Here is a 211,393-nt window from a genome sequence, read left to right on the forward strand (position 1 = left end):
TCTACTGTGTGAAGCATGTCAGAACTTCACTACTTTCACCAAAACAATTCCATTATCGATATTTAAATTCACACGTGGGTATCCAGGAATCCTCTTGAACCTTTTCTTCAAGCAAGCTGCACTTGTCACCCACAGAGCAATCTTCACACTACTACGTCTTTTATGCATCCACTTCCAACAACTCATGCATTGGATTGAGTTTCTCCCAACACCTTTACTAGACATGCCACGCGAATGTGTGCCCACCTCTTCCAGACCTCTTGCCACTTTGCCTCCAGCCATAACCTTGGTCTTCCCACGCATTTATGCTGAGGCCTTTCACTTTCAAACTAGCTTTCCATTCTAGTATCCTGTCCTTCACTTTTTGCCATCACTACAAGATAAGAGCTACCATGGCTGTCTTATAAGCATTTTCTAATAATAATAATACATTTTATTTATATAGCGCCTTTCCCATGCTCAAGGCACTTCACAGAGTTTAAGATAGAACGGCAGGGTATACAGTATAAAGCATTGTACAAACCAGATAAATAAATAAAGAAGATTATGACAGTGAATTCAGAGAAAAAAAAAGCCTAACAGACCACATAATTGATGGTCTAGCACACACACACAGGTTACATTAGCATCTTGACAGAGAAGTAAACTGAGAGAAGGGTAATAAAGTCAAGTAGAGCTAAAAGCCTCCTGAACAGATGAGTTTTGAGTTTTTTTAAAAGAATTCATGGAGTCAGCTGACCTGATTAATTTCGGTAGGTCATTCCAGAGTCTGGCCACTATACAGCTGAAGGCCCTGTCACCCATGGAGTGTAGATTAGTGAGGGGCACAACAAGATTGCCAGAATCAGAGGACCTTAGTGGGCGGGCAGGCACATAGTGATGGAGAAGGTCACTGATGTAGTTTGGCGCGAGGTTATTTAAGGCTTTGTAGGTTATTAGTAGGATTTTATATTCGATTCTGTAAGACACAGGGAGCCAGTGAAGACGGAGCAGGATGGTGTCATGTGCTCGCTGCTGCTGGTCCGAGTAAGGACTCTTGCAGCTGAGTTTTGAATAAACTGGAGCTGTGATAGAAGATTAGAAGGGACACCTGCCAGTAGGGAGTTAAGATAATCGATGCGGGATGTGATAAAAGCATGGACAAGTTTCTCAGCATTAGAGAAGGAGAGGAAGGAGCGAACACGGGATATGTTACTGAGGTGAAAGTAAGAAAGTTACTTAATGTGATTTATGTGGACGGAATAAGAGAGGGAGGAATCAAAAATGACACCAAGATTTTTTACAGTAGAGGCAGGTCTGATGAGATCACCGCCAAGATAGACTGGGAAGGAGCTCATTTTATTAAGTTGCATTTTAGTCCCAATTTGCAGGAGTTCAGTTTTATTGCAATTTAATTTTAAAGAGTTCTGCTCCATCCAGGTTTTAATTTCACTAAGGCAGGTTGTGAGCTGAGAAAGCTCTGATGAAGTTCCACTTTTAACATTGAAGTAGAGTTGAGTATCATCTGCATAAAAATGATAACCCAGTCCATAACTACGGATAATATGGCCAAGGGGAAGCATGTAAATACAGAAAAGCAGAGGACCGAGGACAGAGCCTTGAGGGACTCCTTGTGTGACCGGCGCTGAGCTGGATCTGCTCTTGCCAAGACTAACAAACTCTTGCCTATCAGTCAGATAGGACTTGAACCACTGGAGGGCAGTGCCAGAGATACCCAGCATGTTCTCCATTCTGGACAGTAGGATGTCATGTCTGACAGTGTCAAATGCTGCACTGAGGTCTAACAGAATTAATATGCTGGTTTGTCCAGAGTCTGCTGCCATAAGCAAATCATTGGTTACCTAGCAGAGCAGTTTCACTTAAAAGGTTTACCAATGTTGGTTTTCTAGATATAAGAAGCCCAGTCCATGCCATGTAGTTCAAGTTAGTTGTCTATAGTTCTTCCGCAGTTCTTTTTTCACTTCATTTATTCCTGCGTCCCTCCCTCGCTCTTTCAGATTCTCAGGGTGTCTCGGCTCCTCTGACTGAGGACAGACAGCTGTTACTTGATGAGAGAGGCTGATGAAAGTTGTGGCCCCGGACAGGATGATGAAAGGACATACAGGAATGCCTGCTGGCCAAACAAGCCACGCTGGACATACTGACCGGGGACGCTCCATCTTTAGAATCTCTCAAGATTTTATTTTGCTGCCTGTGAGTTCATGGGTGGGATTTTATATTTTTGAAGAGGAGAAGGAAGCTGAGGAGGTCAGCAGTGTGAGCCTGCTAAGGTTTGTGTTTGCTGTTAAATCTGATGGATTTGAGTACTTTTCTGTCTTCTCCGGCACTGCCATGTGTTGCATGTTACTCAGCCGTTCATGTAAGAATTTCTCTGTGCTCTGTCCACATGACGCTACTATGCCTAGTGCTGCTACTACAGAGAGAGGGAAGAAAAGAGCCGAGGTGTGAAGCCTGCGCCACTCCAGCCACACTGCTGCGTCTTGGTGGGCCTTTGGACCGTCACCACAACCCCACCCCTCCCCCACTCCGCTCTCTAAATATTTTCCTAACCCGACTCCCCCAGCAGCCCCTCCCCCCATGGCACACATGCATGTTTGTACTTCCATGCTTGTCAGGACCTTGTATTGCTTCTCTCGCGATATTTATTTAGGATTAGGATTCCAAACTCCACCCAAACAACACTCAGCCCCAGATGAAAGTCACATTCCCTTTCTTAATAAAAATTTGATTGATAAAAAGATTTTTAAAAAAAAACTCTTGTATGAACTCAGGGCCACCTGCAGAAGGTTGCTTGGACAGAGCTTTACTCAGAATTTGTCTCTTAAATTAAGAAAAAAACAAAACTTTTACACTCTTTATTCAATTTCTGGTGCCCACGGTGATGTGAATATTGGCTGTTGTTTCTACTGGTGTGCCAAAATGGTCCATGTGAGGGACACCCAGGCAGAGTCTGCACACGGCCATCTTGCTTTCCTTTATTATTGTATCGATTCTTCTGTGTTAAGAGACCAGTCCAGCCTGATATTAATGTAGACCCCCAAGTAGAAACTAATAAATCAAGTTCAGAAACAAAAGGAAAGACAGTGAGAAGTACGGAGCTTCTGTGTGACGGCCAGTGCAGTTTTCTACACTGTGGTGTGCTGAGCTGGGAAAATCACTTTAGGAGAAGCCCACCAAATCGACAAACTAAATAAAAGGGAAGGGCCGAGTTATGGGACGTACTCTGGACCCTCCTGGAGGTGGAAGTGGAGGGGAGAATTCAAACAAAACTGAGTGCCATTATGAACAACGCTGGGCATCTTCTCTCTGACACACCAACACTGAGGACTTTCAGACAACAAATCATTCAGCAGAAGTGTGTAAGGAAACACAACGGGGGCTGTTATATAGTGCCTTTCATATCTATCTATTGTTACATATACCAAAGTTTCCAACACGGGACACAAAAGACACCAGAAAAAGGGTTGGTAACGTGCATTAAGGCCTTTTCTGTTTCCCTCTTTCAGAACCATAGAAGACTAAGACAGAACTCATCACTTCCATCCCATCCTGATGACCTCACTTCCTTCTCACATCAACACCTTCAATTTTCATTTCCAGCCAACATGTTATACAATACTCCTTTTTCTTTTGTTATTTTGCAGAAAAAGACCAGTGTTAGTCACTATTGACTACTCGCCTACAACATATGGGGCAAATCTCCAAATCTTTATTTTGTTTTGCCATCTATCTATCTATCTATCTATCTATCTATCTATCTATCTATCTATCTATCTATCTATCTATCTATCTATCTATCTATCTATCTATCTATTGTCACACACATGCGCATGGGGGACAGTTTACATGCTCAAAGAGTGTTATTTGTCAGCCAGACCTGGGGCTGGCACTCTCACCTGATCCTCTCTCCTCTTATTCATCTGCAGCCCAGCCGAAGACCCTGACTCTTAATGATATCACTTTTGATCCACCCACTGTTGACATCACTTCGGGTCAACCCTGATGATGTCATTTCCACTACCCAGAATTCTCTTCCTGCCACATCAGTTTCTGTTCAGGCTCTCTTGACTCCACCTCTTCCTCCTATCCACCATATTTATAGAGCAGTCTCAATCTGTCAGTCAGTTCAGTTGTGAACTGTGCTCCTGTAAAGACATGGTTCGTTTCATTTGCTGACTTTTCAGTATATGGGGTTGCCATCCCCAAACCTTAATCTGTCTGCTGCCTGATTTTCTATCTATCTATCTATCTATCTATCTATCTATCTATCTATCTATCTATCTATCTATCTATCTATCTATCTATCTATCTATCTATCTATCTATCTATCTATCTATCTATCTATCTATCTATCTATCTAGACACTGTGGCCCTCTAATGGTGCTTTTGGCACTGAACTATAAAGCACACGCCTGAGGGTTCAATTGCTGTCGCTCACCTTCTGTGTGACACCTTAGCTCCCTGCACACACAGTGGAAATATTAAAACAAATCTTCTTTACTTCAGAAGTGACCTGGAATGCTGTTCATTATGTGATGGTACTATATAAAATACCAGTAACGGCGGACTGCACGATACCGTGCAGTGAATACACTTGACTTGAGCGTTCCTAGTTTTCATCCCCTTTCTCTTTACGTTTATCATTCATTTGCTCAGAGGTTGATGCGCTTGCTGTTTCCTGAACAGCTCTTTTTTTCTCCATGCTAGTGGCCCGCTTGTTCTCTTCCGTCTTTTCGTGTTAAAACTGATTAAGTCAGTGTTTGTGCTGCAATTACTTGCGTTTTCTTTAATTTTTCACTTAAGTCTTCAATCTGCCTCAAGAATGATTTAAGATATGAAGAGGTAGGGGAAGTGACGGTGAAGGTGGTAGGGATGAGAATGGTGCTCGAACACATGCACCGCACAGCCACCCTGCTGGCCAATGCAGAGAGTTGATTCTACAATAAAAAAAAAAAAAAAAAGAGAAATAAAAATGATCACCCCAAAAGTGGATAGTAGACGTCACGTAGTATATATGTACCAAATTTCAGGTCAATAGTTCAAACAGTTTGTGAGCTGCAGGTGATTTAAAATCCCGGACAGCCATAGAAGTGTATTATACAAGAAGAAAGTTTCTGAAACTTTTTTTTCTCACAACCGAGTTTTTCCTTTTTCTGTGTCTTTGAGGCCAATTCTTTGTTGAATGATTTTCAATGATTTCCACCTTTAAGAATCATGGAAAATCGTTAGAGCTGCTGGTTCAGAACAATATTGGTTGTTTAATCAACCCACTGTAGCCCACCATGACCCAATTTGAAAACCATCCGTGACCATTTACCATTAAATACAACAGTAACTCGTGACCCAAGAGTGGCAACCTGCAGCCTGCCCCAAGTTTAAGAAACTCTGGTTTAGGCTATAAAACACATGACAGTGATCCCTCGCTATATCGCGCTTTGCCTTTCGCGGCTTCACTCTATCGCGGATTTTATATGTAAGCATATTTAAATATATATCGCGGATTTTTTGCTGGTTCGCGGATTTCTGCGGACAATGGGTCTTTTAATTTCTGGTACATGCTTCCTCAGTTGGTTTGCACAGTTGATTTCATACAAGGGACGCTATTGGCAGATGGCTGAGAAGCTACCCAACTTACATCTCTCTTTCTCTCCCTTGCGCTTTCTCTGATCCTGACGTAGGGGGTGTGAGCAGGGGGGCTGTTCGCACACCTAGACGATACGGACGCTCGTCTAAAAATGCTGAAAGATTATCTTCACGTTGCTACCTTCTGTGCAGCTGCTTCCTGAAGCGACATGCTGCACGGTGCTTCGCATACTTAAAAGCTCGAAGGGCACGTATTGATTTTTGCATGTTTGTTTCTCTCTCTCTCTCTCTCTCTCTCTCTCTCTCTCTCTCTCTCTCTCTCTCTCTCTCTCTCTCTCTCTCTCTCTCCCTGCTCCTGACGGAGGGGGTGTGAGCTGCCGCCTTCAACAGCTTTGTGCCGCGGTGCTTCGCATACTTAAAAGCCAAACAGCCCTATTGATTTGTTTGCTAAAGATTCTTTTCTCTATCTCTGTGACATTCTGTGCTCCTGACACGCACTCCTTTGAAGAGGAAGATATGTTTGCATTCTTTTAATTGTGAGACGGAACTGTCATCTCTGTCTTGTCATGGAGCACAGTTTAAACTTTTGAAAAAGAGACAAATGTTTGTTTGCAGTGTTTGAATAACGTTCCTGTCTCTCTACAACCTCCTGTGTTTCTGCGCAAATCTGTGACCCAAGCATGACAATATAAAAATAAGCATATAAACATATGGTTTCTACTTTGCGGATTTTCTTATTTCGCGGGTGGCTCTGGAACGCAACCCCCGCGATGGAGGAGGGATTACTGTACCAGCTCAACAGCCACAATGATCTCACCAAAACTCCCAAGTGCTGTTATGACTTGGGAGACCCAAAGCATGTAAGTCCCTAAAGCACTTCCAAAAATATCCCACTAGAGAGGGAAATCCCATTAAAAACCCCTGCAAGACACAAAAAACGGACCTTGTAGAATCTTTAGAAAGTAAAAGTTTAATGTCATAAAAATGCTGTTCAATAAAAGGATTTGCCCAAAACAATAAAGAAATGCAATGCAGCTGGAATCCCAATACAGTAAAACCAATAAAACCCAGTGAATCACAAACAATAGCATAGCAGAGACAAAAAGCATAAGAAATCACCACTCCCTGGTACGTTCAAAATGAACTGCCAAGAACTTTGGGAGACCCTCCGGATTTATAGGGCAGAGGCCAGTTCCTGGTGGTGATTGGCAGGTGGCTCCACCTCTTGGGGGACCACCCATAAAATACACAGAATATAACCCAGGCAGCTTACATGCACAAACACAATCAAAAACATAGAAAAATGCAAACAATCAACAAAAGTGAACAATGAACAAAACAGACCTAAAACATGAATTTGAATGCAAGCCTGGCTGAAACACAACATAAACTGTGTGGCGCATGATTAGTAGAATGATCTCCCTTGCCTTGTTCCCTAATTGAGTCATCTAGTATGCAAATGATCACTTAATTTGCCAATAATCTAATTCAAGGAAAAAAAAATGTCTCTCTATTATAAAAAAAAATCTTTTGAAGAGAGACAGAGAGATGGGCAAGTCACGTCATACTTACAACCCCTTTGGAAGCATGATACACGTGCAGAGCAGGTTAGAGATAATGGAAGTAGGAAAATTCGAAAGTCTCAAAAAAATGATAGTACAGATCGCATTTGCACAAACGAACAGAAAATATTACTCTGTGAAATAACAGAACAGCAAAAAGAGATTGAACAGTATTTGAAGATGTCTGGAGGAGAAGACAGACAAAGCAGTGACTTTTAAACGTTCGATGCACCAAACGAAGTGCAAATCACGCTGCACAGGAGCAGCAGCAAGCCAGCAGCTGATCGAGCAAAGAGGAGGTAAAAAAAAGGAATCTGTATCACCATTTAAGAGGGGTTTCAGAGGAACAGCCATGTCTCCTTGGTGTGCGTTCAGCCCCTCTTTCCACAACGGCGCTTAGCACTTGGCATGGGAAGGGGTTGGCAAGTAAAGCCCCCTAGTTAAATTTAAAAGCAAACGTAAGAGTGTGTACAATACTGAAAGGCACCATATAGAATAACTTACTATAAGGCCCACATTTATCAATTAGCACCCATGACTGACTTTAACTGTCCTGAGCCTAGTATTCAATTTATTGTGCTGACAGATGGCAGTGTGGCCCCCTAGTGGTGAAGCATATGGAACTGCATGGCATGTAAAGTGTACTTCATTCCCTACCACTCACACACTTTGTGTCCTAAACAAGTCACTCACTGTAGAAATATGAACAAAAACAGTCCCCTGGGATATTATAGATTAGGAAAAAGCGCTATATAAAATAAAGTTATGGCCAGTTACGCTCTCTATGTGAGTTTCATTTTACCCGCCCGAGGTTAGACACTGGACTTTCCAGTCAATGATGCTGTAATAATAAATACATGTTATGAGATGACACAAGTGCTGGCTGCCTGCTTGTGGCCTGTCTGTTTGCTCCTTCGATTCTTGTCATCCTCCTTTGATCCCTCCGTGAAAAGCCCTTGATGACAGCCATTTGGGAGATGCTAGCGCTGACGTGCCTAGTGCCAATGATCATGCTACATTCAGAGGCACTAAGGTCACTCAATTTACTCATTTGAACACTAACTTGTGTGAGACACGCTGTTCTGCCTGACTTGTATCAAATCATGTATCATGTGACTTGTATCATGTGACATATTGCGGGTTCGCTTCCCAGTTCCTCCCTGTGTGGATAGCGCTTTGAGTACTGAGAAAAGCGCTATATAAATGTAATGAATTATTATTTTTATTATTATATGTGACGTTTAAATGGAGAATTTGTGTGAAGGTAGGGTGGGTGTACCTAATAAAGTGTCGACTCATCATAGATCACACTGTATACAAAGATGACATTTATTCTGAAATAGTGCATCTTCGGAGAATGTCCAATGCCTATTCCCCCCGCCCCCCACCAGTGTGTGTCCAGCATTGCCACACCTCAAAATGACAGAAAACAGCCAATCAGGATGGCAAAAGCAAGACAAGGTCATGTCTCATCCGTCCCCTAAAATATCAAATACCCCAAAATGTAAACCAGAGTCAGACAGTCCACTGGAATCAAAGTGGCATTAATGCCAGTGTGAGGAGGACGAGAGCATCTGGTGACAAATGGCCACTGTTACTTCACTGTTGCTCACTTCCTGTATGTGAGAGGCATGTGGGAACGCCATTGCTCTGCTCCTTTGGGATTCTTCCCAATTTCCTTCCTTTCAGGATGTCCAACTAAATATTTATGTATGTATTATTTGAGTGCCCTTGTCGGTCTAGACGTGGCACACAGGTGGTACCAGCAAGATGTTGGCCAGTCTTGGATCAGGACTGATGAGAAACAGGAATGGAGGAGCCACCTATTACAACAATGAATAAATAATGCAAAATTAATGATTTAAAGCATTTTAATTAAACAAGTGTTACTTTATACAGCACCTTTCTGTATTAAAGTTCTTTACGTATTCAGTGCAGTTCTTTCCGTGGTACTGCAGCCAGAGCAGGCTAAGCAACTCCACTTGTCTCTCACTGGTGCTGATTTGATATTTTATAGCGACTTTCCACAGTTAACATCATCTCTGAGTACTTTAAAAGTACAGTTTCTATATTATTTCAGTATGAGCAGTGGTGCCCTCAGGGTCACACAAGAAGTCAGTGGCAAGCAGCGAAACTGTTAACAGGGGGGTGATAAATATTTATATACAGTAGTGGCTTTCCATGCCAATCCTAGGTACAGCTAAAGTTTGCCGGCTTACCTACTATTCTTTTAATCTAAAATATGAAGCTGCCCTTAATCACTGGGCTTTGGCATTTTGGCACTGTGGTAGCACTGCTGTCTCACAGTAAGGAGACCAGAGTTTGCCTGTTGGAGTTTTCAAGTGCTCTCCATGTCTGTGTGGTTCCCTCCCACTGAGCAAACGGTGAACTGGTGATACTAAATTGACCCAAGTTTGGTGTTTGGTGTTTGGTGTGTGTGTTTGCCCTGCAATGGACTGGCACCCTGTCCAGAGTTTGCTCCTGCATTGCACCCTATGCTAGCTGGGATACAGTCCAGCCACCCATGACCCAGGTTAGAAAATGACATGAGATGACTTCATCATTGGTAGAAACATTCAAACCTGATATTAGAGGAACTTTCTGAGAAAACTCTCTGCACCCCCATAGTCCTAACTTAAAATGGCCGGGCATCTAAAGTTACTCCTGTGCTGCATTCGTTTACTTATGTAGTGGTTAGTAGTAATGGGGGAGCAGCAGGCCAGTCCCTCATATTGCTATTCCCAGCCTGGACTCCACATGAAGAGCACCACCTGTACGGTACCAGCAGCAGGAGGAGTCATATGGTGCCATGTGCAGAGCACAGTGACATTTTTACTTGCAGGTCTGACCAGCATGCTTCAAATTGTACTTCTCTGGTGCCACAATAAAAAAGAATGTCTGAAAACTTCATTTTAATAAACACAAAGCACCTGATGTACTCCGTACTCCTGTTTCTGCCCTTCCATGATCCGAAATGGAGTTAAGGCAGCACCAGCTGGACACCAATTACAGTGCAAGTACATCTCTCTATTATAAAAGGAAATCCTGAGGTGAGACTTTTTCAAAGAGATTTTTTCAAGTCCGTCCTCCTCTCAATCACATTCAAACACACCAGCGGTCCTCTCACCTCTCAATCGTGTGAATGCTTTTGACACACACAGTTCCTGCTCTCTCAGCTCTTATAAATTTGAACATTTTCCTCACTTTAAGTTCCCAATTAAAGAAGATATATTATGTTCAAATCTTATTGAAGAAGGGTTATCAACAGAGGAAATGAGTACACGGGCAATCCCAGCACCGAGAAACGATGAAGTCAAACAAATTAATGTGAAAATTTTCGATTGGTTACATGCCAAATTGGTTAAATGCGTATCAATAGACTGTGCTGAAAAAGTTGGTGGTGATGAAAACATCAACTTACAATATCACAAAGAATATCTACAACCGTTAACACTGTCCGGTCTTCCTCTGCACGAATTACTGTAGAAAGAAGGATGTATCCAAGAAAGGTAATGTAGTACATCATCAGGGTATAACATTAGACACCAAAGAAGATCTTCATATGACATTCGTATTAAAACATTTACAGTTTCCCGTTAGAATAGCTTTTGCTATGACAATTAACAAATCATAGCAACAAACATTTGAAAAAGTCGGTTTATTTATTAGATAGAAAGAAACAAATTCACTCACGGGCAGTTATACGTTGCGTTGTCACGATGAAAGTCCAAACACAGAATCACAATTCAATGTGACATTGATGAAAATGTAATTCAAAAAATTGTTTTTAACTGTTTTTACAGTAAAAGTGTAAGTTTAAAAATATGTGCAGAATAACAGAACAAAATCGTATAATACAATGAATACCTATAATGCAACATGAAACATAATTTACTTTCAAATTATTACGTTTTTACTATTTTTTAATATGATTAATTACTCGGGCGGCACGGTGGCGCAGTGGGTAGCACTGCTGCCTCACAGTTGGGGGACCTGGGTTCGCTTCCCGGGTCCTCCCTGCGTGGAATTTGCATGTTCTCCCCGTGTCTGCATGGGTTTCCTCCCACAGTCCAAAGACATGCAGGTTAGGTGGATTGGCGATTCTAAATTGGCTCTAGTGTGTGCTTGGTGTGTTTGTGTGTGTCCTGCGGTGGGTTGGCACCCTGCCCGGGATTGGTTCCCTGCCTTGTGCCCTGTGTTGGCTGGGATTGGCTCCAGCAGACCCCCGTGACCCTGTGTTCGGATTCGGTGGGTTGGAAAATGGATGGATGGATTAATTACTCGCTGTAATGTAAAATAGTTAGTTCTATTATGCATATGTAACAATTCCCATGAAAATAACAATCTGTTTAAATTGTACATCCATATCCCCATACGCGAGCGGCAAAACTGGGGGTTGGCGAGCAAAGAGAGCAGAGGGCAAAGCCCCCTACTATATGTAAAAAAAAAATTGAAAATTAGGTGTGTTCATGTATATTTCCCATAATTGCAAGAAATATTTTTACTAATTGCTTCATTTGTGCAGATATATTCTTACCCCTGCGGTAGGTTGGCACCCTGCCTAGGATTGGTTCCTGCCTTGTGCCTTGTGTTGGCTGGGATTGGCTCCAGCAGACCCCCGTGACCCTGTGTTCGGATTCAGCGGGTTGGAAAATGGATGGATGGATGGATATTTTTACCCACCTATATATGGGTGGGCAAAAGTAGGTTTACAGTTGTTCATATGAAAAAAGACATGCAGGTTGTGATTATTACAATAGCTTTATGAAGCTTTATTAACTTTATTAGCTCAAAAGAATGGCACAGTGCACTTAATACAGGAATGAACTCTGTGTTTCGTGTCTTCACAACCATGAGTCTTATTTTATATAGCACCTTTCTACAGTAAACAACATGCCAAGGCTCTTTAGATGTACAGTACAGTTCTTTCCATCATGTATTTATATACAAGGACTGCGGTACCAGCCTGGCATTCCCTTTTAATAGAATGAATAAAGTAAAACAAAATCTTAACAGAAATTATTCTACTTGCTGTTCTATCAAACCTCTTGCTTCTGTCCTGCCTCAGAATTGACAGGTGAACATTTTTAGAAAAGAACCAGGAGATACACGTAAAAGCAAAACAAAACAAATCAGAATAGTGACCAAAACCCAGATGACAGGCAAAAAGTGAACTCAAAAACCAGGCAAGTCAACACCAATAAATACATGAAGAAAAGAGTAGCAATTAGAGCTTTTCATAGGTAGTGGATCTGCTGATCAGATAAACACATGAGCTCCTAACTCACCTTTTATACGATTGCACCAATGAACCAGATGTTGTGACCTAATAGGCCACGTCCCCAGGAAATGTGGGACACGGCCCTAAGCAGTGGACCTAACATTTAGCAGCAAAGATGGTAAAATATATTAACTTTAATTTAGAGGGAGCACAACCCCAAAAATTAAACCTGATCATGACAGGGTCAATGACCTCAGAAGGGGTAGGACCTTCATTCGGGAGTGAGGGGTTGGTCATAAGTCTTCCGTGACTTGCTCTTCGGAGCTGCCAGTAAAAACAAAGAGATCGTAAGAAGTCCCAGGGTGGCACTCTTTCTTTTCACAGATGAGCACAGGTTCACACTGAGCACATGTGACAGACATGAAAGAGTCTGGTGACGCCATGGTGAACGTTATGCAGCCTGCAATATCATCCAGCATGACCAGTTTGGTGGTGGGTCAGTGATGGTCTGGGGAGGCATATCCTTGTAGGGTCTCACAGACTTCCATGTGTTAGGCAACAATACACTGATTGTTGTTAGGTAGCAGGATGAAATCCTCAGAGGCATTGTCAGGTCTCCCGATGGTGTATTTTGTCCTAGGTTACTCCTGTTGCAGGACAATGCTTGGCATCATGTGGCCAGAGTGTATAAGCAGTTCCTGGATGACATTGAAGCTATTGACTGGCCCACATATTCCCCAGACCTGAATCCAATTGAGAACTTCTGAGACATTATTTAGCGGTGCATTCAACGCCACCAAATAGTGCTACAGACTGTTCAGGTGCTCATTGATGACCTGATCCAGGTCTGGGAGGAGATGCCCAGGACACCACTTGCCATCTAATCAGGAGCAAGCTCAGACGTAGGCAGTAGTGCATACAGGCATGTGGGGACCATACACACTACTGAGTAACATTAGGAATTGCGGTGATGAAATTCATGTAATTGGATGAGGCTTTGATTTCAATTTTTGACTTTGATTTTCAGTGTGGCGTTGAATCAGCCCTCAATGGGCAGGGGATTTTGGTTTCCATTGACCATTGTTATAGCATTTTGTTCTCAACAAATTACACAGTATTAATTGGTAAAGATTTTCAACTTGAATATTTTGTTCATTGAAATCTGATGTGTGATTTAAGTGTTCCCTTGATTTTCTGAGCAGTATATATATATATTGTGGAAAGATAGCCCACGGACATAGACAGACAGATACCAGGATGTCCAAAACACACACATTTATTTTATATAAGCACAACAATGCCTTAGTCTTCAACAACTGTCTCTTTTCTCTCTCTCTGTTTCTCTGACCTCCATTCTCCTCCTCACAAGATCCGTCTCCTTCCTCCCAACTCTGGCTCGTCTACTGGAGGGAGGCGGTCCCTTTTATAATAACCTGAATGGGCCCCAGGTGCTCCTTCCGATGACACTTTCTGGTGTGGCGGAAGTGTCAGATGAGCACCCGGAAGCACTCCGAGTGCCCCTGGGATTTCTTCTGGCAGCACTTCCTAGTGTGGCAGAAGTGCTACCATCCTTGGTTCCATAACCATCCGGGCGCCCTCTCGTGGCCCAGGGAAGGCATTGTCCCTCTCGTTGGACTGTCCAGTGGGTAGGGTCCCCAGCCGTCTGCCACAATATATATATATTATCCTGAGTTGGCTTCTGGTTACAAAAGGAGGCCATAATCCTGCCGACTATGCCACTATGAAAGAATCAGTCTCAACACAAGAAAAAGATTTGGGGTAGCCACCTGTATATTGTCCCTGGCTGCAAAATTGTATAGAAATAGGATGAGATGTGTTCTCATTGAGTTCCTAACTGAACTGATGCAGTTAACTCTTAAACTGCCACATACTTGGTGATTAATGCACCTCTGGACGCCAAATACATTTTTTGCTGCACTGTTTAAGGAAACGTCACAATTCACAAAGAAAACGTGAAATTTTAATGGAGCACATTTTTCATGCAAGGAGCATCACAATTACTGCAACACTGATCATTTTACACACTGCCAATGAACTGTAAAAACTATAAAAAAAACTACTGCAACAATCTATTGTTATATGTACGAGGTGCAACTGACGCCATTGATGAAATTCAGTAAATCACCGGGCCAACTTGAAGTGGCTGCACGCAAGCACACAGACGTCAACGCTGATGCTTGCAGGTGAGTGTAGTGGAGCGTCTGAATCCCAGGGACAGTGAGGCTGCTGTGCTGCAGGAGGCATTAGTGGTCATGAGCTGGCTGCTCAACGAATGTATGGCACTGACTGACCATCTCTGGTGTGCTGGTAAATTGCACTGGGAACTGACTATAGCCTGTTGCGGCGTTCAACGAATGTACATTGCCGAATATACTCGGCTCCGGTGTGCAGGTAAATTGCATTGGGAACCGAGTATAGCTAGTTCCGGCAGTTTAAGGGTTAAGAAAAGATGGCAGCTTTATAAGCCAAAAAGTGGAAGTGATGTAATTTAGCTGGAACTGGAAGTGATGTCAGTATGGGTGTCGGAACCAGAAGTGATGTTGAATCAGGCAGGTTTTCCCGTATTTGGCCTGCAGAGATAACAGAGGTTAGTTCAGTGCACCCCGCCACCCCCTGGCCTGGCGGGTATATACCTCCAGTTGGTCCACTCAGCTCCCTCCTAATTGCATATATATATATATATATATATATATATACCCCTCCTCGAACCGCCACCTTATCGTGGTGGAGGTGTTTGCGTGTCCCAATGATCCAAGGAGCTCTGTTGTCCAGGGCTTTATGCTCCTGGTAGGACCTCCCAAGGCAAACTGGTCCTAGGTGAGGGATGAGACAAAGTGCGGTTCAACAACACTTCCATGATGAATAAAAAATTTGGACAGCATTTTCCCTCGCCCGGACGTGGGTCACAGGGGACCCCCTCTGGAGCCAGGCCTGGAGGTGGGGCTCGATGGCGAGCGCCTGGTGGTCGGGCTTACACCCATGGGGCTCGCCCGGGCACAGCCCGAAGAGGCAACGTGGGTCCCCCTTCCCATGGGCTCACCACCTATGGGAGGTTCCAAGGAGTTCGGGTGCAGTGTGAGTTGGGTGGTGGCCTAAGGCGGGGACCTTGGCGGTCCGATCCTCGGCTGCAGAAGCTGGCTCTTGGGACGTGGAATGTCACCTCTCTGAAGGGGAAGGAGCCTGAGCTAGTGCGTGAGGTCGAGAGGTTCCGGCTAGATATAGTCGGGCTCACCTCAACGCACAGCTTGGACTCTGGAACCAATCTCCTTGAGAGGGGCTGGACTCTCTACCACTCTGGAGTTGCCCCCGGTGAGAGGCGCCGAACGGGTGTGGACATACTTATTGCCCCCCAACTTGGAGCCTGTACATTGGGGTTTACCCCGGTGAACAAGAGGGTAGCCTCCCTCCGCCTTCGGGTGGGGGGATGGGTCCTAACTGTTGTTTGTGCGTATGCACCAAACAGCACTTCGAAGTACCCACCCTTTTTGGAGTCCCTGGAGGGGGTGCTGGAGGGCATACCTTCTGGGGGCTCCCTTGTACTGCTGGGAGACTTCAATGCTCACGTGGGCAATGACAGTGAGATCTGGTCGTCGGACTTGCGGCCACATGTCTTGGACACTCGGGTGAAGAGAGGGGCGGAGCTGTCAACTGATCACCACCTGGTGGTGAGTTGGCTCTGATGGTGGGGGAGGATGCTGGTCAGGCCTGGTAGGCCCAAACTTGTTGTGAGAGTCTGCTGGGAACGTCTGACAGAGCCCCCTGTCAGAAGTAGCTTCAACTCCCACCTCCAGCAGAACTTATACCATGTCCCGAGGGAGGTGGGGGACATTGAATCCGAATGGGCCATGTTCCGTGCCTGTATTGTTGAGGGGGCTGACTGGAGCTGTGGCCGTAAGGTAGTCAGTGCCTGTCGTGGCGGCAATCCCCGAACCCGTTGGTGGACACCGGCGGTGAAGGATGCTGTCAAGCTGAAGAAGGAGTCCTACCGGTCCCTTTTGTCCTGAGGGACTCTGGAGGCAGCTGATAGGTACCGGCAGGCCAAGCGGAATGCGGCTTCGGTGGTTGCTGAGGCAAAAACTTGGGCATGGGAGGAGTTTGGGGAGGCCATGGAGAACGACTTTCGGACGGCTTCGAGGAGATTCTGGTCCACCGTCCGGCGTCTCAGGAGGGGGAAGTAGTGCAGTGTCAACACTGTGTATGGTGGGAATGGTGCGCTGCTGACCTTGACTCGGGACGTTGTGGGTCGGTGGGGGGAGTACTTCGAAGACCTCCTCAATCCCACTAACATGCATTCCAATGAGGAAGCAGAGCCTGGGGACTCGGAGGTGGGCTCCCCCATTTCTGGGACTGAGGTCACCGAGGTGGTCAAAAAACTCCTTGGTGGCAAGGCCCCGGGGGTGGATGAGATACGCCCGGAGTTCCTCAAGGCTCTGGATGTTGTAGGACTATCTTGGTTGACACGTCTCTGCAACATCACATGGACATCAGGGACAGTGCCTCTGGATTGGCAGACCGGGGTGGTGGTCCCCCTCTTTAAGAATGGGGACCAGAGGGTGTGTTCCAACTACAGAGGGATCACACTCCTCAGCCTCCCTGGAAAAGTCTATTCGGGGGTTCTGGAGAGGAGGGTCCGGCGGATAGTCGAACCTCGGATTCAGGAGGAACAGTGTGGTTTTCGTCCTGGTTACGGAACAGTGGACCAGCTCTATACCCTTAGCAGGGTCCTGGAGGGTGCATTGGAGTTCGCCCAACCAGTCTACATGTGTTTTGTGGACATGGAAAAAGTGTTCGACCGTGTCCCTCAGGGAATCCTGTGGGGGGTACTCCGAGAGTATGGAGTACCGGACCCCCTGATAAGGGCTGTTCGGTCCCTGTACGATCGGTGCCAGAGCTTGGTCCGCATTGCCGGCAGAAAGTCGAACCCATTTCCAGTGAGAGTTGGACTCTGCCAGGGCTGCCCTTTGTCACCGATTCTGTTCATAACTTTTATGCACAGAATTTCTAGGCGCAGCCAGGGTGTTGAGGGGGTCCGGCTTGGTGGACTCAGGATTGGGTCACTGCTTTTTGCAGATGATGTTGTCCTGTTTGCTTCATCAGGCCGTGATCTTCAGCTCTCTCTGGATCGGTTCGCAGCTGAGTGTGAAGCGGCTGGGATGGGAATCAGCACCTCCAAATCCGAGACCATGGTCCTCAGCCGGAAAAGGGTGGAGTGCCCTCTCAGGGTTGGTAGCGAAATCCTGCCCCAAGTGGAGGAGTTCAAATATCTCAGGGTCTTGTTCACGAGTGAGGGAAGATTGGAGCGTGAGATCGACAGGTGGATCGGTGCGGCATCCGCAGTAATGCAGGCTCTGCATCGGTCTGTCGTGGTGAAAAAGGAGCTGAGCCGTAAGGCAAAGCTCTCAATTTACTAGTCGATCCATGTTCCTACCCTCACCTATGGTCATGAGCTATGGGTAGTGACTGAAAGAACGAGATCGCGAATACAAGCGGCTGAAATGAGTTTTCTCCGCAGGGTGTCTGGGCTCTCCCTTAAAGATAGGGTGAGAAGCTCAGTCATCCGGGAGGGGCTCAGAGTAGAGCCGCTGCTCCTCCGCATCGAGAGGAGTCAGATGAGGTGGCTCGGGCATCTGATCAGGATGCCTCCTGGACGCCTCCCTGGTGAAGTGCATCCGGGCATGTCCAACCGGGAGGAGGCCCCGGGGAAGACCCAGGGCACACTGGAGTCCAGTGTGATTTAACAACTTTTAAATAAACTTGAAACAAAAAACAAAAGTTACAATTGAATTTTCTGGGTATCGAAACCCTACATATGATGTGTAACTGTAACCTGTGGACAGAGAGACACAGGAAAGATTAAATAAAAATATTAAAAGGAAGGATCCAAAAATGTGATGACCAGGACACACCTCAGAAGAGCCAGAGAACTTAATACTCTAGATACGCTCCCACCAGGTAGACCATGAATTAGAGGGGACAGGTATGACTTAAGTGTGCAATGCTGCAACCATCCAACCCACCACAATTTGGTGACACACCCTAGAGCAATGGCTCTTAAAATTATTTTTTTTTGCATCCTAATTTTGCCTTTTGTGTGTCTTTGCAACCTCTAGTCACTGCAGAGTATCATCAATGGGAATCTTCCCCTTTGTGGAACTGTCATATTTTGGTCCCCCTTGGATAATCACCACCATCGTTGTCTGGAGGGAGGTTGTCCCCTTTACAGAACTGCTGACGTCTCTGTCCCTCGGGACAGGGGGTGGGTAGGGGAGGGATCTTTCCCCTCTTGGAGAATCACTGCCGATTGTCATCCTGTGTTATTGTTTTCCCCATGCAATCTGTGAACCTTTGCAAGCCATTCTGCAAGCTGTTGGTAGGCCTTTCTCATTCAGTACTATTGTAATTCTCAACCCATGACTCATGTACAGACATCAGGCGTCCCAAAATGAGTCGTGACCCATAGTTTAAGAAACACTGCCCTGGGGGAGGTCATGGCATAAATGGAACCATAAATGGTTCTACACCTCTTCAAGAAGATGAGGGGGTGGCTCCAGGCTCTCTTACATGGAATTAAAACACCTAATAAATAACTTGATAAGTGGAAAATAAAGAGCAGCAGCATTCAGATCTTACCCTGGAGTTCCATGTCACGGTTTCCCAAGTGCCCCCAAGAAGTCAAGATTTATAATTGTATGCATCTGCAAGTTGATTTGGTTGCTGCTTGTGGTGAGGGGCTACACTAACTTCCGATGAGTGTCATTATGGAGGAGTCTCTTTTATTTTAAAATTCTCCAAATTATCAAAAGATTCTGCATAAGCCTGAGGTCAACAGACATTTAAGGCCAGCTAGTGAAATTTGTAAATTGCGTGGTCACAGAGTCTGAGACCGTCATTATCATGTCACACATCGATAGTAAAGAGGGGCCTTCTCAGTCCAACCTCCACATCGCCACGGAGGCATTACAAGCCCGTGCTCACCCCCTCCTTAAGGAAGGAACTAGACGTCAGCTGCCAAAAGCCTTCAGGGGTTTGTCCGTCCTTCCTCTCCATGAGGATATCCGTTTTCCCAGGTTACCCTTTACAGATGTTGATAAGGTTGAGAAAATAAAAATCTGCGAATTAGTCAATAAAATTAATTAGTCACTTTACTGTAAATCTATAAATAGAAATGAAGGTTAAAAATAATCTTATGGGTAAAGAGTCAGGGCAGGGCGTCCATTGCAGATTTCTCACTTTAGGGTTTTAAATTGTTAAAGAGCATGCTGATTGATAAACTTATAATGAGAAGACATTCTTAGTGGCAGCGGCTGGACCGAGGGGCAGCCTTCCAGTCAGTTGAAGGTTTATGTGGGTTTGTGGGGTCATTATGGCTTTGTGTGAAGAGGAGAAAGGAGCTATTAGGCTAGCTAAAGAACAATATGGGAGAATTAGATAAAGCAGCAGACCCTCATGAGCGAGCACAGTGCCAGCGGGTTGTAGACATCTGTAGGTTCCCAGTTACTTTGACTACATGGCCAAAAGTATGTGGAGACCCCTCCTGATTATTGAGTTCAGGTGTTTTATTGATAACAGGTGCATAAAATGAAGCACATAGACAGACAATCTTCATTGTGTAGAATGGGTTGTGCTGAAGAGCTCAGTGACTTTAAATGTGGCATCATCACAGGATACCACCTTTGCCACTAGTCAGGACAATGCATTTTTGTGCTGTTAGATCTGTTGAAATCAATCGTAAGTGCCATTGTTGTGAACTGGAAGAGCTGAGGAGCAACAACAGCTCAGCCACAAACTGTGACGCATGTGTGTCGGAAGATCACCTTCTGGAACCATTTGAGGTACGTAAGACACCACTGGGGCAAGTAAAGGGCACTATCACAAACTATGTTGTCTCATTTACTTGATTCATTACATTTATATAGTCCTTTTCACCACTATTCAAAGCACTTTACATAGAACAAGGGGAGCCACTTCAACCACCACCAATGTGTAACATCCACCTGGATGACGCGATGGCAGCCATTATTATGCCACACATTACTTATCAGGTGGTGAAGGGGTGAGAGAGATATCCAGTTAGAGACAGGGGATGATTAGGGGTCCAGAATAGATGAGGCCGTGGTGGGCAATTTAGCCAGGGTATCGGGATACATCCTACTCTTAATGAAGGATGTCCAGGGATCTTTAATGACCACAGAGAGTCAGGGCCTCAATTTTATGTCTCATCCAAAGGGTGGCCCCATTTTTACAGCACAGTGTCTGCATCACTGCACTGAAATCTACATATAGACCACAGGGTAAGCGCCCCCTGCTGGTCTCATTAACACCTCTTCAGGCAGCAACCCAAAATTTTCCTGGTTGGTCTCCCATCCAAGGCCTGGCCAGGACCAAACATGCTTAGCTTCAAATGGATGACTTGTTCTGAAGTGTAGGTGGTATGGCTGCTTGTCCAAAGTGATAGCTTAATCATTTTGAAAGATGTCCAGGGATCTTTAATGACCATTGAGAGTCAGAACCTCGGTTTTATGTCTCATCTTAAGGATAGCACCATATTTACAGCACAGGGGTACGAACACAGACCACTTTGCTTTACCAACACCACTTCCAGCAGTAACTCAAGCTTTTTTGTAGATGGTCTCCCATGCAAGTACTGACTGAGCCTGAACATGTGGATGATCAGTTCTGAAGCGCGTGTAGTATCGCTGCTGTATTAAGAAGACACCCAATGAAGGAAACTGACTCTGCCCCTTCCAGTTGGTGTCCCATATAGCCAGAGCTTGGAAGAAGAAGATATCATTTACTGATAATGGCAAACTGCAGCATGGAGCTCCATGAACTTGAGAGACCTTGGATCTGTTCATTTTGGCCTTTTGCACCATCAAGCGCTTCTCTTGTTCATTAAAGACAGTAACCAAATTATACGAGGATGAGCGAGATGATGCCCCAACATTTACTTTTCCCTCTTATCTGCTCCTTTTCCACTTGCACAACCATACAATGCAAACTCACAGAGTGGGGCCACCGAGTGCTGATGCTCAAAAGAGTTCCAAACTGCCTCTAGAACCAAAATCAGCACAAGAAATGTGTGTCAGGAGCTTCATGAATTGGGCCTTCATGACTGACTTGCTTCACATTGACTTAAGGTCACTATGCACAATACCAAATAACGGTTGAGTAAAGCAAGCCACCACTGGATTGAAGCAACATGTGCTTTGAAAGGATGAATCATGCTTCTTTACCTGGTAGTCTGATGGATGAATATGCATTTGGTGGATAGCACATCAAAATAGCCTATCATCTAATACATCGCTCATAACAGAGTGCCAAACTATGTCTGGAAGCAACATCATGAGTTGGCCAAGCTTCAGCACATGTGCTGCAATGCCAAGTGTCGGCTGAGTGGACTCTGGAGCAGTGGATGTGTGCTCTCTGGAGTGAGGAATCCCACCTTACTCCCTGTCAGTCTGATGGACGAATCTGCATTTGGCAGATGCCATGAGAATTCTACCTTCTGGACTGTATAACACCTTCTGTAAAGTTTGGTGGAGGACATATAATGGTCTCGAGCAGCACTTCAGTGTTTGGGCTCGGCCAGTTGGTTCCAGTGAAGGTGCCCTTCATGCCACAGCATACAAAGACATTTTAGATAATTGGCTATATGCACACTCTCTTCTGTAGACAGCTTTGTCACTTCCGGTGCTGATTTCAAAATGGACTACCTATGGCATTTTTGATCCAATCACCTCAAGATGTGCTCAGACTTAGAAACAGAAGTCACATTATTAAAACATTGTGCCAAATGTCAGGACCTGAAAAGGAGAAGGGTTCCAAACTGTATGTTACAACCTACATCCACAGATACAAAAATAAGATCTTACAAACTTGTGTCTACTATGAACTTACATGGGACAAATATGTGATTGCATTAGAGAGAGGTTAGGAGCACGCGCTGATACAGCACATCACTGCACCCATCACATGACAGACCAACTCAGGATCTCTGATTAGGACCCGAATGCAGCCATGCAACGGGTGACACCTCAACACCACACCAGTTCAGATGGAATGGAACAATGTGAGGTTTTTTACAGTGGCTGGAGTGCCAATTCTGCCACCAACCCCCAAGTTGGAGGGCCTACATGCAGGGCTGGATGCAGATTAACGTCATACCCAGGATGGAGTAATTCCAGGTTAAGGGCCTTGTTCAAGGTCCCAACTAAGTGGAGTCACTTTTGGCGTTTACGGGATTTGAACCAGTAACTTTTCGATTGCCAGTGCATATCCCTAGCCTCAGAGTCACCACTCTGCCCAATTACACTACATTAGGCTTCTCTAAAAAAAGAATTTCAATAATTAGGCATTAAGCTCTGTTCAGGGAGAGGTGGATATGTATGCAAGCTTATTAGATAATCACATGAGTCTGCTGGACATCTTACCTTCTGAAAAAGCGAATGACAGTGTCTGAGCATGCAAAACGGTGAATGCCAAGCCACTGCTTCATTGTAAGGGTCTCAGTTTGTTTCCACAGCTGGAGGATCTCCTCTCTGAGAGAGATGTTTTCATCAAGCATTAGTAGACAACTGCTGGACCGGAGCTGAAGCACAGTCGTGCTCCTCAAGGATTATATCATCGTTCTGCTCGCCTGGTGTGTCATCCTTCGTTGGTTGATTTCTCCTCTCTCAAACCCCGTTCTTGAAAGTGGAATTGAGAAATTGTTCCACTCAAACAACACAGGGGCTGCTCCTTTCTTCAACAGTTACCGCCTTGTCTCAGACCCTGGCTCATGAAAATCCTTTTTTTTTTAAATGTCAGCTACAAACTCAGAAATTGGGTCTAACCGTTAAACTCTCTCTTTGGATAGCGATGATCCATTTAGATTGGGTTTTCGCATTGGAGAGAAATGTATGAAAACTAAATACCTTGTTGTACTTACTGGAAGCTGAACATAAAGATACACAACAGTGCTCAGCTGTAGAGCTATCTGTATGCTGAAACTTCAACTTCTTTTTCTCGGACATTCTCTCCACTAAACAAAAATCACAACTGCCGTGTGGACAACGGAAGTGACAGAGCTGGCTGAGATTTCACCAGAAGTACGTCAGCACGACCATGTGCATTTGGCCTGTCATGTTCAAAAACCACAAGAACAGGCACTGTATTTTTTTTTAAATATTCACAATATATATGCTTTATTTAAGAAGGTAAATTCCCATGAAAAATTAAGTTAACAGTTTTTGAAGGCCCTTTTGTGTTCTGTACCCTCTTACACTAAAGACGTGGAGGAAATCTACTGAACAACTTTGAGATCAATTCAAACGCCGATTGCGAGCCAGGTCTTCTCATCCAACATCAGTACTTGACCTCACAATTGCTCTTTTGACCGAATGGGCACACATTCCAATAAACAGACTTCAAACTTTTATTTAAAATCTTCCCAAAAGAGTGGAGGCTGCTGTAGCTACAAAGATGGGTTGCAACTCCATATTAATGCCCATGTTGTTTTTTAATTGGATGTCCAGCAAGCTTATATAGGTGTGATGGTCAGTTCCACACACATGTGGCCATGTTGTATATGTAATGGAGGGTTTCTGCTTCCTTCATACTAGCTGGCAGTATTGAACCCCAGAAGCAGACTCTTGGGGTCCTGCTGTGTACTGACAGGGATGGCAGCTCATGGCAGCCACTGGATGCTGAGGTGGAGCGAAACCTCAGACTGTATGAGGAGGCCCCTGAATTGAAAAATGACTCTGGGTTCATCAAGAATTACAGTACTAGGATAGTTATAAATTAATGGCCATGACATTGTGGTGTACACTGAGCCTACAGCTAGGAGGAGTGGACAGCAGCTCACAGCGGACCAGAGTACCCATCTACAGGCACACAGGGAGGACATGCAGACTCTACACAGACGTGGTCCCTGTATGCTCACACAGTACCCAAGCATGTCCTACATTTAGCCCAACCAGAGATAAAAAATACAAAATGAGGTCAGAGGAAAAAAAATTGATTGCCTCAAAGTATCCATTGTGATCACAACAGGCCTACAGTGACCAGACACTAATCAGCTTTGCCCTCATTTCCTCTTTGGCACAGCAGTCCAGAATGCCTTATTGCGGGGGCCTGTCTTCCTCTGGGGCCTACAGCATCCTCCTGGAAGTGACAGGCCATCTGTGCCACATGAGGTCACATCAAAGACAACAATATAACACCGCATCCTGTTTGAGCGCTGGCTACACCCCAAAACAACATTTGCAGCCACTCTTGGTTAATGACCTGATTTATTGTCACCAAGTGGAGTGCAATTTAAAAATTCTCCTTGTGAAATTTGGCGGTTGCCTCCTGTTGTGCACATCTGGGTTTTAAATGCCTTCATCTTTTTCTGACAGTTTCTTTTTTAAACTAAAGACACGTGGCCAATTACCCCCCACCTTATGTAGTGCCTTTCACCTTACCTGCTGGTTCATTGCCTTTTCAGCCTGCGTGGCACATCAGTGTCTGCTCTGCACTTTAAATGGCTGCTTCTAACTGAATAATAGCAGAATAGAAAGTGTTGCCTTTGTATAAAAGCAAAGTAAAATAAGCTTTTCAACTGGCTACCTTGTCATGCGACCTTCCACTGAAAGGCACTTTGTAGGTATAGCACAGTGTCTGTGACGTCTGATGAAGTGACATGTTTAGGGTCACATGAGTAACTGCTTTTTGCTTTACATAAGAATCCACACAGGCCTGGTGGGTACAGTGGAACACTTGAACCCTGGTCCAGTTCCCAGGTGAGATGCCTTGTAAGTGGAGTTTACTTGTTCTCTCCACACTCACTGTTTCCTTCTAAATTTCAAAGGTATGCTGGCTTAACGTGAGTGAGTGTTGACCTGTCTAAGAGTGCACACTGATGGACTGCTGCCATCTTCAGGGTTGGTTCTTATCTTACACCTTGAATTTGCTGGAAGAACTGAGTGTGCCTGTGGATTAAGGACATTTGACGAGCCGCTCACAAGATGTCAGATTTGGCCTCCATCACTCCTCCAGACTGATACTCCACACTGGTGTCCCACAAGGTTGTGTGCTGAGTCCTTTTCTCTATGTCTAGTACATGGGACCAATGCCTCTAGGCAGAGTCAGTGGCAAGCGCCCATACAGAGACATCCAAAAGAGAGTCCCACTTTTAGACCAGATCCGTAACTGTAAACGATGAAATAGGAGAGGAAGATCGGTGCCCTCACGTCCGCATGTGAAATGATGTTTGGCACCCTTAGTCCTGTGCCTACTAGGCCTATGCCAAGTGCTGGCCCTACTTGTACACATATGACTGCGTACCTGCACATGCCATGAACACAATTATTAAATTTGCAGCAGGTACAATAGTGGTGGGGCTGATCATAAATGGAGGGACAAAGTCTTTAAATTGGTAGTATGGTGCTCAGAAATCAACCTGTTACTTAATGCCAAGAAAAGAAAAAAACAAACTGTGATGACTTATTGCTTCTTAAAATCAATGGAAATAACATGGCGAGGGTCTTCAATTTCAAATTTCTGGGAACCCACATCATCGAGGACCTCAATAAGCACTACCTCTCTGGTCAAAAAAAGCACAGCACTACCCACTGTACCACGTTTACTTGGCACCCTTCAGGAAAACACAGGGGAACAAAACAAATTACAGTAAAAATTGACTGAAGTGACCTGTTTGGTGAGTCAAAAGTGCCACTAAACTTGGATATGTGCCTGCTAATACTGCTGCCTCCTTGATCTCTGTTCTTGCACCTTCTAATGACAGCTTAATTTCTCCACATCTGCTTTACATTTACTTGCTGTTTAACAACGCTAGCCAGAAAGAACTGGCACCCCTCTGACAAACATATTACAAAAAACGTAAAGGACAGAAGGAATGAAAATGGATTTATATCAGTGGATATTGCCAACAAAATATTTGTTTCTTAGGTCATTTTATTAGGTAGGGTGGTAGTGGTGCAATGGGGCAGAAGATAGCGCTGGCACCTCCCAACATATGAATTCCTAACTGGGTTGTCTTCATTGCTGGTTTGTACATTTAACACCTTATATGATATATATTTTACTTATGTATATGTATATACAAGGTGAGACATAAAAATAACCAGATTGGTAAAAAAAAATATTTTTTAATGACTTACAGCATTCTAAACATTGTCACCTTCTATATACTCCCCATCCCGATCTCTACACCGCTCCATACGTATCTTCCATTGACTGAAACAGTGCTGGAAGTCTTCTTGCTTGAGGCTCTTCAACAGGCTTGCCGTTTCTGTCTTCACTTCATCCACTGTGTTGCCTTCAGGTCGCTTTTGATTTTCGGAAACAAGTAAAAATCACAGGGAGCTAAATCGGGCGAATAGGGAGGATGATCGAGGACAGAAATGTTTTTGTCAGTCAAAAACTGCTTTACGGAAAAAGTATTGCGCGTGGGAGTGTTGTCTTGTCTCAATGTTCGCTTTTATTTTGTAGCGATGGTTGTGCAAATACTGACTTGTCTATTCACAGGATACACCTACCTGGTCGGCGGTTTGAGAGGGCGTGTAGGAGGGGGATATAGTTCTATGATGCACGTCCGGCCTCCAAACGGTTTTCCAGGAAAGCCCCAAGCCCAGTCCGGTTATTTTTGTGTCTCACCTTGTATATACTGTATAGATAGATAGATAGATAGATAGATAGATAGATAGATAGATAGATAGATAGATAGATAGATAGATAGATAGATAGATAGATAGATAGATAGATAGATAGATAGATAGATAGATAGATAGATAGATAGATAGATAGATACTTTATTAATCCCAAGGGGAAATTCACATACTCCAGCAGCAGCATACTGATACAAAAAAAAATATTAAAAAAAGAGAAAAATAAAACTACAAAAGTATATAACAGTCTGTAATTGTTATGGAAGTTTAATTTTAATGCAGAGAGACAGAATATCAACCAAAAAGCCAGAAAAAACAAATTACACACAAGTTATAAATTGATTTGCATGTCATTGAGAGAAATAGGGATTTGATCCCCTTTAACCCAGTCAGAATACTAGCTCCCACAGATTGGCTGTGTGCCCACATTTCACACAGATTGCAATCAATCAATCAATCAATCAATCAATCAATTCCAGATACTTCTGATCCCAACTTTTTATGTGTATAAAGCACACCTGTCCACAGAATCAATTTCTTCCATTCCAACTTCACCACCACCATGGGCAACACCAAAGAGCTGTCAAAGGACATCAGGGACAAGACAAGCACAAGGCTGGAATGGGCTACAAGACCATCAGCAAGAAGCTTGGTGAGAAGGTGACAACCGTTAGTGCCATTATTCGGAGAGATGAAATATGGGAGAAACATAAAATGACCATCAATCGACCTCGGTCTGGAGCTCATTGAACGATCTTGCCTCATGGGGTGAGGATGACCGGGAGAAAGGTGAGGGATCACCCCAAAACTACACAGGAGGAGTTTGTTAATGATCTGAAGGCAACTGGGACCACAGGCACCAAGAACATCGCTGGTAACACACTATGCCGTAATGCATTGACATCTTGCAGCGCCTGCAAGGTCCCCCTGCTCAAGAAGGCACATGTACAGGCCCGGATGTTCACTGGCAAACTTAAGATGGATGTGTACATGTGCTTTCTATATATTGGCCACAACAGGGGAGCCACACACAGGGTAAATTGCTCCAGGACCCACACCCTTCCAGGAATTGCCCTAATCTATATTACTAAACGAAGGTTGTATATATGCACGGATGCTAGGCGCACGCGCACTGCGCCTCAGCGCCCCAGAGTCAAACCCAGCAGCTTCCCAGAGTCAGTAGCTGGCGCCCAAACAACTCAACACAACCTGTAAACTAAACTTCAGGACACAATACAACCGCTGCACGAACGCTAAACGCGCACACCACCGCATATACAACCTTTGTTTAGTAATGTTTGTATATTTGCAAGTATTGCAGAGGCCAGAAGCACCGACAGCGCATGCGCACAGCGCCTCAGCACCCCAGAGTCAAACCCAGCGGCTTCCCAGAGTCAGTAGCTGGCGCCCAAACAACACAACACAACCTGTAAACTAAATTTCACATCACAATACAACCGCTGCCCGAACACGAACGTGCACACCACCGCATATACAACCTTCGTTTAGTGATGTTTGTATATATGCAAGGAAGAAGCACCGAAAGCACACCCGCACTGTGCCTCAGAGTCAAACCCAGCGGCTTCCCAGAGTCAGTAGGTGGCGTCCAAACAACACAACACGACCTGTAAAATAAACGTGAGGTAAAGCGTGCACACCAGGTTGTATATATAAACAGATGCCAGAGGCCACAAGCAAGCTGTACACAGTACATCCGCCGCCCGAACACGACCACGCACACCACCGCATATACCACCTTCGTTTAGTAATGTAGCCCTCCAAGCCCGGATCCGCCGCCATGGTCACTTCAGCATGCGAATCCGCCACCGTCAGCAAACGACTTCTAGCTAACGACACAGCCATAGGAAAAAAAAAAACTAGACCACATGGATAAAAACAATGAACGCAGGCGCCTACAACGCACTTCTGAAACACTAGAACCAGATGAGTCACAGCTTCAAAAAGAAACCACTTTAGTACAAATATATTTATTTAATTAAATGAAAACTTTCCCAGGACGCACCCACCCTCCATGATTTTTCTTCCCTCCAAATATCGGAGGAAACAGAAAGTGATTGCCATTCTTGGATTTGCGATTATTTTGAGAATCGCAGGTTTGCTGGTAGAGTCAGATAAGCTTCACTGCTTCTTAGAATGCTATCATAAAAGTCCTGAACTGTGTGTTCTGGGCTGTTATACTATTCCTCAGAAGTTGAAGAAGGTGGGTATCAGTTTGCACTCTGCACTTCATAACTTCCTTTAGGGGTTTAATGATGTTAGATCTGATGATTAGGGAGGTCATGTAAGGTTATTGACTTCATCTTGGTGTTCATGAAGCCACATGTGAATTAATTTAACAGTGTGTATTGAGAAGTTGTCACCTGGAAGAAGGAAACATCATGTGGGAACAGGTGTTGCACCATAGGGTGCACCTGCTCCTGTAAAACAGCCTCATATTCCATGAAGGATAACGACCATGCAGAACGATCATCAGATTTAATGACTTCCATGAGACAGGTGTCCATACCATAATGGATTCTATCAACAAATTTAACAGCTGGCAGCAGACATTGTGGGTTGTAGGCCTCCATTGGCTTTCTCCAAACATAAACCTGTCGAGATGTGGGAAACAAGACACCTCAACAGGCTATTTGACTTTTTTTCCATTGCCTTTTGTGTTCCTTACTCCAGTTTATAAAAGTCTCAGCGTTGGTCTTGGATATAAGCAGTGTCTGACTGGAGGTCCTGCCATAAATTGTGTGTGTTGCTGTGTGCTTCCAGGTTCCCAAAGTTCACCAGCTACTGAGTTGGCATGCCAGGTCCAGCATGAGTCAAACACGTAATAAAGAGATCTCTCAGTCCAAAAAATTTGCTTTAAAAAGTTGAATGAATATTTAACAACAAATCAGAAAAAAGTTACTGCACACACAGAATAAAAGGCAACAAAGGAAAAAAATTTGTTGTTAAATATTCATTAAACTTTTTACATGTTAAACTTTCTATACTTAAAGTCGTGTGATTTCTCTATGGTAAACTTACACAGGCCTCACATAGTACATTTAGTACGTTTCTGTACATTGTGAAAGATAACCTCGGACACAGACAGACACCGAGCCATCCAGATGTCCAAAACACATACTTTATTTTCCTCTGTTTACACAGCACAACCACAGTGCCCAAAGACTCACAATAACTGGGGCGGAGTGGTGGCTCTGAGGCTAAGGATCTGCGCTGGTATCCAGAAGGTTGCCAGTTCAAATCCCCATCACTTCCAAAAGGAGATCCTACTCTGCTGGGACCTTGAGCAAGACCCTTAACCTGTAATTGCTCCAGGGGTGCTGTACAATGGCTGACCCTGCGCTCTGACCCCAAGGGGTATGTGAAAACTAACAAATTTCTAATACAAGAAATTGTATAAGGTGAAATAAAGAACAAAAAAAAATTTAAAAACTCAGTCTTTTCCTTTCTTCTCTCTATTGCCACCTCTACTCCACTCCTTGTAAGCTCCGTCCTCTTCCACCCGACTCCGGCTCCCTGAATGGAGTGAGGAGGCCTCTTTTATAGTTCACCCAGATGTGTTCCAGGTGCTTCCTGATGATCTTCCAGAAGCACTTCCTTTTGTGGCGGAAGTGCTGCCTTCCAGGGCTCCATAATTATCCAGGTGCCCCCTGGTGGTGACCAAGGGGCCCCAACAGGGATGAACTTCCAAGCTCTGTTCCCGTGGCCCCCACGCAGACCAGGGCGGCTGCCCTCTCATGGCCCAGGGGAGGCATTGTCCCTCTCCTGGTCCTTCCAGGCGTCCTGGCTGGGCTGAATCCCCAGCCGTCTGCCACAACATATAGTAAGAAACTGTTGCCCTCCATGCTTTACCACCTGCAAAGTGAATCAAAAACTGTAACTAGACTTTAGTCTGAGGGATAAGAAATAATTTGAATATTCTGTTTATAATTTAGCTTGTGAGGTTATAAAAGAACCTCCCATTGACTATGCTCTAATAAATAGGCATACATTCTAACAAAACAGCATCTATCAATTTAACATAACTTAACTTACTCACAAATCACTCTGACAGTGTGAGTCTTACAACATGAAGATTTTTTTGAGAATGGGTCACTGAGGTGCCGATGTAATTCTGTGGTCATTTCTGTGGTTGCACTTTTGTAGCACTTTGCAACTATCATGGGCAGTGTCCATCTATTATGTTGGTGAGCTTCAACAACTGCTTTGTTGTGCCGACTGTCACGGGCATGCACCTAGAAGACAGTTTAAGGCAGGGGTGTTCAACCCCGGTCCTGGTGGGCCGCAGTGGCTGCAGGTTTTCATTCTAACTATCTTCTTGATTAGTGAGTCGTTTTTTGCTGCTGATTAACTTGTTTTGCCTTCGTTTTAATTGACGTGACTCACACCCCTTAATTGTTTATTTTTCCTTAATGAGCAGCCAAAGAATAATGAGACACAAAACAAGACCAGCTCACCTGAAAATAAAGAAAGGTGAAGGTCTCAGTCATGTTGGTCTGCTCAGGCCACCAAAACATCTTGACGGTGGTCTTAGAAAAAAACTGAAAATCAACAGTCTACTGTGGCAGAATGAGAGTAGCAACAAGTCAGGATATTTTAATTAACAGCAAGAATCGGCTTCTCATTATGAAACTGGTTGTGAAATTGGTTAGAGTTTGACGTTCCAATTTAGCTGGTCATCTGTCGGCTCGTTTCACATCTCATTTCTGTTTGGCTGCTATTTAATGAAGAAGCGAATCAATTCAGAGGACTGAATCCTTAAAAACAGGGCTAATATAAAAGGAAGGGAAAAGGAGTTAATTAGCAGTGACAACTGCTCGCTGATTAGGAAAAGGGTGAGAATGAAAACCTGCAGCCACTGCGACCCACCAGGACCGGAGTTGGACACCCCTGGTTTAAGGACTTTGGTGATGGTAATTCTCTGCCGCTCCAGGGGATGGCGCTGTGTGATTACATTCTTTCTTTTCCTCCCTCTGCAGACCTGAAGACATCACTTCTGGTGTCCGTCCACCTGCACCCTCCTCTTTCTGTCTGGTTGCCATTTGACCAGAAGAACCGCCATCTTGGGCGGTCATTTGTTAGTACTCACATCTGAAGAAGACGTTTTGCATAGTTGACAGGTTTATTTTGAAAATCTTTATCATGCATTCATTTGGGGTCCGCCTATGGGTGCCCCAAAAGTTAAACTGTCTCTGTCTTGTTCTTATACAACACATTTTCTAGTGATTATGCATTTAATAAAAAAAGCATGGACCATGGAGCTTTCGAAGGATAAGAAGGATAGACTGTTTATATAGCCTGACTTATATGGAGATAGTTTTAAATAAGGAGGTGATTATCAAAGATGAAATGGAGACTTTACTATTTAGTACAGGCATCCAAATGAAATGTCAGAATGTCAGTATCATTATTTTTTGACACAAACATAATTTTATAGATTTTATGACCAACAGTTCAAACACTGATTATTTGGCTTCTCTGGAACTCTGTTAGTTGCCTCTGTGGCTTTTAAATCTCCTGTCTCAAAGTGCTAATTGCCAGACATCTTTATAGCTGACATATACCGCTAATAGGCATTCAGCCTAATACGATCCACATTTATAATTAAGGCTCAGTTACCAAGTTCTCTTTGTTCAGGTGGCACCCACCACTGGGCCGCCATTAAACAAACATGGGTCTGCAACCATTGCAGAGTATGGAAAGCAATCATCTTGGCCTCTAGAGCCAATGGAGTGACTACAAGGGCATCTCCCTGTCCCATTTTAGCCCATCTAATGTACACCAGCGCTGACTGTATTGTCATGGTCACACATGACCAGATGATCTTTGAAGTTCTGCTGCTTTCTGAGGTTACAAGAACTTGTGAAGTGGCACCCTTTGGCAAAAATTGCCCACTTCTGTTAACTTCAAAACAGCCATAAAAAAAGCAAAAATGTAGAATCCTCCTCACGGATCTGAGACAAATCTGCTTTCAATTTGAGAAAGGCGTTTGATATACTGCACTGCACGTCAGAGACCAACTCGGCCTTCAGGCGACAAGGAGGGTGGAGCAACCTGACAAAACCGGTAGGTAATGTGAGACGATTAGGCCCAAAAATAAAAGCATCACATTTTCAGAAATGTTCTGCTCTTTGAGGTGGAAGAATTTATTTGGGCTGGTGATGCAAACTTGGCTTGAAATCAGAGGCAGTAAGTGATTTATTTGAGCTGTGCAACAAAATCTATTCATCTGTCCATCCATCCATCTATTTTTGGGACCCCTTATTTGTTTTAGGGTTGAGGGGAGTCAGTGCTTATCATATCAGAATTTAGTACCTGGGGGTTACCAGCTGTGGTCAGAAGGTCTGTCCGTCACAGGGCTCAGCGATTTACACACTCAGTCATGCTGGTTTCATGCAGTCACAAAATAACATAACGCACATGTCATTGGGATGTTGGAGAAGAAAATGGAGTCACTGTGGTGGAAAATGCAGCACCTTACTGCATTACATGTTATGTTTTAAAAATGAGCTCTGCTTACTCTATGCAGGGACTTGCAGACAGTGGAGCAAATGCCGATATGAAGGGTTTACATAAAAATAATAGGAAGACATTAAAGCAAATGTTGGTCTGAAGAGAAAAAATGAGCAAAAAAGAAACTCGAGCTTTATAATAATTTATATAAACTGCTCAAAAAAATTAAAGAACACTTTGAAAAACCATCAGATCTCAATGGGAAAAGAAAATCCTGCTGGCTATCTCTACTGCTATGGACTGCTATGGTAATGTGTTAGGAATGAAAGGATGCCACATCATTTGATGGAAATAAAAATGATCAACCTACAGAGAGCTGAATTCAAAGACACCCCAAAAATCAAAGTGAAACAATGATGCGGCAGGCGAGACCATTTTGCCAAAATTTCATTGCAGCATCTCCAAATCGTACTCAGTAGTTTGTATGGACCCACGTGTTTGTATGCATGCCTCACAATGTCGGGGGTCATGCTCCTAATGAGATGACGGATGGTGTCCTGGGGTATCTCCTCCCAGATCTGGACCAGGGCATCACTGAGCTCCTGGACAGTCTGAGGTGCAACCTGGCGGCATTGGATGGACCATAACAGGATGTCCCAGAGGTGTTCTATTGGATTGAGGTCAGGCGAGCATGGGGGCCAGTCAATGGTATCAATTCCTTTATCCTCCAGAAACTACCTGCATACTCTCACCACATGAGGCCGGGCATTGTCGTGCACCAGGAGAAACGCAGGACGCACTGCACCAGCATAGGGTCTGACAATGGGTCCAAGGATTTCATCCCAATACCTAGTGGCAGTCAAGGAGCCGTTGTCAGGCCTGTAGAGGTCTGTTTGTCACTCCATGGATATGCCTCCCCAGACCATCACTGACCCACCACCAAACTGGTCATGCTGAACGATGTTACAGGCAGCATAACGTTCTCCACAGCTTCTCCAGACCCTTTCATATCTGTCACATGTGCTCTGGGTGAACCTGCTCTCATCTGTGAAAAGCACAGGATGCCAATTCTGGTATTCTATGGCAAATGCCAATTGAGCTCCACAGTGCCAGGCAGTGAGCACAGGGCCCACTCGAGGACGTTGGGCCCTCAGGCCACCCTCATGAAGTCTGTTTCTGATTGTTTGGTCAGAGACATTCACACCAGTGGCCTGCTGGAGGTCATTTTGTAGGCTCTGGCAGTGCTCATCCTGTTCCTCTTTGCCCAAAGGAGAAGATAACAGTCTTGCTGATGGGTTAAAGACCTTCTACGGCCCTGTCCAACTCTCCTTGAGTAACTACCTGTCTCCTGGAATCTTCTCCATGCCCTTGAGACGGTACTGGGAGACACAGCAAACCTTCTGGCAATGCCATGTATTGATGTGCCTGCCATTCTGGAGAAGTTGGACTACCTGTGCCAGCTATGTAGGGTCCAGGATTTTAGAAAGTTTTGCATGTTTTCTAAAAATATAATAAGTGAAATGTCACACCAACACAAGCATTTAGGTCCCTTTACTGTGGCACTTGAAATCTGGCTCAGGTACATCCCATGCTATCAGTCGTCATTGTGATATTTCTAAACTGTGTTTGGCGTCCAACAGTGGTGCAATTCAATTGACTGGACATGATTAGGAATGGCACACATCTGTCTCTACAGTTGAGCAAAAACCAAGCCAGGAACTGCCTGCAGAGTTTAGAGACAGAATTGAGTTGAGGCACAGATCTGAGGAAGGCAATAAAAAAATCTGTAGCACTGAAGGTTTCCAAAAGTTCTGTGATCTCCATAATTCTTAAATGGAAGAAGTTTGGAACAACTGCAACTCCTCTAAAGAGCCATCCGACTGGCCATACTGAGCAATCACGGAAGAAAGTCATTGGTAAGAAACATAACCAAGAACCTTAGGGTCACTTGAGGATTACTTGTGTTCTGTTCTGTGCATTGTGTTGTATTGACACCCTTCTTTTTGACACCCACTGCACACACCCCCTACCTGGAAAGGGGTCTCTCTTTGAACTGCCTTTCCCAAGGTTTTTTCCATTTTTTCCCTACTAGAAATTTTTTTGGGGAGTTTTTCTTTGTCTTCTTAGAGAGTCAAAGCTCAGGGGCTGTCAAAAGGCAAGGCCTGTTAAAGCCCATTGTGGCACACCTTGTGTGATTTTGGACTATACAAAAATACATTTTATTGTATTGTAATTGTATTGTCACTCTGGTTGAGCTCCGGATAACCTGTGTGGAGATGGGAGAAACTTCCAGAAGGATAACCATCACTGCAACGCTCCACTATTCTGGGCTATATGATAGGGTGGCTAGAGGACACATGAAAGCCTGCTTGGAGTTTGCCAGAAGGTACCTAAAAAACTCTCAGACTGCCATGAAACCAAGATTAAACAAAATAACATCAAGTCAAGATTTCACTACCGCTAATTGGTGCATTTTTCCATGTGTTTACGGTTCTTTGTGTGAAGAAAATGTTACTAACCTTTGTGCATTTCTGGCCTTAACAAGTTTCCAACCAAATCTCCAAGTTCTTGTTGCAGAAATATTTTAAAGTATCCGCAGGAATCCACCCAACTAATCCCCATCATAATTTTATTAACTTCAGTCATGTCACCTCTTAATCTCCGTTTGTTTAAACTGAAAGGGCTCAACTCCTCCAGTCTTTCCTCATAACTCATCCCATGCAGTCCTGGAATCAGCTTAGCTGCTCCTCTCTGGACTTTCTCCAGTGCTGCTATGTCCATTTTGTAGCCTGGAGACCAAATCTGCACACAGAACTCCAGATGAGGCCTCACTAGTGTGCTATATAATCTCCCTCAATTTGCACTCCACACATCAGGGCGCTATATAATCTAACAACCTTTAAGCCTAACTGATCACTTCTGCCCACTGTCATCTCACCCACATCTATACTCCAAATTGGGTGCCAGCCACGCTAATGGGGTGATGTGTTGTGCTGCAATCCTGAAGCTCATTGTTTTCTGTTTGAAGCCAATCTCCACAGTTCCTGGTGGTTCATTTTAATTGTGCTTAGGATTGATGAGTTCTTGTGCTTTTTCTGAATTTAATGTACTTTGTGGTTTACTGGATATTTGACATTTTGCTGTGCATTTCGACTATTCTTGGGATTTCATATTGGGACTTTTGGTTGTATTGGATTGTCATTTTGTTTTGGGCAAACCCTACTGCCTTTGTGTTCCACAGAGCTTCCTTGTTAGTGAAGAGCACCTTTGTGAAGAACAAATCTTTTATTTTATAAAGATTCTGCAAGGCCATTTTTGCGTCTAGCATGGGTTTTGATGAGGGGGTTTGGCCCCTCTAAGTGTTTTTGGAAGTTGCATACTTTGGGACTCCTAGTCAAAGCAACACCAAAACTTAGACATTTTCAAGCATGTGAGTTTGGGGAGTGTTTAATGGGTTACACACAGGAGAAACATGGACGGAAGGTTAAGGGTGTGACACAGGAAATAACCTTCCTGTTTTTCTACCTAGTCCGGTCTTGGCTTCACCGCTTCCGGATCGTGGAAAGGACTGGAATTTGGCATGCAGAGTGAACTCAGCTTCTGAAGGGGTCAGACCTCAATGCATCAATTCCCCACCCAGACCTATTTTTGGTTTGTTGATGCAATGGCGTTCTTACATTTTCAACTTTTCATCTTGGACATTAAACTGGATACTCTGCAGGACCCCCGATCTTTATTGTCTCCTTGTCTCTTCCTTCACAACATGTATGGACCACGCCTTGAGAAAAACGTCTTCCTTCTCATAATTAGATATTGTCTCCAACTTGCAGGGAAAACCTTTTGGGCTGGTGGCAGGACTGGCACTCCAGCCACTGCAAAAAAAACTCACACTGTTACAATGTGGAGCTGAGGTGTTCCAGTCCAGGTGGTTTGGCATGTGGTGGGTGCCCATGCTCCCAAACCCTGTGTTTGTATTGTTAATACTGGGTTGCCAATTCAATGATATGCCCCCTATGGTTAAAAGGACGTAATGCAAATTAAATTCAGCAGCACTCAACTGGTCTTGACCAGCTGGAGACCTTCTTTCATTTGTGGCGGGTGGCCAGGTCCCATGCCTGGCCAGGACGCACCTGCTGCATATGTTCCGGGGGAGCAACCATGGGCAACTCAATACCTTCCCCAGGATGCTTGGTGGCAGCCTCCCTGGCCGACGGTGGTGCCTGAACCTCCCGCAGGGCTCCATGGGAGATGGAGTCCTCCACAGCCTGGTTGGGAGCTGGGGTGGCCATCAGGGGGTGCTGCATGGATTCCACAACCCAGCTGGACAAATCTTCAGCCCACCTGGAAGTGCAATTGGAACCAGGTGGTCTAGCACCTGGAACACTTCCAGGTAGGCTATAAAAGGGGCCAGCCACCACCACTCAGTGGCCGGAGTCAGGAGGAGAAGACAAAGCTTCAACAGAGGAGTGGTGGTGCCAGAAGGGCGTGTTTTGATTGTGTTCAGTGTTTGTTTGGGACTCTGTATTGCTGGTGGGGTTCACAGGGAAGACGTGCCCCACAGATGAAGAAAAATAAACCTTTATTTGATTTTTATATGTACCTCCGTGTGAGTCTATGCTGGGTCGGGCGCAAGAAGGAGCTATTGTTACACATTTCATAACTATGATAGACTGGTGTCCTGTCCAGGGTCCTACCTTGCACCTTAAGCTAGCTGGGACAAGCTGCAGGCAGGGCCGGATTTATATGAAAAGAGGCCCTAGGCTATTCCACTTATGAGGCCCTTTCACCTTCCATTTTTAAGTTTGTAAATTACATGAGAGATAATAAAATTTTGCTAACAATTTGAATGTAGGCCCCTCTTGATCTTGAGGCCCTAGGCTGAAGCCTAGTTAGCCTATAGGAAAATCCGGCCCTGGCTGCAGGAAAAGCCCCACACCAGTGACCCTCGTCTGGATTAAGCGGGTTGGAAAATGACAACAAATAACAAAACATAAGAAATTAACCATTAACAAGCTTTAAAATACTTAACACTCCTTTTAATTCTATTATCAGGATAAAGGCGATTTTCTCTCACCAGCAGACATTTCTTACCATAAGAAGTTAATTGTGAAATACTGAATTTTGAGTGAACTGGCTCCCATGTCATAAACACAACATATAAATGTCCCACTAATCAACCCTTTGCTATACTTGTCCTTCCAGCAGACATTTGTTAAGCTGCTATCATTATGCTTCTTATACATTTTTATATGTTTTTGTTTTATACATTATTATAAATCTATATATCAGATATTGGTAGGGTTGCCAGATTAGAAAGTCAGAAATACGGGACACTCTTAAAATCTCTCTCTATATTACTATATAGATATAAATTTATACATGCCCCCTACACACCCAGACCAATATATTATATAAAAGTAGAGACATAAGTTGAAAACATAAAGCAAGGATTTTAATGGATTATGAGGAAAACAAAAGTACAATCATTTGAAAACTATTTAATACAAGCTAAAAAAAATTCAGCTAAAGTGAAATCATTTGAAAATATTCATCTAATACAGACAACAGAGAAATATTATTATCATTATTTAATACAGGCAGTTAGAAAAAAAGTAGGCCGTGGCAAGTAGTAACAATACACTTTGTTGGCAGTCGCTGTACTGTATGTCACAATGCTGATCCAGAACTGCACAGCAGCGCGGCTGGAGAGTGTCGCTGTCCTCAGCCAGCCAGAGCAACTGAACAAGTCGCAAACAGGCAGCAAACACGAGTTTCCTCGTTACATTTGGGTTATTTTCATCAAGAGAATCTGAGAAAAGAAAGTATAATTACTTATAAAGTTACAACTAAGTACCGTAAGAAGGTAGTAAAAATATATTTTTATTACGAAATTTGAAAATGAACTAACTACGGGACATTTAGGTGTCCCTGAAAGGTCAGTACGGGACAGGGAACAAAATTATTAAATATGGGACGTGTCCCGTATATAAGGGATGTCTGGCAACCCTAAATATGGGGCTTTGAATATCAAATATTCTGAATGTAAAATCTATTTTGGTGTATCTTGCTTTTATCAAAAGATCAATTTTCTTTTCATTTTTGCCACAACACTATTTTCAGACATTTTTTTTTTTACTCATTGACTTGGAAACCATTCCTAGAATTCTCTAGGATTTGCTCGTCATTCACTCTGTGGTATAAAGATCAGACACATTAGTTCTTTAATGTTCAGCCTTGACAGATAAATCTCCTAATTGCTTTGCTAACAGAATCTTATTTTTATTACTCCTGGGTAACAAATCCTTGCCTTGAACTTTATTTGATTTTTCTTTTTCTTGACAGTGTTCTAGGTTTGGTGAAGGATCAGTTTTGACTTTTAGTATTGACCTTTGTCTGTCTCCAACCTCCAAATCTTCTTGTTTTTATTGCTATATTTTTTAATTTATTGTCTCTGATGAGCATGCAGAGCTATCGGGTGAGGCCCATTCAGTAATAATGAGTATATTTTAACAGACTTTTGTTTTCACTGTGTCATTTGTTCTTCTCCAGTTTCTTCTTCTCTCTCGATTTCTTTGACCTGCATGTGAGTCAGTGGAGCTGATTTAACCAATATCTCAGTCGGTATGGTGTGTAATAAGTAGACAGACTATGCAAGAAGATTTGGGGTGGTAGCCCCATATAATGTCAACCAGACAACAAAAAAAGGAGTTTAGACGTTCGTCTAAATGATCAACAAACATTTGACCACTTAGGAGGTTACATCCCGGGTATTTATAGGGAAACAAAGATGGCAGTGTTGATTGAAGTGGATATGGTGTCACCAACGGGGGACGGAAGTGACGCCAAAAGCTTGAAGCTGGAAGTGACTTCTTCGGCAGGGAGTGGAGGCTGACGTCTTCATAGTGGAACCGGATGTAGAATAGCCATTTTGGGAGCCTGGATACGGAGGAGGTACAGTGGGGCAAAAAAGTATTTAGTCAGCCACCAATTGTGCAAGTTCCCCCACTTAAAAAGATGAGAGAGACCTGTAATTTTCATCACAGGTACACCTCAACTATGAGAGACAAAATGAGAAAAAAAAATCCAGAAAATCACATTGTCTGATTTTTGAAGAATTTATTTGCAAATTATGGTGGAAAAAAAGTATTTGGTCCATAACAAAAGTCATCTCAATACTTTGTTATATACTCTTTGTTGGCAATGACAGAAGTCAAATGTTTTCTGTAAGTCTTCACAAGGTTTTCACACACTGTTGCTGGTATTTTGTCCCATTCCTCCATGCAGATCTCCTCTAGAGCAGTGATGTTTTGTGGCTGTCGCTGGGCAACACGGACTTTCAACTCCCTCCAAAGATTTTCTAAGGGGTTGAGATCTGGAGACTGGCTAGGCCACTCCAGGATCTTGAAATGCTTCTTACGAAGCCACTCCTTCATTGCCCGGGTGGTGTGTTTGGGATCATTGTCATGCTGAAAGACCCAGCCACGTTTCATCTTCAATGCCCTTGCTGATGGAAGGAGGTTTTCACTCAAAATCTGACGATACATGGCCCCATTCATTCTTTCCTTTACACGGATCAGTCGTCCCGGTCCCATTGCAGAAAAACAGCCCCAAAGCATGATGTTTCCACCCCCATGCTTTACAGTAGGTATGGTGTTCTTAGGATGCAACTCAGCATTCTTTCTCCTCCAAACACGACGAGTAGAGTTTTTTCATCTGACCATATGACATTCTCCCAATCCTCTTCTGGATCATCCAAATGCTCTCTAGCAAACTTCAGACAGGCCTGCACATGTACTGGCTTAAGCAGGGGGACACGTCTGGCACTGCAGGATTTGAGTCCCTGGCGGCGTAGTGTGTTACTGATGGTAGCCTTTGTTAATTTGGTCCCAGCTCTCTGCAGGTCATTCACTAGGTCCCCCCGTGTGGTTCTGGGATTTTTGCTCACCGTTCTTGTGATCGTTTTGACCCCACGGGGTGAGATCTTGCGTGGAGCCCCAGATCGAGGGAGATTATCAGTGGTCTTGTATGTCTTCCATTTTCTAATAATTGCTCCCACAGTTGATTTCTTCACACCAAGCTGCTTACCTATTGCAGATTCAGTCTTCCCAGCCTGGTGCAGGTCTACAATTTTGTTTCTGGTGTCCTTTGACAGCTCTTTGGTCTTGGCCATAGTGGAGTTTGGAGTGTGACTGTTTGAGGTTGTGGACAGGTGTCTTTTATATTGATAACGAGTTCAAACAGGTGCCATTAATACAGGTGACGAGTGGAGGACAGAGGAGCCTCTTACAGAAGAAGTTACAGGTCTGGGAGAGCCAGAAATCTTGCTTGTTTGTAGGTGATCAAATACTTATTTTTCACCATAATTTGCAAATAAATTCTTTAAAAATCAGACAATGGTATTTTCTGGATTTTTTTTTTCTCATTTTCTCTCTCATAGTTGAGGTATACCCATGATGAAAATTACAGGCCTCTCTCATCTTTTTAAGTGAGAGAACTTGCACAATTGGTGGCTGACTAAATACTTTTTTGCCCCACTGTAAGTGAGTTGGTTTATTATTTGTCTTCCTTGGATCTGGAGATAGAGAGAGAGGGAGACGTTAGAACCCCATACAAACCCTTTGTCTCGTGGGATTTTGCTCACCTCTGGGCTTGTTGACTGTGTCCTAAATGTGCGTGCGTGACAGATGCCATTCTGTCAGTCTGTTAAACAAACTTGATTTTCCATTGGGATTTTCCTTATGGGCAGCACGGTGGCACAGTGGGTTTCCTCGCACAGTCCAAAGAAATGAAGGTTAGGTGCATTGGTGATTCTAAATTGTCCCTAGTGTGTGCTTGGTGTGTGTGTGTGTGTGTGTGTGTGTGTGTGTGCCCTGCGGTAGGCTGGCACCCTGCCTGGGTTTGTTCCTGCCTTGCGTCCTGTGTTGGCTGGGATTGGCTCCAGCAGACCCCCGTGACCCTGTGTTCAGATTCAGCGGGTTGGAAAATGGATGGATGGATGGATAATAGATGGATTTTCCTTATTTTGGGTGGCATGGTTTTGCAGTGGTAGTGCCACTGCCTTGCAGTAGGGAGACACGGATTTGTGTCCCGGGTCCTCTCTGCATGGAGTTTGCATGTTCTCCCCGTGTCCCTCCAGGTGCTCCAGTTTCCCTCCACTCTCAAAGACATGCAGGTTAAGTGAATTGGCAATGCAACTTCTCTCTAGTGTGTGTGTGTGTGGTGGGGGGGTCTTTTCCCTGCAATGGACTGGTGCTCTATCCAGGGTTTGTTCCTGACTTGTACCCAATGCTAGATGGGATAGCCCACAACACCCCCAACCCCCCCCCCCCAGAATAACTGGCCTGGATTAAGCAGGTCCGAACCTGACAAGACACTTTCCCTTTTTAACACCACATGGTAAATGTTGCTGATTACGAACAACAAACATAACTTGATCCTTGCAACTATTCAAGCACGATAACTGAAACCTTCTTATTAGATAGATAGATAGATACTTTATTAATTTTATGTTGTTCTCTTTACGATTTGTAATGAACGTTCTCCCTTTTTTTCCCCTCTCTGACTGCTAATGATTTCCACATTTGTCAAGTGTTAGCATTGGCAGTTATTGTGACTGGCTCAGGGTCACAGAGGAAGCCAGTGGTGAGTAATGAAGCAACAGCTTTGTGATTTACAATCTGACACCTTAGTTACTCAGGAGAGAACTGCCTGCCAAATAAAATAATACAAAACTCCTCCCACCACATTAAAATTTGATAAAATATAGAAAAAAGAAGACTGTACCTTAAATAATGAAGAGTCAAATAAATAAAGCCAGACATCAATGGAATGGCTATGAATTAAACTTTGGAGGTTGAAGATTTGGAAGGGCTGTGTTATATTTAAGACTTCCTTAAAATATTTGCAGCCATGCGTACTCAAAGGGAGTTGTTCTGTTTTCTTGAAGTGAGCATTTGAGATGTGAAGTCCATGATATATGATGCTTGTAAGTGCTCTCCAAGAATTCAGGTGACATCCCATCTATCCCATGATCTGCCTTCCGTTTTCTTGAACATTTTAGTCGAGTTCAAGGTCAGGGGAAATTTGAAAAATAACTGGTTTGTTGCTGCGATGACACTTTTGCATTTTCAACCTTTTATACTATATATTTATTGTGACACACGTGTAATTGGGAGACAACCTCAGGGCTCTTTTGATAGTAATTACCCTCCAAACCAGCGATTGACGCTGTCATCTAATTCCCCTCTTCTACCTCCCTCTGCAGTAAGAATGATTGACAGACTGGCATCACTTCCGGTATCCAGTGTACCGAACCCGCAGCTTCCTATGAGTCTCCTATTTAAACCATCATCTTGGAACAGTACGATGACAACGGTCTGTAGAATATTTGTTTGGTTCTTTGTTAAAGTTATTGTTCCATCATAATATACGGGGATACCTTTGGTGCCCCAAACCTTTATGATCTCTCTGCTTATTCTTTTACTGTATATATATATATATATATATATATATATATATATATATATATATATATATATATATTGTGAAAGCCGGCCTCGGCCACAAACAGACACCAAGACCGCTATGTCCAAAAACACACACGTTTATTGTGCTTTCTCGATACAAACACACAGCACAATGCACAAGTCACTCACAGTCCTTTTTTTCTTCTCTTCAGGCTGCCTCCACTCCTCTCTCGCAAAGCTTCATCACACTACCTCCCAATTCCAGCTCCTCGAAAGGAGTGAGGTGGCCACTTTTATACAGTACCTGAATGTGCTCCAGGTGCTTCCGGACGAACTTCCTGCAGCACTTCCGGGTGTGGCGGAAGTGCTGCATGAGCACCCTGAAGCACACCGGGTGTGTTTGCCTTCTGGTTTGGCAGCACTTCCTGTTGTGGCAGAAGTGCTGATGTCCATGTTTCCTGGAACGTTCAGGCGCCCCCTGGCGGTGGACATATGCCCCAACAGGGTGGAGCATCCCAGCACCGATCTTGTGGCTCTCCTGCACCCCAGGGCAGCAGCCCTCTCGCGTCCTGGGGGAGGTATTGGCACTCTCCTGGTCCTTCCACATCCCTGGATCCCAACTGTGTAGCCGTCTATCACAATATATATAAATATAAATATTGAATGATGACCTCGTGTGGGTGGGTGCACCAGCCGGGAGGCCATTCCAATGTAAAGACAGGGAAAGGCAGCTTACTCATGCTGGTTCCTTTCCCAAGACAGTAGATGGCAGCCAACCCAGGCTGGCATCCCCACAAGGATACCCATAGGGCATGCTGGGTATAGCAGTCCCAGAGGACAGTCCTATAGGGATCCTTGGGGTCCATCAGGAGGAGCTGCACTGTTTGGGAGTCCCTACACTGTGGCGCTTCAACCTCATCCGGAATTGCATCAAAACCACTGCTGTACACCACTGGCAGAACTTCCAGGATAGGATAAATGGAGCAGCCTCGCTTCAATCTGGGAGCCAGAGTCAGGAGGAGGTTGGCAAAGCTTGCTGGAGCAGCAAAACAGAAAAGGCAGAGAGACGACAAAGACAAAGAATTGCTGTGTGCTGAAACTGTACTTGTACTGGTGGTGTGGGAAACTCTTCCTGGAAGAATTTCACATGAAATGAAAAAGTTTGTTTGTGGCAACTTGCGTTCAAGTTTGTGTTGGGTGTTTGGAGAGCTGCAGTGCCCCCTGGTGGCCACTATATATATATATATATATATATATATATATATATATATATATATATATATAGTAAGAGGAGAACAAGACAATGATAATGATTTTGGGGTACCAGCATGTGACTCATTATAATTGAAGGTTTGCACCAAAACAAAAACACGTAATAAGTTGCAGAAAGGTTTTTCCAGATGCAAGTTCAAATCAGAACTAACAAAGAAGGCAGGAAGAGATGTGTCCAGGTGAACAGACACTGGAAGTAAAGTCTGAAGTTATATAACCATCAATCACCTGGCCTGCAGAGGGGTGAAGTGAAAAGGAATTAGGAAACAGTGACAACCCCTGGAGTGGAAGCAGAATTACAGACACTAGAGCCCTTCAGTTGCCACCATGCACGTGTGTAACTATATATATATATACATATATAAAGGGAGGGTCTCAGTGACCCAGAATCAAACACAACTCAACCACAGATAGTTTCATGTTCAATTAAATAGTAATTTATTAACAGTAGTACCTTTACAGGTTTTAATCCACCAACAATAATCAAATGACAAACCAACAGCTTTTGTCTTCATCCCATCCTCCTTGAGCATCATCTAAGTCCATGTAAACTCTGGCTCCCTGATGCAGTGAGACGGCTCCCTGTTTATCTTGAATCCAAGAGTGCTCCTGGGGTTGAGACATGGAAGCTGTAAGCTTCTTTTCTATAGCACCCTCTGACTGCACCCAAGGACCCCTTACAAGCTTGTCCCTCCAGCTTCAGCTCCCAGGCAACCCTGTTCATTCTGGATCATCTGATAGCTTGTTGAAAGCTCCTCTACAACAGTCCAAGTTATATACTTCAGCTTATCTATAAGACTGTAAACCACAAGGATGCAGATTTAGACCCCACCAGTGACTGACTATCACAAGTGAGTCTCTTACATGTACTCCAAATGCAGGAAAACAGCTGTAATGCTGTTGTGCATAGATTTGAATAAAGGCTCATTAGATAAATGTTAATTGTTGAAGAACAACCTTGACACAGGGCTGAATTAATCATTAAGCAAAATAAGAATTCCCTTAGGGCATCAAGGGAAGGAGGGAACCACAGAGATTTTCTGTTGCAGGATTTACCTTTTTTTTTTTTTGCAATTGGAGGCATACAAAGATAAACATTATTTTCCATCGTCCTGAAAGTTTTGTTTCATCAAAAAAAAAAAAAAAAAAAAAAAATATATATATATATATATATATATATATATATATATATATATATATATATATATATATATGTTACACATATTAATATAATATAACATATATAGGGCACCAAAATCTTTTGAGTGTTTTGGGTATCTAAAGGTCTTAGTCCTGCCCTGTCTTCATAGCAGAATAGATGAATACAGCTGTTTCAACTAGTTAAATAGATGTGTATTGATGTGTGAGCGAGTTCATACTCGCTTGATGATCTGATCTGATACGCCATCCAGAGGTGGTCTCCAACCATACTCGAAGTCCTACCGAGATAAATTTCACTCTCCTAGAACCCTGAATTGGACCATGCGGTTTCGAAAGCCAATGAATAAATGGGAAAACCAGTAAGTCTTCAACTATCTTCCAGTAAGATTTCGGCCAAAATCTCTTCGTTCGCTGTCCTTCGCTTGTGTTCAGTCGTGAAGCAGCTTGCTAGTAAGGGGCGGTGTCACCACACCTGTACACTATGCTAATATCTTCGCGCTGACCACGCCCCCGTCTACCGCTATTGGCCCGAGGGATTCAATGAGCTTTTCCCAGTGAACGCCCCTCATGCAGAACGCGGCTTCCAGTTACCTAGGAAGCGGCGATCGCTCAGTGAGTAGAAAGAGGCTTCCAAGATAAGGGCGCAATATTCGTTGGTTTGTTTTCGCAGCATGCTTTGGAACGACCATGGAGGAGTAAAAAGTACTTGTCTTGGATGGTGACTGGACAGGACTGAAGGCTATCGCCAATATGTCTCAGCCGTCTCGCGTCGTGCAGCTATCAGCCACCTCGCTGGCTCTTGTGCTGTGCAAAGACGACGGCCACCGTGGCGACGGCACACCTAGCGGCCAGGAGATCTTCTCGGACTTTAAGGCGCAGAATCTGCAGAGCTTCTGGAACAAGCGACTGGTAAAAGCCATGGCCGAGGTCCACTTCCAGGGATGGATGGATAACTGCGTGCTTCTTGTGCAAGGAAGGAACAGCGCCCTGGATGTGCTGCGAGAAGCTTGGATGAGGAGGGCTCTGAGGCACCCGAAGGGCTTCGTAATCCGGGCAGTAGGTAGGTCAATTTAAATCTTGTCTACGCATGCCATACAAGCTTAAAGAGAGTGTAAACAATCCTTGAAAATATATTATATAGCTCCTTTCATAAAGCAGACCCAAACTGGGCACTCAACTGAGTATATATAGACTTGTATGTATAAATACGTGCAGAGTTATTTGACTCGGATTACATTTCCGTGTGTTTGCCCCACTCGCGTGAAGCTAAATTGAGATATCAAAATAAGAAAAACTCCAAGCCCTCATCCGTGCACTATGTAATGGTTCGCAGGAATGTAGGCAGTGATTCACCCACGACGAAAACCTAAAGCCCATTCGAACGGAAATGGTCCTTCAGCCGGGAATCAAACAGGGGTTCGAGTGCCCATGAGAGTGGTTGGCAACACAATGTCTTCATTTCGCGCTGCATGTATTATGCACGGTTGTGCTGAATAAGATTCCAGACGGGCTTTAAATTTGCAGCTGTTGTGTAATTTAGAAACACGCGATGGCGCAGGAGTTGTCGCTGCCACTGCCACACTACTCTAAAGACCACTGGCTTCAATTCCTGGTAAGGATATTGGAGATGTGGAGTTTTTAGGGTTTCCCCGTGCGTACGTGGGTGTTCTCCGGGTACTCCTTTATTTCGTCCCACATCACACTTACCTGCATCTTAAATATAATGGCGACGTCAAACTAATCTGGCATTCATGTCTGTTTCCTGTGGCGATACTCGATTCTGCTAAAAACTAGCGGACAGGTGGCCAAATGAAGAGAGCAGTAAATTGGGCTGTAGTTTTCATCAGTGCCCCTGTGTGTGCAAGTGTTGAACGGGGTGCTTCTTGTCTTGTTACTTTATGTTGATGTTTTATCTCATTATAACGGGTGAATGTTGTTGCTTACGGTGCACCTTGCTTCGGGTCCAGGTGGCATGTTGCCATAGCAAATGATAACTACATGGATTCAATGATGCTGCAGGGTATGGCTCAAGCACCCCACTTACCCTAGATTGGATTAAGAGACATGAAAATGGATAGATGAAGACTAATCTATCTATCTAATATACACTCTTAAAAATACAAGTGGTTCTTCAGAATAATACCCTAGATGATAGCAGTCATTTTTGGTTGGTAATAGAACCATCTACATGAAGGTTCCAGAAATAACCTTTTATTTTTTAGCTCTGTTACAAACCCCATAAATAAGCATGACTTGTTGATAACATTTTTTGTGAAATCCCAATGGGTCCCTGATTTTAAAGAGACTCGTTCTGCATACAATAACACAAGCTATGTTCACATTTTTTTGATCTGTTGGTATCCTGTAGCCTATTATAAAGATTTCTGCCACATATTAAGAACCTTTTTAAAGCCCAAACAACCCTTCCCATTGGCAAGCAATGGTCCTATAGAGAAGGACACGACCCAGTAAAGTGCCATTTAAGAACCAGTGTTTAGTGTTGGATATCTTAATGTTGAGTAGCAACAGTGAAAAGGAAAACAGAAATTCCATTGTCGGAGCATTTAACATGGCCGTTAATGTTATCAGTATTCTGGTTCAAGGGTGCCTTCTGTATACAGACATACAGTACTATTAAGGTCGATTGGCTGTGTGAAATTGGCCTGATCTCAATGTGTGCAATCTCCTGTGACCAGGGGTGGATTCCTGCCTGATTCCTAGTGCTGTGGGCATAGACCCCATCTTTAATGAGATCACAGCAGATGTACGGGATACATACAATATGGAGAAAATGGGCAGGAATGTCTATTTATTTATAGTACACTCTTAAAAATAATGGATATTTAATGGCATTTTATGGTTCTTTACTGGCTTGTGTGGTTCTTTGTAGAACCTTTGCTTGACCAGGCTCCATTTCATTCTGGTAAAGGTTCTTTGCAAAGGATGTTGTTTCTTTCTGCTGTGAAAAACTTTCTCATATGTAGGAAAAAGATCTTGAAATCTATAATAGGACACTAAGTGACTAAGAAAATCTGCACTTGGCCTTTGTTATTGTGCAGCCCGACTCCTTTTAAAATCAGGGACCCATTTGTATTTCACAAATCTGTTGCCATCTATTCAAGGTAATTTTCTGTATGGAGCCTGTTACAGATCTAAATAAGCTAAAGTTCTTTCTGGAACATTCATGTTGTTGGGTCTTTTGGGATCCAAAAATGTCTCTCTGAAGAACCACTCTGGCACCTTTATTTTTAAGAGTGTGTGATGCATCAAAGAGTTTGCGTTCAATCTGCGATCAGGCTAAGCATATTTTTAAACGCTTTGACACCTGAGATGGTAGAGTATGTTGGCTGCTGTGCTGGAGCTGTTTATGTGCTGCAAACTGAGAAATAGTTTCTTTAAGGAATTGAATCATTGTTGTTTTTTTTACTGACCAAGCTCATGTTTATTATAGGGCAGCAGGGTTATTTTCTCCACAACACTGGGTGAATTCAAAGGTCAGTCACTGGTTTCATGGAGTTTGCTCCCGTGTTCATCCTCCAGTTTTTGACAGTAATGCTACGTCCCAAGGACCTTTGCATTCGGTTTATGGTTTGCTCTCTAAATTGGTCCAAGTATGGCTCGGTGTTAGTGTGATGGTGAGTGTACTTGTGCTTTACAATGGACGTGAACCTAATTCAGGGAGCAGACCATGTTTATCCTCATCCCAAAAGTCGGTTTAAACAGGTGTTATGAATGATGGGAAGGATGGATGGATGTGCATTTGGAAAACGGAAGACTGAAGTTTTTATTGCTATTTTTATAAAACATTTAGAGAAGGTATTTGTTTTGTAACCTGCATATCCACTAGTTTTTTCTTCAGTTCTTTATAATCTTGTATTCTAAAGCACACTCATAAAAATAAAAGTTCTTCAGAGTGGAGTCATAGGGAAGTGGTTCTCAAATTCAGTCCCCCTATGGCTGCAAGTGTTTGTTACAATCAGTGTCTGCTTGTAACTGGACTTAACTCAGCCAGCTGGTAGGTACCAGTTTGTGTTATCAATGCAGTAAATTCAAACTGGATGTGCAAAATATTCACAGAGTAAGTAGTTACGTGTGTTTTGATTAATAAAAAATTCATTATTTTTGCTTTTTAATTTTTTTTTCGATGTTGTGCCTATTTAATTAGTATGTACTATTAAGCAGACAGCTGACTGCCCATTATCATTCCATGTTGTTTGCACCAGTGTCAACTAAGCTCATCAATTTCCTGGCTCAGCAGGAAACAGATTAATCATTTTTTTGAAAAGAACCAATAGGTGTGTGCAAAAATCAAAACCAAGCAAATAAAATATAAACAAAGCGACCAAAGGCCAGACGAGAGGCAAGAATCAAAGTCTGAAAATCGAAACCGAGCAAGACATGAATAGGGTGTTTCTTTTTGTGTTTGAAGGATTTATCTGCAGAGCGGATAAAGCTCAGTGCAAATGCTGGCCTTGTATCCCATCGTGTAGATGAACTCAAGGTCACAACCCCAGAGACCACACTCCCAGAAATGTGGGACTGGACCCTAACGACGGTTACGCAAAATGGCATCTAATATAGAAAAATCCAAAGACCCTCAAATTCAGCTCTGATCATGACTCTCATTAGTTATCAGCACATACAATTAAGAAAGCAAACTCCTAAGAAAAATGAATTGAAAAGAAAATGGGCAAAAATGCAAATATTTCTTGTAAATGTAAGTCTTACACTATATTGCACTTTTCTGATTGCAAAGTAAAAAAGGGCAAATAATGAAGTAAAGACATTGATTAAAGGTAAAATAATTCACTGATTGCCAGAGTGGTTTGGGACTGCAGACACACAGGCGCTATCACACAACCCGAAACTTAACTTGAGTACCCCTGCCATAGGGGCACCGACCTGGTCTAGCAGTCTGACAACCCCAAATTTAAAAACACTCCAGTAGACCACCAAACCTGCAGCTGAACTTATTGGGGTAGATGTAGATATTTGATGTGTATGTGTGTGTCGGGGGCCACTGCTGAAGAAGTTGGAATTCATCTCAATCTGATTACAGAACCTCACTCCAATAAATCAGAGAGGACAGTCGCTTTGAAAATTCACACAGAAATTCCTTTCTCCCCAGTGCCGTACATCTTTTTAATAAGGAATACCAGAGATAATAGTTAAAAAAAATTCCAGATTTATGGAGTTGTATCATGTATCATGTACCCATTGTAGTAGTTCTTAACAAAAAATAATTTTTTCAAATGATGTAAACATTTTGTACAATTTTTGTATAAGTTTTGAACCTTTCTTGTCGCTATTTGTTTGTTCCATTTGTTTCTGTCTGTTATTGGATGCAACTGAGAAGGCAGATTTTTTTTTTTTTTTTGTGTAAACATGACTAAATTAAAGACCTTGAACCCTGATCTAAATGATGGCTTCAGAAAGAACCTTTTATTCGGATCCCTACACTCTCCATAAATGGCCATGAAGAGATGGTAATAAATTTGCTGAATCCCTGTGGGTTGCTAATTTTTAAAAGGACTCGTAGCGCACATGAGTTAACGTGTCCTCGATCTGTTCATATTCTGCTAGGTAGCTTACTAGACATTACAGATTTCTGTTTGTTTACATATTAAGAACCTTTTCAAATCCCAAAGAGCCCATTTTACATGCAGACGACAGCAGCACTTATTTGTACTGTATAGCACATTGGATTGCGAATGGTGACATGCAAGGATCAGCGTAGCAAGTGGGTTGGAGAGTGTTGCTTTACCCATAATGGATGGACAGTGTGATGGCAGAAACAAACCTGGCTGGGATGGTTAATGATTCCAGTCCCAGTCAGGGCAGTTGGGGTGTAGTGAATGGACTGGCATAAATTATCCCTCAATGTGGGAGGTGCTTCTGTAGTCATCTCCCAGTTTGGACACCCCCAGGGTATCATGAGACCTTCTGTCTTGAAGAGCAACCCTGTTAGGGTCCCTAGGGTATCACCAGAGGGCGCTGCCGAAAGAAGCTCTCCCTATTTTGGGATGGGTCCTGCTGCAGTGATTTACGATTCAGTGGCTCTGCTGGACAGCCAATTGGATTGCAGGTTTTTGTCACCGGGTTGTTTTGAGCTGAGAGTCAGATAACCCTCCCCCAAATCTTAACCAGGTGTTACCAGGTGTTCTCACTGACATATGACATAAACTGACAACCTCCTCAACAGAGTGAAGCTCTGCAGTTAGAAGTTTATTTTGAGGAGTTTCTGTCTGAGCCAGAAGTGTTTCCCACAGACTGTGTACACCCTTATACTGGACATTACACCCAGGTCTTGTATAAAAGGAGTCACCTCGCATCCAGGAGAGTCAGAGTTGGGAGTTGGAGGATGAAGCTCACCTGGAGGAGTGGAAGGAGAGGAGGGAAGAGAAAGAAGAAGCAATTGTGCTTGTGTGACTGCTTAAAATAATCTGTGTAAAGGTATATGTTAAAATAAAATTGGAAGGTTGCCGGTTCGAATCCCATAAATGCCAAAAAGAGACTCTGCTCTGTTGGGCCCATAAGCAAGGCCCTTAACCTGCAATTGCTGAGCACTCTGAGTAGTGAGAAAAGTGCTATATAAATGCAAAGAATTATAAATTAGTAGTTGAACCTGGGATATCTGGTGGTGATATTGTGTTTGGGGCTTGGTGGGCTCAGTGGCACCCCCTATAAGTCACAGGATGTTGCTTAAAGTGCATTACTAGATGTCAAAGAAGTAATGCGGTGAAAAACTAATTAAATTTAGATAAGAATTATAATGAATAAACTGGATACCAAAGACAAATAACGCCCACTGGAAAAGTATCCAAGTACAGTAATAGAACGAAAATGGATTTTGGCAAATGGCATTTTAAAACCCGTATTAGTGGCTAGTCCACATTAATACTGTATTAATAGAGTTTGAGGACCAGTGGGCAGTTTAGGGGTCTCCCTCAGTGTCCAGAGTGTGCGCCCCTTAACCCTCATAAACGTCGCCCATAATGGATTGATCATGACTCTCATTAGTTATCAGCACATACAATTAAGAAAGCAAACTCCTAAGAAAAAGTGAATTGAAAAGAAAATGGGCAAAAATGCAAATATTTCTTGTAAATGTAAATCTTACACTATATTGCACTTTTCTGATTGCAAAGTAAATAAGGGCAAATAATGAAGTAAAGACATTGATTAAAGGTAAAATAATTCATTGATTGCCAGAGTGGTTTGGGACTGCAGACACACAGGCGCTATCACACAACCCGAAACTTAACTTGAGTACCCCTGCCATAGGGGCACCGACCTGGTCTAGCAGTCTGACAACCCCAAATTTAAAAACACTCCAGTAGACCACCAAACCTGCAGCTGAACTTATTGGGGTAGATGTAGATATTTGATGTGTATGTGTGTGTCGGGGGCCACTGCTGAAGAAGTTGGAGTCCATCTCAATCTGATTACAGAACCTCACTCCAATAAATCAGGGAGGACAGTCGCTTTGAAAATTCACACAGAAATTCCTTTCTCCCCAGTGCCGTACATCTTTTTAATAAGGAATACCAGAGATAATAGTTAAAAAAAAATTCCAGATTTATGGAGTTTCTCCTCATGTATCAGGTACCCATTTTAGTAGTTCTTTACATCATTTGAAAAAAATGATTTTTATTAACATTTTGTACAATTTTTGTATAAGTTTTGAACCTTTCTTGTTGCTATTTGTTTGTTCCATTTGTTTCTGTCTGTTATTGGATGCAACTGAGAAGGCAGATTTTTTTTTTGTGTAAACAGGCAGTCATCACCATTCTAAACTCTTTGGTGATGGCACCTATGTGCCACCACAAATGCCAATGTCGCCCATATCTAAATCTGCCACTGACTGCGGATGATTAAACAATGACTTCAAAAACGACTTGTGTCAACAGTGGAACGACAGTATACTGTATATTAATTGAGTTTGGGATTAGGAAACTTGCTCAAAGCTACTTGGAGGTCTGATATGCTGTAAATACGTGAAGAGGTGTGCCCCGCATTTTGTGTTTTGTAAATCGCGTTGAATAAAAACAATTCAGGAGAACGGATAAAAAGTTATTTCAGTGTTTAGTGCAGTTGTTGTTTGTTGTGCTTGTAAAGAGTTTTGGACTGATGATGTTCCCCTAAAAGACACGACGCAATTCGAGGTGTTAATTGCGTGTAAATATCAAACCACTGGGGGTTTGACGCGGTGAACCGTTGGAGAAGTTTAAATCGGCGAGGCACCTAAGACAGCTGCTTGGCTCCCTCTGTCTGAAATCAGAGTTTTTAACGATCAGATTAGTCGCCCAGTTAAAAATAGACGGCGGCTAATTTGATTAAATGGGCTTTGGACCTCTCCCAGCAATGGACTGGCGCCAGGTTGAGGGTCTTAAGCCTGCCGCGCGCCCAGTGGTGCGTGGATCGACTCAGGAGAGTCCATGTAAAAGGATACGTTTATAATGTGATTTTTTTTTTTGTTTTGTTTGCATGGTTTCATGTATCTTTGCAAGAAGCGTGACATTAAAATAGGTTTTGACTGATTAGCCTCCGCTTTTTTCCCCTCGCACGGACGCCCGTCTTGCGCTGTTGTGAAATGCGCTTTTGTGTCGGCCTCTTTAACGTTATGTTACGTGCCAAGTAACGCGCTAATCCCAACCAGTTTGTGTTCACTTTACCAAGTATTTCCACAAATTTTGTCCTCGAAGCGTTTTAATATTAATTTTCACCAGTAAATCTTTTTTGTTATATACAATACCGACCTTCTGTATTTATTTCTTGACTGTATAGTCATTTTTTGTGATGTCTGGGTCTGTCTTTAATTATCTTGCTTGCAGACGCAATCTCCCTCATGGGACGATAAACGTAGAATTGAATTAAATTTGTTTTGACCCTCGATTGAAATCTGAAGGTGAAGTCACGCTCCATGCATCTCAGTGAAGTGCGCAAATGCAGTTTATGAGTTAAATAAAGAAGATCACTTGTATAAACACAGACTCGCTCAAAAAAATGAGTTGTGAAATGAACTTAATTGAATTCTAGGCAGTGATTCCACGCAATTAGTTTGAGTAGTTATAAAATAAGACATTCTTTTTAAGATGATGCATTCATTTTGTGTTCAGAAAAAATAACAGTTAAGGTAAATGTCTTACAGAATTTAAGTAACTGAACCACTTTTATTTCACTTAAATTACTCATGTTCATTAAACATTTTTAGTCGAGGATATGCAATTTTCTTAGGTTAATCCAAATGAACTTATTTAACTACATACACATAAAAATGAAGGTTCTTTGATGGCACTTTATGGTTCTTTACTGAGTTGTATGGTTTTTCGTAGAACTATAGCTTGACCGAGCACCAGTTCTTTCCATGTGAAGTTGGTTCTTTGTGCTTTGAAACTCTTTATTAATATGCTGGAAAAAAAACAACCTGAAATCGTTCATGTTTGATAACAGGACGCTAACAGGTGAAGAAAACCTGCTTGTGTTATTGTATGCACAAATCTGTTACATCTCTTCATGGTTATGGAGCCTGGTACAGATCTAAATAAGTAACGGTTCTTTCTGGAACCTTCATGGTGATGAGTCTTTTAGGAACAAAAAATGGCTCCCCTTTATTTTTAAGAGTGTATGAATGAAAATTGTGATTTTAATAAAATGCATTGAACAAGCAAAGATTGTTTAAGCACGTAGTGGTTCACTTATTACTGCAGAAAATAAGACACGTTTATAAATACTGTATATTGTGACGTGCGTCGCTACTTCATGGACTGTGGGGAAATGGAAGCACAGTTTGGGGATGGAGTGTTGGAGTAAAGCACTATGTGGGGGCTCAGGGCAGCTCCCTATAGAGGGCTGAGTGATAGGATCAGGGTGAGAAGGGAGCGAATGGTTAAGGGGCAGGAAGAGGCAGACAAGCGGATTGGCTGCCTGTTTTTATTTTTGGAGGTGTCCACGTGACTCGAAGAACGGAGCGGCACACCAAATAAAAAGCCAGGCGGCATTTTGAAGATTTCCCCCGGCGAAGCGGCTCCTTGGTATCTTTTTCGACTGGTCGTCACAATATATATAAAAGTACATTTTATTTACACAGTATAAAATACAATGTATAAAGCAACTTTTTCTTATTCAGAGCTCACACCAATTACATTTTCACTACCAAATGAATTGCAAGTCCTATTATAGCATGTCAAATTCCATTACACAGTATAACAATAACATTGCTCCTGAAAAACGTTCATAACTGAAATCATCTTCTTTCCAAAACATTGGACCAGAGTCCATCATACATTCATTAAACTTTTATTACAAGTGCCGACCACTTTCATACACCTTCCTCGGCTTCAGATTCACACAACGAGACTCATCCCCCCATTGTTTGCAAACCCCGCCTTAAATCTTAATCCTTCACCCAGGGGCATCATCATTAATGTGATTACTCCAATCAATCATTCAGCCACATCAACAAGTTCATTAAATGATCAACTAGTACGATTTATGCTTTAAGCGACTTTTGCATCTTGGTGAAATTTTCCGTAACGTGCGGCTGTTTACTGTTTGTAGGCGCATGGACAGCCTCTCCCTCTACTCGTTTTCTAAGAGCTCCGCTTGCCATTCTTGGTTGTAGGAAGGCACAGCATTGTGTGCAAAGCGCCTAAGCAGCCCGGGAATGGAGGCGTCACACCCACACCCTCCCAACACAGGGCCAGATTAGTGCCGCCGCTTAAACTAACACGCAAGTCTTGCAGTCCCGGGACCGGTTTAAGAAAAGTGTGGAGCCTTAACTCTGGGGGTCAGAGCCAAGAGGCCGTGGGAAGGAAAGAAAGATAAAATTACTTATTTGATATATTCATGTCTTGATTTTGGCTGTGCGTGATTAGAAACGTGCTGACAACCATAAAACCCTTTTCATTTAAGACCGGAGCTGTCATTTGGTGACATTGTGTATGTGATTTGGAGCTCAGTGGCGCCCCATTGTGGTTGTAATATATCTGGATAAATGTGCATTTGCGTGTGTGACACACTAGCCGCAGTACCTGTCAAAAACAGGTAATAGAATCCTTTACAAATATTTGCCAAATCTTGCCCAATGGGTACCGTCTGTGCCGGTGCCCCCTCTGTCAAGTGTGTTTCTGTAAAGCCTGCTTCTCAGAGTCTATCATTATTTTAGAGGCCCTTAACCTGCAATTGCTTCCTCCTGGGTGTGACGTTAATCTGCATCCAGTCCCACAAACGGGTCCTCCGACTTACAGGGAAACTTGGGTGTTGGTGGCAGGACTGGCACCCCAGCCACCGTAAAAAATATATATAAATCCAGTCTTATCCTATTCAGGGCTCTTTATATTGTGGGTTATTATTTGTAACATTTGTGTTTATATTTTTCATGTAAGCTTAAGCATATTGTGTTTTTTGCTCATGGCTTTCTTCTGTTTATCTTTTTTTGTCTAATTTGGAATGTTGTCTGTCTTGTACTGTATTCATCTATTATTTGGTTTTAACATTTGACATTAGTTTGTATCCTGTGTTGTTAATGTGATGTTTGTCTGTGCTTTTATTCCTGTTGTATTTTGTTTTGCATATTTATGATGTGCTTTGAGCATGTGAAAGTTGCTGTATAAATAAAGGTATTATTTTAAAGATTATACTTAATCAATTGACCCCTAGGCAGCCTCAACCTGAATTAACCTCAAAACCGTTTTAATTATGCCAACAGAGTCTTATCTTCTAGAGCACTTCCAGATGAAACACTTGAAAGGGCTGACTTAAAACTACACCAACACAATGTTCTTTCTTTCTCACCTCTGTGCCATACTGTGAAAATTAACACATTTGTTTCAGTGTACTAAAATCAGATTGTAGTTGTTTGCTGTCCCGTTGTTTAATCTTGCTTGTTTGCTTTCCATCAATTTCAACTGAGATTTTTCCACCTGAAAGAATCTCCCGTTTCTTCTGCTTACTGTCGGACAAAAATGTTGTCCTTTCAGGTGCAGCTCCTTAAAAAAAACCAAAAAAAAAACCCAAGTTTTGTTACTGCTATACCTTAATGAGTCAGACTCCATCGGATTAAGTCATCTGTAGCACCAGTAACCCCCTGGTATCAAACACTGTGGGTGAAATACAGGATTTAATGAACAGTTTTTATAGATGCACTTTGTGGCCAAATGTTTGTGGACACCTGAACATCATACCTTCATGAGTTTGTTGGACATCCTATTCCAAAACCATGGCCACTAATGTCCCCTCTTTGCAGCTACCCCATCCTCCACTCTTCTATGAAGGCTTTCCACAAGATTTTGGAGTTTGTCTGTAGGAAGTTTGTGAGGTCAGAAGATTCGGCTCGCAATCACCATCCCAATTTATTCCAAAGGTATTTAGTAGGGGAGGGGGTCAGGGCTTTGTGCAGGCCACTTGAGTTCCTCCATGTTGTTATGGACCTGGCTTTGTGCAGAGGGGCGCCATCATACTAGAACACAACAGGGCAACAATGTTGGAAGCACACAACTGTCTAAAATGTCTTTGTATTCTGTAGTATCAACAGCACCCTTCACTAGAGCCAAGGGGCCGAGCCCAAACCCTGAAAAACTTCCCCAGATCATTAGCCATTTTCCACCAAACTTAACAGTGGGCACTATGCAGTCCAGAAGGTAGCACTCTCCTGGTGTCTGCCAAACAGCGATTCATCCATCACACTGCCAGATAGTGAAGTGTGATTCATCACTCCAGAGAACACGTCTCCACTGCTCCAGGGTCCAATTCTTTACACCACTCAGCTGATGCTTGTCATTGCACATTGGATCTTTGGCTTGTGTGCAGCTGCTCGCCTATGGAGATCCATTTTCTTGAAGCTCCTGACCCACAGGTCTTGTGCTGATGTTGCTCGTGGAAGTAGTTTGTCATTCTGTTATGAATGATGAATCACATTTTATACTCTATATGCCCCGTTTTCTGAGTTTGCGTGGTCTTCCACTTCCTGGTTGAGCTGCACTGCACAATAACAGCACTTGCAGTTGACCGGGGCAGATCTAGCAGCTGACCTCCTATGACAGTGCCACGTTTAAAGTCACTGAGCTCTCCAGTGTGACCCCTTTTACTGCCTATGTTGGGCAATGGAGATTGCATGGCTGTGTGCTTGATTTGATGCAGCAGCTAACCACGAAACACCTGAACTCAAGAAATTTGGAGGGGTGTCCATATACGTCTGGCTATATAGTGTCCATATTACTTTAAGATGGAGGTAGTTTTTTTTTGTTTTTTTTTTTACCATCCTTTCTTTTCCATCTTTTTTTTTTTTCCTTTTCACTTTCACAGTTAGCTGGCAGACCGCCATCCACATTTAAACTGTTTACAGGGTTGAGACTTTGAGGCAAGCGGGTGGCAGAATTCACAGCCATTTCCCTGCTTGCTCTTAATGGAGGGTGTGTTCAGATTACAGGTTTCCTTTTGTTTGGCTGTGAAAGAATTGCTGTTCCTGTGATTGATTGATTTATTTTTTTTTAACTTTCAGTTGTGTGTATTATTTACAAAGCTGATCAGAAAAATATTGAATCCTTATGAATTGAAGTTTCTGTGTGGCACATTACACAGCTCTAAAATTGCACAACTTAACTGTATGTGAGGGTCTGTAAGTGGGCTCTGTTATGTATTGGCCCGTCTCCACAGGGGCCTATGATTGCCTATGGGTCCCAGGTAACCACTGATGGAACCTGTGGGCTTGCAAAATTGACAATGAATTGAAGATCATTACTGCACTTTAGGGTTGTGCCATATACTGGTACTGAAAAAGTAGAGATGAGTCTAAATGCAGCCCACCATAGTTTATGGTGTAGGTCTTGGAAGGCCTAGAATGTCAGTCATGAAACACTCTCTGAGTCTGATAAACCTCCCACAATCCTAATCTTAGCCATAGTGTAACTGGGCATTTGATAGGCATTTCATGACCGACACTGCACACATTATGTGTTGCAGGGGGGATTGTGTCTTTGTGGACCTGGAGAAAGCATATGATGGGATGCCTCGAGAAGAGCTGTGGTATTGTCTGAGGAAGTCGGGGGTGGCAGAGAAGTACTTAAGAGTTGTACAGTATATGTACGAGGGAAGTGTGACTGTGGTGAGGTCTGCAGTAGGATTGATGGATGCATTCAAGGTGGAGGTGGGATTACATCAGGGATCAGCTTTGAGCCCTTTCATATTTGCAATGGTGATGGACAGGTTGACAGACGAGATTAGACAGGAGTCCCCATGGACTATGATGTTTGCTGATGACATTGTGATCTGTAGTGATAGTAGGGAGCAGGTTAAGGAGATTCTGGAGAGGTGGAGATATGCTCTAGAGAGGAGAGGAATAAAGGTCAGTAGGAACAAGACAGAATACATGTGTGTAAATGAGAGGGAGGTCAGTGGAATGGTGAGTATGCAGGGAGTAGAGTTGGCGAAGGTGGATGAGTTTAAATGCTTGGGATCAACAGTACAGAGTAATGGGGATTGTGGAAGAGAAGTTAAGAAGAGAGTGCAGGCAGGGTGGAATGGGTGGAGAAGAGTGTCAGGAGTGATTTGTGATAGACGGGTATCAGCAAGAGTGAAAGGGAAGGTCTACAGGACGGTAGTGAGACCAGATATGTTATATGGGTTGGAGACGGTGGCACTGACCAGAAAGCAGGAGACAGAGCTGGAGGTGGCAGAGTTAAAGATGCTAAGATTTGCATTGGGTGTGATGAGGATGGACAGGATTAGAAATGAGGACATTAGAGGGTCAGCTCAAGTTGGGCGGTTGGGAGACAAAGTCAGAGAGGCGAGATTACGTTGGTTTGGACATGTGCAGAGGAGAGATGCTGAGTATATTGGGAGAAGGATGTTAAGGATTGAGCTGCCAGGCAAGAGGAAAAGAGGAAGGCCTAAGAAAATGTTTATGGGTGTGGTGAGAGCGGACATGCAGGTGATGAGTGTAACAGAACAAGATGGAGAGGACAGAAAGATATGGAAGAAGACGATCCGCTGTGGCAACCCCTAACGGGAGCAGCCGAAAGAAGAAGAAGAAGATGTGATGCAGGGGGGATTAAGTGACTGACCTCGAAGGTACAGTGGACTACAATTACACTCTGTTGAAAACGTGAAGAAAAACTTTATGTTTAAAATGGCACTTCATTAATATCTGTACTGGTAGTAAGTGGTAGTTTTCAAGCAGCTTACACTGTGTTGTTTCTCCGCACGCTCAAACTCCAAGGGTGACCATCCTCTGTATGATTTTTTAACATAAGTAATAAATCTAGCTTGAAGCACCAAGATGTCCAGAATGCTCCTTGAACATCTATATATGTAAACGAGCTAAACAGCCCAAAGAGAAGGCTACTGTTATCGATTTATGAAGTGCAGTGCAGTAGGGAGACACGTATGCATGCCAGGGAGGACACAAAATAAAACAAACTAAATTGTAATTTTCAAACACCTCATTCTCTGCCATTTAGTAACACGATCAGAACTTCAAGGGGGAACACCAGCCCCCTGCTCTTCAAATGTGTAAATGTCTGTGTGCATGCATATATACAAGGGAGAATGAAAAAGTAAAGGCAACATGTCCTTTAAAAGTAGTTACCGTGATGGAGCAGAACCGTTCTGTCACAACTCCGTGTAGTCTCCCTGCCGGTTGATGCACTTCTTGTGTTGTTCCACTGGCATCTTCAGTCTTTGGGAGAAGAAGCCATCCAAGTCTGCACCACTTCCTTAACCTCATTATTGGTGATCGTGTTGAGCCTCTTTAAGTGGACCGAAGATGTGATCGTCGCATGGTGCCAGATCAGGGGTGTAAGGGGGATGTGGAAGTCGTTCAAAATGGAACCGTTGCATTGCCTTGACTGTTGTGGCTGCTGCATAAGGACGTGTATAGTCATGGAGCAGGAAGAGTGTTTTTGACTTCATTCCCCTTCTTTTTTTGCAGATTGCAGGTTTCAGGTTGTACTGGTCACTGATTCTCCATGTTTCTGAAAGTGCACCACACTAGGACCCTTTATTTCCCAAAAGGAAGGTCATCATGATTTTCTTGACAGAGGCATTTGAATTTCTTCTTAACTGGAGAAGACAGAGGTTTCCACTGCATGCTTTGTCTTTGGATTTCTGGCTCACAGTGATGGGCCCATGTCTCATTTCTGCTGACAGTCTGCTCTAAAACACTCAGAATGTTTTAAGAATTGGGTGGCAAACTCCATGCGCTGTTGCTTGTGCAGATCAGTAAGCTGTGTGGGTGCCATATTTTTTTACAATACTCGGAGTCATCATGCATGCATGTGCAGATCCATTGCCAATATTTAGATGTTCAGCAACAGCTGACATCGTAGTCTGTTGGTCTTCTATGATGAAGGTATTTGTCATGTTGACGTGGGTGTGTGTGTATGTGATGTTGATGGTCTACCAGATCAAACTTCATTGGTTACACTTGTTTTTTCCACTTTAAACCTTTCTACCCATTATGGTCCAAAGGGGACACTGCAGCTCCCCAAAGTATCGACACAGGCTCGAGCACAAGTTCGCCAGTTAATAAAAGGTTTAATTGGGGTGAAACTCTTTCATAACGAAGTGTTTCCCACACTACAACTAAAATTTTCCAGAGCTCTCTGCAATACTTTGTTGCCTCTCCTCCAGCAAGCTTTGTCTTTCTCCTCCTGACACTGACTCCCTGTGTTGAGGCGGGAAGCTCCTTTTATGTAAAACCCAGGAGTACTTCCGGGTGATGCTGAAACCCTACAAATTAGGGAACACCAATCCCTTCAGCACCCCCAGGCAGCACCCAAGGAACCCAACTGGGCTGGTTCCAAGAACTACACTTCCCGACATGCCCTGTGGGCTTCTGCAAAGTCACCCAGTGACTGAGCTGCCCAGTGTGCTGGAGAAGACAATGCCGTAAAGAACTTGTCTTCACCTGTCCTTTTGTTATACAGGCATCCTAGCCGGGTAAGGATCCAGCTGGGGTGCCAGTCTTCCCATGGCATCTCTTACGCCATTCATTAACATTTTATTGAGTGATGCTGTACTGAGCCCAACATCCTTTGGTGAATTTCAGCAGAATTCACGGCCTTTTCCTAAAGAAATCAAACTACAGCGCCTTGATCAATAATGGTGAAATCCCACAGTGCTGCATCCATGTTCATTTGACCTTGGGTTCAGCTAGACTAACAGCAGAGCACACTGCGCTGTGCATATTTGAGCTGCCCATACGCCATCACCAACATTTTGTATTCCGTCAACTTATATCTTTTGTAGTTACCGCATAATTTTAAAATTGCCTTTACTTTTTGATTTACCCTCGTATATGTGTGTTGGATAGTCCTCTTACGTAGGATTTACGGATGTAGGGATTAATGCAAGCATGCATGTGGGTTGGGGGGGGGGGCATAAAAAAAGTAAATGGTAGTTGTCAAGCACATCATTCTCTGGCATTTATAAGCACGATTGAAACTGCAAGGGGGACTAAATACAGGCCTTACCATCCCTTTCTTTGAACATTATACAGGGCGTCCATAAAGTCTGTGTGCAATTTAAAATAGTTGTAACTTTGTAAATATATGTGATACAAAGAATCTGTAAAAAGGATTAGGAAGAAGAAACACTTACATTTTTTATTGTTCTTGTTAATTTTCAACATGTCCACCATCATTACTAAAACAAAGGGTGTAATACGATTCTGTAGTTCTCGGGAAAACATTTTCAAGTTGATTTTCAGTAATACCAGCAATCACATCAGTTATCATAGCTTGCAAGTCTTCTAAAGATCGAGGTTTGGTTGAATAAACATTAGTTTTCACAAGTCCCCATAAAAAGAAATCCAATAGAGTGAAATCTGGCGAAAGTGGAGGCTTAGAAAATGGTCCACCTCTTCCAATCCATCTGTAAGGGAATTTCTCATGTAGAAACTGTCTAACATGCAAAACAAAGTGACAAGGAGCACCATCTTGTTGAAACACTGTATTGTCTGTCACTCTTAATTGTTCAAGTTGAGGAATAAAGTAATTTTGCAGCATTTCTAAGTAGCTATCACCATTAACAACACACCCTTCAAAAAAGAATAGTCCTATGACCAAAACACACCACTAATTAACTTTGGGAGAATCTCTTTCGTGTTCAACAGACTCCTGTGGATTTTCAGTTCCCCAAATACGGCGAAAACATCTAAAGACAAAAAAAAAAAAAACTAGATACATCAAGCTTTCTAATCCTTTTTACGAATTCTTTCTATCACATATGCTTACAAAGTTACAACTATTTTAAATTGCACACGGACTTTATGGACACCCTGTATTCATGTAAAGGTGCTCGATAGTCCAAAGAGGAGGCTCATCTTATCGCTATATGGAGTGTGGCATAGAAGGGGAAGGCTCAGGGAATGAAGCAGCTGTGAAGATGGTTGGGGTTAGGGGAGCTTTATCTGTTATTTGCTTTGCAACTGTTTTGGTGCTGGTATTGAGGTTGATAAGCTGGTATTGATATCAAAGTCAAAATTTTAGTGCCGATCCAAAACTCCTGGACATATTGCATTGGTGATTCTTGTCGATATGTTGCATTCACTAGCATCTGCCTGATGTGTCTTTAAATTCTACAGGCTGCAGGCCGTGTGGTTAGCGGTTTAGATGCTGGACTTTAAACTGCAAGGCTGCCAGTTCAACGTGTCCGCCTAACTAACGGCCTGTTTGACTTACCCTAAGCAAGTCACTTAGCATGCATCTGCTCCAACTATATGATCAAAAATAAATACCTGTAAACAGTTGTAAAGTTTCATGATCTCATGGAGAAAAGTGTCCGCTAAATGTAAAATAAATTGAAACTGAAGATGTTGGCTTAAGAATGTGTGTAGTTAGAAAGGAAAGATTGAAGTCCAGTACTCTCTTAAAATTAAAGGTGCCAGAATGACCCTCTCAGGGTTGGTAGCGAGATCCTGCCCCAAGTGGAGGAGTTCAAGTATCTCGGGGTCTTGTTCACGAGTGAGGGAAGAATGGAGCGTGAGATCGACAGGCGGATCAGTGCGGCATCCGCAGTGATGCGGGCTCTGCATTGGTCTGTCGTGGTGAAAAAGGAGCTGAGCCGCAAGGCGAAGCTCTCAATTTACCAGTCGATCTATGTTCCTACCCTCACCTATGGTCATGAGCTATGGGTAGTGACCGAAAGAACGAGATCGCGAATACAAGCGGCTGAAATGAGTTTCCTCCGCAGGGTGTCTGGGCTTTCCCTTAAAGATAGGGTGAGAAGCTCAGTCATCCGGGAGGGGCTCAGAGTAGAGCCGCTGCTCCTCCGCATCGAGAGGAGTCAGATGAGGTGGCTCGGGCATCTGATCAGGATGCCTCCTGGACGCCTCCCTGGTGAGGTGTTCCAGGCACGTCCAACCGGGAGGAGGCCCCGGGGAAGACCCAGGACATGCTGGAGGGACTATGTCTCTCGACTGGCCTGGGAACGCCTTGGGATTCTCCCGGAAGAGCTAGAAGAAGTGGCCGGGGAGAGGGAAGTCTGGGCATCTCTGCTCAAGCTGCTGCCCCCGTGACCCGACCTCGGATAAGCGGGAGACAATGGATGGATGGACAGAATGATTCTTCAGAGCAATGCCATAGGGGAACCATTTTTGGTTTCCAAAAAAACATTCACATGAAGGTTCCGGAAGGATCCTTTATTTATTTTAATTCATTGACAATATCCGTAAATTCTCATGAGTATGAGAACAGATTTGTGAAATACCATTGGGCTGCTGATTTTAAAGGGACTCCTGATGCGTATAATAACGCAGGCTGAGTTCAGGTTTTCTTAATCTTTTCGTATCCTGCTAGGTCGACTATTAGGCATTAAACATTTCCGTTTTGTCCACATACTGTACATTAGGAACCTTTTCAAAACCCAAAGAACCAACTTTGTATGCAAAGAGCCCTTCCCAGAATGAAACGGTGCTTTGTCAAGCAATGAGTGTACAAGGAACCACACACCTCAATAAAGTGCCATTTTTATATCAGTATTATAGGAGTGTTGAAATGTGAACAGCCCGGCTAACAAGACCACCTACAAATAGAGCTGCAGCCTGACTAAGTCTGAGTAATTTCTGAATTAAAAGCCACTTCGTGCTGCCCTGTTCCTGCTAGTGGACAGCACATAGCGCAGGAGCACAAGGTTTGATTCTTGATTTGTTCACAGGTTGACCCTACACATCCAGTATTTCAGCCGTGTCTCAGGTGCACATTCATTTTAGACAAACCTAACATAGGTGAGTGTAGGTCTTTGCATGGGACCAGCGGATTGTGATAGACCAGTGTCCTAACCAGTGTTGGTCCCTTCCTTTGTGGGGATAGATTCTAGACCTCCACAACCCTGTCCTGAAAAATCTTGTTTGGAAAGTAGATGGTTGAAAAAATCCAGTGCAAGGTTAGGATTGCAACCTCTAATAATACATTTTATAATAAAGAACAGCAGTGTATACTGTATATAGCATTGTACAAACCAGATAAATAAATAAAGAAGATTAAGACAGTAAGAAAGTGTAGAATTAAGGTGAATTTTGTGAAAAGTGTTGTTAACAGGGAGGAGCGGCAACAACATCCGTGCGCCAGCGTCCAACGCCGGCCCTGGAGGGGCTACGGAGGCTAAGTGTTTTCTTAATTAATAGGTGGCACAGTGGTAGCTCTGCTGCTTTGCAGTAAGGAGACCTGACTTTGTGTCCCGGGACCTCTCTGAGGGGGGTTTGTATGTTCGCCCTGTGTCTGGGTGGGTTTCTTCTGGGTGCTCTGGTTTCCTGTTAGTTAGGTGGATTGACGGTCCTAAATTGGCCCTAGTGTGTTTGTTTTTTGTATATGTGTGTGTGTGTTCACCCTGCGATGGACTGGTGCCCCATCCAGGGTTCGTTCTTACCTTGTGCCCTATGCTGGCAGGCTGGCATAGGCTCCGGCACTTTTTATTCAGGCAAAAGCAGGCTAGAAAATGACTGACCGTCATTTTAATTGACTTGCTAGTTAAGACTCGGACCTCTTAGTTATCTTTTTTTTCTTTAATTAACAGCCAAACAATAATGAGATACAAAATGAGCCAACACATGATCAGCAACCTGTGTCCATCATACAATATCTAAAAATAATTAGCAACAAAAACTGGTCACTAATTAATGAAAGAGTTTGAATTGAAACCTGCAGCCCCAGCAGCAATCCCAGACTGGAGATGGAGATCCCTGCTCTACTGGCAACGGTGCTGGACTGCAAGATGGAGTCTTCGATATTCCACAGCGTCCCAGCACCAGATGCTCCATCTGCAAACACTCACATTGCAGAAATATGGAAACAATTACTCCAATGTGATTATAAAATAAATACACATCCCTGTCAGTCACTTAGCTTTTTACTGGTCTTGGAACATGTGTGCATGCAAATGGAATCAAGTCTGCTGCTCCATTGTCATTTGCCCACCATCGTTGCGAGCTGCAGATTAAAAAAAAAAAAAATCAAATCCCACCAAGTAAAGATTTGCTATCCATTCACTGAACTTTTTCAGGGTTGGACATGAAATTGATAAAGAAGAGGAGTTCACAGATGATGGAGAGCTAACAGGTGAGCTGTTACATCAGTAAGAAATTCAGTGCCACAGCTTGGCATGACTTCCATCCATCCATCTATCAATTCACACATCTGTTCATCAAGCCATCCAATCTTCCATCCATCTCCCTTCAAACCCTCTAAATGCATTTCAGGATTGTGGCCAAATTAAGTAACGCTGCGTTCACATTACAAGCCCCATTGCTCATTTCCATTATTTTTGCTTACATCGGATTTGCCTGTCTTGAGGGTTCATATTCACGAGTACAAGTGCCCTGTATCTAACTGTAACGTGAACACGTCCGTCCTCCAAAATGGCACACATGCACATATTCCTGTGTTTGTGCACAAGTCATCTGCGTCAACAACCAAAAACGTCCTATTTGTGAGAAGACTTATGATATTAAAACCAACAAAATGGACATGCTAGTAGCTACTGTATGCATTGCATTTTGCACTGGAGGACGGCTGTCGTGTTTCTGTCCGGGCTGTGTCTTACAGTTGTGTGTGTTGTTTGTATTGTTTAAATTTATACCTTTTATTTGTATTAATGTTTGTTTGTTATGTGCATTTTTCTTTGTGCTTATTTGTAAAGGGGTGTGGTGTATTTTATGTCTCATGTGTGTTGTGGGAGGTTCTACAAGGGGCGGGGTCACCTGCCAATCGCCACCACTAATGGCCCTCCACCCTATTTATGGGAGGGCCTTAATAGTTCCTCACAGTTCATTGCGAATGCCCTGGGCAGTGGAGTGTTACTTATTTTCTGTGCTTTGTGCTTTTACTTTGTGATTTCCCAGATTTTCTGAATCTGTGCTGTGTTTTTGACTACAATTTTGGATTCTGTTTTGGGACTTTGTTTGTTCAATTACCTTGCTTTTCAGGCAATTCCTTTGTGCTTTTTGGAGCTTTGTGTATTTCACAGCCTTTTTGTAATAAGTCTTTTATTTTTTGTAAAGATTTGTCTTGGCATTTTGGGTTTCTAGTCAGAGGGGTTTTGACATTTTTTTTCTCCCCTCTAGTGGGCAAGTATGAAAATATTTTGGGACTCCTTCACGACAATGGCAAACGGTTCATCAGCTGTACGTGATAAGTTTGACAAGGTGGGAAAAAAGCCAGACGGCTAACTTCTGCTGTTTTCACAGCTATTGCTGGCACTGCTGCACGAAGAGATCTATGGGTAAGGAGCCAGCAATGGTGGGACTGTTGTTGTTGTGACAGCTGTAGCTCTCCTCCTTGTTGTTTTACCATACTGTCAGTGTTGGCTGATGAAGAGAGTGCTCATCCCATCCATGTAGGCAAAAAAAACCCCACCTGAATTCCGATCTGACCTTTCTCATTCACATGGTGTGGCCACGAATCAGATATGTATCCAGTCTAACACCAACATATGAAGGTGACTCAAATCTGAATTCAAAACATCCGATTTCTACTTCCACACAGCCCTGAAAACATCAGACTTGTGTCACATTGAGGCACAAAATCAGATATGAGTCACTGCAGCCTGGCAATGTGACCCTAGCCTTATTGACCAGCGATCAAGTCAATGGCAGTCCTGGACTTGCACTATGATGTTTCTAGAATATTCTTTAAGCTGCCTTGCCTTTTTTTCATATATTTGTTTTCAGTAAAACTAAGTAAGTAGTTTTGCTTTCAATAAAACTTGGCAAAGGCCTTCAGGTAACCACAAGGAGACAGACTGTTGAGCAAAACAAGTCCATTTTTATTTGATGGGTGATTGTTTTCAAGTATAACTCCTGCTTCATATTTGGTCTGTGTAAATGTTTACCTTTTTGTTGTGCAATTTTACAAGTTGGAGGAAGTGTTGGAATAAAAAAAAAAAAAAAGACTTTTATTGATATGTTGCATAACCGCGACTGGCTATCCTGCCCTGTCATTCTTGGCTTCCTAGCCTCAGCCATGCAGATGTTTTCAAGGTACAAGTAGTTGGCTTCAAGGTTCATCCTCACATTCTAAATAAGGCATTTTATTGAGAGGCTATCTAGAAGTTTATTTTAAGATCCATAATCTCCTCAGTGCATAAAACCTCCTTGAAAAGCAACACTTCATTCCCTTGAGCTCTGGGATTAGCAATGCGGTCAGCTACTCCATAACGCCACAGAATTTGCTTTCTGCTGTACAGTGACGTCACTGAAATGATGTCCCTCACTCAGTGCAGATGGAGACAAATGCTGAAAATGGGGGAAAGGTCTTGGGAGTTGGAAATGGAGGCACATTTATTGATATTCTCTAAAGCAGTGATTCCGAACATTTTCTGTGCCCCGCACTCCATGGAGATGTTTATGTTCAAACTCCTTACAAAAGTAATATCACATTTGAAGACAAAAAAGTCAAATTTATAATTTTTGAGCCACATACAGTAGTGTGGGTGAACAAATAAGCTTTTAACTCTGTGCATAAAACTTAAATATAAATTGAGCAATTTACCTTTACAAATCTCAGTAATCTTGTAAACGTGTCCCCCATGAAGTTTAGATGCTCGATTGATGATCCCGGGGTTGGGGTACCCTGCGAAGCATCAAGCGCTGCAAGGAAATGACACACGATAAACAATTAAGGGATTTGGGGGGATTGTGGACCCCAATGAGGCACTAAGTGTTGTGAAAATGCTAAGCAGTGAAACCCAGTGGATGAACTTTGTCCCCTGATAACACCTGCACTGCAGTTCAAAAACAGATGCGATGCACAGTTAAAATTGCTGCACTACCGCCAGGACCGCCAGCAGGAGACATGGGTTAAGTGCGATTCAGTCAATTCAATTCATTTCAGTCTGTCTTGTTCCTCCCTGTGTCAATGTCAATGTCAAGCAAACCTCCAAATCAGTGAAGTGTTCCAATCAGGACTTGCACAGAAATCAATACTAGACCTCACCTTCCTCTACGAATCGTTGCAAGGTCCAAATTCCATTCTCTTAAAAAAAGTTATTCGCCTTTTTTGAACGCTCCATCCGCAGCAAGGAACCCCTGAGAAGGTGCATTTCTATGGCTTGTTCACAGCTGACAATTGCACACACGATGCTTGATTCTTTTTAGGAGTATAAACTAATAAATAATCAATGGTATACTACAAGAAACCGATTACACTATGATGAAGTTGGATAACACACCTCGCTCAGTTTTGGCCATTCACAATGCAACCTTCCTCTTTATCACACCCCCTGAATTGAAATCTCACACACCCTGGAAGTGCGGGCACTTCAGGTTGGGAACCCCTGAATCTAAAGGAACACATAAATTGAAGTGCGACCATTTAGTGCATGAGCCCTGGCAGATAAAGAGGCTGACTTGTTGGCTGACTGAACCATTATCCTTGTATTTTTGATAAAGTTTCCTTAAAGAGTTAGATTAGATTAGATTAGATCTGGATAAAACTTTATTGATCCCAAAGGGAAACTCAGACGCAGACAGCTGCAAAAACATAATAAACATGAACACAGACTCGCAGGACAAATAATACGATCAATTAATCAATCATCCGATGAGTAAATAAATAAATAAGAATAATCTTAACTAGTACATGGAGTGGAAGCGTTGAATTGCTTGATAGCAATGGGCACAAAAGATCCCCAGAGGCTCTTCTTAGCACATTGTGATGGAATGAGCCTGTGACTAAAAGTACTCCAAGAGAGCACCTCCTGGAGGGGATGGAGGTGGGCCACATTTCAAGTAACTTCACAGATACAGCACAATTTCTGTATTTCTCCACTCTGTACGGGGTCTAGGAGACGGACTGAATCATACACATCTTTTGTAACCAACGTATCCAGTTCTGGGTCACAGGAAGCCAGTCTTGTAATCCAGTATTCTTGATATGACCCATCACAAGACACCCTACAAGTATAACACAGTTACTTCCATATTCCTCCAATATGAACACTTGTAGTCGACATGACTTACTTGTGGTTAAGTACAAATTTATTGTTGTGGGTATGTGCTACATTAAAATTGGAACATAAGACATTTCATAAAACAAGAGGTCATTCAGTCCATTAGGCTTATGTGTTGAGCTTATAGCTAAGTTGTCCAAATATCTCATCCGGTTACTTCATTTCCACTGGTGTCTTCGAGTACATTCCTTATATTGTATGTGTTGTTAGTAGGAGACATTCAACTAAGAGTGACATTCAAATAAGAATGGTTAAACACCTACTCAAGGACACCAGTGGAAATGAAGGGGCAGTTCATTTAGGACTGAATCCAGGAAGCTCTTCTTTACGCAATGGGTTGTTGGAATCTGGAAGAATTACCGAGTCATGGAGGTGAAGTAGAAACATTGGGAACCTTTGAGAAGTGCCTGGATGAGATATTGGGGCACCTTAGCTATTATCTAAACAAACAAGCTTGATGGACTGAATGGTCTCCTCTCATTTGTCAAATATCTTATGTTCTCATGGAGTGTCTCCCGTGTGGAGGTTACAGTGCTCACATGATTGTCCTCCAGGGTTTCCTATCACACTCCAAAGATGTGCGCTCCAGCTGACCAGAGACTATTGACATGATTGAGTTTGGGTAAATGCATAAATGGACTGGTATTCCTTCCAGGGTTAGTTTTATGTTTCATTTACTGCTTGGTCTTCCTTGGTTGTTCATCCCCTCTGATCTCCTACCAGCCACCTTGTTGCTTATCATCTACTAGCTGTACCCTGTGGCTCAGCCCGCATAGTAATGAAACAGGACATTGAGGAGAGCCCTGCCTGACTCCCCACTCCTGACGTCATGCTTCCGCCTCCCCTCAGCCCGCAGCCTCTGTCTCTGATTAGCATGAATACATCGCTCCTGCAAGCAAACTGTGATTCGTAGTGCGATGAGAGAAGTCGCAAAATCAACCAGAATGTTCAAGCAAATTACAGAAAAAAAACAGATCTAAATCCATTAAGTAGCCGTCTCGTTCGCTAGCTAAGTGGAGGGAAGGAATGCCCCGAGGCAGACATGTGAGTAAGGAGGGCCCCTGTCCCCCTCCCCTCAGCTTTCTGTGTGTTTCTTGGATTCGTGCAAATAAGAGAGAAGTCGCAAAATCAACTGTAATTTTCAAGCAAATTATAGAAAATCTGTTAAGTAGTTCTCTTGTAAAAAGCAGACAAACAGACAGACAGATGTTGGATTTTATATATAGAGAGATTACATCTTGGTTTATTAGTTTCTTTTGTTTGTGAGCATTGTCAGTTAGGGGTGTGCGATATTGGCAAAAAATTATATCTCAATACTTTCTGGGACTTTCTGGGATAGCAATAATTAGACTATGTGTTGCAAAAAATTGTTTGTAAAAGTCTTATTGATCCAGCTTGGTCTTGATAATATGATATTAATTGTAGCCTACTAATGAGATTATTGCAAACAACAGTTAAGGAAAACAAGTAAGTAAGTATTTACTTACTTAGAACTAAATTAAAATAACACAAAAACATTTAAATCACCAGTCAAAGTATTACTGAGATCAAACTGTATAAGTAAGAGTAAACCATTTCAAAGTGGCCTACAGGATATACACTTTAGACCAACAAAATCGGTACTCAAATGTGGCACTTGGTGCCATGGCCCACCTGCCAAGTTGTTTGCCTGCCTAAGGAAAAGTCATTCCAGATGGAGGATCGCAGGAATCGTGGGAAAGAGGGGTCCTTTCATCGGATTGGCTGGTCCAGCACTGTTTCAGCCGTGGAATGGCCAAATGGGGGAGGCAGCTTGAAGGATGAGGTCTCCAGGACTCTACACAAATCCAAATCTTATTATGGGATATATCATCTACTGTTAAATTCTGCTCTGTACTTCTAAAATTTATATTTTTTATTTCTTACTATATTGAGAAATTGTTCTGTTCTGTGTAATGCATTGTATTGTATTGACCCCCTTCTTTTGACACCCACTGCACGCCCAACCTACCTGGAAAGGGGTCTCTCTTTGAACTGCTTTTCCCAAGGTTTCTTCCATTTTTTCCCTACAAGGTTTTTTTTTTTGGGTTTTTCCTTGTCTTCTTAGAGAGTCAAGGCTGGGGGGCTGTCAAGAGGCAGGGCCTGTTAAAGCCCATTGCGGCACTTCCTGTGTGATTTTGGGCTATACAAAAATAAACTCTATTGTATTGCATTGTAAAATGATAATAATGACAGCATTTTAAACAGACACCCTTAATGTAAACAAGATATGAACCCAAAGGGAATAAAATACTAAACATAATTGAAGTACAGGGCATGAACATTACAGTCTGGATAAACATAAACTGCTCTGCTGTAAGGTGAATTGTGCAGCATACAAGCAAGAACAAAAATTCTAAGTTCTGTCAAATACTGCACAAGACAAAACTATAGCATTTGTAAACGGGTTCTGTCATATATTGCACAAAAACCCAAACCTATTTCATTTTTAAACAAATTACTAACTTCAAGTTCCGGCCAGTACTACACAAAGATATCAGAAAAAGTAAAACAACTGTGAAATTCTACTGAGGAAACTTCAAGTTGTGTGACAGAAGCACCAGTCTGCCCACATCATCTGACTTCAGAGCAGCACAGTTAGCTGTTACGACATTTCCTCCGGTGCTGAACGCCCCCTCAGAAGGGAGGCAGGGATGCACAGTTAGGGGAAATGTATTTGTGTTTTCCACCATCTCAAGTGGATTTATTTTCACTGTCCACCTCAGGTATCATCAAGTAGCTCTTGATCTCTTTTTCAAAGGCATTGTGCAGAGACTCGCCTTCACTGAATTCCTGTGTTTTTTCAAAGAGCTGCTAAAGACTTTTTCTTTTTTGCTCCCTCTCTTGTGTCATCACCTGCTCCAACGTCTGCAGCCATAGGGGTGGATGGATGGAGCGGGGCGAGGAAGTGGGGATCTGTGCGAGTGCTGTAAATAATGAAAGAAAAAAAATGTGCTTTGAAATCGAGGACTGCCCCCCCCAGACCAAAACGGCTTCCAAAATAAAATGCACTGATAGGTACAGTGGTGTGAAAAACTATTTGCCCCCTTCCTGATTTCTTATTCTTTTGCATGTTTGTCACACAAAATGTTTCTGATCATCAAACACATTTAACCATTAGTCAAATATAACACAAGTAAACACAAAATGCAGTTTGTAAATGATGGTTTTTATTATTTAGGGAGAAAAAAAAATCCAAACCTACATGGCCCTGTGTGAAAAAGTAATTGCCCCCTGAACCTAATAACTGGTTGGGCCACCCTTAGCAGCAATAACTGCAATCAAGCGTTTGCGATAACTTGCAATGAGTCTTTTACAGCGCTCTGGAGGAATTTTGGCCCACTCATCTTTGCAAAATTGTTGTAATTCAGCTTTATTTGAGGGTTTTCTAGCATGAACCGCCTTTTTAAGGTCATGCCATAGCATCTCAATTGGATTCAGGTCAGGACTTTGACTAGGCCACTCCAAAGTCTTCATTTTGTTTTTCTTCAGCCATTCAGAGGTGGATTTGCTGGTGTGTTTTGGGTCATTGTCCTGTTGCAGCACCCAAGATCGCTTCAGCTTGAGTTGACGAACAGATGGCCGGACATTCTCCTTCAGGATTTTTTGGTAGACAGTAGAATTCATGGTTCCATCTATCACAGCAAGCCTTCCAGGTCCTGAAGCAGCAAAACAACCCCAGACCATCACACTACCACCACCATATTTTACTGTTGGTATGATGTTCTTTTTCTGAAATGCTGTGTTCCTTTTACGCCAGATGTAACGGGACATTTGCCTTCCAAAAAGTTCAACTTTTGACTCATCAGTCCACAAGGTATTTTCCCAAAAGTCTTGGCAATCATTGAGATGTTTCTTAGCAAAATTGCCCAGACGAGCCCTAATGTTCTTTTTACTTAACAGTGGTTTGCGTCTTGGAAATCTGCCATGCAGGCCGTTTTTGCCCAGTCTCTTTCTTATGTTGGAGTCGTGAACACTGACCTTAATTGAGGCAAGTGAGGCCTGCAGTTCTTTAGACGTTGTCCTGGGGTCTTTTGTGACCTCTCGGATGAGTCGTCTCTGCGCTCTTGGGGTAATTTTGGTCGGCCGGCCACTCCTGGGAAGGTTCACCACTGTTCCATGTTTTTGCCATTTGTGGATAATGGCTCTCACTGTGGTTCGCTGGAGTCCCAAAGCTTTAGAAATGGCTTTATAACCTTTACCAGACTGATAGATCTCAATTACTTCTGTTCTCATTTGTTCCTGAATTTCTTTGGATCTTGGCATGATGTCTAGCTTTTGAGGTGCTTTTGGTCTACTTCTCTGTGTCAGGCAGCTCCTATTTAAGTGATTTCTTGATTGAAACAGGTGTGGCAGTAATCAGGCCTGGGGGTGGCTATGGAAATTGAACTCAGGTGTGATACACCACAGTTAGGTTATTTTTTAACAAGGGGGCAATTACTTTTTCACACAGGGCCATGTAGGTTTGGATTTTTTTTCTCCCTAAATAATAAAAACCATCATTTAAAAACTGCATTTTGTGTTTACTTGTGTTATATTTGACTAATGGTTAAATGTGTTTGATGATCAGAAACATTTTGTGTGACAAACATGCAAAAGAATAAGAAATCAGGAAGGGGGCAAATAATTTTTCACACCACTGTATATGCTTCTTTCAGTGAATTACATAATTTGTTTGAACGGATTAAAATTCGTCCAAACTGGTTTTTTTTGTGTTTTTGCCCGACACCTATGGGCCTCCATACTAGATCAATTTCACTTAAATTGCATTTTATAGATGAACAACAGTTTTCCTCATGCCAGCTTCATATGCTGTGACTCATTCTTCTTAATCTCAGTTTATTACCTGCAGAGGTTTCGACTACGTTCAGTTACATTTCTCTTACAGTCACAGGAAAAAAGACAATCAATCTTGACACAAAAATGAAGGTGCTCAAACAGTATGAGGGAGGTAAGAAAGCGAATGTGATCACGTGTGACCCCCATTGTAACCGGTGTTCACCTTACATGCTCTACTGCTGTGCTCTGGCTTTGAATCCGGTTAACCTCCGAAGCTTCTGCTTTGTGACCCATGATGTGCCACTTTGTTTTGAACCACCACAAAGGGGTAATAAAACCCCACCGAACTCCTTTATCTGTTATTAACAGGCTGAAATGTTAAAACAGAACACATATGAGTGCTCAAACTCCGCCAGTAGAATTCCTCCTCTCACAGCACAATGAACACTGGGAGAGGCTCACGCTGATGACGTAACATAACACGGACAAAGTGGTGTGTGTTTGATTGCTTTTTTTTTGCAAAGTGAATGACGTACTCGATAATTTTAGCTAGCATATCATTAAAATAACAAGGTGTTATCGTAGACAATAAATATATTGCACACTCCTATTGTCAGTTTTGTTCTTTATATTTAAAAATGGACAGGCCTCCCATCCAGGGTTGGTTCTGATGCTACTGGAATAGACTCTTCCATGCGACATAATGTATGCAGGCCACCATTTATGTAGCACCTTTCTGTAGAGAAAGACACGCCAAGGAGCTTTCCAACTTAAGAAGTAAAGTCTAGTTGTACATATCTTATAAAGATGAGGTGGGTTCAATGATGAATGGATGGATGTTTTAGAGTTAGAGCACCAACAATTTAAGTAACTTGCTGGTGGTCTCACAGAAAAGCAGAAATGAACCAGCATCCTTTTGGATTACAGTTCATCCACTTAGTCACTGGACCACACTACATTAAAAAAAACACAAAAGTGAGCCTGGAGGAGCATGTGGCACTACACAAATGGTGTTCTCTTACTATATCCTCTTTGTTTAATGAAGCTACTTTCTCTGCGGTGGGCTTTATTTTTTTTAACTTGGTGCAGTGTTTCAGCCTCGCCATCTGGTTCCCATATACGTCGGTATTTATGAAGACATCCCAAGTACCTGCTGGGTCCTCATTTCCGTCTTGCTTCCAGAATCAGAAGGTTAATGTCTACACGAGGTCAAGACGCCTTATATTGTTAACCTGCTGCTTTCTTCTTAACCAGAATGGAAACCCGCTATCTGCCTGACATGCCAGGCAGTATGCACTTGGAGTGACTCTTTTATTGAGGGCTTTTGTTGTTTATTCAGGGGGTGACAGTCTGAGACCAATCCATTTGGCCTGCTGTGAAAGGGTACGACATGTCGGCAGACATTTGTCAAGAAGTTGCTCTCTGGGATAAGAAACATCCCTCGAAGTAATGCCGGAGAAACAAAGCGAGGAACTGGCTCTGCAGGACCTCCAGGGTCTGTGGGTGACCTTCCGAGTGATTTGTTTGACCCATTCCACGTGTTTAGCACCACATCATTTGTCAGAAAGTTGACCCAGGTGTTATGTACTTTAACAGCAGGGGAAGGGCGTCGCTCTCCATCTGAAATAATATTAATAAAACAGAAACGTTCATTATTTGGTTCCTGCTCGTTCTTACTTGATTTCCCTGGGCCACTTTTGGGCTTTTTTTCACTTTTATCTGTATCTTTTTGAATTGTGAGAGCTGATTGTCAGTGTTTTCTGTCGTAAAATGGATGGACGGCCTCCCACCAGAACCTGGTGGCCCACACACTCTTATAATGAAAGAGGTGGACTCAGAAACTCGATGGATAGACATCTCAAAAGAGAGCCGCATCAGATCTCAAGCGAGTCAAAAAGTCTTGGGTTTGTGTCTTCCTTTATTAGTTTCCACTCAATTATGCAAAAGGTCACATTTTTGTGATGGGTCAGCCATTTGGACGGACTTGCCTGTTTTTGATGTTAAAGAAATAATGCGATGCAGGAACACACAGAGCTAATGAGGGCAACGACACAGTAGGAGGCCCGGTGGCTCTGTGTTTGCTTTCCTTTTCTTGGTTAAATGAAGGGCTTTCATCTTTTCTCCACATCAGGATCAATTGTAGCCTGGCAAAAGAGAGTCATTAGGAGCAATATTAATTACGCAATAAAAGCGAGCTTGGCAGCACGAGGTAAATGGTGCTTTTTGTGAGGTGTTAGGTATGTAGTGCAGTGCTTTTTTAGCTTCTTTGAAAACGTTCTGTTTTGTCAGCTTTCAACTCGGATGTCCTACCTGTTTCTCAAGACAATAATCCAGCTAGGAGGGCAGCATTAAGGGATCATTTCTTAGCATTTCCTTTTTAAAGTTCACATTCCACAAATCTGTAAGCATAGGGAGCTCATTGTTTGCTTTTTGTTTGTTTGTTGGCTCTTTTGAAGTTACATGATAGCCCTGTAAACTGTGCAAACTTGTTTTTGACAAGCGTAAAGCAACTTACTTCAGGAAATTCTAAAGGAAGTTTTCAAACTAGGGCTAGAAGGGCGGTGTTCATGTTTTTGAAGGCACACTGCACAAATATTCATTGTTCTCCCTTTACAAGTTGGGAAACTCAATATGTTCCAGTTATGCAGAATGCAATCTTTCAGGGTTTTGCTTGTGTCTTCTCGAATACTGTTTTAGAAGAGCCTCTTGGGATTTACATCATATAATCTATTGTGAAAAGAGAACAAACACAGAAAGAGTATTGGGGTACCTTACGGCCAACCCCGTCGAATTAAGCAAGTTGAGAAGGGGGGGGTTGTAAAAAAAAAACAAAAAAAAAAAACACCAAGTGGTAATAATGCTAAAGTTGAGTTGTTCTGTCATAATCTCAGGCAGACTCCAGAAGATGGCATTTCTTTGATTTATAAGTCATTCTGGTAGGAAGAGGTGGGTCCAGGTGGATGGACACCGGGAATGATGTCATAGATGGGACAGTGTCAATCTTACTTTCTGCAGAGGGAGGTGAAGAGTGATCTTTACAATGCAGCGCCACCTCATGTCTCGGTGAAGAATTTCAAGCACTCAAGCCATTAACACAAGAATTACCAAAGCCTACGAAAAACTTGTAGATCCGTCCCACCTTAAATTCCTTCGCACCTTTCCGCCAGCGTCTTTTGTCCTGTAAACGTATCGATAAGCAGCAAGCAGCCTGCTATCACATCCCACCACCACCACACAGTTTTCTCAGGTCAAGTCTGTTTACCTGTGTGTCAGTTGCTTAGAGTTGTATAGAGTGAGAAGTCAAGCAAAATGACACCTTTTATAAATATTATACAGTTATTTGGAACACATGCATTTCATGTGTGTTCCATGTCTACAAGAATCTATGTAAACACATCGTTAAAACAGAAATGATTTTCATGTTTTAGTAATAATTGACAAAATGTAGACATTAAGTGTATAAAGTGAGGGGGTGCGAATCATGAATGCAACTGAGAGAATAAAACTGAATTAAAAAAAACAAAGCTAACCTTTACAAGTACCATACATTCTCACCGACTGAATGAAATGTATGTTTTTATTCTAAAATAGTAAGAATAAAAGCAGCTCACTTCTCAAAATGGACTTGTCTGGGGTCGAACCCGTGAAGTTTTGATTACTAGTCAGCAGTTGATACCGTTGTGCCACTGAAGAGGTTGTATCAAACGGGTGTGAATTTCGCACCCTAACGTGGGTTCTTTTCTGCAGTTATATTCTTGAATAGAAGCGGACTTGTTCTGTTATATTTGTACCTTTTGTGAAAGTGTTTATTTGATATTCAGGCTTCACACATTATACACTTCATGTCTACATTTTGTCAATTATTACTAAAACATGAAAAAGTTTCTGTTTTAACAATGTGTTTACATAGATTCTTGTAGACTCGGAACACACATAAAATGCATGTGTTCCAAATAACGATGTAGTATTTATAAAAGGTCATTTTGCTTGACTTCTCACTCTATACAACTCTAACCAACTGACACGCAGGTAAACAGACTTGACCTGAAAAAACTGTGCGGTGGTGGGGGGATGCGAAAGCAGGCTGCTTGCTGCTTATCGACACATTTACAGGACAAAAGACGCTGGTGGAAAGGTGCGAAGGGATTTAAGGTGGGGTGGATCTACGAGTTTTATCGTAGGCTTTGGTAATTCTAGTGTTAAGCTATTTCCCAAGCACACGTGTGTGCCACTATATACTCACGTATAAGTCGGGTCTTGAAACCTGAAAAATTGATCATAAAATCAGACCCCGACTTATACGCCCATTAAAAAATGTGACACATTTTTTTTTTTTTAACATCTTCTTGCCTCCTCCAATCTCACATCAATTTCTCAGACGCATCGAATTTTGTGGCAGCAGCGCAGTTACCAATTTCTTTCACTACTTCAACGACATTTAATTTAAAACCAGCTTCATATTTTCTTCTGATCGAATGCTCCATCGTAGATAAGGGATGCTCTTACATTAAAGGTGTATGAGGGTGTGAGATACAAAAAAACACAAAACAGTGCAAATGTTGCTTTGGAATAGTTTGGGTATTACTGTGTGGTCACATAGGCACAATAGAGAGAGACAGAGAGAGAGGTTAGGAGTGCAAGCTGATACAGTGCATTGCCGCACACACATAGAAAAAAAAGGCAGTGTGCCCCGTGATTACTCTCTGTGAGTGTTAGCATATCACAATCTCTTGGACCAATAGTGTGAGTTTTCTGCATTTGACTTATACAATTGACATTATAAAATACCAGAAAATATATGGTAAAATCAAGTCCTGACCTATTCGCGAGAGAACTTATCTGTGAGTATAAACGGTAAGTATAAAATGTCTGTCTGTTTCTCTGTTCCCTATATAGTCCTACACCCTTTGACCGATGTGCACAAATTTTACTTGGTTGCTCTCTAGGGCCAATCAGACAAGAGAGACTACTTTGGAACCCAAAATTTGGACCCTATGGGTACCAGTGGTTTTATTTTTCCTGTGAGTTACTGTAGGCACATCAGTGCCATCTGCTGGATCAGAGAAAGTATTACAATCCTACATCCTTTGACCCATCAAGAACAGTTTTTGCATAGTTGCTCTCTAGGGCCATACAGACAAGATGGACTACTTTGGAAAATTTTGACCCTTGGAATCCCAGTAGTTTCCTTTTTCCTGTGTGCTACAGTTTGCCCACCAGTGCCACCTGCAGGCTCTGGGCAAGTGAAATATCCGAACAGACTGAAGCCAGACTAGTAGAGAAAATGTCCAGAGCTTAACATTACTTACCTGGGCAATGCCGTGTACTACTTCATTCAACTGTAATATAAAATGGAGTGCTTTCACAGGGAGGTGTTGGGTGAGGCTCATTTGAGAGCAGAAGTGCTGGGCAACACAAAGGAAAATCAAAGGGTTGTTGTTTAACCCCATGCATTGTTACCTTTTCTTCATAATTTAAGCACTACGAACTGTCCACCTTGAAATAAGGACAACATGACAGCAAATATGGTTACAACCCAAGTAGGAGTTACTGCAATTACGGAATCCAGTCAGACTTTAAAAGATCAAATTCTCTGCACACAAGTGAAGAGACATTAATAGAGATGCAGTTTGGGTCACAGATAGGACAACTAGCAATAACAAAAGGGTCACCATTTAAAAAACACACAAACCTTTGCTTTCTTTCCTTTATCCATTGTACAAATATATCCGGTACTTTAAATAATGTAATATTTAGATCCAAAAAGATAAGCAGGTTAGATTAAATGGCTTTTAAAATTGGTCCATTATGAGAGAGTGTGGCTTACTGCCAAAGTTAGTTCCGGCCGTGCACCCGATGCTAACTGAGCAGGCCGCCCACAGTCCTACATGACCCTAAATGTGATCAGGACATGGGCGAATGAATTAATGCCTAACACTTTAACCACAATATTTTTAGTGATAGTAGAAGGGATAAGTGTGTGCTTTGTAATATAATATATCATGGTATGACATTTAGGATGGGGGACAGATGAACCATAAAAAATAATCACTTTTTTTGCTTTGCACCCTCCCTCACCATAACCTATATGGGAGAGGAGTGAAAGCTTTAGATTTGTAAAAAAATTTTGATCTCCGGTTTTCAATGGATCTCAACATTTTAGGGTACCCTGATACCAAAAACATCGATATCTCAATGATGGGTGTCTGTCTGTCTGTCTGTTTTGTTTGTGTGTGTTTGTGTTGTCACATTTTCTTGAGGACGCTCTACACCTAAAACGGCTGGACAGAAAAATACCATTTGGTTCCTAGGGTGCAAAGCCTACTGATGTTCACATCCAAATTTTTTTATTTTTTTTATTAAAGAGTCAAATGTTGTAAACTGTTTGAAATATAATTTTTACAATATGAAGTATGCCTCAGTTACATTAACACATTTAAAGCTTTGAAATTACAAAACAGTACACACATATTGTTAATGATATTTAAATGACAGAAAATGTTGCTTTATAAAGTTAACTTGTGTACATTTTGTGAGGGTGGCAAAATAATATAACAAGTTGTGCAGATGCCATAGCATTTCAATACGCTCTGCTATCTAATTATTAGCGGGAGCGTTTTCTATTATTTATTTGTTTCATTGTGAGATCATATACAGATAGATATAGATATTGTGGGGAACAGCCCGGACACAGACAGGCAGACATGATGGTTTTACCACACACGTGTTTATTTATACTATATACAGTGCACATACCCAGTGCCTCAGCACCAATCACCCCTTAAGTCCTGGCCACACGCACAATGCCTTTTTCAGTCTTTGGTCCGCCTCCACTCCTCTCCACCAAGCTTCGTCCTCTTCCACCCGACTCTCGCCCCTGACTGGAGGGAGGCGGCCCCTTTTATTCCTCCCGGAAGGACTCCAGGTGGATCCTGAGGGCTCATAGCCACACCCCTGTGTGGCGGAAGCTCCCATGGTGAAGCCGGAAGTCCACCAGGTGTCTTCAAGTCTCTTCCCCCCAGTACTTCCCGGTGTGGCGGAAGTACTGAGGGCCAACACTCCCAAGACATTGGGGCACTCCCTGGCGGTGACCACGGGCCCCTACAGGGTTGAGCTTCCAAGCTCCGTACCCGTGGTCCCCAAAGCCACCAGGGAGGACGCCCCCTCATGTCCTGGAGGAGGCACAAGCCTTCCTCCACTCCTCCTGGGCGTCCCGGCCGGGCATGGACGCCCGCCGGGCACCACAATATATATAGATATATATAGATAGATATAGAGAGAGAGAGATTATATATTATAAGAGATTATATGTGAGATGATTATATATATATCTAATATGTGTATATGTTGTACCCACGGTATGTGTGATGGAGATTTGCATGGACCACTGGCACACGCACACTGCCACCTAAAGCACTTCTGCTGACTACTGAGGACCTGTTTTGCCAACGGGAGCAGCTATCGGACATTTTAAAGAGGAAGATACTGAATTCAAAATAGACAAGCTGAAGTGACCTCTCAAACTAAATCTGAAACAGTAAGCTAAACATTAACAGTGCCCAGTAACAGTCATTTAAAATGTACAGAATGTTTCTCTGTCTGCTTCAAGGAAACGCAACATGAAAGAGAGAGTTGCTTAGGGCAGGACAGATAATAGTATTCACTGAGACATCTATACCCGCTTATACAAGGCAGGGGGGCAGTTAGGGCCTTCAGCACCAGCCCCATTGCAAGGTAAACACACACACACACAGGCCAGTGATATCATCACCATTTCATCTAACCTGCATGCCTTTGGGCAGAAAGCAAAGTAAACCCACATGAGCCCACATGGAGCACCAGGGACGCAAAACTACGGATGACTTATACTGCATGGCAGCAGCACCGCACCACAATAACACATATTCATTGATTAGTAAAATATTTATATTAGCATATTAGCAATATCTTGAAAACACTGACCCTTTATTTTAGATTTATTTTAGTATATCAGTTAAGAATTTGACAAGAGCTACTTCATGTAATTCTAAATTAAACATTCTAAGCCTGTGCTCTGCCTTTTTATTTTATTTTTTGTTCTATTCAAGGTGAAGAATCATTTTTAAGTGGTTCTCTTTAGCCATAGGACACCCCTTGTTGGGTGGAGGTTGATTGCTGATTTTCCTGGAGTGTCTTTAGAACATACTATTGTACTTGGTATGCTCTTTTGACTTGATTTAATTGTGTTTTGTTTTGTAATTAAGATTGATGGATAGATTGGATGGTTAGACAATTGTATGGATAAGCAGGTGTACAGGTGTTCCTAATGATTTCCTCAAAGCACAAAGCAGACAGGAGCTTGTGCTTCACATACCTGAACCCGGCGTGACTGAGGCTGAAGTCATCAGCACAGAGTTAAGTTTATATCACCCTTGTTAATGTTTATTATCTGCCTAGGCAGTAACACCAACAAATTCATTCAGTATTTCAGTGTCTGGAAGACACATTTCAGTTGTAATAGTAATTTGCCTGCTTTTGTAACCATTGCTCGTTCAAACAGATGTCCAGTCCCCCTCCCATCTTTTCCATTCCATCTGATTGCATCAGATGAAACCAATATGGCATTAAAATTGTGTCTGAAATAAGAAATTTAAGCCTGGTCCTGTGCATTACCCATAAGGCCACTGCACTTTAACTTGTTGTGACTCTCTATGAGATTTGACTGTTCATCCAAATTACGAGGTGGGGGTCAAGCTAAAGTTAGAGGATTTATTAGAAAATGGAACGAACCTTAACAAAAAAAACAAAAACAAAAATGGCTGAGAGGACGAAACAAAACTTTTTATTCTGCTGGCACTTCCAGGCAGGTATATTGAGAAGGGTGGAGACACCATTGAGAAATGACACGATCGGTTTTGTTAAGGTTCATTCCATTTTCTAATAAATCCCATTTTATAACTTTAGCTCGACTCCCCCTCATATTTAAAAACCATTAAATGTTCCTCATTATATGGAGGCAGGCCAGGCCACCCTACCTTTTATCCTCTTTATAGATCTTTTAATGACAGCAGATATTTTGTAAATGATTCTATTACTGATCTCTTGCCTTACAAGTACCTTTCCTCTGTATTCATATGTGAAACTTAAGTCCTGTAGTCATATAAATGTCCAGGCAGTACCAGGTACTGCTAGGGGTGGCTGACTCCGATGTGATAAAGATCCATTTGAAACTGTGCTGATAACTCATTGGGGACTGGTCCATCGCAACTCCTAGCCTTGGAATCAAAATGACACCTTCAGAGGAAAGGAGATTTGGAACTGATCCGCTCACCATCTAGAAGTCGTTGTGTGATGTCATGATGCCATCCTGAAGCTTTGCCTTGAAATCCAAACCTAATTTGCTGGTTGAAGCATGTGTGATGCTTAATTTCCAAATAGTCTTAAGTGCAACTGCAATGACACATCCAGAATCCATTTAACATCACTCAGACGCTCAAACGCTTATTTTATGGTTCACCAAGGACTTCTGCTTGATGTAAACCATTTGTTTAACACTTTAGGCTCAGTAGTGTTTGTGTCTAGTTACAGTACAAAAGTACACAATGGTTCTGCCCCTATGTCTATGGCTGCTAAGATTGGCTCCAGCACCCAAAGCTATAAACTGGATTAAGCAGGTTCCAAGATTAATTTATGTTATAAAATAGTATCGAAAGACATAGATGTAAGGTGTTTAGCACTGATACTTCGTAGCTCCAGGTTTCGTGTTTAGAGCCTAGCCTGAGTCACTGTTTTGTGTAGTTTGCATGTTCTCCCTGTGTGTCTTGAGTTTTCTCCAAATACTTTTTCTTGCTTGTACACGTAGTTTAATGTCTAAATTGTCACCGTATGAGTGAATGTAGACATGTCTTTGAGTGTGTCCAGTGAAAGACTGGTCTCCTGTCTACAATTGGTTCCTATCTTGTACCCAGTGATGCTTGGTTTATCTATCCCTGGTGTGATCGAGTGAGGAACTCAAGTCCATGTGATAAACGTTGGTGTTCCAACCTGGTCATCACTGTTTAATTAAAATAAACAGTAAATGCAGAAATAGGCATACAGTGGTGCAAAATCAAAAACTAGTAGATAATGAAAGAGTAGTCAGTCTTGACAAAAAGGTTTTGTGAAGTCACAATATAGGAGCTCTATCCTGCAGTGCACTTTGTTCCCACAGTGACTTCTTCTTCCATCGGACATGTGATTTATACTGTTTTGCCCTCACTGGGTATCTTGTAGGCACTCTGGAGGGAATGGAACAGGACATTATTCGCTCCAGTGCCCCCTCTCACCACAGAGTGGTGTTACATAAATCAGATGAGCCCGGAGGGTGATCCACAGATACGCATGTGTGGCGCTGGCTATTATTATCTTGGGCCTTGGTGATTTTGTTCTACATGTTGCATGTTTGTCAGCAGTATTTCTTCCCATCTTCATGTAGCTTTTACTCTCTTGAAGTTTTTTCTCCCACAATGGATGTCAGTAGCATTGTGATGCTGAGTGGTGACGTCACTCATTCACTGCACGCATAGGCTGCAAGAGGTGGCTTTCACCATTACTTACTGGTAGAACTGTTAATGTGGTGTTGTGTGTGACCCTTACTGTACATCCCACAATCCTTTTGAAGTCCACAAAATTCGCTCTAATAATACACCAGAGCCATTCACTGTCATTCCTCAGGAACGTGCTGGAGTTTTTTAAGGTGGGAAGGACAGGGGCAAGACAGGAAGATGAGGTGAGGCAGGTAGCCAGAGTGGTCAGATGTGAGCCGGAGTGGAAGTGAAAGCAACCAGATGTGGAACAGCAGACTGAATGTGAAATTTCAGCTTTCAGCGAGGAGTGTGAAGGGAGACCTGGTATATGGTAAAAAAAAAGAAGAGACAACAAACTGTGAAGAAAAACAGGAATATCTCTTTTTCTGAATATATCTTTTTTTGTAATTTTACTTTATGATAAAATGAAAAGGAAGAAATTAGCTTTCCTCGTCCCAAATACAATAAACCAGGCCTCCTCTTTAATTAACAGACAGATCCATTTCGTTTAGTTCAGTTAGAAGTGAGAAAAGAATTTTTAAAAATTTCTTCTGACCTTTACTTATAAAGAAAACAGTTCTGTTTATTTTTCAATAATGGGTAAAATTTCACAGAATTTTAAAAGTGTTAATCAATGAACCTTCATTAAGGCTTTCTAGAAGGAGGTGCTTCAGTTCCATGGTGTTGATTTTGTCCTTCGAGGTAACACTGATCTTTGCATTATTAAACACCGTGGGGCCTGTTGGTATAAGAAGGTCTGAGTGCAGTACAGTTATTTAAAAATTTATACTTCACGTCAACAAGTTATAATTAGGCATCAGGAGTCGGTTACTTGTGTCATTAGCAGACGAACATGAAGATTATCCTTCATTAGCACCAAGTTTCAAAATGTCATGACACAATTGCACCTTTGTACGGACTTGGGAGAATCTTGTGTGACGACTACAAATGTGAATGACAAAGCAGCAGCGGAGACTGAAAAGAGAGCGGCCTTTAAAATCAAAATTGGGAGACACGACTTCACACCCAGAGCTGGCTGCTCAGACATGTTGCCCTACCTGATGTGTGAGATGAGACCTTTGGGCCAGTCTGGTACTGGGCTCCATACTCATGCTGTGAGAAATGTGAGCTTCCTTGTAGGAAATGTTATAATTATAACAGAATTCAGAAATACATTTCTTATATGATTGCTAATTTGTGGTATAAACATAACCTCGTCTATAAAGTAAAGAAAAACTCCTCAATTGTGTTGATTGGTGAAATTCGCCAAAGCATTTTTCTCAGGGAATAGGCTGTCAAACATTTCCCTGGAAATTCACCATATGGTCAGTTTAGACAAACTTTTTTTTTCCCAGCACCCCATGATGCTTTGCGAAGCCATGTCACATCACAGAGCTGTAGCAGCCAACGCTAAATGCAACAGCACCCCTAATTATATAACGCTGATCTAAGTAGTGGGATAAACGTTTGTAGAAAAGTTGCAGATATATTTAAATACAAAATGTGCACGCAGAAAGAAACTGGAAATGTGTTGGTGTATCCGTGTCTTAAATGTAATGTCTTTTTGCATGGATTTGTACGTGACCTGCAGACTCCCCAGCTAAAGAGAGCTTGCACCAGACAGGGAAGTGCTTCCAAGTGGCAATCCAGTTGCACTGGAAGTACTCCATGGCTTGGGATGAAAAGCAGCCGCTCTGCCTCCTCCAGGAGTTGGAGTCAGGTGGAGATGGACAAGGCTTGCTTGGAAGAGATTGGAGGTAGAAAAGGAATTGTGACTGTGATCTACCAGGTGATTTAAAACCTGTAAAAGGTATTTTGTTTATTAAAAATATCTTTTTTCTTTAACCTGTGTTTGTGTGGTTTGCTTGTGTCTGGGTATGTGGGGTGCCAGTGCGCCCCTTACAGGTCACAAAAGATAAGCTCCAGCCCCTATGCCCATGTTTTATGTATTGGCGTCATATAATTGTATTACAGCTATAAGCTTGTTACTGCACTCTGAACAAAGAGTGTTTTGCAAAAATAAATTCAAACAAATTAAATTTTAAAAAACAGGGAAAGGGATACGTTTAGAAAATGTACAAGTGAATGATTGTTTGGGGTGACACCCTAGCCCCCTCTGCAGGTGTCCTGCCACCACTGTACATTTTACCTGAGGTACATTAATGTCTGTTATTCTGCCACTTGTACCAGTTGGCTTCAGTAGCTTTTCTTTTCTTTTCTTTTTTTGTGTGTCTCCAGTTCCACTGTAGATCTTTGTGTGAAAGGGGATTTGAGGAGGTCGGCTAATTCGAGAAGGATCCTGTTTCCGCAAAGCACTCGGATCCCAGAGAGTTTGAATGTGTAACTGAACACCCCATGTAAATCCTGAATGACAGTCTCTTTATCCACTTGTCTTTCAGGCCTTTTCTGAAGTCGCCCATTTAAAGGTTTTGACTTTTTAACTCCTGCATATTCGTTTTTTGTTTTTTTTCTCAGACCAGAAAACAGCTTCAAGAGGGGGCCGCAGTAATTCTGGCATTGATCACTTTAGTGTAATGTTCCTTGACACTATTCAAGCTGACTGATTTGCAAACCAGGCTTTGTCTCCTGAGCTGTGTTGTCCGCCTTCAGTAGAACTTTAATTGCATTCATCTGCACAGCTCTGAGGAGACTTTTGTCAGACGGTCACGGGTTAAACTTAAACCAGCCTGCAAGATAACAGATGGGCTATTGATTTGTATTTCAATTAGTCCATTTTTTTTAATGAGCAAGAGGTTTTTGTTCTTGATATGGTGTCGAGTCAGGTGTTGGCTATCTCTTTCACTTCTTTTCTCTGACACTTTCTGTCACTGGATGTTCAGACATTTTTCAATCCCACATATTCCGATACAGGGTCCCTAGTGGCCCTAGAGGCTAAGCTAACACCAACCGTCATGGAATGTCTGGTCATCACAGGACACAGTAATAAATATAAAGGCAGCACAGTGGTTGGTGTCGCTGCTTCACTGCCCCAGTAGACTCGACTCAAATCCTGGGACCTCATTTATAAAACCTGTGAAGAAAAGTTCACTAAAAAAAAAAAGAAAATGCATACGGCAAAACACTTATAAAACATGGCATATGTGCAGTGCAATTCACCCATCATAAATCAAAAAATGTGTCCCTAAATGTGCATATCTGAATGCGCCACAAACGCCGCCCTGAAAATATCCACATATGGTGCATGCTGATTAACCTCATACATATGCAGTCACGATACTGCAGACGTTCATTGGCTGAGGTAGCAGCCTTCCTCCTGATGCGTTAAGACCCCGCCACCTGCATCCAAGAGTATCTGGCTGAGCTCCCCAGCTAACAATGCAAGATCATGTGTGGCATCACAGTGCCTCTCCTCTGCACTCTGGGGGTTAGGGAAAGGCGTAAGGTGCAGGTGGCTACTATTTCCTGGCACATGCAATGACGTGACTGATTTTACAATGATCAGTAAAGGCCATCATATGAAACACTGAGAGCTAAGCCAGTTACCTCACCAACATGTCAGCCACCATGAACAGCACCATCATGTCCTGCCAAAGCTACTTTGCCTTAAAGAAAATGAATCACTGGTTGACCCAGGCCACTGAGCCACGATGTTTGGTTGTTATGCCATCATTCCACTTTTTCGGATTTCAGACGCTGTAATGCTGCATGTAGCTAGAGTTGTGCTGAATAAAGAATTGGCACAGGAGAAAGGTCTAAAGTGCTGGAAGAGAAACCATAGTCTATAATCAAAGGAATATTTGTGTAACACCAGTACATAAACCAACAATTAAAGGTGAAGACAATGTAGCCAAAAAGTTTTCTATCAGAAAAATGAATAGAAAAGTAAACACCAACAAAATCTTTAGGATATCCTTAGTCTCGGATAGTGACAAGGATGGAAGGGTGACTGTTGGGGAAAATACTCAGTAAATAAAGAAGAGTCTTGAGCCATTGTTATAAATGGACTCCAAACATGACCATCCTTTATTTGCACCTTTTGGTGCAGTTCAGTATGCTGTTGTTAATACAGCATGGCAGATTGAAGAACTCTTACAGAAAACTGTCTTTTAATCAGCTAGGTTCATTTGCATAACACATTTAAATATAATTTTTTATCAATCATGTTTAGATAAGCGGCACGGTGGCGCAGTGGGTAGCGCTGCTGCCTCGCAGTTGGGAGACCTGGGGACCCGGGTTCGCTTCCGGGTCCTCCCTGCGTGGAGTTTGCATGTTCTCCCCGTGTCTGCGTGGGTTTCCTCCGGGCACTCTGGTTTCCTCCCACAGTCCAAAGACATGCTGGTTAGGTGGATTGGTGATTGTAAATTGGCCCTAGTGTGTGCTTGGTGTGTGGGTGTGTTTGTGTGTGTCCTGCGGTGAGTTGGCACCCTGCCCGGGATTGGTTCCTGCCTTGTGCCCTGTGTTGGCTGGGATTGGCTCCAGCAGACCCCCGTGACCCTGTGTTCGGATTCAGCGGGTTGGAAAATGGATGGATGTTTAGATAAATTGTATACTCCAGAAACACACTTCTAAATTAGTATTATGTGAAGTCACAAGCTAGTTAAACATCTTAAAAGTCTCAGGTATAAGTGAGAAGACTTTCCATGTACAGTGATCCCTCGCTATATCGCGCTTCGTCTTTCGCGGCTTCACTCCATCGCGGATTTTAAATGTAAGCATATGTGAATATATATCGCGGATTTTTCACTGCTTCGCGGATGTCTGCGGTCTACAGTACGTGTGCTTCCTCAGTTGATTTGCCCATTTGAATTCAAACAAGGGACGCCTTTGAATTCAAACAAGGGACGCTATTGGCGGATGGCTGAGAAGCTACCCAATCAGAGCCTTTGGTTAAGTTCCTGTGTTCCAGCGACGGAGTGCTGCATTAACCAGGAAGTCTAATCTCACTCATTCATCATTAACGCACGTTACTGCTACTGCTGCAGGAGCCGTGTCCAAGCGCCAACAGAAGATGCAAATGATTACAGAAAAGGTAAAAGTTTTGGATATGTTGAAGGAAGGAAACAGCTACACCACTGCAGGACACCATTACAGCATCAATGAGTCCACGATTCTTTTTATTTAAAAAGGAGGAAAAGCATATAAGATCTACGGCCGCAGTGTCCTTTAACCAGGGCGCAAAACGAGTTGCAAGTGGACGTGATAAGGCAGTAGTCTGGATGGAATCTGCTTTAGGGATTTGGATTGAAGAGTGCTGGAAGAAGAACAACGGCGGTGCTAAACAGTTGCCTGAAGTGGCTCCTTTAGAAGAGCTGTAATGCTCTCCTTTGTTGTGCAGTAAAATTAAACTCATCGTTATCGGACAAGTCGTCGTGTCATTGTTGGTGAGTAACCATAATTAATTATTTACGTACAGTACTTATTACATGTACATAGTTTAGTGTCACTGTACACACATTTTACTGTATACAATTTTTCTTGCATTGTACGTATTTATTGCTGGTGGCCTGTCTGTCGTAATGGCTGTAACATATGTGATATCGGAAACGCTCGATATCTTTAAAATAATATTTAGGTTTTACTGTATGTAAACTGTGTTTACATACATAATTTCAACGAATCTTACCTAATATGTAAGAGAATACAAAGGGTTTATGCTGTATAATTGTGCGTGAAATGTTTATAATAGTGTGGGAGAGTTTATAAGGGCTTAAAATATATAAAAATAACCATATAAACATATGGTTTCTACTTCGCGGATTTTCTTATTTCGCGGGTGGCTCTGGAACACAACCCCCGCGATGGAGGAGGGATTACTGTACCATATACCAAATATGTACACTGTTATCAGAGAACAAAGCACAAAGTTAAATGTTATATACAGTATGATCTAATTTCCATCCATCCATCCATTATCCAGCCCGCTATCTCCTAACTACAGGATCACGGGGGCCTGCTGGAGCCAATCCCAGCCAACACAGGGTGCAAGGCAGGAAACAAATCCTGGGCAGGGAGCCAGCCCACCACAAATTATCTAATTTTTTAATCTAAAATGTGCAGGTACAAATGAAGGATGTACTAGTTTAACAGGCAGGCAGTTTGAGCCACTTACTCTTTTCCCTTACAGTAATCTCTCAAATGACACTACACGTCTTGGGGCAACCTGTTAAAATGTGTGTAGTGAATAGCGGCAAAATCCTACGCTGCAAAGGCCATACCTATGGGTCTGCCTCGTAAAACACCTGCTCCTAATTTCTCCAGTCCGTGCATTTTAAACTGCAACCAGGGTTTCAGGGAGAGATATAGTGAATAAAAGATGTGACCTGAGAAAAAATGAGAAGTTAAAATTGCTGTTATCCATTCAGCTCAGTAGCATAAGGTAACTGAAGCCTAATAATTAGTGTAAATGTTGTAATGAGCACTGCGACAGTGGAAACAGACACACACATAGACCTGCGGCTCTACACGTTTGAGAAGTGCCTCTGTCTGCTACGATATTTTTCTGTCATTTTAACTATCGCATCCTATATGACATAACAGCAGCAGAGTTTAGATAAGCTTTGTGATCTATGGGTATACAACGTGTTGAAACGCTGTGGCTATGTTGACATGTTTGCATTATCAATTAGACAGTAATGTTACATTTCTTCAGTTTCTCATTTGGTTGTGCAGTCAGAAGTTGGATGCTGGCAGCCTTCTCCCTGATTTTACTGCTGTTGTAAAGCAGATTGGTTGATTCGGGTGTTTTGAGTACTGAACTCTGCATCTCCTGTGGGTCTTCATTATCCAGTCTCTTAACAGCAGTCCTTTTTAATGCAGTGTGACACTTTTTACTTCAAATGCATATTTGGCACTTCGTATTTTCATGAATATAACTGCAAATTCTTTCACGCTTACACCAACTCCTACACAATTGGAGATTTCTGATTGTAATCAGAAGCTTACTGTCTGTCGGATCAGATTAACGAGAGCACCTCTGATCTTTGCAGTTCAAAATCCCTGCCCCTACTTTGAGCTCCGCCTTCATGAGGCGTTGGATTGGATTAGAAATGGGACACTCCAGTTTTATGCAAAATTCACTCATGGTTGTCTCCAGACATCTATGTTATACATCTGTCTTCAGTGAGACTACCCTTACGGTGACTTGTTTATTCTGTCATGTAAGTGACGTCACACAGGAGCACTGCTGCGTTACAGCCAAGGCAACAAAACAACTAATAGCGGCATCGGTGAAGAATAAACATGGCATTAAAAACGGTATGAAATAATTTATAAACCAGTGAAATAGCTTTTGGTATAAACAACCTCTCAAATAAATGAGACCTTAACCTTTCAAATCTTTAGAGGGAGTTAAAAGAAAAAAAAAGCAATAAAATATAACAATAGCTCCATAATAAATTATGCATGAAAATAACTCCCAACAGCTATGGGGTGTGGCTATGAAGGCATGTGATGTAATGCCAGCCATCTTATTTAAAGGGATACATTTGTTATACTGTGTAATTTGTAGTAATGGCCAAGAACATTTTTTAATATCATTTTGTTCATGGAGAACAGACAGAAGCAGCTCTTGTGTGGAGTTTGCCAAATGTATTTTAAAGGAGTCCAAGAGCCTGAGGAAAACGATTTCTTGGTCTGATGAGAGAAAAACTTGAATTCTTTGGGCAGAACTTTGAGCTCTATGTCTGGCACTGCTCATCAGCTGCCTAGTGAAGTATGGTGGTGGTAAAATCTTGCTCTGGAGGTACTTGTCAGTGGCTGGGAGAGGGAGACAGGTCAGAATTCAGGAGAGTATAAATGCAGGCAAACATGGAGAGGACCTTGAAGAAAACCTCCATAGTGCACCTGACCTCAGACTGGGGGGAGATGGTTCACATTTCAGCATGACAATGACCTGAAGTATGCAGCCACGGCAACACTGGCATGACTTCAGGACAAGTTATTGAGTGTTCTTGAGTGGCCCGGTCAAAGCCCAGACTGAAATCCCATTGAACATCTGTGGAGAGCCCTGAAGATGGCAGTTCACAGACACTTCCTATCCAATCTAACAGAGCTTGAGATGATCATTCAGGAACAATGGGACAAACTTCACAAATTCAGGTGTGCAAAGATGGTAGAGACTTACTGAACAACTCTCAAAGCTGGAATTGCTGCCAAAGAAGCTTCTACAAGTACCGTGTTCGCAATACTTACATGAATGAGAAATTTTATTTTCTTGATTTATAAAAAATATATATTATCTAAATAGTTTAATATACTTAATTATTGTGACAACTCTACGCGGGCGTGCCAGCCACCCAACCCAACACAGACAGATGCTAGAGGCACACTTTCAAAAGCACACTTGATTTTGTTTCTTCACTTGTGGGCACATCTTCCCTGTACCCACAAGTACCAACACAGTCTCCGCACAAGCACAACCAAATCCTTTTCTTTTCTTTTTCTCCTCTACTCCTCCTTGGCAGGCTTTGTCTCCCTTCTCCTGACTGTGGCTCCCAGAGTGGTGGCTGCTGGCTCCTTTTATAGCCCACCCAAAAGTGCTTCAGGTGTTCCAGGTGTGGCAGAAGAGCTGCTTTCCAGGGCTCAGCAGCAGCACCTGCTGGCAGTGCCCATGGATCCCAACAGGGCAGGATCAAACTCCAACTCCCATGAAGTCCTGCAAGAGTCCTAGGCACTGCTGCAACCCAGGGGGGGCTGCCATCTAGCATTCTGGGGGAGGTACTGTCCTGACCAGGCTTACTCCCCCAGTCCTCCCAGAGAAGAGGCGTCCTGGCCATGCAAGGACCCCGGCTGTCCATAACAATATATGGTGCAAAAGGAATGGGACAAAGTGGAAAAGCTCACTATTGTTTGAGGCCAATCACTTCACAGCTTTCTAAAAGTTCTGCCAAGACCTGAAGCAGACAGCCAAGGCAATGCAAGAGTGGCTGCTTGGCCCAGCCAAAGTCCAAACTTAAATCCCATATAACGTGTAGAGAGACCCGAAGATGGCGGTTTACAGACGCTTCCCATCCAATCTAACAGAGCTTGATAGGATCTCCCAGGAAGAATGGAATAAACTTCCCAAATTCAGGTGTGCAAATCTTGTAGAAAAGTACTCAGGAAGATTCAAGAGTAGAATTACTGCCTAATGTATGGTGTGAATACTTATACAGTATGAATAAGAGATTTTGGTTTTTAATAAACCTCTTTGAAAACATGTTTTCACTGTCATAATGAGTTATGGAGTGTAGATTGGTGAGTGAAAATGGCAAACATATCCATTTTAAAATAATCTACAACATCATAAAGTGACATGCAGAAAGTGAAACGGTCTTAAAACTTTCTGAATCCACTGATTATACCGCCTTTCACATTGTTCACAATCACAAGATAATTTGCAAACAAGAATGCAATTAATCTTTACACAATAAAATACAAGATCATTCAATACAAGGGAACAAGCCAGAATGGCGAAACTCGCAGCTTCATTTCCAATGAGATTCCTTATGGACTTTAGAATGCATTTTCCTTTAGGATTAGAGAATTCTCAGGGTCAGGGGGATAATCCTAATCGCATGTGATCTGTGGTTTAGGGCAGAATGGCTTACAGCTTTGTTAGGCGATTTAAGAACAGTGCAGGAAATTTTTAAAGCTGTCTTGCACAGCAGGAGTTTTTTCCTCCAATGTTACAACTGTTGCCTCAAATGCCAGAGCTATTAATGGCAGGCTAATAAAACCTTTAATCCTTGGCGGCCTGCTTTAAAAGTGTCCATGTCGGTCACTGTAATACTGTAAATGAGATTATTGCATGCAGTTCAGGGTCCCAGGGAGTTGGATTCTACCCATTAGATGTAAGGCTGGAACCATCACAGGATAGAACATTAGCCACAATATAAAAGAAGAGGTTTGCCAGTCCTCAGCTAGCTTGTGGTCCTAGTAAAATGTGCTCTATAAAATAAAAAAGTAACCAGTTGTTGATAAATCTCCATTTCACAGTACCCAAATAAATGATCTGTCTCATCAAAGACTGGACCTGCACTCTGTTCCTGTGGCTGACCACTGCACTTCTGGTCCTCCGCCTTGGCCATTTTGTTTGTGCTCCTGTAGAAGAGCTTGGACAGCTCATCTGGAAAACACCTGTCTGCCTTGAAATTTCTGCTTGGGAAAGACCTTGCTGATGCATGATGGCCACCTTGCTCACTTTTGCCATTAAATGGCCACATCTACCACAGTCTGACCTTTTCAGTATGGCTGTCCCTTGCCTGATTTTTATCTCCTCTACACAACTGTTTCTGTTTCAGTTCATCACTTTGGTTCCTCCTCCACATGGAGTTATTGATCACTGGCACCTGTTTGTTAGATTTGCTTAATTAAGCAGTAGGCTGTGTGTTCTATTACTCTGTTAGATTGTTTTGTAAAGGACATATTAATACTGTGTGTGTGTGTATACAGTTGCATAGTTTTACTGTCAAATAATGCAAAGAGTACGCGACACGTGTTTCGCCCTAATTCTGGGCTCATCAGGCATACACACTCACTGCACCTCTGCTCTTAACTGGGGCTGCTCTTAACTGGTTCAGGTCATATTTAACTGGTAGACACTTTTTACTGACTTTTAATTCCTCTTCTTCATCTACTGCACCTCTTAAATATGGTGTTCCTCAGGGATCCATTTTGGGTCCTATTTTATTCTCCATATACCGTCACCCTATTGGAGCAATTTTTAGGAAATTTAATATTTCTTTTCACTGCTATGCTGATGATACTCAGGTTTATATTCCTATCTGCAACTCTACAACAAATCAGCTCCACAATTGTCTGTCTGAACTAAGATCCTGGATGGCTAATAATTTTCTTGATCTAAATAAAAAAAAAACGGAGGTGCTTATAGTGGGTCCATCAGCTAAAGGCCAAATTGGTATTGGACTTCTCAGCTCTTTCTCTGTATTTTCCAAACCTCAAGTCCGCAATCTTGGTGTTACCTTTGACAGTAACCGCTCTTTTGAGAAACAAGTAAATTCTGTAGTCAAGAGCTGCTTTTTCCAACTTTGTCTATTAGGTAAGATAAAGCCCTTTTTTATCTTCTAGGGATCTTGAGATAGCTACTCATGCGTTTATTTTTTCTCGCCTCGATTACTGCAACTCGCTGTATTCTGGGATTAACAAATCCCTAATACCAGGTTACAGTTGGTCCAAAATGCTGCCATTTGCTTTCTGGTTGGGGCAAGAAAGTATGACTGTGTCTCTCCTATTTTAGCTTCTTTACACTGACTGCCTGTCAGTTTTCGAATTGATTTTAAAATCTTGCTGCTAGTTTTTAAATCTTTACATGGGCTTACTCCTGCCTATTTATCTGAACTGTGTGTTTTACATCAGCCATCTAGAGTGCTTAGATCTTCTGGTCAGCTGTCTCTGGTTGTCCCTCGTACCAAGTGTAAAACCAAGGGGGACAGGGCCTTTGCAGCTGTTGCACCTCGCCTGTGGAACTCTTTACCTCATCTTATAAAGGAGTCGTCTACAACTGAACTGTTTAAAACAAGATTAAAGACTCATTTCTATTCACTTGCATTCAGTGACCTTCAGTAATACTGATGGCTTCCTCTTTGTGATTATATAACATTATTTCTATTTTTTATGTATATAACATTACTTCTATTTATTATGTATTTTATTTTATGATCATATATTTTATTTCTATTTATGTTTTATGTTAATTTGTTTTGTTTTTCTTTTATTCTATTATTGTAAAGCACTTTGGCAACAGCATTACTATGTTGTTTTAAATGTGCGATATAAATAAATTGACATTGACACCCCCTCTCGGGGATCGAACCTCGGACGTCAGCGTCAGAGGCGAAGCCTCTTTATGTTGCGCCACGGCATGTGGTTCATTTATTTGACAGCATGTAGATCGGGGTAATTACATTCATGACATTCGTAGTCTGAATCACAATCTGATTGTATGGTGGTTACCTACCAGGTAACGTTTGCGGTTGGTCTGCAAGTCAGCAAACATCCGCCACGGTGCCCTCTTCAGTTGCAAGAAGCAGATCATAGAATGTTGCATAGTTTTACTGTCAAATAATGCAAAGAGTACGTATGTATATGTGTATAACAGGCGATACACTGCATATACCTGCTCTCATATTACACAAAGAATATTGACATTCTTTTTATGTGGACAGGCAAACCACTCAGAGCTGATTCCTGATTTATACTCTGTGTTGCCTGTGCAGCTACTTAGTCTTTAGATCGCCCTGTTCAAAGTCCTTACGTCTGTCTAGCAATGTTAAAAAGTATATTTCTTATTAAGCTTTGCATTGATTTTACACACTAGCAATTATTCTCTTCTTCACTGAATACAGTATACTATGGAGATGTTTGTACACCCGTTTTAAAGTGTTTCATGCATACTTCAACATGCTCATTAGCGTGGATCCGGCGTGTTGATCGATTCCCCCCTTTAAATCTTTACTGCGCCTGTGTGAAGTGCAGCCATCTGCTCATTGTCCGGTGTCACAATGTCTCCACACTGACACGCTCTGTACATTTTCGTTAAACACCAAACAAGAATTGCTGATAAGTCTGAAGATGTCAGATTCTGGAAAATGTAAGCTTGATGTCAGCTGGGGGAAAAAGTCGGAGGATTAGCTGTTGTAGTGGGCCAGTGTCATTCTGTTGGTTTTAAAAGTACAACTTTAAAAAATTCTTTGTGTGTTAAAAATCTGTAGAATACATTTTCCTTTTCTTGTATTTATTTTGAATATTACATGAAAAATTAGTTTAGCACTGTTAATTTTTTTTTATATTTAATAAGCTAATTTAACTTGCACACCCCCAGGACATCAGTGATCCACCTCCATGCTTTACAGTCGGGATGGTGTACTTTTCATCATGGGCCTTGTTGAGTCCTCTCCAAACATAGCGTTTAAGGTTGTGACCATAAAGGTCAATTTTGGTCTCATCACTCCAAAGGAGTTTGTTCCAGAAGGCTTTTCTATATATTGTAAGTGGGCTGTTTTGTGGTGTTTGCTCAGTAAAGGCTTTTATTTTTGCAACTCGATTGTGCAGTGCGTTTTTATTGAAGTACCTCCTTATTGTTCATCTCAAAGCAACAACACCGTTTGTTTGCCCAGAAGTCTGTATTTCAGCTGAAGTGGGTTTTTCTTGGCATCTCGACAAATGAGCCTGGCAGTTGTGGCTGAAATCTTAGTTAGTCTACCTGACTGTGGCTTGATAACAACAGAACCCCTTAACTTTCTTTTCACTATTTCATCAGAGTTTGAACAGTACTGACACGCTTTATCAGATCTATGGATACCTTTTTTTTCCATGTTTTCCTGATTTATACAATTCAACAACATTTCCTCTCAGGTCCTTGACAGTTCTTTTGCTTTCCCCAAGGCTTGGTATCCAGCAAAGTCAGTACAGCTCTGCATGAATTTGAATGGATTATTTATGCACAAACACTGAGTACAATCAAAGCAGTTACAGGTGTGGACGCTCTCCCTTAAGTACCCTTAATTTGAACCTGTGGGTGTGTGTGTATGTTATCAGCCCCAACACTCGAGGGTATGCTAACTTTTGATCAGGCCCATTTGGGTGATTTGAGTTGTCATTATGATTTAAAAAGGACACACACATTTATGTGATAATAATCTGGCTTCCCTGAGCCCACTCCCTAATTAAAACGAAAGGTTTGTGCACGATTACTTATATTTTCCAAACAATGGCCAGTTTTTCACAAATTCTGCCATGGTACATAAACTTACAAGCACAACAGTATGTTAATGCTTGATAAGTTGTTAGTGCCTGTGCTATACAGCTCAAAACACTTGGGTACAAAATCTTTCCCTAATTAAATCAGCTTTATCTAAATAGATCTAGATCAAATCTTGATATGTCCACATATGTTAAAGAAGGAAAATCATTTCATGGGGTGTACTTACTTTTCCACATGACAGATTTAAAATGAACTTCAAAGACTATTACTGCGCTATTTTGTCCTATTATTTAAAAATATACAATATGAAATGCAGTACAGGGTGCATATTGTATCTGGTCATAAAATCTATAAAAAAATATTCTCTATGTTCCACAATACATTTTACACATTTACTGTACATTTGCTCTGTCAGATATAATGGCTTTCCAGGTAAGTACAAGGCTTTGGAAAGATTGAGAAAACAAGGAGCCATTATCACTTTTGCTCCATTTCTTCAAAGGTTTACCGCTTGGATTAGGAATCTCGCTTTTGGTGTTGTCTGCCGTTTGTCACACTCTACATTTCACGCTTCAGTGCAACCCACTTGCTCCGAAAAATGGTGCTCTGACAAGCAATTAGAGGTTTGTGACACATGTATTATTCATCACAGGCCTGTGCTAGATCAACAGACAGGCAAGTGAATAAGTAAGAAGACCCTCTTTCAGAGCTTCGGTTTTCCATAACTAACATCTTGTAGTCTTCACTAAGGCCTAACCTCAGGTGACGCAGAACACTTAACAGACTTTATTTTGCCACTGAACAAGAATTAAGGGAACATACAGAAGCCATGTGTGAAAAAGTAAGTACACACTTACAGCTTTCATATTGTCATGGCTTGGTGTTATATAGTCTTGCCCAAAGTACCCAGTGTTGCCCAGGTATATTTGTAGAATGGATTAAGGAAAGAAAGCAAAGGTTTGTGTGTTTTTTAAATGGTGGCTATCTTGTTATTGCTGCCTGACCCATCTGTCATCCACACTGCCTCTCTATCAAGATCACTGCTCTCGTGAGTCTAGAATTTCTTTTCAGGTCCAATTGGATTCCAGAATTTTGGTAACTTCTTGCTCAGTTGTAACCATGAATGCAGTAATGCCGGACTCATCCTGCTAGTTCAAGGTGGGCAGCCCGCAGTTCTTAAATTATAAAGAAAAGTCGTTAGGGGCTTTGGGGTTTGTGGCTCACTTGCACCCTGTTGTAGTTGCTAATAGAAAAGACACTATATTTTTTTTTTAACTTTACTTACACTGATTACGGACCATATAATATGAGACCATCACAAACATGCATAATAACAGGACCAGTATAATTAATTTGCAGATATTTTACAAGTAACCAGTTCAGCAAAAAGCTTAAACATGTATAAAATGAGTTGAGCATTATTGTAGTGTCAAGATGTTACCTCTGAACCTCTCAGCGTCTGGAGAAGTACTGCTATGAAACTGGGCAGTCCTAGTCTTCATTGTTCTGAGACTAATAGACAATAGGAGTGTAAACAAAAGGGGGACAATTTTTAAATGATCAGGACGGATCCTATCTATCTATCTATCTATCTATCTATCTATCTATCTATCTATCTATCTATCTATCTATCTATCTATCTATCTATCTATCTATCTATCTATCTATCTATCTATCTATCTATCTATCTATCTATTATATAGTGCCTTTTATCTATCTATTATATAGTGCCTTTATCTATCTATCTATCTATCTATCTATCTATCTATCTATCTATCTATCTATCTATCTATCTATCTATCTATCTATTATATAGTGCCTTTAATCTATCTATCAATCTATCTATCTATCTATCTATCTATCTATTATATAGTGCCTTTTATCTATCTATTATATAGTGCCTTTTATCTATCTATCTATCTATCTATCTATCTATCTATCTATCTATCTATCTATCTATCTATCTATCTGATTTGGTGCATTTCTTGGCTATCACTGTCAGTTTAAACTTGCTGAGGGAATAATTACAGAGAAAGGTAAAAACTAGTATTAAATATAAGAGAAGCACCAAGTGTTTCATTTTTGTCATTTACTAGTCTGTCACATCACTTGTATAAATAAGCCTGAGATTCGGTTTATGAGTGTCTCCTTTTGCTGCATGTAGTACCTCCAGCACGGTGAAACATAAGAAGCCTGCTGTCAGACGTTGCTGCGTGGAGGGCAGGGTGCAGACTCTGATCTGTCTTTCTCCTTTTCTTTCTCAAACAAAGGCTGTATTTTCCTTGCCCACTGTCCTCATCCTGACCTGACATGATCTCGGCCAACAGACGCTGATACTGAAACAAAACAGTTGTTGCACTCGGCCAACCTCCCCGACTGGGGCTCTCTTTAATCGTATGATCTTGCTGAACTGGATGAGTGAATGCTGGATGGCTGTGAGCGCTAAGCTGAGTGACCAAGTGCCTGAGTGAGTCTCTTTGTATCTATGATGTCATGTAGTCAAAAAAAAAAAAAAAAGGAGGGACTACATTACCAATTCTTTCAAGATTCTCAATGAATAAACAGTATTGTCAGCTTATTGCTGTTATTTTATAGATTCTTCACAAAGCACAGCAGGGCCTATTTAGAATTAGATCTTTTGGATGTGGAGGAACAAACCAGAGAACACATACAATCAAGGTGAGAATGGTTCAGCTTCATGTCATTCAAACCCAGGGCTCTGTCCATGTGGTAGTAGCTCTAAGCACTCCACTATCATACTACCCTCTGCATACTTACTGTACATATTGGGTGAAGTGGGCTTTCTTGAGCAGTCTGCAACCACAGATACCAACACAGAAGTTGAAAATGATAAAACGTAGCTAAAGGGAACAGCAGAATACAACAAAATAGAAAAAAAACTAACATGTCTTCCTCTTTGGCTAACTAAACTGCAGTAACACCTGACTTCTCTGTTGCTTCTCTTACTGCTCACCTTCCAATATTTTATCTCTCCTTCGTCCTTCTGGCTGGCTGAGTCCATGTTGCCAACTGCCTCCCAATTCCAAACACCTTGGGCTAAAGGAATTAAGGGCTTTTTATAATGTGGCACAGTATTGTTCTGGGTACCCTGCTTTATCAGTCCCGGGGTCCCAGAACAGTCTGGTAGAACTGTCCTGCTGAGATTGTAACATTCTTTAGTGGTCAATAAATGTACTGCTACCTCAATCAGCTTCACAGAACTTCCACATTGCTTTAACTATTGTATATGGGTTCACAAATGGCATCTGGTGGGGCATGAATATATTTAGAGAGGAAAGCCCACAGTGACAACCACTTAGCACTTCAATGGCAGGAGAAAAGGACAATGGGATGTTGTAAAGTGGCATCTGTTTAGTGTTGTAATGGGCTACAAATGGTCTCTACTTTAGGACAGGCAACCACTGCTGGAGTGCAACAGTCCACACAGACAGTGTGCCCAGGCACAGGGCATAAACCCAGGATTCTGGCATATTCACTGCAAAGCATTATGCCACCCAAGAAAATTTTTAAACTGTGGTGAAGTTTTCCCAGACTATAAGAGAGGTTACCACCTGGTAGGCACACTGGAGTTGGTCTGTATTGGTTCTATTTCTGCCACCTTCCATAGTTTCCAATATTGTTCACTTAACATTTTGTCTCCTCTTTTATTTCCATTTTGTCATTCTGTAAAATTAGCAAGGAAATCCGAATGGATGCAGTTAATAGTTAAACACATCCTCTTTTTTGAGGAAGTTAGTAGGATGCAGGAACTGACTACTGTATATGTGTTCATCAAAATCTCTGAAGATCAAAACTGGCCTGCATGTTCTGCCATTCATGTAGTCAACTGTCCAGATGAGGGGTTGTGTGGTGGCTCCTTGTGCCTTCATGGGTTTCTTCCACTTACTAAAATGTTCATGCTGGATAAACTGTTAAGATTAAATGTTCCCCACATAGTTGAGCCTGGGTTGAGTGTGAGTGTAGCCCCCCGTCCACTCCAGCTCATGTCTTCTCAGAGCAAATCAGTAATGGATGCTTTTGCTGCTAGTCTGTTATCAGTAGCAAGAATAAGAGGAGAAAGCACTGCTCTGTGTGCATCAGTGGTGTCTCTGAATTAAGGGCAGATCCTTCTCACTCCTCAACAGATGGTGCTGTTATGCAAAAATTAATTAAGTAGCAAACTCAAATTATTCGTCATAATAAAATTTTTCCAAATTTCCCTGATATACTCGATGCAATGTCTTATCTAAAAATGTTTTTCTGGAGTTTATGAAATTAGCCTGTTTCTGGCTTGCTGCAGCAGGCCCTTAAACCTTAAAACGTTTTACGCACATGCAGCCTAGTGTTGTGTGGTGTACTGTTACTAAAAAAAGTACCAAACTACCAAAATTTGAATACAGTGTTCCTCCAGCAAATATGAAAGTTAATGTGGTTGTGTACTGCCACCTCGCACTCTGACCACCCAACCCCTTACATGAAGCAGTGTGTGAGTGAGTGTTGTTATGGTAAGGGGGAAGAATCCTCATTATAATATACATTTGTGAGCGACCTTGAAACTCTGAGGGGGGACCACTTCCCCACCTCCACAACCCATGCTCTTTTATTACACTATATCGGCAAACATGAAACTCCAAGGAGGACCTACAGTTTCTCGTCACCCCAGCCCACCCTTAGTTATAACATGCATATATTGGCATGCTTGATTTCCTGGGGGAGGAAAAGCTTGATTAAGAAATTGTGAGCCTTGGAAGAACCCTCGCAGAATTGGGGGATGGCATGGCAGTCAGGATGCCTGTGACCCTGGGCGAGAAGATTGCAGCAGAGCCGGGTGGCACGTGTGTGTGTGTGTGTTTGTGTATGGGTTGGGGCGGGGAAGCAGTTGGGAGCTGTGGCAGGGAGGAAACAGGGCGGGAAGTTATCTGTTATTTGCTGAAGTATCATTTTGGTAAGTATACTAAGTGCCAAAGTCAAAATTTTAGGATCAACCCAACACTAGTGCAGCCTGGAGTTTCCATTTTGGCTTTGCAGCTTGAGGGCTAGAGTGTACAGTATTTAAGTTAGCCACTGATTGATCAGTTTGAGGTGTAATTTAAAGCATGAATGACCTGCACATCTCTGTTTTGAAAAAGTTGTCCTCGTTTGCATGAATTATACATCTGCTATTTATGTACAATACAATACAATTTACCACTCTGCCCATTGAACAAGAATGAGAAATTTATGAATAGTCATTTTAGTTTATTTTTGGTGTTTAGTGTTTGATATTGATGTTAAGATATCTTATACTTCTGTTCTTTGGTGCTTGTACTGTATGACAAATTAATATACTGATCTTCATATTGTAAGTTTTACTCATCTGACAGCATCTTTCTCCCCCTCACTCCTTCATATGAGATTTACTAGAGTCATCTCCTTCCTCGGCCTGTGTTGCTGCCACTACTCCGATCTTCCTCAGTGTTTTCCAATGATCTTTTATGTGTCATTGGGCCCTTGAGCAAGGCCCATAACCTGCAATTGCTCCGTCCTGGGTATGACGTTAATCTGCATCCAGCCCTGCATGTAGGCCCTCCAACCTGCAGGGAGAAACCTGGGGGGTGGTGGCAGAATTGGCACTCCGGCCACCATAAAAAACCTCTCATTGTTCCATTCCATCTGAACTTGTGTGGTGCTGAGGTGTCACCCGTTGCATGACTGCACTCTGGTCCCAATCTGGGATCCTGAGTTGGTTCATCATGTGGTGAGTGTGGCAATGCGCTGTATCAGCACGTGCTCCTAACCTCTCTCTGTCTCTCTCTGTCTCTCTCTGTCTCTATCTGTCTCTCTTTTTTGTGTTCACTGCCTGCACATTCACACCACTGGCTCTGCCTTACTTGGGGTCCGAGGTAACACCATTTGGAATCACTTTTAAAAAGTCTGTCAGCCAATCTGTGACTCTCTGGCATTCACATACCCATGCCAGTGGATTTAAGAAGAGGAGTGAGTCTTGTTAGGGGTGCTCTTTACATGTAGGTGAAGAGAGATCCACTGATCTTGACTTTGATGACGATGCTGTGATCTACACAGGAGGTTCTGATCGGGGCTCTAGGGAGACTGAGCGAGGAGTCTGAGTGTCTGGGCTTGCAAGTCTCCTGATAAAAACCAACATCCAGGACTTTAATGACCTCTTGTGCACAGCCATCAGCAGTGTGTCTGTCTGTGGAGAGAGTGTCGACCTCATTGAGAGGTTTACTTACCTCAACTGTGACATTCATGTCTCTGGTGACTCTTCCTATGAAGTCAGTAGATGGGTTGGGAGAGCACTGGGGGGGGGGGTCATGAGGTCACTGGAAAGGGGTGTGTGGCGCTCCAGATATCTCAGCAGATTTACCAGGTCCAAGTCTTTTACAGTCCTGGTGCTTCCTGTTTTGCTATATGGTTGCGAGACATGGGTACTATACTATAGTGACCTGAGACGAACACTGGACTCCATCAGTAATATGTTTCTTCAGAGAATCCTTGGGTAGTGCTGGTTTGACTTTGTGTCGATGAGTGATGGCTCACAGAGTCCCACATGAGGCACATTACCTGTATTGTGAGGGAGCGTCAATTAGAGCACTACAGCCATGTGGTGCGATTCCCCCGAGTGGGATCCTGCTCGCAGGCTTTTCATTGTTGAGGACCCAAGCGGCTGGACCAGGACAAGAGGACACTCACGTAACACCTGGCTGTGACAAGTAACTGGTCATTTCCAGAGGATGGGACTGGACTGCGTGTCTCCGTTGCCTGGGGGGTTGCCAACCAGGATCCCAAGTTGTTTCGTTTTTGTACTGGGTGCGCCAACACCCTGTATCAGTGCATGCTCCCCAACCCGACCTGACCTGATGGTTCTAACGCACCACTTGTGGCTTTCATTACTATTAATTTCCTGCTTCACTTTCTGATTACATTCTGTGCTTGATCGTCTCTTTCTCTTTCACACTCACACTGCACGGAGTTCATTTATGGCCTTTCTCAGTAGGACTCTTCCCCTTTTCACAGTCCACAGACACATTTGCAGCGTCTTTTCCCAGACCCATTTGGTCAGCCTTTGAGAATATTCATGCCGTAATCACCCCTGGTTGGGACTGCTGATGGTTAGAATGTAATTTTCTTCCTGGCAGTTGTGTTTCTGTCTCCCTTTAGTTTACTTTTTGGTTTCATGTGTGTACAGTCTAATAAAAAGCATTTAAATTACAACTCTACCCAAAACAGCAGTTATTTATGTTCACACACTCTATACAGGCAGGAGCAGGTGAATCGCTGGGCTGAGGAGTGGGGCTGCAGGTGGTTCTTCTTAGTATTGATCTACACAAAATTTAACGTGCCAGGGGTTAAGTTCCTGAAAAAACACAGCTGTGGAAGCATAGATCCTTTGGGGGGGGGGGGGGGGGGGGGGAATGAGGATAGGTCCCGGTGGCACGTCTGATTGGGAGGAGATGAGGTCGAGTGGACATGCTGGGTCTTCACTGTCACCCCCTCAAGGATTGATAATGATCCTTCCACAGGTTCATGCATAGAAACCTGGTTAGGACTTCTTCAGTAGTCAAGTTCAATCGTCTCTTAGGTGCTCCACCAGAAGCTGTGAGAGACCACAGAGGAGCCAATCAGAGGACCTCACTAAAACATCCAGTTAGTAGTACCAACAGGCAGCATATACAAAGGGTGAGGATTTGATCAGTGCGAACATGTGAGCCACACTTACTGAGAATTCCTCATTCGTGGAGAACAATTGCAAGAATTGGTGCAACAGAACAGAAGTTGGCTGAGCACACAGCCTGAGGAGGGGGGATTGGGGCGGCAGCACTAGTACTTAGCATGATGACAATGGAGATGGGGTTTTTGATGTGGTCTGTCTGGGGTCTTGTCCATCTGGAAGTCCAGGATCCAGTTGCATAGGGAAGTGTTGTAGCCTAGCAGACTCAACGACCCCATTAGCTATGAGTCAGCTTCTACTGTACAGGATAACTAGTCATCAAAAATGGGTTTGAATTACATTGGACGCTTTTCTTCAACCATCTTCCTAGGCCATTTGAGTATTTTGGGGAGATTTGTCCTTTAAAATGTTAATTTGCCCAGTTAATAGCATTCACTCCTGTTCCAGTTTTGGGACAGTCTCGAAGAGGAGTGCACCCTCTGAACACTTCCAGAGAGTTTTTGATTAACGTATAACCCGAGTTCATATTGTATATGTTCAGGACTATTGTAATTCTGTCATGTACCACTGCATTGTTAATAAAAGTAATTTCCAGTTTGGCTTGGCTGGATAGTAGCTTCCTTGTCTCAGTACCTGTCTAATTTCTAAAATATATAACTTGGCCTAATGTTTCCCTTTTGTTTGTGAAAACCCTTGGGCTAGAAACCGACATGTTAACCTCTGTGTCTCTTATGACCTGGTATTAGCATTGACATGTCTTAAGTGTTGAACTTTAATTGTCTTGTCCTGGTATTTTGACAGCTTTGGTTCACAAACATTCAGTGAGATGTTAGGCTCACAGGAGTCAGACTAGGCTTTGACCTGGGAAGTTGTTTGGTTGAAGCCAGCATTTACTTCTTTGTGCTCTCAACTTGGTTGTCTACCATTAAATTCCTGGGATAGGCTGCATGTATGAAATGGGCTGTTGCTGTTCAGACAAAAGAACTTCTCCTTTAGCTACACTGGCTGAGACATGTGTAATCGCAAAGCCCATACTTGAGTCCCGGCTGCTGCCAGGGAAGATGAACAACAGAGAGGGGGCTTCATCCTGATTGAATTCATGGCTAGAGACTGAGATGCTGAGACTTATTCGACCCAGCAAAGGGTATAGTATTATACTTAAGTTAGTGGCAAATTTGGTGCGTGCCCATTTCTATAGCTCAGCTGCGAACAAATCTGTTTAGGAGGCGTTAAGCCAGTGGCACACTACATGGCTTCTATTTGCTGGAGATGGCTGCGTTTGCTGATTTCCTTGCCTGAGGTTTTCACATTATATAAGACTGCATGACGAATCTGAGGACTCTGTGGTGACTTTCCAGCCCAAGTTCACATTTCCAAAGTTATCACAAGCGCGCCCCTGTGTCTGACAGCCAGTAAAGTGCTGCCTGATAGAGCCGGTGTTGTACAAATGTGTTCCATGATGAAGATTTCAGTAACAATCTCTGCCTTTTCTTTCTTTTTCCATTCTGTCACGGTACATAAAACATGAGCCTTTTTTCTGTTTGCAAGGTCCAAAACACCCGTGTTCCTTATTTCTTGTAGCCTCATTATCTGCATTGTCTCAGTTCTTTTCAAATGTGAAGACCTTTAAATGTAAACCTGTGTTACATCAAGGCAGGTGTGCCCAACTTACTACCACCTTCAAACCTGCTACTGACAGCAGCAGCAGCTCTCTTATTATCCAAGCCGGAAGCTCTTCTGTGTGTTTGGGGGTTTGCTGTTTATTATAATACTAGACAAAGAGCCTGTTTCGACAACGTAAGATGAAACGGGCACGAGTTTGTGTCAGCAGTGTATGAAGAACAAATGATAAGTAATGAAGAAGTTGTTTTGTAATGATTGTAGTCCGCTTTACTTATTACTGTACAGGCTTGTACTGTTAGTTGATGAATTTTCCAGGCCTATAGTATAATATTTAATGATGAATGTTCCAGTACAATATGGAATAGTAATAAGTATAACACCACAAACCTGATATAGGTGTATTGAATGAATGCGTAATTGAATCAGAATGCGTAATTAGGCCTTGAACTGTAGTCGAAATCACCTTTCAGGCCTCTAGAGCTTTAATCGAAGTCGCCTTTCTCTTTGAATATTTGTTGGATGTCGGTCTCGTAAGGTTTCTCAGGCAGCTGCACAGAAGGCGACTGCACATTTGGCTTCGGACGGACGTGAGTGAGTGAGTGAGGAGGCAGGCGAATTATGTATTAAGATTTATATTTTTTGTGAGCTTCCGCAACAGAGAATTTCACCACATATTACACGTTCTATATAATTTTATTTGACAAATAAATTTGATTTGATTTGTACTGCCGGCAGAGTCTAGCTTAGCGCTTATTACCTCTCTACTCTTGCATACACACAGGGTTTGCGAAATGATTTTAGAACAAAATCAAACCTGTTTGATTTTCATTGGGTCTAGTCATTTGGTTTGAGTCACAGGGGGACTACAAGACTGCAGGTCAGGGGTGTATCCTGCGCTGCCTCTGAATCTTTATGTAAGTAAAGTCAGTGACTGAAAATTGATTGAAGAGTCGTGTAATTTGACAGGACCTAAAGGAGTTAAATTCCTCAGTTAGTGAGACACTTTGATGTTTAATGTAATTTGCCTTCTGCGCTTTGCAAAAATTGCAGTAACCCATCTGATATGATTGATCTCCCAAACTGAGAAAAGCCTCCCCAAATTCAAAAAAGCCACAAAATAAGTAAAATTTACATATTTGATTATACATCAAATTCATAATTCATTAATACGTTAATCACCAAAAGGAAAAATGTAATCACAAACAAACCAAAAATCTAATTAAACTGAAAGAAGAGAAAATAATCAAAAGTTTATTAAAGAAGACACTCTTAACAAAAAGGAAATAACAGCACAAAACAAAAAGGCTAAACAGTAATTTGTTCAGTGGTGGCTCTGCGGCTAAGGATCTGTGCTAGCATCTGGTAATCCCATTACTGCCAGAAAGAATCCTACTCCGTTGGGCCCTTGAGCAAGGCCCTTAACCTGAAAGGGTCGTTGTACAATAGCTGACCCTGTGTACTGACCCCCCAAATGCCATGTGGAAAGATAATTTCCCCTCTGAGATTAATCAAAAATCGATATTAAGGGAAAAACCCCTAAATGAATAAACAGTGAGGAGTTTGAACGACCAAAACCTAACAGTATTATGAAAACTAAGAATTCAATACATAAAGACGCAAAGGAGACCCACAAAACAAATGCCATCTCTGAATGTCTCTAAGAGACTAGAACAAAGCCAGATAACTTAAGAGGGCTAGAAACAAAGGAATGAGCACAAAAGGGGGCCAAAAACACAACTGCAAACACTTGCTAATGCAGTCCTTCTTGGGGGATTGCGTTACCTGAGAGGACTGATCCTAGAAGCAGCCCCCCACCCCCAAGCAAATCAAGACAACACTGGGAGTTGGGGATGGGATGGGATGGGGTGGGTGGCAGGATAAAAGACAAAAAAGAAAATGGAAATAGGGCAATGGTAAGGGGTCAGGGGAAAATTAAATCACTAAGGGAAATGAAGACAGGTGGGAAGCATTACTGCAGTCCTGACGTGGTCCTTAAACTCTGAGTGAGATATGCTCAGTCTAACAAGAACGTAGTATGTAAAATCACTGTCAAAAATGGCTTGTTTGTTAATGTAAGTAACATAGCAAGTGACGAAAGTAGATCTTGTAACACATGGGAGGTCTTTTGTAGCTGCCTCCTTTAACCAAGGGGATGTAAAAGGAGGTGAAAATATATGAAATATTGGCTTTATTCATAACACTGGTCTGCAAAACTTTTTTTTTTTTGCTTCCATCAAAAATCTTAGACGTTCTTTTTAGTTTGAGATAACTGAATTCAAATGTAGTAACAAAATAGCTCTATCACATCCAGTTTTTGGAGATCAAGTTTGAAAATGAAAACGTACACTATTTTAGAGAAGGAAGCAATATACGGTCAGGTATACTACATCAAACAAATGCTCCAATGAACGTTTTTTAACCAATGTCGACACCAGAGGGCACTCCAGTTTCCCAAACACCCAACACAAACAGGCTCAAACAGAACTTAAAAGCACAGAGTCTTTATTGTGGGAAACTCTTCCACACCAAGCCTTATTTGCCACAATCATAGCCACAAGTTCAATAAAGCACAAGACAGCGCACAGCAAGTCTTTGTTCTATCCCTGTCTCTCACAAATCACTGCCTCCTCCACTCCTCCTTGCAATTGTTGTCCACCTTACTCCCGACTCTGACTCATCCCTGTGAGGCAGGCAGCTTCTTTTATCTCCCACCCAGGAATGCTTCCCATCCTCCGTACACATTGTCCTAAAGAACTTCCAGGTGAGGTTGGGACCCAATGAAGTAGGGATCCCCAGTCCCATGCAGCACCTCCAGTGGTACCCACAGAACCCAACAGGGCTGCACCAAAAAACTCTGGGGGAGATAATGTACTCTCTCTCCTCTGGTCCATACCCGACCAAGACTCCCTCAGGATGGAAGAACGTGGGCCGTCCCTCACATCAATAATATCAGGATACTACAATAAACACAGATGTAACAATGAACGTCAAGGTATACTATTGGCCAACACAGCACACGCATGCACAAGACGTGCCAGAGCCTTCCCATCTTGGTTGGAGCATCAGACATCATCTTTGTTATCGTTCATAAGGTTCAATTAGTAGTTTAGTTCAATTATCTTCTTATTTGCGTCTCGAAGAGATTATTAGGAAACTTATCAGGAAAGCCTGCTCCATCACAGGGCGAACCCGGGACACACTGGAAGCTGTGGTGGAAAACAGGATGGAGGCGCAATTGGATGCCATGATAAAAAATCCCCTCCAGGAGGCGCTGTCTTGGAGCATTTTTAGCCACAGGCTCATTCCACCACAGTGTGCTAAGAAGTGACTTTGGGGGTCTTTTATGCCCACTGCTATCAGGCAATTCAATCCTTCCTCCCGATGTACTTGTTGCGTTCATTTTGAAACTTCTTCACAATATGTATTTATTTTTATTGTTGTATTTTTTGATTCAATTGTCTCTTTCATGTTGCAGTCATTTTAGGGGTCTAAAGGAAACCTCTCCCCCAGAAGACAAACTTTCAGAGTCCTGGCGTATTTACTTTTAAGCTCTGATGCAGGCCATAATGGCTAAAAGAGACCTTATGTGCCAGTGTGCAATCGATCCTGAACAGCTGTGGCTGAATCGGATTTTTGTTTCACTAAATCCAAACATACATGGAAACCAACAACAATTTGACATGGCTTTCAGGATTCGTGTTTGTTTGACGCTAGATTTAATTTTCTAAACGGGCTCCTAAGAATTTAGGTAAGGAAATCCATGTGGGTTAAAAGTCGCCTCTTTCATTATGCAGTGCATTCCTTTCATACACCAAACACATGGAAAAACGGCAGCAAATCCTTGTTGAATGCTGAGCTTCTAGGCATTTGAGTATTTTACTATGAAGTGTGAATGGTATCTTGGCAACTGGTTTGTTTGGGTGCTTTAGTGCTTAAGACGACTCTGTGAAACGAGTAATAAGAGGAAGCTGTAAAAGCAGGCAAATGACATCGGTGGTATTTAAAAGAGGACATCCTTACGTTTCTGTTGATGGGCAGGGGTGAGCCATCACTGTAGTTAGAAGGTCCAAAGGCAAAAGGACCAAAATGACCATCAGCTCGTGCTATCACTTATTGATTATAGTGAAATGCAAGAGCAAAGCGTGAACGCCTTTTGAATGAGGCATAGAATTACATTTTCAGGTCAAATGGGGCGTTTTACAATTACAAATATTTTGGAACGTGAGATGAAGTTTTCTTACTCAAGGAAACCAGCATACTTAATTGTGCAACTTAGAGCTTCTTTACTTAGGCAAGGTCATGCTCTGGTGATTCTCAGGAGTGCTACATGATTTATTCTCATTGTTGCACGTGATTAATTTACGACATAGTATATAAAAAGTTGCATTACATATTTATATCAATTAAATATTTACTGTTCTGCAAAGACATCTCTAAATTCACTCTGTGTTAAATACGGACATGTTTGTGGGCCCTGCAATGAACTGATGCCCTTTCCAAGATTGTTTCTTGCTTGTGCCCAGTGCTGCCAAGGTAGTTTGGATTGAGCATGTTTGAGAACCTGTGAATTGTGTAATTGCAAGGGTGGCACAGTGGTTACCCAGCTTTAGTAACACTGGGCTTCAAATTCTGACCTGCTTACAGTGTATGTTGACTGCATGATGTCCTTATTTGTATTATTATTATTGTATATTTTAGTTGACTCCTGTACTCAAAGTGACTTACAGGTCAGGGTGCTGTGCCACTTTTTACAGATTTATAAACCATTGTACCACAGGCAGGTTAAGTGACCTGTTCAGGGTCACACCGTGAAGCAGATTTAGGAACTGAACTAACAGCCATGTGGTATAAGTCCATTGTAACAGCCTGTTCAAAAATAAGGTTTTCCACAGATACCCCTGTTTCCTCTCATTTCCCACATTTCCTGAAGGTTAGGATGATTATACATGTGAGTGTCGATTTCTTGAACATTTGTTGACTGGTCACTTTGACACTAAAGTGTTTTCACAGTGAATTTACTGCATTTGTCAGTGACTTCACTTGCCAAATATTTTCCTAAAATCTGCGCTATGGCCAGTTTACACAAACTTTTCTTTTTTCCCAGTGCCCCATGATGATTTGCAAGGCAAGCAAAACATCACAGAGCTATAGCAACCATGTTGGTACTGTCACATATGTGGAGAACTTCCACTCATGAATAATGTAAGCAAACTCCACCTCACACTTTACAGCACTGTCTGATGTGCTTCATGTGTGCATGACTAATTTATGCATAATAAATGAATAATACATGCATGGCTGATGTCACAACCCGTTTGGTACTGCAGCCTGATTCATAACCTGCATGCATTAGGAAAGAAAAAGTAAAAAGAACACTTGCAGTTTTTTTTTATCTGAGGGGTACAATAACTATCTGTCTATGTGTATATTACACTTCAAGAGAGGCTCACTGAATCAACAGGCTAATTAAAAGGGCAGGTTCAGTTATGGGAACCCCTGGATGTAGTACAGGAGGAGAGGATTAAAACAAACCTGACTGCCATTATGAACAATGCTGCATATCCTCTCTCTGACACACCTACACCGAGGACTTTCAGACAACAAAGTGTACCAAGAAATGCTACTGGGGCTCCTTTATACCAACAGCAATATGTCTGCATAATGCATCACTGGGACTGAGCAGGACTGGATTAACCATTAAGCAAAATAAGCAGGTGCTTAGGGCATCAAGGGAAAGGGGGCACCACAGAAATTTTCCATTGCCGGATTTGCAATGAACCATATGGTGCAAAACAGCAAAATAAACATTATTTTGTATCTTAATGTTTTGTTTCATTTTGAAAAATACAATTTTATTTTACTGTTTATTATTGTTTATATTTTGAATTAGATATTTATGGGGGCACCAACATTTTTTAAGGTCCTAGGGCCTCTAAAGGTCTTAAATGTGGCCCTGGGAGTGGGACTGCCAAGTCATTAGTTTTCTTTCTTTTTAGTCATTCTGTTGTGTGTTCAGACCATAGTGTGAGTATTATTTATGTAATGAGCTCCTGTAAAAAGTCAAATTTACCCCTATCTATCTATCTATCTATCTATCTATCTATCTATCTATCTATCTATCTATCTATCTATCTATCTATCTATCTATCTATCTATCTATCTATCTATCTATCTATCTATCTATCTATCTATCTTTGACTTATGCAGGCTTGGAAAATGGATGCTTCTATCTTCTGGGAGGTCTGAGTCTTTTGAACTATTTATTCTGTTGCTGACTGACTGCAGGAGTTGATATTCCTAAATGTTCCAATTTTTGAAAAAAACTTAATAAATGTTTCTTTTTGAATTGCAGGTGATGTAACTCCAGTGCAGATGTCCCCCATTGCACAGTCTCAATTCATCCCCCTTTCAGAAGTGTTGTGCTCTGTAATTTCAGACATGAATGTGGCTCATGTAATAGTTAACCAGGAGTCCCTGATTGAGAGTCTACGGAAACAACATCCAGGTAATCTGATGAATTAATGGAGGTACGGCAGGTATTGTTGCTACCTCACAGCTTTTGGGTCCCACCTGTTTGCACTTTTTTTTGTGCAGTTTGCATGTGCTCCCTTTGTTTCCTACTACAGTCCTAGGACATGCTGTTTGGTTGATTGCTGTCCTGGTATGAGTATAATATGGTTGTTCTGTGAGTGACTGACACACCATTCATTGTTAAAGCTACCATCACTTGAGTGATTAATTAGTCCAGAAGAATGATCGAGTTCAGGGTGTGTGATTACAAATCTACTAACTATACATGTGTTTGAGGAGAATATAAATAGTTAAACGACACAGATTTAATTTTTCTCCAGGTAGTCAGTTTCTCTTCCCATATACCCAAATATTTGCTTATTAGATTGATCGACAATACTCGATTCACCCTGTGTGTGTGTGTGTGTGTGTGTGTGTGTGTGTGTGTGTGTGTGTGCATGTGTGAGCAGGTCCCATGATGGACTGGCCTCCCCTCTACTGCTGGTTCCTGCATTATCACTGCTAGAATAGGCAAAACCTCACTTGCAATTCTAGCTTGGACTAAATGTGTTAGGTTACATTATATGCCACCTTTGCATTCCAGGTATAATAATTCCATAAGGTGGAAATGAATGGCCTGTTTTCATCAAAATTGTGCAAAATTTATTTTCTGCATTCAGGCTTTTGCCATGTTCTACATAACATTTTCTTAACATAACATTACTCACTTTCACACAGAAAATCTTGGGCATTACCACAATAATTGTCCTTGGAATTTAAGGAATTTCTTTCATTCACACTTCCTGTATCTGGACAACTTCTTAATTTCTTGATATCTTTCATACGTGACAATTCGTAAGAAGTAATTGGGGGAGGCATTTCATAAAATTTCATAAAAGACCCCTGACCTTTCACTAACATTTTCTTTTACTACTCGCTGTCTGTGATGGCACTTGTTCTGCTATGGAATGGTTGGATTACCATGTATGATGGGCCTGTTTTCAGATGTCTTTAATCCAGACAGAATTGTCATTGTTTTCCTACACAATGCAACTAAACCAGGACACTTAGAATTTGAACCTACAACCACTCTGTACAAATGTATACTTGCTTGTATGCATGTGTGTATATATGTATATGTATATATGTATATGTATATATGTATACAGTAATCCCTCCTCCATCGCGGGGGTTGCGTTCCAGAGCCATCCGCGAAGTAGAAACCATATGTTTATATGGTTATTTTTATATTGTCATGCTTGGGTCACAGATTTGCGCAGAAACACAGGAGGTTGTAGAGAGACAGGAACGTTATTCAAACACTGCAAACAAACATTTGTCTCTTTTTCAAAAGTTTAAACTGTGCTCCATGACAAGACAGAGATGACAGTTCCATCTCACAATTAAAAGAATGCAAACATATCTTCCTCTTCAAGTCAGGAGCAGATGTCAGAGAGAGAGAGAAAAAAAGCAAACAAATCAATAGGGCTGTTTGGCTTTTAAGTATGCGAAGCACCGCGGCACAAAGCTGTTGAAGGCGGCAGCTCACACCCCCTCTGTCAGGAGCAGAGAGAGAGAGAGAGAGAGAGACAGAGAAAAACAAACAAGCACAAATCAATACGTGCCCTTCGAGCTTTTAAGTATGCGAAGCACCTTGCAGCATGTCGCTTCAGGAAGCAGCTTGCACAGAAGGTAGCAACGTGAAGATAATCTTTCAGCATTTTTAGACGAGCGTCCGTATCGTCTAGGTTTGCAAACAGCCCCCCTGCTCAATCCCCCTACGTCAGGATCAGAGAAAGTCAGCGCAAGACAGAGACGGAGAAAAGTAAGTTGGATAGCTTCTCAGCCATCTGCCAATAGCGTCCCTTGTATGAAATCAACTGGGCAAACCAACTGAGGAAGCATGTACCAGAAATTAAAAGACCCATTGTCCACAGAAATCCGCGAACCAGCAAAAAATCCGCGATATATATTTAAATATGCTTACATATAAAATCCGCGATGGAGTGAAGCCGCGAAAGGCGAAGCGTGATATAGCGAGGGATTACTGTATGTATATATACAGTATATAGACACACACATGATGGGTTGAAATCTAAGTAATTGATGTAGACTTCAGTATTTTGTTCTACATATAGTAATAAAATGCATTGCATTTGTCATTTCAACAGATGGTGCATCACAAACATTTGTAATAATAAGATTCATTAGTACAAATGTTTGTCATGCATTGCATTTTTCATTCCAACAGGTTGTGCCTCTGTTATATGACATTTTATATGGGGTTTGTAAAAGAACTGGTAATACTTGTGATGCACCATCTTCTGGAATGAAAATGCAATACATCTATCTATCTGTCTGTCTATCTGTCTATCTATCTGAGAGGTGAATCCAAAAGTTTACAGAATTGTAAAGCAAATATCTTATTATGCAACTTACAATAATTCCATTTTAGTCATCATCAAAGTACTACTCTTGGGATGCATTACACTTGCCCCACTGCTTCTTCCATTACTCAAAATATTTCCTGCGCTCCTCTTTTGTTACTGGCTCTAGTGCCTCCTGTGATTTTTTTTTTTTCCCTGTATTTCTAACACGGTAGAATTTGTCTTCCCTTTAGTCTCAATTTTAATTTAGGGAACAAAAGAAGTCACAGTGGGTGAAATGTTGTGATTTGGGTTTGCAAAGCATAAACTGCATTGTTTACAACGCAAAGTGTGCAGGTGAACTGTCCCAGTGCAAAATGCAACATTATACAGAGCATTGCTCGAAATGCAGTTTTCTCAATGCTTTTCTGCAGACATCTCAGCAGTTCACTGTAATATAATAATGCATTTTATTTATAGGGGCACTTTACATTAGCAGTAAATCTCAAAGTGCAACATAAAAAGATTAAACAAAGGCAAGGCAAGGTAAAAACAGAGATAAAACAACAATAATTATAGCATTCTTGTTAAAATAAGCCTTGCGGTGGGCTGGCGCCCTGCCTGGGGTTTGTTTCCTGCCCTGCGCCCTGTGTTGGCTGGGATTGGCTCCAGCAGACCCCTGTGACCCTGTAGTTAGGATATAGCGGGTTCGATAATGAATGAATGAATGAATGAATGTTAATAAGCTTTCCTAAATAGAAAAGTCTTTAGCTGTTTTTTAAAACAGCCCACACTCTGCTGTGTTCTTAGGCTCTCTGGTAGGACATTCCAGAGCCGTGGAGCAGCGGCTGCAAAGTCTCGGTCACCCATTGTATGAAGTTTGGTCACAGGGGGGCGAAGGCGGTGGGTATTTGTAAAACGGAGGTTTCTTGTAGTGGATTGTAATATAAGGAGTTCTTTAAGATATTGTGGAGCATTTCCATGGATACACTGGTGAGTAAACAAACAGAGTTTGTATTCGATACGGAGATGGATAGGGAGCCAATGAAGTGATCAAAGGATAGGTGAGATTTGTTCATATTTCCACACCCTCATCAGGATTCTTGCAGCACTATTTTGAATTTGTTGGAGTCTTTTGAAGGCACTTGTTGGGTATCCCGATGAGGAGTGCATTACAATAGTCCAGTCTGGATGAGACAAAGGCATGAACCAGCTATTCAGCATCAAAGAGGGAGAGATAGGGATGGAGTTTGGCTATGTTTCAGAGATGAAGGAATGCAATTTTACAAAGGTGATGGACATGTATATCAAATGACAGATGGGAGTCTAACTTGACACCGAGATTTGTAACAGAAGGGTAGAGGGTAATAGTACAGTCAGAAAAGGAAATACAATTTACAGAGGAACGAAGTTGATGGGGGGTGCCAATTAAAAGAGCTTCAGTTTTGGTGCTGTTCAGCTTGAGGAAGTTCTTGGACATCCAGGCCTCAATCTCATCCAAGCAAGAGGAAAAAGTTGATGGAGGTGTAAGAGAAGTCGAATCCAGTCTCACATAGAGCTGCGTATCATCGGCATAGCAATGGAATGAAACTCCATGCTTGCGGATGATGTGACCCAGGGGTAGCATATTGATATTAAAGAGGGTCGGCCCAAGGACTGATCCTTGTGGGACCCCACAGGTGACAGTGTGGGTATGAGATTTAGCATCCCCCAAGGCCACATACTCAGTCCTGTCTGTAAGATAGGACGTGAACCACTCCAAAGCAATGCCAGAAAGTCCAATTGTATAGTGAAGATGATGAAGGAGAATATTATGATCTACCGTATCAAATGCAGCTGTAAGGTCCAGGAGGATAAGGAGTGATGATAATCACTTTGTTCATGGTTATTATGTCCATTAATGCAGAAAAAGTACATTGTCATTGTCTTGATGTTCAATATGGCCTGATGTGCTTTTTTCACCTTGGGAGAAAAAAAAAATGCTGAAGTCATGTGCACAACTGGAATAAATGTCAAAATACGCATCTCCATCAACTCAACACAATGCTGCTTGACTGACTGACTAACATGACTATAGACAGGCGACACCTAGTGCCATAGTTAATAACTTCACCCTGCTCTCATGCTACTGACTGATTCCAGGAGTGTGTATGTATGTATATAAGATGTCGACAAATCTGTTGGTACCCCTCCTTGAAAAATGAAGAACGCACAATTGTCTGTGAAATAACCTGAAACACTCACAAAAGTAACTGGCACCCATCATTATTTATTTGTTTATAGGGGACAACTGCTTTTCATTTAATTACTTTTCAGGGGACATACAGCACTTTTTCAGTGAGCTATAAGAGTACTAGAAATTTGTTCTCTACATATTTTTTAACTTTTTATATCTGTTAATGGCAACGTGTGAAAAGCAAGTATTGTATAGAATGCGTGACTTTTTAGGCAAAGCATGAAATGTGTGTTTTACTTTAATATGCTATATACTTTCTCTAGGCATTGTACAGTCATTTGAAAAAGTTTGGGACCCCCCTCTCAGCCTGCATAATAATTGACTCTACTTTCAATAAAAAAGATAACAGTGGTATGTCTTTCATTTCCTAGGAACATCTGAGCACTGGGGTGTTTACCAAACAAAGATTTTTAGTGAAGCAGTATTTAGTTGTATGAAACTAAATCAAATGTGAAAAACTGGCTGTGCAAAAATGTGGGTCCCCTTGTAATTTTGCTGATTTGAATGCCTGTCACTGCTCAATGCTGATTACTTACAACATCAAATTGGTTGGATGAGCTCATTAAGCCTTGAACTTCATAGACAGGTGTGTCCAATCATGAGTTATAAAGGTATTTAAGGTGATCAATTGCAAGTTGTGCTTTTCTTGGACCCCTTGTGCTCGTTGCTGTTAAACCCCGCAGGTCTGGCAGGCCAAGAAAAATACAGGAGCGGCATATGCGCGGGATTGTGAGAATGGTTACAGACAACCCACAGATCACCTCCAAAGACCTGCAAGAACATCTTGCTGCAGATGGTGTATCTGTACATCGTTCTACAATTCAGTGCAATTTGCACAAAGAACATCTGTATGGAAGAGTGATGAGAAAGAAGCCCTTTCTGCACTCATGCCACAAACAGAGTCGCTTGTTGTATGCAAATGCTCATTTAGACGAGCCTGATTCATTTTGGAACAAAGTGCTTTGGACTGATGAGACACAAATGGAGTTATTTGGTCATAACAAAAAGCGCTTTGTATGGCGGAAGAAGAACACCACATTCCAAGAAAAACACCTGCTACCTACTGTCATATTTGGTGGAGCTTCCATCATGGTGTGGGGTTGTGTGGCTAGTTCAGGGACTGGGGCCCTTGTTAAAGTCAAGGGTCAGATGAATTCAACCCAATATCAACAAATTCTTCAGTATAATGTTCAAGCATCAGTCACAAAGTTGAAGTTACGCAGGGGTTGGATATTCCAACAAGACAATGACCCAAAACACAGTTCGAAATCTATAAAGGCATTCATGCAGAGGGAGAAGTACAATGTTCTGGAATGGCCGTCACAGTCCCCTGACTTGAATATCATCAATGGGATGATTTGAAGCAGGCTGTCCATGCTTGGCAGCCATCAGATTTAACTAAACTGGAGAGATTTTGTATGGAAGAATGGTCAAAAATACCTCCACCCAGAATCCAGACACTCATCAAAGGCTATAGGAGGACAGCGTCTAGAGGCTGTTATATTAGCAAAAGGAGGCTCAACTAAGTATTGATGTCATATCTCTGTTGGGGTGCCCAAATTTATGCACCTGTCTAATTTTGTTATGATGCATATTGCATATTTTCTGTTAATCCAATAAACTTAATGTCACTGCTGAAATACTACTGTCTCCATAAGGCATGTCAGATATTAAAAGGAAGTTGCTACTTTGAAAGCTCAGCCAATGATAAACAAAAATCCAAAGAATTAAGAGGGGTTCCCAAACTTTTTCATATGACTGTATATCATTCCTAGGCATTACACAGAACTACTTGCCAGTTTACCTTTTGGCATTGCATAGAATGCCTAGGAAATGTTTGAGATTTTAATCATTTCATATTTTGATGTCCCATTTTCGGCATTCTATAGAATTTCTAGGCATTCTACACAATGCCTAATTATATATATCTTGTCTACGCATGGAAGTGTGCGTCTGTCTGTCTGTCCCAGAAGTAAGAGGTGGAGTTGAGGGTAAGAGATCCACCTTCGAGGATACACAAGCATGTCTACAAAACGAAACCTCCTAGGAGAGAGATGCCCAGAGTAGTTCCTTTCATTACCTGACATCTCTACATTTCAATTTTTTTTCTGACGATTTCAATAGTTTCTAGGACCCTGGGCTTTTTACAGCATGGGCTTACACAGCTATTTTTATATATAAATACACTGTGTACACTTCAAGCTGCTTCACTTGTTTCCTCTCATTTCCACGTTGGCATTTGAACAGCTGGTAACTATTAAGAAATAAGTAGTGAAAAACAAAAAGGTTTTTCTATTTGAACCATAATTGCATGAGCCAAAACCCAATACACAATAAGGTTTCAATGTATGTAGCATGGTTGTTAGTACTGATCTTATGTTCTATTAAGGCTGAGGCATAATATTTAAATACATTCGGTTTTATTCAGATATTTCTTCAATTCTGTCAGACTGCACTCTCCAGCCTCCCTTAAAGACTGCAGTATGCTGCCATCTAGTGGTTTTGTGCTCATCAAGCGCTTCTAACACAGCAGAGACAAAATGGTATTTGTGGAGGGAGTGGCAGAGATGTTGTGGGGCTGGTTGAATCAAAGGATGATGGTGCGTTACTTCAGTTGTAACACCAAACAGTCAATGATTGTTTGTTGAGGATCAAAAGAATTTACTAAATCATTGTTGCTAAACAAAACCACAGTTATTAGATAGATTTGCCGATAGAGAGAGAAACAAATAGACAGATAGTACTTTATATGTCCTTAGGGAGACATTTAGCCTTTACAGAAGCCCAGGAAAAATGGAAATATTATAACAAACAAGAAGCCTCCTCACACACTCACAAGAATTTTTTTTTTGTTGTTCTTTATTTCGCCTTATACAATTTCTTGTATTAGGAATTTGTTAGTTTTCGCATACCCCTTGGGGTCAGAGCGCAGGGTCAGCCATTGCACAGCGCTCCTGGAGCAATTACAGGTTAAGGGCCTTGCTCAAGGGCCCAGCAGAGCAGTGGCCTTTTTTTGGCGGTGACGGGGATTCGAACCGGCAACCTTCGGGATACCAGCGCAGATCCTTAGCCTCAGAGCCACCACTCCGTATATAAAGGTATAAAGGGACCGCTGTAGCATTTCTTGACTCACTTCTGCTGAATAACATGTTGGCTAAAAGCCCCTAATGCTGGTATGTTAGTGAGAGGATGTGCAGCTTTGTTCATAATGGCACTCATTCTTTCCTTCCCTACTACCTCCAGGATGTCGAGAGTGCGTCCCATAACTGAACCTGCCTTCTCAATCTGCTTGTCAATTTGGTAGGCCTCTCTTGAAGGGATGCTACAGGCCCATTGCACCACACTGGCCACCGCAGAGTTGCGGAAGACGTGAAGGAGGTCATTACCCACACTGAAGGAACACAGTCTCCTAAGAAAAAGAGTCTGTGCTGCCCTTTCTCATGTATTGTAGCTCTGCTATATATAGCAAGAATTTCTTAAAGGTTCTGGTTGGTTCAATATCAATTTGCAACATTTCTCATTTTATTTTCTTAGTCGCTTCTTTATGCTAACAGACTTTCTCCATCAATTTTCTAAACACAATTTATTAGAAAGCAGATCATAGAGATACAGAGCCCATTCTGACAGCAACAGACATACAGTCCATCACACAGACTCTGTCCAGCATATTAAATTGCTTTTATAAGAAAACAGATGAATTGTTGATTTTATTAATCTAAAAGTATAATATGCTTTCTTATTGTATTTTAGGTCTGTCCATTCCCACGCAGGATATTCTTTACAATGCATTGGGTACATTGATTAAAGAAAGAAAAGTCTATCACACAGGAGAAGGCTATTTCATAGTAACTCCACAAACCTATTTTATAACAAACAGCCTATCCAAAGACAGCCAGAAATGGCTCACGATTGAAAATGAAGCTCTATCAGTACCCCCTATCACGTACCTGGTGAGTGCAGAAAGCTGTACAGAATCTGTAACAGAAACCATTCCTACCGTGGCTCATTGCAAATCCTGCCGCTGCTTTGATCGACTGTCCACTCAATCCGTCCAAGACCAGCAGTCTCTCAGTGAAAGTGCTCTTAAGAGCCAGAAATCCCTGAAGGACGCAAAGCCCACCGTTCAGCACCAGTCTACCTCGACAGCTGCTGACTACCGGCCTCGTGAATTGAGCAAATCCTCACTGGCTGGCAAAGAGAAAGAAAGGTTTGGCAAAAGGTTTAGCCTTAGCCTATTCCGGCGTAACACCACCAAAAAAGAGAAACCCAAAAAAGAATATGCAACGTACTCAGGCCAATTTCCACCAGAAGAATGGCCTGTCCGGGATGAGGACAACCTGAACAACCTTCCCCGAGATTTGGAGCATGAGATAATTAAGCGCATCAATCCCAGTCTAACAGTAGACAACCTGGTGAGACATACCATCATGATGAGGAAACTCGAGGAGCAGAGTAACTTCATCAGCAAAGGTACCACCACAGAAATTCTGGCCACCAAACAAAGGCAACTGTCGAAAAACACCACTAGGAAGCCATCAGGCAAAGCAAACAAGCACAGAAAGAAAGGCAATTATTCCAGGGAGAAGCATCGAGCAAAAAACAAGCTGACCGTGGACAAGGAGGATAACAAACAGGCAGCCATCAGCAGTCACTCAGAAAATCGTATTGAATATTTCACTGACTACCTTCAGCCAGACTACAATGTTCGGGAAACGGAGTTTGAGTACCAAAGGTGTAATGAAGTCACTGATGTGGAAAGCAAGAACCTTTATAAAAAGCAAATTGATAATCCTTTCCAAGGCATGTCAGTGAGAGACACCAGCTCTGGAAGGAGCCATAAGCACCAGGATCTGAAGCGCTCGCGATCAGAGAAGCCTACTCAAAGGTCAAAATCTTGGGACTCCTCCAGGACCAAAGTCGCTAACGACAATGATGCACATGCAGTTGCTAGCAGAGAATATCGGAGTAAAGACTTGAATTACGATGTCACACTAGATATCCACCCAGTGAAGGAATATTCGGGGGATTATGGTTCACATTACCCAGAAAGTAGCACCTTGAGAATTGAGGAGAAGTTTGTCAGTGTCAAGGGGGGCTCAGTTCAAAGTGGACACTTCTATGAAGAAGCAAACCATGAAGCCAGGCTTAGGACTTTGCCGGACAAGTGTACTTCTGGGAGTTTAACTATGAAACTCACGGACAAAAAGAATGAAGCATCTCAGAGTATGGTGCCAAATGTGCACTCCTTGCCACCTCAGATCACTTACCAGTGTGACACAGCGGCAGTACTGCTGCCATGGCAGACAAAGACAGCTAATCAGAACCGCCTGTCTTCCATCTTCGGACAGGAACCTGGGATTTCTGACCATCTGAGCACATGCCAACCTGAACGGAAAACCAAATCTCTCAGAAATGGTATTGGCCCGCCTCGGGAGACCAAACAGACGGACAGCGAAGGTTTCTCAGATGATGAGCAGGCAGTCTATCAGCAACCCGTTGATGAAGATGATGCTTGCAGTTCACTGTGTTTAAATGAGGATTCCGAAGGTTCTGAATTTAGCGAAACTTCACAACAAACACCTTCCCATTATCGCCAAGTCTGGAATAATGCAATAGTGGAGGTCCAGTTGACTAGCACAGGTATAGACCAGTGCCTCAATTCTGACTATTCTTCCCAGCAAGAAGAGACAAAATGGAAGGAATCCCATAATAGGCATGTTGCAAACCTGTCTGCTGGCATCCAGTTAGAGAGCACACGCCAGTCCCTGTCGCAGTTTATTTCTGAGCATGAAGAAGATGTGGACTGTGGCGCCCAACAGGAGGAGGTTGGCGACTGTAGTATATTTGACTACTGCCAGGCAAGTGAGGCCGACTCTGATGCAGAGACCGTGCAAAAGTCCATTGATGAAGGAGATGGCAAATCTACATGCTGGAACATGGATCAGGAAACGGAGGAGATGTTGAGGAAAGAGTTTGAGCAAAAAGTGGAGCTCCTGCATTCAGGACCGAGCCCGATACTTGGCCATGACGAATCTCGAGAGACAGCAATGCCCATTGAAACTGTGGAAAATCACAGCATTACTGGAGACAGTGGGATTGATTCCCCAAGGTAATTGTTTTTGTTTAATAAATTCATTTTATTTTTGGTAATAAATGAGTGAACCATGCATATTGTGTATAACATTGAAGCTTTAAAATAATTTTACAATGTAAACCCTCGTAGACTAACTGACTGAGGAGTCAACCACAGCTCAATGATTTCAATGCGCCTTCATAAAGTATACAGACCCCTCCACTTGTTCACATTTTTCTATACAATACAATACAATACAATACAATTAATTGTTGTATAGCCCAAAATCACACAAGAAGTGCCGCAATGGGCTTTAACAGGCCCTGCCTCTTGACAGCCCCCCAGCCTTGAGTCTCTAAGAAGACAAGGAAAAACTCCCAAAAAAAACTTGTAGGGAAAAAATGGAAGAAACCTCAGGAAAGGCAATTCAAAAAGAGACCCCTTTCCAGTTAGAGTGGGCGTGCAGTGGGTGTCAAAGAAAAAGGGGGTTAATACAATACAATACACAGAACAGAACACAAGTAATCCTCAATACACTATAATAGTAAAATAAAAATATTACAAGTACAGAGCAGAATTTAACAGTAGATGATATCACATAATATGATTTGGATTTGTTGATATGTTGCTGCCTTGTGCTAAAATCATTTAAATTCATTTATTTCCCACATCAAGTAAAACTAAATACCCAGAATGACAAAGTGGAAACAGCATTTTAGAAAATGTTGTAAATATAGTAAAAAAAAAAAATTTTAAAATGGAGCTATCACATTGATAGGAGTTATTCAGACTCTTTACTCCGTACTTAGCTGAAGACCCTTTGGCTGTAATTATGGCTCGCACCCTTCTTGGGTATGAAGGAAAAAGCTTTACACACCTGGATTAGGGGATTTTCTGCTATTCTCCTCAGCAGACCCCTTCATGCCCTGTCTGTTTGGATGTAGACCATCAGTGGACAGCTGTTTTCAGGTCTCTCCAGAGATTTTCAGTTGGGTTCAGGTTCAAGTCACCAAGAATATACAGTGTTGTCACTAAGCCACTCCTGTGTTGTCTTTGCTTTGTGCTGACGGCCATAGTCTTGTTTCGGCCCAGTCTGTGATCCGGAGCGCTCTGGAGCAGGTTTTTAATTAAGGATGTCTCTATACTTTGCACTTTTCAGCTTTCCTTCAACACTGTCTAGTCTCCCTGTCCCCAACCCCCCATTCCACCATAATGCTTCATGGTTGGAGTGCTAATGCACAGGAGCTGAGCGGAACTTGGTTTCTACCAGACATTATGCTAATTCTGGTTTCATCAGACCACAACCGTGTTTCTCATAGTCTGAGAGTCCTTAAGGTACCTTTTTCCACACTCCAAGAGGGCTTCCATGTGTGTTTTTAGTGAGGAGAGGCGACTATCTGGCCACTCTTCATAAAGCCCACACTGGTGTTAGTGTTGTAGTGATGGTTGGAAGTAAAAGTGTGATTCCCTCTACTTCTTTTTGGCACCTTTTTAAAATGCCTGCTTGATTAACCGTCTTCCCAGCAACCCCTGCGCTCTCTGAATCTGCCCAATAGCATAATACTGCCAGGGCTGATGGGAGTTGTAGGCAATTTTAAGTACAGCCTGCTTCCATAACTTTAAATCTCTTGCAGGTAGAAAGCTGTACAAGGTGCTTTACAATTGATGATGGGGGCCCCTTTTGCTAGAAATGTACAATAATAATTACAAATTGGAATCAATAAGGTATTCCTGAATCATTCCAAACTACTGTACTTCCATATTTTGAAAATGTGAACCCTGGCATGTGAAGCACACTAAAAACCCATAGAAGGTTTACACTGGCAACCTTAAAAAAATGAAAGCTAAAATGTGAATCCTTCGACTGACTGGACAAAGGAGGCCCTTCTAAAAAATAACAAAGCATATTGTTCTCTCTTTAAGGGCGAGAGTGATCCTTACATCAAACAACACTGCCTTTCTGGAAGGACTGAAACGACGAAGCTTTCTCCAGAACCTAGAAAATCTACACTCTAAAAACAACGCGATCCGGCCACAAAGTTCTTTGTTGCAGCTGACGCCGGTGATAAACGTGTGACGTTTCTAAGGATTACAATGATGAGTTATTGTATTAATCCATCATAACTGCCCTTGAAGATGCCGGTGCAAATTATCAGAGTGAAAAGTCTCCTGCTGTTCTTCAGTGGTGTTCCTATTTCCAGACTTATTTATTCTCCCACTCCCATGTAACTTAAACGTATCCCTGATTGAAATCCTATTTCATTTCTTTTATTAAAATTGGAGGCTGTAGTTTGAATGAAGAACCTGCATCAGACCAAAGAACAACAGCATGGGGACCGGAGAAGGATGTTGGCTCATAACACTGTGCGTGACCCGACTGTGGTTTTATCACCGTAAAGTTTGTTAATGTAGATTTGGGTTCACGGCTGGCAAACACACAACATTTCAATACTTTTTTCCAATATTCAAGTAGTGTATAAATGTATATAATTTTTTTTACCTCAACAATTAAATGGAAAATTGCAAAGTGGCAACAATAATCTTTGTAATATTTTAATACCAGTTCACTTGAAACTAAAATAGTGACATCTGCAGTGTCTTCAGAATTGTAAATAAATATCTTTGTGGAAAGAAACTCTTGTGTGTGATTTTTAATAAAGCTTCTTTATTTGACGTCTTACTATTTGTGTGAATTAAATTAACCATTTTATATGCTAATTACACTGGTGTTTTTTTGCAGGCTTTATTCCACAAGTTCCACAAGAATCAGGAGTAATGAGTATATCAGTAAACTGAGTTTTGTTTTCTATTAAGTGATGTGGTGGACGGCCGGGACGCCCCTTTGACACTGGATCTGGGGGAGCAGCCATGGGATGCAAACTACATCTCCAGAAAAATATTGGTGGTAGCCCCCCTGGGTTGCATCGAGGCCACTATCCTGGAACACCGGAGCTCATCCCTATTGGGCTCTGTGGCCACTGCCAGGGGGAGCGGCAAGGCTTCCAGAGCCCGTCTGGGCGATAATGCAGCCACACCTGGAAGTGCAGCCTAATTTAGGTTAATTGCCACCTGAAGCACTTCCGGGTGGGCTATAAAGGGAGCCTGTGGCCACTACTCAGGGCGCCAGAGTCGGGAGGAGGAGGAGGAGGACGACGACAACGACGCTGCCTGGGAGGAGTGGAGAGAGAAGAAGAGTGTTTTTTGCGTTTTTTTCTTTTGGTGTTTTTTGGGACTGTGTTGTGTCTGTGAGTACGGTGTAGGCGTAACCCACAGACAAAGAAAAATAAGCAAAAAGATTTGTTTTCACTTGCGCCTTCGGTGTCAGTCTGTGTTTGGGTCGGCACCAACCAAGCGCTTTTGCCACAGTGAAAACAAGTTGTGTATTTTAATATATTTTTGTTTATCATAACACCAGAGAGTGGTGATATATTCTACATGTTGGTTGGATCTGCACATAAGAATTTCGCAGTACTCTGTACGCTTTGACACTATTACTAGTACTGCTGCGGTGACCCTGACCCTGAAAACAGACCTAGAGATCAGCTTACCAAAATAATGTGGCTCATTACACACCTAATAAACATGAGGAGGGATAACACAAGTGTAACAATAAAGGGCGAAAACAGGTGCTGGCCTCCTAGGTCCTTCCTACCCAGCAGATAGAAGTCCTCTGAATAACTGAGGCAGCACTTTCCCAACATCCTGGTGGTTGAACTCCTGTCCAGCTCTCCTTCTGACCTCCTGGCTCATGGCCTCTTTTATATCACAACCCTCTAAATTTAATTTTTGATTTAATCAGAAATAAATGAAAGCAAGTAGGAACAAGACAGAATACATGTGTGTAAATGAGAGGGAGGTCAGTGGAGTGGTGAGGATGCAGGGAGTAGAGTTGGCGAAGGTGGAGGAGTTTAAATACTTGGGATCAACAGTACAGAGTAATAGAGATTGTGGAAGAGAAGTGAAAGAGAGTGTAGGCAGGGTGGAATGGGTGGAGAAGAGTGTCAGGAGTGATTTGTGACAAAAGGGTACCAGCAAGAGTGAAAGGGAAGGTCTACAGGACGGTAGTGAGACCAGCTATGTTATATGGGTTGAAGACGGTGGCACTGACCAGAAAGAAGGAGACAGAGCTGGAGGTAGCAGAGTTAAAGATGCTAAGATTTACATTGCGTGTGACGAGGATGGACAGGATTAGAAATGAGGACATTAGAGGGTCAGCTCAGGTTGTACGGTTGGGAGACAAAGTCAGAGAGGCGAGATTGCATTGGTTTGGACATGTGCAGAGGAGAGATGCTGAGTATACTGGGAGAAGGATAATAAGGATAGAGCTGCCAGGGAAGAAGAAAACAGGAAGGCCTAAGAGAAGGTTTACGGATGTGGTGAGAGAGGACATGCAGGTGATGGGTGTAACATAACAAGATGCAGAGGACAGAAAGATATGGAAGAGGATGATCTGCTGTGGCAACCCCTAACGGGAGCAGCCGGAAGAAGAAGAAGAAGAAACCTATTCAGACTATGGGCTACCTTTTCCTTGGTGAGGGATACCAGGCCAGAGCTCCCTTGGGTAGAACCTGCTGTCCAATCATGCCCACATGAGACTGTGCACAGTATGTAGCAGGGTCCTCACCACTAGTTAAAGCTCCTTGTTGCCCCCAACTGAGCTGATCCTCACACTATTTTAAAATATAAATATATTAATCCCTTACCAGTCTTAACTTGGTAAAATTGTGTGCTCCAGGAGGGCACTTGCAAGGTGATGGGACAAAAATATTGTTCGTACATTCCAGACCCTTCTCATGACATCTCTGACTTGGTCTGTAAAATACTTCATGCAGCTGATCCACTTTTCACCCCAATGGACATCAGAACTGACCGCTGACTGGTTTACTGATCTCCCTTCTTTTTGTCCAGCTTGGCTGAAATATGTATTTGTTGTTTCAATCGCCATAATCATTATTATCTTGTTATGGTACTGTATTTTTAAAAGTGCTAGTCAAACGTTTTTGCACTCTGTTATTAATGTAATGGTGAGTATTTCCATTCCCCCTCCTGACTTTGCTTATATTGCATTACCACTTGAACTTCCTTATGCTAACGCAGACTTACTTGAACAGTGGCACAGTTTTCATAATTTTGGCTCTGTGCACCACCACAGTGGATTTGAAACAAAGCAATCAAGATGTGACCGAAGTGTAGACTATCAGCTTTAATTCAATGGGCTTAACAAAAATATTGTACGAGCCATTTAGAAAAGACAGACATTTATATACATGGTCCACCGATTTTCAGGGGCTCAAGTGACACTGTAAGAAAGATAGATAGACAGAAAGTCACTGAAAGATAGATAGATAGATAGATAGATAGATAGATAGATAGATAGATAGATAGATAGATAGATAGATAGATAGATAGATAGAACTTTATTTGTCCCTGGAGGTGAAATATGTTTTTTTACAGAAGATGTTTAAATACAAAAATACATTAATAGAATAATATACAGTATGTGTACGCACACATTATGATTTGAACACACACCAGACTGATTAAAAAGGATTAAAATCTCAAAAAAAGAAAACTTTTGACTTGGCAGTCCCATTCCCAGTGAGGCGCTATATAGGCGTACTGCTGTTAGTATAAGGGACCCCCGGTGTTGTTTCTTGACACACTTCTGCTGATTGATTTGTTGGCTGAAAGTCCTCAGTGTTGGTGTGTCACAGAGAGGATGAACAGCATTCTTCATAATGGCGCTCCATTTTGTTTTAATTCTCCTCTTCGCTGCGACCTTTAGGGGGTCCAGAGTGTGTCCCATAACTGCGCCTGCCCTTTTAACTAGCCTGTTGAATCGGTGGTCCTCTCTTGAAGTGATGTTACCAGCCCAGCACACCATAGCGTAGAAAATCCCACTGGCCATCACAGAGCTGTAGACGATGTGAAGGATGTCACTTCCCACATTAAAGGGTCAGAGTCTCCAAAGCAAAAAGTGCCTCCTCTGCAGTTTATTAAGTGTCTCTGTGTTCTGAGAGCAGTCCAACCTGTCATTGATGTGGACCCTCAAGAACTTGTATCAGTGCACCACCTTGACCAAAACTTCTAAGAAAAAAATCCACATTACATATCTCAAGAAGGAACATCTCATGTTAAAATGGGAACCCATAAAAAAAGCAAAGGCTTTGTCATTAAAACTCACTACTGATGCCAAGACACCGTTGAGCAACAGTCATATAGTATAACCGACTTCATAAATAATAATTTATAACATACAGTAAAATAAGCACCCAGACTTAAAGCCAGAACACTACATATATTAAATGTCATCCTATTATATAAAAAAGAATCAGTTTAAACCAAAAGTATAAAGAATTAGAAATAGAACTTGAAAAGCATGTCTTCCCCCTTCAATGTTCACACGGCGTGTGGCGCCTTCACAGAAGGAGCAGACGTGTGTGTGTGCGTTTCTGGAGTGCATCATACCGGACCCTAACCAGAGCTGCCTTAACAGCATCATAGGCCCCTGGGCAAAGTTGTGTGCTGGGGTCCCTGTTTTGACAGCAAAACAGAAACATCAGGGCCCCTGTGCTCCTGGGGCCCCCAGCCAGTGTCCATACGTTAACACAGCTCTGACCCTAACTAACCTAACTCACGCTCCACCTACAATAACATGAGAAGAACATTACATGTATGCTGACGGCTGATTTTGGGGATGTTCACAAATTCCTTACATATAAAAAAAAAATTTAAAATTGGCAATCCTTTGTGTGTGGACACTTGTCTCTCTTTTGCCTTTGTTCGCTATTCTGTTATTGTTAATGTTCTTAGGGGACATGCACATAGAAACTTCACTGTACTTTTTACACAAGACAATACAGTATATTATACTACTCCATTATTCGTTGGATTTTGACCGAATATTTCAACACCGTTTGTTAGACGTTAGAAGAGAACAATGTTTCTGGGATGAAAAGTGTCTTTGACAATAGACCAGACCTTGTGAGGAGAGCATCTGAGACATGGATCTTCGGTGCCCCCGAACCCCCCGATCTACAAATATGACCTGCACTGACTTCGTCAACTAAGGCGGATCAGTTTCCAAATGCGCCAATCGCCATACCACAGCGCCACGTGTGGGTCATATAACATATTGCACTTCGACCCCTGCGTCATACAGCAGAACACACAATTCAATCGCGTCTACACTTTTAATCCAAAGCGTTCACAGAATCGAGTTCTCTCAGCGCCAGCTGCTGGCCAGCGTTCTGATCGGTCCGTAATTTAAACCGAGAAACCCCGCGACCATTCGCACTTTCCTCCGAGTGTCTACGTGGCGCCTTGTTTTTGTCTATTATACATCGGGCACGTTTTAGTGCTGATCTGATATGACATTTTTTTCCTTAGCATATCATCCGATCCTTATTTATTACCACATACAGCTTCTGCTAATGAATCAAATAATCCTCGGTTTTACTTGATAAACATATTGAAGTTGATGCTAAAAGATTGCGTAACGATGCAACGATAAAATATACATTGACGCATCTGCAACAACTGACTTTCTCCGATACAAAGACCAAATTCCAATGAAGCATTCATAAATATGAAAGACAGATTTTACGGTGGAATTGCTCCCCAAAAATTGCACTTGCGTTGGCCGGGAATCGAACCCGGGTCAACTGCTTGGAAGGCAGCTATGCTAACCACTATACCACCAACGCTCCACGATTTTAATCTTTTACATGTACTTTAAAAACGAATTTTCTCAGCTTTCTGTTTAATTGATTTTCATTCTTTTTTCTAAATTGTCCATTTTTTATTTTGAATGTTTAAAAATGTATCCATCAGATTAATATAACTTTAATCACATTCAATAATAAATATAATAGTAAATATATATCTAACTGTATTACTACTTATTTTTACTAGTTGATTAAGTGCATATTTATATAGAAAAATCCTTCTTTAATTTTAAAGCAATGCGGGGTTGCTGGGTCGCGAGAACGCGCCCTGAACGGAACGCCACTCAAGTACACGTGCACACTTAGAACTGTCACTCAATCAAAGCAGCGTGACTTTTGGGGAAAAAAACACACACACGATGAAAATACGCAGACTCCACACATCACATATGTATTGACCAGGAACTGGACTTCCCCACTTGTTAAAAATGATTTGCTAATCATTAATTGAACGACGAAAAACAATGACATTGGACAATGCAAACCGCTAGGACTCCAGTTCACGTCTCTTATGCACGTAGCAATGAGAAGACTGCTAGTGGCTCTCAATGACAGAGGATTTACATAATTAGTAATGCATCTAAAATTCCCATTGGGATTAATAAAGTATATCTAATCTAATTTCTGGGGGTATATTCAGTAAAAGTCAACAGTCACTGACACCAATGTTCGCTTAAATATAAAAGAAAAACGACTGTTTAATTTACATCACGCATTCTTGATTTTCCAAAAGAAATTTTCCAAAAATCGAGATTCAATCCAGCTGATGTCAAGTCTTAAATAAGTACTAGAATGTTTACAGCCTTTTAATATTCCTCAGATCGCCGTTTGATTACAGCGGGAGCAGAGGTAATGTCTGCGCTGTCTGGAAGTGACAGCGTACTGTAAATAACAAAGGAAAGTGCATACCCTGAAAAACAACGGTCGCTTCTCTTCATTGCGGAGATAGTGACTCTGAATCGCTACTGAATTTAATCCCTTTCTTACAGAGATTAAAGTATGAATTAAGTGTGTATTTAATAATTCCACGAGAATATTTCCTGGTCACCGACCGCCTTTGCAAGTGGCTTCTTCACTTTGAATCAGTAAACTACCGCCAAGTAGGGAGGGGCGAGCAACTTTGCGTCATAGCGTAACGTTTTTGCGTCTACGCTCATTGGATGTTTGAAATCCCAGCACATTTGTCTTTAAAGTGCGCCAATTTACTCTGCGTAATCGTATTGTGAGTTTTGAAGAAGGTTATATGGAACCTGTAAATGATGGCCCTCCTGTGTTCTTTAATAACGTCTAACCACGTTTATTATCTCGGAAATGAAAGCGCAAGATGAGAGGAAATCCACACAATATAACCAAAAGCGACATTCGCGCGCACATATGTGCCAGAGAGGCCGGCTGAGGACCTAATTTGGATACTAATTGGATTAATAAATATCGAATTGTCGGGATGTCGAAAAGCAAGTTAAAGAAATCCTCGGTATGTACGCATCAGGGTGTCGGGGTTATGCGTTGTTTACATGTGGTTAACGGAGGTTCTCCTTCTTTGTATTACAGATGCCAGGCGGTGTCACTAAAGGTTCAATGAGCATTGAAAGATTCTTCGAGAGCACAAAGGTGGGATTTTGTTTTGTCATCTTTACCGTCTGCTTCTTCCATTTCACGTTGACAATCTGAGGGTTTTGCGAGTAAGCTTTTGTGAGCAGTGGTCTATCGCCTGCCGCCTTGTTTTGCGCATGCGTTTCAACTGAGAGGGTCTGCAACTCCACATTTTACAAAACTTCTGCAGAGCTAATTCTGTGTGCCTGAAGTCGCCGGCATCTCAGTGATTCTATTGGACAAACTGGCGAAGGGCGTCTCGGTCAGTACAAGAACGCCCTCTGTGAACTCCCACTATGGACGAAGGAGTAACCTACCTTTGAATGAAAGAATAACACGCTGTATTAAATTGATGTTACAGTGTTAGAATCGATCAGTATTTACTGCAGTCTAAAATACCGACCTTACAATGTGATGGACGAACTATAAGTTGGGCTTTATACGCATTACAGCTTGTTGACGGTGTAACTGAAGAACCGTGCATTAACTAAATGTGAGAAATGCGGGGCTCAGGATCTCCAATCTGCTCCCAGAGGATTTCCGTCGTTAAGTTTTATTACAATCAGTTCATACTTCTAGGTAGGCAAAGCCAGTTAATTGCTAATTACTATTCATAAGGTACATTATGTGATCATGAGCAAGTATTTTAAGTTTATCCAGGAACAACGTCTATATAGCGTATTTTCATGCATTAAAGTAGCTCAAAGAGCTCTACATTAATAATAGTTTCAAAACATAAGTAAAATCTAAGTAAGTTATTTATAACCGTAGATGATCATAATGTCCAGCTTAATTATAAAGTATGGTTAGCTGGTCACAGGACAGGAAAATAAAAACATCAGTTGCTGGGATGTTGCAGAAAAAAAAACCTGTGGGGTTCCAACCAAAAGACTAAAAGCATTCTACAGATCATGAATGTGTCACCATTAACAGGATACTCTTGCGGAGCTTTCTGCATCATCCCAGTATCCCAGGTGGCTGCAGCATACTTAAGGCAGGGGACAGTGGCGCATTGTGCCACCATAGAGTACCAGCGACAAAAAAGAAAATGCATATATGTGATGAGTGACCAGTGTGTAAAGCAGCCAATGGAATTGCATTTAATGAAAAGAATCCGTTTCCCCATCCCCTCATTATGAAGCTCTGCAAGTAATTTCCTAATTGCTCATGAAAGTCAGAGTAAAGAGGTGGGTTTTTAGTCGCTTTTTGAAGTGTTCTATCTGTACTAGTTTGGTGTATCTCTAATAGTAAAGTATTGTGGATTTTTTGAGCGTAGAAACTGAAAGCCAGCTCACCGGTTCTTTTATGCTTCACTTTTGGAATATTGACCAAACCAGTGTGCGAGCGAGCATCTAAGATTACATTTAGGAATGTAGGGGGACAAGAGTCCAAAATATCACAAGGTGCTAGATTGTTTAGAGCCTTGAATACAATTATAGGTATTCTAAATTCATTTCTAAAGAACACAGGCAGCCAGTGTAATGATGCTTAGGCCACGAGATTTAAAACTATACTTTATATGTTAACAGTTACAATAAAGCCGGGTATTTCCAAATTCACCATTAGATGTGCTTCATTATAGAAATCATACCATGTAAAACACACTTTTTTTTTAAAAAAAATGTGTATTGTGCAATATACTGTACATTCATATTATACTGTGATCATTTTGAGGTATACTCTGATCTTGCTAGGTTGATGTTTTAATGCAATCTCTTCTTCCAGAAAATAAAGCATTGAGTCACTTTGCATTTCGGGAAGCATCTCTAAGAAAGAGTGGGCAAAAATAATTGATCCTTCAGGAACAATGCGTACAACCTTGTAATAATTTGAAACCACACGACAATTTCCTTGCAGGTGAAGGTTACATGGTAAATGTGCCACAAAACATAAAGGAATACTCAAATTCTGTAACCTTGCAGACTTGAAGTCTCAACTGCATGCTAATACATAATGAACACTTAAAAAAAATTTTCAGTTAAACATTAGCCCAAACTCAACCACACTTGCGCCTATTGTCCAAGGTTACACTGTAAATAAATGCCAGGCTGCAGTTTGTAATACACTTTACACTTTGTCTGCATGAGACATCTGCTGCCTCCTCAATGAAATATAAATATCAAGTGCTGGGTTATTAACAGCAGCGTAACAGTCTGCCAGCTTATTCCACCAAATCTGAACAAATAATGCTTTCCAAAAGAAAAAAAACATTGTAAAAATCTCAAGACCCATGAAATTACATAATGTGAAATAAATGTTTTACAGTACAATGGTAAATGAGAATGCAAAGAGCAGAACATTCTTAAAGTGTTACCTTTTATAGATGGAGGTACCTAAAGTGTCAAAAACGAAATTGCTGACAAAGTTTAAGTTTTAATCCCATTAAAGTGACTAACGGAAAGTGCACTATGTGGTGGGTATTTTTCATCGTTGTTCACAGGAGAGGAAATGTCTGTTATTTATTTGCTGTGACATCAGTTTGAAATTTTAAGAATACAGTAAGTCAATCGTTGGACAAAACACTCATTCACCACCACTAAAGGATAAATGAGACATTCATAGCAAACACAAGTTCCAGTTGACCTAAAAAATATATAATACAGTAGAACCTCTGGTCATGAACGTTTCCGAACACGTGCAAATCAGGTTACGATCAAAAAGTTTCATGGAAGTGTGGGGAACAGCCCGGACACGGACAGGTAGACATGTTGGTTTCACCACACACACGTTTATTATTCATATTTACAGTGCACAAACCCAGTGCCGCAGCACTAATCACCCCTTAAGTCCTTGGCCACACAACACAATGCCTTCTAGTCTCTGGTCCGCCTCCACTCCTCTCCTCTTAGCTCCGTCCTTCTTCCACCCGACTCTTGCCATTGACTGGAGGGAGGCGGCCCCTTTTATACACCCCGGATGGACTCCAGGTGCATCCTGAAGAACTTCTGTAGCCACACCCCTGTGTGGCGGAAGCTCTGGCGGTGTATCCGGAAGTCCTCCGGGTGTCCCCAATCCTCTTGGAAGTGCTGAGGTCCAGTGCTCCCAAGGCATCGGGGCCCCTACAGGGTTGAGCTTTCAAGCTCCGTACCCATGGCCCCCAAAGCAACCAGGGCGGGCGCCCCCTCGTGTTCTGGAGGAGGCACAAGTCGTCCTCCTGGGCATCCCGGCCGGGCATGAACCCCAGCCGGGTACCACAGAAGATTCATGGTGATTTGCTGAATAAAAATCCTTCGAGTGGCGAAGGTGAGGAATTTAAAGCCAGTAGAGGATGGTGTGAAAAGTTTCGCAAGAGAAGTGGCATTTAATTTTTTTTCCCCCTGTGCTTAAAACTCAAAGTGTTTACAGCGAGCGGTCCTTAAGGGTCTAGCGCCAACTCTTACAATGTTAGTTTTCTCTGTTGTTCAAGGTTTTCTCAGTGTTATTCAATGTTTTTACATTTAGTTTACTATTACACTGTGCATTCTATGGTATAATTATTTCTGTGCTTAAAAGATATATATTTATATACAGTTTGTACGGTCTGGAATGGATTAATTGTATTTACATACAGTCTTATGGGGAAATTATGTTTGGGTCACGTCCAGAGTTTTGAAACGAATTGCGGTCGTGCCCAGAGGTACCACTGTATAGCTTTTCTTTGTCAAACTCTGATCAAATGACAACAATTTCCAACAGTTTTTTTTATTTATTCAATTTATGCACTATATAATTCACATTACAGGCAGGTAAGCTCCCCTGAAGGAAGATGTGATTTGGATGCTGCAGGCAGGAATGAAGTTGGTTCAAAGTTTAAGTGAGGAGGATGAAACCTTTACAATGTGAACAGAATAGGGATTACAAAAGTAATTGCTATGCAGCCGCCTAGAGTGCAGCTCACCAAAAGACTTCATAGAAAATTGCCTACAAAATCTTAGATATTGTAATTATATCTATCTTGTGTTGTTATCCAAACCAAGTATTGTGTATGTACAGTATATGTGAATAGTTCATGCATACAGAGTGTTTGGTAAAATACTGAGGTTAATGGGCAAGTCAATTCTTACTTTTTTGAAGTATAAGATTCAGAGACCTCAGTAAGTTGCCTCCATTTCTATCTTAATACAGAAGCAGAAGGCCGCTATATTTTCATAACACTCGTCTGCTATCTGTACAGAGCTTGAAGTCTTAACACCTTTAAATATGCTGTTTGTTAATTTCACACAATTATTTTCTGTAAAGTTTAAAGTTATAATTTGCTGTGGTGATGAATGGTCAATAGTACTCGATCTTGATAGTGCAGGTTTGGTTACTTTATGGTTCTTAAATCAGCAGGTCAGTTGAGGTTGCAGGATTAATGAACATCAATTTCAGTCCGTTGGTTCTATTGTTGTGAGTCCTTAAAAACGAGACCCATACATGACTGTATGGCATTGTGCCACAGTCGATGGGCACAAGACATTAACTTTTAGAACTGCCTGACTGACTTGTAATTGTACTGTTTCAGTTTTAAATATAATTTTGTGAAGAATGATTTGTTAATTCTAAGCTCTCTGTCAAACAAAATGTTGGGATTACTATAAATCAAAATAGTTTGTGGTAAATTTTGTAATGCGAGAACATTTACATGAAATGGCAGGAACTTTGTGGGGGTAAGGATGGCTGTTAGGATCAGGGGCAAAGTTCATTACATAGATAGATAGATACTTTATTAATCCCAAGGGGAAATTCACCTATTCCAGCAGCAGCATACTGATAAAGAAAATATTAAATTAAAGAGTGATAACAATGCAGGTATACAGACAGACAATAACTTTGAATAATGTTATCGTTTACCCAGTCCCCCCCCCCCCCCCCCCCCCCCCCCGCGGGTGGTACTGAAGAGTTGCATGGTGTGGGGGAGGAACGATCTCCTCAGTCTGTCAGTGGAGCAGGACGGCGACGGCAGTCTGTCGCTGAAGCTGCTCCTCTGTCTGGAGATGATACTGTTTATGTAGAGTTTATTATCAATGCAAAGATATGCCCACTGTATTGGTGCATTGGCAACTCTAAATTTGCTTGGTGCGAGTGTGCCCTGTAGTGAATGGTTTCCTCATCCAGGGTGGTTCCCACCTTGTGCCCACTACTGCTGTTGTTGATACATAATTCCTATAACTCTGATTTAGCAGATGAATGAATTCTGAAATAAATACTGAACTACTGTTAAGAGAGGGTGGAACTGTGGTGCAGTGGTAGCACTGCTGCTTCACAGTAAGGAGACCTGGGTTTGCATCCCAGGTCCTCCATGTGGGAGTCAGCATGTTCTCCCTTTGTCTATGTGGGCTTCTTCTGGGTATTCCAGTTTCCTCCCACAGTCCAAAGACATTCAGTTTAGATGTATTGGCAGTACTAAATTGCCCCCACTGTGTGGTTGGAGTGTGTGTTTGTTGCCCCTGTTAGACTGGCACCCCGCCCTGGGTTTGTTCCTGCCTCATGCCCTGTGCTAGTTGGGTTAGGCTCCAGCACCCCCTGTGACCCTGGTCAGGCCTAAGCGGGTTAGAAAATGATTGACTGTTAACATAGTTGTTTATACATCATCAAATAATATTATTATAAAAGTCATTTTGATGGATGTTTGTTATCACCCTTTTTTGAATGTGTAATTGTACTTCTTTTGTTGCAGAAACATTTGGTCATCCAGAAGGAGGTACCAGTGGGAAACAAAACTATAGCTAGCAGTAAAAATATGGTCAGTGTCAAAAGCATGGTCTTTAACCTTTTAGGGAGCAGTGATGAGGAGGACTTTGAAGAGAATCTTCTCCAGTCACCGATTGTAAGTGGAAGCAACTTCTCAATCCCAGAAACTCCTGAGAGTCAAATAGAATCACTAGGGGGGAAGAAACTAGGCAGAACTTTGCCCTTGTCACCCTTGCCACAAAACCAAGATTTGAGAGGCTTGCCTTCCTCTGAGAGTACCTCACATACCCCTCAAAGGCTTGATGTGTCAAAGCAGAAAGGCCGGAACCTCAGGCTGGGCCCATTAAAAAGGTCGGTGCAAAGCCCAGAATCGGTACAGGATGCCAAACGAGTAAAGAAACTCGCCCCGGCTCTAAAGGAGGCTGTGAAGGGCAATGGCAGCTTTTTTAGAGAGAGTTTGAAGATTATATCTGACTTGTCAAGAGAAGTCAAACAACTTGACTCTCCAAAAAAAAATTTGAACTGTAACCCACATATGTCTAATTGTAGTGCCATCCCAAAGCCACCAAATCTTGCTGGTTCTCCTAAGAAAGCACACACTGGCAAAGAAAATGTACCAATCAATGAAATACCCCAAATGCCTAAATCCTCCCTTAAGAAGCGGGGCGTTTTACAAACCAAAATCTTGCAAGATCCCTGCGGTCAGAAAGAGGCAGAAGGAGATTTGAGTGTTAAATCAAATGCCCAGGAGAACAAGGATGAGATAGCTGGTGGTGGTGCTAGTTACCTCCACAAAAATGAAACCTTAAGCTCTGGTCTGGATGAGGGGAGTCTCATTTCTGTGCCCTTGCCCGACCCTAATGTTGAAACTGTGAAGGACATGGACCACGTGAATAAGCAGCATTGCACCATCTCTTTATCCCCTGACATGGAGAGTGATGATCTGGATGCTTTAGATGATAGCTGGTTTGATGAAGCTATGGAACACAACTTTACAGAGAAGGCCACGCCTAAGGCAAAGTAAGTCATTTTGATGCAATCATAGTTTGTGGGGATACAGTTTGTACTTGGAAATGTTTATTATACTGTAGAAGGCCTAAGGCTTTAAGAATGGTATTCATTTGTATCATTTTGAGCCTTCTGTTTCTTTTTTTTTTATTTTACTTACTTTATTTATTTAACTCTTACTCCTAATGCTTCAGTTCTATGGTGAATGAAATGATGCCCGAAACCCCCTTCTTGCCAATCGATGGCATCTGAGTTTGATAGATAGATACTTTGTGAATTTCCCCTTGGGATTAATATTCTCCAGCAGCAGCATACTGATACAAAAAAACAATATTAAATTAAAGATTGATGATAATGCAGATAAAAACAGACAATAACTTTTTATAATGTTAATGTTTATCCCGCGGGTGGAATTGAAGAGTCGCATAGTTTGGGGGAGGAACGATTTTCTCAGTCTGTCAGTGGAGCAGGACAGTGACACATGAGCAAGGATGGAGCTGAATGGTCTAAGTTTCAGTTTGATATAAAAACAATACACTAATTGTAAATATAGTATTTCTAGGCTTCTTCAATTATCTGACTTATCGAGTGCAGCTCATGGGCATGTGGTAGCATTGTGCCAAAGGCAAAAAAAAAAAAAGTCCTTCGATGGGGTACTAGTTCATCACAGGGCATACTCACCCTACTTGGTATGTGGGGAGTTTCAGATTTCCATTTATCTCACACGCATATCTTAAGAATTCAGTTCAATTCTTCATTGTCATGTGTACAATTAAATGCTTACTTGCATGTGCCTCTGCAGACAGGAAACAAACATCAGAGACAAAATAACTAAATACAAAAAGTGACAGCATGTACAAGGTGACAGTAGCAGTGGAGGTGACAAGATTACTGATTGTTCAGAAGTCTACTTGCAGTTGAGGAAAGACTGTTCCTGAATCTGGAGGTGTGTGTTTGGATAGACTTTAGATGCTTCCCAGATGGGATAATAATTTAATAATAATAATTTGCATTTATATAGCGCTTTTCTCACTACTCAAAGCGCTCAACAATTGCAGGTTAAGGGTCTTGCTCAAGGGCCCAACGGAGCAGAGTTCCTACTGGCATTTACAGGATTCGAACCAGCAACCTTCCGAGTGCCAGCGCAGATCCCTAGCCTCAGAGCCACCACTCCACCCATAAATAACACTTTCTCCCCAGCGGGGAATCGAACTTGGGTCTCTGAAGAATGGCAAGCCTGCTGTGCTATGAGTCAGCAAATCGTACCACTATGTCGCAGAAGCTAATGAGGGTAAAAAAAGTGGCAGTGCAGAATGGCGGAAGTCCTGCCTGATACTGTTTACCTTCCTTAGACAGTGTGTGGTGTGGATGTCATGGATCACAGGGAGCTGAGTGGCTGTGATCTGCTGTGCTGTTTTCACCACACACTGTAGAGCTCTCGGATCATGAAACTGAGCAGCTGCTGCACCAGGATGTAATGCTTCCTGTAAGGGTAGATTCCACAGCACACAAAAATATTCTTCTTCTTCTGGCTGCTCCCATTAGGGGTCGCCACAGTGGATCATATTGTTCCATATCTTCGTGTCCTCTACATCTTATGTTACACCCATCACCTGCATGTCCTCTATCATCGCATCCATAAACCATCTGTTAGGCTTTCCTCTTTTTCTCTTGTCTGGCAGCTCTATTCTTAGCATTCTTCTCCCAATATACCCAGCATCTCTCCTCTGCACATGTCCAAACCAACGCAATCTCACCTCTCTGACTTTGTCTCCCACCTGAGCTGATTCTCTAATGTCCTCATTTCGAATCCTGTCCATCCTCGTCACACCCAATGCAAATCTTAGCATCTTTAACTCTGCCACCTCCAGCTCTGTCTCCTGCTTTCTGGTCAGTGCCACCATCTCCTATCCACATAACATAGCTGGTCTCACTACCGTCCTGTAGACCTTCTCTTTCACTCTTGCTGATACCCATCTGTCACAAATCACTCCTGGCACTCTTCTCCACCCATTCTACTCTGCCTGCATTCTCTTTTTCACTTCTCTTCCACAATCCCCATTACTCTGTATTGTTGATCCCAAGTATTTAAACTCATTCACCTTCGCCAGCTCTACTCCCTGCATCCTCACCATTCTACTGACCTCCCTCTCATTTACACACATGTATTCTGTCTTGTTCCTAATGACCTTCATTCCTTTCCTCTCTAGAGCATATCTCCACCTCTCCAGGGTCTCCTCAACCTGCTCCCTACTATCGCTACAGATCACAATGTCATCAGCAAACATCATAGTCCACGGGGACTCCTGTCTAATCTCATCTGTCAACCTTTCCATCACCATTGCAAATAAGAAAGGCCTTAGAGCCGATCCCTGATGTAATCCCACCTCCACGTTGAATGCAGCCGTCGCTCCTACTGCAGACCTTGCCACGGTCACACTTCCCTTGTACAACTCCTGTACAACTCTTACATACTTCTCTGCCACTCCCGACTTCCTCATACAATACCACAGCTTCTCTCGAGGCACCCTGTCATATGCTTTCTCCAGGTTCACAAAGACCCAGTTCAGCTCCTTCTGGCCTTCTCTATACTTCTCCATCAACACTCTCAGAGCAAACATTGAAACTATACTGTTACTCGCTTTCTTAACGTAGCTTCCAAATGTAGGAGTAAAATGGATTATGTCAATAAAAACCCACTAGATGTGACAAAAACACAATTCAAGTTTGGAGTGAGCCGGCCTGGTGCTGATTCCTACACTATCCCATGCAATTTATGTGCATTGACGTGACAAACACATTAAACCTCAGAAGTGTTGAATAAGATGCACAGACTTTTTTTTTTAGTTCCCTTTTAAGAGGGCTGTCAATGGGTGTTTGCACTGATCAATGTTTTTGGTTTTACATAAGTTTATAACTTCTACCTGTTATCACATCTCAGGGGACTGGCTGATTGGTCAGGAATATCCCAGCAAAACTTCACTCCATCATGCCCGCTGTGCTGAAGTCCTTGACTGACTGACAAGGCACTACATTCAGATTTTGTATGGGGTGGTTGTACATACATAGCATGTTTTTGCCAACATGAAAAAGCAACTTGCAGCAGTATCTTATTTTCCCTGACATAATCGTAGCACTTTACTGCACTCCTATTGCAACAAGGACAGCTAGTGAGAGTGAAGCTACTTTTGTTAACCATCAGCAGGGACATTCCGTTAATGGTGCTGTACTGCACTTTTGAACTGCTGCACATATGTTATCGTGCTGTTTCACAGGCTTCCTCACGGTGCATGATGCTTCAGTAAAGCTCTCACCCCCATCCTGTTCTAAAAGAATAAATCCATTTTGAATCTGCATATATGTTATTGATGTCCACTTTTTGGAGCACTGCTATTTTCATGCTTGAATCCAAGCACATTTTTATTAAAAAGACCCCTGGTGTAGAATTTTTCAACTTGTGGTGTTCTGTCAAGTCAATTTCTAACCTGCTAACTCCAAAGCAGTGTGAGGGGAGGGCTGAGCCTATCCCAGCTAGCAGAGGAAACAAGGCAGCAACAAGGCCTGTACAGGACACCAGTTGTGGTGTCATGTCAGCACTCAAAGTGTTGGATTTTGGCATTTCAGGTTAGGGATAATAAAGTGTTCACAGAGAGTTGTAAAGCAATTCTTTGGAGAAGCCAAGTGATTTTTAGTTGTCTGTGTAGTTGTTATGAGGTTAGTAACGATTACAGGAAATGTTATACATTGAGAGAAAAAAAGATCCATCCATTCTCCAACCCGCTGAATCCAAACACAGGGTCACGGGGGTCTGCTGGAGCCAAAAAAGATTATGTACAAAATTACAATACATTAAAAGTCTCCTACTGGGTTTACTAAGTGGATGCCAGTTCCCTAGAGCAGGGGTCACCAAGTCCAAGGACCACCATGGCTGCAGATTTTCATTCTAATCCTCTGGTGTGTTTTTTTTTTTTTTTTAAATAATTTTATTGAAATCACACAACATTCCATACACAGATCAATTTTACAATAATAGGATTGAAAACAAATCAACCCCCACCCCTGAGAGAGCATGTGCAGCAGAATAAAACTTAAACGTAGTAAAAATAAGTGAATAGATAAATTAATAAGTGAATATAGATATATGGAGAAGAAAAGGGGAAAAAAAGGAGAATAGGGAGAGAATCTACTTCCTCAGTGCATTAAATGCTTATTCAGTATTCTGCTTGTTACTGATTAGATCCTGCCAGGTTTTGAAAAATTTCTGCACAGATCCTCTAAGTGAGAATTTGATTTTTTTTCCATTTCAAATAATATAAAACATCAGTTACCCGCTGACTTAACAGAGGAGAGTTAGGATTCTTCCAGTTGGGCAAAATAAGTCTATGTGCCAATAGTGTAGTGAAGGTGATCACAGTTTGTTTGTCCTTCTTCACTTTAAGCCCATCTGGAAGTACACCAAACACAGCTGTTAGTGGGTTAGGAGGGATTGTGACACCAAGGCTGTCTGAAAGGCATTTAAATATTTTGGTCCAGAATGATGTTAATTTGGTGCAGGCCCAAAACATGTGACCCAGTGAGACTGAAACTTGATTGCAGCGTTCGCAGGTTGGATCTTGCCCTGGAAACATTTTGGACAGTTCTAAGTGAGACAGATGTGCTTGATATATAATTTTGAGTTGAATAATTGTACGCTTTGTGCATATGGAGCTCGAGTGAATTCTCTGCATTGCTACCTTCCACTCCTTTTCTGATATGTTAAGTGAGAGATCCTTTTCCCATTGTCCTCTTGGATCTTTGAAAGGGAGGGACTGTAAAGTGGTTTTATATATTACAGAAATGCTGCCTGAGTCCTCAAGACTGATCAATATTTTTTCTAGCATAGAGGGAGGTGGGAGGTGAGGAAAATTGGGCAGGTTCTGTTTGACAAAGTTTCTAATTTGAAGATAGTGAAAGAAATGTGTTGCTGGAAAGTTAAATTTACAATGTAATTGTTCATAGGATGCAAAGACATTGTCTGTGTACAGATCTCTAAGTGATTTTAATCCTAAATGTTTTCCAGACATTAAAAACTGCATATGTTTGCGAGGGTTGAAAAAGGTTGTTCTCGTGCAGAGGTGCCACCGATAAAAGTTTCTCCATCTTAAAATGCTTTCTACATTGGTTCCATATTCAGAGTGAGTGAAGCACTATTGGGTTATTAGTATATTGGCGAATAATTTGCATTTATTGGGGCACAAAGCAAGGAATATAAAGAGGAACTGCAGGATTTTATTTCTATTGCGGACCAAGCCTGTGTGTTTTCATGTTTTTGTGCCCAGGTTTTTATATGTTGTATGTTTGCTGCCCAGTAGTAAAACTGAAAGTTAGGCAGAGCCGTGCCACTTTCTGCCTTTGGCCTTTGTAGGGTCGCTGGATAATTGGATGTTTTTGAATTCCAAATAAATGTGGTTATGGTTGAATCTACTTTCTTAAAGAACAATTTATTGATGTATATTGGAATATTTTGAAATAAAAAGAGAAGCTTAGGGAGGATATTCATCATAACAATGTTAACTCTTCTGGCTAGAGTGAGATGGAAGGTTGACCATCTATGCAAGTCTTGCTTAATTTTTTCCATACAGACAGTGACATTTTGTTGATAAAGATCTTTGTTTACTTGTGATGTTTACCCCTAGATATTTGAACTGATCTGCAATAGTAAAAGGGAAGGTGTCCAATCTAATATTGTGTGCTTGAGAATTCACTGGAAAGAGCACACTTTTATTCAAATTAATTCTGAGACCAGAGATCTTTTGAAATTCTGTAAGTACTGTTAAGACTGCAGGCACAGTATTTTGTGGGTCTGATATATACAGTACCATATCATCTGCATGTAGAGAAATTTTCTGTTCAAGTCCTTCTCTGATAATCCCCTTTATCTCATAAGCATTTCGACAGTGAACTGCCAGTGGCTCAATGGCGATTGCAAAAAGTAGTGGTGACCTCTGTTTTTAATGAGTGCCCTGTTTGTGCTGCTAATTAACTTCTTGTGATTTCTTTTTAATTGAATTGCTTTAAGATTTGTTCCCCTGAATTTCTTCATCGTTCCTCTGAATTGTTTCATTTCTTTCCTTAAATGGCACCCAAAGAGAAATGAAATGTGAAGTGAGTGAGCTGACAGAAGACCAACTAAGTCAGGGCCTCAAACTCCAACCAATTTCACTCCAACCAGCTGCTTAATGAGGTGCTGAGTCTTGTTGTTAATTAAACTTGTTCTTAAATTCCATGGCTTGTTGCTGTCATTGCGCATTAGCATACATTTCTGAAATTGTTGATTTTCTCTTTCTAAGAGCACTGGGAAAATGTTTTGGGGACCTCAGCAGACCCCCATGACCCTGTGTTAGGATATAGCAGATTTGACTGACTGACCTCAGCAGACCAGCATTCCTGAGACCTTCATCTATCTATATTTTCAGATATTGTACTTTGGACACCAGTTGTTTTGGCTCATTTTGTATCTCATTATTGTTTGTCTGCTAATTAAGGAAAAAAACAAGGGGTCTGAGTCTTCAAGAACAAGTCAATTAAAAATAGTGCAAAAGAAGTTAATTAGCAGCAAAAACCAGTCACTCATTCAGAAAAGGGTTAAAATGAAAACCTGCAGCCACTGTGGTGGACTGGAGTTGGTGAACCCTGCCCCAGAGGTCATAGCACACTGGGTATGCGGTTTCCTTCCCTGGTGATCTGTTTGATTTCATTTACACAGGTGTTTCTTTTTTTTTTTTTTTTATTAACACATTATTAATAACTTTGTGGTGTGACCATATCCTTTGTTGTGCTTCACTTAAGGAAACAAAAACCAATAATCCCAGAGAATGCCATACTTAGCAGAGGACTACACAACCGGTACTGTGTTCTGGATGTCAAGGAACTGCAGGATTCAAGGGGACATCTGGAAAAACATCTCATCATAGCAGCTTCTCGGACAGCAGAGTTCAAGGAGCTGTGCGTTCTAAAAGATGACTGGTAAGAGCTCTTGAACAGTTCGCGAATTGTGTTCTGTTAATATGAAACTGTTGATAGTAGCTTCCTTTAGACTAGGGATTCCCAACTTGGGGTGCCCACACCCCCAAGTGGTGCGACATTTCGGGAGTGTAACAAAGAGAGAGGCTGTGTTGCAATTTGCTGAAAATTGAGTGAGGTGTGTTGTCAGACCTTATCTTGATCCAATCAATGTCTTGCAGGGTGCCATCGTTTGTCGGTTATCTATTAGCTTGTGCTCCAGTTCTATGATATTTTAAAGAATCAAGAATTGCGTGTGCAATTTTCACCTGTGAATGAGCTGCAGAAATGCCCCTTCTCATGGGTTCCTTGCTGCGGGCAGAGCATTCACAAAGATGAATAACTTTTTATGAGATGGAATGATCTGTAGAGAAGAGCACGTACAGTGGAACCTTGGTTCACAAACGTCTCTGAACATGTATAAATCGGGTTACGACCAAAAAGTTCGCCAAACTTTTGCATCTGTTCACGACCACACACTCGGTATACGAACAAGCCAGTTTCCCTTTTGGTTTGTGCGCGCCAATGATTTATGCACCTGTGCATTCCCTGTACAGTGAGTGAGCGAGCGAGACAGAGAGAGAGAGAGAGAGAGACACACACAAGAGACACAAACACACAAGCGCGCACGCACGAGAGAGAGGGCTGGTATAAGGCCGAGAAGGCAGTTAAAGAATGCATCGGGCTTGTTTTTAAACAGACTGATTCGAGCATTGTTTTAACCTTGTTGTATTTAATGAAGACTTTTTTCTATTGGATTTTAACCTCCACTTCACTTCTGTTTACAGCGATCAGTTCGTAGCATGCATTGTTGCAATGTTACTTTTCTTGGTTGTTTATTAAATTACATAAACAACAAATTTAAATTATATTTTTCAAATGTTCATGTTTTTCCTGTGCTTAAAACTCATTTAAAAAAAGTGTTCGTAGCCCTATAGCGTGAACTCTTGCAATGTTAGTTTTCTCTGTTGTTCTAGGTTTTCTCAGTGTTATTCAATGTTTTTACATTTAGTTTACTATTACGCTGTGCATTCTATGGTATAATTAACTATATTTGTGCTTAAAAATCTTAAAAATATATATTTACATACAGTTCGTATGGTCTGGAACGGATTAATTGTATTTACATACAATCCTATGGGGGAAATTACTTTGGGTCACAACCAAATCGGGTTACGACCAGAATTTTGGAACAAATTACAGTCGTGACCCGAGGTTCCACTGTACTAGTAATAATTTCTTTTGTAAGGCCTGATCATTAAACGTCACTGATTTCAAAATTTGACATTTTTCTCAGGGAGGGGCATGGGGGGCTGAATTGGATGCAACACCTGCTGCTTACACTCCGCCCATCTCTTCTGCTGGTGGTCCTGGCAGTAATGCAACAATTTGAACTTTGTGGCACATCTGTTTTTGAAAGGCAGTGCAGGTGTTATTGGGGCACAAAGCTCGTCGACTGTTTCACATTGCTTAACAGCATGCGAATACTCGGGTCTTCACAGGGGTCTCTAGTTGCCAAACCCCCTCAATTTTTGATCATGTTTCATTTCCCTGTGGTGCTTGATGCTTCGTGGATTCTCGATAGAGTCTTAAGTTTCCTGGAGGACACATCGAGATTTATAAATGTATATTGTTCAATTTATATTTAAATTTTATACACGGCATTAAAAGTTGTTTTTTAGTTCAAATAATTGAACTTTGACTTTATCTTCAAAAATGCTATTCCTTTTTAGGGGGTGCAAGCATAATTCAAACATTTTCTAGGGGTTTGGGCATAGAAAAAGTAGGGAACCACTGCCTTAGACTGAATGTGATTGTTTTCACTTTTCATGAACTGTTCCCTTTCTTTTGTTGTTCATTTCTGGTAATCTGTGTTTCCAAAATGAGCCTTTTTAGCTTTACATGCTAGAATTTCATAGCAGAAAAACCTCACAAATATTACAAATTGTAGCTAGGATTTCCTATGTGGACTGAGAAATTGGTGTGGTACTGTCAGCTTAAATGTTTAATCAAAAACCCCTCTTAAAGACCTGTTAGTTAAGGCTGGTATGTAATTGGAGTGCATGGCAGTGCAGTGTACAGGGTGATTTTGAGTTATTGAAGGATCACTGTCCAATCAGAACTTTTAAGTACTAAATTGAAGAATAACCTCCAGCAGTAGTATCTTATTGATGTTGCTTTTGCAATTCTGGCATTCACAATTGTTTAAGCTTTTTGTTTTCCATATCAGAATAATCTAATGACCGTGTTGAACCACATGGCATGCTGTACAGTTTATCATTTCTATAATTTAGCAAATCTCTTGCCTCCTTCTCTGAAAGCTATTAATTTTCCTGATCATTACTTTTTTAATATGTGTCTCCGTTTGCTCCTCTTATGCATGTTGTATCTTATGGTATTGGTTACAGAGATGATTTGACTGTTAAATACAAATTTAGTAAAATGTTGATTGGCTTCCTTGCCAGATGTTGGGAAAATGATACATCCCATTGAACTAAGCTTTCATTTATTTTATTAAGGGAGTCTACACCTGTAAAGGTTGGTGATCTCATCCACCTGGAGGGCAAGTGCAACTCTGATTCATGGACCATCCAAAGAGATTCTGGGTACTTGATTCTAACCCCTGATCTTCTTCTTTCTGGCACAAGTGTTGCAAACAGCATCCGATGCATGAGGCGTGCTGTGCTGAGTGACCGGTTTAAGGTGAGGATTACAGTTCAAGTACTTGCCGACATACCTTGTTGCTAATAGGAGAATGAAAGGTCAACTGGCTATACATACATAAATACACACATATATATTATATACGAGGAGGGGACCCAATAATAACTGGAATTTTGTTGTTGTTAGGTTATTTATTTATTTCCGGTTATTTTTGGGTCCCCCCTCGTGTTTATGTGTATATGTGTGTGTGTGTGTGTGTATATAAATGGCTAACCCAGAAAACATGGCGAAATTTATTACAGATTTTATGTGAAACAGATACTTAACTTAATTTACATCCTGTTAAAGATGCAATCACTTTTAAATATTTTCACTTTTAAGTATGAATAAAAAATATGTGGCTGCTGATCTCATCACCTTTAGCAGGCAGGGCAATATGATATACACATAAAAGTTACTAATTACTAGTTTTATTTTTTTATATACAGTATATTATTATTTGTTTTTTTGTTTAAATGTGTGTTACCTTATTTTATCCATAGAGTTTTTGGAGGCCATGTGTTGTGCAGAACTGCAAGTTTCTTGTCTCAGTTTATAAGATCCACATTTTCTTTAACCAGACCATTATAAAAGAGGGAGATGCTCTCAAGCCATCCCAGAATGCAAAATAAATATAATAGTAGACACGCCGTATGTATAATAACAATTACACATGGAGTAGATTTATGCTAAGAATAACAAATGTATAAAAACCGCAGACATATGAGAATGACAAATCCTGAAGCTTCTCTGGGCTGTTGATACAACATATTTGTCTCTCTGCACTTGTGAGTGGCTGTTCCACTTCTTACCTCATTCTCACCAAGCACTCCTTTCTTTTTCTCCATCTTGCCATTCTTTTCACCCTAATTGTCCACAATGAAGATTGTTACTATCTTCTGCTAGCTGAACTGTTCCCATCAATCATGTCCCAAGTTTTAGTCTAAAGAATAAGTAATTAGAAGAAACTTTCAGGCTCCAGCTAGAAATTCTCAGGTACATCCCCATCATCTCATCTCAGGGTGATATTCTAACCCAGGATAATTCCATGATGTCTGTCCAATTCATAGTCCATACCCACACTTGCCTGCACCAGTCCCATTACCACACACCAACACCCCATACAACATTTAGAATACACTATGCAGGAAAACTTATAAATTATTTTTTATTATTCATTGTTACCTTTAAGGAGTGATTTGGTACGAGTAAATGTTTCCAGTCACGATACCCTGTGAGTGCTACTTATCTTACAGTATATATAAATGTCTACGCGTGGAAGTGTGTGTGTCTGTCCGGCCCAGAAGTGAGAGGTATTGTCGGGGTAAAGGCTCCACCGCTGAGGAAACAGAAAACTCGCTTAGCCACTAATAACATAAGTGAGGTGAGCACATCAGCAAAACGAAACCTCAGAAGAAAGACAAAGTCGCTTAGCTGTGAACATCAGCAAAACAGTATCCCTTTTACTTTTCCTCCTGCTGCTAATACACAAGCGATGCGAGCATGTCCGCATAATGAATCCTCCTAGGAGAGAGACACCCAGAGTAGCTCCTTTCAATAACCTGACATCTCTGCATTTCATTTTGGTTTTTTTTTTTTCCTGACGATTTCAATAGTTTCTAGGACCCCAGGCTTTTTACAGCACAGGCTTACACAACTAGTCGTAATATAATAAACTAGCTGTGATACCCGCATAAGATGGGTTGACATCTAAGTAATCCAACGTAGACCCCCGCTCTAACGTTTGCAGTGCACCATGCAATGCATTTGTGTCCAGTATATGCCATTTGATGAGATTTCTTAAAAGCAGGGTTAATGTTGGTAATGCGCCTCATATTGTAATGAGAAAAGCAATGCATTTTATTACTACAGAAGTTCATGAAATGTCATCTGCTGCAATGACAGAAGCACAGCAACACAGACAGACACACGCTTATCCTTTTGTTAAAGTGGATTATCTAGTCTATGTAAAAAAATGATCTGAGCAAAAACTTTTTATGCATTACAGAACTCCCTTGAAAATGTATTTATTAAAGTTGTGTTTGTTTAAACTATTAAAATGTTTTTGTTTCTTTTATTTACTGGCCATGGTACCTGTCAAACACCGGTACTGTAATAGAATAATTAAAACATTTTTGCCATCTCTTGCCATACGTGTACCTTTAGTGCCTTTCCTCTGTATTTGCATGTGTATCAATGTCTCTTCATGTGCGCTCCCTTTCTCAAGTGTGTTCCCATAAAGCCTGTTTCTGAGACTCTGTTGTTTTTTCAATGTGCCTTCCTCACTTCCAGTTCGGTTTTATATTTTCCTCCTTCAAAGATGACTCGCTCAGAGTACACCTTACTCCTCATGTCAAACTGACCAATCAAATTGGAATGGAGGACTGAGGACTGGACAAACATCCCTTGGTGTTTTATTATATAGTAGGTAGATTTTTGAAGCTGAACAGAAATATTGTATGTTGGCCATGAAGTAAAAATAAATAAATAAATAAATAAATAAAAATTTGCACTGGCAACTTGACTGCCTTTCTTATTTTAACATAGGGCTTCACCATGCAACCAAATTATTAAAATCTAATTGATACAAATCACATTGCTGTATTAGCATCAGAATCTAAAAGTACAGTTGAAGAGAAACCGCGTTTTATTTTATCCCCATATGATGTTTGCTCTCCTCCTGCTCCACACCATCCACTCAACTGTCCTCCTGTGGCAGATAAATGAAATCGACTCCTGCAAACCCAATATATTGCCCATATGCTGTGTGACCCAAACTGAGCGTAGAGAAGGGATGCATACATACACACATGCAGTAGTTCGTAGCCCGAGTTAGGAATTCACTTTTTATTAGTTTTTTTGTGTCTAACATCTGCAGTTGGCCTCATGAAATGCCACTGTTTTTTTCTAAGCAACGTCTCACCAGCATCCTTGGGAGATGCCTGATAAAGTCTGGAGTGGAGCTTCCTTCCCATTGTGCTCACTCCCTTCACAATTTTAAACACTTCAATAATGTTGCCTCCTTATCTACATTTGTTTAAACTGAAATGGTTCTACACTTTTTAATCTTTCCTCATAGACCACAAAGAACTGCAGCCCCATTACTGATTACTGTGGGACACCTTTTTTTAAATCTCCAAATTCTGAAAAGGTTTATTTCACCATAACCCTTTATTTTTAGTGTTTTATCTAAATTTGTACCCATCTACACACTCTATTCCCGCTTCTTTTTCTTTCTTCACTAGCGTATTGTCAGACCTTATCGAAAGCTAGTCATATGCATTTGTTCTTGCCATGGAAATGTCCATCTTGTATTAATATTATTATTAGCTTGTATTAATTTACCCATGATGTGTGTTAAGCTTACTGGCATATAGTTCTTTGGATTGGTCTAATCGACCCATTTCTTTATATAATAGGATAACATTCGCTAGTTCTAGTCTTTAGGAATTTCCCCTAGTACGCAGTAGTCTTTGAAAAATATCCATCAAGGTTTTATGTATGCACTCCTTAAACGTCTCAAGAAATTTAGGATAAATGTTGCACATTGTTGTCTGTTGGGAGATGTTTGGGTGGTAATGAGAGGGCATTGGTGGCACCCTATTCCATTAACTAGTAAATTTTATAATGTTTGTTTTAAATGAATGTGACACTGCATCTTCCTTTATTCGTCTCTTAATTATACTATATTTGAAATGTGTTCTTGATTGCTATGTAATATGCCTTGTGGTGGTGTATTCTATAAATTGCACAATATGTGATCAATTGATTATTCAGACCTACTTATAAACTAATGGATCAGAGTCACATCTCATGTGATGTTAATGTGTGTGCTTACAGTGGCTTGGTGATGTTAACTCTTTCAGGCTTCTGATGGCAGCTCCAAACAGATGCTAGTAGGTACAATGCTTCACGACATTTTCCAGAAGGCTGCTATTTTCAGTGACTTTTCAGAGGACATGTTACATGAATTAGCTCGTAAAACATTATTGGCACCAAGATACCTCGGAGACATGTAAGTATCATTGATATAGGTTTTCATTATATTTTAGCTTTTTCTAACTTTTTATCTAAAGTTCAGACATGTGAAAAAGAAAGTACACCCTCTTGCAATTCTATTGATTTTACATATCGGGACATAATAATAAGAAAAAAATCTGGTTCTTACCAGTTTCTAAAATCATTTAAATGTAACCTCGGGTGTAAAACAACAAACAACAGTTTCCACTGTGTCATTATTTATTTTAAAAAAAAAAAAAAAAAATGAAGCCAAAATGTAGAAGCCATGTGTGGGGGGAAAAACTAAGTACACCTCTTGATTCAATAACTTGCAGAATGACCTTTAGCTGCAATAACTTGAAGTAATTGTTTTCTGTAGGACTTTATCAGTCTCCCACATTGTTGTGGAGAAATTTTGTCCCACTCTTTTTCACAACGTTACATCAGTTCATTGAAGTTTGCAGGCATTCATTTATGCGCAAGTTTCTTAAAGTCCCATCACGGCATTTCAATTATGTTGGGGTCTGGACTTTGACTGGACCATTGCAACACCTTGATTCTTCTCTTTTTCGGCCATTCTATTGTAGATTTGCTGGTGTGCTTGTGATCATTGTCCTGTTGCATGAGCCAGTTTCAGCCAAGCTTTAGCTGTCAGTCAGATGGCCTCAGATTTGACTTTAGAATACTTTGGTGTACAGAGGAGTTCATGGTCAACTTAATGAGTGTATGGTGCCCAGGTCATGTGGCTGCAAAACAAGCCCAAATCATCACCCCTCCACCACCATGCTTGACAGTTGGTATGAGGTGTTTGTGCTGATATGCCGTGTTTGGTTTTTGCCAAACTTGGTGCTATGCGTTATGGCAAGACCTCTCCACTTTGGTCTCATCTGTCCAAAGGACATTGTTCCAGAAGTTGTGTGGTTAGTTTAGATGCAACTTTCCAAACCTAAGCTATGCTGCCATGTTCTTTTTAGACAGAAAAGGCTTCCTTCCAAACAACCCATACTTGTTCAATCTTTTTCTAATTGTATTGTAATGATCTTTAACATTTAACATGCTAACTGAGGTCTGTAGAGTCTAAGATGTAGCTCTTGAATGTTTTTCTCAGAGCATTGCACAGTCTGACCTTGGGGTGAATTTGCTCGAACGTCCACTCCTAGGAAGATTGGCAACTGTCTTGAAGGTATTCCAGTTGTGAATAATCTTTCTCAATGCAGAATGATGGACTTCTGATTGTTTGTAAATGGTCTTATAACCCTTCCCAAAGATCATTGTTGATGTCTTTCCTCCTTGGCATTGTGTTAACACACCCCTGAATGCTCCAGGGGCCTCATGCATAATGCCGTGCGTAGAATTTACACAAAAATATGGCGTATGGGCAAAAGTGGAAATGTGCATACACACGCAAAATTGAGATGCATAAAACTGCGTAAGCCAACTTCCACGTATTTCTGCGACATAAATCGAGCACCTTAAGTTCAGCATTTTGTAAAAAGACAATGGCAAAAGCACGGGGGGGAAAAGAAGAATTTCAGTGAATGTGAAGCAGAGGCATAGAAAAACTTACTATTTGTTGGCTTAAGCAGTGGTATAAACAACAAAATTAAGTTGATGGAGTGATACAGAGTGGAGACACTCAAGTTGCACAGTGCCCGAAATAAAAAAAAAAAAAAAAAAAAAAGAAGTGGTCAGATATCAAAGTCACTGTGAAAAGGCGAGTCGTAGCCCACCGTCTGAGTGTCATACGGAAGCATATTAGGGTACAGAGAAAAGAAAAAAAAATAGGGACACAGTGGGGAAAAAAGGTTGAAATGTCCACTTTAATCTCGTAGTTTATTTTGTCATTAAAGTAGAACGTCAAACTTAATCTTAAAATCAATGTTTACTTCACTAGAGTTTCTCGGATGCCATCGTAATTAAAGTAGCACGTTAAATGCTTTGTTTTGTATGAGTTCTTCTATGTGCTCCATGTGTGTGACTCATTATGTGCTTCTTAAACAAGCTTTCTCTTATGCCAACAGGACACAGAATACATTACATTCATGATATTACAGCTCTCTGACCAATTTAAATACTAAGATGTATACTTGATATCATTTTCATAATGAAATGAATTAAAGCATGTATTAAACACGGGGGCACAGTAGTAGCGATGAGCTGGCGTCCCATCCAGGGATTGCTCCTGCCTTGCACACGATGCCTGCTGGGATGGGCGCAACCCTGGATGGAATAATTTATTGCAGCAGTACTATCTCTGTCAAATGTACCAACCCCCAATTCCTGTCCTTCCATTTTCTTTCTGCATATAACCAATCACCACAACAATAAGCATCTGTAATAAATGCAAAACCAGCGGTAAGCTTAGAATGCTGATTCTTCAAAACCTTTAATAAATACTGAAAAATCTTCATTATACCTGTTTAATTATTCTATCCATCATCATGCCAGTCCAAGTAAGCATCGTGCATGAGCCTGGAAAGGGGCAACATCTCATTGCAGGGTGAATACGAGCACATACATACTCTAGTAGCGTCGATTTAAGCATCCCCAAATCTCCTTTCTCATTACCTTTCCCTTTTACCTGTAAACATCAAATTTCTTTCAGAAACCTGAAAAATATCTATCCCTCTACCCTTGCTGAATACACTTTTTTGATCTTTTTGTGTCTTCCCTTATTCCATCAATGCTAGATAGTGTTTATGACTTCTGTAACTCAGCCCTTCTTTGAGCACTGGGTAAAATGGCTGTGATTAAACATAAGGAGGTTTCCTTTAAGCGTTCATCTCCATGGCAAAATTCAGAATTACGGTCTATGAAAGCATATGTCCGACGCCTTGAAAGAATGTCACGTAAAACTGGCCTCACTTTGCACATCCAGGCTTTCTCTGACCATCACAGGGTTTACAGGGATACACTAACTGCAGCCAAGAACACACATTAAGGCTGAATAATAGAAAGTGGCCGTGATAACCCGAGGGTTTTGTTCTCTGTAGTTAATAAAGTACTTCAACCTGCATCTGGCCCAGTTACCTCTCCTGCCAAAGTCGGTGAAAAATTTCTCAACTTTTCTAAATAATTCAACTAACATAAATTCTTCATTTATATCTTTCCCTGGTCTTCCCAGAAGCCATTTGTTTAATTTTGTTTTAAGTGCCTTGAACATGGGAAAGGTGCTATATAAATAAAATGTGTTATTTTATTATTACTTTCTTTTAGTTTGTGCATTCCAATAGATACATTGCGTACACTTTTCCTGTGTAAAATTCTACATTATCAGAACACGTTATAAGAATAATTTAGCAACGTTTGGCTATATTTTTGCTTATTTATTAAATTCCTTTCTCTCAGGTACAGCATGAAGCTGAATCAAACCGAGCTGAAGCAGGAAGTAGATGAGTACCTGCCCTCTCTAGCAAGCTGGGCCCGAGACTTCCTTGAACCATCACCCCAGGCTGGCCAGAAGCCACTGCAGTTGAAACTGTAAGTATGCACCTTGTGGATTAACTGATTTCAAAAGGTGAAAGCCTGTTAGATGATGGCACAGGGAACCCCAAGGAGTTATTGTTATCAGACCTCAAAGGACCACTTCTTTATTTTTCTTTATAGTGCTTAATATTTTATTACCATACATCACCACAGTATCTTTCTATTCTTTTCTTTTTCTCTTACTTCTTATCGGGTGTTTTGTGTTGGTAGAGTAATATATTGCTCTACTTTCCCCTATTGTATTATTAATAAGTAGCCTTTGTCAAAATGCCTAATCTCAGATTTACCACTGTTTACAAGGTATTATAGTATATAATTTATCCCCATCTTCCCTTCTATATCTATAGACAATTAGGTATAGTAAAAAGACAAGCAGGAGTTAAGTTACACATAAAATAATGTATTGATAATATTCATAAATAATAACAATATCCCCCGTGACCCTGTGTTCGGATTCAGCGGGTTGGAAAATGGATGGATGAATAACAATATGCAAAGTACATTTGAATATTGGCAACCATATAACCTGATTAAATGGTGATGTGTAGTTCAGACGGCACACAGACTTGTAGTTATTTAAAATGTCTCTAGTTAAGGCATCATTGGTGCTCAGCTTTCTTCAGAACAGGCTGGTAAGCCTATTCAGTATGGCTGCTAAGCTGTGCTCTTCATTGTGTTGTCTTCATCATCAGAGGCTAGTAAGAGATGCTTATTCAGATGTTAGTAAGAGAGAGATTGTGAAGTTAAACAAGTAAATTTATAGATATTCTGTGCAACCCCTAGAGCCAATCGGACATCATGGTACTTAAAAGCTTCTGATACAAGCCAATTCCAAACGGCCATACTTCAGACCAATGGGGGAAATAGAACATCTTAACACCTGCCCCCAAACCATATGTTAACGTAACCTGGCTTTCTTGCGGGGGTTGAAAGACTTTAGCAGAGAAACACTCGCCAAACTGGTTTAAGGCACATCCCCCAAATCCTGTTGTAAAATTTAGAGACCCATTCCTTGGGTTGTAAACATGAATGCTTCTCACTAATATTACATTGCTTTGCCTAAATTACAAATAAAGACATACAAAATATTTATCAAGTTATATGCAAAATCTCACATCACAACAGCGGGAATGATTACTTTTCACTCCGCGGTACATGTATTTTAAGGGTAAATGCAGCTGCACAGATTGGGGAGTAACAGAAAGTGAAACTAGAGGAAAGCCAATGTAGTGTCTGGTTTTCAGGGATGCAAACAAATGGCAAGAACCATAATCTGGAAACAGCCCAAAAAACTGGCATCAATATAAAATTAGATTTTAGAATTAGAGGTGTTCCATGCTTACTGGCCTTTATTCTGTGTGTACTGTCAGATTCTGAACAGTACAAAAATAATAATTGCACAGGAAATTAATCAAGGTCAGATTCAGAAAAGGGGTCATTGCCCCTTTGGTTGACACAAAAGAAACCACACACCAAAAACCTGGGCGTTAGTCAAAATCGCAGTAAAATGGAAGGAGGGAGAAATTTTGAACCAGAATAATAAAACATACATGCACAAAAAACAGGCTTTGTCTTCAGTTGCCTATCCAAATCAAGGATGGTGAATATACCGTTGTGGCATCTGATGTCACCTATGTGACACTTTAAATCCCAGCGCATGAAACTGCGTCCCCAGAAACTGAGAACAGTATCCTGGTGACAGAACCCACAATATGGTGACTCCCATGGAAAACCTGGTGCTGTGAAAGAGATACTGATAATTAATAATAAACTGTTTATCAAAAGATGGAAAAATGAATAAATCCACCATGAAATATTCTATAAGACACCACATTAATACTCCCAGACATAATTATGTCTAAGAATACTATTTTCTAAGTTGCCAACTCACAACAATATGGACCAGTATTATGCACGTGCAGTTTTCCTTGTCACCAATTATTCATTATACTCACAGTGACCTAAAGTACGTTCTTTATGCATGAATTTTTTAAAGATCAATGCTTTCATGATCATTTCTTTATTTATATGATGGTGATATCAAGCAATGTGTCAAATTTGAAGACTGTGTGCATTACACAGCATGATGCTGTCATCTAGTTTGATATTTATGATACTTAAAATACATTTACACCATTGAAAATGAAAATTTATGAATGTGAAGTAAAGGTTGTGCAATTACAAGTATTTTGTTTAAACTCTGGAAATCTCTCTTCTACTGTATTACTTACTGTACAAGTGTATGATATGCACAGTGAAAGACTGAATAATGAATTACATTTGGTCTTTACACATAACTGACTGCTTATTTAGTGACTGCATCAGATGAACAGCCAATGGTAAATAAAGCCACTAGACCGGCAAGACAGAAAGTGTAACCTCCTTGACGTTAAAACTGCGTAGGACTGTGGCTCAGAATGCTATTCAAGAATGGTTAGCCACAAGATGGGCTCGAGCTGTCATTTAATGAGGCATTTTACAGAGCAGACCCCAAATAACTCTTAGGACTTTATTCTGCTGCCATCTAGTGGATGAACTCCCATCATGCTGCCAAAAAAATTAATATTTTTATGCGGTCACCTGTGGTAACAAAGGTTTCCTCCTCAGTATTCTTGAGTGGGGCAGAACTTCTAACAAGAAACATAATAGTAAACAAAAAGCTGTAACGACGGTTTTAGAAAGAACTGAAACTAGACCATTGCTTGAATCGGGCGAAAGAGATGATGATGATGATGTGAATTTGTCATCAGACGTTGACACAGATAGTGAAACTGATGTATGATACAGCACTGTACAGTCAAACCGCCATGACGTGCCTGGTGGATTCAGTCACGTGAAGGTTCATTGTGGTGCACGAAGATGTGTGACAAAAAGGCAAAATGATGCGATCAAACACAATGTTCACCTCTAAGCACTGTTCACGATGCAGCAACTGTCAAAGCTAGTGTTGGGGAAATGAGGACATCATTAAGCCTCGCACTGTGGTAGCCTGAAATAACACATTGGTGCTGATCAGGCATTGACATGCTACCCTCATGTGCAAGCAACAGAAAATATTAGTAAAGTGTGCATAGAAGCACACTATTCCGATTGCAACATTTGACCATGCATTGGTGTCTGTCTCAAAACGTATCAGAAGAAGGATGTGTACTAAATCTGCATCTGTACAGAAGTGGACACTAGACATACCTTTTCTGCAGTATTTATGTTGACATTTTGATATTTACATGTTTCTGATGCACATTTTTTCTTTTTGAGAGGGGGGAAAAAATTCTACGCTTTTTGGCCTTTTCCTGGGGTAAACATGGCACCAAGGAGGCTATGTGACTTTGAATGTGACATGATACTCAAGTGTGACTATTTTATGAGCACTAACTGCTGGGATTGTCGTGCACCACATTTTCACTGTTGAGCATGGGAAAGGCACTATATAAATATTGTTGTTGTTGTTTTAAAGACTGAAGGAAATCTTCAATGGTCAGTTATTTCATCCTCTAAATTAGTCTCCATAATCTGGTACACAGTTACAGGAGACTACAGTCGATCCTATCAACATCAGGTGTGAGGCAGCAACCAAACTGGGATGAGGTGCTAGTCCATCACAGGGCACACTCACGTACACAGCCTAGCACACTCAGATGGGTCCATTTTAAAGTTACTTATTAGTCTAACATGTGTCTTTGGGATTTGGGAGTGAGCTGGAGTATCTAGAGAAAATGCCTTGATATGTAGAGAAAATGTACAAACTTCACATGGCAGCGACTTAACACTCTATAGCTCTATGTTACTTACTCGTATATTTTGGATGAAATATTAATAATTTTTTAATTTTCTTTTTAATATCTATGAAGATGTAGTAGTTAACTTACTAGCCGTCCCATGCGGCTCTGCCCACGTAGTAGTGAAACAGGACGAACTTTAAAAATAAATACACAAACAGGTATCTCTTGCTAAGTGGAGGTGAGGTATGGTCCAAAAAGCAGAGGTACACCAACCTGAATGCAGACTGGCGCATGAGTGAGGAGGGTCCTGCCCGGCTCCCCACTCCTGATGTCTCACTTCCTCCTCCACTCGGCCCATAGCCTCTGTCTCGGATTAGTGTGAATATATCACTCCTGCAAGCAAACTATGATCCTTAACGTGATGAGAGAAGTCGTAAAATCAACTAGAATGTTCAAGCAAATTGCAGAAAAAAAAAACTATTTAAATCCGTTAAAGTAGTTCTCTCGTTCGTTAGCTAAGCAGAGGTAAAGAACGCTGCAAGACTGGTGCGTGAGTGAGGAGGGCCCCGACCCCTCCTCTCGGCCGGCTGCGTCTCTCTTGGATTCACACAAATTAGTACTGCAAGTGAACCATGATACTTAGCGTGATGAGAGAACTCGCAAAATCAACCTGAATGTTCAAGCAAATTTATAGAAAAAAACCTGATGTAAATCCTTTAACTAGTTCTCTCGTGAAAAGTGGACAGACAGACTTTGGATTTTATTTATATATATATATATATATATATATATAACTTTGAAGCTGTTAGTATTGTTTATATTGACTTACATTTTAACAAAAATACATCCGTGAGTATCAAATGGTTTTACTGAAATTACTGCCTTTCTGTACATTTAGGGCTGACCACACTTTGTGAAGTCTCTATATAGTAGTTTAATAAACACTTGGTTGTCTCTACAGTCTAAACAGATGAAGTTACTGTATTTTATGTGTTAATATTTGATTTCTCCCACACCTGTTTGCAGATCTCTTTAATATTATTTTAACTGATGACACTTTCAATTTTTCTTCATTTTAGCCAGAGTGATGGGAACATAAGCAAGCAGGAATCTACCTGCAATGTTACCATAACAGAATTCCTGGACATTGAAGAGAATATTTGGTCGCCTCGATTTGGTCTAAAGGGCAAGATTGACATCACTGCAACCGTAAAAATCCACAGGAGATCCAAAACACAGCAGCGAGTTATGCCTCTGGAACTAAAAACTGGCAAGGAATCAAACTCTATTGAACACCGAAGCCAGGTATGGAAGTGACTTTTTATGTCTCGGTTTCAAATTTGTCATGTGCATGTAGTAATGAAATTTCTCCCATCGACTAGTGACAGCACTAATCCATAAGGCAAACCTGATCACTTGAATGGCATGTATAACCTTCAGAAACAGTAGCAGTATTATTATTTGCACAGTAATGTTCTTGCTTGAATGAATGAAATGTAGACGTACGGTATAGCCATGCTGAACTTGTCATTCTTCGCTTAAAGAAAATGACAGGATTTCAGAGTAATAACTGTGATGTTGTATAATTTGTTATGCTTAGCATTTTATGGTTGTGTAATCTGACCTACACTGGTGATGAGACCAGCAAATATATCACCAAGTCTGACATTCCCTCCATTTAAAAATTTTGTTTTTACTTTATCTCCACAAGCTAACAATTTTGTAACTGCTGTTGACATCAATAAGTTGTTGCTTTTAAAATCTTGCCTGAAATTTTGAGCCTTTAAGCTGAAACTCTGTTCTAGATGTAGGCATATTTCAATGTGTGTGTTCTCGTTTTCTGCGGTGGGCTGGCGCCCTGCCCAGGGTTTGTTTCCTGCCTTGCGCCCTGTGTTGGCTGGGATTGGCTCCAGCAGACCCCCCGTGACCCTGTGTTAGGATATAGCGGGTTGGATAATGGGTGGATGGATGATTCTTTTTTTTTTTTTTGCAGGTTACTTTGTATACCCTAATGAACCAAGAAAAAAGGAAAGATCCAGAAGCTGGATTTCTCATCTACCTCAAGTCTGGCAACATGCACCCAGTTCCTGGGGACCACATGGATAGGAGAGGTACTAGTGGATTTTATAAGGCTAATTGATTGAGAGGGCCCCCCAGCTTCAGTGGATCATCTTACTGTTAACAGATTTGCCTTTAACTAATTTTAAGTGCTAGGAGATCAAAGACTTCCTTGTTAGCTCTGTAGATGATTTTTTCCCATAATGATTCTATTTGTGATTGTCAGTTCTTATGGGGCACTCTGGTACATTTTAACTTTAACTCTTCAAACTCTGGCCCTCGTGTCCCTGAACGAGGTGAGATGTGTTTGCTAATAGATGTACTAGTTGCAGTTAAAATAAATAGGGGTTGTTTGCAGTCACCTCAGGTAGTTTTATAATTTCACAGCAGTTGGACCCTGGTTGCTGGAATACCTTTTGTGTGCCCTGTGCTTTATTCTAAACATGTTCAAATGGATTTCCTAATACAGCTTAAAGATAAGCTGCCAGATACATTGATAATTCTAATTTGTTTGTAGTAGACTCTCAATTCCTATCTTATTTTTTCCTGTTAAACTGTCTTAGTGGAAAAAGTGGGTTCCGAAAATGGGTTGTTTATTAAGGAGACATCATTCAGAGAGACTGAATAGTTCTTACCGAGTCGACTCTTCTCAGTCTCTGACATTCTAATGCACACTGATGCAGGTGAATACTCTGCACTGGTGGTGTTGGGTCTTACAGCCACATTTGACACAGTTGATCATTGTATCCTGACTGAGACATTCCAGATGAGTGTAAGGTTATCCCTGGAGTGGTGGTTCTCCAACCTTTCCCACAGGAATTTCTCTGTTGTTGCTGGTAACTTTGCGTTGTCATTTAGTACTTTGTCCTTTGGTTTGCCCCGGGGTTCTGTTATGGGCCCTCTTTTATTTGCCTTGTATTTATTTCTGCTTGGTCATATTTTGAGCAGTTTAAATGCATATCATACCACTGCTCTACTGATGAAATACACTTATGTCTCTCTTTTAAACTGTCACATGTTGAACATTATCTATTTTGCACGAGTGCTTGTATGTTTTAAAAAATTGATACCTGAGAAATATTTGAAACTAAATACTGATAAAATAAAAATGTTAATTGGAGTAACCTGACAGTTTTATCCCAAAGATTCTAGACAACCTAGGCCATCTTTCCTCTTTTGTGAAATCTGCTGTCAGAAACTTAGGACTTTCTTTTGGTCAGACTTTTGACAATCATGTTCACTTTCTAACACAGTCTTGCTTCTACCACCTTGGGAACACTGCTGATCTCAGGGAAATGGTTTCCCCAAACAGAGCTGGAGAGGATAGTGCATCCATTTGTGTCATCTCATCTTGATTACTGTAACTTAACCATTCACGTGCTTAAATTCATCTTTACTGGGTCACCCTCAGCTGGTCTAGAATACTGCTGCAACGCATCACACCTATCCATGAAATTCAGTGTTCATTTTAAATCCCTGGTTCTCACTTTGGGAGCACTACATGGTCAAACTACTACAGCAACTGTATTACTGAGCTACTGCAGCTTTCTATCACATCCACGTCTTTGAGGTCTTCTGATCAGGGTTTGTTAGCTGTCCCGTGGACCAGACTTAAGACTAAAGAGATTGTGCATTTGAGCTTGTGGACCCTAAATTGTGGAACTCCATTCTTCTAGATGTGAGATCAGTAGACACTGTGGATATTTTTGTGTAATTTTATCAAGTTTTACTATGTCTATGCTTTTGTTTTTCTGGTCTGAATTTGTTCAGGCTTGCTTTTGTGCATTACGAAGTTTTGTATATTCGTTGTTTTAATTTGTTATAAGATTGCTTTTGCGTGTATGTCTATGCATTTTATTCCTGATTTTAATTTATTGACTCACTTTTGTGCTAGTGTCTGAGATGACGGTTTGTAAAGCACTTTGTGATATTTGTTCTTGTAAAGTGCTATATACTGTATATACTTGCGTATAAGTCGGGTCTTGAAACCCGAAAAATCGAGCATAAAATCAGACCCCGACTTATACACCCGTTCAAAAATGCAACACTTAATTTTTTTTTGCCTACTCCAATCTTACATCAGTTTCTCAGACACTTTGAATTTTGTTGCAGCAGCGCAGTTACCAATTTCTTTCACCACTTCAACGACTTTTAATTTTAAACCAGCTTCATATTTTCTTCTGATCGAACGCTTTGTCGAAGATATGGAATGCTTTTACGATAAAGGTGTATGAGGGTGTGAGATACAAAAAACACAAATCTGTGCAAACGTCGCTTCAGAATAGTTCGGGTATTACCATGTGGTCACGTAGGCACAATACATAGGGGAAAAAAAAAAAAGGCAGTGTACTCCATGGGTACTCTCTCAGATGGGCATTATTATAAATTATATGATAAAATCAAGCCCCAACTGATCCGCGGGAGAACTGAAACGCGAGTATATACGGTAAATAAAATTTACTTATTTAATTAGCCTTGCTTGTCATGAAAAAGTGACACAGAATATTTATTCGTGAGGAAATACATGGTTTTGTGACAAACATTTTAATGCTGCTTGCTGGCAAGCAGATAAATCAAACGGTGATACTAAATTTTTATTAATACTAAGTAATAATCTGTACAATGTTATTGCTGTTTTTGCAATAGAGTTGCTTAAACTGAGGAATACTTTGGCTTTCCACCTTGACAATGCTATTCAGCAAACAGCAGAAGGTCAACCAAAAGCTGCCCCTCTACCACCAGTGATCAACAATACGCAGATATGCAAGTTTTGTCCTCAAAGGAGAAACTGTGCAATATTTAGCAGGTAGGAATAATTAAAAGTTTTACAGATTTTGTTTTTTTGCTCCACTGCACATGCGCGCGCACGTGCGCACACACACACACACACACACACACACACACAGCTTGCCAATTTGCTGTGGGCTCATGACTTTTTTTTTTGTTTGTTTCTTTTTTTAAGGGTTGAAGAGTATCCAGTTGCCATGGAAGAGATGACCGTCGAAATCCCTCATTCTTTTTTCACCCAGGAATGCTCCCATTTGAGAGAGGAGCACTTGCAATACTTCAGCAAGTGGTATCTGCTTTGTGCCTTGGAGAGCCAAAGTACTGAGCGCCGTGGGGGGCGTAAAAATATATGGCTGCTTTCACCTGAAGAAAGGCAAGTAATGGATTTCATCATGGACTACTGGAACACTTTATTTTAGACCTGAAGTTACATTTAAAGTGAAACTCCCAAAAGCTCAACAGAAATGTGAACAGTATGGTACAGGATTAGAGATGGTTACTTTAGCCAAGGTAACATCAAAATGGGTAGAAGGCTGGAAGGCATTCACTCTTTTTATTGCAAATAATTGATCACTTTTGCACTTGTTTTATGTGGCCCCTTCAGAAAAGCACCAACAGAAGACATTGTAGCAAAGCTTATCAGAATCCTTGAGAAACCTTTTTATCTCACAGCCTATTATTAACCTAGAAATACATACTTCAAAACAGGTACTATCCACGTTATCATTTGATAGAAAATATCACTTTGCTTGATTTCTAAAGATTTTTGAAATAGGTATCAAGGAAGTCTAAGCGCAGTTCATCTACTGAATAATGGTCTCTGGTACAAGAGAACAATGAGCTGTTGTGTTGTGTCAATGGCTCATGTCTTGACTCTAGCCGTGTCCAGGTGGCATGGTTTAGAGAAAATATCGGATGGCTGGTCAGTGTGGACACTTTTTGTGACTGAAGACAGAGAAGAAAATTAAAATTAGTCAAAACCTTTTATTGATACATACCAGACAAGGGTAAAATGACAGAGAAACACAGTCCTAGGACACCGCACTTCATCTGCCTCGAGCGCAGATGTCCTTGCTCTTTTATACCTTTCTAGTCTCCTGATCGTTGACCACGTAAGCAATAAAAATAGCGTCCTGACTCATTGTATTTTTCCAATTTTGTAAAGTCATTACCCTAAAGGTATATTTTCTTGTCACACACATCATCAAAAGAAAACTTCCAGAAAGTATACATGCTTTTTGTCACGTACGCAAAACACAAACAAGTTTGATCATTCTGTCCTATTTTCTGTACACACATACTTTTTGTTCAATTACATCATTTTATGTTTTTACACTCCTCCCTTTTTGAACAAAATGATGTGGGCAGTAGAATTAAATTGAAATGGTTGATGAAGGGGAAGGGGGGGGGGGAAAGGGGATGGGGAGGAGAAAATGGAAGAAGCTATACGAGACATGTGCTCCTCGTGTAGCATATATGCCCTTTCCATTGAGGCGGTAAAGTACTTAGATAGAGATCACCACCCATCCTTGGGTAGCCTGAGAGGGTGCGGGTAACAGCCAACAGAAAAAGTATTTTTAAGATAGCCATTTCTTGCAATGCGATGCGTGGATCCAGGCAGGCAGTCCTTCAACTTTCACGGCGTGTGGTGTGGATAGAAGAATTTGGAATGGTCCTCTCCACCTAGGCTGATGCCAGTGTTTCCTCCGAGTATCTCGAACCAGGATCCAGGTGCCCAAGGGAATTGGTAAATCCTTGGAAAGGGGGCTGGTCCTCCAGGCTTGATTAACCTGCTGGTGGATTTCCTTCAACGAGGTTCGTAAACCTGCAAGACTAGAGAGAAGATCATTGTCCACAGTATGCAAATTCACATTTCCTACAACCATGCCAACGGGCATGGGACGTTCGGTCAGAATCTCAAACGGCGATAGTCCCAGTTGTCGGTGTGTCCGTCCCCTTAGTCCCATTAAAGCTAAGGGTAGTGCATCCGGCCATGATAAATTAGTTTGTTCACAAATTTTTGCGAGTTTAGCTTTTAAAGTGCCATTGCATCGTTCTACGATGCCTCCGCTTTGGGGATGGTATTTACAATAATGGTGCACATTAATTTGGAGCCAGGTGGTTAATTCATTTATAACGGAGTTCACAAAATGAGTGCCATTATCTGTTTGTAACTTTTGAGGGATACCCCATCTTGGAATAATCTCTTTAATTAGTGCTTTAGCTACTGTTTTGGCATCGTTGTGTTTTGAAGGGAAAGCCTCTACCCATCGGGAGAACACATCGACAATCACAAGACAATATCGGTACCCTTTAGACGGGGTTAGTTCAATGAAATCCATTTGGAGGTGTTCAAATGGACCCATTGGATTAGGGGTAACGGCGGGACTTACCTGGGTACCTTTTCCCACATTAAACTTTTGACATATTGCACAGCGTCTGCAAAATTGCTCTGCATATGTAGAGAAACCTACAGCTTCCCAATGTTTTTCAACATCTCGAACCATGGCATCTCTACCTGCGTGATCGAGGCCATGGGCGATTTTTGCCATTCCTGGGAAAGATGCTTTTGGGAGAAAAGGTTTGTTAGTGTGTTTATGAGTCCAGACTCCATCAGAGAGGGACCCTTCTTTGGACCATTTTCTCCTTTCGATATCCGTGGCTGCACTCTGTAAAGAAATAATTTGATTATCAGGGTCCTGGTCATTTCTCTGTTGGAATAAAGAAATTGGTGTGTTATTATATGCAGCCTCTTTAGCAAAGTGGTCAGCTAATTCATTTCCTTTGCTAACAGGATCCTGTTTTCCTGTGTGAGCTTGACATTTAACAATCGCTAGCTTCGATGGTTTGGTTATAGCTTCTAAAAGGGATTCGATCAATTTCTGATGTTGGATGGGTTTGCCAGTACTGGTCTTAAATCCCCTTAGTTTCCATAGTGCTCCATGATCATGGCAGACTCCAAAAGCATACCTGGAATCCGTATAAATTGTTACGATCTTCCCTTCGGACAGCTGACATGCTCGAGTGAGTGCTACGAGTTCAGCTGCCTGTGCACTCAAGCTTGATGAAATTCGATTTGCTTCCAGCAGGCGGTCCCCTTGGACCACTGCGTAACTGGTTGAGGGTGCTCCATTTTTCAATCGCAAGGAACATCCATCCACAAAAATCATTTCTCCAGTTTCTAAAGGTGTTTCCTGTAGATCTACTCTAGGTTTTACAACCTTTGCTATTTCGTCATGGCAATTATGTGGTTCTCCTTCGTTGTTAGTTGGGAAAAGAGTGGCTGGATTTAAAGTGGAGCATCTTTCAATTGTAACATTTGACAAAGTACAGAGTACATTCTGATAGTGTATTGCCCTAGCAGTAGTGAGATGTGAAGTTTTGCCTTGTACTAGGATAGAATGTACAGCGTGAGGCACTTTAACTGTTAGGGGGCTCATGAGAACTACATCCGTGCTTGCTAATACAGCTTCTGTTGTTGCAGCCACAGCACGAAGACACGGAGGAAGTGCTGCGGCCACTGGATCCAGTTTTTTAGAAAAATAAGCCACCGGTCTTTGTTTATCTCCATGTTGTTGCGTCAGTACTGCATTCATAAATCCTTGCTTTTCGTCCACGAACAAAGTGAATGGACGAGAATGATCAGGCAAACCTAGCGCGGGCGCAGATAGAAGAGCAGTTTTGAGGTTACAGAGAGCCTTCTCAGCCTGTTCATTCCATTGGACCTGGCCAGAAAGGGGGATGCCAGGAGTATTAGCCAATTGTTGCAACGGCTGTGCTCTTTCGGTAAAATTTAGAACCCACTGTCTGCAGTAGCCCAGAATACCTAAAACAGACATAACCTGTTGTTTTGTGACCGGTCTAGGAAGATTTTGGATGGCTGTAATGCGATCGCTAGAGAGAGCTCTTGTTCCATACGTAATGTCATGACCTAGATATTTTACAGTTGTTTTGATTAGCTGCAGCTTAACTTTAGAAACTTTATGGCCATTTTCCCCCAGAAACAGCAACAATTTCTGGGTATCCTTTGTACAATCTTCTTCCGTAGCGCTACATATCATTATGTCATCTACATACTGTATCAATGTACTACCTCTTTCCGGCCAAAAGCCTTCTAAATTTTGGGCAAGAGCTTGTCCATAAACACAAGGGGCTTCAGTGTATCCCTGAGGCATGACGGTCCATGTCCATCGGCGGTACCGCGTTTGACGAGATCGGAATGTACGGCGGAGATGCCAGCCTCTGCTTCGGGAGACAGAGGATATTGGGCACGTTGCGGGCGGAAGGAGGATTTCGGGTGGATCACCAGAGGCTCACAATGGGCTATCCTTCCATAATCATTCTTTCCCTGGGACCATAGTGAATCAGGGAGCATAGAGAGCCAAGAAGGGAAAGTGGTTTGTAATGAACAAGCAAAAGAAGAAGGACGGCACAAAGCGCGATGTACTAAAAAATCAGTTTGAAACACCACTTTAGTTATTAAATGGTCAGGAGTATCAAAAATACCTGGAGTAACTTGTAACCAGTCTGTTCTTTCAAGGCATTTTTCTACCCATGGTCCTATTTCCCCCCATTTAACAGTGTGTGATTTAGCTAAGGAAATATGAGGCACTGTGCCGCCAAGATAATATATGTGCTGTGAGCATGTAAGATGAACAGAAGCAGCTGCCTTTGTGGATGAAATAAAAACACAGGAGATGTGAAGGGTTTCGGGGCAAGTACCAGAAGTAAGGAAAGATTCTAGCCAGGGGGTGTCTACTTCTATAGGGAAGTATTGGGCAGTACAGTGTAAAATGTCAGGGGCCTGTAAATTGGGAAAGAGACAAGGGGAAAAAGAGTGTAGGGCTTTGAGGAGAATGGTGTGTGGGGAAATATTTAAAGTCCAAGCTGCAAAAGAGGGTTTGGGGTAAGGGGCAATTTGACACAACAACTTGGGGGTAGAACAGAAAAAACCTTTGTCAGTCATAGAAATAGAAAGAGAAAGTTTTGTCATGAGATCTCTTCCTAAAAGGTTAACTGGACAAAGCTGATTCAAAAGAAAACGATGCAGTAAGGTATGTCCGCCAGGACGTGACTGGACTTGAAGAGGTTTTGATACTTGAAGAAGGTGAGGTTGTCCAGAAGCAGTAAGCACAGTAACAGTTTCGTTCGAGGCAGGGACCTTTGCCAGCGAGAGGGTAGATCGAGTGGCACCAGTGTCGATTAAGAAAATAGTCTCAGTGCCATCAACGAACAATGTCAGTAAAGGATCAGTCTCTGAATTATGGGTGAGCAAAGGTAGTTGAAAAGAGTGGCTGGAGGTCCCTGCGTTTTCCTATGGCCAGTATTGTTGGTCAGGGGTGTCAGAAAAAACAGGTGGAATAAGGGGAGATGGGGGCTGTTGCTGTCTGTGAGGGCACTCCCGACGAAAATGTCCAGTTTCACCACAGGCGTAGCAAGAGAAGGAATTAGCATTGGAATTTAAGGGAGAGGGAATAAAAGGATTCTTATTGTGGTCAACAGGAGGAGCTCTAAAACCACCTCGTCCTCGTCCCCTTCCTCTAAAGCCATATCCTCGACCTTGGTCAGGAGCATTCCTGGTATAATAGTTCATCTGTGCTGCCAATAATTTGGCATGAGAGTCCGATTCCTTCTGCTTAGTTTGTTTTTCGGCATGTTCAGCATGTTGTTTGACTTCATCAAACGTGGCACTTTCCCACTCAATACAGGAAGTGCGGACCTTGTTTTGTATATCAAGACGCAAACCGGAAACAAAAGGTGGAACTGCAGCTCGAGTGCAGTCATCAACATTTTCCAAGCCCGAGTGATTAGCCATAAGGTCTTGAATCCTATGTGCCCATTCATCAACCGTCTCGTCTCTCTTTTGTTTTGCAGCAGAAATAAGGGACCAGTCCGTTCCTTTTTTATATTTTTCTGCAATATTTTGTCTCAACGCCTCCCATTGTGGGTTAAATTCGCCTTCTCCACCTATCCCCTGTCCTCGAGTTAAAGCTGGGTTCCATACCCATGGAACGTCATTGCGAACACCCCTGCTAACAGTGGCCCATGTGGTCCCAAGCTTTCGACGAAGTACCTGGGTCCATTCAGCAGCGTTAGGCTTATACATGCTATCTAACTGATCAAGTTGTTCAACAAATTTTAGTCCTCCTACTTCCTTTGGATCTGGAAGTGCATTCACGACATCTTTTAGTTCTTGGATGTCCCAGTTCTGATTTATCATAACTGTTGTGGGATTTTGGGGTCCAGCTGGATGGGCAGGGTTATAATGGGGATTGGGAACTTCTATTAAAGGGCAAGTAAGTGAAGGTGAAGGATCAGAAGAGAAAAAAGTTGGAGCTGGTTTGTGAGTGGAGGTTTGACTTCGAGTGCATTTGGAGACGGGGGTTTGTCTAGTACAGGGTGGGTCATCACGATGGGTAGAGGGGTCATAGTGATCTGTGCCTGGGGAATCATCAGGGGAAACTTCTGCTAGTTGTAGTGTAGGGGGGGCAGTCGGAATGGGGGATAGAGGAGGGGATAATGGAGGTGCCTGAGGTTGGTACTGAGGAGGGGAAAAAATAATAGGATAAAGGGGGTCTTTATTTGGATTATTCTTCCTTTTCCTCCCATCTGCCTGTGGTTCAGTGCCTGTCTGAACTTTCTGTAATGTAATTAGTAATTCCTCTTTCTCCTTTTTAGCCTTTCCCTCATTTGCCCGCAACAATTCATTCTGTTTCTGTACTGCTTCTAAATTTCTGTCTTTTATTACTAATTCCCATCTATCGAACATATCCATTCGATACGGTCCACTATTATAACAACCCTGCTTATTCCTACACAGGATCTTCCTAGTTTCCTGTATTTCACTTACATCTCCTGTCCCCTCTATCGGCCAACGCCCACCACTCTGTCTATTCCATTTCTTACATGCCTTCTTGAAATCTAAACCTGTCTTCTTTTCTATAAATTTCCTAGGAGACTCATTTTTACGGGGCGTCTGTTGATCCTCCGAAAATAATTCTTCCAGCATTAATGATTTTGATCCCCCTGTGCGGCGATTAACAGGCTTACTGTTATAAGTTCCCATTATGTCCCCTTGCTCTCCCGGGTCCTGTATTTAATTTTCCAACTATATACTGATTCGCCTAATCCCTTGTCCGTATGAATCAGCGAGGTATTAAGTGTGCCACTCACTGTTCCCTTACTGTTCCCTTCTTTTTTCCCAAGGGGAGACACCTAACTATCGGTCCTGTCCCAGTTCCCAGGAGAACACGGTATTGTTGCTTATTCCGTATGTAGATTTATTTATTCCGTCCTAACAGCAATCCTGCAATCTGTGCTCTTTTTCGGTTTATATTTCCATACATATATATATACCACCCCGTTACTCGTCCCGTTAGCCTGTCCGCTCACATCCCCGGATTCCAGCTCAGGTGACTTCGTGTCCGATTCGGTTCAGCAGAATACTACATCAATACGTCCAGCCGAGTCTAGGATATGGGTGAGGCCAGTATCCTTTCGTCAGACCTTTCGTATGCGTCAAACTGCTTGGGTCAAGTCTCCATCACCTTAAGCAACCCGTTGAGATATGAGTATGACTAGACGGTCAACAGGAAACTCGCCCTCCCGTTATTTAGAAAATAAAAAATGTTCGGAAATCCCCCGGTGCTTACCCCAGCCTGGAAGTGTGCAAGCTCTGTCTGGAAATCCGTTCAGTCACCGTGGATGTAGCAAAGAGGAGACCAGGGGCTCCTCACGCAAGAACTGTTTCAGGACAGGGCAGTCCTAACTTTTGCCGGAGCTGCATGCTCTGCTGCCGGAGCTCAAGTTGACGGCAGTCCGCTGGTAAGACGGATCACTGAAATGGTCTCGCTGGAGGAGTCGACCGGCCGTCTCTTGCCCCACGTCCGGGCGCCAAAAACTGTGGACACTTTTTGTGACTGAAGACAGAGAAGAAAATTAAAATTAGTCAAAACCTTTTATTGATACATACCAGACAAGGGTAAAATGACAGAGAAACACAGTCCTAGGACACCGCACTTCATCTGCCTCGAGCGCAGATGTCCTTGCTCTTTTATACCTTTCTAGTCTCCTGATCGTTGACCACGTAAGCAATAAAAATAGCGTCCTGACTCATTGTATTTTTCCAATTTTGTAAAGTCATTACCCTAAAGGTATATTTTCTTGTCACACACATCATCAAAAGAAAACTTCCAGAAAGTATACATGCTTTTTGTCACGTACGCAAAACACAAACAAGTTTGATCATTCTGTCCTATTTTCTGTACACACATACTTTTTGTTCAATTACATCATTTTATGTTTTTACATCAGCTCAGTGAATTTCAAAAGAATAGCACTCGGGTGTTAGGCAGAAAGTGGAGGAGCAGCGGGATGTGGTATCTATTGGCTGGACAACATATTGAATTTTGAATTCCAAATATTTAAGAAAAATCAATATGCAAAAGCCAATAGTGAGATGTTCAGCATCTTTATTTGATCACAAACCTCTCTCTCAAACCCCCCCCCCCCCCATGCGTCCGATTGTTAAATAATATACAAAAATCTACTGAACTCTAAGTGTGTCCATGCCAGCTCCACCAATGTTGACTGTTGATAATGATTGTAAGAAAAACCAAATGGAGTGAGGATCAGAAGAGGAATAGTTTAGAACAGGTAGCACTGGCTCTGCTGTTTGCAAATGGGTTTTACCTGTGATGACTGTTCAAGCAGTACAACATTTAAAAATAAAATGTTTACTGCATATGAAGAGGCTGTTTAGAGACATGTCACGCCTGCAACATTCCCTCCTGCCTTCCCACCAAAACAAGTCCCAGCTTAGCAAAGTTCCATTGAATGTTGTGACTACCAAGAGGCGTTGCAGCACCTCAAACTCCAGACATAACCTCACAGACTCAAGTTCAGGTATAATTTTATACAAAATACCCAGCACAAAGGCTTTAAACGAGGCATAAGCAAACCACAATACAATTCTTCTTTCTCTCCTCGACACCTCCCAGGTGAGCTTTGTCCTACTTCCTCCCAACTCCAACTCTCTTGGATGAGGTTGAGTGGTTCCCTATATCTTGGATCTAGGAGTACTTCCGGTGCCAGGGCATAGCGTGATGGAAGTACTTCCAGGTAAATCCGAAATTCTAAAAAAGTAGGGATTGTGAATCCCATCAGCTCCCCTTGGCAGCCCCCACGGAGCCCAGCAGGGCTGCCTCAGGAGACTACAGGCCTCAATGTGGGAATCATAACCTGAGGAGGCTGCCACCTAGTGTATTGGGGGAGAAAATATTTATCGGTGCTCATCTCTGCTATTCTTTCCAGTATACTAGGCTTCTGGCTGGGTAACAACCATTGTTCAGTCCCAATCAGGATGCCAGTCCATATGTGCTGTTGTTTATAATGTTCATTGTTCCGTTGCATAGTATATGAATAGACAAGCAGCAGGTCGAAGCAGATAATGGCTTTAGTGACTTTCAGGTTTGCAAAACGCATTTTCACCTACTTAACTAGTGTCGTACCATCAATGGTCCGATAAGTACCCTAAATTACACCAGAAATGAGACATCCATGTATCTCGTTCATCCATTTAACACACTCCCTGCTCTGTGTTGAGCAAAAACCATTGACTTCACAGTTTTCTTTTATGTAAATACTAGCCATAGTACCTGTTGAAAGCCGCTAATAACTAATTCTATTGCTTGCCCTACATGTACCTTCAGCGCCTTTCCTCTGTATTTGCATGTGTCTAAACCTCTCTTAATCCGGCACTCCAATTCTCAAGTGTGTTCCTGTGAAGCCTGCTTCTCTGACTCTGTCATTATTTTCAAAGCATTTTCCTTCCTGCCTGTCTAGTTTTATACTTTCTGTCTTTGAAGGTGATTCTCTCAGCGTTCACCTTTACTCCTCCTTCTACGTCTCACACTCATACTGCCTCTTCGTTGCATCACCAAGGCCAAACTGACTGATCAGATTGCTCTGAAGGACACGCAAACCTTAGTGTTTTATTACTGTATATAGTTGATTCTTTTATGTACCAGTTGTGTGGAAAACTACATTACTGTCTCTCCATTTTGAGTTTGTATATTTTGTATAGCAAGTGAATTGAGCTTTATATTTTTAATAATTGGATATTCAACATACAGTATAGTGTATTCATTTTTGTATTAACATTAATAAACATGATAGCTAAAAATTCTAACCATTCTTGGCTTGCTTAGGAAGATTCTCAATGCATTTTGATCTCTTCATAGTAATGTAGTAGATATATTTGAGCTACTGCTATTTTTATTTAGTATGCTATCTTGCATGTTTAACATTTAATGCTAACTTATCAGCATTTTTATAACAAGCCATAGATACAAGGTTAACTGTTTGTCAATTTGTGTTTATAATTTTACGAACCCTTTTAATCCCGTCCAGAGATGCACATTTCAAATACATTTATGTGATTATTATGCTGCTTTCATGTGGCAAAAAGTTGGCAGATATGGAGTGTGGCAACTGAGTGCTTGTACCATTGTCACCCTCACATTTCAAAATGATTGTACAATATACTTGTTTTTTCAAGAATGGGTGTGGCAGGGTGAATTTTAGAGAGAAGTATGAACATGCTAAAATGCCATCATGAAACTGTCAGTCTTGTACTCATAGATCACCTCTTTGAGCAGTCCCTGTTTGACATGTTGAAAGCTTTCCTTGAACATCCATGAATGCCATTTCTTCTCTTACAAATTAAAAACTCAATTGAACCAATACTTACTGTTTGTTAGAATCAAAAATATCAGAATCTCCCTTCATATGCATTTTCAGCACAACATGTTTATCTTGCTGTGACTTTAAAGATTAGTCTAAACACCACTGGACACTGATCATTTCACCATTTCCCTTTGCAACGACAGACATAATGACAATAATCAAGTAAATGATATTAAATAAATATGAAAAATGATCTAGAGGCTCACAACCATTTTATCCCATCCATCCATTATTAAACCTGTATAATCCGGGTTAAAGGGGTCACAGACATTTGGGGGATTTTATGTTGTGTGTAATGCTTTTTCCAAGTCCTTGTTTGTCTTGTTCCATCTGAGAAAGGAACAGTTATGATGGAAAGCAACCTATGTGTCTTTGGCCTCAGAAGCTCCTATAATTTGTATTTTTCTTTTCTTCTACAATTTAATACTCATTTGATTTGATGCCTAAATAGCCTTTGAATAAAAAAGTAATTTGTGTGGCAGATCATTGTAAAATGAATTAATTTTGAATGAATCTAAACCTTGTTGGTTCTGCTTCATTTAAAAATTAATTGGTGGAACTACAGCTTCATTCGATCCATTATTGTCTTACAGAGAGAAATCTGGCGGGTGTCTTGGAAACCTTATGAGGACTGGACTTGTGCAGACTCTTTCTGATAATCGATACCTGACTCGGTTTCAGCTCCGCAGAGGAGGAACCTTTGCAGTGACATTCATGGTAGGAGACAGAGTTGTTGTGAGTGACCAGCAGGAAAAACTCTTTGCTTTATCATCGGGATACATTACTGATGTGAGCAGCACCCAGGTATCCTGCATGCTAGACAGGTGAGAATCTTTTGTTTTCTTGTTTAATTTTTGTAAGTTTACAAATAGAAATGTTCAACCAAAAACTTATCCGGGCCCAATTTGTGGGAACAGCCGTCTAATCAATGATGCCCAGATATCCCTTTTTCCTGCTACCTCCTCCAGATCCCCCAGGGGTGGGATACAGAGGCATTCCCAGGGCAGCTAAGAAATCTAATCTCTTCAGGGTGTCCTGGGTCCACCCCGGTTGGACAGGGAGGTGTCCAGGAGGCATCCTAATCAGGTGCCCGAACCACCTGAACTGTCTCTTGGAGGAGCAGCGGCTCTACCTTGAGTTCCTCCCAAATGTCTGCACTGTTCACCCTATTTCCAAGACTGAGCCTAGACACCCTGCGAAGGAATCTCATTCTGTGTTTGTGTCCTCATAATTCACCGAAATATTTTTTTTTTCCTTCCCCTATCTGAAGAAACCTTTCAAAGTATCCCTCGGAGGCCGTGTTCAGACTGGACCAAGATGAAGGGGTTGGTGGCATGGATACACACTTGGGAAACATTTCCAAGCTCATGGAAAATTCTCCTATTAGGTGAGTGAGTATTTTGTACAATAGTTTCCTCCCCGTTTACGCTTTCTGTGACTTTTCCAACACAGCACAGACTGTTTTTTTTTTTTTGACAAAGTGGCCAAAATTTGGCCTATGCCAAAGAATTAGTGCTCTGGAGACTAAAGAATGAGTGCTCTGAAAGTCTTTTGTTAAAACAAACATAGGTGGTGAATACAACTTCAAACGAAGCCTGCAACATCAAATGATAGATGTAAAAAAAAATACACATATGTTTATAAGGTATTAAGAAAATTAATTTGTTATTGAATTTTTAAACTGCAAGTATAAAGTTATTTGGGTGCCCTGTAAGACAGAGGTACTAGTAATGTCTTGAGGTCAAGGAAGTGTGGTGTTTCCAGAGCAAATATTAACATTCAAAGGTGTCTTTTAAGCATCAGTCATCACATTAACCCAAAACGCGTTATTTCTCTGCATGAAATTGTTTTCCAACAGTTGTTACCCAGCATCCATGATAAGCAACTGATTTTAATGAACATGCATCAGTCAGATCACCACATGGTCTCAGTTTACTCAGGCTGAAACGGTTTATCCGTTCTTTTCTCGTGATAAGTAACACTCATTCTGCCATATATGCATGGATTCTTCTTGCATCTAAATATCAGAAATCTCAAAAGCACACTCTTGAAAATATCTGAGCAGACCTCAGACTTGTATGTGAAATTATACAGAATCTGGCTCTTGATAGTGCTAGAAAAGAAGTTTTAAATTCGAGTGTTTTTAAAAAGCGTGTGAGATTCGGTACTCTCTAAACTCTCAAGGTCAAAGTACTTCAGGTTTTTGGGAAGGTTGAAGTTGCTGAATGTGAACTTCTATACAACCTTGACAGCTCAGTGAAGTCTCTTGTTTGGAATTCCATAAATCGGCTGGGTGCGTCTCCTTGACATGCCATCCTAGTTAGCTATTGTGGCGGACGGCTGAGACCCATGCCTGGCCGGGACGCCCCTTTGACACTAGATCCAGGGGAGCAGGCATGGGATCTACGCTACGTCCCTCGGAACACTTGGTGGCAGCCCTCCTGGGTTGCATCGGGGCCACTGTCCTGGAATATCGGAGCTCTTCCCTGTTGGGCTCCGTGGCCACCAACAGGGGAAGCTGCAAGGTTTCCTGAGCTTGTGTTTCCCGGAATTGCAGCCTAATTTAGTGTTAATTGCCACCTGAAGCACTTCCAGGTTGGCTATAAAGGGAGCCTGCGGCCACTACTCAAGGTCGCCAGAATCAGGAGGAGGAGGACAAAGCTGCCTGGGAGGAGTGGAGGAAGAAGAGTGTCTTTTTGGGTGTTTTTTTTTGGTGTGTTTTGGGGACTGTGTAGGGCCTGTGGGACATGGGGAAGGACTTACCCCACGGCTGAAGACAAAAATAAAATCTTTTTGTTATCCTTTTCACGTGCCTCCGGTGTCAGTCTTTGTTGGGTCGGCGTGGATATAGCATCTCTGCCACACTGTTATTGTGTCACTGCTTCTTTTTATGGTTTAAATAGATTACATCTTTTTTTCTTCTTTTTTCCTCCAATCCAATCCTGCATTTTTCCATTACCATTTTATTTGTTCGATTAATTTGACAGTTTTAAGTGTTAAATGAAGAAAGTCCTGGGGTAGTGTACGGTAATGGAATCCCAGATCTAAAGCTAGTACCAAAATAAGAAAGGAGAAAGTAAATGAAACACAGAAGAGCATGAAAAAAACAAGACTGGATGAAATACCAGCAGAATTGTGGAAGAGTTTAGGAGAAGGGGGAGTAGATGTGTTCAGGGATCTAATGCAGGAAAATCTATGAACTGGAGAGAGAACCAGAGGAGTGGACGAACAGTGTGATTATACACATTTATAAAGAGAGGGGGGGATATTCAGGATTGTGGAACCTATAAAGGGATAATGCTGATTTCACACACAATGAAAAATTGGGAAAGGGTTATTGAGAGAAGGCATAGGGAAAAGACCACCATAGGAGAGGAGGGGTTTGGTTTTATGCCAGGGAGAGAGAAGCATCGAAAAACAGGTTTGTGTGTGGTTGTTCTTGATTTGGAGAAGGCTTATGATAGAGGGCCACATCAAGAGTTCTGGAGGTGCATAAGAGAGAAAGGAGAACCAGAGACGTATGTGAGGATATGTATGTAAAGCAGTGTTGGGGTGACACACAAGATCCCAATTGGAGTAGGTCTGCACCAGGGTTCTTCAGGTCCTTACCTCTTTAATCGGGTTATGGATGTGTTGAGTCATGGAATCAAAGACCAATCCACCTGATTCAGGCTTTTTGTTGATGACATTGCGTTGTGTTGCACCAGAAAAGAGGAAGTGGAGAGAAAGTTGGAAGAATGGAGAAGGGTTTTGGAAGACCGAGGGTTGAAGATAGATAGGAAGAAGACAACCGAATATATGAGGTTTAATGATGATCAGGATTCAGAAGTTAGCCTGCAAGGAAAGCTATTGGAAAGAGTGGATAAATTTAAATATCCAGAATTGGATATTTAATAATTAGACACAGAGATAACCCATAGAGTGTAGTGTGGTGGATCCATTGAAAGAAGGTATTAGAAGTATTGTGTGATCAAAGAATTAAATCGAAGGTTAAAGGTTAAGTTTTTTAAGATCGTGGTAAGACCAGCAATGATTTATGGAGCCGAGACATGGGCAGTAAATAGAGAGCAGGGGAAGAAGTTAGATATGGCAGAAATTAGAATGTTATTGAATGTGTGAGAGGTTACAACAAAAGTGGGAGAGGTACTGTATGTAAGAAAGTACAGGAAAGTAGATTGAAGTGGCATGAACATGTGATGAGGAAAGACAATGAATATGTGGGCAAAAGAGTGATGGGAATGGAAGTACAGGGGATGAGAAAGCAAGGGAGATATGTAAAAGTAAAATAAGATCTGAAGGAAACATTCTTGACCAGTGGGGAGGAGCAGGATCGAGCTGTATGGAGAAGGTTGATCAAGTACATGGATACAACATAAGAGTGAAAAAAATAAAAAGGAAGAAGACTTCCTTTTTTCCCTTGTTGTTCCTTTGTCACCCAATGTTTGTTTTAAGTAATTTCAATTATTTTTCTGACAAGCTTGTAGGGAACATCTGTGTAATCAAGATAGTGCAAAAAAATAAAAGTCCCCTCCAGTAAACCATTCACTAAAAAATGTACTTTATATGTTATAAATTGTTTCATTATTGTTTTTTGATTTAAAACTATCAAATTGTTGAAGGTTGTGTTAAACTTGCATTAAATACTTCTTAAGAATTATCTTGAAGAGCTCTTTTCTGTCCGACATTTGCCACCTGGGCTTATTTCTGAAGTTTCTTAATGAGTGTTTTGTATCACTTGGATTTCAGTGACAGGCTCAGAGAGCTGGTAGTGGATCTTCGTCCACCAGAATTCATTCAGCATTTGAGCTCGGTTTTGCCTCGAGGAGCAAAGGACACAGTAGCCAGCATCTTAAAAGGTATAAATATGTGCATGCAAAGTCTGTCTTTACTAGCGCCTGCGACTCTCCTTTACTTGCATTACAAAGTTCCTTTCTTTTTACTAGGATTAAACAAACCCCAGAAGCAGGCCATGAAGCGGGTACTTCTTTCCAAAGATTATACTCTTATTGTTGGCATGCCTGGCACAGGCAAGACCACCACAATATGCAATCTGGTAAGATAGACGATCATACATTTTAAATTTTTATATATATTTTTTGTACATACAAAGCAGTTGCTGTTCCTTAAGCTAGGTTTTTATAATATTTTTCTTTAAATGGAGTATGCACTTCCTTAGTACCATAATAAACTTAATAAATTAGCACTATAGTTAAATTACTATACAAATCTGGAAAGCAGAGAGTGAAAAAAATTTTTTAAGGTTGACTAATATACTGATCACTGATTTTGAGTTGTTTAGAGTGAAAATCAGCTTATTTGATTTGATTTTTTGAATATTTGATCAATTTGCCTCTGGTCTAAATTAGCTGAGTTCCTCTATGTGTATTTTTAAACCATAACTGTATCAGTGGAAAAGCAGTGATATCATAAATTGCACAGAAAAATTGACCTTTAGTATGCCTATTGATGTTACATTTTTCATATTTGATAGTATTAGGCAGATATTTCTTCTAGCTCACATGAAATTTCTGATATGGTATAGCATGTTCCAAAGATATGCAGGTTAGGTGGATTGGTAATACTAAATTGGCTAGAGAGAGTGTGTGTGTGTGTTTGTGTTTACCCTGTGATGGACTGGTGCCCTGTCCAGGGTTTGTTCCTGCCTTGTGTCCAATGCTGGTTGGAATAGGCTCCAGCACCTCCCATGACCCTGTTCAGGACTAAGCTGGTTAGAAAATGACATGATAGTTATACTACTTAGCTTTTAATGGTAACACTTCACTAAATATGTGTCTTTAATATTATTCTGACTTCTTGGTTATGAAAGAAATTGCTAATTCACCATGTCAGACAGAAACACATTACTAGTAGGTGTTGAGTGGCTACTGCATGAGGTTTTCTGGCTTGAAAGTGGCTTTTTCATCTATGCAAAAATTAAGTTAATGTTAAGTATGCTTTGAATCATAGAAATAAAATCATGGTTGAAACTGTTAAAGGGTATCTGACTAGAAAATTTAAATCAAAATGGCAGAAAGTAAAAAAATTTCCTACATAATACCTCCTTCAAGTAGAGAGATCTGCACTTGTAGTGAAAGAGCACCAACCTACATAGTGCTCTGGAAGTGAAAGTTTCAGGTACACCAGAGTAAGAGAGCAATGCCAATATGTTAAACGATAGATGAGCCAATATATGCCAATGTTGCTGTACCCTCCACTCCGAGAGAAAAATGGAAACCCTTAAAGGCCTGGTGAGTGGCTTAGGTATTTGTGAGGATAGACAGCAGACCATTTTTATGATTTTCAGTTTTACAGATTGATGGATACTATGATGCCTGATTGTGCTTTATTACTCCTAATTTCAAAGTGACTTATACATAAACAGGCTTATTTTCTTTTAAGCAGCTCAGTAATTACTTGAAACCATTTGTAAAAATTTAAACGAAAATGTGTGAGGGTGGAAATAGACCAAACTTTTTTTTTTTTATGAAACTGAAAACTCTGCTTTGTCTCTTATGCAGAAAAAACTATTGTGTTACTCAAAGTTGGTAGAGCAACTGGGCCATCCATGGTCACCTGTTTTTTTTTTTCATGTTACTGTGCAGGTGCGGATTCTTCATGTGTGTGGCTTTAGTGTCCTAGTAACTAGCTACACTCATTCAGCAGTGGACAATATCTTATTGAAACTAAAGAAGTTTAAAGTTGGGTTTTTACGGCTGGGGCAGCTTCACAAGGTACACACAGACATCCGTCCCCATACTGATGAGGAGATTTGCAAAAGCAGATGTGTGCAGGCACTGGAGGAGCTGGAGCAGCTTTACAACAGTGAGGTGAGTCAAGCAGCTCTCATGTGGATTTCATAAGGCAGTTTGGCTCATAAACCTTGACCACCTTGTGCTCACTTCATTTGTGTCTCTTTGTGCAGCTGGTTGTGGCAAGTACCTGCATGGGAGTGAAGCACCCCATCTTTAGCAGGAGACGTTTTGACTTCTGCATTGTCGACGAAGCCTCTCAGATCAGCCAGCTTATCTGCCTGGGGCCCCTGTTCTATGCTAAACGCTTCGTGCTGGTTGGGGACCATCAACAGCTACCTCCCATAGTGCGGAACGTAGAAGCCAGGTGAGTTCACTTTGGTCCCTCTTTGGCCACAGTTTTGGAGAGGTGGGCTATCAGAATCTGATTTGACTGACTGGTTACCTGGAACAGTTTATGCTTCAAATTCTTCTGTATACTAAAAGCTTTTCTGCATAGATAGTATTTGTCACATGTTAAAGATCTAATTGAGGACATTAATAAAAAGAAAGCCATACTAGTGAGGGTAGAACTACTCTTGTTCAGTGGTTCCCAAATTCAGTCCTGGTGATGCCTCTCTGGCAGCTATAGGTTTTTGTTCCAATCAATTTCATAATCTGGGATTCTCGTTTACTTCTAGTTGATCTTATTCTTTATTTACATTATCTTTTATTTCTTCTGCTACAAATATTTCTAAGCGTATTATTGTTTTATTATGTAGGATTTTATGGTGATCCTGTTTCCCCTTTATTTTTACCTTCTTTTCTGGAAACCTTAACACTAGAATTACCAGAGCCTACGAAAAAACTCGTAGATCCGGCCCACCTTAAATCGCTTCTTAAAACCATTCTCACCTCTCCGCCAGCGTCTTTTGTCATCTAAATGTACTGATAAAGACAAGCTGCCAGCAGCCGGCTATTCCATCCCACCCCAACGACTTAGAACGTAAACGAACTTCTCCCAGCTCATGCCTTGATTGATTATCTGGGAGTGAAGTGGAGTTTTAGAGTGGAAATAATAGATCGTTATTTGGAACACACGCATTTCATATGTGTTGCATTTCTACAGTAATCTGTGTAAACACATTGTTAAAACAGAAAGGTTTTTGTATTCTAGTAGCAAATGACAAAATGTAGGCATAAACTATATAATGTATGAAGCCTGAAGTCCAAATATCAAAGAAACACTTTCACAAAAGGTACAAAAAAAAAAGCCTCCACCAAAAAATGCTGCCTTAGTGTGTGATATTGGCACTCATTAGCTATCACTGTTTCCATGGCGCAACAGTATCAGTTGCTGACTTGGATTCAGAAGGTCATGAGTTCGATCCTGCACAACTCCCTTTTGAGAAGTGTTCTTATTTTCACTATTTTAGAATAAAAAGATACATTTGATTTCAGTCTGTAACAGCGGGTGTAATTTATGATATTTGTAAAGGTTAGCTTTGTTTATTTTATTTTAAATTCACTTTTCATTGTCTCAGTCGCGTTCAGGATCCTTCCCTACCACCCCCATCTGACACTGCTGTTTTCACATAAAGACGCGCTATAGCTCTGCAGTTTCACGATACATACGACCGCGTGTTTTTTTTTCCCCCCCATATTGCCAGTCCCCACGTGTTGCTGTATGTTGTTTCTTTTGTACTCCAGGACATGCAGAGGAAAAAATAGTAAAGAGCAGTAACTTCAGCGCTATATGCAATCATCAGACACTCCCCATCTGATGCTGTTTTCACATAAAGACGCGCTATAGCTCTACAGTGTACTTGTGACTGCATTGTGGTACCAATGCTTGCAAACTGAAGTGTCTGCATGCACTTTTCGTGGCGTTATACGTGTATTTTTTGAGCATGCCCGTGTCGCTCAAACACAGGAACATATGTTGATGTAAAAGTATAACAAAACAAGTGCTTATTTTATTCAAGACTATAACCGAAGCAAAAAGAAAGCAAGTTACAGTAGGCAGTTGATATTACAGCTTGCGTGGTGGAATGCTAAGAACTGCTGATTTCCATTCCGTGCTATATAACTGTTAACATTTGAATCTGTTGATTGCATATAGCGCTGTCTTATTCAGTGTGCGCAAGAACATGCAGGTGGCCAGTTGCTGCGTGCTACAACGCACATTTTCAAAAAAGAAAGAGACAAATATATGTGACGTTTTGAAGAAATCATTTTATGATGCGAATAGTATCAATCAGAAAACATTGTCGAAGTAATGCAATATTATTTGAAAACGAACAGCGACAGATCGGGTGTGAAGTTATAGTGGCGCTGTTTGAGTCCGATCAGAAGCTGAATAAGCTGAAAAAGCTCCTGTTCTGACTCTAAGTAAAAAAGCATGAATTAATCAACAGAAATAACCGCGATTGACATTTTAAACTTAACAATTTACAGTGCATACCAATTTATAAATTTAATGTCCGTTTGAGGAAAAAAATACACTTTCTTCAAAGCTGGGAATCAAACTCAGGTCTCTGTAGCACAGTAGGGCTGCTGTGCCCCAAGTCAGCAAACCGTAGCGTTAAGCCACGGAAGCTGTTGTATCATCCTTGAACCTTTTGTGAAAGTGTTTATTTGATGTTTGGACTTCAGGCTTCACAGATTCTATAGTTTATGCCTACATTTTGTAACATTTATTACTAAAATATGAAAAAGTTTCTGTTTTAGCAATGTGTTTACACAGATTACTGTAGAAATGGAACACACATGAAATGCATGTTTTCCAAATAGCGATCTATTATTTCCATTCTAAAACTCCAGCAGTTCAGTCACTCCCAGATAATCAAACAAGGCATGACCTGGGAAAACTTAGTGAATGTTCTGCGACGGTGGGGGATGGAATAGCCGGCTGCTCGCTGCTCCTCTTAATTGGCACATTTAGAAGACAAAAGAGAGGTGAGAACGGTTTTAAGGTGGGCCAGATCTACGAGTTTTTTCGTGGACTCTGCTAATTCTAGTGTTAATGAAATGTCTAAAATCCTATACTATTACCACTGTGTGATCATGTACTCGAGCACTTCCTCCCCCCTTCCCTTCCACATCTGTAACCCTCAGGCAATTAGACAGAGTAAACAGACAGGCAGGAGTTAAGTTGCACTTTTAATTACGTATCATTGATAAAAATGTTAAGGAAGCAGAATACTATGTGAATACTGGCAAGCCTTACCCTTACAGCCTAATTAGCAGTTCATCTTGCATCCATAGGCGGCTCTCGTCTAGCTTGACTTGCTACCACATGGCCTTGGAATGGAATATTGAAACGGGCCACATACCTGTCTCGATATTGCTGCTGAGATATAATTGTCGTCTTCGTGGTCTTCATGGTCATATGGTGAAAGAGAGAGGGAGAAAGGCAAAGTGACCAACTTTATGCTGTTCTTATCACAAAACAAAAAAATTGGGGTGTCGTAGTACAGAATGGCCTCCGATTCAAAACCAATCATTAACAGTCATTTTAGACCAATAGAATTAATGTTCCAGTCCCTTCCTGAGCCAGTTACCAATGAAGTGCTTGGGTACAACTCATCCCCCAGTTGCTTTGTTTAGTCAGTTTATGGCCTTCCTGTGGTGGATGGCTTATAGGCTTAAGTAAGTCCCAACACAGTCGCCCTTACCAAGCTGGTCTGATGATCCATCTTCCTCACCATAAATTTCACAACTTGAGTCAGCCCTAAAGACTGGGGGTGGGGTGGGGGTGTTGGTTAGATAAACATCAAAGCACCTGTGTTTTCATCAATGGAGTAAAACCTGCCTCCTGCAACACTATCTAATATTAACGTTTGCTTTGTCTAGTTTACAAATAAAGACTTACAAAATATGTATCAACTTACAGGTGCATCTCAATAAATTAGAATATCATCTAAAAGTTAATTTATTTCAGTAATTCAATTCAAAAAGTGAAGGTCATATATTATATAGATTCATTACACACAGAGTGATATATTTCAAGCATTTATTTTTTTCATTTTGCTGATTATGGCTTACAGGTAATGAAAACTCAAACTTCAGTACAGTATCTCAGAAAATTATAATATTGCATAAGACCAATAAAAAATTTATTTTTATAACAAATGTTGGCCTACTGAAAAGTATTACACACTCAATACTTGGCTGAGGCTCCTTTAGCACAAATTACTGCATCAATGTGGCGTGGCATGGAGGCAATCAGCCTGTGGCACTGCTGAGGTGTTATGGAAGCCCAGGATGCTTTGATTGCGGCCTTCAGCTCGTCTGCATTGTTGGGTCTGGTGTCTCTCATCTTCCTCTTGATAGATTCTCTATGGGGTTTAGGTCAGGCGAGTTTGCTGGTCAGTCAGGCACAGTGATACCATGGTCATTAAGCCAGGTATTGGTACTTTTGGCAGCGTGGGTCAAGTCCTGCTGGAAAGTGAAATCAGCATCTCCGTAATGCTTGTCAGCAGAGGGAAGGATGAAGTGCTCTAAAATTTCCTGGTAAACGGCTGCGCTGACTTTGGACTTTGAAAACACAGTGGACCAACACCAGCAGATGACATGGCTTCCCAAATCATCACTGACTGTGGAAATTTCACATTGGACCTCAAGTAACTTGGATTCTGTGCCTCTCCACTCTTCCTCCAGACTCTGGGACCTTGATTTCCAAATGAAATGCAAAATTTACTTTCATCTGAAAAGAGGACTTTGGACCACTGAGCAACAGTCCAGTCCGCTTTCTCCTTAGCCCAGGTAAGACACTTCTGACGTTGTCTCTGGTTCAGGAGCGGCTCGACACAAGGAATGCTACAGTTGTAGCCCACGTCCCAGATAAGTCTGTCTGTGATGGCTCTTGAAGCACTGACTTCAGCTGCAGTCCACTTCTTGTGAATCTCCCTCAAATTCTTGAATGGGCTGTGCTTCACAATCCTCTCAAGCCTGTGGTTATCCCTGTTGCTTGTGCACCTTTTTCTGCCACGTTTTTTCCTTCCACTCAACTTTCCATTAATATGTTTGGATGACCTTTTGTGGCTTACTGTCCTTGTGTGGCATACTGAACCAGACTGAGAGAAGATTTAAAGGCTCAGGGCACCTTTGCTGGTGTTTTGGGTTTATTAGCTGAGTGGAGTGTGACACCATGAGTCTACAATATTGAGCTTTTTCGCAATATTCTAATTTTCCGAGATACTGAGTTTTGGGTTTTCATTAGCTATAAGCCATAATCAGCAAAATGAAAAGAAATAAACGCTTGAAATATCACTCTGTGTGTAATGAATCTATATAGTATATGAGTTTCACTTTTTAAATTAAATTACTGAAATTAACTTTTCGATGATATTCTAATTTATTGAGATGCACCTGTATATGCTAGAAATCACTGCACCTCAACTATAAATGTTAATACTTTGCTAGAGTGCTTAACTGTCTTTTGTCATTTTCCTATTAATTCACTTTTTCTTTTCCTTGAATTGTATTCTAATGATGATATTTAATTTGCCCTGATGTCTTCTCTGCTTGTGGCTAATGACACTGAATGCAAAAAGGGCTCGGCTCCCTCAATGTTAGATCTACTAGTGAGTTCATTAAGTAAATAACGCCTCAAATAACTAGAACAACTAGAAACATGAAATGAAAATCGTGCTGATGAATATTTTAAAAATGAAGATAAAAACCACTAAAGTATCCCTATGTAACATACATTGATTCTTGCAACTTTCTTGTTAAAATTAAAAATTTTAGCAAATCCAGTTTTGGCATTTCTCTGTTGACATCAAAATATAGAAAATGGGGGGGAGGTTATTTATTTAAGGTATAAGATTAATTAAAAGCAGAAATTGATAGGCATGAAAACCTTAAGTCATAGTAGGCCTCCAAGACTAAACCTGGGAAGCTCTGCGCAAGACTTTAGTATGGACAACAGTTAATGACTAAGGAACAGTATGGCTGTTATAACAGGAGATCTTGAAGTAAAATGTTAGGAAAAAGCTGAATAACCCAGTCAACAGAATTCGGCTAAAAAAGATCACTTATGGAAGATTCCAGAGCACTTTTACCACCAAAACACTGAATTATGCAATTTCTTATGTAATAATGACGTTACATCCCTCCAGTAATGTAAGACACTTGCACCTTGGTGTATTTCTGAAAACGTGTGCTGCCCCAGCTCAGATTTATATTGTCAATTATTTGTACTTTCTTTCACATCTACTTACGATCTTAGAAAAACAAATCAATTTCTGTGATTAAAATGCAAAAATCTTGGCCAAATACAATAAAAATGTAAAGCCAATTTGTACTGGAAATTTTTATATGGGCACATATGAATTACAAAGTCACATGGTGTATTAAACCAGAACTCAAATTACATGCAGAAATTGCACATTATTAATACATTGATTGGAGTTAAAACCACAAGGCAAAGAATTTAGTAAACACTGCTGTACAGAAATTGCAATTCCAACAGACTCCTATTACCATCAATACAGTGCAGTGATGTACAGAAATACAATTTATTTTTGTATAGCCCAAAATCACACAAGAAGTACCGCAATGGGCTTTAACAGGCCCTGCCTCTTGACAGCCCCCCAGCCTTGACTCTCTAAGAAGACAAGGAAAAACTCCCAAAAAACCCTTGTAGGGAAAAAATGGAAGAAACCTCAGGAAAGGCAGTTCAAAAAGAGACCCCTTTCCAGGTAGGCTGGGCGTGCAGTGGGTGTCAAAAAGAAGGGAGTCAATACAGTACAATACACACAACAGAACAAATCCTCAATACTTATAAAAATAAGTACAGAGTAGAATTTAACAGTAGATGATACCACATAATATGATTTGGATTTGTTTAAGAGTCCTGGAGACCTCATTCATCAAGCTGCCTCCCCCATTTGGCCATTCCATAGCTGAAATTGCGCCGATCCAATGAAAGGACCCCTCTTTCCCACGATTCCTGCAATCCTCCATCAAGGATGACTTTACCTTATGCAGGCAAAACAACTTGGCAGGTGGGCCATGGCACCAAGTGCCACATTTGAGTACTGAGAAACAGAATAGGTGAGGGTTAGTAACAAATTCTAACTATCATGTTACTTATGTTCCAAAGACATGCAGGTTAGGTGGATTGGCAATTCTAAATTGGCCCTAGTGTGTGCTTGGTGTGTGGGTGTGTTTGTGTGTGTCCTGCGGTGGGTTGGCACCCTGCCCAGGATTGTTTCCTGCCTTGTGCCCTGTGTTGGCTGGGATTGGCTCCAGCAGACCCCCGTGACCCTGTGTTCGGATTCAGCGGGTTGGAAAATGGATGGATGGATGTTACTTATGTTTTAGTGCTAATGACTGACAACAGAGATGCAGTCTGTACAGTTGATCAGCAGCTCTAGTCAGGGTGTGCTAAACTGAAGTAGTGGTCTTCAGCCGAGATTTAAAAGCTGAGACCGAAGGGGCACCTCTTATAGTAGCAGGCAGACCATTCCACAGTTTAAGGGCCCTGTTACTAAAAGCTCAACCTCCCAGGAAATGTATCCTTGCCTTCATATTTGGGGGAAAAAAGTTTTACCGTTTTGCACTCGAATCATTCTCAACAACAGCAACTGTAGCATTCACTAAACAAGAACTAGCACTGTGTCCCTGGGGGCATGGAAGATTGTTGCAGAGGGGCACAGGCAATGAGGTGATGAGCCCAGTCTGGCTTTTAAAATAGCAGACATTCACACAAGTGACATGGATACACTGTTTTACGACATGAGTGCACTTTGAAGATGTGGATCAATACACAATCACTTTTGAGTGCAATTAGTAAGATTTATACTGATGCCCCATTGACCACATATTAAACTGCAAGTGTTATAACATTGTATTTTTCTCTAACTAATCGTATGCACAAATGGTTATTTCTTTGTTAAAGCACTTCATAATTTTATACAACTTGTTCAGTTTTATGAGTTTGGGCTAGCTTAATATAATAAATGGCATCACATTTTGTAGTTATACAGTATGCTGGCTTTCTGAAGTAACACAAGTGACATTAATCCCATCTGCCTGCCCCTACCCTTTGCCTTTCATCCAAAATTACTTGGAAATTCCAGTTGAACAATTTTAGGATATTCCTAACTTTGTTAGGATGGCAGTTTAAATTCCTTTGTCATTACAAAATTAGACCATAGCTTGGGTTGACCAGCAAATGTGTGTTCTGTAGTTCAATACCTCAGCCAAAGTCTATCCTGCACTGCAGTATTGCTATATGCTAGTCTTTGGTGGTTGTACAAATGGTTATGTTAGTCATGTGGCTTCCAAAAAATATGCTTGTGGAGAGGATAAGGCGAACTATAGTTCAACAGCTTTCTCTGTTGCATTGTCACCTACTTTATTTTTATTGTCCTTTTGTATTTGATTATGTAAACACTCTGTAGAACCATTTGTTAGTTTCATCAGCATTACGCTGAATATCACTAGCCTGTTATCCATTACCTTTTCCCAGAATGCTTACTTGAGTCAATAGGAGGACTTCTACTCCTTTCTGGTCCTCCTGATGGCAGGGGCCTCCATTACTTAAGTCCTGGAGTGCTGCTGTGGCATCAGGTTTTCATTCTAACCCTTTTCTTAGTGACCAGTTTTTGCTGCTCATTAACTAACTACTTTTCCCTTCATTTTAATTAGTCCTGGACATATGGGCAGTTGTTTGAAATCCTCACCTCTTCTTGACGAGCTTCCTTATAGTGGAATGATTAATTTCAAATAATGTTACTAATCTGGAACACCTGGTTCTAACTTTATGGATTTTAAGTGGTTATAAATGTAGTGGTGCATTTACTTTTTCGTCATGACAAATCTGCATTTTTGTTCATGTAGAATATGAGAATGAATACACCCTGTCAATTTTATTCCGTTATTCATGTATCTTGCCTTTATCTGCAGGCACTGTACATATGAAGATCTAATATGGTGAAAAAGTCCATGGGGTGCACTTGACATAAAAGAAAAAATATGTCTGGCTATGTGCAGTATTTATGACTGTCATATTAATAGGAGTCTGACTCAGTACTGCAGACTAAATTGCCTCCTTCTAAAGAATGGAACTGCTGTTTTCATGCACAGTGAATGTCATAGCACCAGCTTAAGAAACACATGCACTCTTTCTGATTTACAGTGTTATTTTTTCCTCTCTTCAGAGCTCTAGGCATGGATGAAAGCTTATTTAAACGTCTTGAGAGGCACAGTGAAGCTGTTGTCCAGCTGAACGTACAGTACAGAATGAACAGGTATCATTTTTGTTTTGTGCTCAATTAATTTTTATTTATGAATCACAGTAATGCTCTGATTCGCACCATGACACCATATAAAATTTGAAGATGATAGTTATTGCTCTGTGAAGGAGGTTGGTCTGCTTTGCTGGCACTTCCACAGCTAACCTGTTTCCAAAGTGTTGAATGCAAAGTAGTGTGTGATAAATTAGGCAGCATGGGAACAGTGGAGTTCATGCCTCGATGGGTCAGAGCAGTTTTGGGACCTATGCAATGTTAGACAGCTAGTTTTAAATCTATCTTATATACTCCTTTAAATCTTATTTTCATGTAATTTTCTCAGATTTCAGATTCATCGATTTATTTTGTCATAGGCCACATTTTGCCGTCTATGGCTTTTCTTGGGCCTTTTCTGTATTTCTTGTATGTCCCCCTTGTTACACTACCAGTCATTTTAGAACATCTCAGTTTTTGCAGTTATTCTTCAGATGTAATTATAGGTAAAATTCCGTTACAACAAACTGCCAAGGACCTAAAAAATTATGTTGTAATGAAAATTTTGTTGTAATGGGTTTCTACATGCTGACAAGAATTTTTCCCAGCATTTCCTTACAATAATACACTTTCAGGGTGCGAATGAGGCCCAAATCCAATGGCTGAAGCACTGCTGTGCAATTGGGTGGGAGGAATTCAACACAAACATTATTTAAATGTGGAAGCATGTTGTGGAGAGCACAGTTATCAATCAGAAGCCGAATCATCCTTTTCTTCTTCTTCATATTGTGAAGTTTCTGAACTGTTTTGCGATTTCCCGATCCACCCACCCCACCCAACGGGAACGTCACACTGAAGTGCGTCTTGAAGCACGATTGCCGCGTCTGTGTAAGATTGTTTGTCTGTTGCTAGGGCAGGGCAACAGCAGGATCACAGCGGTGCAGTGAGGCGCCACAGAAGCGAATCCTGAAAGATCAGGGTCGCGCTATAAGTCCCTGTCTTGAACCCCAAAACACGAGGCTTAGTCTCAGTACTTTAGTAAATTCAGCTTTATTCAGCTTGAAACAGCGGGATCTGCCACTCTCCTATAAACAGACACAGCAGTCAGGCAGGGTCATGGCCAGGTTAGTGGCCAAGTTATGCTGCGCCCTGCATTTACAATGTTCCTTGCATCACCCATCGAGTTTGCTTTGGTGGAGAGACACAGCAGAGCTGTGAGCCTGCTGTTGCCTCGGCAACAGATAAACCGTCTTCCACAGATGTGGAGATCGCACTTCAGGGCGCTCTTCGGTGTGTTGTGCAGTTCGGGGAGGTTTCAAGAAAGTTTAGAAAGCTCACATTTTCTTGAACGAGTGCTGCATTAATAGGAATGTTTCTTGAATGGGCATCACTGAACTACATAAAAACAGCTTTTTCGACTTCTTCAAATGCAGCAGTTCGCATGCATTTGCAGCCTGAGATTTTTCTTCTTTTTTTGCCAAAACTTTCAAGAAAGTGTCGATGGCGAAATTTCGAATTCAGTGGTAACGCCTTTTTTCTTTTTGCCGCAATCGAAAGCTACAATAATGTAAAGGGTTTTTTTTTGTTTTGTTTTGTTTTTTTTTTTCCCCCTAATATGAACTGTTATCGTTTTTTTCGTGTCTGCCGTTTCTATAGGAGGGTGACAATGAGTTAAATTCCAATGGATGTTTTTCAAATGTTGACGAGCAATAAGCAAAAGGTATCACTGAAAACCACCAAAAACGGCAAAAAAAAAACATTACGAGGAAAGTTCAAAGAAAGAATTGTTTGTTTTTTTTATATATATATATATATATATATATATATAAAATACAGTGTTTCTGTTTGGGTATCGTTGTGCACAACTGAGCTGCGACCACAGAACTAACTGCTCTGTGGATGATTCATTCAGGCATTTCAAGGTCTTTTGGGCACTTCGTTATAATGAAAGTATCTGCTGTATGTATTTCGTAGTTACGAGATTTCTATAGACTCGCGTCATATGGGAAAACTGTCGGGACCATAAAAATACTTTGTTGTGATGAAAATTTTGTTGTAAAGAGATTCGTTGTAACGGAATTTTACCTGTATTTGAAATTAAATGAATGACCTAAAATGGTGAAAAGGTAGTCCGTAAACTGCCAGAGGTTTAAATTTAAAACTTAGGTTAGCAAAAACTGGAGAAGAAAAGAAAATTTTAGAATATTACAAATGCGCCATCTTCAGCGAACAACTAATAGGTTACAACCTACAGATGTTCTGTAGCAATTAAAGTAAATTAAGCCTTGTATGTTGAAGTAAACAATTTGTACAGGTGTCCTAACTTCAGTTGATTACTTTAAAACTCTGTCTGTCCTAAAGCAGAGTTGGAACAGACTGTGTTACTGCACCCCCTGAAGTACTACATAGACAATATTCCAGTGATAAAGACAAGAAAACATCAATTAACAAATGAAATTAGACAGAGCATTATTACCCTTAGAAGTGTAGGCCTTTCATTTAGATAAATTGCAAGAAAACATCAAAGTGTCAGCGAGTCCAGTGGTGTCCTACACAATCCAAAGGCACCTGGAAACTTGAATGAACTCTGATAGGAAGAGATCTGGCAGACCCAAAGTCACAACCCAATCAGAAGACACGTTTCTGAGGGTCACAGGCGCTTCAAGCACAGCTTAACAGTTTCTACTGTGAAGAGGAGACTTTATGCTGCAGGTTTGACAGGGCGAGTGGCAGTAAGAAAGCCATTCCTTAAAGGAAAATATAGGGCCTTGAAATACCAGCTGTGGACTACTGCAGACTGGACAAATATGGACCAATGAATCAAAATTTGAAATCTTCAGTTCATCACGCAGGGTGTTTGTACACCGTCGAGTTGGTGAAAGGATGGTTCCTCAGTGTGTGACGTCAACTGTCATACATGGAGGAGGAAGTGTGATGATGTTGGGTTCTTTTGCTGGTGGCTGAGTTGATGACTTGCACAGAGTGTCTGACATTCTGAATCAAAAGTTTATCACAGCTTGGCTGTTATATCAGCAAAAGGTGGCTACTTTGATGAATTACTTTTGAATAAAATTTTGCACACTTAACGATTCCTTGACTGACTTTTTTTTATTTGCCATTGTTTGTTCAATGTCTTCATTTCATGAAACATTAAAACATTAAACTGCATGCGTAAAAACTGAAAATACTGAGATGTTATAAAACTTTTAACTAGTAGTGTATATTAAGACCAAAACTGTATTATTGCAGATATGGCTTCTGAAGTGGATTGTGTAATTTTACTTCATGGTTCACTACTTTGTGTAAGCTTGTCTCCTATTATCCTTTTTTTAACCCCTTCTATCTGTCTTCTGATTTTAGCAATGATTGGTCCCAAGAACTCCCAAGTCTCTCTTATAATGCTTTGTAGATCATAAGCCTGTCGCTTCATTGTGCTGTTCTAGTTTGTATTCTTAAAGCCTGTCTTTAAAACCTGACATAAATTGTCCCCTGTCCACCCGAATTTGCATTTTACCTAAGTCATTCCCTTATGTATTTGTATTCAGTATATGCTATATAAATATGTATGATGATTACAGGCTGACAAGATATTGGTTGAGTTTCAGAAATTAGTTTTGTGGTTCTCTTTGTCACTTCATCAATTTTCTCACTGATCTGTAAATCATTTCCCTTCTATTTCAATTTGACTGTCCTTTTAGCAAAATTATGTCTCTCAGTAACACTTTGGTGTATGAAGGCAAGTTGGAATGTGGATCTGAGAAAACTGCCAGCGGCGTGGTCCAGCTTCCTGCAAAAGACATTGTTCACCTCGAGTTGGAATTTTCAGCAGGCCCTGAAAACTGCCATTGGATAAAGAAGGCTTTAGAACCAGAACACCCAGTTTGCTTCCTGGACACCGCTGAGGTATAACTTCAATTTGATTATCGTTTCTTTTTAAGCTTCTTGTTATAAGAGGCAAACCTTTAACATTTCCTGAAGTTGGATGTTTAACAGAAACATCACACAACAGCTGGTGGATCTGAAATTTATTTGTGGGGTATCTCGGTTTCACATATCAACGGGGATACCAAAAATAATATGATATACATAAATCAACCTAGAGCTTCTCTGTGGTTTGAATTTAGTGATCAAACTAGTTTTCAACAAATAACCCAAATACACATGCTGTAATAAACAAAATAGTACAGACTATTTTTTAACATAAGAATATTGAATATGGATATCTAAAAGTATATACAGACATGCAACATCAAATGAAATACAAAACAAAACAGAAATCAGAGTTAGGTTGATTTTATCACTTTCACCCATATAGGAAAATACAGACTTGTTAATGTTTCGGTCCTTAATACTTCTCTATACACAGGGATGTTTGTTCAGGACTGGTTTTCATAAGAGATGGATGGATCAGTCCTACTCTAGTTCTATGTTTCTCTGCCTCTGCCTGCTTTGATGGTGGTGTCTATTGTTTTCAAAGCTCACTTGCACTCCCTCACTCATTGGTTGAAACTGCAGCATGGCTGATGTTGCTCAGAGTTAGTGGAAGGTTAGTTTAGCTTTCCAATTGAGTTAAGGAAGAGAAACTTATAAAGATGTATACTTCACACACAAGTTATTACTTTCTGTTATACTAGTACTAATAACCAGATGTACATATTTAGTATCCTTGCTGGCTTTACTCGGACTACAAAATTGCAGCTTTTACAGTCTCCTAATCCAAAATGTAAATTGTGTCTTATGTCTTTTATTCCTGTTGTTTCCAGGGATGGAGTTGATGCTTTGTTCTGATTTCTACAGTCTTTGGGGAGTTCTCTTGCACATGTGGATGGACACTGAATGAATTTGGTCTTTTCTTGTCTAGATTTTTTCCTCCTTTTCAATATCCTGACCACCAACTCCCCCCTTCCACGTTCTCTGTCGCTCTCACTCTCGCTCTTGCTCTCTGACCTTGCTGAGAGTCGGCAGTCCACAGTCTCCTTGCCTTTACAATGGCCTCACTTCCATGAGAACCTTGCTGTTCTTTAGAAAGGCTGGACTAAACGTTGCATCTACGTCCAGCTCTGTTACAGATTTTGATCTTATGGTCTGGCACTAAATTACCATTTGGAGTAGGAGGCATCACTCCAGGTTTTGTTATGGCCACACCTTAGGCATTATTTTTAAGTTATCGCAGTGTCTGCATTATAACTAGTGCCATTTGGTTTTCTGTGTGCACATAAAAAAAATACATTTTTGGTTCAGTGTTGCACAGCTTCTTGTCCATCAAGGTAATGACAGAGTTATGATCATTTTGCTTACTGACTGATGGTTAGTCATCCCTGGCCCACTACCAGTATGTGAGGATTGTTGCATATGTAAGGAGCCTGACAGGGCACAAACATGTTGTAGAGATTTCTCAATGTCCTTAATGCTCTGCAATATCTCAGTCTGAGTTGTCCATTGACGAAAAATTAATTTTGTAGGTTCCAGCCCTTGAGACTATCGAGCAGGGAGGTATTAGCAATGCTACGGAGGCTGCTTTGGTCTTCTGTCTTGTGCAAGCATTTATCAAGGTGGGTATATGTCCTCTTTATGTGTGTTGCTTTTGGATAGAATTACAATGAATGGTATTTCTATTTATTTAATATTATATACACATTATACATTTACATAAAGAACTGCGAAACTCTACTTCAATTCCATCGATATCTGAGGTTTTATAGTTGTTAACAAAACCACACTATTAAAGCAGAAAGCTAATTCCATCTTATTTTATATAGGGTATTTTATAATCATCACTACCTAAAAACAAGTTAAATCCTTTCTCTATAAATAAAAGGAGACAAAAGTAAACTTAATAAGATTAGATATTACATTATGAGGTAGCTAAACTTCATACATTACATAAGTGTTACAGTAGCTGCTGATTTTGATCCATTTGAGGTTTTCTTTCTGTTGTTGTATCTTGAAACCCTTTTTATGAACATTTCTTGCTTTTGTTCTTGGGCAAAGTTATCAAATTTAAAATATCTCCCGATTTCATACCAGTTACACTTTTAAGTGTGAGATTCCTTTACACCATTGTTTTGAATTGCTTGCTTAAATCTCTTGTTTCCCTAATCCCTACATGTTGCTAGAGGCCATAATCCTGTTCAGCTTTGCATTTCTAGTTGTCCTGAGACTTCTTGACTAGTGGTGGGTGTCTGGTAATGCCTCAGGAACTGCCCGTCACCTCATTTCCATCTATGTCTGCATATCAGATATTAAATATGTTTCAAAGGATTGCACTATTTAAAAAGAAATAATGGAGCATACCTGTATGTCCTCAATACCATACTGTTTGGGGTCGCCTGTTTTATTCGTTTGCAGCAGGAGTATAATAACAAGCTTTTAAACAGCTTCATAAAATGTAGCCTCAGTGACCTTGAAAAAGGCATTGTGGAAAGTATTTTCTCTTCATTTACACTTAAAATACAGATGATTCGAGATGTCGGTCAATTATTTGGAATACTAATGTAATTCATAAGCAGTACTTCAAAGACTGACACCTCTTTAGTTGAGACCGATGCTTAATTTTAGGTAAGTTTAGGATGGAGCTGTTAAAAGACGTGACACTTAACTGATTTTTCTCCTTAGGCTGGCTGCAAAGGATCAAATATTGGAGTGATTGCCCCATATCGACAGCAGCTGCAAGCAATCTCTGCTCTGTTGGCACGTCCAGAGTTCAAAGTGGTGGAGGTGAACACTGTTGACAAGTACCAGGGCCGCGATAAAAGTGTCATTATTGTGTCATTTGTTAGGAGCAACAGTGATGGACATGTAAGTGATAAGCCTGTAACTTGGCCTTTTTTATAATTCATGATTCCTGGTACAATTCTCACCAATGTGACCTCTACTGAGTTCACATTAAAGAAAATGGCCACTAAACTCTGAACTGCATTGCCTGGATGTGCAGTTTCAATGATGGCTCTTTAATGCTGTCAGTCTGGGTTTATTTCCATCATAGAATTCGGTACAGAGCTTCCAGATAAAAGGATTTTTGCATGGCTCTTTTTCATACCCATCATGTATGGTAGTCTGACTGGAACACTTTGTTGATAGGTGATGCTTGTGTCTAATCACCAAAAGGTTGAACAAATGACAGAATAAAACCTGAAAGATGATTATGCTTTATATTAGGAATTTTGTGTTAGAAAGCAATTTAAAGGTTCATAACATTTATCTGAATGTTGGTGATATTTTGAGATTTAGAGTTGTTTTTTTTTTCTCTTAATAATAATAATGATGATAATACATTTTATTTAATAGGTGCCTTTCTTATCCCTCAAGGTCACCTTATAATAAAGTTAAACAATGATTAATAAAATAAAAACAAGAAAATGATAAATCACAAAGCAATAATTAGTAAACAAACAAATATGACAGGCAGTAAGAGTATAGAATTCACAATTGATATGCCAGCTTGAAATGATAAGTTTTGAGAGTAGTTTTAAAATGTGCTATTGAATCAAGTTGACGAATATGAGAGGGAAGAGAATTCTAGAGTTGTGGAGCACTAAGAGAGACGCTCGAGCTCCCATAGCACTGAGTCTGATGTATGGTACAGAAAGTAGAGCTGCAGATGAAGATCTGAGTAAACGTGAGGGAGTGTAAATCTGTAGGAGGTCAGTGAGGTAGGGAGGAGCAAGGTTGTGGAGAGCTTTAAATGTTAAGAGCAGTATTTTATATTGGATTCTGTAGTTAACAGGAAGCCAGTGAAGTTGAGAGAGAATAGGTGTAATATGTTCAATGTTCTTGACTACTTAATATTTGCATACGAATCTTTGTGCCCTGCTTTTTTTTTTTTTTTTTTTTAACTTTCTTTGCTGTTCCCTTCAATGACCGCCCTGGCAACCAAAGAAGATGTTTCTCTGAAGCAGGGCTTTATTAGGACGGTGATATGTTACTAAATCTGGGTTTCTTAAACTATGGGTTGTGGTTTCAGGTTTCTGCCATTGGGTCACGAGTTACTGTTGTATTTAACTATTACAGATGGTTTGCGAAGCGAGTCGTGGTTGGTCGTTGCCGGTTGATTAAGAAGTCAACATTGATCTTACGATCGTCCTTGATAAACCAAACAGGATTGTCTATAATTCTCCAGGGTGCAAAATCCCCACCATTTATCTAATAATTGTTTAAGTGGGGGAAACCCGCCCTTATGATTAGCTGTGATTCTCCAAGGGGCCCCAGAAAAAGAGATTAATCAAATATCAGCATCCACATAATAGATTTGTGAGACACCAACAATTGCTTTCCAAAACCTGCACAGTTTAGTGGCTGAAAATGGAGCCCAGTGTGTCTTATGTATGCCCTGAGCAGACGGGAGCTGTGTATCTGTAATAATCTGAGTGGTATCTTCCACTCGATGACACCAATGGAAATAAATGGGAAGTGTATTTAGGACTGAGGCAAGGAAGCACTTCTTCACTCAGAGATATGGGAATGTGAAACAAGCTTCATAGTCCTGTAGTTGAAGCAGAAACTTTGACAGCCTTTAAGAAGTATTTGAATGAGATATTAGGGTAGTTAGCTATTAACTAAACAAATAAGTTTGATGGCCTGAATGGACGTCTTCTCTCATTTAAGTTTTTATGTTTTTATGTTCTGTCTTCATTACCCTCCTTAGTGCTTGACAGTCCAGAGCTGATCAGCTGCCATTCCAGAAGATAATGTAGGAAGGGAGGATAGACTCGACTAAGCTCACCTATAGACATGGGTGAGCTTAGGGGGGGTAACATTTTCACTTTCTGCAGGTGTCTCTGCAAATAATGGTGTTGGTGATCTGTCTCGACTTTAGCTGAGATATGTTGTGTCCATTTTAGATCAAGCGGTGGTGGTGACTCTTAAAAAAAATATACAGTTGCTGTGGATGGGAGTGTCGCCTGCCTTCTCCTTTCTGAAGTCAATGACTAGCTCCATGGTTCTCTCTGACATTCTTGTCTTGGCACCAATGTACAGTATTAGGAGACAGATCTCTTCTGTAAGCTGTTTTGTTGGTGGTTAGACGTACAATGTCGTCTGTCCTCTGGAAATTTACTGATGGAGTTGGAGCTGCGTCTGGACACACAGTCATATGAGAATAAGGAGTACAGGTGATATCATCGCACCCTACCCTATATGGTGTTGAGGGTCAGCGTGAAGTGGAGCTACCATTTCACCCATACTGAGGTTAACAGTAGGGAAGTCCAAAATCCAGTATCAGAAATCAAAGAAATCGAGGAGGTTGAAGGTTTATCTTCAAGGAACTACAGTGTTAAATAATGACCTGTAGTCTATTAACCATGTTTATTATCCAGGAGTGCCTAAATGGTATGAAGGTCAAGGGCTATGTCCTCCTCTGTGGACCATTTTGAGGTGATGAGTAAACTGCAGGTGGTCTAGTCTTTCTAGAATGTTTTGTTTAATATGTTCCAACGCTGTCTCTCAAGTAATTTCATGGGCCCATATGAATAGAAGTCTGGTAATGTGCTACCAGGCTTATTTAAATGCATAACTTTGTTTTACGAGGGAAGCCGTTAAGAAGGACCTGCTTGCAATCTACTATTGTCAGCTATATTACTGAATGTAGAATACTGTACTGGTGTTACTCTTTTTAAATGTTACGACACCCAGGATAGAATAAATTGTCTTTATTTTAACAAGAAAACAAACGGCATTCTTGACAATACCTCATTGTTTAATTTTTTTTCATAGCTTGGTGAGCTCCTACAGGACTGGAGACGCCTTAATGTTGCGATCACCAGAGCAAAGCACAAGCTCATCATGCTTGGTTGTGTACCCACACTGCGCCGCTACATACCATTGGAGAAGCTACTGAAGCATCTAGAAGCAGAAGATATGATATCCTTCACTTCAAAGAGAAATACAATGACTTTGTTCTGAGTGTTTTTTCCCTCATTACTATTAGCCTTTACTGTTGCACTCTTCTTTTCCATCATGTCTCTTCTTAATTTTCTTTTTGCTTAAACTGAAAAGGCTCAGCTCTTCTAACCTTTTTCCCCTCCACTGTAGCCCTGGACTCAGCCAAGTTACTCTTCTCTTGACTTTTTCCTTGTTATAAAGCTTGAGCAGAACCTCCTTGGACTTGTACTCCACAAATCAGGGCACTATATAACCTGACATTCTGTTAGCCTTTTTAATGGCTTCTGAACACTGTCGGGAATTTGATATTGTTGAGTCCACTATGACTCCTAAATCCTTCTCATAACGTCTACTCTTAATTTACCTCCCATTGTTTATTCAAACCTAAAATTTACTGGCATTAAATTACATCTGCCCAAGCCTGTAGGCTGTCCAGGTCCTTCTGTAATGATTTAACAGATTCCAAATTATCTGCCATTCCATGAGCTTGGTTTCACCAGCTTGTTAGTTATATTCCTATCCAAATCATTTATATATAGCGTCCCTAGCACTGCCCCCTGCTGGTCACCACTCTTAACATCGGCCAGTCCTGATGAGGTTCCTCGCACCTTCACCCTCTGCTTCCTGTGTTTGAGCCAATTGTGCACCCATCTACAAACCTCACCCTGAACTCCCACTTCTTTTAGTTTGATGCCCAGCTTCTTGTGTGGCACCTTATCAAATGCTTTCTGAAAGTCCAGGTAAATAATATCATGTGCTCCACTTTGATCGTATCCTTTTGTTGCCTCCTCATAGAATTCCAGCATGTTAGTAAAACACGACCTCCCTCTTCTGAACCCTGCTGACCGTTCAGTAAAACTCCTGTACTTGCCATGCGATTCTCAATCTTATCCTTAATAATTCCATCCATTAATTTACCTGTGATGCAGGTTAAGCTTACTGGCCTGTAGTTAACTGATCTCCCTGGTCACCATTTTAATATAACAGGATAATATTTGCCCTTTTTCAGTCCTTTGGCATTTCCCCAGTGCACTGTGACTTCCTAAACTAACAGCTTTGTATGCAATGTTTTGAGTTTGTCATTTTTTTAATGTTCATATATCACACATTTACGGTGTTGTGTCAGTGCTGTAGTTTTTGCTTCTTTTCCTTAACAAAGAAATACATTTTTCAGCTTCCTCGCGGAGCCCATGAAGCAGCCTACAACCTGTTCAGATGAATGTGAAGTTCTCCTGAGGTTTGATGCAGTTGTCTGCCTTTCTTGAGTCTCCCTCTAAAGTATTGTTAAATTTTTAGCTTCATGAAATGTTGCACAGACATTTTAATCCCAAAACACAAAAGTGCTTGCTTGGCACGCCCAGGCACCATGAACTTGCCGTTTTTCTTCTGGTACGTTTGACTTTTTATTGAGAGTAATGACTGGCATAAGGGCTTTGGTATTTCTGTGAGAAGCTCCTTATCGCCATAAGCTGCTACCCATCTAATTTATTCACGTTAATTTTTTCCCCCAAAAGTTAAATGCAAGTGTTAAACGGATGTTGCTACAACAACAGTAAAAAACATTTTTTTAATTGTAGGAATACATAAATGTTTGCTTAAGACTGTCTGCTTCAGAAGATTCTCCAGGTTTTCTGTTTTAGAGGCAGACTAATTTGTTTCATGAGCCACAAGCCAGGAATCCACTGATACTCGTATGTTGGTGCTTTATTGTGTAAAAGTTCTGCCACAAAATCCCTTTACATGTGAAAGGAAAAATTTGTTGTTCTCTCCGTATATCGATGAGAAATTAAACCGAACTGTCTGGTATAAAATCATAAAGAGTAAAACTGAATCCTTAGACACAGCACAAGAAGCAGGCAGAAGAATTATCTGATCTTTAAATCATTCAACTGTAGTGAGGTGGAGCTCATGAAATCTTCACAAGGCTATCGTCCATACGGAGATAATAAAACCGGGTTTCGCTTAGTACACTTGTCTGAAGTAGGCACGGATTTATGGGCAGATGACTGGGATTTTAATGACCATGTTGTTGTTTTTTCTCCTTTTTGTCAGTGATTGTTTAAAAGTGTAAATTAAGTTGATTTCTTTTCTTATGATGTTGCTGCTGCTCCTCACGTCTTGATGAGAAATATGGATATTCATGTTAAAGACACATTCTCTGCTGCTTTGCTGAGTTCAGCCTTCATTTTGAAGCTGCTACTGGTGGTACAAGTTGAACGGTTCGCCACATTGGATTTTGGAGTCTGCCTTTAAGTTAACATCAAACAGCAGGACGTCACTCTGCTGCTGCTTTCTCATTTGCTGCTCCGTCCATGCAGCGTTCACAAAGGCAGCCTTAAAAACTGACAGGCTTCCTCCATTTTTCAAATTGAACAAAATGTATTGTTAACTTTAGACAAATATTTGAATGTTCTTATTGTATTTATTTATTGTTTTTTTTTTTAATGATTTGTGGCAGCTTTGTGTGTTTTATACTGTGATACTAATCTGGGAGATCATAATTAATATGTTTAAAATATGCACTGTTTAAAATAAAAGTATTATTAAAAGGAAGCACTTCCTGGTCAGGCAAGGTCCTTGTAACATCACAGTCCAAGAGCTCCACCTGGTGGCTTCCACAGAACCCAACAAACCACAACTCCCATGCTGCCCTGCGGGTGTCCATACTGAGGCATGCCAGACAGGATGCTGCCACTCGGTGTATTTGTGGGGAACACTCTGCACATTGCAGGAAGTTAACTACTGTGCAGACCTCTCAGGTTCCCAAGTCCATCCCAGATGCTGCTCAGTGGTTGTAAGGATGCCGCGCCCGCTGTAACATCCTTCCACTCCTGTGTCATGGCATGGAAAGGAGATATCACTCCCTCCTGACTAGGTAAGGGAGCTGTGTACTGGCAGGGATGCTGGTTCATCTGTCATAATGCTCTTATGGAGTCCTTTAAACTTTCATATGCTCTTTACCCAAGAGTGGCTACCATGAATGCCTGATTGATGGTTGTCCTTTCAACAGGTTCTTTTCTCTCAGCAGAGGACTTTGGAAGCTCTGTGAGAGTGATCATTGGGTTCTTGGTCACCTACCTGGCCAAGGTTGTTTTCGCCTGGTTACTCAGTTTGGCTGGACAGCCAGTTTTAGGAATAGGCCTGGAGGTTTCCAAATGTCTTCCGTTTCACAATTTTTGATTCACTTTGCCCAGAAATGGTTTTATCCCCTTGCTACAAGGAGGTCTACAGATGGCTTGGTTTTTGTCCTGATGTGCAGTATGATTTGTGGGACCTCCTATACACGGGTACAATCAATTCAATTTGCTGCAAGTTGACGACACATCTCAAGGAGAATTACAGCAAAAGTGCCCCTGACCACAATTTGGATTTGCACAGCAAAGGATCCGAGTACTTCTATGAATGACCAATTTCAGTGTTTCACCTTTAATATATCTGCAAACCTTTCTGATAACACATTTTCACTTTGTCATTATGGCTTATTGAGTGTGGATTGATGGACCAATATGGCAAATGTATCCATTTCAGATTGAGCCTACAACACAATAAAGTGTGCAGAAAGTGACGGGGTCAGAGTCTGGGCCATCTTAACATATGGGCACAATGGGGCACTGGCTGAGGGCCCACAATGTTTCTGATGCCTATGTATGTTTCTGTTTTGCTATCAAAACAGGGGTCCCTGCACACTACTTTGCCCAGGGGCCTATGATGCTGGTAAGATGGACAGTATTTTCTGAATCCACTGTATCTATAAAGTTGATCCACCAGAATTCTTTCAATTCAATAGTAAATCACATACTCAAGGATGATGCTGGAAATTAAAGGGAAAGTGCAGTTAAAGGTGTGTGCCACAGACCACTTCTTTACAGAGTTGTGGGAATCTGCAACAAAACGCCAACTAATGTACCGTATATACTCACGGATAAGTCAGGACTTGATTTTGCCGTATAATCTCTGGTATTTTATAATGTCAGTCGTATAAGTTGAATGTGGAAAACTCACGCTGTTGGTCCAAGAGATTATGATATGTTAACAACCTCCTGAGAGAGTAACCATGGAGCACACTGCCCTTTTCTCTATGTGGGCGTGGCAATGCATTGTATCAGCGCGTGCTCCTAACCCCCCTCTCTCTCTCTCTCTCTCGTGCCCAAATTATCCCGAAGCGACGTTTGCACTGATTTGTATTTTTTTTGTATCTCACACCCTCATACACCTTTATCATAAGAGCGTCCCTTATCTACGATGGAGCATTCAATCAGAAAACATGAAGCTGGTTTTAAATTAAACGTCGTTGAGTTGTATGAAAGGTCGGACATTAAGGAGGGAGAAAAGGACCTATACCGATTTGCTAGCCAGAGAGACCGAGCTGCAAAAGATGTGCAGCAGGTTAGGGTGATAAAGGATAAAATGGAAACGTACTCATAAACGAGGAGAGTGGATCAACAGTATAGAGTAATGGGGATTGTGGAAGAGAGGTGAAAAAGAGAGTGCAGGCAGGGTGGAATGGGTGGAGAAGAGTGTCAGGAGTAATTTGTGACAGACGGGTATCAGCAAGAGTGAAAGGGAAGGTCTACAGGACGGTAGTGAGACCAGCTATGTTATATGGGTTGGAGACGGTGGCACTGACCAGAAAGCAGGAGACAGAGCTGGAGGTGGCAGAGTTAAAGATGCTAAGATTTGCATTGGGTGTGACGAGGATGGACAGGATTAGAAATGAGGATATTAGAGGGTCAGCTCAAGTTGGACGGTTAGGAGACAAACTCGGAGGCGAGATTGAGTTGGTTTGGACATGTGCAGAGGAGAGATGCTGGGTATATTGGGAGAAGGATGCTAAGGATAGAGCTGCCAGGGAAGAGGAAAAGAGGAAGGCCTAAGAGAAGGTTTATGGATGTGGTAAGAGAGGACATGCTGGTGATGGGTGTGATAGAGCAAGATGTAGAGGACAGAAAGATATGGAAGAAGATGATCCACTGTGGCAACCCCTAACAGGAGTAGCTGAAAGAAGTAGCAAAAGAAATTGGTAACTGTGCTGCCGCAACAAACTTTGATGTGCCTGAGAATCTGATGTGAGATTGGAGGTGGCGAGAAGATGTAAAATAAAAAAAAATTTAAGCCTCACATTTTTGAATGGGCGCATAAGTTGGGGTCTGATTTTATGATTGATTTTTCAGGTTTCAAGACCCAATTCATATGTGAGTATATATGGTAGATGAAACGGAAATCCTGGCAACTTGTATTACTTATGAGCACCGTGCCTTGCGGCAGCTTTTACAGAGATGCTTTTTAAAAAAAAAAAAAAAAAAAAAAAAACAAACTTATATTTAATCTATTAATTATTCTAAATAAATTTAAGTAATTAATGTTATTAATTAATAATGTTAAGATTTAGTCTCTGGCTTACTACCCTACAGTTTTGAATGAATTTTTAAACTAAACATTAGAGACACTGCTGTCAGCGCACACTTGTGCTCCGGCCTGCTTCAACTGAATCTCGGACAAGCTGTGAACCACAAATGTCCCACAGTGAGCATAAAACACAGGTGTCGAACTCCAGGCCTGGTGGGCCACAGTGGCTACAGGTTTTCATCCTAACCCTTTTCCTAATCGGTGACCAGTTTTCACTGCTAATTCACTTTTTTCCCTTCATTTTAATAGCCCTGTTTTTAAGGACTTGGTCCTCTGAATTGATT

The 211,393-nt window shown here is 41.4% G+C and overlaps 2 protein-coding genes and 1 non-coding gene across 3 annotated transcripts; 2 read left to right on the plus strand and 1 right to left on the minus strand.

Moving 5' to 3' along the window:
* The first annotated feature begins 46,838 nt into the window (after window positions 1-46,838).
* On the plus strand, window positions 46,839-129,881 carry stox1 (storkhead box 1). Its single transcript, XM_028795950.2, has 4 exons — window positions 46,839-47,468; window positions 116,503-116,655; window positions 125,013-127,371; window positions 129,259-129,881. Exons 1-4 carry the CDS (start codon window positions 47,159-47,161, stop codon window positions 129,410-129,412), a joined length of 2,976 nt encoding a protein of 991 aa, XP_028651783.1. The 5' UTR covers window positions 46,839-47,158; the 3' UTR covers window positions 129,413-129,881.
* Window positions 129,882-134,969: 5,088 nt separating this feature from the next.
* Window positions 134,970-135,041, minus strand: trnag-ucc (transfer RNA glycine (anticodon UCC)). The gene has a single exon. It is a non-coding gene; the product is annotated as a tRNA-Gly (tRNA).
* Window positions 135,042-136,248: 1,207 nt separating this feature from the next.
* dna2 (DNA replication helicase/nuclease 2) lies at window positions 136,249-208,256 on the plus strand. Its single transcript, XM_051923392.1, has 23 exons — window positions 136,249-136,536; window positions 136,614-136,673; window positions 142,294-143,327; window positions 150,144-150,320; window positions 152,876-153,059; window positions 156,926-157,074; window positions 160,407-160,538; window positions 165,346-165,571; window positions 166,260-166,377; window positions 168,971-169,130; window positions 169,287-169,488; window positions 180,455-180,681; window positions 181,128-181,244; window positions 184,604-184,713; window positions 184,801-184,910; window positions 186,460-186,684; window positions 186,780-186,973; window positions 195,759-195,848; window positions 199,523-199,727; window positions 201,287-201,376; window positions 202,440-202,622; window positions 205,536-205,682; window positions 206,869-208,256. The coding sequence occupies exons 1-23, from the start codon at window positions 136,507-136,509 to the stop codon at window positions 206,920-206,922; spliced, it is 4,224 nt and encodes a 1,407-aa protein (XP_051779352.1). The 5' UTR covers window positions 136,249-136,506; the 3' UTR covers window positions 206,923-208,256.
* Window positions 208,257-211,393: the final 3,137 nt, after the last annotated feature.

Source organism: Erpetoichthys calabaricus, chromosome 2 (genome assembly GCF_900747795.2).
Source record: "Erpetoichthys calabaricus chromosome 2, fErpCal1.3, whole genome shotgun sequence".
Taxonomy (NCBI): Eukaryota; Metazoa; Chordata; class Cladistia; order Polypteriformes; family Polypteridae; genus Erpetoichthys; species Erpetoichthys calabaricus.

Coding starts and splice junctions, on each gene's coding strand:
- stox1 (XM_028795950.2), top strand. CDS start 47,159: ATGTCTCAGCCGTCTCGCGTCGTGCAGCTATCAGCCACCTCGCTGGCT. Junction 116,656..125,012: donor TCTACGGAAACAACATCCAG/GTAATCTGATGA, acceptor ATTGTATTTTAG/GTCTGTCCATTCCCACGCAG. Junction 127,372..129,258: donor AGTGGGATTGATTCCCCAAG/GTAATTGTTTTT, acceptor TCTCTCTTTAAG/GGCGAGAGTGATCCTTACAT.
- dna2 (XM_051923392.1), top strand. CDS start 136,507: ATGTCGAAAAGCAAGTTAAAGAAATCCTCG. Junction 169,131..169,286: donor AACTGTGCAATATTTAGCAG/GTAGGAATAATT, acceptor TCTTTTTTTAAG/GGTTGAAGAGTATCCAGTTG. Junction 199,728..201,286: donor GCTTCCTGGACACCGCTGAG/GTATAACTTCAA, acceptor TTAATTTTGTAG/GTTCCAGCCCTTGAGACTAT.